This window comes from Lissotriton vulgaris, chromosome 3_1 (genome assembly GCF_964263255.1).
Source record: "Lissotriton vulgaris chromosome 3_1, aLisVul1.2, whole genome shotgun sequence".
In the NCBI taxonomy this organism is placed as follows: domain Eukaryota; kingdom Metazoa; phylum Chordata; class Amphibia; order Caudata; family Salamandridae; genus Lissotriton; species Lissotriton vulgaris.
Genome location: NC_141689.1, coordinates 749,169,545 through 749,457,902, shown reverse-complemented (window position 1 = coordinate 749,457,902; position 288,358 = coordinate 749,169,545).

Here is a 288,358-nt window from a genome sequence, read left to right as displayed (position 1 = left end):
CATATTGCTCGCTCCAACCCACAATCCTGCTCTGATAGCACGCCATTGCCGCATGCACGTTTGGAGTGCATTCAACAGTGATAGCTGTAAGGATGGAGAAGGTCCTGATCCAATTGCTCATTGTTTCCTCCACCCTAAACTTCGCACACTGTACTCTCCATTCGCTAGGGTGCATCCATTCTTTTAGCATTTTGGCATTTTCCATTTTCCATTTCCCTATTGTCTAACAGCAAAGAGAAAATATATATGTACTTTCCCGCCCAAATCATCTCTTTCACCGCTCGAGAAACATGTTGCCCTAAATCCTCGCTCCGAGACGGAATCGTCCCGTCTCCTAAGAGAGGCAGGGCTACCTCCTTACCGTTACCGGGCGCCGGGGCTGGTCCTGCAACGCTTCCATTCGGTCGAGCGGCATCCAAACCTGCAGAAGAAGGAGAAACAGAGGCCGCAACCGCACTTGTAACTGTTCCCGCCCTAATCTTCTCCACCATTTTTGCCACCTCTGTGGCATGATCTAACGTTGAGGGCATCATGCCCCCTTTCTGTAGCCAAGGAAGTATCTCCGCTATTTGTGCCGTTAACTCAGGAGGGATCTGAGTGTCACAATTGGGTATTGCTGCCGGCACCACCGGTGCAGACGGTGCCATGGGGGCCGGGAGTACTGGCTCCGGGGTAGAGGGCACCACCACCGGTGCACGAGCAGAAGCATTGCGCCATGGCCATTTCAGCGAGGAACCGGAATCCCCCTCCAGTAAATGCGCGTCAATCTGCCGCTTGGGCCTACCGTGCGGGCCTTCGATATCATCCATTCTTTTCATCATACGGGCCTCTAGGCCATCAACCGAATTCAATCTTTTATCCATGGCATTCATCTTACGCATCATGGCCTGAAACATCAACTCCATCTTTGACCCCTTAGCCTTAGCTCCTGGCATTCCTACTATTGATCAATTCACTCACAGCTCAGATTCGCAACCAGTGCGCCCTATACCTTCACGAGACGGAGGATGTGCAGGGGGCTATGAGCACCACGCAACAGCGACCGCAACACTGGCTATTCCAAATGTAATAGGTGGCCAGACTCTAACGTAGAAACACCCGGCGGCCACACGAAGCGATGAAATGCAAGCCCCCTGCTTCCTCTTACTGTCGCTGACTTGCGTGTCCTGCACTCTACAGATCCACAGTCCTCGATCTTTACGCTCCACTCTCCGTTTGTCTGTTTCCAATGTCGCGCTACCACACACTCCAGTCAGAAATCCTTGATCTAGAAAAAGAAAACAGAAATTAGGAGGCCCGAGCGCGGGGCACGACCAGTGTGGGGGAGCGTCAGGCGACAAGATGGGCCAACTGAGCGCTCCCACATCCTTTATTCCCAGGAACGTGGGGAGAGGGCGGGCCGCCCCCTCCCCTCACCCCTCGACGCCCGCCCCTCTGACCCGGAAGACTGAACCACGCCTCCGGATCAGGGATTGGGCGTTGGCCGACTGGTGGTGTGGCGCACACCTCCCGCGTACCATTGGGCGCCGGGAGATCACGACCCCACACCACCGGCAGGCATGGGAAGAGGGGATCGCCGCGCTGCCATGCGGGCGGGGGGGCCAAGGGCCCCCCCTTTTCATTTGAAATACTCTATGTCCTAAGGCCCAATTTGTACCATGAATACTTGACTTGACTACTGACATAGGCCTTATTTATGAGATTTTGCCATAGAAAAGTGCAGGAGGCCTTCCTACTATGCTTCCCTATTGCAAAAGAAAAAGGCAACAATGCGCCATATTTATAAGATACGGTACAAAAGGGGGTGGTGGGTGCCTGATATTTATAAGATACAGCGCATTCCTATCCTTTTCCCTTGCACCAGCGCACAATGGTCTGTCAGCACCAACGCAGGAACCTTTGCACAATAGTGCAAGGCTGCCTGCGTTGCAAGGATGATTATTTTTGTACAGGTAGGGAAAACTTTCTCTAGAAAAATAATCACAGGAGACTTTTCCTTTTTCTACATGTGTTGCAGAAATCAACACACATAGAAAAGAAAAAATATAGAGAAATAAAACTATTTTCCCCCGTCGCACCTTCCTTACGCCTCCCCTGGGAAGGCATAAGTTTTTGTCAGTGCCTCAGATTTACGATTTCTCATAAATGTAGGGCAGTGTCAAAAGGCCATGGGTGTTGGTGGGAGCACCCCCAGCAACACCCATTGCACACCCCTTTAATGAAGTATACTGCATTAAAGGGGTTGATATTTATCAGGCAACAGTACACCAAATAAAGTGCCTTAGTACTGCTTGAAAAATATCACGCTGACAGCTGTACCACAGAACATCACAAAAAGTGACATTCCAATAGCGCAAGAAGTGAGGCTGTGGATGATTACTATTCTGCAAGGAAAGTGTCTAGGTGAAAGAGTGTTTGCTGCAAGTGAAAGGAGAGAGTCTACGGAATTCTATATATAAAAAGCAAATTTGGAGGTGCATAGAACAGTGTGCGCATAGTCTATAGGAGTTTGAAGAACTCCTTGCCCTTTGGCCCACTTTGCGCTATCAATACTTGGCTAATGACAGTTTACCTCATTTATGAAATTTTGCCATAGGGAAGTACAGCAGGCGTTCCTGCTGCACTTCCCTACGTCAAATGAAAAAGAGTAGAATGCGCCGTATCTATAAGATACAGCACATTGCTTCTCCTTTTCCCCTGCACCATAACTCAATGGTGTACCTGTACCAATGCAGGCACCTTTGCACAATAGTACAAGGGTGCCTGTGTTGCAGGGATAATTATTTTTGTTCAGCAAGGGGAACCTTGCTATACAAAATTAATCATAAGAGACTTTTCATTTTTCTATATGTGCTGCAGAATGCAGCAAACATAGAAAAATGAGAAACGAACAGAAATAAAACTATTTTTTATTGTTGTGCCTTCCTCACACCTCCCCTAGGAGGCGGGAGCTTTTTTCACTGCCTCAAATTTACAATTCTCATAAGTCGGGCAGTGTCAAAAAGCTATAGGTGTTGCTGTGAATGCTCCCAGCAACACCCATTGCATGCGCTTTTAACGCAGAACACTATGTTAAAAGGACTGATATTTATCATGTAGCAGTATGCCAAAAAAATTGAGTTATTTGTTCCTGATAAATATTACGTAGAAAGCTGTGCAATGGAACATCACGAAAAGGGAGTGATTGCTGAAAGTCTAATGAAACAGACTGGGGAATTCATAGTATAAAGGACTAGTTTATAGGTACATAGAAGACTGCATGCATAGTCTATACAGGTTTAAAGCAGTCCATGGCCTAAGGCAGAGCTTTCCAAACTGTATGTCCCGACACAGTACTGTGTCGCCTACAAATAGTGGGTGTATCGCAACCACTTAGCTCATAATGGCTGCGAATTAAAAGGCATTCCTTAACACTCTGCTCTATGATCTTTGAAACACCTGTGAAATGCAGCAGTGCTAACAGCTCTCATCTCCAGGCTAGACGAAGGAAATAACCGCCTGTCTATCAACTACAAAAAAAGCACACTAAAGGCTTTCAGTGTTAATAGGGGCTCTGCAATTCCTTTTGTGGAAATTCTTTCGATGTCTTGTGAGAACTTACAGAACAAAGCCTTAACCTTGGCATTGGCGGCCTGTGCACAGCAAACCAAGGGAAGCTTCTTGCAGAGAAGCAGGATGTATAGTATGCATGCCAAGTTAAAAATGTGTGTGCATGTGCTCATAGTTTATCTTCCTTTTTGGTGCACGCCAGAGCTATTCTGCATAGAAACATTAGAGAGACGTTCCAGAAAATTCAAGGCATGTTCTCTCTGCTTGCTCTCTCATGTATTGATGGTAGAATATGCATGAAGTCTTGTAATCTAAAACTGTGCACAATTTAGCAAGAGTAAACCCTATTGAAGAAGTGCTCTGAGTATGGATCAAGCCTTGGCTTTTCTTGTGTTAGTGGTCTCTACACGGCAGAAATCTGCTCTTGCAAAGGGCTCTAGAACACCCCTTACAGGATACAAACCAGTATAGAACTCAACTTCAGTTGAGTGTAAGGGAGGGTTTCTTGCTGGAAGAAAATTGCAAAACGTGCTGGCTTCCCCCTCAGCGGCCTTGTAGCAGCAGAGAGAGAGGGAGAGAGAGAGAGGGAGTGACACAGAGAGAGAGTAAGAGAGAGTTAGAGAGCAAGCAAGAGGAAGGTAAACAGAGAGAGAGACGAAGGGAGGCAAAAAAGACAGAGAGAGAGGGAGGGAGAGAAAGAGAAAGACAGAGAGAGGGAGGGTGATAGAGATAAAGACAGAGACAGACAGATAGAGACAAATACAGGGAGAGGGGCAGAGAGATAGAGGCAGACACAGACAGAGACAGAGAGACAGAGAGGGAGACAAAGGGAGAAAGACAGGGACAGACAGAGACGAAGATAGGGGGTGACAGACAGAGGGATGGTAAATGATAGAGGAAGGGAGACAGAGAAAGAGGGAAACTGTGGGAGACAAACAGAAAGGCAGAGGGAGGGAGACAGAGGAATATAGACCTGGAAATAAAAGCTATAAAACACAACTTTGCTGGTGCATAGAAGAGTGCATACATAATCAATAGAAGTTTAAAGCAGAATATGTCCTAAGGTCCACTTTGCACTATGAGTACTTAGATACTACCTGAATGATTACAATTCTACAAGAAGAGTCTATTAAACCATTTTTAATTTTAAATCATAAATTTATTCCTGTAACATTTCATAATTTAATAGAGCTTCTAACATAATTTCGTCTGAAATTTCATTTTCTGGATGATCAATTTCAAAAGTCATATCATGAAACTTGATGTCGCCTAATCTTGAATAAAATCATCATCCAATGTTTCGTCTAAAAAGTCGCAGGTGATATCTCCAGCAGCAATACTTTCATCTTCATTCCTACTCCCCATGAAAAGTATATTTAGCTCCTCAATCAGAAGGTTACTAATTTCAAAACTTATTTCCATATTGTTCTGTTCTTCTTTCATAGTAATTTTTTTAATGTTGTTGTTCCTTGTAGAAAAAAATAAACACTTTATTTTATTATTTTTCCTAATACATAATACAAAACTAGGTTTATCAACTATTTTGCCATTTAAAAAATATTATGCAAAAACCATTCTCAACTACTTTATATGATTATATCAATAGAATTGCTTATATGAATTTTTAGTTTTAAATTTTCCTTACATTTTCAAACCAGTCACTTTTTATCACTATATAAAAAACTAGGGCTATTATAATAAAATGCAATACTAAAAAAAGTATAAAATATCTATGCACCTTACCAGTTTCAAAGTAGTTGATGTGTTGTAGTTAAATGCAAAGAATACAGGTACACCCAGTATATATATTTTTTTATTTCTTCAAAAATTTTGAAAAGATACAAACCGTCTTTACAAACTTATGTCCACCATGGACGTTCTCTTACTTCAGCTCTGTAGAAGTACATCCCATCAATCATGTTTAACAGTTAGTTATACTTACCTTCAAAATAATAAATAAAAAAAATATATATTATAAATTTAGCATCTGTAGAAGACAAAAAATGCAGTTACAATTAATCTTTTACAACACAAAATCATTTGTAAAGCATTTCAGATGCCTTTTTTGCTGTTCTCAGAATATATTGACATTCACTAGAAACAGTGAGTTCAATAGTACTCATCACATAACAGTGGGCAAAAAAAAAGATAATCAAGAAGATTATCTAAAAAAAAAAACAACAATCTCAATAACAATCTTAAATGTTTTTTTCTAAGACCAATTTCTTACGTAACTATGAGATATGGCAAACAATCCTGAAAAAACAAAACACCATCATTAATTTTCTTCCATTATAAATAATATTACTTACAAAAATATGCAGTCAAAATTTACAACAAAAAGTCATTAAAAGTTTCACGTACTTTTCCCCATGGCCAAATAGTATGTGTGAAATTCTTAGTTTAAAAGTTGTTCAAGCGAAACTCTGAGCGTCTAACCCCCAGCCTTCAGATCCAAAACCACTGACATAATTTGCACCGTCTTCCACTGCTCATTCTTCAGTCCAATGCTAGTCAACATCTCCAGGGCCACCCTTACACAAATGGTCCACCAACTCAACCACAACATTATCTCCTACATCGACGACACCCAGCTCATCCTCTTCCACACCAAGGAGCCACATACCAACAAAAACAACTTCCACGACACAACTAAGGACGTCACCAAGTGGATAAGGAGCAGCTCTTTAAACATGAATTCACACAACATGAAGATACTCTTTTTCAAACTCACCACCTCAGCTTCAGATAATTCCTGCTGGTCAACTACACTGTGAACAGTACCAACACCTACTGACCATGTACACAACCTATGATTCATATTGAACTCCTCCCTCTACAAGTGTAAACAAGTCTACAGCATTTCCTCATAGTGCTATATCACCCTCAACATTCTCCACAACATGTACAGGTACATCCCAAAGAAAGCAAGAAGAAACAGACTACACTGTGGCAACACACTCTACACAAGAATTACAGCCAAACACCTATAACGACTACAACCAATCCAAAGCACCTCCACCTGATTGATCTTCAATGTCCCCTGCTACAGCCACATCACCCAGGACATGATACACTTACTCTGCCTCAACATCAACAAGAGGATTACCTTCAAGATCCTCACCCTCAGTTACAACACCAGATGAATCTACCTTAACAGCAGTAATCCTGAAAGGCCAAATTTTGATCTTAAAATTTTGGCTTTAAAAATATTAGATAAGAATTTGGTAATGCTTTAGGCAAGCATTGCTTAAAAAGTAATTGAGTATCATTACAATGTATCTAACATTTCAGACATTCTAATTAAACAGTGTAATGTCCAGATGTTGTAGAAGGTCCATCATGAAAAATAATTGCAACAGCTACAAAAGTTTTTCCTGATATTGAAACTTGACCAGCTACAACATTTTTAATTAAAGTTTCCAATTTTCTTCCATCAGCTCTACAACGTTGCAGCATTAAAATAACATACTGTCCATACCCTTATAAAAATAATGTTGATAACATTTCTGATTTACATTGGCTACACTCCATGTTTTGACTAGCTCCTCTAACTAGATTGTGAAAAGACACTGATTCACAATCTGGTAAAGTCACATATATGAATCTTTCAGTGTCTATGTTAGTACTACATGTAAACAAACAATGTTGACAGTCATGTCGCCATTTGTAAGAAAGACAAAAAATATGTTCAATATCTATACCTCCATCTTCCAGTACACTAAGCATAAACATTAAAAATTCCTGACAATCTTGCTGAATATTCTGTGCATCTGCACTAACCTTTGTCTCATCAAAATCAATCAAGTACAATCCAGATAAAGTTCTGACTCGGGACAAAGCAACATATGCCACACCCTCTTTAAACACGGTACTTCCAATATTCACGAAAGCACTATCTACACTTAAACTTTGAGATTTATGAATGGTCACCGCATATGCCAAACAAATAGGAAACTGTTTTCTGCGTACATACAAATCTTTTACAAGCAAGAACCGAGATGAACAACGACTAAATTCTTGTATTTCTGGAATTTCATCAAATTTGATCTTCAAAAATTCAATCCCATCTCTATTTACATAATTAACAAAATCAACAATTTTACCCATTGCTCTATTTACTAATCCTTTTTCCACATTCAAATGACGGCGTAAAATTACCCTACAGTTTACACATGCATACAAATTCTTTTCTAAACCAGCAGTTTTACTTATCAACTTCTCCAAAGAATCCATTTTCCTCTTCAACTTTTCAGTCAAAATAATAGTGATTCCTTCATGCTCTATTTTATCAATAGCTTCCAATTTTATAATTTCTTCTTTTTCCAACTTTAACATTTCTTCCTTGAATACAGAACATTCACGCATTGTTGGCATTAAGCAGACTACAGGCTTGTTTTTTGCAATTTCCATACATATTTTCTGTGGAACAATATTTTCATTTGGAAACAAATTGGGAAGTAATCATCTCAGTAAAGCTTGTTTGCCATGTTCTATCACTTTTCCAATTCTTACATATTGAAGAATTTTTCCATAATCTGCATCATTTGCCTGACGTGTATTTGTCATAAGTTCCTTATACTCAAAATATGACCAAATATTAACATTTAGAATGCTCCCCAAAGACTTTCTGGTATCTTCATATGCCAGTGTTTTAAAAACTGGTTGTCCTTTTACAGGAGTAAGTTGTAGTAGATCTCCAAAAACTATGACGTGTTTTCCTCCAAATAATACGTCATATTCTGTTTTAAGAATTTGCTGCATTCTAAAATGCACAAAGGCGGACATTAAGTTTGATATCATGCTTACCTCATCAATAATGAGAACTTTCATTTTCTTCAAGACTCTTGCAACTTCAAAACAAGCTCCTCCAGATAGCTTGTAGTATTCTAATTTGTTTTCATGCTCTACTGGTAGCATTAATAAACAATATAAAGTAACTCCTTTAATATTGTGTGCCGCCAACTCAGTTGGAGCAGTGACAACACAAGGCAAATACGAGTCAGTTGTTTTGTGTAAATAAGTTGAAATTACTTTAATTAAAAAACTTTTCCTGTTCCAGCTTGTCCACTCACATACAATTGAATAGGTTGAAATAATGAGCAAGAGCACTCTCTCTTTTCATGAAGTAATCCATGGTTAATCTGTTCTCTCACTTGCTCATATATTTGTTTAAGTTCAGCATTTAGTTGTTCTTCCAAATTTCCTAAGTTTCTTACATCTTCTTGAGCTTGATACATTGCTGTTTCCACCTCTTCCATAGCAGTTGCTGCTTCATTTTCAATAATTGGTTCTTCTAATGGATCCTGACTTAACGGAGCAGAAGTTTGACTGTCTGGAGAACTGTCTCTAGCAATCTCAGTTGTGATTGTAGCTTCTTGTTCAATTTCATTGTTCAACATTTTCACAAAATTAGCTAAAACAGGACATTATATATTATCTTTAGTTGCATTGAAAGAATCTTCATAGCTGTCAAAATCTCCAAGTAATTCTAATTCTGAACGCCATGGCTTAAAAAGTTGCAAAAGAGCTAAATAGTAAAATTCCCTTTTGTCAGGTGTTTCGCAACTCAGTTTACAGTGATTAATCAAATGTCCTTTTCTTTGTTTCACCGGATATCCTTCAGAACCAATCACGGCATATATACCTTTATTGATGTTTTCTGTAATATTCCTTTTAAAAATATAGTTTTGCAGGACTTCATAGAGACAAATGTTCTCCAGATGTTTGGATAATATGTATCCAACATATTTGTTTTCACAATATCTGTACTTTCTGACTCCTTTTCAGCTAAACATTCAATTTACTCTACAGATATAAGTACTCAGTTTTGTGTTGCAGCAAGACCTAGACTCACCCAAATGATTCTTCTAGATTTGAAGAATAGACTTGCAGATGATAAGTGATCCGAGCATTCACACGCTCCAATTTCTCGATGAGATAACATGTTCAAACTGTAAGTATATCATTTCTTACAAAGACTCATCTCGTTGGAAATCTCTTCCCACATTTCCTTCAATTCCGTCTTTTCTGAATTTGTTATGTCCGATGTTACATATCGAGCAACAGCAATGGAATTGTTTGCAACATATTGAATATCCATGTTAGCATTCCACATAGACAAAATGGCTGGGTTGTAGTCATTTATGTATTTTGAGTCTTCATTTCTTCTTAAATTATAGGTATTTTTAGGAGACTCTCTTGTGATAGTATGTCGCAAATTTGACATAAAACTGTTCACTCTTCCTTTCGATATTACTGGATGTGGAAATCCAAAACAGCATTTGGTGTAGAATTTGTCTTTATATTTGTACTTTTGACAACAGTATTTCCCACAATGACAGCTTTGGAATCATAAGACTTGTTGACTTAAGTCCTTATCCTGTGTGCTTTTGGGTATATCACATGTAGCGTATTCTTCAATAAAAGACAACACAGTATCATCTGACTCTGTTCCAAATTTGGGAGCATCTTTGATACATAGTAGCATGTGTATGTGAGGAGCACCTTTTGCTTGATACTCCTTTCTCCAAAAGAAGTCCACAACCTCTCCAAGAGGTCTCTAGAATGGCAACTTTCCCCTATCTGGGGGTACTTTTCGACGAGAGGGGGTCGTGGGACCCACAGGTTAGGGCAAAAAGCCTAGCAGTGGCCATGTCATCGGCGGCCCTTATGGCCTTTTCAAAAAGACTGGGGACAAGGCCAATGGAGGCCCTACTGAAGGTGTACAATTCTAAATGTATCCCAATCACCATGTATGGCACCCCAATCTGGGGATACTCACAGCTCAAGCCCATACAGAGAGCGGAAAATAGGTTCATTTGCTCTCTATTGTCAGTCCCACCATCGACCGCAACATACTCTATCCACACGGAGGTGGGCTTGGATTACATTACAGATAGGCTTAACCTGGCTCCGTTGATCCACTGGTTAAGGACGTGGCTTAACAAGGAGCTAATCCTGAACCACTCCATAATGGAGGATGTCACCACATTAGAGCACTACAAAAAGATCCCCTGGTGGGATTATTTAAGGAAGTCTTTTGACCGACTAGGGAGACCGGAATTTTTTGATTTTCCTTTATGTATAAGAATCACAGATGTAGTTCTGGTTAAGAGGCAGTTTTTGACCCTGGCAAGATCCACCCGAGAGGAAAAAGAACTTCAGAAGCCCTCAGTGAGGTCTCATTATGTATCAACAAGCTCTACTGCTATGGAACCTTATCTTAGTATTGTTACTAGATCTTTCCACAGGTTCCTCTTGACTAAATTCAGATTCAACTTGATTCATAACCATCTGGGCCAGAGTCAGCCCCCCTGCTCCTGTGACAACTTTTCAATCCAGGACACTATGCAATCATGTTCTGTTCATTATTTTTAGTCCCCCGAAAGAAATATTTGCTTCCAATCCTGAGGGAGGCTGGCTTTACACAAGTTAGACCGGCACTTCTTTACCTGCAGTCTATGAGTACCATCCATATTATATTCTGCATGGGAAAGTTTTTGGTAGCAGCAGCAGGTATTAAATCTGACCATGTTAGTACTGATACCATCTAATGGCTGTTCCCCAACTGTTGCTCACACTGATATTTTGCAAGGAAGGCCCTTTGCTCTTTGCACAAACTCCTTCATCAAATGTTTTTATTGGATTGTATTTGGAATATCTTGAAATATATATTTAAAACAATGTTTTTAACTTTTTAATTATGTTTGCACTTGAAGCTATTTGTGTAAATGTACCTTGCAATTTTTGTATGGAATGTATGTCTTTTTATGATTTTGCCTAAAATCGAATAAAAGTACTTTGACCGACTGACTGACTCTCCAAGAGGAGTATTTGTTTATTGGTGATAAAAGACATCATAGCTTCAAATCTATGATTGAAATACCTGCTTACGTTTAACTGGATCCAAAGAGCACAATTCTCCAGGTGTCTTGTATTCAATATTTACTATATTTGGATTTGCCTCTCGATGAAATTGAAGTAAATCATCCAAAGCATATTCAGCACAGCTTAGAGTAAGGAACCATGTAGGAGTTCCTAAGTTCCATAGCATACATTTAAGTTCTCTATGGTGATGGTACCAGTAATCATTAGTACCAGGCTGACATGCCATGAGATTAATCAGCTGAGATTCCAGAACATTTTCTTTCTGCTGTACTTTATCCATAAATTCCTTTGACGAAACAGTTTGCAGATGTACACCTGTTTTCAATATATGGTTGACTGCATAAAAAAGTCCAGAGAAGTCTCTCTCAAACAAAAGATGAAACAAATACGGAATACATTGTCAAAATCTTGGATCTGCTGCATACAATCTTGCTGTTTGGTATTCTGATGCAGGAATCTACACAGGTCGGTCATCATATCGTCCTCCTTTTCCTGTTGGAAACAACTGAGGAAAACAACGAGCTTCCAAGCTTTCTTCTCATGGGACTTCCCTTTGCTTCTTTCATTTGGAATAACTCTATAGTATTCTCCATCACTTCTTTGGAATGCAGTGGATGAACACTGTAATGTTCGTAGATTTCTTCAGTTCTGGACACATCCACTTTTTCAATTTGTCCAGATGGCAAGTCACTATCTTTTTCTACAGTTATTTCTTTTTCACTCATAAACACATCTTTATAATATTGAATTTTTTTTATCAGATGCAACGTTGCCTTTTTCACTTTCCTAACATCCAGTAATTCCTGCCACATTTTCTTACTCTTAGTAGGAATGCCATTAACAAGAATAACTAAAGGTTCATCTTCTACATTTTCTACACCAGCTGTTTCAATATTTGTCTTTAAATCTAATGACAAATACACTACTCTTCCCTTTAATCCTCTTTGTAAATCTGAAGGAGGCAATTTCCCTATCTTAGGCTCCATACGAACAATAGCCTGAAAAGGATGCACACATTGAATAAGAATAGACTCATAAGTATTTAAATCCACCAGTTCAGAAGGAATATTTGCCAACTCAAAATTATTATGCACAGTTCTAGCAGGCATTTTATTCTCGTCTAATTTGTTATAACAATATTTACAAATACACTGATCACAACCAAAATCAAAAGTATTCTCTACCAACAAATAAGTTACAAATTCCATTCACTCCTTATTTTTCCTTTTCACATTTTAAATACAAATCAACAGTCCTAGTCTGATTTTTATAATGAGTACGTCGACAACAAATACAAGAATATTTTGGTGTTTCACCTGAAATCACCTTAAACTTTGTAATTACTTGCACAAATTTTTCTTTACTTCAATGTTGTACATTCTCTTCTACATTCCCTTCTATCAATTTCTGCACTATCTTCTTCTGCACCAAAGTAACTAACCTGAATTTCATCACAAACGATCTTTACATCTGACACAGATCCATGCAAAAGAGCACTGTTCAACTTCTTTCACATTAGAGCTGGACTTTTTGCATAATACAACATTTTGACTAATTTCCTCATTTCAGTATGATGTACTGCCAACATCCTGAAATGGTGAAAAACACTTCTACATACTTTTTTAGAAAGACAAGCCAAAGAATGTCTTGGCAAACCAGTATTTTCTCTCACTCTGCAAGGGTCTAATCCTTGCAACATCTTAATCTTTTGTTTAACACTTTTCTTAGTATAGTTACGTAAGAAATTGCATAATCAATCAATAGATTCCTGCCGTACACTACAAATACTACTGCAATTCCAAGTGTACACTGGAGCTTTAGGCCTTCTCCCTAATAGTTCATCAGCTAACACCTCTTCTACATTTCTAGGAACAATTTTCTTTTTCTCAATATGACAACCATTTTTAACCTCATAAGCACGACCTGTAGTGTCAACTGCATGCAACAACTCTTTAGTCTGAAAATAACTCTCCTCATTAAAAAAAGGCTCAGAACTTGAACTATGTTTCCATTTACCCAAAAAAACTTCAAAAAAATTACTTCTATAATTACTCTTCTCCACTTACTTTTGCGCGTCATTAAATGGATTGGCTTATCTAGTGATCGAATTCTATTGATTACTAAAACGAAAAAAAATGTTTTTATTCAAAAGCTTTCTCAACTACATTTTCAATACATTTCCTCTTCTTATAAAATGCAGTTTTCTTCTTACACTTCTTTATTAACTTAGTCAAATTCAACAAAATTCTATTATAAAACATCTTCTTTCTTATTTCCTGATATTGGTTTTTCCTCCTTTTACTATATACATTTTTTTCACAAGTTTTTCCATGGTTCTTGTCTTTTCTATTAGTTGCAGAAACAGTCACCAAATTTTTTACTTTGCGCACACTACTGTTACAGGTTGACAATCTTCGCAGAAAAGTCTTAGTTTTCTTACCAGGACTTTTTTTCTTTTTGTTAACACATTGTTCTTCAGGTAAATGTTGTAGATTAGTTCTCTTTCTTCTTTTCCATTTTAGAAGGCATGATGATTTATTTCAGTGATGATCAAAAGAATCTATTATAAAAAATATATATTACTTTAGAAAAATAAATATATCAAATACACTATTATATTACTTATAAGAAGAGAGGAGAGATTATGACAACAAACATAGAAGTATGAAAATAGAAAGACTTACAGCAAGAGAAAGAGGACTATGAGACAATAGTAAATATAAATATAAATAGAAAACAGGATATAAGCAGACACTGCAGTATAAGGGGATAAATAGAGTATGAAAAGACTGGAAAATATGAAGAGATAATGAACAGTATGAGGAGAAAGGTGGCAGTATGAGGAGAGAAGGGGGAGTATAAGAAGAAAGACACAGAGAATGAGAAGACAGGGGTAAAGTATAGAAAGAGGTTAGACAAGGGAGTTTAACCCTTTCGATGCTCATGACGAGCTCAGCTCGTCATGAGGCACAGTTGAGCTGTGCTTATGACGAGCTGAGCTCGTCATGAAACCATAGAATTCAAGGAATTTTAGCACAGGAGGGGAAAAGTCACAGCAGCCAAGGAAGTGGGACTATTAGGAGATAGATAGACGAGACAATGAGGACAGAGAGACAATAAGGGGCCCATTAGGATGGCGGGCAGATTGCCCCCGCCAGGCTGGCGGTACCCACCGCCAGCCTGGTGGGGGCAATCCACCCACCATCCCAACCAGACCGTCCACCGCTATTCCGCCCCGGTTGTAAGGCGACCGGGACGGAAAGGGTTTAACATGGTGCCGGTGTCTAATACACACGCCAGCCATATCATGATAAGCCTCTGTAGATGCCTTTCCGTAGCAGCGATGCCGCCACAGAAAGGCATGCAGTCTTTACTGTGGGGGCCAACTCTGGGCCCCCGGAGTGAAGGTGTGATTGAGGGTGCACACGGGGGTACCTGTGGTATCCCCCAGCATTTGCATACACAAAGCGGCAGGCACCGCACGGTGCCTGCCGCTTTGTGTATGCAAATGCATACATGCATTTTTAGCATTGTGGCAGGCGGTCCTGAGAGCACCGCCCGCCACAATGTTAAAACTGTAGGATGCGCCCGCCACTGTGGCGGACGCATCCTATTAACCCCCTACGGGACCCCCGCCCTTATGGCCGGCAGTCACAACTACTGTGAGGATGGTGGGCGGACTAAGTCCACCCACCGTCATAATGAACCCCTAACAGTACAAAAGGGACTATGACAACAAACAGCACTAAAAGGAAATGCAAGTGAAAATGAAGAAAGAGGGAAAACATCACAAGAGAGGAGACAGTATAAGCAGAGAGAGGTAGACTATGAGGAAAGACTGCAGAGAATATGGAAAATGGTACAAGTATAATTCTTTAATTTACACAGATGCTCACTGTGATTCTAGACAAATTATTTAAAACCATACATTTTACCAAAACACATTTACCACACTAAAACATTTATCCATGTATATGACCACTACATTTCAGAAGACAATCCTGAGTCATTTTGCAAATACATTTCCAATTTGCTGCATTATATTTTTGCCAACATTACATCCAAAAATTAGACACAATAGAACAAGAAAGAGGCCCAAGGGGCTTGTAAATCTGCCCAAGAGTGTATGCAACAGTCTATGTATACTGACTGGAGAATTATTATGAGAGACTTATGATGAGAGAGAGAGAAATAAGAGGTCAGAGGAGAGACTATAAATAGAAGGGGCCCTATTAGGAGACAGAAGGAGACAATAAAAACAGAGGGGGACTAAAAGGACAGGAGAGATTATGAGAAAAAGTGGCACTGTGAATAAAGACAAATTAAATTAAGGAAAGAAGGGAAATATCAGAAGAAAGGGGACACTATAAGCAGAGAGAGTTACACTGTGAGAGAGACAGCAGAGAATAAGGGAAAAGGTAGAAGTATAATTCTTTAATTTACACATACGCTCAGTGTGATTCTAGACAAAAAATGTTAAGCCATACATTTCACCTAAACACATTTACCACACTAAAACATGTAAGTGACTAAACACATTCCATGTATATGATCACTACATTTCAGTGGACAATCCTGACTCATTTTGCAAATACATTTCCAATTTGCACCATTATTTGTTTGCCAATATTACACACAAAAATGAAACACAACAGAAAGAAAGAGGCCCAAGGGGCTTGTAAATCTGCCCAAGAGTGTATGCAGCAGTCTATGTCAGCCGCGGTGCGTCTATTGCGGCGTAGCCCCACTAAGCCTGGACGCACCGTGACTAGAGCATAATTGCTGCCTGCAATTATAATTCACAATTAATAAAGTGCCGCAGCGCAGCGCTTCAATTCCGGGACACACCCGATGGAATGCTGAGTGCGCAGGGCGTGGGGCTGGCTGTCTGCAGCAGGCCAGCAGCAGTACAGTACTGTCAGCGCATGAGGATTTTTGGTCTGTATCTAGCCTGAGCATGCACGTTAGTGGCTGACCGTGTGAAGTTCCCATTAGAGAGGGACCGAAAGGGCCAGGGGTGCTGCTTTAGCCGGGCCCCGGGGTTTCAAAGGCACTAGAGCGAGCAGTCAGTGTGCCCCCTAGCCAATCCTGGCACTGCATGGAGCGCCACGATTGGCTGGTCCACCTCGCAGAAGGGCAGGCAATCCATTATTGGATGCCGCACGTGGGTGGTGGCACACTGCCTCACTCAGCCTCAGCTCTGCATATCATGGCCAATCACTGGGTGACTTCAGCAGGTGAAGCCATGCAGTGATTGGCCATTCGGGACGCGCGCCGTGACGTTTCCAGTAGTTTGTTTTCTACTGTACTTGTTCTTTCTAGTGTGCAGGGGCTCTAGTCGTCGACACATGTGCGCAGGCAGCAGCAGACGTCCGTTGGCGTCCGACACAGCACTTCACACGAGTCGTTTGTCTACGTGTCAGACACCAACTGGGGTAAGCCATTTTCTGGAAAACAAAAGCGTCGCTAAATGAATCACTCCCAACCTCGTATCACACAAGTGCTAACCGGACAGCATGCATAAGACTCCTGTCAAATTAAAATTTGATGCATTTGCAGGCGGGCGACAACTGTCCTGAGGATACCGTACGATTATTAACAGCTCCAAAGGCGCCGTTGCTGCCTCTGGCTGCTTCACTGAGATACCTGGAGCTTGTATGAGGTACTCAACCCCGGGAGAGGGGGTTACAGTGCAGTGTCAGTATGTTTATGTAGATATAGGCTTTCCCTGTTGAGCACTGCATCGTCAGCATTATTACAACACTGTGTGCATTGCACCTTTTACCTTTAAAGTCAAAAGCTATCCCTAGCCTAACCTTATATCTATGGGCAACACTCATTCAACATATGGGTCCTCTGCTAAATTGTAAAATACTCACTTCAACTATTAGGGCATTTTATATCCCTCCCATTTATGAGCTGAGTCTTGGGGTCAAATGCCAAGGGCTATTTTTAAGACAGGTTGAACCATCGTACTTTAAAAAAATTAAGATAAAAGTAGTTACTGATGCGTGGAAGGTTTGGAAATCTGTATCTAAACATCTAGATATTCCAACATTTACAAAATACACCCCCTTATGGTGTAGCTCGATTCTTCCGGCCTGCCTTAATGATAGTACCTCCCGGAGGTGGGAAAACTTAGGCATTAACACAGTTGCAGATTTCTTGACCAAGAAACTTCAACCTCCTTTGAGTGGTTACAGCAGAAGTATACTATCCCAGCTACTGATTTTCTTAAATACTTTCAGGTGCTTACAAGTTTTCGCAACTGTGTCCCTAAAATAGAACTAGATAATATTCATCTTTTTTCAATCATTGGAAAACGATCCACTAGTATAGGTAGCCTATAAACGGATACTGATTGTAAATGTTAAGGATGACCTAGAGCGGGTTGAGCAAGCTTGGGCTGTAAGGCTGGGTAATCCAAATATCGATATTGATTTCTCTCTCGCCCTTTCATCAAAATTGTTCATTGCCTCTAATCTTAAAGCCCAATATTATAGAGTCATATACAACCTCTACTATACACCGGCAAAATTGTTTTCTTGGGGTTTACGGGCCGATGACAACTGCCCAAGATGTAGGCAACCTCAAGCGAATTTAATTCACATGTTCGCTGAATGTCCCAAATTGGATTTATTAAAGGCAATGATCATGGGATTCTGGGCCCAGGTATTTGGACGGAATATACGAGATTCAGTAACTCTTTATTTGATGGATCATGATGATTCCCTCGGTTATAGTATTGAGGAACAAAGGTCCATTTTCTTAGCTACTGTAATTTTCCGTATTATTCTTGCTGCCCGATGGAAGGACTTGGAGCCACCTACATTTCAGATGTGGCTTAGTCGATTCTTGGCTACCTATAAACAGGAGATTCTAATCTATGGTACTAGAGGTAAAAAAACTAGACTTCTCGGAGCCCAGATTTGGGCTCCAATTTCTAGCTGGTATTCTAATGTGAGGCCTCCTTCTCTCCTTGTTTCGAGCTGACCTGATCGGATTACCGCTGCTTAATTTATGTAAAGACACGATATATTTAATTCTATTTTCTTTTTCCTTCTATATTATTATATTTCTCTTTGAGTGATATTGTTATTAATATGCTTGTTTTTTTTTCTTCTTGATGTCTTGTTATGATTGTAATACCTTGAATACATCTAATGAATATGTATTGTTGTATCTTTTTGACTGAACGTTGCTCAATAAAATAAAATAAAAAATAAAGTCAAAAGAGAGACTAACGAAGAAAAACGTTCCATGTAGGGCTTTGCTAAAATTATTTTAATCTTTCGACAACACGTTTTTGCTTTTCATTTAATATTCAGCGAATGAACGAGATATAATCAAACAAAGGTTTTTCATTGAATGAGTTCCAGGGGACTTCTGTTACTCCACAGCATGAATTAGAGGCAACACGAGGCACAGGGGCGTCTTACATTTGATAGAGTAGCACGAGACACACAGGCCTGCCTGCACACGAGACACACAGAGGCCTGCCTGCGCGCGAGACACACAGGCCTGCCTGAGCGAGACACACAGAGGCCACATGACATGAGGTGAGGCATTTAACGCACAGGGTGTCTGAAGAGCATTGTTGTATTCCTTTATTTTTTGCAAATACACGAGTCTTATTAGAGTCCTCATTGTGCGGCAAAGTGAAATGTGAAATCTGCCTTCTGTTCCCCGGTGCCGCCTTGAAATAGGAATTCATGATCTGGACTCTATGAAAAAGCATAGAAGAGATATTAAAAGCTTTGCAATTCCTCCCTCATTTGGGATCCCTGGCATTATTTTTTAAAAGAACATGCCATGCTAGGCTTATGGGTGAATACGTCTGTTCCATATTAATAAGTTCTGCAATATTTTCTTGGCAGAGTAGAGGAACCGCTCGGAGGTATAAACCTGGTAGCATCCCACTGGATCAGAAATCAAAATATTCAATAAATGCAAATAATTGGATGCAAGAATGCTTACTCACCAAGTAGAAGGAGGTCAATTTTGTGAGATAAAAGCAAAAACACTCCCTTTGTGGGTTATGTTCAAAACAATAAGAAGGGTGATGTCTCATTTTTTGATGTATTTAGGCATAGCAGCTCAACCACCTTCTTTACCCACTATATCACTTTGCAGACACTCTGAACAGGGTTTTTGCACTGTTTTCATAGCTCCAGATAATTAGGAAAAATAACCGTTCTTCATATTTCAAAAGCTTTCTTTTTATAATTGTATTCCGTAGAACTCACATCCCTTCTCCTTTTTCATTCTGGTAGTGTTGCTTTTTGTTACTAGCGACTTTTGTTTTACAAAATATTGTGCAAACGTATGTATGCATGACAATTTAAGAGCACAAACATATGTACACAAGCATATGTTACCAAATCCATGCTCATGCACACACAAACACAGGCACACATATATACAAACATACATGTGCATGCACACACACATGTGGACACACACTGATTTAGGTGAACTAACCACATTACATCTACTGTGCTTTAATCATTATGTCTGTTGTTTGCACTGTTTAGCACGTGGCCATCTACAACCAATCAGCCCAAACGTACCCAACGTGATCCTGTACTTTATACTCTCCATGCCTCCAAAACAGACAATGGAGTAGCCAGAAAAAAATAGCCCCCTCTTTTAACTACACTGCTGATTCCAACAAGAAAGTGAAGCATTTCAGCTAAATTCTCAATAGAACAGCTTCCTTGTCTCTTCCATCGATGTGTCTAACCATTCATTCTTTCACACTTCCACCCAACTGCGAATAGCCACTATTTTACTATTACATTCTGTCATCTATCATTCTTTTATCCATCATTCAATCTTTTAACCATTCCATCAATTCATCCACTCTGACATCCATTCATCCATTCTACCATCTGTCCATCCATCCATTCTCTCTGCCATCCATTCATCCAATGTGTGATCCATACATTCATCCCTACACTAAGCCACACATCCATCTCTTCTGCCATTCATCCATCTATCCATCCACCCCATCCATCCACTCTGCTATTCATCCATTAGTCCACCAACTCTGCTATCCTTTCATCCATTCACCAACTGTGCCATCCATCAGTCCACTCTGCCATCCATTCATCTACCCATCCACTCTGCAATCACCCATCCACCCACTCTGCATGAAAGTGTTATAGTCTGAATTCAGCAGTGTAATAGGACGGAATGTATGAAGCTCTGTGGTTATACTGAATGAGCAGCTACCTATGTTGGATCACTGAAACAATATTGACGGACCGAATATCGAGTACAAAAATTATCGACGTAATTATATCGAATACAAAAATATCGACTCCCAATACTTAAACATAAAAATACACAAATATCGACTAAACAATATCGCAAATAAAAAACATTGCAAACAACATTAGCAACCCAAAAAAATATCGCAAACAAAATATATTGATTTTCATCACACTTAAAGACAAAATCAAAAATATCGAAAACAGAAATATAGACCACTAAAATATCGTGAAATCAAATTATCGACTTCACTATACATAATAAATAAACGAATATATCTGAGAAAAAACACAGTAAATCATAACATAAATCAGCATACTTATATAAAATATAACATACTACAAACAGACAATAAATAAACAACAACATTTATAACATATAAAACATTTCTACAATACAATAGGTTCACATAACATAATCATAAAAAACATTATACAGCTCACATTACAAAAGAATATTAAATAAAAAGAATGAAAAATAAATACATCACAATATAAAACCATTACCGAGCATCTACAAAACGAATCACATAACTATCAAAAAAATTCAAAATATCTCTAACAACCAATAAAATACACCAAACAATTACATTGTCCAATCAAATGAACCAACACATAATTCAAACACTATATAAAGAAAGGAAACACACAATTAGATACCACTTGGTGCTACAAAACGTGAAGAAGGGGAAACTCTGCCAAATTTTCACCAGAACAGAATGCTGCTACCATCAAACAAAGGATAAAGAAAACAAAAGTAAGTACCTAACATTAACTTCTAGGCTTAGCACTACAAGCTATAAATAATAAATTAAACAATAAACTAATCATTTTCTTTCAATTTTACCATTTTTTTCAGATGTTCCACATTTAAAGAAAAAAAGGCCAACATTTACAAACCTATCAACTCTAAAAACAAAGTAAGTATACAAACTAAAATAACAGAGACAACTTATAAAACGAAACTTAGAAAGAAAAATGGAAACCAATTATTGTAAACAAAACATATACAATAAATGATTTTACTTTTACCAACAGAGCCATCAACAAAAGAAACAAAGAAGAAAACCATAAACAACAAAGCTCAGCCCTCCAAACAACTGAAAACTGGTAAATATACTGTGAAACTGTGATAAATGTAATGATAAACGTAAAACAAATCTAAATTTCTCTATGTAACATTTATTTACTGTAGAAAGAAACCAGAAAAATGACAGAAGAGGCTAAATTTGTAACTTCACAGAAAGGCAAATGCTTCTTTGTTATATGGGCTATACATATACCCAAGAAAAACAACATCAATTGAAAGTGTTTTGGAAATGCAGCAAATATTACAGTAATAAATGTTATGGTTGTGCTATAACTCATGAAACAACTGTAACTAACACAACTGAACATAACCACCCTCCCAACTTGACAGAAATAGAAATTAGACAAATGCTTGACTCACTAAAAGAAGCAAGCACTAACACAGACCGCCCATCTACAACTATTCTTAAAGACCATCTAAGAACTCTCCCCAACCTGCAGCTAGCCAACTCCCTTCTATAGATTCTCTAAAAAGGACAATAGCTAGGCAAAGAAGAACAACTACAGCTACACCACCTGCCCCACAAACATTTGAGGAAGTCCAAAGTCCCCCTGAATTAACAATAACCCATAATAACGAACCTTTCATCATATATGACAATGCATCTAAAGAAAAAAGAATTATAATGTTTGCTACAGCAGACAATATGGTGAAATTACACCAATGTGAAACATGGATGATGGACAGCACAAACCATTCTACCAATTATACACCATCCATGGACACTATCAAAACTGCAATATCCCCTTCATATATGCCCTACTATCCAACAAACAGCAAACAACCTATACTGAGGTACTAAATGAAATAAAAGACCTAACAAATAATTACTTCCCCCAAAAAATTATCATTGACTTTGAGAAAGCAATGATAAATACAATTCTGAAGACCTACCCTCACACAGCAATCCAAGGTTGCTACTACCACTTTAACAAATGTATATGGAAACATATACAAAAATCTGCCCTAAGCACCCAATACTGCACTGACAGTACTTTTGCCTACCAGGTAAAAAAAATAATTGCACTGGCCTACGTTCCAGTTACAGACGTAGAGGAACATTACAACCTACTAATAGACAGCCTCTATTATAAAACAAATGAAACAAAACTAAGCCCTCTCTTAGATTATTTTGAAGATACATGGGTAGGGACACTACACAGATCAGGACACAGAAGGCAACCTAAATTCCAAATCCCCTGGTGGAACGTCTGCCTAAGTACACTAAATAAACAAGCTAAAAGCAACAACGCTGTCGAAGGATGGCACAATGCTTTCCAAGCAGGTATGGGCAGAGGTTCCCCAACCCTATATAAACTCCTTCAAGCATTACAAAAGGAGCAAAGCTACTAAGAACTCCGAATGGAGCACTCTATAACACAAATAGGCCCTAAACTAACTAAAGAAATGAAAGAAATGTACAACACCTTACAAAGCCAAGTAACCCTATACCCAACTACTAGAGACCTACTATACCTATCTACCATAGCTAAAACAATTCTTTAAATATAACTCACATACATACACTATTCAAATAGTAAACCACCATAGAGTAGGAGGGAACCTCCGCATGGGCTGCGGAGTTCTCTCCTGTGCAATTAGGATGCGACCGCCACCCTGGCGGTCACATCCTCTATTTTTAACATTGCGGCGGGTGCGGCTTCAAGCTGCACCCGCAGCAATGTTAAAAATGCACTCATTGCATTTGTATGTAGAAAGTGGCAGGCACCGCGCGGTACCTGCCGCTTTCTGCATACCATAGGTACCCCCCATGTGCACCCCCCACCCCCCCTTCACCTAGGGGGCCCGCAACGGGCCCCCGCAGTGAAGTTACACATGCTTTTCCACGGCGGAAAAGCCGCCGTGGAAAAGCATGTTTCAGAGCCCATCCTAATCTGGCTGATGGTGTCTGAGAGACACCGTCACCATATTAGAGCTTTTCCGCCGCAGTTGTAAGCCAACCGCGGCGGAAAAGCTGCGGACAGAAACCAGGACCCACCAGCCATCCTAATGTGGCGGTGGGTCTTTGGTGGGTCCGCAGAGGATTTTCCGCATCCTCCGGGCCGGCGGTGCCTTCCGCCGGCCCGGAGGATGCTGAAAATCCTCCATCCTAATAAGGCCCTGAGTTACATTTCTAATCCTATTCCTACCTCATCAACAAACTAACCCAAAACTAGTAAACCGGAACCAAAACGATAACCGTAACTACCGCCTAAAACACACACATCCTACAACTACCAAACAATAAAAAGCCTACACACACTCCACAAACACTCAAACTGAACATATAACTTAAATAAAGTACTTAAAATTAAACTTACCCTTCCACACGCGAAGCAGCCGCCAACCGCGAGCTCTTCCAAGTCGAAATGACCCAAAATAACATGGACCGGTTACAAAATAGTTCCAAACAAACAAATAGTTCCATTTATATTAACATTAAATAACATTCTAAAATTATTTTACACATGTTACAATATACATTATGTAACTATTGTATTTTTTTTAATGAAACAAAAATGTTACATTGTTATAAAAATTATTCCAATATTCTATATGTTATTTTCAATGACTGTACATTAAATAAATAAACATTTACCTTATTAAAAATTACTTACCTGACTGTATGAACATGCAATACTGTTATTAAAAGTACTATTATTTACTGTTTGTATAAACCTATATTTTACCTAAAAACATTAGCAATGTATCTGTAAAAATTATTATTAATAATAAGTTATATATTAATAATAATAACTTATATATTAATAATAATAACTTATTTCAAAAATCAAAAATTTAAATATTATATTAATGTTAAAAAAACCTATCTTTTTGTGTTAATGTTTATAAATATGTGTACTACAAAAAATATTTAAAAATACTACCACAGTGTAAAAAAATTATCAAAATAATTGTTGTATATGACTTGTCTAATTAATCTTTCTTGTTACATTAAAAACTGTGAAATAAACAAAAAAAATTACACTTAATACATATTATTTTACTTAAAAATAATTGTACTAAATTATGTTTGCAATAATAATTTTTGGAAACAAATGTACAACTGTGATGAAAATGTCAATATTTTTTATATATTTCATGAAAATAAAATAGTACAGATAACATTTAAAAATGTCAATAAAATTATTTTCTGATTTCCTATTTTATTTCCTACTTTTTGAAAATAATAAAATATTTAAAACATGCTGATTAATTAATTTTTAATTACTAACAATTACAATAATTAATTTATATTATTATATTAATTTCACCATACAACATGAGTTAAACATACTCAATGTCATTACATATACTCTCACAAAATACTAAACATTCATATATTAAAATTTACTATTCCCACTCCATCAAAGATATATTCTACCAAAATACTGATCAGTCAACTCAAATAATTTATCATTCCCACTCCACAAAGTATAAAGTCAAAGAAGGTGCTAAACCCTTAACCCAAATAAATTATTATTCCCACTCCACCAAGTATAAACTCAAGGAAGGTGCTGGACACAAAACCCACATAATTTACTATTCCAACTCCACCAACTATAAACTCAGGGATGGTGCTAGACAGTCAAACAATATAATTTACTATTCCCACTCCACCAAGTACTAACTCAAGGAAGGTGCTGGACACAAAACCCATATAATTTACTATTCCAACTCCACCAACGATAAACTCAGGGAAGGTGCTGGACACAAAACCCATATAATTTAGTATTCCTACTCCACCAAGTACAAACTCATGGAAGGTGCTGGACACTAAACCCATATAATTCACTATTCCCACTCCACCAAGTACAAAGTCAGTGAAGGTGCTAGACACAGAACCCATATAATTTACTATTCCAACTCGACCAACTATAAACTCAGGGAAGGTGCTGGACACTCAAACAATATAATTTACTATTCCCACTCCACCAAGTACAAATTCAGGGAAGGTGCTGGACACAAAACCTATATAATTTAATATTCCAACTCCACCAACTATAAACTCTGGGAAAGTGTTGGACACTCAAACAATATAATTTACTATTCCCAATCCGCCAAGTACTAACTCAGGGAAGGTGCTGGACACAAAACCCATATAATTTACTATTCCCACTCCACCAAGTACAAATTCAAGGAAGGTGCTGGACACAAAACGCATATAATTTACTATTCCTACTCCACCAAGTACAAACTCAGGGAAGGTGCTGCACACAAAACCCATACAATTTATTATTCCCACTCCACCAAGTACAAATTCAGGGAAGGTGCTCAACACAACACCCATATAATTTACTATTCCCACTCCACCGAGTACTAACTCAGGGAAGGTGCTGGACACTAAACCCATATAATTTACTATTCCCACTCCACCAAGTACAAACTCAGGGAAGGTGCTGGACATAAAACCTATATAATTTACTATTCCAACTCCACCAAGTCCAAACTCAGGGAAGGTGCTGGACACTAAACTCATATAATTTACTATTCCAACTCCACCAAGTACAAATTCAGGGAAGGTGCTGGACACTAAACCCATATAATTTACTATTCCCACTCCACCAAGTACAAAGTCAGTGAAGATGCTGGACACAGAACCCATATAATTTACTATTCCAACTCCACCAACAATAAACTCAGGGAAGGTGCTAGACAGTCAAACAATATAAATTACTATTCCCACTCCACCAAGTACTAACTCAAGGAAGGTGCTGGACACAAAACCCATATAATTTACTATTCCAACTCCACCAACGATAAACTCAGGGAAGGTGCTGGACACAAAACCCATATAATTTAGTATTCCTACTCCACCAAGTACAAACTCATGGAAGGTGCTGGACACTAAACCCATATAATTCACTATTCCCACTCCACCAAGTACAAAGTCAGTGAAGGTGCTAGACACAGAACCCATATAATTTACTATTCCAACTCGACCAACTATAAACTCAGGGAAGGTGCTGGACACTCAAACAATATAATTTACTATTCCCACTCCACCAAGTACAAATTCAGGGAAGGTGCTGGACACAAAACCTATATAATTTAATATTCCAACTCCACCAACTATAAACTCTGGGAAAGTGTTGGACACTCAAACAATATAATTTACTATTCCCAATCCGCCAAGTACTAACTCAGGGAAGGTGCTGGACACAAAACCCATATAATTTACTATTCCCACTCCACCAAGTACAAATTCAAGGAAGGTGCTGGACACAAAACCCATATAATTTACTATTCCTACTCCACCAAGTACAAACTCAGGGAAGGTGCTGCACACAAAACCCATACAATTTATTATTCCCACTCCACCAAGTACAAATTCAGGGAAGGTGCTCAACACAACACCCATATAATTTACTATTCCCACTCCACCAAGTACTAACTCGGGGAAGGTGCTGGGCACTAAACCCATATAATTTACTATTCCCAGTCCACCAAGTACAAACTCAGGGAAGGTGCTGGACATAAAGCCTATATAATTTACTATTCCAACTCCACCAAGTCCAAACTCAGGGAAGGTGCTGGACACTAAACTCATATAATTTACTATTCCAACTCCACCAAGTACAAATTCAGGGAAGGTGCTGGACACTAAACCCATATAATTTACTATTCCCACTCCACCAAGTACAAAGTCAGTGAAGATGCTGGACACAGAACCCATATAATTTACTATTCAAACTCCACCAACAATAAACTCAGGGAAGGTGCTGGACATTCAATAAATATAAATTACTATTCCCACTCCACCAAGTACTAACTCAGGGAAGGTGCTGGACAAAAAACCCATATAATTTACTATTCCCACTCCACCAAGTAAAAAGTCAGGAAAGGTGCTGCACACTAAACCCATATCATTTACTATTCCCACTCCACCAACTATAAACTCAGGGAAAGTGTTGGACACTCAAACAATATATTTTACTATCCCCAATTCACCGAGTACTAACTCAAGGAAGGTGCTGGACACAAAACCCATATAATTTACTATTCCCACTCCAACAAGTACAAATTCAGGGAGGGTGCTGGACATAAAACTCATATAATTTACCATTCCTACTCCACCAAGTACAAACTCAGGGAAGGTGCTGGACACTAAACCCATATAATTTACTATACCAACTCCACCAAGTACAAACTCAGGGAAGGTGCTGGACACTAAACCCATATAATTTACTATTCCCACTCCACCAAGTACTAACTCAGGGTAGGTGCTGGACACAAAACTCATATAATTTACTATTCCCACTCCACTAAGCACTAACTCAGGAAAGGTGCTGGACAATTAAAGAATATAATTAACTAACACCACTTCACCAACTACAAAGTCAGGGAATGTACTATACCCAAAAACAATACAATTTATTATTTATTTAATATACACATATATTTTTTAATTTTTTTTAATTTTATCAATGAAAATTACAAATTCAATGTTTTAAAACACTCCCCACCCTTTTCCCCTAAAAAGCCACATTGCCATTCCTAAATGTAAGTATACATTTTTAAAATTGTAAATAATTTTTTTGAAAATTTAAATTTCGAAAAAAAAATTAAAATTTTAAATTTTAAAACAATCCCAACCCGTTTCCCCTAAAAGTCCACATCCCATTCCTAAATTAAAGTATTATCTTGTTTTTTAATAACAATTTTAAATAAATATTACAAATTTCAAATTTTATAACAATCCCCATCCTATTCCCCTTTAAAAACCCACAACCCACTCCTAAATTTTAAATCAAATTTTTCAAAAAATTTCAATTTAAAAAAAATAAATAAATAAATGAAATGTTTTTAATCACATTTGTAAAACACTCCCCAGACATTTCCCTAAAAACACACATACCGCTCCTGAATTTCTTTAAACATTTTTTAAAATATTTTTTTTATTAAAAAAAATGCACTTTTTAAAAACAATCCCCACCCTATTCCCCTAAATACCCACATCCCGCTCATAAATTTTCTTATACTTTGATTGAAATATTTTTAATTTTTTTTAATAAAAAAAACAACAATTTTCCCTTTTTTAAAACACTCCTCACCCTATTCCTCTAAAAACCCACATCCCGCTCCTAAATTTTATTATACTTTTATTTAAATATTTGACTTTATTTTTTTTTTACAATTTTTTTTTCAAATTTCACTTTTTTAAAACACTCCCCACCCTATTCCCCTAAAACCCATTCCCCTAAAAAAAGCTCCTAATTTTTACTATACTTTTATTAAAAAAATGTTTTTTTTTTTTTTTTAAAATCAAAAAAAATCCAAATTACCTTTTTTAAAACACTCTCCACCCTATTCACCTAAATACCCACATCCCGCTCCTAAATTTTATTATACTTTTTAAAAAAAATATATACATTTTTTAATTATTTATTAAAAATTATATAAAAATGTATATTTTTTATAACTTAAATACCATATTTTACAATCTAAAATACGAATATAAATATTCTTACACTCTATATTTATAATATCGATGGTCTAACTTTCTATATTTTTACATCCGATATTCTAATACTCTATATTTTTACATTCGATATTCTGACACTCTATATTTTTACATTCGATATTATGACGCTCTATATTTTTACTTTCAATATTTATTACTGACAAACATAATCAATATTTTGCACACTCGATATTAACAACTCGATATTACTACCTTCAATATTTTTTTTTTACTAGAAAAATCGATATTACATACCTTGGTATTACTTACCTCGATATTATTACAGACTCAATATTCCTGACTCGATATTATGTTCACTCGATAAAAAAACCTCGATATTTAGACTGCATACAACCTATGTTATGGCATCTATTATTGTAATAACTGCACTTCACAATTGCTTTATTAACCTTCCTGCTTTCTCAAATTTGCTTGAAAATGCACGATTTTTCTTTTTTTTTTTCAAAATTTTCTCGGGAAGTGGAGCTCACTCGCTGCGCTCGCTCGCTACGGTGCAGTATGCAAATCAGCTTACGGCCCTCCACTTTCAAATGTCACCAGCCGCCCCTGGTCTATGTATACTGACTACAAAATTGTAGATTTAGAACACAAGCGTAATTCTACAGAAGCAACTCTATTAACCACATGGCTGCTGGCCATTTCCCCCCCCCTGTGCTGGAAAATGCCATTTTAGTGGCACCATGACGAGCTCAGCTCGTCATCAGCACACGACACCCGTGGGTGATGACGAGCTGAGCTCGTCATCAGCATCGAAAGGGTTAAATATTCTACAACTAAAAAAGTGACTGCACACATTCTACATTTTTTAATACTGCACTTTATTGCACAAAGATGACTAATTAAACACATTAACTTACCAAATAATTTTATCACAATAATTATCCAAATGCAGAGAAACTCAGAATATGGTTCTACAAACTTTACAGGAATAAATCACATTACTCTTACTAAAAATAAAATGCAACACATACACTCCCTCACAAGTAATCAACTCATCTTTCAAACTGATTGGAAAATTAAGAAGAATGCCACTCACACAGCAGATAGCCTTACACAGAATCTCTCTGCTTCAGTGCATGCAGCAGAACCAAACAAATGGCACATTTTCCCTCTCAATTTACACATATATACACATTAATAACAATAATTCAAAACCAAAGACACATTTCCATTGGTTCAACATTTCAGACATTTCTTACTGACATAACTTTCCACCCTACCCCCAGCAGATCATGCAAAAGTTAACTGTCAACAAAGGTCAAAAGTTCAGCACTCTAAAAATAAACTGCTGCTCAACAAATTTAGAGTATGCATAAGTACTTACTTATAACTACCAATAAATAGAAAAGGTATAATTAGAACCAACAAACACATAAACACATAAAGTAGATAGATATTTTTAAAATATATATTTTTTATTGAATTTTTCTTGCTGTGGTGCGCTCACGGGACAACTTACAGACTTTGCACTGTACGTCGTACGTACGAGCATGGTACGCGCACGGTAAATCTATTGTAAAAAAAAAAATAGCCTCTATTACTCATTTTTTAAAATCCCCGGGGACCCTATCCCCGGGGCTAATATATAACATTGGGGACCGTTGGGGGGAGCCCCAATGCCCCCATGGTCCCAGCCGGCTTCCCACGTCCTTGGGGAGACGACATTGCTTTTCATCAGGGAGAGCAGCTAACATGCTGCTCTCTCTGACGAAAGACAGTTTGCTATGGTAGGGCAGGAGCCGCGAGGCTCCCACCCTACCATAGCAAACAGCAGTGTCCCGGGGATAGGCACCCCGGGACACTGCAGGAGCCAGCCCTGGGGAGGTGCTGGTCCCCAGAACCACCACAAGGCTCCAGGAGGGGGGTCGCACAAAACCAAGGGAAAAAAATGGACATTGGGGATCATTGTAAAACCCCCTAACTAACCCAAGGGAGTCAGGAAGTCCTATAACAAACAGCAAACATTTCCTGTCAATCTACACATTCAATCTACACACATATACAAATAAATAACAAATCACATGTATTCCCACATTAAATAAAAATGAAACATACTTTTCTATTGCTTGAACTTTTGAACCCTTTCCAACTGACAAAACTTTCAACCCTTCCTCCAACCACAATCTGCCAGTTACCATAGAAACACTTCAGGGAAGACCTAACTGACAACGCAGGTGAAAAGTTCATCATACATTGTTGCAAATCAAAACAGCAAGTGTGCTTGACTTGTCAATATACCAGCTTATCTTAAGTAATGTTCTTTTCAATCACTTTTTATTAACCAATAAGTGACAGGCTTTTAGAAAACAGAAAATTGCACCCTACTTTTGTAGCTAATAACATTTCAAACAACCAATCACTTATTTGCTTTTTTTCAAAACTCCACTTATCCACCATTTCAGAAAGAAAAAAAATCTTCAAAATGCCCTTTCATTTACAGAGACCATCTGAGTGCATCCAGACCTCTCTTCAAGATGCTTACAGTGTGGATTGTGGGACACAGCTATATTTTCTGTATTGAAAGGAACGCACAACAGTAAGAAATTCACAAAGACCTGGGTTTACCAAATGTAGACATTAAATGGATTGGACAGAGAGGGTGAAAGTGGCATCAATTGATGCCATTGGTGAAATCATTTATGCATCTCCAACACCCTGACCTCATAATTGTGCACTGTGGTGGCAATGACCTAGGGTAGGTCTGGAAATGTTTATGAAGGACACCTTTACAGAACTGATGTCACTTTTCCCCCAAACTACCTTTGTCTATTCTAATATATGTCAAAGTCAAAAATGGAACTGGTCCAATCAATTTTGTCCACAGATTGAGGAAGCTAGGAAACATGTGAATAAATCTGTTTCTGCGTTTCTCTGATGCTATAGAATGGGGTGCATTTACCATACCAATCTGCGCTTCAATGTGCATTACATCTATAGGAGAGATGGTGTACATTTTACAGATGAGGGGAACAGAGTCTTCCTCTTGAACTTTAGACTCTGCATCGGTACTTACCTGTAGGTACTAAAATCTCCCAATAAACACAAGGGCTCTTTTTAAAGCAACACAACAAATAAACACATACACTTCAAAAATATCTAAAAATATATATTTTTTTGCTTAGGTACGCTCATGGGACGCCTTACAGGCTTTACTTTACACTATACTTCGTACGTACGAGCATGGTACACGTACAGTAAATCTATTGTAAAAATAAAATATCATCTATTACTAATTTTTTATAATCTCTGGGGACCCCATCCTCCGGGGCTAAAATACAACGTTGGAGACCGTGGGGGGAGTCCCAATGCTCCCACGGTCCCAGCCGGCTCCCCACATCCTTTGACAACAGGCATTGCTTTTCATCAGAGAAAGCAACTAACATTCTGCTCTCTCTGACAGCAATAGGGCTCCAGCGCTACCATAGCAAACAGCAGTGTCCCGGGGGTAGGCACCCCGGTACAATGCTGGCGGCCCTGGGGAAGTGGTGGTCCCCAGGGCCACCACAAGGCTCCAGGAGGGGGCCGCATGGCCCCCCTCCCAACATTGAAAAGCCCTGGGGGGTGGTGGTCTCCCCTATATTCAATATTACCACCCCGGGGAGGTGGCGGTCCCCGGGGCGACTGGGGGGGCAAAGAGCACCCCCACACAGGATTTTTTTTCTTTAAAAACAAAGCCAGGGGGGGTGGTGGTCCCCGGGGCAGCGGGGGGCCGTAAGCCCACCCGCACCATTAATAACAAAATCCCAGGGGGTGGTGGTCCCCGAGGCCACAGGGGCCGTGTGACCCCGCAAGTATAATTACGTTGCCCCGGGGGGTCCCTATGGGACCCCCTGAGCAGGCCTTGGGGGTCAGGGTGTTTCTACCCTGCCACCTTTGCATGTTTTCCACCTTTGTTTCACTGCTTTATTGTGCCTCGTTTCTACCGAGGCACAAGATGGCTGACAACACTTCCTGGTTTGGAGTATTAACAGACAGTTGACAGCCAATGAGCATGCAACTCGCGCTCGGAATGGTACTCTTCACCGTAGGCTTACCGTACGGTAAGCTCCTATAGATATACTTATGATTTTACTTATGATTTTCTCAGGAACTACTGAACAGATTTACACCATTTAACAAAAAGCGTGATCTGCGAACCGAACTCGACATTTTTGCCAAATTTCGTGTAATTCCGTTAAGCCGTTCGGGCTGTAGCTCTGGCTAAAGGTCCTATGAAAAATTGGATGGGGAAAACACGTTTTGAGACCCCCCTTTTTTCTCTGCCCTCACTTGACGAATCATCCCCCAAACTTTCACGGAAGGAGCGGAGCGGAGCAGGCCATTTTCTTGGAGAAATTCGCGAAGATTCGTCTACTGGCGCCAAAGTTATTCCAAATAGAATGTTGCGGATTTCCTATGGAAACTAGGTCCTAACTAATATATATTCGCCAACTCTTCCCCCGACGAGAGAAAAAATGGGTCGCACACCCAAGACAGTTCCACTTCAAAATCAGCTTTATTCGTATTATTCACACACAGGGGCTGACAGCACGTTTGATCTACGGTTTCGGTGTCTCTCCACCTTGCTCACGATCAACGGACTGTGCCGCCCAACACAAATTTACATGTTTTTCTTTTTAGGTTTGTGACCATTTCCTGTCACGTGTTAACGCTACTAGGGATTATGGTATTTGTAGTTCGTTGTTTTCTTGTACATAAGCAGAATTATTGTACTCTGTTCAGTTTCAGTTTATGCTTTTGATGGGAGATTATTTCGTTTCCCAAATTGTTAGATATATTCGCTTGCTTAAGTGTCTGTAACTCGGTTAACATTGCTTGTTTCAAGCAACTTATTGTTCCATGGGTTTCCTTTTATCGTACATACGGAGTGTTATTTGGTTTCTTCACCATAATAACCCGTTTTTTCATTGTATTAAGTGTCCATTCTTTTTAAGACTTTGTATCTCTTATTCTTTTTTCTCGAGTTTAATATGGATAATTTATATTTTGCTGTTTGTCATTTTCCGCCATCCAATAGGCTTACTGACTCTTATTACTCCTTTAACTGTTTCTCTATCCTTTCTTATTAGCCAGTTAGGATTTGACCCATTTCTCACCTTGATTATCCCGAGCACAAGTTCCTTAACCTGAGAACGCTGCACCCTCATGGCCTTAATCAGTCAGAAGAATTATATGTGCATTTGTAAAGAAATTGCCACAGGCAATTGACAATTAACTTGAAATATATATATGTCTGAAGGAGTTTCCCAGTAGATTTGGTTGAGAAAACACAAAAGACTCGCACTCCAGGGTCCGTGTGTGAAAGATGTTTTATTGGTGGCGCTTTTCGACCAGGCGGTCTTCTTCGTTAGCCAGCCACATAAACAAACAATCACCATTTTAAAGTGCACATAGAAAAGTGAACATAGAGAAAGGACCACTGTCTGAGAGGAACTACAAATGAGCTAGAGAAAAGACTCCGTTGTTTAACTGCTCTGTAACTGCTCTGTAAATGCATGTTTGCTGATAAACAATCAAAATTCCATTTAGGCAAGCCCATAATTGTGTATTGGTATTCATGGGGTGAATATTCAAGTGTCAATATTAATAACATAAATTGGAATTAATAAAAATTGTAAATGTTAAATTCATAACACAGTTAACAATGCTTTAACATCAGTTCCGGCCAAGTGCCCTAGTTTCAACTCTTGGAGAGGATTACATAAATACAAGTTGTAAATTAGGATATAATTTCATAAGAAAACTGTCCCGGCCAAGTGGCCAATCACAAACTCTGTCAAAATTTCATCTAGGCAGAAGTGATTTAATTGTTATCAAGATCAGGTTCACAAATTCATAAATTGTTCTTTCAAGATTTGTAATCCAAGGCATGTGGTTCTTCGTTTTTTAGATAGTGGGGGTGGTGAAAGGAAGTAAAGCTGATCAACAGATATAGCTAAATAAAACCTGCAGCACTGAAATACTTGTTTCAGCGCAGTGATTTGTGCAAAAAAGTGAACCCTATACTATCTGTTAAAAGTCTCCTCAGACCTGCAGCAAAGAGTACAGTTGTGAGTGTGATTGTGTTGTGAAAAAAGTGGAGTGTTGGTTGTAAGCAAAAAAGGGACATAACCAAAAGTGAGATGGGGTGGGTTTATCACGGAGAGTGTACTCTCACATGTGCGGGATCAGATGGGTTGTCCCAGGGTAGTGGTATCTAAGCTATAATGTGAAATTCCTCAATCCAAGAACTGTCACAAGAGAGAGCCCTCTCCAGTGTTACAGCATGGTATAGGAGGTTGCAATCACAACAGCAGAGAGGAGGGGCGGATAGAGGGTGGGGTACAAGAACTGTGCAAAGGAGTACCAGGGCCGCACGTGGGGTACTTATCCGATGTGCACATGTAACTCCTCATCCTCATTCATGCCAAAGGGGTTTCTTGAATCCAGACGGATGATGTACTGTGATTCCAGGACTCGTAGCTGTTTACGTCTGTTACCCCCTCTGGGATTTGCAGGAACTCTGTCAATACCAAAAAACGAGAAATGAATAACATCATTGTCATGGAATTGCATCCAATGGCATGCTGTGGCATAGCTCATGTCGCCATTTTTAATATGCGTTTTTTGATTAGGAAGATGGTGCTCCCAATATAGAACTTTCCACAGGACATACAGTCACATAAACACAGAAATCCGTGTTGCAATTCATGAATTTACCAATCTGTTCACTTTTGCCAGTAGGAAGGGGATACAATTTGACATTCTTGCTAGTACCACAAGCCTTGCATTTTCCACACTTGTAAAAGCCTTTCTGTTCCTTAAGCCAAGTCCTTTTCTTTGTGGCCCCAAAGTAACTTCTCACTAACATGTCCTTGAGTGAGCGTGCTTTCCTGTATGTGATCTGAGGTTGCTTGTTAACTGTATTCCCTATGATAGGATCACTCTTGACAATATGCCAATGTTTTTTGAGTATCTCACGTACTTTGCCAGTTTCTACATTAAAAGTGGTTATCAGCCTGACATTGTTGGACTTAAGGTTCTCTGTGGCTTTCCCTGTCCTCTTTATCAAGAGTGTCTCTCTATTCCTGGCCTTAGCTTTCTTTTTTGCCGCCAGCAGTACCTGGCCGGAATAGCCCCTGGCCTTAAATCTCTTGGTCATTGAAGCCTGTTCTTTCTCAAATGCTGTCTGTGAGCTGCAATTGCGCTTGGCCCTAAGGAACTCCCCGTACGGGATGCTATCCTTGAGACTGGTAGGGTGGTGACTTCTTGCGTGTAAGACGCTGTTGCCTGAGGTGGTTCCTGTATAGGCTGGTTTGTATGACTCCCTCCTCAATCTTGACTGTTACATCTAAAAAGTCCATCTCTGTCTGATCTATCTTGTTTGGAAACTTCAAATTGACATCATTCCTATTCGGAAAGCCAAGGAATTTGTTCAGTTCTAATTTGGACCCATCCCAGATCAAGAAAATATCATCAATGTAACGGGTGTAGAAGGCAATGTGGCGTGAATAGTTGACATTTCCATCAGACCATAATACTTGTTCCTCCCACCATCCCATCAGCATGCAGGCATAACTTGGAGCAAAGCAACTTCCCATCGCTGTGCCCACCTCCTGTTTAAACCAACTGTCCTCAAACAGAAAAAAGTTGTTAAGCAGACAATACTCTAACATTTCAAGTAACATGTCAGTTTGCTGGAGAAAAATATATATATATATATATATATATATATATATATATATATATATCAAACCTCCAAGGTTCCCACCAGTTGGAGACGCATTCTGACATCCACTGCAGCAACCTTCATGAGGTAAAAGCCGGATCGGCGAGCGGATCCAGTTTACAGCATGCCTGTCGATTCACGCCGGACGCGTTTCATGCTCATTACACTCTTCAGCGGTGCAACAGTCATTTTGGCATAGAGGCCACACCTCCCACTTAAAAATATGAGCCCTCCAATGGGCAACTCGAATGAGTACGCGTTGGTTTGTGGGTCTTGTAGTGAGTGCCTCAGTTATGTGCCGCTGTCTGAATTGTTTCAAGCCCACCAATGGTTCAACCACAACCAGTCTGTGTGAAGCAGCCCGCATTGTTTTCCAGCAAGAGTGCAGTTCTCTCGGCCGGGACCGGCCGAATTAAATATCACAAAATGTGTCCCCCAGGCGAGAACGGACTTGACAAGCAGGTAAATCCTGTAGTTTAAGCAGCATCCTCTATTTCTTTATGAACGGACATTTCTCATGCTTGTTAAAGTAATCAGCCCTACGTGTTTCAGCGCCCCTGCACCTTGGTCATGGGCTCTTTGCAGTGTCAGTAGGCGGTGAAAAAGCAGGAAATGAGTAACTTGATTTAAGGAATCTCAGGTAAGATTACGCCCTCTGGTGAGACTATTCATTTTACCGCATTCTGGGACTCGCTTCATACTCATTTTTCCGCCTATTTAAACATTGCATGGTGCCCGTGAGCAAGGAGCAAGCAGCTCCGAAACGCGTAGGGCTTTTGGATTGGATTGAGTACAGTAATGTCCGGTTTTTAATAAATAAAGGAGTCTGCTGAGGAGGGCAGAGTCCGCCTGTTTTTTCAAGTGCAGCCTCGGGGGATAACTTTGTTTATACATATATATATATATATATATATATATATATATATATATATATATATATATATATATATATATATATATATTCACTGAAAAAACCATAGGTTATAGACCATATATAGTTAGGGATTAGCATTTAAAAAACCTTATTTTATTTGCACAAAACCATTGAAATTCCATATATAGTTAGTTGCACTAACTATATATCGCGGACCCGCAATCCACTGCTAATGATGTCACATATTACATCATTCATGACATGGTCAGTGACATCACTGATGACATCACTGATGACATCTCAAATGACATCACTGATGACATCACTGATGACATCACTGATGACAACACCCAGTGACTGTATGTTTCTGTAAAGTTAAAATATGTCTTACATATTGAAGAATGAGTGGATGTATAAGTGTCTGGATGAAGGATTTAGTAGGTGCATGACTGACTGTATGAGAGAATGATTAAATGTGTCTCACTGAGTGTATGGGTTAGTGATTAAAGTGTCTTAATTTGGCAATCATTATTTATGTTGTTCTGTAAACTGCTGCATGTTTAAATCAGTAGCTATATCAGTAACTATATGGGTTATTGAATGGTTGCCCAAGTATTTGTATGGGAGACTGAGTATGTGTGTGGGTGGCTGGGAGGTGTATAACTCTGTGCATAGATGTGTGAGCAGTTGATTCCCTAGGTGTATGGGTTCAAAAGTGCATGTAGAAACAGCTGTATGGACAGTTGACTGTGTGCATGAGTATATTGGTGAGTGAATGGATATCTCAGTGCTACATGTCAAAGTAAGTACATATGTAAAACACACTCCATGTGAGAGTTGACATATATAAATAACTGAACATAAGAGCCAGTGAATGTGTGAGTGGCTGTATGAATCATTGTGAACTTGTATCAAGGATTGTATAAGAGAGTAAATATGTGTTACTATATGTTTGAATAAGTAAGGTGTGTATAACTGTATAGTTGAGGAAATGGAGATGTGATTGATTCTTTGCATGACTAACTAGGTGTGTGAGTAACTCCATGGATGTGTGACAGTCTGTGAGTGCCTGTTTACACTGAGTGTATCTAAGGTTATATTAGAGTCTGAAGATGTATTATCACATAAATGATATCATCAGTGATGTAATCAGTAATGTCAAATGAGATGTCAGTGATGTCATCAGTGATGTCATTTGAGATGTCATCAGTGATGTCATCAGTGATGTCATTTGAGATGTCATCAGTGATGTCATCAGTGATGTCACTGACCATGTCATGAATGATGTAATATGTGACATCATTAGCAGTGGATTGCGGGTCCGCGATATATAGTTAGTGCAACTAACTATATATGGAATTTCAATGGTTTTGTGCAAATAAAATAAGGTTTTTTAAATGCTAATCCCTAACTATATATGGTCTATAACCTATGGTTTTTTCAGTGAATTTTCAAGGTTTTGTAAATGCAAATTCCTAACTATATATGGTCTATAACCTATGGTTTTTTCTGTGAATTTCATTGGTTTTTTAAAAGCTAATATCTATAGCTGTAAAATATATTCTTTATTAAGTGACGTATCACGTAGCCCGTGAGACGCCTCATGATGCATCGCATAACCGTGACGTATCGTCTCTGCAGCGCAAACCAAACCCAAAACGTAAGCGCGCCAGAACACGCTTAAAGATATATATATATTTTTTTAACCTTAATTAGACAAAATCCACACGTGCACATATCACAAACGTTCAAAAAACACAATATGTCGGACTCCCGTTACGCTGCCGGTTAGCTGCCCGGTTAACGTACAAGGAAGCACCTTTACCGCGAAAAATCGCAATTTTTTTTTCTTTTGCCCCGCAGGGAACTTTAATAGCCCCCTCATCAATCCTAGGGGTTCAGGAGGGGTCTGCCTTACCCCTTTCATTCATTTACACCTTTTTTTTTCCACCTCTTGTCTCTCGATCCTACCGAGAGACAAGATGGCGGCCGCTCTGGACTGTTTACAATGTTGACAGCCAATCAGCTACTCCTCAGGATTTTTTTTTTTTTGGGCCCCGCGTGGTTTTATAATATCCCCCTCATCAATCCTATGGGGTCAGAAGGGGTCTACCTTGCCCTCTTTCCTTCATTTCCCCCTTTGTTTTGGTCTCCTCTTGACTCTTGATCCTACCGAGAGACAAGATGGCGGCCGCTCCGGACTGTTTACAATGTTGACAGCCAATCAGCTACTCCTCAGACTCCCGTTACACTGCCGGTTAGCTTCCCGGTTAGCTGCCCAGTTAGCTGCCCGGTTCGCTTACCAAGACGCGTCTCTACGGCGAAAAAATCGGATTTTTTTTTTTTTTTTTTGGGCCCGGCGTGGCTCTATAATATCCCCCTCATCAATCCTAGGGGGTCAGGAGGGGTCTACCTTGCCCCCTTTCCTTCATTTCCCCCTTTGTTTTGGCCTCCTCTTGTCTCTCGATCCTACCGAGAGACAAGATGGCGGCCGCACCGGACTGTTTAGAATGTTGACAGACACCGGAGAGCCAATCAGCTTCGCTTTGCAAAGTTCCGATACGCGAAAGGTTCGCTAACCGGATAGCTGCCCGGAGCGCTGTTACAGATATATATCTTGATTTAAACGTTAATTTCTCAAAATCCACTGAAGCACATATATTGAGACCTAGCAAAGGCACATCGGGCTAACAGTCCCTACAATTTTGCCAAGTTTCGTGGAAATCCATTCAGCCGTTCGGGCTAAAAGTGAGTCCAACCGCCCTATGGAAATTAACATGGGAAAAACGCGTTTTGGGACCCCCCTTTTTTCTCGGCCCCCCCTTGACGAACCCCCCCCAAATTTTCAGGAGCTGCTCAGAAACAAAATGTGCCATTTTCCTGAAAATTTCAGCCGATTCCGTCCACAAACGCCAAAGTTATTAGACATAGAATTTTCAAAAGTCCCATAGGAAAAAAATCCTAACTATATATACCTACTGGCTATCGCCAGTAGGTAATATATATATATATATATATATATATATATATATATATATATATATATATATATACTCACTCACACACCCAAAATACACTGCTTATGACCTCACATGTTGCATCACTCAAGACATGGTCAGTGACATCACTAATGACATCTCAATTCACATCACTGATGACATCCTTCAGTGACTGTGAATGTTTATAAAATGTTTGAGTGTTAAATATATGTACCAAGGTGTATTGGTGAATCAGTGGGTATATGAGTGACTGTATGGATAAATGTAAATCCGTATGAGTAAAGTGCGAACTACTCACCCTCACGGGTCTTAAGGCGCTTGGAGCCGTTGTGGAAATTAAGTGAGCTATTGCCAAGAGTCACGTGGTGCTGAGCTGCCGCCAGAGCCGGGGATCGAACCGTGAGCCCTGTGCTCTGAAGTCAGCTGCCCTGTCTGCTGTACCACACCTCTCTACTGGATGAGTCAGTTGTTGTGCGACTGACTGTATAAGTGAATGATTAGTTGTCTCAGTGAATGTATGGGTGAGTGACTAAGTTGTATGAATATCTTAGTAGTCTGTCAGTTGGTGTGTCAGTTGTATGGGTTTGTGAGTGTTTCCTTGAGTGGCTGTATGGGTGATTGATTGGTTGTCTGAGTCCCTGTATGGGTGTATGAATGCCTGTGTGGGTGGCCAACAGGGTTAGTGATTGCCTGCATGGATGAGTGAGTGGGTGAGTCAATAGCTGTATGGGTTAGTGAGTGCATCTGTGAGGGCTGTATGGGTGACTGAGTATGTGTATGGCTGTGTCAGTGAGTGAATAGATGTATAAATTATATATGGGTGAGTACCTCAATATGTGAAAGGCAGTATAAGTGAGTGTTGGAGTATGTGAGTGACTGCGTGAGTGAGTGACTATGTGAGTGGCTGTATGGGTGAGTATGTGTTAGTATCTGTATGAATATGTACGTGGGTGGGTGTATAACTGTATAGGTGAGTAAGTGGGTGGGTGATTGACTCTAAGGGTGAGTGAGTTGGTGTGCAAGTAGCTCTAAGGGTGACTGACAGTGTGTGTATGGCTTGTTGGGTATTTGAGTGGATATGTCAGTGGTTGTATTAGTGAGCGATTGGGTGTCTGAGTGGCTATATGGGTGAGTAAGTGGATGTGCATGTAGATCTATGAATCAGTGAGTGGGTGTGTAAGTACTGGTAAGGGTCTGTGAGTGGGTTTGGGAAAGGTTGTGTGGGAATGAGAGTGGGTGTATGAAAGGTTCTATGGGGTGTGAATGCGATGTGTCAGTGATTCTCTGGATTAAGTCTTCCATGATGTCATCAGTGATGTCATTTAAGATGTCATCAGTGATGGCACTGACCAAGTCATAAGTGATGTAAATATGTGAGGTCATAAGCAGTGTATTGCGGGGGATGCAATTTATAGGTAGCTCAGCTAACTAATCTCACTTGTTTTGTACAAGTGAAACCTGAGCCTAACTGTAACATCTATGTAACCTTTGGTCTTTTTTATAAATTTCAAAAGTTTTTTTAATTCTCTTTCTGAACTATAACATCCCTGTAACCTTTGTTTTTTCAGTCAATTCTAAAGGTTTTTAAATGCTCATTTCTAAGAATAATGTCCCTGTAACCTTTAGTTTTTTCCAGTGAATTTCTATGGGTTTTTAACTGATAGTTGCATTTGCTGTGTGCTGGACAAAGGGGGCGGGCCTCTGAGCAGCTCTTAGCAATCCAGCTGTCAGGACTTACTGAAGATAGCAGAAGGGGTTACTGACCCACAAGCACTGTCATAATCCAGGGGGACTTCATTTCCCAACCAACAGTGCACCAGGAGGCGTGTTGGCAGAGTGGTGGGAAAAGGGGACATGGCCTCAAACAACCTCTCAGCAATCCTTCTGTGTGAGAGTTACTAGAGGTAACAGGAGGGGTCGTTGGCCCCTAAGGACCCTTAGCAACAAAGGAGACTTCATCCCCTAACCAGCAGTGCACCAGGAGGTGCATTTCCAGAGTAGTGGAGAAAGGGGGCATGGTGTCTGAAGTCTCTCAGCAATTCTGCAGTGTGAGACTTATTAGAGGTAACCGGAGATGTAGTAGGCCCCCAAGGACTCTCTGGAGCCAAAGGGACCTCATTCCCCAACAAGCAGTGCACCAGGAGGGGCGGTTGCAGAGTGTTGGAGAAAGAAGCATGGCCTCAGAAGTCCTCCCAGCAACCCCTCTGGTGGGGACTTACTGGAGATAACAGGAGTGCTTGTCGGCCTCCAGGAACTCTTAGCTTTCAAGGGGTCTTCACCACCCAACTAGTAGTGTGCCAAAAGGCTCGTTTGCAGAGTGGTGGAAAAAGAAGACGTGCCCCCCAACCACTTTTCAGCAATCCTACTGTGTGGGATATACCTGAGGTCTCAGGAGGGGTTGCTGGCCCTGTGGGATCCAAAGGAGGCAAGCAGGCTTCACCCCAACAAGAAATGCACCAGGAGGCATGTTTGCTGAGTGGTGGAGAAAGGGGGCTAGGCTTACAAAGATCTCTCAGCAATTCAACTTTTGCTGAACGTGCAGCTCCCTTTGTCCAAAAGCAGTTCTGCTCCTATTTCAGCTAGCAAGAGCATTTTTAAAGCTCATGCTTGCTGAAGGTGGAGCAGTGTCTGCAATGGCTTGGTGGGAGCGATAATGCTCCCGGGAGTCGATTCATAATGAAGCGCTGGAGACCATACTTAATATTTTTTTAATATTGGTGGGAGTTTCAGACGCTACACAACTCTCGCAGAACATTTAAAAAATGAATTTCTGACCCCCCAAGAGGCCCAGGGGGTCAGGGTGTTTCTACCTTGTCCTCTTTTTTTTCTACATGTTTTGTAAGACTCAGCTTCAAGCCTAGTCCAAAGATGGCAGGAAACACTTCCTAGTTGAAGTGTTGGCAGCCAATCAAATTTCAGTAGGATATCTATATTTTTTAAACTAAAAAAATCTCTGAAACTACTGAATGGATTTACACCAAATCACAAAAAGCACAACACACTTTCTGGACCATCATCCATCTTTCTGCCATTCAGCGGTTTCCGGCTGTAGTCGTACTCATAAAATGAAAAATCCCCATTGATAGAAAATTAGGAAAATGTGCTTTGGGACCCTCCTTTTTATCAGCCCCCGCTTGATGGATTGCCCTGAAGCTTTACAAACAGCAGCAGAACTTAAAAGGGACTTTTTAAAAATGCTGTGACGCCAAAGTTATTGGAAAACAAAAAACGCTTTTCCTATAGAAACTTAGGTCCTAACAATAACTCCCTACTGGCTATCTCCAGTAGGTGATTTCTATCTATCTATCTATCTATCTATCTATCTATCTATCTATCTATCTATCTATCTATCTATCTATCTATCTATCTATCTATCTATCTATCTATCTATCTATCTATCTATCTATCTATCTATCTATCTATCTATCTATCTATCTATCTATCTATCTATCTATCTATCTATCTATCTATCTATCTAGCTATCTAGCTATCTATATCTATTCACTTGTAAAAACCATAGGTTTCAGGGGCGTTATAGTTAGTTGGACATTTCACTCATACAAAACCATAGAAATTCCCCTATTATAGTTAGTTCAGGTAACTATAACTTGCGCACCCACAATGCACTGCTGATGACGTCCCATATTACATCACTCAAGAAACGTCAGTGACATCACTCATGACATCACTGATGACATCTCAAATGACAACACTGATGGCATTACTGATGACATCATCCTTGTGATAGAGTGTCAGACCTCCTCTCACCCTAATATAACCTTTGATACACACACTCAAAAATACAAACTAACATTTTCAAAACAATGGACATACCAATACCAGTTACACCACACCTATTCAGTAATTCCAAGATCTACACACACACACATCCACTCATTCACCAACAGTCCCTATACAGTCACTCATACATATACTCACTCATCATATGTCCTCATACACTTATACATCCTGTTACACACCTCTACTCATCCATAAAGTTACTCAAACACATAGTCACACATGCAAACAAAGTATCAAACATCCATTAACTTGCATATAGTTATACACACACTACCACACTTACTTCTACAGAAACGTACACATACTTACTCTCTTGGGGAATCACTTATAGAAACACCTACTTATTTGTACAGGAACTCTTCCAATCTCTCACTCTCACATATACTCACTTATATACACCAATACTCACATATACTAGTTTAACACATATGTAGTTACTCATAAAGACACTATTGAGACAGTCATTCACTCACTAACAAACCCATACACACACATATCCACCTATAGTCCTGCACACATGCTGTCTTCAACACATACAGTGAGCCACTCATTCATGCATCTATGCAGTAAGTAATACCCCCACCGAACCATACAGACACTCATACTGACACTCAAAAAACCAACCAATAACCCATATAGACACTCATGTAGCTACTCACCAACCCATGCAGCCACTTATACACAAAGTGAGAGACTGCTACAAATATTTATATATTTAAACATTACTCACTAACCCATGTAAAAAATCATCCATTTAGACACTTATATACCCATTTATTCTTCCATCGACCTTGAGATATACATATATAAAACATATATACTTTTCAGAAAAACACATTTACTGGATGATGTCATCAGTGATGTCATCAGTGATGAAATTTGAGATGTCATCAGTGATGTCATTAGTGAATTCACTGACCATGTCATGAGTGATGTAATATGTGACGTCATCAGCAGTCCATTGCGGGTGCGCGAGTTATAGTTAGCTGAAGTAACTATAACGGGGAAATTTCTATGGTTTTGTATGAGTGAAATGTCCAACTCACTATAACGCCCCTGAAACCTTTGTTTTTTTCAGTGAATTTCCAAGGTTTTTTAGATGCTAAATTCTAACTATAACGTGCCTGAAACCTATAGTTTTTTCAGTGAATTTCAAAGGTTTTTTAAATGCTAATTTCTAACTATAACGTGCCTGAAACCTATGTTTTTTTCAGTGAATATCTATATATATATTTATTATACTATGTATACATGTGAAAATGTCTTGGTCTGCCTGTTTGACTCTGTGGCACGAAAAAAATGGGTGGAACTGACGTCAGCACGCCAACGAGGTCCTCCTATGGCTCCAATGACGTCATACGGTATCGCGAGCGGAGCAATGCTATTATGATGTCCTCGTTGACGTGGTAGTGCTTGGAAAGAATTTCCGTGGAATGCCTGTGCAGGGGATATTCACCTAAGTGTTCAGGCTAGTCCTTTGAGAGAAACTGTTTATGTTGCCACTCCAGAAACCAAAACCAATGATCAGAGGGAAGAGGCCCTGCAGATGGCACACGAGGTGGGGTGCCCAGTCATGTGTACCAGCAGGGCAGCGAAGTGACAAGCACCACAACCCACAAAAAAGGTAATGAGGGCACTGAATAACATAGGATCTTCTCTTTGTATCTGGCAGGAATAACAAAGTTAAAATGCCCTAGTTCCAAAATGTAGAATTAGTGCTACAATTTTCTTCAAGAGGACCTGCGATGCCGCTTCTGCCTCCCGTACCCTAGAGTCAGCACATGCGTCATGCGGTACGGTCATACTGCTGTGAGAGACACATTCGTTGACCTCTCATGGCACTGCTCCACACTTCAGGGAGGACGCTTTCCATTAGCTATGTTTTCTGATGATGTGTCGTGCCGGCCTCGTCCAACAACAGAACTCTTTTAGATCCAAACAGACTCTTCCACTTTCTCACTGGAAGTGACACCAGGCCACGCGGAAACTTTCACAATACAACAGCCTGGAATGCCCGTTTCGGTACAAAAAACACATTTCTTCCTCCTAATTAATCAAATAAACATCTCACTGAAGAACAGGGGCCAGCTTTGATAGGTAAACAGCCGTTACAACGACTTTTTTACTTTGCGATACCATTACAACGCATGCATTACCACGCATGCGTTGTACATCGTGAAGTCATTACTGCGCATTTTTTTAGAACGCATGGCCATTTACCACACATGCCTTTACAACTAATTTTGTTGTACAGGTATGTATGGCAAATGACCATGCATTCTAAAAAACATGTAGACAATCCACGTCGTTGTAAGGAAACAGAGGCTGTTCCGTTTACTCACAACGATGTGCACCGCCCCTCAGAGATGATGTGAAGCTGGAACCACGAGGAGAGAGGAACCATGAGGAGTGAGAGGTAAGAGGGATTGGGCATGGGGTGGGGGTTTCTTTTTTAGGGTTTAGGGTAGTGCAGTGGTGTTTGGGTAGTGTAGGGGGTTGTGCTGGGGATAGTGTTTTAGGGTTTAGGGTATTGCAGTGGTGTTTGGGTAGTGTAGGGGGTTGTGTTGGGGTAGTGTTTAGGGTAGTACAGTAGTGTAGGGGGTAATGCTGGGGGTAGTGCTTTAGGGTTTAGGGTAGTGCAGTTGTGTTTATGTAGTGTAAGGGGTCGTGTTTTAGGATATAGGGTAGTGCATTGGTGTTTGGGTAGTGTAGGCAGTCATGCTGGGGTTAGTTTTTTAGGGTTTAGGGTAGTGCAGTGATGTTTGGGTAGTGTAGGGGGTCATGCTGGGGGTAGTGTTCTAGGGTTTGGGTAGTGCAGTGGTGTTTGTGTAATGTGGGAGGTCATGCTAGGGTAGATTTAAGGTTTAGTGTAGTGCAGTGGTGTTTGGGTAGTGTAGGGAGTCATGTTGGGGGTAGTGTTTTAGGGTTTAGGGGAGTCCAGTGGTGTTTGTGTAGTGCAGGGAGTTGTGCTTGGAGTAGTGTTTTAGGGTTTAGGGTAGTGCCGTGGTGTTTGGGTAGTGCAGGGGGTCACGCTGGGGGTAGTGGTTTGGGGTTTAGGATAGTGCAGTGGTGTTTGGGTATTGTAGGGGATCGTGCTGGGGGTAGTGTTTTAGGGTTTAGGGTAGTGCAGTGGTGTTTGTGTAATAGGGGGTAGTGCTGGGGTAGATTTAGGGTTTAGGTAGTGCAGTAGTGTTTGTGTAGTGTAGGGAGTCATGCTGAGGGTAGTGTTTTAGGGTTTAGGGTAGTGCAGTGGTGTTTGTGTAGTCTAGGGGTTTGTGCTGGGGTAGTGTTTTAAGATTTAGGGTAGTGCAGTGGTGTTTGGGTAGGGTAGATGTTAATGCTGGGGGTATTTGTTTAGGGTTTAGGGTATGGCAGTGGTGTTTGTATAGTGTAGGGGTTTAGGGTAGTGCAGTGGTGTTTGTGTAGTGTATGGGGTAGTGTTTTAGGGTTTAGGGTAGTGCAGTGGTGTTTGTGTAATGTAGGGGGTCATGCTGTGGGCAGTGCTTTAGGGTTTAGGGTAGTGCAGTTGTGTTTGTGTAGTGTAAGGGGTCATGTTTTAGGGTATAGGGTAGTGCATTGGTGTTTGGGTAGTGTAGGCAGTCATGCTGGGGTTAGTCTTTTAGGGTTTAGGGTAGTGCAGTGGTGTTTGGGTAGTGTAGGGGGTCGTGCTGGGGTAGTGTTCTAGGGTTTTGGGTAGTGCAGTGGTGTTTGTGTAATGTGGGAGGTCATGCAGGGGGTAGATTTAAGGTTTAATGTAGTGCAGTGGTGTTTGGGTAGTGCAGGGATTCGTGCTTGGAGTAGGTTTTTAGGGTTTAGGGTAGTGCAGTGGTGTTTGTGTATTGTAGGGGATCGTGCTGGGGTAGTGTTTTAGGGTTTAGGGTAGTGCAGTGGTGTGTGGGTAGTGTAGGGGATCGTGCTGGGGTAGTGTTTTAGGGTTTAGGGTAGTGCAGTGGTGTTTGTGTAGTGTAGGGGGTAGTGTTTTAGGGTTTAGGGTAGTGCAGTGGTGTGTGGGTAGTGTAGGGGATCGTGCTGGGGTAGTGTTTTAGGGTTTAGGGTAGTGCAGTGGTGTTTGTGTAGTGTAGGGGGTAGTGTTTTAGGGTTTAGGGTAGTGCAGTGGTGTTGGGGTACTGTAGGGGGTGTTCTGGGTTCTAGTGTTTTAGGGTAGTGCAGTGGTGTTTTTGTAGTGTAGGGGGTCGTGTTTTAGGGTTTATGGTCGTGCAGTGGTGTTTGGGTAGTGTAGGGGTTGTGCTGGGGTAGTGTTTTTTAGGTTTAGGGTAGTAGAGTTGTGTTAGGGTTGTGAAGGGGGTCGTGCTGAGGGTAGTGTTTTAGGGTTTAGGGTAGTGCAGTGGTGTTTGGGTAGTGTAGGGGGTCGTGCTGGGGTAGTGTTCTAGGGTTTTGGGTAGTGCAGTGGTGTTTGTGTAATGTGGGAGGTCATGCTGGGGGTAGATTTAAGGTTTAATGGAGTGCAGTGGTGTTTGGGTAGTGCAGGGATTCATGCTTGGAGTAAGTTTTTAGGGTTTAGGGTAGTGCAGTGGTGTTTGGGTATTGTAGGGGGTCGTGCTGGGGTAGTGTTCTAGGGTTTTGGGTAGTGCAGTGGTGTTTGTGTAATGTGGGAGGTCATGCTGGGGGTAGATTTAAGGTTTAATGTAGTGCAGTGGTGTTTGGGTAGTGCAGGGATTCGTGCTTGGAGTAGGTTTTTAGGGTTTAGGGTAGTGCAGTGGTGTTTGTGTATTGTAGGGGATCGTGCTGGGGTAGTGTTTTAGGGTTTAGGGTAGTGCAGTGGTGTGTGGGTAGTGTAGGGGATCGTGCTGGGGTAGTGTTTTAGGGTTTAGGGTAGTGCAGTGGTGTTTGTGTAGTGTAGGGGGTAGTGTTTTAGGGTTTAGGGTAGTGCAGTGGTGTTGGGGTACTGTAGGGGGTGTTCTGGGTTCTAGTGTTTTAGGGTAGTGCAGTGGTGTTTTTGTAGTGTAGGGGGTCGTGTTTTAGGGTTTATGGTCGTGCAGTGGTGTTTGGGTAGTGTAGGGGTTGTGCTGGGGTAGTGTTTTTAGGTTTAGGGTAGTAGAGTTGTGTTAGGGTTGTGAAGGGGGTCGTGCTGAGGGTAGTGTTTTAGGGTTTAGGGTAGTGCAATTGTGTTTAGGTAGTGAAGGGGTCATGCTGGGGGAAGTGTTTTAGGGTTTACGGTAGTGCAGTGGTTTTTAGGTAGTGAAGGGAGTCATGCTGGGGGTAGTGTTTCAGGTTTTAGAGTAGTACCGTGGTGTTTGGGTGGTGCAGGGAGTCCTGCTGGTGGTAGTGTTTTAGGGTTTAGGGTAGTGCAGTTATGTTTGGGTAGTGTAGGGTGTCATGCTAGGGTATTGTTTTAGGGTTTAGGGTAGTGCTCCCAACCAGCCACAATATCCATGGACAAAGGGGATCCTGACTCTTTTGAACGCTTCGCCAATCGAATAATTCGGGTCACGGTCCCTACCACATCTAGGACCTATCAATTCCTTTCTTGGGATCCCTCATTTACTTGGAGAAAAATGTACATAGTTTCTCATTAATTTCAGGCTTGTGTGCCACCTTCCCCTTCAATGAGGGCCTGTGGCCTTCTCCCCTCATCCTATTCCTGACCTTCCTTTCAAGGGGTTGATGGATTTTCCCGACCACATACTCTGCTACTTTGGCGTCAGGAGTCCTCTCCACCGACCTAGGATGGTAAATTTGGGTAGGCTCCAACATGTTCGAGTGGACCCCGTCCCCAACCGGAGACTGAGAGGAGTGGGACTCTGGACGCCAGGGACGCCCCAAGTCCTTATTCTCATCGGAGGAGAAATCGTCCTCTGATACACCCTCTCCCTTTAAGGGAAAACCGCCGTCGGGGTCTACAATAGTGGTGACAGCGTCGCAATTTTCTCCGGGCTCCTCCTCCTCCCAGCAGGGTGCATGTTTTAGCATTCACGCACTCTTGAGGAAGGTCTCCGTAAATTGATCAAATCCTTCCAAGTGCCCCGCGTTTTTCTTAATGGACCTTTTATTCTCCATCTGCGAGCTACTGGGACCCAAACAACAGCATATGTGGGGCCACTTTCTGCCCCTAACCACTGGCACAGCCAAAATTGCATTTGCAATGTATTTTTCTTCTCATATTCCTATTTTCCATTGTTCAAAACATTATCTCATTCTATTAATGATCCATATTTTCCTTTAGAAATAATTCTAGTCTTCATGCAAGGAAAAGCCATTTCCCAAGTTTCTAATGCTCCTGCCGGGCCATCCAAACCTCACTTCAAGAACACGACTAAAACCACATTCGTCCGTAGCAGTTTATTAAAATCCAATGCATTTCGGGCCTCAGGGCCCTTCGTCAGGAAAAACTGAAAATAACAATTACACATGCTTTAATTTTCCATCAGACAATATAAGCAAACAGATGCAACAACATTCCATGGTTGAAGTTGCCCTCTTTTCTTAGTCTCAGAAATTAATTCAGCTAAAATGCATCTTTTACATTCCCCCTAGTGTCTCTGTTATATTTGAACCCCGCTTTTAGATATTAACATTAGTGGCTGCCTGTCACTCAGTAGCTAATTACCATCCTTTAACCCCAACTTCTTACGACCCCCATCTGTCCCTTGCCACATTTCTCATTTAAATGTGACCCTCCTGAGTCTCTCTTCTCTCTTTCCCATGTCATGCTTACCCTTTCACTCAACCTTCAATATAAACATCCTTTCCATATCTAAAACAGCATCTCTCATGTTTCCCTCCATACTCATCTCCTACCTGCTAGGAAGCAATCATCCTCTTCACTCCATCCTGAATAAAGTTTCTCCTCTCCCTTTCAACCTCTTATCTTTAAACAACACTTTGGCCCCTCCTCGCAAGACGCCCTCCCCCTCATCTCCTTGTGATTAGAACCTGTGTCACTTGAAAACTCCTGGGCTTCCCTGATTGAAATGCAATTCCCATAATGCATTACAAACTGACAAATACTGAAATATTAAACATGTTAATGCAACTCCAAATGTTTTAAAAATTTGGCAATGTCTAAAACTTATGTTTTGTCCCATGTTTAATTGATGTAATGTTCACATTCTTCTGACTCCTCAAAAAAACTTGGTACGTGAACTTCGATGTTCCACCTTCCATGAAGAAAATAACCTTGTTCCAAAATGTTCCTTTTACACTTTTCTTTGTGGGTGCAAACTCGGAAGGGCATTGTTGCATAAACATCATATTTGAACGAGTTGCACTCCTTGCTTTCAACAAGTGTCTCCGAATTTTTAAACTTCTATTTTTAACCTTTGCGTGCTCAGTGGCCTCGTGCCCAGCCTAAACAGCACGTGTGAAACTAAACAACAACATATTTGGGGCCACTTTCTGCCCCTAACCACTGGCACAGCCAAAATTGCATTTGCAATGTATTTTTCTTCTCATATTCCTATTTTCCATTGTTCAAAACATTATCTCATTCCATTAATGATCCATATTTTCCTTTAGAAATAATTTTACTGGGACTGGCCACCACCAGATCTGAGTCACTGAACACCCCAGGGATGCTTTTTGCCAGCTTATCAACCTGATCCCTAAGAGGAGCCGGCACCCTAGAAATAGCCAGAGAGAGGGCTTGGTCTACTGCGGAGGGAGAAGTTGGGGGCCATTTCTCCTCCACTTCCTGGTAGGAGGAGTAACAATGGTCTTCTGGAGAAGACATGATAGCAGAGGGTGTGAGCAAATGCCTTTAAAATCCTTAAGGCAGCTCCCTCACCGGTGCTCCAACAGCTGGGCTTTCCCCAAAGCTGTTATAAGAATAGACTGAGGCGCAATACCAATTACGACGTTGCCATGTGGGAAAATCACCACCTAGCAGTGTCAAAATTAGTCTAGGATTGGTCGGGAATCAAGCGGACACTAAAGGAGTGACCTGATTCACCTCGTGCAGACCGCATAGCAAGAGAAACTGTTAGGGGGAGAACGCGCTCGAGCAAGAGCCTGCTGCGCAGGGAATATGAAACAATACCAAGGCAATTATGCTAATAACGGGCACAAGAAACCGCTATACAAACAGCAACAACTTCAGAATAAGCCAAGAATGTAAGGAATGCACTTAACTTACGAGCAGTAAAGAAAGAGGAAGCGGAAGGGACGTCATGATATTATATACGATGGACTGTGCTATGAATGGACTATAGTTGCCTTGGAGACTACCCCCCTAATGGTCCATGGGTTGTGTAGTCCTTTGTTTAATGATTGTTTTGTTACGTTTTCTTTGAACTGCTATGCAAATAAAGAGAGGAAAGAGATGCATAATCCTCGCCTCTGTCCTGCCATAGAATTCATCAAACTTTATTCTGATTTTGAAACATAGATCATAAAAGTGTACATAAAAACAGTAAATCCTCTTTCCTAATACAATACAGTGAGAATTAATTAAAAGCAGTAGGTAAAAACGGTTGTTACATAGCCCGGTTCAGAGCAACTTCAGGTTAACAGAATCGTAAAGTTCAGTGTTTCGCAAGATCAATCTCATGTACTACTTGCAAAATACGCAATAAGTGGTCCAAGTAAGATGTAACTCTCCAATACCTGACCAGTCTGGGCTATATAAAACTGAACAACTAAAAGTAAAAAGTCTTTTGCACACTTATGTCATTGGGCTATATGTGGGCTACAGCTGGGTGATATGTGTGCCAGATCTGGGCTCTTTTTTCTCTGGTGGCCATTTTGGGAGACCTATTTGTTATGAAGTTTCCTAATTTCCTCACTTGCTGCAGTCTCTTCAGTAGGAAATGCTTTCAGTTTTTTACTTTGATTCCATCAAGAAGGCATTCAGATGTGTCACACATTTGCCATAAATTCAGAGCTACTGCTCACCAGGGAGTTAACTGGAAGTCTACTGCTGGTATTGAAAGTGATTCTTTCAGTCTGCATGTTAGAACTTTCTAATGAAATAGAAGAGGATTTGAGATCTCACTTAAAACATGCCCTACATTTTCTTTCTACAGCACTAACCATATTTTCTATGGCAAAATGAACCCCCTCATTTTGTTCCTTTTTAAATTAAATGTTTTAAGTGTTACCAGTTTATTCTAATCAAGATGGCATGAGATGTGCCATAATTTTGTCATAAGCAAAACTGTTAGCGCTCTAGTTGTTCTTTAGAACACTCTGGGAAGCTGCAGTAGAATACAAAGGCATCAACTGACAGGCTGCTCCTGTTGAACTATGACAGGACGATATTTGAGATCACACTTGAAACATGTCCTCATTTTTCTTTCTACAGCACTAACCATAATTTCTATGACAAAATGAACCCCATCATTTTGTTCCTTTTTAAATGAAATGTTTTAAGTGTTACCAGTTTATTTCAATCAAGATGGCTTCAGGTGTGCCATACTTTTGTCATAAGTAAGGCTGCTAACGCTCTAGTTGTTCTGTAGAACACTCTGGGAAGCTGCTGCAGAACACAAAGGAATCAACTGAAAGTCTCTGCCCTTGTTGGATGTACATGTTTTACTGAGAATGTCAGACTTCATTCTCACATGACTGAGAAAGATAATGTGAATTTACAGAAAATATGCTCTCATTTTAGCTTCTAGAACACCTTCCAAAACTCTATGGAACAAGCATGAGAAAATAGTTTTCTCTCAAACATGATTCATGATATCCCAGCAGAAGGTTTTTCACAGAGTAAAATCACCTTAGAACACACCACAATTCCTGAAATTAGTATGGTACCATCAACAAATGAATTCTAATGTAACTAAACTCTGTTTTCACCCTTTATAGTTCTCCTTTTGGTAACCCTCAAAATCTTCGATTCACCACAATGTATTTCATTGGGGTAATATCAAGTACATTGGTCCCAAGATGGCTGCCAGCAATACCAGGATGAAGTGCTGACAGCCAATCAGATGTTATTTTTTGCAGCGCCGTGATATCCTTGTAGGATGAATGTTGCGCTATACAAATACAAATAACAATAACAATAACAACAATCTCACAATGACATGTGTCGTTAGGCTACGCCAAGATATCGATATTTTTTCTTTTTCAAATTTCTCAGTAACTACTGAATGGATTTACACCATTTAACAAAAAGAGTTCTTTCAGAACCAAGGGCTATCTTTTTACCAAATTTTATGTAATTCCGTTTAGCAGTTTGGGCTGTAGCGGTGTCTAAAGTTTCCTATGGAAAGTAACATGGAGAAAAAACGTTGTGGGACCCCCCTTTTTTCTAGGCCCCCGCTTGCCGAATCACCCCGAAACTTTCAAGATAGGAGTGGACCGGAGCGCCCCAAGAGTTTAAATTTTTTTGCGAAGATTCGTCAATTGGAGCCAAAGTTATTGGGAATAGAATGTTGCGATTTTCCTATGGTAACTAGGTCCTAACTATAACTACATATTTTCGACCACCAGTAGGTATTTTATATATATATATATGTATATATATTACCTACTGGCGGTCGCCAGTAGGTAGTTATAGTTAGGATTGGCTACCATAGGAAATTCCGAACATTCTATTGGGAATAACTTTGGCAACGATTGAGGGATCTGCCTGTAATTTTCCTTAAAATGGTCTCGCTCCGCTCCGCTCCTTCCCTGAAAGTTTTAGGGGGATTCGTGAAGTGGGGGCTGAGAAAAAAGGGGGATCCCAAAACGTGTTTTCTCCATGTTAATTTCCATAGGACGGTCTGACAAGTCTACAGCCCGAACCGCTGAACGGAATTACGCCAAACTTGGCAAAATTGTAGGGACTGGTACGCAGATGTGCCTTTGCTATGTTTGGTGAAAATTGCTCCAGTGTTTTTTATGAAAATTAAGTTAAAAAACACATATATATCTATAGGCGCGCTGCGGGCGCACACCGGTGCGCGTACCGGGGAGCGCACCCGGCGCGCTACGGGAGTGCTCGAGCGAAAGCTGATTGGCTGTCAGGTGTCCGTCAACATTCTAAACAGTCCGGAGAGTCCACCATCTTGTGTCTCGGTAGAATCGAGACACAAGAGGTAAAAAAAGAAAGGGGGATATAATTAAAAGGGGGCAGAGTAGACACCCCCTGACCCCATAGGTTTTCTGAGGGGGGCCTAGAAGGACCTTGAAGGGCTAAAAAACTTATTTAAAAAGAAAAAAAAGAAATTTCACGAGGTAAGCGCTGGCGGCGCTCCCCGGTACGGTCTCCGGGAAGCGCACCGTGAGTGTACCACAGGGAAAAACAGTGTAAAAAAATAGAGTAAAAAACAAATGTTGAGTGTTTAGAAGAAAGTGATGCATTGCTGGAGTGTGCACAAAAAGTGACGTACCGGTGGCGTAAAAGTGATGCATGGCCTCATAAATGAGGCCTTCAGTCTTCTACTCATGCGTCATATTAAATATATGATGCATTATGTCGCAAGTACTTACAGATACGTCAGTATTTCAGACGTATCTGTAAGCGCAAAAGTGATGCATTGCTGGAGTGTGTCACAAAAATGATGCAACTCCAGCAATGCATCCTTTCACATGGGGCCAGGCCCATGTGAAAGGGCCTGCATCAGTCTTACGCCTGCTGTGATACAGGCGCAAGATTTTGACGCAACGGTGTCCTAAAAGTGATGCAGTGATATCTCTTAGATTTCACTGCGTCACCTCTATGACCCTTTCTTGCTTCAATACACCCCTTTTGTAAACATTACACCTGACGTAGATATAATGTGGCACAGGGGTTTACAAAGTGACGCATCTACCTAGATGCGTCACTTTGTAAATATGACTCAATAAGGCGCATTTTTTACAGCACTGGTGCGTCACAAAAAGTGACGTACCTGTGGCGTAAAAGTGACGCATGGCCTATGAGGCCTTCAGTTTTCTACTCTTATTTTTTCTTTCACTTTCTCTGTTTCTTCACTGCCTTACTTACCTGGTCTCACACTTACTTGTCTTTATCCAGTCTGTATCTCCACTCTTTCCAAAACATCACTGCTATTTTCTTACCCTTCCACACCCCCGTTCCTTTACTACATTTTCTTCGCATATCCACATTCCCCATGTTCACTCTCCTTCTCCTCACTCTCCTTCCCCACACTCACCTTCTTTCACTCCCCCTTCTTCACTCCCTTCTCCTCTCGTCCCTTTCTGTGCTTTCTTACTCATTTTCCTCTCCTTTATCAATGCACTCCACTTCACTTACTCTTTTTCATTTTTTTAAGAACACAGCTCTTTGATGAGAATTGGAGTTAGTTCTGAAAAGAACTTTTTTTTTTCTTCTTTTTTCCTTTTTCAGAACAGGAACAAAAACAGGGAATGGGAAACTGCTCAATAGGAGCAAAAAGAAAAAAAAAACAAATTTAGGGCTGGGAACGGTAGCGATGGTTCTCCAATGCTCGAACTATGAGCAGAACACTTTGTTCCCCATAGCAAAGTAGCTGATCACAGTCTCTGCATTTAAGGACGCCTTTGTTAAATGCAGGCTGAATATTCGGAACCAGCTCTTGTGATCGCCCCCTCACCGATGTTGTTGGTCCTCCGGTTGATGTAGGGGCCCCATCCCTGGGAGCCTCTTGTGCTCGAGCCCTAACACTCTCCTGGGCATAGTTCTGGGGGTGCCTCCTTTCTATGTGGCGAATCATAGTTGAATTACCAAAACTGTACTTCTTTCGGGGGTCTCCACGGGAAAGTACAGTTTGGCAGATTTTGCATTCAACTTTTGGTGCATTTACTTTTTTATGCCCGTCAGGTATAGAAAAAAATTTCCAGATGAAATGTTCTTTCACCTTCGGCTGAGGAGGCTCTTCTTCGATGAATTCATTTAACTCCTCACTGCTGCTGGATGGTCTGGCAGCCATTCTCTCCACAAATTCTCAGCACAGAAAAAAAGAGGTCTTGCTCTTTGATGTCACTGACCATGTCATGAATGATGTAATATGTGACATCATCAGCAGTGGATTGCCGGCGCGCAAATTATAGTGAGTCCAACTAACTATAACGTGGAAATTTCAATGGTTTTGTATGAGTAAACTGTTCAGCTAACTATAACTAGTCTGAAACCTATGTTTTTTTCAGTGAATTTCAAAGGTTTTTTAAATGCTAATTCCTAGCTATAACAAGTGTGAAACCTATGTTTTTTTCAGTGATATATATATATATATATATACATATATATATATATATATATATAAATATATATATATATATACACATACACATATATATATATATATATATATATATATATATATATATATATATATATATATATATATATATATATATCTACTAGCAGCCCGTCCCGACATTGTCCGGTTATGAATTGCTGCCGGGCAGTAGTATATTGTTTTGTAGGATTTCGTTTTGATAGCATTTCTTACCTGTGGCAGGCCTGTGAAACGCTCCAATTCACAGTGCACTGCTGATACACTTAAGAGTGCGCGTTCAGTAGTGTGTGAACTCGAGTTTCCCTACTTTATTTTTCTTTGCAATGTCATATAGCACAAACTCGACAACATGGCATGAGCACAATTTACATTACAGAAGAACACATTCATTTGTGGTAGGCACAGGGAGACAAAGCGATTTGCCTGGAATCAGAGGATGTTGAGCTGATGCCGAGATTCGAACGTAGCTCCCCAGCTCTAAAGTTCGCAATTCTAGAACTTGTGGCGGGAGGTGTGTCTAAAAGTGTATGTTGGTGCTGGCCATCAATGAGAGATACCTGTGCATTTTTTAAATCGGTGGTGAAAAAATATGAGTATGTTGCTGGAGATGTGGGCCGGCGTGCCACCAATGTACTTACCGGGGGAGGTTAAACACCCATTATTCCCCAACTTTCTTTCCGCATACCATCACTTCCCATACTTTCATTACGAGAGTACCATGACTCCACAATGCCATTATAACGCATGGCATTACATTTTAAATGCTTTTACCCCTCATACATTTACAACGAAATTCATTGTAAATGCATGAATGGTAAAAGCATATTTTTTTTAATGTTTGGATAAGGTAAGTATGGGTATAGGGGTATATGTTTTGGGATACAGAGATACATGTTTTGGGGTGTTTCGGTATTTTAAGGGTTCAGATATAGTTTTGGGTTTTGGGGTACAGGGGTATTTTTAGGGTTCAGGGCTAGGTTTGTGTTTTGGGGTATAGGGGTATTTTTAGGGCTCAGTGGTAGGTTTGGGTTTTGGGGTACAGGGGTATTTTAAGGGTTCAGGGCAAGGTTTGGGTTTAGGGGTACAGGGGTACTTTTAGGGTTCAGGGCTAGGTTTGGGTTTTGGGGTACAGGGGTATTTTAGGGTTCAGGGGTAGGTTTGGGTTTTGGGGTACAGGTTTATTTTATGGTTCAGGGCTAGGTTTGGGTTTGGGGGTACAGGGGTATTTTTAGTGTTCAGGGGTAGGTGTGGGTTTTGGGTTACAGGGGTATTTTAAGGGTTCAGGGCTAGGTTTGGGTTTTGGGGTACAGGGGTATTTTAGGGTTTCGGTGTAGGTTTGGGTTTTGGGGTACAGGGATATTTTTAGGTTTCATGGCTAGGTTTGGGTTTTGGAGTACAGGGGTATTTTTAGGGTTCAGGGGTAGATTTGGGTTTTGAGGTACAGGGGTATTTATAGGGTTCAGGGTTAGGTTTGGGTTTTGGGGTTCAGGGGTATTTTTAGGATTTAGGGATAGGTTTGGGTTTTGGAGTACAGGGTATATTTATAGGGTAATATGGGTTAGTGTTTAAGGGTGTTGGGGTATTTTAACAAGTAAGGGTGGGTTATGATTATGGGGTGCAGGGGTATTTAAAGGGAGCAGGGAGGACACCCGGAGCTGGAATGTACAGAACCTGGGAAGAAAAAACAATGAAATATTGGGCACAACGCTCGCTTATTTTTCCGTAATCCCACACCCCGCACACGCCCACACCCCCAGCACACGCTAACAGCACACCATATGAGATATGGCATGAAGGGCGGAACGTACCACACGCCCCCATTGTTTGTCATGCCCCCAGCACAACGCAAACACGCCCACAAGGGACTACTTTGCTGGCACGGTTCTTTTACCTTTTAAATGTATATGGTGGGCGTCTGAATAGCCTATGTCCTTCTGCTGCAACTGCCCTTTCCAACGCTGTATTGGGTGTTGTGATTGGTGCTGTGGTTCCTGAGATTACCCGCCTCAAATGTTTGGGCTCTCTCTTTACTATATTAGTATAGATATATATATACACATACACATACACATAAATATATATATATTTTTCAACTATATAGATTACCTAGTACCATGTTTCCATAGGAAAATATTTTTTGATTTGCCAATATCTTCAGCACAGGTAGACAAATATTCACAAAATGCATCAAAGAAGTGACCTGGTTATTCTAGTTGTACATGGAAAGTTTCTAGATGATCGGTCAAGGATGTGCTCAGAAAAAGGAGGGGTGTCAAAAAGATGCACTTCCCATGTTACTTCCCATGAAGTCTTTAAGCATGCCTGCAGCCCCAATGGCTGAATAGAAATACACCTCATTTGGCAGAAAGGTAGATTTTGTTCTGGAGATCATTCTTTTTCTCATTTGGTTTAAATACGTTCAATAGTTTTGGAGATATTAAAGGAAATCCAAGTTTGTGTATCTGGACACAGATCTCATGGTGGGATCTGATTGGCTGCCAACCTATCAATGAGGTAGTGTTGGCAGCCATCTGAGGACCAATATACATGATAGCACCCCAATGGAATACATTGTAGAGAGTGGGAGGTATTGAGGGATACAAAAAGAAGATTGTATAAAGGGTGATAACAGATGATTTTAGTTACAATGTAAATCATTTGTTGATGGTACAATACACATTTTAGGTATTGTGGTGTCTTCTAAGGGGAATTTACCTTCTGGAAAAGCCTTCTGCTGGGTTTTCATGAATCAAAATCAACCTTTCCTGCTCAGGATTCACCCTTTGTTTGGGCTCTAAGAGGAACTTCCTATGGCAAAACCATGCCCGTTTTCTACCTTTTTTTTTGTAGGCTGACTTGATAGTCCCTTTCAGTAAGGCGGATCATAAGGTCAGGAGCCCAAACAACAGGTGGCTCCTGAGCAGGAACGGTTGATTTATGTCACAACAATTTTTGGATTTAATAGCTGTTTTATTCCTGTTATGTATGTACATAATCGAATTACGTTATTGCATTGTATAGTTATTGTATATATCGTCACTAGCACAAGTTCTATTTCTAAATATGTACCTTCAGCTTAGCTCTGTTTGATTGGTTAGTGATATCTTATAATGTCTTCTTTGTGTCAAGTACATTTCGGTCATGTATTCAGCCTTTATTTTGTTTTACTAACCATTAGGTAATATGCTGAATTATCAACCCTGTATTAGCGCATTCCGATATTTATATTATACCAATTAGTCTGTCTTTGAATACACTCTGCCGGTCTCTTCTACTCGTAAGCCCAGGACAGAGCATAGCTTTAGAGCGACGCACTGTGATCGGTTTGCTACAAGCACGCGAGGCATGAGCGCTTCAGGCATCCATTTATTACAGACGCTGTCCGCGTCGGCCTGTCTCCTGCCAGACTCTGAAGGGTGAGGAGCGCTCAAAGCCGCACTTAGAAGGTAATTTCCCTGAAGCCCACTTTTGTGCCCCCAGGCACTCATAGGACCCATCTTTTGATCCGTTTAAAAAACATTATTAATTTTACATTTATTCTCATAGGTTGCCCCCCACACTTTCCCTTGTTCTGAAGAAGACCCGCAAGTGGAGGTTTAAAGTTGCCCTCTACGCAATAAGTCGGGGTCGAAACGTTGACACATATCCCCAACCCTGGACCTGTACCACATTCTACCACCCCGTCCAACCAACAGATGACGGTTCTCCACACCTAAAAGATTTATAAAAATTATGCCAGAAGTATAGATTGTGGAGCATGTTCTATTAATAAACAGTGTGGATTATAAAACTGTTGAAATTACTTCCGTCTAATTATCTTCACTTTGAAGTCTCTTATTTGCCCATCTGCCACACACACGAGCACGTCTCCTTTGCACCCCTTTCTTTGAGCAACTTTTTGCTTGGTATATACTCAGTAATGTATTATCTTCTCTGGTTTATTTAAGGAATTCAAAATATAAAGCTTGCTACTGAAAAACAGTGGGTGCCTTCTCTTTTTCCTTTTCCCTGGTGCATATTTGAAAATGATATTTTGTCATGTATTAATTACCATGTGCTGATTGTTTCGAGCAACAAATTGTACTCGAATTATGAAAGTCTCTGACTCAGTGCTGTCCAAAAAGTCTGGGGCCAGTTCTTATTTATACCATACGATACCCAGGTCCATGAACAGTCAATGGGCTACTCCATTAGTCTATAGTGAATATGCAGACTGAAGCAGGCATTTTCACCACCAGCAGCAGACTCAGTTAACTCCATGGTGATAAGCAGTTTTACTACGGTGTTCTAATGAGCAACTAGAGGGCTACCATTCTGATTTTATGCCAAATGTGTCGCACATCTGAACATCATCTTACTGGAATCGAAGTAGGAAACTGAATGCATTTTCTACTGAGAATATAGCAGTAAATAAGGAAATTAGTGAGCTTCATACCAAATAAGTCACCCAACAAGGTCACCAGATATAGTGCAAATATCACCCAAATGTAGCCCAAGTGTAGCCCAATTACAGAAGTGTGCAAAACACCTAATTTGTTTGCATTTTTATGTAGCACACTTAATAGAGGGGTGCTTTACATGAGCATTAGTTACATTACGCAAGGACTAATTCATTTTGGTTGTAGGCATGGGGAGATTAAGTGATATGCCCTGAATCACGGGATGTCAGAATGTTGTGATAGGTTCCTAGATTTAGACTAGTCATGCAGTATTATTAATATTATTAATATTATTATTGATGTGACTACTGAAGCAAACTATTAATTTGCTTTTTTCTTCTATTCAGAAATCTCAAACAAGGACAGAAAAGCACCTTCTGAGCTCCTAGTATGGAACTCTAGCCTATGGATTGCTAATCCAGCAATGATCCACCTTTTCAACGGGGCATACAAGGAGATTTGTTTCTGCATAGGCCACCTCTTAGATGAGACATGGTGGATAAGAGAAAGAACAGATCAGAGTATCTACACACTCTCAAACATCTGAATGGCATAGCCCTGCTCCAACAGACTTTCACCTTGGGTGCACCGTGTTGTAATGGGAATCATGCCATAATATACAAAGCTGCATGTGATCCAACCCACCCAAACAGCAGGGTCATCTCTACGCAAAGCCATTCCAGAACACAACTCTCTCCAAACTGTGTATGATGTAGATAACCCCTTTCCAGGTGGCCGCACAGCTCTACCATATTGCAATTACAGCATGTGCACACATGTACTTTATAGCACACCACTGTTTCTGCAAACCTGTTGTCCCATTAAAATCCTTACCCACTTCTGAGGACCCCCGCTTAATCATTACTTGAAGCTGGAGACCCCACTGAATAATTATTAAAATCCAGGGACCCCCAATGAGTCATTACTAGAAGCCAAGGAACCCTGTCTAAGCATTTTTGACTATTCGAACCTTAAAACCATACATAAAATAATACGGAAACAAGCATTTGTCATATAATTACTTAAATGATGAAATATTTTATTGAATTCACAAACAAAGAATAACACCGAAATTTACATTTTATTTGGAAGGTTGAAGCTTTTCTATATTCATGTGAGGTCACTGATTCTGGCTGATACACTTGCAAAGTCATTCTGAGGATTCTAACTTAATTTTTAGCTTCCAATTTCAAATTCCTTCACATTTACAGAATATTTTAAAATGCTTAACTGTACATTTAGATTTTTCATGTATTTACACTTTCTTAATCTGTTAATATTATTTAATTGTCCAAGCAGTCGTGGACCCACTGAGTAGGTTTCATGGACACCCAAGGGTCCCCGAATCACAGGTTAAGAAACACTACTTTAAAATGTATGTGGTTACACGTAGTCATGCCATGTATAGGTATTTGTGAATAGTGCTATATTTTCACTGTTCAGCCCCAATGTCTGCACACAGTCCTACATTTGATGGTGATGGACAAGAGATACTCTGTGCCTCTCCTCAGGTCTCCCTGTTTGATCGGGTTCATCTATTCTTCCTGTTGCACATACATTATGTGATTTTCATTGCACCCAGACCTAAGTCCCGAAGCGATCCTGTGATTGTAAATAAACACACACAGCTTTTCAAAAAATACTTACAATTCCACTTGAAGAGCTCCTAGGTAATAAGATGGTGGATTATTACTGTCTTTAGATTTTTTAATTCATGTTCTTCGTTAGTGGGGGAAGGGATGTGTGAGAAAAATTCACTTCCAAACGAATCAGATGTCATTACAAAACGCATCCAAAAAACAAATGTGGCAGACAATCTGATGTTCCTCACCTTTCTCAGCTCACAGGCAGATGTGTGGAATAAATTGCAAAAACCAAACCTTTGAAAAACTCATTGAACACTGATTAAGGGGTTGATTACGATGGAACAACTGAGGGGCAGATTTACGTTTCCTGGCTCTGCAAGTTTGACTGGATAGAGTTAAAAAAATATGAAAATTGGAAAAAAATCTAATCCTCTGATTACTTTTCCTTTTCGTCAATGCTTCTTTCCTCTGCGAGGTATGTAAGAATAAATACATACATGAGAGGTTTGGGAATACATATTCCTTTTTAATTTCATTGTGCAATGTGCTTGAACAAATGTGGCATCACAACAACATCCGCACATGTGCTCATTCCCACTGTTAATTGCTGTTAACTGCAACTGCTGGCAGGTTGCAAAGAATTTAGGAGCCCACGTGAAATATGGACTGTAACTTTTGGGCACGAACTTTTCAGCATGTAAAGTTGATTTATTCTCTTGTATTTTATGACTTTTCTCTCCGAATATATTTTGCCCAGTTTGCTTTTTCATACTTATTTATGAGCTGCTCCTTGAGAGAGACTTTTTGGTTGTTCCCTATATGGAATTTACTCATGACATCAGAAGGGAGGACCAGAGGTGACATTACCTCCCATAGTAGCTTTTGCCTTGATTAATTAAAGAAGAGAAATGTTGAGCCTCTTAGACACACCCCTTGAGCAAAATATGTATTTAAGGACCTCTACCCCTCAATACTTCCTGTTTTCATTGTGCCTCGGGGGACACTTCCCTTTCGGGTAGTGGTGGTGTGGCTCCAGCGACTTCATATCTGAGAAAGATAGTCTATTTGTTATTCTTTATTATTCTTTAAAATTCCTTCATAAAAGACTGCTGTGCGAGGAGCAGTTGTCATCTGTGAATGGTCACAATGTAAGATGGCCCCTGCGGTGCGGGGTCTTTCAGGCTGCCTCCTAGCTCCTCTCGGATAGGTTAGTCAGCAGTGCTGCCAGATTTTAAGACCCATTTCAAGCCCAAAGCTGTTTAAGTTCAAGCCCAAATTCAGCCCAACAGAGAATAGTATCAGCTCAAACACCAGCCCAAAGTTGAAACCCGCAAAGTATGCGTAAAGAGCCTTCAGGAAACATTTTGACCATAATACTAATTTCTGCTCAATATGCGTTTAATGGGAGTAGTGTCAATGAGCACCTATGCATTTCTGCAATCATGCCCAAATTCTATTAATAATTACACATTTTGAAGATTGTTCCCCTCTATGACGGTCTAAGTGGCACGTCTGGCAACACAAATCTAAATATGAACCTGGCTCTGATGAATGAACTTTACAAGAACAGATTATAAGCCATTTTAATTAAGCACAAGTGTGGAAATGTTGAAACTCTTCAAGTTATGTGGCTTTTTAAACAGTATATTTAATGGATCTTGCAGGATAACAGTACACATTGATACACATATAAAGAAATCACCCTGGGGTTAAAGCTATTCCAGCATGACTGGCTTTGCAAGCTGGAAAGGTCATCACAGAACACCAAAAGGCCCACTCCTTCTAGTAAAATGTAAAAATACCAGAAAAAAAGATAGTCACTGGCTTAGATGAGTCCCCTCCACTCCAAAGTCCTTCACCATGACTACTTACTTGTTGCTTTTGTGGTGCAGCACAGACTAGACAAATGGTCCCAGTGTTGGAAAGAAGACGGCAGGTTTGTCTGTGGCCCATTTGAAAGCAAGGGTTTCGGACCAGAATGGAAACCTACCCCTTTCCCAACATCTTTAGTGATACTCTTCCCCTGTACCTCAACAATAACACTCCCTCAAGTCTGCTGACACAGTCATCACTACCCTTTCCTCATCCAATTTGATTCCATTCCCCTTCATCATTAGCACTGCACTACTCACTTTTTACAGCTGACAAGTGCAGTCTCATTAGGCTACACAGCTGCCTTACACCTATAACCCACCCTGAGCTTTAAGTGGGGCAGATCCTAAAACTAACTTTGAAATGGGTCCCTAAGGGGTCCTATGTTAATATCCTAATATTTTGAGGCAAAAGAATGCATTACATCTAGGTAACGCATGTAAATAACAATGCTCCGGTTACTTACAGGTAATCGTCATTATTCGTAGTCCCTAGTCCTTGTCACAGTTAATTACTCTTGAGGTGCACTCACCTTGTTGACAAGACCAAAACCAGGAAGTAGGAGTGGACTTGCACTAATCCCAATCAATTAGGGTGGTATTAGAAATGGCCAATCCCCTTCCACCTCCTGACATGCCAAGCCAGCAGAGACCAGTCATCAAAGGGAGGGAGAGAGTGCTGTATTGACTGTGACAAGGACTACGGACTAAGAATAATGAAGATTACTGGTAAGTAACCAGAGCATTATCCCTGCATCCTATGTCCTCGTCACATCCAATTACTCACGAGGAATATCAAAGCCAATACTGGACAAAGAATCACATCAAACAGATATGCTGCAAAAAAAGAAGCAAATTTAACAAAAACAAAAAAGCCAGCAGGAGCACATGAGATACAGCAAACTAAACAAGAATTCATGAAGAATGCAAAGTAGACTCCAAAACCTTGTGACCAAAGGAATCGGTACCCAGCCCCACCCCATCAATATTATAGTGGCATGGCCCAGGTGCCTGCTCTGCATATGTCCTACAAAGAAACCCCTTTATTTATTTATAGGTTTTATATAGCGCTAGCTAGACCCAATGGTATCAGAGCGCTTTACATAACTGTGAACAAGACAATAATCGAGTCGCCGAGCATATGATGCGAGACATATGAGACTCAAATCCTCCCAAAATATATACAAGGAAAATAGTTGTAGGAGAGTAGGGTCTGCTATCCTATGGTCACCCCAACCCCGAAATTTTGCTTCACTGGTTTATGACTTAATGTGGCTGTGGGCCTGCTAATCAGACCCACAGCCTGCTGTTCTCTCTCTAAATTAATGCCAATGCACTCTAGGCGCTTTACAAATTGGAACTGGTTCACCTTATAGGCCCCTGTAACAGTGTACCCCAGGTACCCAGGGCATAGGTGTATCCAAGGCCTACTAGGGGCTGCAGAATGTATTGTGCCACCCTGGCCTGGCCTCCATATTTGACACAACTGGCTGATCCATCAGCTGGGGTAAGTTGGTGTAATCTCTTACTTAGATATGGTATACCTATATCTAACCCTATCTGGACACATGTTAACCTATAAGCCACTCCTATGGAAGGCCTCCACAATCCTGGAGGCAGAGTGCTTGGTTTCATGTGAGATGGTGCTCTGGCACGAGCTGAGTCCGTCTGCAGCTGTCAGGAACAACTCCCTTAGCTGTTCCGGGACATTGCCATACCATATACTCTTAAGTGCATTATAATCCTTGCGGTTATTTGCTAACTTTGGTTTGGCTTTATCAAAACATGTCGAGTAAGGTGTCATACAAATTGGGATACTACCTCCTCGCCAATTCTGGCGACGGGGGTAGCATTCCACCCTTCTAGAGGGGCACGACATGTACATAACCTGAACGCCGGTTAAAGTTAAACTCGAGCCTCAGCATCACAAAATGGATGCTGTCACCACAGACACAAGTCTGACCTCCTGCTGCTGGGAGTCCTTCCAGCGAGGGAGGCTTGGACAAAGGGTTTCCTGCCTTGGGAGGTGCGAGCACCCACCCCAGACAGGATTTTGTGTATTGGGTAGGACAGGGCTGAATAGAATGAGACATGCCTGGGGCCAACAAGGTGTCCCCATGCATAAGCCAGTCCAAACCGGTGCTGGGGCTTTCCAGCCCCAGTCCTGGCACGGAGCTGGACAAAGGAAAGGGGGTGTAACCGCCCCCCTTCCTGGTCCCACCCAGAGGAGGGACCTAGCAGGTGATCCGGCCCCCAGATTGAGAATAGGAGTAGGAGCTGTGTCCCAAGACTTCAGATCATCCTGAACTCGACTTGAAACTAAGAAGAAAACTGGACTTCGACATTCTGCTGCACAGAAGACTGAAGAGCATCTCCCTTGTGGCCAAGGAGTGACCACCCTGTGAATACAGGCACCATCCAGCAACTCAACGTCTGCTTTGCTGCCGCCTCCTGCCGGAGCCCGAGCCCAGAGCCCAACGAGACCCAGACTCCCAGACATCTCAGAGCCCGATCCACAGTCCCTGAAAAGAAGAGACCCGTGGAGGCACCGAGAGACGTGGGACCGGCCATCTTGAAAGACCTACGAGAAGCTAACTGCGCCGCACCCAAGGTACCCTCGATGCTGTTCTTTGGGGTTTGAGAAGCCCCACCACCGAGCAGCATCTGCACCGAAGATCAGCCCCCCAGCATCTCCACGATCTGCGTGGGGCCCTTTTGCATTTTGCCACTTGACACGCCATCCTGGTTACTAGTCCGTTGGCTAGTGGCCATCTTGGTGACGAAATCCGACATTTACACCACTGGTCTGGTTGCTCTAGACTGGCCCTCGCTCCTGTAAAAAGGAGCACCCCCTCTGACCTTGCTGGTCCGAGTGAGAAGCTTGCATTGTCTCCTGCGTGGCTTGCATTAGCCAAGGCCTGTTTGCTCCAATCAAGAAGCCGACACCGCCATCAGCTAGAGCCTTTGTGGGACAGCTAGTTACCGACGCCTGGACGTCCTCGACCTCTTCGTGTCCACGTGGATGCAGAGACAATCTTCACCTCTTCGCCTGTTTGCACCCGACATCGCCTGGTTCCATCCTGGTTCCACGGTAGTCACTGGCTAGTGACTTTGAACATTGTCCCCTCTGCTTTCAGGTCTTCACCAGATCCACCCTTGGATCCACCGGAACTCTCCACAATGACCCGCCTGCAGCATCTTCATCTACAGGCTCCATAGACCAGCGTGACGAAACCCGACACACTTTGAGACATATGCACCCGCTTCCTGTGGGTGAGGTAAACCTGGCACTCCGGTGCCCCTGTGTAGCAATACACCTTTAGTGTCTATGTTCCAAGTTGCTAGGTTCTAGGTCATCCGGAAGGTTCCCTTTTCACTAACTTTGTAACTTTTACGCACCATTGACTTTGCATTGGTGCATGCGTGTGATTTAAGCGCTGCACCCGAGTCCCGCGGGCCTTTCCCGACTTCTTCACTGTTAGTCCCGAACAGCTCCAGCGATTCCCCAGGCCCTAGTCCTACTTCCTTTTCGATTCGTGGTACTTATACCACTATTTTAGTATATGGTTTAGGTAGCCCCTAGGGCTCATCCATATTGTGCAACTTTTGTATATTTAAACTGTGTTTTGTTTTAACGCATTTGCTTCTGTGCTCATAAAGAGTATAGGGGAAATTTGTAGTAAATAAATATATATATATTTTCAATATATATCTGTGTGGTGTCCTTTCATTTGGTATTCAAGGGGATTGTGTATGGTAAAACAGCTTGCTTTACATGCCTATACAGAGTTTAGCCTAAGACTGCTTTGTCCACGCTACTAGGATAGCTGGTCTATAAGGTTGACTTACAACCAATCATCATAAGGGTTGCTTGGCATGGTACAAGGTGATCACTAGAACTAGTGAGCATCATATACCAGGCCAACTTCTCACATTGGTGAGCAGCGGTTGGGATTTGAGCTTGCTGTTGTTTTACCATTACAATCTTTGAGAGTATCATTTGAAAGATCATACAGGTACCTGCTAGGTACATATAAAACAAGACTAGTATACTTAAGTTCTACTGAACTTAGTTGTTGTAGAGGATAGGGAGTAGCACACCCTGACTACAACTACTAGATAGGTTTAGTATTTAAACACCAGTGTAGGTAGATTGCAACATATCCACCCACACTAGAGCAATGTCTGGAGCAGAGGGGTCCACTGGACCTGCCCCTGTTGAGAGTGACCCTCCAAAGGCACCATCCAAATTTGCTATGTTAAACTTTAAAGAACTGAGGCAGCTCTGTACCTTAAGAGGTCTCAAGACGGGTCCAACCCCTACCACAGACCACCTCAGAGAGCTTTTAGACCAGTCTGAAGCTCTAAAGACCTCTAAAGCAGACCCCACAGGGAATGCTGAAGGAGGCTCTCCCACTGAAGATGATAATACTGACCCCCCCTGTCCCTGTTGTCCAGATAGATGAGGAAGACCAAGTCACTGGGGATACTCAGCCTGAGAAGGAGGAGGAAGAAGAGGAGACAGAAGGGGAGAGCAGTGATTCTGATGATGGCAGACATAGTCAGGTGCCAGCCAGAGGGCTTAGCATGGCTAACTTAAGCCTATTTGGGACTGAGTTAGGGGTAAACCCACTCAGACCCCCAAGTGGACTTAACCAGGAGCACAGGAGGAGGAGGAATCACTCAGGTGAATCCAACACCTCCCAAGCTTCTAGAGGTTCTCATGGTCACTCCAGAAGGGGGATGACTAGCCCTCAGAGAAGGGAACATGAGGCCAACATGAGATTGTGCCCCCCTACAAAGCTGGGGATGACAACCACAAATGGATGACTGCACTTGAGAGAGCCTGCAGAGAACAGCTGATCCATCAGAAGCAGTGGGCAGCAATCTTGTGGCTCTCCTTTGAAGGTAGAGGCAGAGACAGACTCCTCACAGTTAGTGATGGGGATTCTAGAAACTACCTGGTCCTGAAGAGTGCTCTGATTGATTGGTTAGGCTTAACCACTGAACAGTACAGGTTAATGTTCAGGGAGACCCAGAAGACACAGACTCAGGACTGGTCTGAATTTGTTGAATGTGCCACTAAGGCTCTGGAGGGATGGTTGATGGGAAGTAAGGTTACAGACTATAAAGGATTGTACAATTTGCTTATGAGATAACAAATGTTAAATAATTTTCAGAACTAGCAGTTGCATCAACACTTGGTTGACTCAGATCTGACCTCTCCCCAAGAATTGGGAAAGAGGGCAAAATGGGTTAGAACCAGGGTTAAGCAAAAGAACCAGAACCAGGGTGGTGACCAAAAGAAAACAGACCAGAAGGGTGGGGAGCAGAAAGCTAAAGACCAGAAGTCTTCAACAGGGCCCCAAACTAATACAGAGGGTGGGTCACAAACTTCCAAGAAGAAGAAGAAAGAAGGTCAAAGAAAACCCTGGTGTAGTACATGTAAAAACACCTCTCACTGGACCAGTGAGTGTAAAAAGGGTGGAGCCCCCAACGCTGCAGCCCCTAAGGCACCTGCACCCACTAGTACAGTTGGCAGTGTTGGTCCACAAACTAAGGGGGTAGTGGGTATCCCCTTGGGAACTGAGGGAGATTCTGGCCTAATCAGAACCCCTACACAGGCTGTTCTGATTTGTGATGAGGACATAGATTTGACCCCTACTATAAGTCCCAGTATTCTGGGCAAGTACAGACAGACACCTTTCATTAATGAAAAAGTGGCTCAAGCATACAGGGACACATGTGCCAGTGTCACTATGGTGACACCTAGCTTTGTGGACCCTGGACAATACATACCAGGTGACAATTACCTGATGACCAATGCCAGCAATGTCACTACTACACATAGTGTGGCAATTGTTAATTTCTCCTGGGAGGGGTAACTGGCCTAAAAAGAGTTGTGTTTAGTGCTGATCTCCCAGTTGAATGTTTGTTGGGCAATGACCTGGAGAGCTCTCTATGGTCAGAAGTTGAGTACAGGACTCATGCAGAGATGTTAGGGATATCATCACATGTCCTTGCTGTGACCAGGTCACAGGCCAAAAAGTGCCTCTCTGAACCTCAGGTCTTGGATCCTGGAACAATGGGCCAAGCACCTTCCAAGAAGAAGAACAGGAGGGTAAAGGCTGTGCCTTCTTACCTGCCTACAAGTGAGGATCAGCCTTCACAGGAAGACGACCCCTGAAGGAACTGTCCCTGAAGAACTTGAACCTGATCAGGTTGAGTTTCTGGGGACAGGGGGGCCTTCTAGGGCAGACTTGGGGCAGGCTCAGTTAACCTGTCCTTCCCTTGAACCCCTCAGACAGCAGGCTGCTGCTGTGGCTGCTGGGAATGCTCAAGGTACCCATAAAGTATATTGGGATGATGGGCTCCTTTATTCAGAGGGTAGAGACCCCAAGCCTGGTACAACCAGGAGGTTGGTTATACCTCTGCAATTTAGGGGCTTCCTTCTAACAGTGGCCCATGATATTCCTTTAGCAGGACACCTAGGCCAGATTAAGACTTGGGACAGGCTTGTCCCTCACTTTCACTGGCCTCACATGTCTGAAGACACCAAGGAGTTTTGTCGCTCCTGTGTAACCTACCAAGCCAGTGGTAAAGCAGGTGGCACAACAAAGGCCCCCCTGATACCATTACCTGTGGTGGGGGTTCCCTTTGAAAGAGTGGGGATTGATATTGTAGGTCCAATGGATCCCCCTACAGCCTCTGGGCACAGATTCATACTGGTGGTGATGGACCATGCCACCAGGTACCCAGAGGCAATTCCCCTTAGGACCACAACAGCTCCTGTTGTGGCCAGGGCCTTACTTGGAGTTTTCTCCTGAGTGGGGTTTCCTAAGGAGGTAGTATCTGATAGAGATGCCAACTTCATGTCAGGATACTTAACAGCTATGTGGAAGGAATGTGGTGTCAACTACAAGTTCTGCGAGACAAATATAAGGAATCCCTTTTCATATATTTTTGGTAAGGAGACTGCAGTCTCTTGGGGATCCGTATCAGAGAAGAGTGGTGACACACTGAGTTGTATCTAGGGTTGTATCAGGATCGACAAATTTAAAATTTCAACAGGATAAATCAATATCAAACATTTCGAAACATGATTTCAGTTCAACAAAAGAGAATGTTAGGACAAAAGGGATTTATCAAAAAATTCCTCCAAAGTTTATTGTGTATTTCTATACAGATCATTTAAAAATTCACATTTATTCTTAAAAAACATTTCATAATTAAAAAACAATATTACAATTCCACAAAGAAAAATATGTCGACGCGGCGTTTCGGTGATATAGATGGTCACCTTCTTCAGGACAATTTTTCGAATTTAAAACCACTAGAGTTAAAACAGAAAGTATAAAATACTTGTTATAAAAACTGGATTATTCTCATATTCATTTTTACACCAATCATTCATTTATACATGATACACATTATAATCCCTACATTCTCCTTGTCGTTCTTGAGTTACTATTATAGAATTTTCTAGGTTATTCTTTATTGTAAGCAAAACAATTCACTACTCTATATGGTAATATGTGTTGCCTTATTATCACCATTGTACAGGCCTAAATACTATTTGTTGATCCAACAACCTCCATGTGTCCACCATTTTCTCTAGATCCATACTAAATCTTAATATTTTGTTGGGATTACTTTCCCAAACCGTCCCTGTATGCTTCTAGGATGAGCTGTTGGACGATATTGCTCAGTTTTTATTTCTTAAGAGCTATCTAGGCGGTCTCTTGTGCCGCCCTGCTTAAATTATCTACATTTTTTTGTGGGTGGTTACATAAATCACACGACCACAATGAAATCTAAATTGTCAAGTGTGCCCGAACCATACCTGAATGAATTGCTATGAAGTCGCTTTAATCAATGGGCGATTTCGGAATTTGACATTTATTCCATCATTTCTAAGATTGGAAAAAACATATTCATCAGACAGGGAGTTATATATTGTTGTAAACTTCCTCAGCCTAATCTTTATTGAAATTACCTTGTTATAATGAAGGTTGTTCAAAATGTCAATTGCTTGTTTCTTTTCTTCTTTTTGTTTACAGACCCACTAAGTGAATCCTCAATCCTCACTGTTTGAGAGAGACATTGCTTCAATACATCGTCATTTGTTGTATACATTCTAGTTTTTATTCTGCCCTAGTTCTATATTTAGTGTATTCTGGCATTTACAACAGTTAAGAAAAAAGTTCTTCCTTTCCCCAATCTGTCTCTGTTAGGACCGCTAGGAAGATTATATGGGGAGCTTTAGCATATTGGTTATTACTTTTTTTCCAACTCGCCCCCCCACATACTTTAAAGGAAAGCTAGGCCTTTTATTGCCCTCTTAATTTCAAAGATAAACCGCCAATGTTATTTGAATTGATTACCTTAAAGGTTCCTGTTTTACTCCTAAGAAGGACGGCCGTTTAATGTTTCCTACACGGTGTCAGATTTTCTTGCTGCAGATAGAAACGAGTGGGTATTAACTGCAGCTTTTAATTCCAAAGGCAGATCTAGTTGAATTCTATTTGGTTACTCTCTTACCTGGCATCTCTGTGTGTACAGTCGAGATTTTTGCTTGCTTTGAGGTCAAACTGGCTGCACTGTTCCTTATAGCGGTATTCAGTTTCTATAAGGGTAAAGAGGTACATATGGCTATTTAATTTGACGCTTACTACGAGTTTGGATCTCTTAATTTAGGGGTAGACTCAGGGTCGCGTTTTCACTTACTTGTTTTCTTTGGAATTCTTTCCGCAATTGGACACCTTCCGGACCGTCCTTCAGGGCTGTAGTAACATTACTATTCCCCGGGTTCTGTTTTTATACCCCTCCTAATCGGTTAGTATTAGTTAGATCTCTTGCACCTGGGATCTCAACTCTCATTTCGGGCAGTGTTTGGGGGTCGGGTATCTTTTACTGCCTCAGCCTGGCTTCAGTCATATAGGTCCCTCGATCTTAGTTTGTTCGCCGGGGTACTCTTTTTGCTATTTGTAATTGCTACTCGCGTTATGCCTATTTGAAACCCGTGTGTGTGTTATGGCTAACACTTTTGGGCAGTTGCGCCCGATATACGATATTTCTTCAGGGCTCGAGTGAATTTTGCGGCGGCCATCTTTTAGTGTTATATATCAGTTCACAAAACACGTTTTAGGTGGCGGCCATTTTAAGTTGGCTTGTATGTAATACGCCTATTCAATCTGTCCTGGTTTTATTTCTTTTTTAAATCAAAACGCGTGTGTTGTTGTTGACACTATCTAGTAATTGTGTCTGAATTTTATTCGGTTTTTCTGGACTCGACAATTTTTCAGGGCTCGAGTGAATTTTACGGCGGCCATCTTTTAGTGTTGTATATCCATCCAAAAAACACGTTTAGATGGCAGCCGTTTTAAGTTGGCTGTTGAACGGCTTGTATGTAATGTGCCTATTCAATCTGTCCTGATTATATTTTTGTTTTAAATCAATACGAGTGTGTTATTGTTGACACTACCTGATAATTGTGTTTGAATTTCATTTGGTTTTTCTGGACTCGACTAGAATTTACAGTGGTCGTCTTTTTGTATTGTATACCCGTCCACAGCCCACGTTTAAGCGGCGTCCATTTTTAAAGGGGCTTTAAGGGCTTGTGTATTAATGGGCAACTCCTTTTTAACCCCAATATTTTTTTGAATTAATAGATCACTGTTTAGACATCTTACGTTGGCAATTGCGATGGTTTGCATCCTAATTGGAGCCTGTCTCAGAGGGGGCAATCTAGATGCAAAGCGCAAAAAGAGAGAGCAATATTACATGTCAAAGTTTGACACCTTCAGGAGTGGACTTACCAGTCGAGAAGAGTGGGCAGAATAGTCTAATCCTGAAAGGTAGTAAAAGTAACGTTGGATAACCTTATACAAATACGATACAGGCTCCAATTAGGATGCAAACCATCGCAATTGCCAACGTAATATGTCTGCCCCATTTTTAGAACCCGTGATGGAAACTGGAAACAAAAATGCTCATAAACGTATACTGAGAGATAAAACAGTGATCTATTAATACAAAAAAATATTGGGGTTAAAAAGGAGTTGCCCATTAATACACAAGCCCTCAAAGCCCCTTTAAAAATGGATGCCGCTTAAACGTGGGCTGTGGACAGATATACAATACAAAAAGACGACCACTGTAAATTCTAGTTGAGTCCAGAAAAACCAAATGAAATTCGGACACAATTATCAGGTAGTGTCAACAATAACACACTCGTATTGATTTAAAACAAAAATATAATCAGGACAGATTGAATAGGCACATTACATACAAGCCGTTCAACAGCCAACTTAAAACGGCTGCCATCTAAACGTGTTTTTTGGACGGATATACAACACTAAAAGATAGCCGCCGTAAAATTCACTCGAGCCCTGAAAAATAGTTGAGTCCAGAAAGACCGAATGAAATTCAGACACAATTACTAGATAGTGTCAACAACAACACACGCGTTTTGATTTAAAATAGAAATAAAACCAGGACAGATTGAATAGGCGTATTACATACAAGCCGTTCAATAGCCAGCTTAAAATGGCCGCCACCTAAACGTGTTTTGTGAACTGATATATAACACTAAAAGATGGCCGCCGCAAAATTCACTCGAGCCCTGAAGAAAAAATATCGTATATCGGGCGCAACTGCCCAAAAGTGTTAACCATAACACACACACGCCTTTCAAATAGGCATAACGCGAGTAGCAATTACAAATAGCAAAAAGAGTACCCCGGCGAACAAACTAAGATCGAGGGACCTATATGACTGAAGCCAGGCTGAGGCAGTAAAAGATGGCCGACCCCCAAACACTGCCCGAAATGAGAGTTGAGATCCCAGGTGCAAGAGATCTAACTAATACTAACCGATTAGGAGGGGTATAAAAACAGAACGCGGGGAATAGTAATGTTACTACAGCCCTGAAGGACGGTCCGGGAGGTCTCCAATTGCGGAAAGAATTCCAAAGAAAACAAGTAAGTGAAAACGCGACCCCGAGTATACCCCTAAATTAAGAGATCCAAACTCGTAGTAAGCGTCAAATTAAATAGCCATATGTACCTCTTTACCCTTATAGAAACTGAATACCGCTATAAGGAACAGTGCAGCCAGTTTGACCTTAAACAAGCGAAAATCTCGACTGCACACACAGAAATGCCAGGTAAGAGAGTAACCAAATAGAATTCAACTAGATCTGCCTTTGGAATTAAAAGCTGCAGTTAATACCCACTCGTTTCTTTCTGCAGCAAGAAAATCTGACACCGTGTAGGAAACATTAAACGGCCGTCCTTCTTAGGAGTAAAACAGGAACCTTTAAGGTAATCAATTCAAATAACATTGGCGGTTTATCTTTGAAATTAAGAGGGCAATAAAAGGCCTAGCTTTCCTTTAAAGTATGTGGGGTGGCGAGTTGGAAAAAAAATAATAACCAATATGCTAAAGCTCCCCATATAATCTTCCTAGCGGTCCTAACAGAGACAGTTTGGGGAAAGCAAGAACTTTTTTCTTAACTGTTGTAAATGCCAGAATAAATTAAATATAGAACTAGGGCAAAATAAAAACTAGAATGTATACAACAAATGACGATATATTAAAGCAATGTCTCTCTCAATCAGTGAGGATTGAGGATTCACTTAGTGGGTCTGTAAACAAAAAGAAGAAAAGAAACAAGCAATTGACATTTTGAACAACCTTCATTATAACAAGGTAATTTCAATAAAGATTAGGCTGAGGAAGTTTACAACAATATATAACTCCCTGTCTGATGAATATGTTTTTTCCAATCTTAGAAATGATGGAATAAATGTCAAATTCCGAAATCGCCCATTGATTAAAGCGACTTCATAGCAATTCATTCAGGTATGGTTTGGGCACACTTGACAATTTAGATTTCATTGTGGTCGTGTGATTTATGTAACCACCCACAAAAAAATGTAGATAATTTAAGCAGGGCGGCACAAGAGACCGCCTAGATAGCTCTTAAGAAATAAAAACTGAGCAATATCGTCCAACAGCTCATCCTAGAAGCATACAGGGACGGTTTGGGAAAGTAATCCCAACAAAATATTAAGATTTAGTATGGATCTAGAGAAAATGGTGGACACATGGAGGTTGTTGGATCAACAAATAGTATTTAGGCCTGTACAATGGTGATAATAAGGCAACACATATTACCATATAGAGTAGTGAATTGTTTTGCTTACAATAAAGAATAACCTAGAAAATTCTATAATAGTAACTCAAGAACGACAAGGAGAATGTAGGGATTATAATGTGTATCATGTATAAATGAATGATTGGTGTAAAAATGAATATGAGAATAATCCAGTTTTTATAACAAGTATTTTATACTTTCTGTTTTAACTCTAGTGGTTTTAAATTTGAAAAATTGTCCTGAAGAAGGTGACCATCTATATCACCGAAACGCCGCGTCAACATATTTTTCTTTGTGAAATTGTAATATTGTTTTTTAATTATGAAATGTTTTTTAAGAATAAATGTGAATTTTTAAATGATCTGTATAGAAATACACAATAAACTTTGGAGGAATTTTTTGATAAATCCCTTTTGTCCTAACATTCTCTTTTGTTGAACTGAAATCATGTTTCGAAATGTTTGATATTGATTTATCCTGTTGAAATTATAAATTTGTCGATCCTGATACAACCCTAGATACAACTCAGTGTGTCACCACTCTTCTCTGATACGGATCCCCAAGAGACTGCAGTCTCCTTACCAAAAATATATGAAAAGGGATTCCTTATATTTGTCTCGCAGTACTTAACCCCTCCCTTTTCATACAAGGGTTTCCCCTTTAAAACTTTTTCATTGTCAACTACAAGTTCACCACTCCTTATCATCCCCAATGTAATGGGCTTGTTGAAAGATTCAACAACACCCTAAAGGGTATGATCAAAGGATTACCTGAAAAGCTTAGGCGGAGATGGGACATCCTTCTACCCTGCCTTCTTTTTGCTTACAGAGAGGTCCCACAAAAGGGGGTTGGCTTCAGCCCCTTTGAATTGTTGTTTGGGCACCCTGTAAGAGGACCCCAATGTCTGGTGAAGGAAGGATGGGAGTTACCTCTCAAAAAGCCTAAACAAGACATAGTGGACTATGTACTTGTTCTCCGCTCCAGGATGGCTGAGTATATGGAGAAGGCATCCAAAAACCTTGAGGCTAGCCAAGAATTACAGAAAGCTTGGCATGACCAAAAGGCTGTCTTGACTGAGTATCAGCCTGGACAGAAAGTATGGGTGTTGGAGCCAGTGGCCCTAGCAGGACTCCAGGACAAATGGTCTGGACCCCATACAATTGTTGAGAAGAAGGTAGAGGTTACCTACTTGGTGGACCTAGGAACTTCCAGGAGCCCCCACAGGGTGCTCCATGTCAACAGACTGAAGGCATATGTTGACAGGGCAGACATTGGCTTGCTCATGGCTACAGATGAGGGGCAGGAGGAAGAGAGTGACCCTCTCTCAGACCTGTTAACTCAGAACCCTGAAGATGGCTCAGTTGATGGTGTGGCCTTAGATGGCAGCCTCACTGAACATCAGCAAAATGACTGCAGACAAGTTTTACAGTCATTCAGACATATGTTCGCCTTGACACCCAGTCAGCCTAACTGGTGTACCCATGTGGTGGACACTGGTGACAGTCTTCCTGTGAAAAGCAAGATTTACAGGCAACCTGACCATGTCAGGGACTGTATAAAGACTGAGTTGCAAAAGATGCTGGAATTAGGTGTTATTGAGCCTTCAGAAAGCCCCTGGGCTAGCCCAGTGGTTCTGGTCCCCAATCCTCACACCAAAGATGGCAAGAGAGAGATGAGGCAACTACGACGTCTTGAACAGGGGAAATATTCTGCGTCTGTTCAACCACATTCCATCCTTGAACCATATACGATCCGCTGACATCGCCTGGGTGAAATTTTTAAGTCTGCCAGGCGATTCCCACAACGAGTCAACTGTGGTAGGGCTAAATCAACAGACACACCTGACAGCAATGCTACGTGAAGCAAATCAACTTGCAGACTGGGGCATAGAGATCAGGCCCCAACCTCAACCTAGATACCCACATGTCCTAGCTGAAAATTCCCAAAACTCTTATTCCATTTTAAAGTGTGGAGAAGATCCGGGCCCCGGACACTATCAGGCCAATATTCCTCATCAGCAAGAACAACTGAGGATCACTTGCTCCAGCAACCAGAGAAGGGTCCTTTCCAGCTCTCAGGCCCTCAACTACCAACTAGGACACCAGGTCGAAAATGGTCGACAGTCAGCTCAACGGTATCTTTGACTTCCTCAAAGACAAAACAGACTACACTTGGAACAATCAATTCTACGGCCTCACAATCATATCCTGGAATGTGGCCGGGCTCCAGAAATTGATCAAGAACATCCCGGCTGTAGAGTACCTTCAAAGTGGCGATCTAATCTGCCTTCAGGAAACATGGGCAACTACCACCACCCCTCTTCCCGGATACTACGAACTCCATGTCCCAGCCACGAGACGGAACATTTTTGGGCGGCCAATGGGCGGGCTCTCGGTCTATAACAAACACTCTCACAGACTGGAAGCAACTATGGTAGGATCTGACCCGACCGGAACACAAGTAGTATGCATCAACGGATTAAAAAATCACAACAAATCGCTCTGTTTGCTTCTCTTCAACTGCTATGTCAATCCTGCCCTACATCCGAGAAACCAAGCTCTGGACCCCCTGGCCGCCACAATTGGAGACTTTCTCATTAAATACCCCAACCACAACCCTCTCATAGCCGGGGACTTTAACAACAGATTGCTCGATAAACCATCAAACGAAAACAATCCCGCCAAAGAGGTCGCGCATCTACAAGCTCTATTTAAAGCTAGCTCTATATCATCTGCTTCCAGCCTAAGAAAAGCAAATGACCACACATGGGCACCCCTTCCAACTTATAGAAACATTTCCACTATTGACTATCTGTTCGTTGGAAATACGCTTGCCCATCACCTAACGGACTTTAACATCGATCATCGAACCGAGAGCGACCACAGGCCTTTAAGAGCTTCCTTTAGTCTTTCCCTCACCGCGTCTTACAGATTTACACCAACAGGCGAACCCACAGGCGAGGAAAACGAGCAATTTTCACGCAGGATTAAATAGTCCATTAACCTAGATCCAAAATTGGCCGATTGGGTAAGGAAAAACGCCCAACTAAAAAGCGTTATCAGCCCAGAAGCCATTTTGTATCACTGGCCCACTCTTCTGAGCGACTTGCATCAGGCTCTGGGGGGTTCATCCGCCGTTCAAAAAAAACGGAATGCAATGACTCTTAATCAACCCTCTAACGAGGAAACGTTTGAAAATAAACAAAAGAGGCAAAACGGCCAAAATAGCAGGAAAAAAGCAGAAAGAGCTGCCCAGCTATCCACGAAAGGGCCATACAGGGCAGCTCGTAAGAAACGCGCATGGGCCCAACGGAACAAACGCATAGAGGAAGCCTAGTTAAAAATGTTCTTCCTCTTAAAGGATAGAAATCCGGCCCATTTTTGGAGGTATATCAACCAGCTTAGCAACAACGGCCACACCAGAGAAAACGGAGTCCCTGAAAACGTATGGGTGGAAGCACATTAATCAACTTTATAATGGCGGGGCACGGGAGCGCTCATCCACCCCTACGCCTCTAGCCCCACTCAACGTAAATACATCCGGCCTGGCCTTACCTGAAAACGCAGTAAGTAAGATCATTAGTCGCATGAAGAACGACGGAGCACCAGGCCCAAATGGAATACCTGCAGCAGTCTTTAAAAAATTCCCGCAGTTTTGGGCAGAACTCCTCTCACCCCTTTTTGCACATGCTTTTCTCACAGCTAAAATTCCACCTTCTTGGCAGGGCTCAATCCTATATCCAATCCACAAAAAGGGCAACTTTTCAAATCCGGCCAACTACTGACTGATAGCCTTGCTAGACATCGAAGCCAAAGCATACGCCCGGGTCTTACTGGCGGAACTAGAAAACTGGGCCAGCGAAAATAACATCCTTCCTCACTCCCAGTCAGGCTTTAGAGCAGGCTGCTCCACGATGGACAACATAATGGCACTGTCCTATTTGTCACGGAAAGCTTCCCTGGCTCGCCAACTACCTCTATCCTGCTGCTTCGTGGACTACAGCGCAGCCTTCGACCGGGTCAACCGAGGGACGTTGTGGAACAAACTGAACTCCTGGGGAATACCATCTCCTCTTCTCTCAGCCTTGATATCCTTGCACCATAACACCTGGGTTAGGATTAAAACCAGCCCACAAACATTATCCAAAAAAATTGCAACTGAAAACGGCCTAAAACAAGGTTGTGTACTTGCTCCGCTACTATTCAACCTTTACACCGCGGATCTACCAAAGGAACTGGCTGACGCAGCCCTGGCTGCCCCAAAATTGGGCGGGCTGCGCCTACAGACAATGCAATATGCCGATGACATCATCATCATGGACCACACGAAAACAGGATTGCAAAGATCGCTCACCGCTCTCAATAAATATAATACAAAGAACCATCTTGTGATGAATGAATCAAAAACCAAAATTTTGATCTTTGGGAGCTACAAAAAGAAAAATATTACTTGGAGAGCAGGGGGATCACAAATAACGACTTGCACCAGCTACAACTACCTAGGAGTTTGGTTCAACGCCAGGGCAAACCAAGCAGTACACCTTGGCCACTTAAGGTCCAAGGGTATGAGGATCATCCATAGACTTAGGCGCCTCAATCGTCATTTGCACAGTCCCTCAGCAGAACCAATCCTAAGGGTGCTGCAGGCTAAACTATTACCTGCAGTGACCTACGGCCACTTGGCCTTTCCCGGGAAAATGGACGCATTTCTGGGAAACCTACAAATAAAAGCTTATAAGAAAATCTTCTCCGTTCCCCAGCATGTGAGGAGGTCGAGGATGAGACTCGAGCTGGGCCTGACATGTGCAAACCTCTATTGCCTGGGCGACCTAATCAAATACTATATACACACATTACGAGCACCAGGACAATCTTTGAAAGAGCAACTACAAGCTGTGTTTAAAGACGAACACTCCCCTTGGCACAAACAGTTGCACCTTGCTATCTCTACACTAAAGATTGAACCAACCTCTCTCATTAACCCAACTATTCCTCTGCTAACATGGAAAAAAACAATAACAAAACAAATCATCTCAGTTTCATTTCAGACCGACGTTGCCGGGCTATCTAAAAACGAACTTTTTACTGCCTTGAACGAATCATATATCAAGGGCAAACCTCAAATAGACTTCAACTACTCCCTCAACCCCCAGACTCGTAACAAAATACTATACATGAGGCTGCTAGCCCTACCAATCTTTGACTTTAACCCCCAGTGGGCCTGGTGGAATGAGCAGCCCATTTGCAGGTTTTGTAACTATAAACATGAGTCCTGGCTCCACCTGTTTGCTGCTGCCCATTCTTTGCCACCGATCGACGCCGCCTACTGATCCCTGTCTTTCGGGAACAATCACTGAGACACTGTAGCGAAGCATCGACTTTGTGTTTTAGTAACAATTCAGCCCAGGCATTAGCAAGAGCTGGGAAGTTTGTCAATACCATTTTAACTGCACTGCATAAACCCCCAGCATTAAGAACCTGATCATGTTTTTACATATTTTAAAATTGTAATCTAACATGCATTGCTCTGTTTGTACATTACGGTTTTTATTAACTGTATAATAAAGATAAGATAAGAGAGATGAGGTTCTGTGTGGATTACAGAGGACTCAATGCTGTCACCAGGACAGATGCACACCCTATTCCAAGGGCAGATGATATCATTGACAAGTTGGCTTCTGCCAAATATTTGAGCACGTTTGATCTGACAGCTGGCTATTGGCAAATCAGGTTAGCTGAGGAATCCAAAGCCAAAACTGCATTTTCTACCCCAGGAGGGCATTACCAATTTGTGGTGATGCCCTTTGGTTTGAAAAATGCACCTGCCACCTTCCAAAGGTTGGTGAATCAAGTCCTTGCTGGGTTGGATGACTTTTGCGCAGCATATCTGGATGATATTGCTGTCTTCAACTCCACCTGGGAGGATCACCTGGTCCACCTGAAGGAAGTGCTAGAGGCTCTGCAAAAGGCAGGCCTCACAATCAAGGCCACCAAGTGCCAGATAGGGCAGAGTAAGGTTGTGTACTTGGGCCACCTTGTAGGTGGAGGCCAAGTTCAGCCACTGGAGAGTAAGATCCAGACCATAAAGGACTGGTCCCCTCCAACTACCCAGACTCAGGTCAGAGCTTTCTTGGGCCTGACTGGGTACTACAGGAAGTTTGTTAAGAACTATTGGTCCATTGTGACTCCTCTTAATGATCTGACATCCAAGAAGATGCCCAAAAAGGTTCAGTGGACAGTAAACTGTCAAAAGGCATTTGATCACCTGAAGAAGGCCATGTGCTCTGCACCTATCCTGAAGAGTCCTGACTACTCAAGAGAGTTCATTGTCCAAACAGATGCTTCTGAGTTGGGAGTGGGAGCTGTGCTTTCACAACTTAATGTAGATGGTCAAGACCAGTCCATTGCTTTTATTAGCAGAAGGCTGACCCCCAGAGAGAAACGTTGGTCAGCCATTGAGAGGGAGGCCTTTGCTGTGGTGTGGGCCCTGAAGAAGTTGAGACCATACTTGTTTGGCACTCACTTCAAGATTCAGACCGACCATAAGCCCCTCTTATGGCTTAATCAGATGAAGAGTGAAAACCCCAAACTACTCAGGTGGTCCATTTCCCTACAGGGGATGGACTTTACAGTGGAGCACCACCCAGGGACTGACCATGGTAATGCAGATGGTCTCTCCAGGTACTTCCACTTAGAACATGAAGACACAACTGGTCAAGGTTAGTCTAATGTCCCAGTGTTCGGGGGGGGTTGTGTAGGAGAGTAGGGTCTGCTATCCTATGGTCACCCCAAATATTTGCTTTTTGCTTCACTGGTTTATGACTTAATGTGGCTGTGGGCCTGCTAATCAGACCCACAGCCTGCTGTTCTCTCTCTAAATTAATGCTAATGCACTCTAGGTGCAATACGAATTGGAACTGGTTCATCTTATAGGCCCCTGTAACAGTGTACCCCAGGTACCCAGGGCATAGGTGTATCCAAGGCCTACCAGGGGCTGCAGCATGTATTGTGCCACCCCTGGCCTGGCCTCCATATTTGACACAATTGGCTGATCCATCAGCTGGGGTAAGTTGGTGTAATCACCTCTTACTTAGATATAGTATACCTATATCTAACCCTATCTGGACACATGTTAACCTATAAGCCACTCCTATGGAAGACCTCCACAATCCTGGAGGCAGAGTGCTTGGTTTCATGTGAGATGGTGCTCTGGCATGAGCTGAGCCCGTCTGCAGCTGTCGGGAACAACTCCCTTAGCTGTTCCAGGATATTGCCATACCATATACTCTTAAGTGCATTATAATCCTCGTGGTTATTTGCTAACTTTGGTTTGGCTTTATCGAAACATGCCGAGTAAGGTGTCATACGAATTGGGATACTACCCCCTCGCCAATTCTGGCGACGGGGGTAGCATTCCACCCTTCTAGAGGGGCACGACATGTACAAACCTGAACCCCGGTTAAAGTTAAACTCGAGCCTCAGCATCACAAAATGGATGCTGCCACCACAGACACAAGTCTGACCTCCTGCTGCTGGGGGTCCTTCCAGTGAGGGAGGCTTGGACAAAGGGTTTCCTGCCTTGGGAGGAGCGAGCACCACCCCAGACAGGATTTTGTGTATTGGGTAGGACAGGGCTGAATAGAATGAGACATGCCTGGGGCACACAAGGTGTCCCCGTGAATAAGCCAGTCCAAACCGGTGCTGGGGCTTTCCAGCCCCAGTCCTGGTGCAGAGCTGGACAAAGGAAAGAGGGTGTAACTGCCCCCCTTCCTGGTCCCACCCAGAGGAGGGACCTAGCAGGTGATCCGGCCCCCAGATTGAGAATAAGAGTAGGAGCTTTGTCCCAAGACTTCAGATCATCCTGAACTCGACTTGAAACTAAGAAGAAAACTGGACTTCGACATTCTGCTGCACAGAAGACTGAAGAGCATCTCCCTTGTGGCCAAGGAGTGACCACCCTGTGAATACAGGCACCATCCAGCAACTCGACGTCTGCTTTGCTGCCGCCTCCTGCCAGAGCCCGAGCCCAACGAGACCCAGACTCCCAGACATCTCAGAGCCCGATCCACAGTCCCTGAAAAGAAGAGATCCGTGGAGGCACCGAGAGACGTGGCACCGGCCATCTCGAAAGACCCACAAGAAGCTAACTGCGCAGCACCCGAGGCACCCTGGATGCTGTGCTTTGGGGTTTGAGAAGCCCCACCACCGAGCAGCATCTGCACCGAAGATCAGCCCCCCAGCATCTCCACTATCTGCGTGGAGCCCTTTTGCATTTTGCCACACGACGCGCCATCCTTGTTACTGGTCTGTTGGCTAGTGGCCATCTTGGTGACGAAATCCAACATTTACACCGCTGGTGTGGTTGCTCCAGACTGGCCCTCGCTCCTGTACAAAGGAGCACCCCCTCTGACCTTGCTGGTCCGAGTGAGAAGCTTGCATCATCTCCTGCGTGGCTTGCATTAGCCAAGGCCTGTTTGCTCCGATCAAGAAGCCGACACCGCCATCAGCTAGAACCTTTGTGGGACAGCTCCTTACTGATGCCTGGACATCCTCGACCTCTTCGTGTCCACGTGGCTGCAGAGACAATCTTCACCTCTTCGCCTGTTTGCACCCGACATCGCCTGGTTCCATCCTGGTTCCACAGTAGTCACTAGCTAATAACTTTGAACATTGTCCCCTCTGCTTTCAGGTCTTCACCTCTTCAGATCCACCCTTGGATCCACCGGAACTCTCCACGACGACCCGCCTGCAGCATCTTCATCTACAGGCTCCATAGACCAGCGCGACGAAACCCGACACACTTTGAGACATATGCACCCGCTTCCTGTGGGTGAGGTAAACCTGGCACTCTGGTGCCCCTGTGTAGAAATACACCTCTAGTGTCTATGTTCCAAGTTGCTAGGTTCTAGGTCATCCAGAAGGTTCCCTTTTCACAAACTTTGTAACTTTTACGCACCATTGATTTTGCATTGGTGCATGCGTGTGCTTTAAGCGCTGCACCCAAGTCCCGCGGGCCTTTCCCGACTTCTTCACTGTTAGTCCTGAACAGCTCCAGCCATTCCCCAGGCCCTAGGCCTACTTCCTTTTCGATTCGTGGTACTTATACCACTATTTTAGTATATCGTTTAGGTAGCCCCTAGGGCTCATCCATATTGTGCAACTTTTGTATATTTAAACTGTGTTTTGTTTTAACGCATTTGCTTCTGTGCTCATCAAGAGTATAGGGGATATTTGTAGTAAATAAATATATATATATATATATATTTTCAATATATATCTGTGTGGTGTCCTTTCATTTGGTATTCAAGGGGATTGTGTATGGTAAAACAGCTTGCTTCACATGCCTATACAGAGTTTAGCCTAAGACTGCTTTGTCCACTTACAACCAATCATCATAAGGGTTGCTTGGCATGGTACAAGGTGATAACTAGAGCGGATCACTGACATAATATAGAATGACAAAATATAGACTTACCAAAATATAGTCACCAAAATATAGAATGCCAAAATATCGAATTCCTATCTACAAACAGGTAAGTACAAAAATATTGAATCCAAATATAGTCTGTAAAATATATAGTCAGTCAAAATATCATTTTTTTTTTAAATGTCTTAAAAGTAATTTAAAATTAATGAAATACTAAATATAATTAACTAAAACATACTCAAATAACCTTAAAATTAAGATATAATTAATTCAAGTTATTAATACAAAATGTACAATATTTTACCGTAGGATAGCAGGAGGGTAACATTTAATATTACCACTCCAGTGAGTGCAACAGTAGGGAAAGCGTTGGATAGCGTAGGGGTAAAAAATACTATTCCCACTCCAGTGAGTGCAACAGTAGGGAAAGCGTTGGATAGCGTAGGGGTAAAAAATACTATTCCCACTCCAGAGAGTGCAACAGTAGGGAAAGCGTTGGATAGCGTAGGGGTAAAAATTACTATTCCCACTCAAGAGAGTGCAACAGTAGGGAAAGCGTTGGATAGCGTAGGGGTAAAAAATACAATCCCACTCCAGTGAGTGCAACAGTAGGGAAAGCGTTGGATAGCGTAAGGGTAAAAATTACTATTCCCACTCCAGAGAGTGCAACAGTAGGGAAAGCGTTGGATAGCGGGAGGGTAAAAAATACTATTCCCACTCCAGTGAGTGCAACAGTAGGGAAAGCGTTGGATAGCGTAGGGGTAAAAAATACTATTCCCACTCCAGAAAGTGCAACAGTAGGGAATGCGTTGGATAGCGTAGGGGTAAAAATTAATATTCCCACTCCAGTGAGTGCAACAGTAGGGAAAGCGTTGGATAGCATAAGGGTAAAAATTACTATTCCCACTCCAGAGAGTGCAACAGTAGGGAAAGCGTTGGATAGCGGAAGGGTAAAAATTACTATTCCAACTCCAGAGCGTGCAACAGTAGGGAAAGCGTTGGATAGCGTAGGGGTAAAAATTACTATTCCCACTCCAGAGAGTGCAACAGTAGGGAAAGTGTTGGATATGCGAAGGGTAAAAATTACTATTTCCACTCCAGAGAGTACAACAGTAGGGAAAGCATTTTATAGCGTAGGGGTAAAAATTACTATTCCCACTCCAGAGAGTGCAACAGTAGGGAAAGCGTTGGATAGCGTAGGGGTAAAAAATACTATTCCCACTCCAGAGAGTGCAGCAGTAGGGAAAGCGTTGGATAGCGGGAGTGTGACAATTACTATTCCCACTCCAGATAGTGCAACAGTAGGGAAAGCTTTGGATAGCGTAGGGGTAAAAATTACTATTCCCACTCCAGAGAGTGCAACAGTAGGGAAAGTGTTGGATAGCGTTGGGGTAAAAAATACTATTCCCACTCCAGAGAGTGCAACAGTAGGGAAAGCGTTCGATAGCGGGAGGGTGAAAATTACTATTCCCACTCCAGTGAGTTTAACAGTAGGGAAAGTAATGATTTAATATATTATTAAAAATAAATTAAATATCAATCCCAATAAAACATTAATTGAAATTAATAACCAATTTAATATTATGTAATAATTAATTAGAAATACAACTGCATATTAGTTATTAAAAATTAATAACCTATTCATAATTATTTAACAACTAATTAATTTTCAATAACAAAAACTAATTAATAATACAAATTAATACCAATTAAAAATTAACAGTAAATTAATTATCAATACACAAAAAGTATTTTTAACATGTAATTCATTACAATTGCATTACTTCCCACCCTATTCCCCTATAAACCCACATCCCACTACAGAAAATACATTAATACAATTATCATAATTATCAAATATTTAATTAATACAAAATAATTACCCATTAATAAAGATTAATTGCCAATTAATAGAAATTAATTACCAATTAAAAATTGATTAACAATACATTTAAAATCAATACCAATGAATGAAAAAAATTATTTACTTAATTACAATTAAATTACTTCCCACCCTATTCCCCTATAAACCCACAACCCGCTACAGAAAATACATTTAGAAAATTAACATAATGAACAATTAATCAATTAATACAGATTAATTGGCAATTAATAAAAATTAATTACCAATTAAAAAATAACAATAAATTCAAAATGAATACCAATAAATAAATAAAAATATTTAATTAATTACAATTAAATTACTTCCCACCCTATTCCCCTATAAACTCACAACCCGCTACAGAACTAAAAAGCAAAATGTAATTAAAAATTAGGAATAATTGCTAAAAATGAATATTTAATTTAATATATTTAAATACTTCCCACCCTATTCCCCTATAAACCCACAACCCGCTACAGAATTAAATTATGCAAAAATTAAATAACATAAAATTCATTACTTAAAATACATTAAACATACATTACAAAAATTAATATACACCTTTCACACATATACTAACATACGAAACACTTTAAAAAAATTGATATTATTAAAAAATCGATATATTTAATGCCTATATTGTATACTTCGATATTTTGACTTCTATATTTTGAAAATCGATATTACTTACCTTAAATTCGATATTTTTAACCACTATATTGTGTCCATTCGATATTTTGTCCATTCTATATTTTTACTACGATATTATGTCCATTCTATATTTTGGAATCAATATTATGACTGTTTACCCACTAGAACTAGTGAGCATCATATACCAGGCCAACTTTTCACAATAGTTAGGCAATGAGAGTGGTTACAATATGTGGTCAATTAGCACAGTATGAGTTAAGGGAGAGAAGCATAATAGACAGTAGAGAAAAACAAAGAACCGACTGTCACATACTATATCTAGTCTTAGAAAGATAGAAGACTTAAACATAGTTCAGTTTGCTCCTGTGTTAAAGTATTTGTGGAGGAGTTGGAGTTTCAGGTCTCTTTTGAAGCAGGAGAAGGACAGGTTGCATTGAAGATCTCTAGGGAGAGAGCTCCACATGCTGGGTGCATTTCCAGAAAAAAAGTGTGTCTGGGTTTATTTCCTTTTTAGCTTGGGAGGAGCGAGAAGAAATGTGTTGGAACTTCTCAGAGTTCTGGTTCTTCTTGTTTTTGTGAGTTTGTTGTCTAAATAGTCAAGGCTTTGTGGGTGATACAGGCAGTCTTGTAAGTATATCTTTCTTCGATGGGAAGCCAGTTGAGGATCTTGAGGGTAGGTGTGATGTATTCTAACTGTTTAGTACCTGCCATGTTTAGAACTGATCTAAGGGGGCGAGGAGAATTTTTGGGGTCCCTGTGAGGATGGCATTCCCATAGTCAACTTTGGAGAGGACCAGAGATTGTACTACCATCATCAGGGGGAATGAATGGTTACATTTCCTTTTAGGTGTTTTAGTGTAAAAAGCACTCCTTTGGCAAGCTTTTATGTCTTCAGTGACATATTTTTGCCCAGGGTGAAGCCCAAGGATTTTGTTGAGTTGGAAAGAGTGAGACAAAAAGTTTGTGTATTCAGGTCATTGAATCAGTCTTGGATTGGTTGGTGGTTACTTTTGGGGGAGAACAGTATTACTTCTGTTTTGTTTGGGTTTAACTTTAGATGGTTGGAGTTAAACCAAGATTGTATCTTGCTCAGTGTGGCGCTGAGATGTAGGATGTCACTGGGTGACTTGATTTTGTAACAGAGTTGAGTGTCGCCGGCATATAGTTGATATTTGATCCCTGCTTGCTTCAGGATAGCAGTAAGGGGTTCCATGAAGAGATTGAAAAGGGAAGGGGAGATAATTGAACCCTGGGGCACACCAAGTGAAACAGGTGTAGGTTTAGGGAGGCAAGAGTTGATTTTGATTTGTTGCGAACTGTGTTGTAGGTAAGATGTGAACCATTTTAGAACTGTGCCATTGATACTAGAGCAGATCTTCAGTGATTCCAGTAAGGATGGGGTATTTATGGTACCAAAAGCCTCTGATACGTTGAGTAGGATAAGTAAGCATGAGTCTCCTTCATCAAGGGATCTGTGGATGTTATCTGAGATATTGAGTATAGCCGTTTCTGGTGCTGCAGATTTTCCTGAACCCTGATTGGAAAGTGTGATGAGGATGAATTTCCCTACATAAAGGTTAAGTTGTTGTAAAGATGCATTTTTCCATAGTTTTGGCTAGGAACGGAACGTTGCAGATAGCTCTGAGGTTGTTGAGATCATTTGGGCCTGCCCTCGGATTTTTGAGTATGGGTGTGAATTGTCTAAGTTGGAGGGAATCTGGTACACTCCCAGAGGCGAGGAATGTATTGACGATTTTTTTCTATATAGGGGCAATGATGCGGTTGAGATTTTGTACTATTGTGAAGGGAGGGGATCTTTCAAGTGTGAAGTGGGCTTTAGTTTCGCAATTATATTGAAGACTTCAATTACTGTCATGGGTTTGAAGTCCGACCAATTGGCATTGTTTTTCAATTGAGTGTTCAGATGGTTGTAGTTAGATCCTTTTGGGGCCATTTGGTCATTGGTAGGTTCAGGTGGTGGAATTACTGTGAAGGGGTGAGTCAGTGAGGGCGGTTAGGAGGGAAGGTAGGTTAGTGACTTGAAAGAATTATTGCTCGATTTTTGCGATTCTGTCAATGGAGAATCTGGCAATTCTTCACATTGTTCATTAGTGGTGCTTATTTCATGTGGGGAAGAGGGCGTGGTTTGTTGTTTAACAATGTTAAAGAGTTCCCTGGGCTTGTTCTTTGCACGGCCAAGTTGGCTGCGGAAGAAGGAGGTTTTTATCTCTAGAAATGTGCTTCTTATATGACAGCCTTGCAGTTCTAAGTAGTGGTAGGTGGATTGTCGAGGTGCTTGTCTGAGTTGCCTCCTTTCATTATTCAGATCAAAGTTAAACAAAGATTTTGATCAGGTTGTGACATCGCTGTGTTGTAGTGGACAGTGAGACCATTAACAGTATGAGTGGAAGGGAGACTCTTTAATTGTTCACGAATCTTGGATTCCAGTTCCTTCATTGGGACTTGTTTGAGGTTTCTGGTCCACTGCACCTGTCCCTTGGAAATGAGCACACGAGGCTGCTACCCCTCTAGTGGAGCGTCCCTGAATAGATGCTGGGGAGGAAACATGTGCCGACTCATATGCAACAGAAATAGCGTCCCTGATCCATCGGCTAATGGAAGGACTAGATTCTTTGCTTTCTCAGTTAGACCCCCAAAGGTAACAAGCAAGTGATCTGACTTCCTGAAACCCAGGTTATGATCCAAATAAAGCAAAATAGCCTGCCTAAGATCCAGCAAATGAAGCAACCGTTCATCATCAGAAGAAGGATTTAGGAAAAAAGAAGTGATAAAAATCTCCTGCTCCCTATTAGAGAGGGAAAGAACTTTTGGCAGAAAACCAGGATCACGTCATAAAATGACCCCATCCTCCAGAATTTGTAAGGCCCCCAATTCCCCCATACACCTAGCAGAGGTTATGGCAATCAAAAAGACAACCTTGGAGTCAGCTAATCCAATTCCATGGAAGAAAGAGTTTCAAACTTGAAACCCTGAAGATAATAAAGAACCACTTGCAGATCTCAAGGAGGACAGAAAGGGTGAGAAGTAGTTCTGGATAGAGAGAAACTTTTGAGCAGTCTAAAAACCAAAACCCCATTATCAGGGAATTTGCCACTGGGACTACAAAAGCCTGAATAGGAGCCCATTGAGATCACAACGTAGCCACGGAAAAGCCCGTATTAAAACCATCCAATAGAAATTCCAACACTGCATGAATCTCACAAGCAGAAGGCGAACAATGATTATCCCCACACCACCGCCGAAAGTTATTCCACTGCCCTGAATTGCAAGAATCTCAACAAAACAATTGCCAGTACTGCCAATTAATTTGACCACTTTTTAGATGCACAAAGATATTAAACATTTTTCGCATAACCACAACACAAATTGTGACTGACTTAATCTTTTTATTTTTTTGATAGTTCATAAATATTTTTCATCACACTATATCTAAAAAAACTTGATGATTATACAAAAGTGAGCAGAAGAGAAGATAAATTTGTGTTAATACATACTGTGTAGTACATTGAAATGAACAAACAGACTAAATTTGAAGGTGGGACCATGCACAACAACTGGTTCTTTCACTCATTCTCCTATATACTGTGAAGCTATCATACACATTCATCTGACATTCAAGGCAATTTTGGATACGGGATACCTACAACAACATATAACCTACAAAAACAAAGTGCAAAAGGGTTTAGTGGAAAAGGGGAAATGTGAAGTAGACTCACTGAGGTTCAACAGAACCTATTCTTATCAATGGTGGGGTACTATTTTAATTTTATATCCTTCCTAAAGACGACATCACAGTCATCTAAAAGGCCATCAAAATCATTTTAGAATCTCAATATTTTTTATATCGCAGTATTATCTCAAGAATGGCCTTAAACACAAAGAGGGTCGACGCGTTTCGAAGCCCCTTAATGCTGGGGGTTCTCCTCAGGACCTCGAGGGTTCAGTCCTGTAAAAGATAAAACAGCAACACTTACTATCCTGTCTCTTGAAAACCCTCTACTGTAAAACGGACAAGTATAACCAGCGTTATTAGCTTGTCTTCTTAATACTCCTGCTTAAGATATCCAGCTTCCAATGTCACAAATTCTCATGGAGTAAGAAAACCATCATGTGCTGTTGAAAATAATAATGAGAGCCTGTAGTCTTCTACCAAACTAATCCGCATCTAACTAGACCAGAATTATAAAAAACGCGTGATTACCTTTTTACTTCTAGCTGATTCCAAAATAAGACACGCGCTGGGTCGCCGGTCATCATTCGAACCGATTCCTACATACAAAAAGAGGAAAGCATATCACTGGATGTCCCCGGTTGTGAAGGGAGCGCAATCACATCACTACATCGCCTGTATCAAGGTCTATCTCATCACGGAACTGCTGGCGCTCGCGTTTGTCAAGGGCTATTGCCACAATGCATACCTTAGTTGTGGACTCGGTCTCCTCTTCCTTGCGCAGCGTCTCTCGGTCCGCCGTCGCACTTCCGTGTTCTCATTTGCTCGCGCCTAAAAAGTAACGTCATTGGCCCTAGGTTATCTGGGAGTTGTAGTCTGTGTGTTCGCGTTACGAGGCAAACCATTGCGGCTGGCACGTATGCTTGTTTTTTTTTGATGAGGGCCGTTGATTAATCATGTAATTCATCCTAAGCTGGTAATAACTTTTTATATGGCCAGGATTGAGCCGAACAGTTGGTGCAGGGTTGCTGGGTTCCATGAGGTACTTTTAACGCATTTTTGGCAATATAGTAGGACAAATTCACCGAAGGGAAACCTTCACTTTTGCGCTGGGTACATACTTTTGGAGTCATTTTTTAATGTATCAAGTCGTATCGAGCTGTTTATGGGTGCTTGACTTGATCATTGTTGCAGACTAATACGGGTGGAAAGGGCTCTATAGATTACAGATGGTATAATTCGGACATTTCATTCAATCCTGTAACTGCAGAATTATATTTCAGAATCAGAGTTGCCTCTCTTAAAGATAATTTCTCCCCCAGGTTGCCTCCTCTAGGGTAGGGGTCAACCTTAGAGATCACAGTCCATTTGAGATCATTCTCTGTATGCGAATGATCATTCCAGTGTTGCACGAGTGGTGCAGTCAAAATGTTTTTCTTAATCCGCGATTTATGTTGGTTAATTCGCTGTCTTACCTCTTGGCTAGTTTTTCCTACGTAGAGCCTGTTACAGGGGCATACGATTCCATATATAACGAACTTGGTCTTACAGTTCGTGAATTTTAGATGTTTCCATGAGATGCCATTATGTTGGAATACATCTCCTTCCATGGTCAAGGGGCAGCATACGCATGTTCCACATTGGTGGTGGCCAGTGATAGGCGGTAAATTCGTATATTTTCTCAATGATGGAGGCTTATGCTTTGGCATTGCTGCTCTGACTATATGGTTCGCACACTTTTGTCTTTCTTGAATGCGAAAAGCGGCAACTCAATGAGTTGTCTATCCAGATCCCTAACCAAGTGCCAGTTTTTGCATATCTCTTTTTTCAACCAATTGGATGTGGGACAAAATGTTGATACACAGACAACCCTGTTTTGTTCATTTTTAAGTTTTTTGGTTAGGAGGGTGTCTCGGGGTGTCCACCAGGCTCTCTTGAGCGCACGTTTTAGTAGTTTTGCTGGGTATCCTCGAAGTAATAGCCTCTCTCTTAGGGCATTCTCATGGGACATATATTCGTCCTTGAAGGTACAATTCCTGCGGATGCGCAAGAATTGGCCTAGTGGTAAATTTTCCCTGAGACTTCTCGGATGGTAACTTGTAAAGTGTAAGGCCTTTTTGCGATCTGTATCTTTTTTGTATAAAGGAGTAACCAGAGTTCCATCTGTGCAATAAACTTCGACATCCAGAAATGTTAATCTATACTTTGAGTGTTGGATGCTAAATTTTATATCTTCTGTTCGATTGTTGAGCCACTGGTGGAATGACATTAATTGTTCCTCAGTCCCTGACCAGATGAAAAAAATATCATCGATGTATCGGAGCCATCCTCCGATCCATTCTGCATACGCATTATTCTCATAGACAAATTTCTACCTCATTAATATTAATAAGATAGATCGTAATTTGCGACCCCCTAGGAATCTCAAAAATCACAGGGATTGTGGCCTGCTGAGGTCACCATCCCTGTGATTTTTGAGATTCCTAGGGGGTCTGCAGACCACCATGTCCATGATTGCTTTTAAATAAACAAATCTTTTTTTTGTAAAGAGGCCTATTTTTCTTAAAGGAAAATGAGATGCTTTACAAAAAGTAAAATGAAAAGTTTTCTTTTCATTTTTTAAGAGTGGCCAGTGGTCCGTGGGACCACTGCCTGCTCTTAAAACATGCTGTAATAAATATTCACAAAGGGGAAGGGGTCCCTTGGGGACCCATGCCCATTTGCAAATGGGTTACCACCTCATTAAAGTAAGTGGTAATTAGCGACTGTTTTGCGACCATATTCGGTCAAAAACATTCCTAGATACCGATGCGATTCGGTATTAGGAAGACACGCCCCTTCCTAGTAGTGAATCGCAAACCCATTTTGCCAATCGGTAACAGTTTACCGAATCGCAAAATAGGGTTTGCAGCATCTGAAAAGCAATTTTTTGCCTTCATAAACGGGCCGTTTGTGAAGGCAAAATGCTTGATGTATATGCCCCCAGTTGTTTAGTGAGCTTACTTTTCCCTGGGGGGCAGATTAAGGTCAACCTCCCCAATAGGGGCATCCATGCTACGTGCCCCAGGAGGAGCAGAAAAACACTATTGCCTCTTTTGGAATGAGGTAATGGTCGATGCCAGGGTAAGTCTCACCCATCCTTCTGTTTGCTTTGGTGCCATGTTGAAATAAAGAGTGACTAGTGGGCTTTCTGCTCCCTGTGGACAAACTGAGGGCAAACCCCCTCTTTGCCCCACTAGTGAGATAGAAAAACTGGGTTATCCCTTTTGGGGTAGGGTTTTGGCCTAATACCAGGGTGGGATGACTGCACCCCTCAGTTTAGTCCAAATGTAAAATCACTGCTGTGTTATTTCAGTCCCTCGGGGGGCTCAAACCCCAAATATGCCATCTTAGCATGGCACGAACACTGTATTTCCCCCTTTTGGTGGCCATATACCAGGGTGGTGTGACCTCACCTCTTTATTTTTCAAAAAGTTCTGCTAGGCATCTGGTGGGCTTTATACTATCTGTCTTGCATGGGGTGGCAAAAAGATTGTGATGTCACCTTTTGGGAAGGGGCATGTTTCTATGCAAGCACACATTTTTTTCTTTAATTTCCCTGTTGTCTAGTGGGTATTCAACCCTTCAAGGAGGGCAGATAGGGGTAAAACAAAACTCACTGCCCCCAAGGGGGCCAAAAAACTGTAAGCCCTTTTTTGGGATGCGAACATGACCCTACGTATGGTGGGAAGACCCTACTTCATTACTTTCTTAAAAAGACTGATACTTTCAGGGGTTGTAGTAAGCACAAGTCCTTTTCCAAGAGGGTGCTCCTCTACAAAAAAAATTCTGGTGTCTAAGGAGTTTAGGGAAAACTCAAGACAATCACATCCCACTGTGCTTGTCTGGTGCTCTGCAGGGAAAGAGAGGTATTGCTGAAAAGCTTAGTTTCAAAGCTTTCCGACAATATCTCCCTTTTGGCTCAATTCCTTGAGAGGGCAGAAAATGGGGCTGTTTTATGCCCTCTCTGCGCTTCCATGGAAACCAGGAAATAGATTTCTGGAATCCATTACATCACTGATGGGATCTCGTCATTAGTAGGGCAGACACAACTAACCAAGGATAGGTGTGACAAGGGGGGTCTCCACAGCAGTTGCTGCTACAGTGCCTGATGCTTTAAGTTGAACTCCACAGTTATAGCACCCAGTTCGAAGTACTGTGGAATTAAAGGTCATGTCCAAAGGACTCAACAGATTAAGAGAAACAGAACTGGTGAAGAATAATTTGTCTGTGATATTCTGTCCAAACAGCAAATATGCAAAGACTTGCTTAGTCCGAATATGGCCAACTGTGAGTACAGCTACACATGTGCATAACATCAAGGCTGTCGTTTAAGTGTAAGCATATACCTGCTATCTGCCATGTTACCAGATTACTAGCTGTATCAAGAATAAACCCTTGGTGCATATATATAAATGAGTAAATTAATGCTTATTAAGCATATCATAATTTAAATGAAATGCACAGTGTTCATGTGCACACAGTGCACATTTCACCAGTGAGCCACCACTGCACCAGAGCTCGGCATCTGGAGCTGCTATATTCGAGGTACAGTTATACAATCTGGCTGCCCAGTACAATTAAAAGATACTGTGCGGTCTACAAACAGTCACACTGAAACTGGCAACAGTGAAGTAAAATGAATACGTGTTGAGACAAGTATCTGAAATATGTCAGTAGATTTGTAAGACAAACGACTCAGTCATTTACAAAAGTAAACACAGTGCACAGTCCTACTTATCTATGATGTGTGTCCTGGGGTGTGAATCCGCCCAAGTATATAATATTCAAGGAGCAATATATAAAATAGCAAAGGAACTTATCAAAAATGTTTACTCAAATGCTATGTGGGGACAAGAAGTTTAATTCTTTAAACAATATGTACCAAGGAAGTACTATACTTTCTCACTAATTAGACACAGCCTTCTCTGGTCACATGGGGGACATCATGGATGGTAGTTGAAGTAAAAGCCAATAAGAACTTTGACATATCTATTGACAAACAACAAGGAAGTGCTTAAAAAACCATCAACCATGCAACAGTATTAGGATGACATCCTCAAATTGTATCAAAATAATCTATGAATATATCAGTTTTCACTCCTTACAATGGTTTATGTGTTTCTATAAGGTGATATCGTTATACATCTCAAATGGAAAAAAGATCAAAAAGAATCACTTCGGAACTGACGCACTTCTTATTTTGTGTTCATCATTGAATAATACACTTCACTGTGTAGCAAAACTATCCTCATACATTCCCTGTTGGATAGTGGTAGTCAGACCTGCCATTCTTGGTGTGGTGTTCCCCCTAACTTTTTGCCTTTCGATCTCTTGTTTTGCTGATTTTGTTGTAGCTAAAAGAAGAAATGATGGACGGAATGCTGAACAAATCAAAATCCGGGCTGGAATGTTCGCGTGGGGAGCAGGGTCAAGACTGATTTGCATATGGCCTGGTCCAAACTAGAATGGCATGGTGAGCATAACAACAATGGATTTAGGCCCAGATCTCTATACTTGGGCTTATTGTTTGACATTGTCCAGCATTCCGTCCAACATTTTTTCTTTTTGACTTTGTTTTAGCTGGCCTAAGGACTCTGCACACTTTGGGCCCGATTCACAGAACTAACTTATGACAAAATCCTAAACTTACTACCATTTGATATTCACAGAAGGCACTTACTCATTTTGGTATTCACAGAAGGCACTTACTCATTTCGGTATTCACAGAAGTTAGGAGTCCTAACTTTAGGACTCCTAAATGCCTTCTGTGAATACCGAAAGTCTTAAATTTAGGATTTTTCACAATTTAGTGGTAGTAAAGTTAAGACTCCTAACTTTTGTACTCCTAAATGCCTTCTGTGAATACCGAAAGTCTTAAAATTAGTATTTTTCTCAACTTTACTACTACTAAACTGACCATACAGAGATGACTGAATTGTTATAATCTTCATATAGAAGAAGTTAGCTAACTTTTCGGTCCAATCAGCAGAGGGGGGAAAGCCTAGACGCAGTGCTCTGTAGTTAGTTTGGAGCCAGGTCCAGGAAGGCAGGGCACCTGTGAGCTTCAAAGGCATGCCTCTAGAAGCTTCTCCCCACATCAAAGGCACAACTAGATATAAATACTGAACCTTATACCCCAGCTTTTCAGTACACCTCTGGACCTGTGGGTACTCTGCCAGGAAGAAGGAAGACAGAATGCTGTGCTGCTGACAGGACTATCAATCTGCTGGAATACTGATCTGAAAGACTGCTACTCTGCTGTGCTGACCTGCTGCCCTCTTGCCTGGGTGAAAGGACTGGCCGTGCATCTCTTGAACCCCGAACCCAGAGCGACTCGAAGAGTTAGTTGGCTGGCCTCCTGATATGAACCCTCAGGGTACAACAGACTTTCAGCATTCTTGTGCCTGCGCCTGTACTCTGCGATCTGTGAGTGTACACTATCAAGTGGTGCCACCACAGTCCTGGAACCCTTGGAAGTGGCTTAATGGGCTCTGTCACCCCTTTGTGGATCCAGCGGACCCAAGACCTCTCCTCTGCTGTGCAATGCAACCCCAAGCAGAACTGACACATCTTTGCTTCTTCATTGATTGGACCTATTGCAAAGACCTGCAACATCTCTGAAGCTCGCAGCACCTTCAGAACGACCGCTGCGAGGCGCATCCTCAGCATAGGGCCTCGCATCTCTCATTGACGACACCAGGCCCGCATCCCAGCTTCACAGCTCTCTGGAACCGATGCATAGTCCTGACTGCACGCCCCAACCTTGTCTCTGGACTTTGCATTGCATCACAGCTGCAACGCACCTTGGAACTCACTCATAGCTTCAGCTGTGGGATACGTATTCGATGAGGATCCTCACAATAGTCCACAAACCAGGATTTAAGGTACTCTGTTCAGTGTTTTTAACTGGAACCCTGTAGCCAGCCCATGCTTTATCATGATTGGCCTGAACTTGTGACTTTATCCTGGTCTGGTGCAACCAAATATCTACAGTTAGCGCTTTGCACGTTTTGGCGCTATTTCCACTAAAACCTTTTAGAATTATTTATCTCTGGTTGCACTGATTGGATTTTGTGTTGTTTTGGTATTGTTTTATTTATTAAAATTAGTTCTGTTTCATTAACTTGAGGAGTCCTTTTAGTGTGATGTTTTCACGTTACTATTGTTTGAAGTGTTGAACCCATACTTTAAACATTGCCTCTAAGTTAGGCCTGACTGCTCTGTGCCAAGCTACCAGAGGGTTGAGCACAGGTTAATTTGGGGTTGGCTTGGGTCTCACTCTGACAAGGATTGGGGTTGCTGCTTGACCAGGGATCATATCGCAGTCAACCAACAACACAATTTCTTACAGTAGATGTTTCCGATTCACTCCTCTGGAATATTGTCTAATCAGTTAAAACGCCTGCCATTCCAAAACATCTTCTATATGTTTGAAAGTTCTGTAATGCTCTAGCAAGGGGGTTATATGGATACTGGATCTTATCCTGCTCCTATTTTGGCATTTTTTTGTTTCACCATTTGTGTTGTTTGTACTATATGTAAATGTGACATAGCCACTTGAAAGTATATGTTACATTTGAGGTATGGCAATTTGAAAGTTAAAGGTTTTAGTCAAGTCAAGTCAAATGATCTTTATTCGGAGTAAAAAACGTCCATAAAAGTACAGTATACATACAGATTCTCATGATTAAAACAACAGGTACATCATATTAGTGCAATAATAAACAAATAATGGTTTGTGCAGAAGTTATGTTAAATAGTTTAAAAATATCATTTCATAAAAGAGGGCTTAAACATGTACAATCATAACAGGCACCCTTCAGAAATGTGAAGGATTTGTGCAAAAAGTGCAATTTTAACTCTTTTCATCATGCTACCTCCATAGAAGTACGGGAGCGAACTGCGGCTTTAAGGAAGCTGCTTGCACAGAATATCTCCTCATCTGACTTCAACAATTGAAAAGTTTGTAATGCCAAATTAAAGTCTCTGATTTCATGTCTGCGACAATACGGCATTAAATAACGGGTGTTGTACAGCCGGTAAAAGTTACAGAAAAAGAAGAAGTGCACCAGGCTTTGTTTACCTCCTGTCAAACAGGGACAGTCCAGCTCATCAAGATGTTTATTATATCCCAAGGGGAAATTTAACAGATTTACAATACTGCCGTCCCGAAAACGGAACAAAAGACTCCTGTTCCATCTACCTAATGTACTAAGCAGATATCTCTGTGGTGTCACTAATATACCAGCATTAGAATCGAGAAGTGAGAGGTACTTAGTAACGGATGGCTTTAGGTTTTCAAGTCTTGTCCGTTCCATAATATACAGGCTATACAGAGCCCCTTTAATTTTGTTCTTGTGGGAATGATCTATGGTGTTGGGGGAAGTAAATAAAGAACCAAACCCCACACTAGAGAGACTTTTTTCGACCGCGTTCAGCCATGGAATATGATGGGATCTATCGCTATGTAAGCAATCCATTAATATTGTGCGTGTTAAAATGGCTGAAGAATTAAGCCAAATTTTTAGCCAAAATAGTGCTGGTCTTGAACGAATAAAGTCTTCTATATACGGGAGGTTAAGTTCTTTATGGCAGACATACGTTGCAGCAGAGACAACTCCCCCCAATACTTTTCTACAAAATATGTTTTCCTCAGATTGAATAGGAATACAGTTGGAATATCCCTACACCTCTGCTCCATACGTGCCAGTGGGTTGGCACTGGGTGCGGTAGATCTTTATAAGGGAGGAGACAACATCTGCATGTCTGGGTGGACGGAGGGAAAGAACTGAATTAATAGATTTCCCAATCTTGTTTCTCCCATACGCAACATGCGGTTGCCAAGATCCAGAGTTTGAAAAGAGTAGTCCCAGATATCGAAAAGTGCTCGTGCTTTTTAAGGTGTTTTCTCCAGATTTAATTGTTGTAATATTATATCTTTTAGGGCCGCAATTCATGATGTACGATTTATTAAAATTGGTGGATAAACCCAAGTCTGCCATAAAGGATACAAAGCCCGAAATTAAAATACGTAAGGCATTGGGTGTGCGGCCCATGAGCACGGCATCGTCCGCATATAATAGGGCGGGAATAGGGGTGCCGTTAATAATAGGAACATCATTAGTAAAAGTGCATAAGGTGTTACTCAACTCATTAATGTACATTAATGTACAGGATAAAAAGCAAGGGGGCGAGGTTTTAGTATTCCATTGTAAATCTACAGGCCTGATATCTTCCACACTGGTAGTGTCTTTTTATGAGTGTTAGGCCTCTTTGTGCTGTAATGGAGTCCATTTTTTGTTCTAAAGTACTAACATTATAAAATCCTTGATTTTATTCTGTTTCAAAGCAAACAATGGGGTGGAAGTGCTTAAGATAGAGACTTTTCCTAATTGTTTTCTTCACTTTATTGTTCACTAGCCAATATTTTGATGCATATTAGTGTAGTGTAGTTCCTATTTTCCCAATTGGCTCTGCGCATTGGAATAACATAAACAGCAGTGTAGACGTAGGACTGAGGTCATCTAGGTCTCTACTGACTATGTTAAACTTAATTTAGGTTTGCCAGCTAGCTCAGAGGTCACTAGACTCTTTATTGAATGAACAGGGAGGAGTGAACTTCCCTGATTAGACAAGAAGAGATTCAGTTTCTGACAACCGCATAAACATGACAACTTTGCTCCCTCAGAATAAAGAGTGTATCTCTAGAGTTGTGTGAAAACAATAGGCAGCTATTTCACTCAGTCAATCGTGCATGCTTAGTTTCACCAGAGTGCAGAGAAATAGAGAGACGGGCGTTTTCAATAAAAAGGTGTTATTTTATTGAGCAGTCTTCTTTCTCATGCAAGAGAAATGAATTGCCATAATTGCAATACTCATCATAAAGTAAAGTGAGTACAGTAAAAGTAGTATTATGAAATAATACTGTAAAAGCATTGATATGGTTTCTTAGCCATATGATACTTTAAAACGGATAAAATATATACATACATAAAAACATTGACTAAAAAACTCAACTGGTGCTTCTAAGATACGCCTACCCCAGTGTACCTGACCTACGCCTAATACGTGGGAAAGAGTAAGTAAGTTGCAGTTTTTAAGTTAAGTTGGGTTTTTTGCCAAGTATAGGAATCAAGAATTCTCTCTAAGGTTTTAATCAGTTCCGTACCTTGGTTCTAGAATGAAGGAGGTCTTGTATCTCGCGCTTCAGGACTCGATCTCCCAGCAACCCGCGAGGGCAACGTGGGAACCCCGGAGCTGGATTTTCTCGGCGTGAGAAAAGGCAGCTTCTCCAGCGCGTCAAAAGGTAAGGGGCGGTTCCCTTCGGCTCTCGCATCAGCTGGGCTCCGGATAAGTAGATAACCGCTCTGCTCCACACCACCGTGTGTTTGCTTAAGGCAACGTTGGTATATTTATACCTGAAAGGTACCGGGTTTGACGTAAGGTTGGACATAAGACGTCACTAAGAACTAACAGTTCTTTCTGGACTCCAGGAGTTCTTGTGTAAATCAAAACAGAAGCAGGAGGGGATTTCCCGGGCTGCTGAAGGCTTGGTTTGTTTAATGAACGTGTTGTGCTTTCTAGGAGTCTATGGGAGTAGCCTTGCCGTGCTTTGGACTGCATGGGTTATTTACTAAATATGGATCTGATTCTTATGCCTTTATAAGGATACTATTTATTATAACCACACAAGGGCATGAATCTGGGATATCGAATTAGGGTCCTAGATAGAAATACAACATTAGGATATCTTTCCCAGCTCTTGTTAACCAAATAGTTCAGCAGAACTGTATCAAAGCTTGATATGTTCCTCAATCTCTCATCCATTTTACTGAAACAAAATTGTCTTCAGCTCATAAAGCCTCCTCATATTTCTGAAATGTCATATGTGGGAAGATGGAATATAGTTACACTCTAATGGCTGAATTGCAACTTTTGTGGTAATCCTATATTGATACATTTAGACCCCAAAATTACCAATACATTGGATAGGACTGATTTTGTGGTACATAATTATCACATTTACCTTCCCATTATAGGTATGATCCTGACTTTCCCGTGAGAAATGGGGAATAATGTTCCTCCAGTAATTTACAATTTGTACTTTTTAGATGGTGAAATATCTTCGGGAGGGAAATTACCCGGAATGCAGTACTTCCATACTGCTTGTAACACTTTGTTTCATCTGACAGAATTGGTAATTTCACAAGACTTATTTTGGGGCTGTAAATGAGACCATTTGGTTGCCTGTTCTTTCACCTCCCAGTGAACAATAAATCAGGAGGGGTAACACTAATAAAAAAGATAAGGGGGGGCGTGACTTTGGCACCAACGCAAAATGGTGGCTGCTCCTTAAGATCTGTAATGGACTCGGAGCTTTATTGCTTATTCAGCCTCTTTAAAGCTCTTTTGGATGACTCGCTGCAACTGTGCCTTCTCAGGCATCAGCACTGTATTTCTACACTGTTTCTGAACCCTACAGGTGTGTTCTTGGACCCATGAGCTGTGATGGTGATTCTCCTTATATTGACACAAGCAGCTGTTATTTTGGGTCGCGGTGCTCGCATTACAGATTTTTGCCTCTGGTATGCAACTTTACAGTAATTTCTGCTGACTCCGGATGTGTCCTTGCTTTAACAACAATCGGCAGTGAGTCTACAGGCTGTATTACATCATGAAGGTGTGTTCTTGAACCAGAGAGCTGCAGTGGTGACTTCCCATATCCAGACATGAGCGCCCAGCATTTTAGATTGCATTGCTCACGCTTACGTTTTTTTTACCTTTTATATTCTGATATGCATGGTTTCTCTCTACGACTGCTATTGATGTTATTGGATTACTGTAATGGAATGTCCTTTTTAGACCTATTGGTGCAATGGTCTATGGTCTCCTCTGGCTGCTTGTTGTTTTCCACAATGAAAGTTCTTCTCCCTAACTTGGCTGCCTTTAAATGACGTTACCTATTTGCACCAAGCGTCTATGTCTCTGATACTCCTATTTTTGGCTAACAACAAATACGTCTATACTGTGGTTATTTGGCTCTGTGACCTCCTTTTCTTCTGACTATTGGTTGTTCACTGGTCATTTGAGCTGAATATTTACTCCTTGCTGTATGGGCCAAACTCGACCTTCTCTATTGCCTACACGCCAAGATGGTCAGTGACTCACACACATCATCTAAACCAACTTCTTTGGGCACAAACCCAAAAAAAGCGAAGAACGACCCACCTTTTCCCATTTTATCTTCTCAGAATCCTGTCTTAAACTTTATCTTGGTTGAGGTCCGTATTCTTCAACCAATTATGTGCGCAACTAATGAAAAACTACAAATTGAGGATCGCTGGATTGTTATGGAGGGGAAGATGTCGGAATTAGAACAACATGTGGGAGACCTTCAAGTTATATCTACCAAAATACCTATGTTAGAGCAAGAAATACAAAATCTTAAGCTCCACACCGAAGACCTTGATAATCGAAATAGACAAAATAATCTTCACCTTTACGGTCTTCCTTAGAATATTGAGGGCTCTGATATTTTATCCTTCTTGAAGCAATTTCTTCCTCACCTCCTATATCTTCAATCTTCACCAACTCTCAACATTTAACATGTACATCGTTTGGGCCCACATCAACCTAATTCACCTAAACCACGTGGTATTCTAATGCTTTTTTTGGAATCCACTGACCTGATGCGTGTTCTGAAGGCTATCAAAGTTAAACGTCGCCTTAACTGGTCTAGCCACAATCTTTTTATTTCGCAGGATGTCTCAAATGCAACTAATGCCTGTCGAAAAGAATTCTTAGCTCTTCGTCCTCAGATGAGACACTTGAACATTCAATATGACATTCTTCACACATGCCTCTGCAAGATCACCCATTAAGGCACCTCACATTCTTTCGATGATCTGGATAAACTCAAACTTTTTTTGTGTAGTATTTCATCTCGCAACATGGAAACTCATGCTTGAGTTATTTTTCAGATTTCTGTTGTTTATACTCTAATTACATACTTCTTTTTGTTTTTTAATAATCTTCTTTTTCTTTCGCTCTATTGTACTCCTTCCTTTCTTTATCTATGCTGGTAAATAATTATCTTTCATTTTCTATACACTTTGTTTTTCTTTTCTCATCAGTCTCTATATCTCCATTTATTATGAGGCTTTTGGTTGTTTAATTTTTTTAGTTTCATCCTTGTTGCCGTCCTTGATTTTGGCGTTAATATGCCCTTCGCCTACCTGTTAACCTTTTCTGTTCAGATCTGGCTCTTTATCCTTTGTCTGTGTCCCATTTTTCTCCTTCCTATTTCCTCCCCCTAATTTCCCTCTTTCTTGTATTCAAATTTTTTCTTTTTTGTCTCCCTTAATCTTTATTCTTGTCCTCACATGTTTTCCTTTATTCGTTCTTCCTACCATTTCATTGCTTTCTACTTATGTTATTGTTAAGTGGTTTCTTTTGGTCTTTTTTATTGATCTTGTAGCCCTTTGTACCTGCTTCCATATACCTTTCCTCACCCTGGAACATGTTTAATGTTGTCTTGTGGAATGTCCGTGATCTGGGTCACCCCATAAAGAGTCAAAAGGTACTTTCTCATTTATTTAAACTTAATTCCCATGTGTTTTTTTTTAACAGGAAACGCATTGTAATGATATTGAATCTCTATGGGTTAACCAGGTTGTTTTTTCTCCTGCTGTTAAACATTAAGGGGGTGTTGCCATTTTATTCTGCAAGTCACTTAATACTCAAATCACCTGAATGTGATACAGATGGACAATGGGTTTGGTTGATGCTATTATATTTAAAAAACAAGTCACTTTTTTAAATATTTATAGCCCAGTTAAATCTGACCCTGAAGTTTGGCATAGTATGAAATTGAAACTTTCTTCTATTCTCAATCCCAACATCATTATTGCTGGTGACTTCAATTATTTGTTGGATCCCTATACTGATAGAAAGTCTAAATGCAAGTTTAAACCTGATATTTCCTACAAAGCTTTTCAATCTGATATTTCCTCTTGCCCATTCTTTGATGTATGGAAAACTTGTAACCCTTATATATGTGAATTGACATGTTTTTCCAATGTACATCAAACTATGTCTTGTATCGATTATGTTCTTTTTTCCAAATCCATACTTGCTACTATTCAATCATCAGAAATTGGTTCCATTTTTATTTCCGATCATGCTCATGTGTTGTCTTCCTTTGATATATCCTTCATCACCTCTAAACAGGGCCGGTGGCACTTTAATAATACTTGAATATCAGACCAAACCTTTGTTTCAATAGCAATCTCTTTTATTAATTAATTTTTCCAAATCAACCAATCTAAATATACCTCAATACATATTAACTGTGATGCTTTTAAAGCTTCCTTCAGGGCCTTCACAATTGCCTACTCTGCCAGAAAGAAAAAATCATTAATGGCAAATACCTCTCAACACTACAACATATAAAAACTCTTGAACACCTATTTCACCTCCAAATCCTCTTCGAGTTTACAGGATATGATTAAAGCTAAATCTGCCTTGAATAAATTTGCTACGATTGACGCTTGTAATGTCCTTCTTAAAATTAAATCTAAATATCATGGTGGCCAAAATAAGGCTGCAAAATGTTAGCCAAAATGTAAAAATTAAATCAGGGAGGAAAACTGTTGGCCTCATTCGATGTAAGCATAGTAATAAGATGTTGTCCTCAGATTCTAACATTATTAATGGCTTTCAGTCTTATTATGAACAATTATATACTGAGGATACGGAACCCTCTGAACAGGATATTAAATCCTTCTTTCAGGGACTCCCTAATCCTCTCTCCATTCCTGATATTCTTACATCCCTCGAAAAGGATATTTTCCTTCTGGAAGTTTCTGATGCACTTAAATTCTTTAAAAAAGCCAAAGCCCCTGGTCCCGATGGCTTCTCTGTTGAGCTTTGTTTATTTTTTCCCTCCATTTATGCTGCTATATTACTTGAAATTTTCATGTTGTTTTGCCAAACTCTGAGGACAGTGATTCTTTTTTTGGAACCGCTTATGGTTATAGCTATCATTAATCAATTACAATTGTAAAATTTTTGCAAAACATTTAGCATCTCATTTCGAGCATATTATCCCTCTCCTTATTAAACCGGACCATGAAGGTTTCATTAAGGGCAGGCTTGCATCTGATAATTCCAGAATGTTTTCTAATATTCTTGCCCTTGGTAAAAAAAATTCTTCTTCCCTAGCGGCCTTGTCGCTTGATGCTGGAAACTCATTTGAACGTAGAAATTGGCAATTAATTTTTTCTACCGTTCGCTGGTTTGGTTTTGGTCTTAAGTTTATTTCTTTAATCAAACTGTTATATACTGAAGAACGTGCCAGTGTGTTTGTTAATGGCCACTTCTCTCCCTTTTTTAAACTACATAGAGACACTAGACAAGGCTGTCCTCTTTCTACAATACTTTTCCTCCTCTGTTTGGAGCCCTTTCTTGAACAGATCAGATTCAACCCTGGTATAACTGGATTTAAAATTAACTCTCAAGAAATCAAATGTTATGCTTATGCAGATGATATTCTAATGTATATGTCTAATCCCTCCACTTCCCCGGATCCTTTTCACAATAGATTACTTTATTTTCCAGTGTTTCTGGTTACAAGTTGAATATCTCTAAAACCGAGATCCTACCACTAAATTCCTCTTGTTATCATTATATGTTTCACTAGACCAACTTTACATGGTGTCCCCAAAAGATTAAATACCTAGGTATCTGGTTCTCCCCTACTATACCTGACATAGTTGTTCATAATTTTACAGCCCTAAAACTTAAACTCCAAAAGCTATTATCTTCCTGCCCCCCCCCGAATTTTATCCTTGTGGGCTAGATTAGATACTATTTAAATAATGATTGTCCCTCATGTTATTTTTGTACTTTCTATGTTACCCTTTAAAATTCCTAATTATTATTTTTCACAAATAAATTCCATCTGCACTAAGTGTCTTTGGAATAACAAACACGCTCGTATTGACCTATTAAAGCTAATCAGACCAAAAACTGAAGGTGATGCATGATTTCCTGACCTCAAGTTATATCATACCGCCTTTTTAATTTGTCAATATTATGCTATTTCTAAAGAAAACCCTGATTCTCCCATACCAATTTGGGTTATTTTTTAGTGTTCTTTATTACATGCATTTTCTTTTCGAAATGTCGTTTCTATGTACAACTCTACATTTATTTCTAAAAACCCTATCCTAAAATACTCCCACTATTTAATACACACACTTTTTAACCAAGGATCTGATTCGTGTCAATCCTCCTTTACATCATCTATTTGGTACAATACATTTATTAAATTTCGTCACAAATCCTTTTACTTCAAACATTTTAAGGAAAAGGGTATTTTTTATGTGTATCACTTGATCTCAAAAATATCTATTTTATCCTTTCCACAATAGCAGGAGATATATGAACTTCTTTATTCATGCCTCCAACAATGTAATCAATTATTTCCTGTACTTAATTTTTACTTATTAAGCAACAACTTTACACCTGATGTTACAACATTTATTCCTGTGACATTTATACAATGTTCCTAATAATTCCGCCCCATAGCTTTCTTTATGTATAAATCTCTTTCTTACCCCGTTATTATGAGAAATATATCCTCTTTTGAACTTTTATGGCAGAAAGATTGATCCCAATCATTATCTATCCATCAATGGGACCTATTGTGGAGTAAAATATTTAAAACCTCTAATGCTGCCAATATCATGCAATCTTTATTTTTCATATAAAGAGAGTTGTAATTAATCCTCTTTTTCTCCACAAAATTGACTCCTCTATTTCTCCCTCATTCTGGTCATGTCTTTCCTCAGATGATCTTTGACTCACTTACTTTATTACTGTCCTAAAGTTATTGAATTCTGGAAAACCATATGGGTAAAATGTTTATTGATTTTCTCACTTAATGTTCCACTTTCTATCCAAAATGTTTTTTAAAGTACTTTATCTGCCGATTTTGATAATCTATCTTCAAAACCTATTTAACTTGACCTGTTTATTGCTCTTGCTTTCAAAGTTATTCTATCATGTTGGAAAGATAACTCTAAATTATCTATCATGGTTTGGTGGAACCTTATTTGTGATGAACATAGAACATCAATCAATAAATCAATCAAACAATCCATTTGTAGAGTGCACTACTCACCAGTGAGGGTCTCAAGGCACTAAGGGGGGGGGGGGGAATGTGCTGCTACTGCTCGAACAGCCAGGTCTTGAGAAGTCTCCTGAAGGTCAGTAGGTCCTGGGTCTGTTGCAGGTGGATGGGAAGGGTGTTCCAAGTTGTGGCGGCGAGGTGGGAGAATGATCTGCCGCCCGTGGTCCTTCCGTGGATGCGTGGAACGGTGGTGAGGGCAAGGTCAGAGGAGTGCAGCTGGCGGTTCGGGGTATTGAAGGCGAGTCGTTTGTTGAAGTTGCTGGTCCTTTTAGTGCTTTGTGAGCATGGGTGAGGAACTTGAAGGTGATCCTCTTGTTGACGGGGAGCCAGTGTAGGTCTCTCAGATGGGCAGTGATGTGGCTGTGGCGGGGAATGTTGAGGATAAGGCGTGCTGCAGCGTTCTGTATGCTTTGAAGTCTTTTCTGGAGTTTGGCTGTGGTTCCCACTTAGAGGTTCCAATGGTGATCCATCTGTAGATCTTGGGAAGCATGCAGAGGGTGATGAAGCAGGAGGAGGAGACGGCATTGACTTGCTGGGTCATTAAGAGTGATGAGTCCAAGATGAACCCCTGGTTGCGTGCCTCGTTGGTGGGAGTTGGGGCCATTCCCAGCATGGCCGGCCACCAGGAGTTGTCCCAGGTGGATGGGGTGGAGCCGAGGATGAAGACCTCCATCTCGTCTGAGTTCAGTTTTAAGCGACTGTTCTTCTTCCATTCGGTGGCGGCCTTTATTCCTTCATGGAGGTTGGTATTGGCGGTGGCGGGTCCTTGGTGAGAGAGAGGATCAGCTGGGTGTCGTTGGTGTATGAGATGATGTTGAGGTCATGCAATCAGACGATGTTGGTGAGCAGTGCCATGTAGATGTTAAAAATGGGCGGACTGATGGATGATCCTTGGGGTATGCGCAGGTGATCTTGGTAGTTTCAGATCAGAATGGGGGAGGCGGACTCTCCGGTTTCTGTCAGTGAGGAAGGAGGTGATCCAGTCCAGGGTTTTGTTGCGGATCCCTACATCATGGAGACGTGTGCTTAGGGTGTGGTGGCAGACAGTGTTGTAGGCGGCTAGAGCTCCAGGAGTATGAGGGCCAGGGTTTTGCCATTGTCCAGCAGGTCCTGATGTCGTCAGTGGCGGCGATGAGGGTGCTTTCGGTGCTGTGGTTGCTGTGGAATCCGGATTGGGATGAGTCCAGGATGTAGTTCTCCTCGAGAAAGCGGATCAGTTGCCTGTTGACAGTCTTCTCGATGACTTTCGCTGGGAGCAGGGAGATGGGCCGGAATTTCTTGAAGTCTTGTGTCCGCCTTGTGTGGGGCGTTGATCTCGGCATGTTTCCTGCTCTCCGGGAAAGTGGTGATTTCGAAGGATCTGGTCATGATCTTTGGGAGTTGGGGTGCGATGATGAAGCTCGTTTTGTTGAAGATGTGGTGAGGGCATCGGTTGGATGGTAAGCTGGAGTGAATGGTGTTTATGATTTTGGTGGTGTTGTCGTTGTTGACATGGTTCCAGGAGAGCAGGATGCTGGTGTGGTTGGGTGGTGGTGAGTCTGAAGTGTCAGCGGTTGTCGGGGGGGGTCGTGGATGTCTGCGATCTTGCGGTGGAAGAAGGTGGCTAGGCAGTCGCAGAGGTCTTGCGATAGCAGGATGTCGTTAGAGCTGGAGCTGGGTTTGGTGAGTTCTTTCACATTGTTGAAGAGCTCTTTGCTGTTGTACGCGTTGTTCTTGATGCATTCCTTGAAGGAGGTCCTTTTGGCGGTTCAAATGAGTAGGTGGTGCTTGCGGCTGGCGTTCTTGAGGGTTGTGTGGTTTTCCGGTGTCTGTTTGTGGCGTCACTTCTTCTTGAGTCTTCGGCAAGTTTGCTTGGATGCCTGGAGGTCGGTGGTGAACCAAATGGCTCTCCTGTCGGTGCATCTGTTTGAGGGTTTCCTGATCGGGGCGAATGTGTTGGCGCAGTCGTCAATCCATTGCCTGAAGTTGCGGGCGGCTGTGTCAGTGTCAGTGGGGTCGGTTGGTGGGTCTCGGTGAGGGTGGTGATTAGTTGGTCTTCAGTGACCTTGTTCCAGCTGCGGTGGGTTGGTTGTGAGTGATGTGTTTCTTGTAGGATAAGGGGATGCAGTGGTGGTCGGTGCAGTGGAGTTCGAAGGTGTGGCTGAAGGTGACGTGGTTGCTGGAGGAGAAGATGGGGTCGAGCATGTGTCCGGCGGAACGGACGGGTGTTGTGACGAGCTGTTTGAGTCCGAGATTTATTTATTTATTTATTTATTTATTTCAATTTATATAGCGCATTATCACCAATAGGTCTCTAAGCGCTTGTACGTGGAAACACCGAACACTACAGAAACAGGCAGCCAGCTTATAACACGCCCCATGCATCTTGAAAAAGCACCGTTTTTAGCATCCGACGGAACGGCAGTAGGTTAGACTCCTTCCGAAGATGCAATGGCAGTTTGTTCCAGACTGCTGGGAGAATGGTCGAAAAGGCACGTCCGCCCAAGGTGGACAGGCGAAAGCGAGGGCTGACCAAAAGGGTATCCTCTGATGAACGCAATATCCTCCCGGGAGTGTAACGGGACATTCGGGCTTTGATGTAACTGGGAATGTTGCCATATACTGCCTTATGCGAAATGCATAGACCTTTGAACATTGCTCTCTGCCTAATAGGGAGCCAATGTAATTGGCGCAAGAGGGGCAAAGCGCGTACTCCTAGGTTTTTTAAAAATCAGTCTAGCGACATCGTTCATAACGATTTGCAGTCTTAAAAGTTGTTGCTGGGGAAGCCCGACATAAAGGGCATTGCCATAATCCAACCGTCCTAAGATCATCGCGGTTGTGAGGTTGTCGAGCAGGGTGGTGGTGTTCCAGTTGTTGGCGTTCTCGAGGTTGAAGTTCAGGTATCCGAGGAGGATGTAGTCTGTGGAAGCAAGGGTGTGCGTGCTGATAACATCAGTGATGGAGTCGCTGAACTGTGGTCGGGGTCTGGGGGGTCTGTAGACGAGGGTTCCTCAAAGGGTGGTGTTGGGGTCGATGTGGATCTGGAAGTGCAGGTGTTCGGCAGTGCTGACGGCATCTTCGTTGCTGGTTGAAATTCTGAAGGTATTGCTGCGGACGATGGCAATTCCTCCTTCTGGTTTGTTGGTGCGGTCCCTGCGGGTGATCTTTTAGCCATCTGGGATGGTTATGGCAATAACGGGCGCCAATGAGGGGTTCATCCAGGTCCCTGTCAGGAAGGCGACGTCCACGGAAGATGAGTCGAGTAGCTTCCAGAGTTTGATGGTGTGCTTGTATGGATGTGACCTGCCCTGGTGGGAGGGTCAGGACGTGCCGATGTTTCTTGGCTGTTGAAGCTGCAGCTACGGCAGGTGAAGGGTCCGTGGGTGAGCTTCGAGAAGGCCTGGAAGCAGGTGGATGAAATGAAATGAAATGAAATGAAAATTGCACTTGTATAGCGCATAGCTACCCGGAGGCCTCGCAGCGCTTAGCGGGCATTGAGGTTGTGGATGATCAGCGGGCATTGAGGTTGTGGAGGAGGTTGGCGTCATAGCGGCATTGGATGTTGTGGTACTCGTGGTGGCCAGGGGGTCTGGCACTGGGCGCGGTCCAAGCGCAGACGGGTGCAGACGGGCTTGCCTTAGGCATGGCCGCTCAGCGCCCACCAATAAGAAGGGGAGGTGGGAGGGAGGAGCAGTTGGGAGGCAGGTGCGGAGAGCAAATGGGTGAGCAAGGGGGGCGGGGCCACAGGGGACGCAGCGGCAGGAAGGGGCAGACAAGAGAGATAGGAGCAGTAAGCAGCAAATAAGCAGAAAAGCAAATAAAAGTGAAATAAAGTGAAGTGAGATGCATGGAAAAAAACCAGCAGACAAGTTCAAGTTAGGGAAGTCAAGAGAGATAGGGGCAGTAAGCAGCAAATAAGCAGAAAAGCAAACCAAAGTGAAATAAAGTGAAGTCAGATTCGGAAAAAATGGCAGACAGGCAGATGGGTGAAAAAACAGTGGCAGAGGACTGGTGCGACCTCGCAGCAGCAGCGAGGGCGGGAACACAGGCACAAACAGGTGGAGCTGTGCGGTGTGGGGAGTGACCTGCCTGAAACCAGGTTCATGGGTCGCTCCATCTTCCTCTCTATCTCAAAAAAGTTAATCTGACTTGCTTTGGCTTTCCTTTACCACTTTCTTATCTTCACACTCATCACCGCCCTAATAACTAATTTTGTTTTCTTCTCTCCCCTTTTTTCTTTAGTTTTTACCTTCTTCTTCTCTCCTTTTCCTCTTCTATCCCTTTTGTAATAAATGTATAATGCATAATAGCCTTTCCTGCTTATTCCGTTTACCACTACACTTATATTCCATATTTCTATGTTTTTAAGGACTTCCTTGTTCACCCAAGTTCATTAACGTTATACTCTGTTAAATAAGGTATATTTTGCTCATTTACTGTACTGTTTTCTATCTTAACAAATAAAAAAGGTAAGAGAAAATCATGAATACATTAAACTTCGCGCTCCCTGTTTCGTTTTCTTGCTCCCCAACAGCCTATTATTTCTCTACCTTTTCGGCTACGGTGGTACCATAAAAGCTTCCCAACAAACTAGTTCCCTGGACTATTTTATTTCTAAACAAATGCGTCACTGAAAAACATATTATGTATCAAAGAATGGATATTAAACCAGCCAGACGTGTTTTGAACAGCAATTTACTTTTGATTTTCATTTTCATGACTATCTGGCTTTGTTCTAATTCTATCTACCCTTTAGCACTGCACGCATCCAAAAACGAAACGAAAAACATATTATCTAGGACACATAATTGCCAAAGAAAATGGGATTTCTTCAGCAGTCCGTTAACGCTATATTATTTTCACATTAAACATCGTTTCCTGCGAGTCTCCGGGAAGAAAACGATGATACTTGTTTTGCTAATTTGGTCTGCAAAAACATCTTGCTTTATTTATCATTTGGCGAACCTGGAGTCAAAGCAAGCACAGGAAATTAAATAAAACACGCTTTGTGAGAAATTATATGTGACATCGTTATGTTGTACTGTGATGTGCAGTGCATACAATCTAATGAGTTCAGCATAAGGGACATTTTGGGACCTCCGTTACTCCTTTCTTCCCCGGGCAGAGGTGTCTGCCTACTGTGAAAAGTAATTTTACCCCCACAAATCCTCCTGTATGAGGCTCCCCCATGTGGTGGAGACATGTAAGTATGCAACTAAAAAAACTATACATTGGGTGATCTTGAAGGTCAAAGAAGTGTAAATATACTATAAGGTGCACTGGTAGATTTACATGTGTGTAATTTTATAGCTCGCAATTTACCTTTGTGGAAAGGGCCTTATATCTCTCCATGTATAATGTATATATAAAGGGGGTAAACTGTTATATCATTCAGCGCCTTGAGACCCTCTGGGTAAGTCCAGCGCCTTGAGACCCTCTGGGTAAGTAGTGCGCTATATAAATGCAATGATTGATTGATTGATTATTCAAATAAGCTACTATGTATAGCTATTGCAGAAGGGATAATAGTGACTCAGGGCCTAATTCACAAAGGCAATCTTTCACTTGTGTGTATGTTTACAATTTTATTTTTGTATTCACAAACTACGAGGTCAATTTTACTGATAGTACATTTACGACTGTGGACACTCCGCAATCGAGGCGGAGAACTCCGCACATAAAAAGATAGAACAGGTCTATCTGTTTATGTACAGAGTTTCTGCAATCAGTAGCTGGAGTTTTTTTAATTGAATATTTTCTGCTTTGGGTGTTTCTTGGTAATCAGCTTATTGCCTTTCTCTTTCCTCCTTTTCGGTTTTGCTTGTGTATGGATAGCTCTGTTAAGTGATATTTCATGAGAGACTTTCACTCCCTTCCTACTTTGTTGAATATTGACAAAAAGGTTAACGGCATAGGGGAGTCCTGTTTGGTGAATACTGTTGAAATACAGATGCAAAATGTTTATTTTCCATAAGCGCACGGGCAGGTCAGATTTATACCAAGAAAGTAGTACTTGATTCCGCCTGAAATCATTTCAGGGGTAGGTGGTTATTGAGACTGTTATAGAATACAGTGACAGTTTGGTTTGTGAACATTTGGACAATTGGTCATTTGAATTTAACTAATTGAAAGTACCAACGACACTGACTGTAGCACTGACAGGATTTATGCAGCACGAGTGGTCTATCAGCCCAGCTGTTAAAGCCTAATTGACCCCGCCCAAATTGCTCTTTCAGGCATGTAAGGATGTGAGGTAACTATAATCAAATTTTAAACGTTTTTTTTAATATTTAGGGCCATATTTACCAATTGTTTCTCCCAATGCAACGAGTCAACTTATTGTGCTGCGTGAAAGGGAGAGTGCAGAAACGCGCCACAATCACGAATATATGGCACATTTCTGCTCTCTCCCTGCGCTGGGGCACACAGTGCCTAGTGCCAATGCATACACCATTGCGCCATGATGCAATAGTGCAGTAGTGGTCGGTTGTGGGAGTAGCTGCTGGGCGGTGACATGGGGAGGGGAGGGGCAGGGTGAGGGGTAGTAATCTATGGATTACGGAGGAATTTAGGTAAGTAAACATATAAATGAAAAAAAACAATTTTGTTGCGTGCACTGCATCGCATTTGCGGATGCAGTGCACGCAACAAAATTAATTTTATTTATTTATATGTTTACTTACCTGTAATCCTCCGTAATCCATAGATTACTTCCCCCCACCCTGTCCCTCCCCCTCCCCACGTCACCGCCCGGCAGCTACTCCCACCACCGACCGCTACTACAGTTGTGCTTGTGTTACAGTTAGGATTGTTTTGTTCAGGAAGGAACACCTTTCTGCACAAAAATCAATCTTCTCAGTCTCTTCCTCTTTGTAAGTGTGCATCAGAATGCAGCACACTTAGAAAGAGGTAACAATAAGAGGAAATAAAGATTCTTGTTTCACCTCTCCGGGGAAGGCATAGCATTTTGACACATTCCCAGGTTTACCAGTCTTGGTAGATAAGAAAATTTACCAAAATCCATAGGTGGGATGCAGGGGAACAGCCAAGCTCCACTCAATTCAAGTCAAATAAACTTTATTCGCCCAATATTTACCATAAAAGCACATTTACACACATCAAGAGTGAAAAGATAAAAATATATAATATAAAAGCACACGTTCAATAAATTATATACAGTTACCATGTATGGTTATCTGAACCCTTATATATATTAGCCTTAATAAAATGTAAAATCCAAATTCAAAAGTACGGCTCTTACAGAGACCTGGTTAAAGTGCATTCTATACAGTACTGACAAATAATTAAAAACAATGGCCACTAAGATATGACATTTCTAAGACCGGTTCAGTGCATGATCAAACTTTTTCCTTTGCCATAAGGCTCCTGTTAAAAAAACGTGCAATCCCGAAGCATATCAAAGGTAAAGAAAACATTTGTAGATATATCAGAGCTGGCCTCACTTGTGCAAAGTTACAATGTTTTAAAAGTGGTAAGATGTATTTTATCAGGAGATCATTATAAAATCCACAGAAAAACATAAAGTGTAAAAGATCTGGTCCTAAAAATCATCACAAGAGCAGGACATTAGGGCCGCTGGCTTAGAAAAACCCTTGGGACCTATGAGACACCAGTGAATGCAATTAAACCTTAATCTAGTTAAAAGAAAGTAATGGTTTAGATTTTTAATGTAAGACGAGAAATGTTGTTCTATGGTCCCAGGACTCGAAATTAAGTATTGTCATATTGTGGGTTTATTAAGTTCATTATTTTTCCTTTGCACCATCCTCTTGGCCAGAAATAGCCTTTTAATAACATTCAATTCACCAGGGTACATCTGTCTGGGATGTGTAAAGAGCTCAGGGTGCCCTATAAATTCACTAGCTGCTGTGAGATGTAACCTAGCCAAGGAACGTCAGCGGCCCTTTCAAGCCTCATGCAATCTTCTAGAACAAATGGGTTCAGGGTAGGAGTGGGGCTAGACCATATTTTTAACCACCATATTAAAGAGGCCACTGCTATGCGATCAGAAATGCAACCCTGCCCTAGTTCTTTGTGCACCATAAATGATGGGGTCCTGTAGGGTACAGTAAAATGTTTCTGCAGGTATTTATTTTCAACCACCTGCAAATCGTTGGCCTCCTTATAGCCCCATACCTCACTGCTACATGCGGCCATTGGTATACATTTCTCATTATAAACCTTCAGTAGTGGTCGTAATGGCTTACTTCCCAGTCTCCTTGCGAAATCCATAGTTGCTCCTGCTGATCTATACAAGGTGTCTTTTTTTAGTATTCGCTGAGCTACCCATGACCCTTTTTCGTAAAACAAAATGCCCAAATAAGGAAATGCAGCAACATTTGTCTGTTCTCCACCTTTCCATAAGAGCGTACACTTGTCATGCTTTGTGTTGCATGTCAACATTATATGGGACTTTGATAAATTAATGGAGAGGTCAAGTGAAACCCTAAATTCAAGAAAAGTGTTTACAAGTCTTTCCTGCCCCATTGGTGTCCTCACAAGTAGAACTGCATCATCTGCGTATAAGAGAGCAGGGATGAGTGTAGAGCCTGCTCTGGGGATGTCTTTGCTAGCAAACAACAGGGTAGCCCCAGGTTGTTAATATATAAGGTAAACAAGAGGGGCCAAGATACATCCCTGTCTCACCCCTTGCTTAACATCCCAGGATTCTTTAAGGGAATCATTTTCATTGTAACTGGCAGAGGCAGATAGATTTAAATGGGACCAGTGCAAAAAAGCCACGAGGTCGGCATCTATTCGATTTCTAATAGTAAGGGCCATAATTTTGAACTATTCACTCAGTCTAAAGTGGACGTTAAGTATATGAAAGTCATGTACTTACACCCCTTTTTAGTAAGTGTATATTTGCTGATTTTCATAAGTAGATTTATGCATTGTTCCACTGTCCCCATACCATTTCTGAAACTATTTTGCAGGTCTGAAATGACATTGCTTGCATCTAAATATATTGTTTAGTGTTCTAATCTAAGATCACCTTACCCATGATTTTAGTGGCCGAGTCTTGTAATGAGATTGGGGCCATATCTGGCGCAGTTTTTAAAAATGGGAACAATAACCGCTGTGGACAATGAGGGCGGTGAGCCGCCTGTTGTTGCTGATTTAAAGGCCCTAGCTAGGGTCTTTGCCCATGTCCCTGGGTCAGCCTTATGAAAATCCTCAGAGACCCCGTCTGGCCCAAGGGCTTTTCATCCTGGTGTATCCATGATGGCTTTTTGGACCTCAACTACTTCAAAGCTTAGTGGACTGATCTCTATACTGGGTTCCCAGGTGGTGACATTATTCTCCATGTCCACTCCTCTATAAATCTGCTGAAAATAACTAACCCATGTATCAGCAGGAATGACAAAATCAGTTCTCGCAAAGTGCTGATCTAGATAAAAATCACTGTTTACTATTTTCCCAAATTTGGAGCTGTTAGACAGAACACTAACCTGTTTCAGATCGTGCCATGCCTGTTCCCGTATCTTATCTTTCCTTAGATTTAAGGCCAATTTATAGGCATTCCAACATACCTTTATCTTTCCTTCATCCGTGGGTTTATGTTTAGAGCACTGATTAGAGCATTATGGGATTTAGAGCAGACTGCATCAAACCACTTTTCCCCCTTAGAGTCCCCTGTCCTTCCTCTCCCCGTTAGGTTTTCTGCAATCAGCTTTACAAGGTTAGCAAAAGCCCTTATTACCACACTGGCCTCAGCATGGCTATCAGGACACAGTTTAATATCTTCTTCACCCTCCATGTATAGCTTATCTAAAAAGGCCTCCCGCATTATCTTCCCCCCCCCCCCTGATTTTATGGGCCTGATCTGTTCGTTTAAAATCCCTATTTGATAGGTGTTGCAAAGTCATCCTGTGCCCTGCTGACTGGTACTGGTGGTACTTGACTCCAACTGACCGTGGGCTCTGCCTACCCAGGCCCAGGGCCAGTGCTATACTGAAAAAACTTAGAATACAGTGAAAACATCTACATACACTAGGGTACACTAAGGGTTGGGGTACCCCTGTGATTGGTATGACCTACCCCAGAAGGCCCTAGTACATTAGAGGGCAGGGGGATTGAAACTACCTATCAGTCCCTAGAATTAATAGAGCATTGGTGTTTAGAGGCCAGCAGTCCTTTCTGCACTTGCATGTGTGCCCTGATGAAGCCTGAGGTCTTTTTAAAAGTGGCTCTGTGCTGCAGGACTGCTTTTAAAAAGTAAATTGTGCCCAAACTTGACTTTTGTGTTTAGGGCACTTAAAATGGTTAACCAACAATGTTTGGGCATATTAGGTACCCCAAGGATCTCCCATAGGTGTCCCAGGGGTGGAGATAAGGTATCTATAAGGTGGACCGTTATAAAATTAGTTTTATATGCCCTGGGTAAAGTGAAATTGTATATTTTACTCCCCACGTTGTGATAAAGTGCTGCCCAAAATTGACTCTGGTGATAGGAGCACTATGGAGGGAGGATCTGCAATATATTTGCATATTCATAACCCCTAAAGTCTCTCCTAGGTGTTCCTGGGGTGGGGGTCCTATGGATATATGTAGCATACTTATAAAATACGTTTTTTAAGCCCTGGCACTGGAAAAATTGCCCAAGTCACAAATCCTAGGTCATAGGTTCACATTGGAAAAGGTTATTACTTAATAACTGGAGAAGGAAAAGCCATAAAACTAGGATTAAAGGACTCCATAGAATGGTAATGATAAATCCAACAATCAGATATTGTTGAATTTATAGTAAGATGTACAGTCAAGAAGTTATAAGACTTCTTTTAACTGCAAGCCAAAATTCAACCCTGTGCTGCTCTGCCGTGATTGATTGGGCAGAGATAAGTGGGTGAGCCTGGCTGCTTTGAAGAAGTGATAAATGACCCTTGGGTTAAGCAGCCTCTCAGGGAGGAGAGGTTGCTGGGCATAGGAATGCTGGAGCAGGGAGAGAAGTTGTAAACCATGGACTTTAAGAGAAAGGGGAGGACCACAGGGTCATTAACAACTCTCCTCTTTGACCCAAGGCAGATGCTAGGTGTAAGAAAGGAATGAGCAGATGCAAGGGGGAGAGAGTATGGAGATTACATATCCTAAGGGTGTGTTTAGCCAGCTCTTCTCTCCCTGCTGAAATGACTGACATATTGAATTGTGGGAGAATAGTGGTTTCTGGTTTAGCATTTTGCCACACTCTGCAGGAAGTGGTCAGACCTTTGGGTGGTACGCTGCAGCCCATTGAACAGGAGTGACCTGCTGATTGACCCAGAGAAGTTGGAATAAGTATCTGAGAAGGGCAGAGCCCTTCAGATCTACTGCTTGAAACTTAAGAGAGTGCTTGGACACGCACAGCTCGGCGGACGTCCTTGTGTGTGGCTGGGTGTGGCTGAGGTATTTAAAGCCACACCCAAGTTCTAGCAAGCTCTTAGCCTTCTAGATTTCTTAATGGCAACATCGCGCTTGGGATTTTTACCTCTCGCTGGAGATCTACACTTACCTTACGATATCCAGGCTCTAAGAGTCTTCAGCTTCGTTCCTTCCAGCGAGTTGCAACCTACAAGAAAGTAAAGAAAACAGAGCTAAGTGAACTTTTTAATTCTTACGGCGCCCATCGCACGAAAGAATTCTGTTACGAACAATTTTTGGAAACATCCATTTATAGTAAAGAAAAGGAGTTGAGAACCTTGGACTTGTGTACATATAAAGTGCTAATTGTTTGAAGAGACATTTCATTAATTGTTTGAAGAGACATTTCACTATGTTGAAAAACTTTCCGAGTTAGTGAAAGTTTTGCGTTTAGTTTGCCAATTGTATGCTTTCTAGATTTAGAAGGTCGTGAGGAGAATAAGGACAAAGGTTTTTTGAAGTAAGTTTAAAACAAATGTGAGCAATGTTATTTCTAAATCAGGATTAAGAGGGAATAAAGACTAATTCTAACTTGCTGTTTGATTCCCAGGATAAGTACTACTGTACTACCCAGCCTGCAGTGTTCATAAAAAGACGACACAAAGAACAACACCCCATCAGGACGACACTAAGGACAACACTCATCTGACAACATCCTAAAAAAGAGGCCTGACTTCACTCACGACGACAACAGGAAGCGAATCCCGAATCTGTAGATCGCAGGTAGGAACAATATAAAAGATCCTTTAAAAAGAGAAAGTAGTAGTAGACAAACCGTGTAAGGATTTCTTTTTTTTGCTAAGGGCATTTCTTGTTGCTTCGCAGGTCGACTACACGAACTTCATTAGTGTTCAAATCCGGCCCTACTCCCTAATTACTATCATCAACCCACAGTGTATATTTAAAATCACAGGTTGCAGGATAGGGTTCCTGGGAGTTTGGCCCAGAGAGTCTCTGCGAAACACTACAAAGCACCTTACAGGTAAGAAACAAGTATAAGCAGGTAAGAGTGCCTTGGTAACCCTAACAGAAGGCTAAGCCCATGTACATTGTTTCGGCCAGACGCTATGGATCAACCTCATCAGGTGTCATTGCAGGATATTATTACAATGTTAGAAGAAATTATATCTAAGAACGCTGAACTACATAGAGACATTTCTGTGCTACAAACTAATATGCAAACAACCAGTCCATCTTCATGGAGTTTTCCTTCAGTAAAAAAATCAGTACTAAAGCCACCCACCTTCCAACCAGCTATGCAAACATTGTATAATGTAAATGTAAATGTAAATCTACCCATCCTGGCCTGTTCCTGTGGAGCGCCCATTCCTGGGTACCCCAAGGTGAAGCCAGGCATCCTAGCACTGTTGGGGCCATTGTGGAGATTAAGGAAGCTATTACCCAGAGTAGCAGAGTGGGATTCATGATTAGAGTAGGCACCGTGGCGAGAATTATCGGGTCTGCGGAAATTGAGCCCAAGACCCTGCCGCGACGGGAATTGAACCCTGGTCCCGGGTCAGATCTCTGCTTCAGGGTCTGCCGCTCTAACCAGTGAGCCACACTTCTCAGAGACTTCAGCACCAACTCAAATTTAAGTAGTCACACCCATTACAGTACCCCTGGCACCCCCAGAAAGGTTTTATGGGGATTGTAATACATTTACAATTATTCCTAAATCAATGTCATTTACAATTGGTAGCAAAACCTACAGCATTCCCGGATGATTCCTCCAAAGTCGCTTATATTTTGTCATATTTAAGAGGTGAAGCGGCCTTGTGGTCTGTTCCCCATGTGGAAAGAAATGACCCAATATTGATTGACCTTCGACGATTTAAAAGCACTTTGAAAAAACTGTTTGCAAAACACGTGTTTGTGCAATCTGCGGAACACACATTGCTTAATTTAAAGCAGGGATCTTCAGATTTGTTACATTATATTTCAACATTCAAAAGGGTAGAAATTGAAGCAGAATGGATAGAAGAAAAGTGAGTTGCATTATTTTATCGTGGATTAACCACATCCATGCTGGTGACGGAACCACTCCATCACCAGCCACGGACGCGCTGGGCTGGTGACGGAGTGGTTCCGTCACGGCCCGGCCACCGTGCCTGCGCTGCAGTGATTTTGTGCCTGCGCGGCACGTTCTATTGAGCGGGCGGAGCTGTGAAGGAACCACTCCGTGACAAGCACAGTCACCCGTGTCTCGTGACGAAGTGGTTCCGTCACGAGCATGGTGGCGCTGCGTGGCCCCCCCTTCTATCCCAGCGGAATTACCGCCACGGCCAAGGGGTTAAGGGATGAACTTAAGGACATGGGCACACAAATTTTGGATCCTCCAACTGATTGTGAGGAATTTATTGACCTAGTTGTAAAACTTAATCATCGTATTTCTGAAAGGAAAGGTGAGAAGGGGAAGTCTGATCATAGGATGTTTTTGCCTGAAGAAAGACCCAGCGGTAAGAATGAGACCCCTGCTAAATTAGATACAGTAGAACCGATGCAAATAGGAACCATCAGAGGGTCCTTAACTAAGTATGAGAAAGAAAAACGTTGAAAGTTAAACCAATGTTTATATTGTGGAAAAACAGGACATTTTGTAAAAGAATGTCCAACTCGACCTAATAAAACCAAAACAAAAAACACAGAGTTAGCCGCCACACAGCAGTCGGAAAACTAAGAAACTCAGTAGATAAAGAGGTCAAGTTATCGAGGGAACAAACCAGTCTGGCCTCCACAACTCCAGCTGCCTCCCATTGTCATCTTAGTATTAGAATCTTACTTCAATCTCAGAAAGATAAAACTAGATCCTGGTCTATAGACGCTTTAATTGACTCAGGAGAGACAGGTCATTTCATTGATACTCAATTGTTCCTAGAACTAGGATTAAGAAAAATAGTAATAGACACTCCTGAGATCATGCGAGCAGTTGATGGTAAGAAATTAACATCTGGTCCCATACAATACTATATTGAGTTATTAAACATGACGTGCATTGAAACACATTGAAGAGATAACTTTTGATAACATTGATGCTCCTCAGTTTCGTTTGATATTAGGAATCCCATGGTTGGTACTCAACAACCCTTATATAGATTGGATGCACCGAACCATAATATTCAAATCAGACCATTGTCATTCAAAATGTTTGCAGCATCTCCCAGTCTCAGAACTCCTTATGCAAGGTTATGATTTTCCAAAGGAGTCAAAAAGCGTTTTAATAATTGAGGGAGTCCCAGATGACTATAGTGACCTAGTGGATGTCTTTGACAAAAAAAAGGCGAACGCTCTACCACCACATACAGACTACAATTGTCAAATTGACTTAATACCTGGAGGGACTTTACCATGCAGTCGCATATATGCCTTGACTGAAAAAGAGAATGAACAATTCCGAAACTATCGTGAAGAATAACCAGAAAACGGTTTTATAAGACACTGAGGGCCCGATGTAGGTGGCCATTTACCGTCCGGTAACGGCCAAATTCGGCCGTTACCGACCGGTAAATGGGTTTTCAGATGTAGGGGGCCTATGTTTTACCGATTCTGTAAATTTACTGAATCGGTAAATTTACAGAATCTGTAAAATACCGAATCGGTATATTTACCGATTCGGTGAGTCCACATGTAGGTGGCTCTCCTAAGAGTGCCACAGGCCCTTCGGAATCGGTATTTTACCACCCAATCCTATTGGGTGGTAAAATACCGAATTCAGGTGTACATGCACACCAGTGCAATGTGACACACAGACATGCCCTTAGGGCATGTATGTGTGCCACATGGCACACAAGTCCGGAATTGGGGTGCTAGAGGGTGTCAAAGTGACACCCCCTGCACCCTTGCTGAAATCGGTAAATACCGATTCGGTAATGCCCATTGATTCCTATGGGCTTCAATGGAATCAATGGGCATTACCGATTCGGTATTTACAGAATCGGTAAATACCGAATCTTAACGATTCTGTATTTACCGAGTCTGAATTACCTACATCCCCCCCTCTATTTTACCACTTCTTAAATACCGAATCGGTATCATTCGTTATTTAAGAAGTGGTAAAAAAATATTACCTACATCGGGCCCCAAAAGTCTCCAGTCTCCTCTCCCCTTTTTTTATCCCGAAGAAAGGGGGGGATTTCCGTGCATGCATCGACTATCGCGCTATCAACAATGTGACAGTAAAAAATAGATATCTGTTACCATTGATTCTGACTTTGATTGATCAAATTAAAGAGGCTACCATTTATACAAAACTGGATTTATGTGGAGCATATCACCTAGTAAGAGTCCGAGAGGGTGAAGAATGGAAGACTGCATCCTGTACAAAATGTGGCTTATACGAATATCAGGTCATGCCCTTCGGACTTTGCAATGCTCCAGCAGCATTCCAGTTTTTTATAAATGAGGTTTTTAGAGAATTCCTCGACATATGCTGTGTTGACATACTCATCTATTCAAAAAATAAATCGGATCATGTAAAGCAAGTGAGAGCTTTTGCAAAATTCATTATATGTAAAATTATAAAAAAGTATGTTTCACGTCACTAAAGTAGAATTTTTAGGCTATGTCCTCAGTCCTTCAGGAATAGAAATGGAGCCAAAAAAGATTCAAGCAATCATAGAATGGCCTAGTCCAACTACTGTAAAACAGGTCCAAAGTTTTTTGGGATTCGTCAATTTTTATTGGCGTTTCATTGACAATTATTCCAAAATAATCACTCCCATTACCAAATTACTAAGAAAAAATATAAAATTTGAATGGAATTCAGAGGCAGAACTAGCCTTTCAAGCTTTAAAGAATCAATTCACATCAGCCCCTGTTTTGAGACATCCAGACCCTACTCAGCCTTTTATCATTGAAGCTGATACCTCTCAATTTGCTATAGGAGGAATACTATCCCAAAGAGATAAAAACACAGGCCAAATGTATCCCATTGCATACTATTCTAGAAAATTGTCTCCCACAGAACAAAACTATGATAGGGAATTATTGGCTATAAAAGCTGTATTCGAAGCCAACGGCCGGCAAAGCCCCTCCCACCTCTTAGAACGCCAGCACCGCGGTAGAAAAACCGCTGTGGTTAAGGAGTTAAAATCACAGGTTGCAGGATAGGGTTACTGGTAGTTTGACCCATAGCGTCTCTGCGAAACACTACCAAGCACCTTACAGGTAAGAAACCAGGATAATCTGGTAAGAGTGCCTTGGTAACCCTATCAGATGTGCATTTTCAAAGGCCTGCACTCTGAAGTTTGTGCCATTTTGCACCATTTGAAACTACAGCCCTGTGAATCACACCTGCTTCAAAAGGAGTAAAGAGGGCGAGCATGACTTGGATGCACCTTAACGTAGCTCCCCACATCCACGCCATAATCTAAATTTATCCAACAATATCCTGTCCAGCTGAGTGCATTGACTGCGCCGATGTGCACCCTGACAACCAGGAGGTGGACCACGAGGTAGTTCCCGGACGCGAGGACGGGCAGACGCGATGACGGCCACGCTGTGGCCTGGCGACGCTTCCTGCTTGGTGTGGGCTGAGGCCATCTGCAGCTGGAAACTGTATAGAACCTCTGCCTAGCACCTTTTGCGTGGACCGACGGGGAACATAACAAAGAATGAAGCCTGGCAGATTGATAAAGGTCGCCGGCTGCCAAAGATCTGCCTGGGCTGATTTGGGTGACGGCGGCGGCCTGGAGGACGTGCGGGCCTGTGATCATGAAGTGCCTTCCTGTTGTGGGCACCTCTGGGGGAATCCTCGGCTGTGGGGCCCCCCCGCCTGGCCTGTGCGTCCTTGAGGGCTGCAGTTCCCTCCTGCGCACTGGGTGGCCAGATAAGTGGTGTCACCTTGGGGCCCGATCCTGCTCCGGTGAGGTCCGGGGCAGCCTGGGTGTCCCCCGGCTTGTGGACGCAGATCGGGAGGTGTGAGTGCTGGGTACCGGAGGAGGCCTACCTGTGCCTGGGGCCCCATGGGGAAAATTCTTCAACAGAGCCGCCTCCCTGACTGGCCTGTGTCATCCCGTTGCTACTAATGGCCGCATGGGCTGGGTGCCCTATTGTGAGTGACGTCCTGCATGACTGATGATTGCTCCGGTGGAGACTAGGCATGACCTCGGTGATTTGGGTAATTTCGGGGCCTCGGTGCTTATCCCCCCCTTGTGGAGTGCGGCCTTGGAATTCGCCGGAGCCGAGAAGGCAGTGGACCATCGTGTTGCGGAAGGCGGAACCACTAGATACATGGGCCTAGACCATAAGCCTTAGAATTGGAGGACTTCCAGTGTTGGATGCTAATATCCTCCCTGAGGGCCCACTACAAAACTCCTGACTGGTGCAGTCGTCATCGACTTGGGGTGAGCTATTCCTGCAGTTGTGCCTGCTGAATGGTGGTACCTGGGTGCTGAAGCAGAGTGGGGGCGGCGAGTCTGGTCCATGCAGGGTGGCCTACTTGGCCAGCGGTCAAGGGCTGCGGAGGTTGGGCCTGGTGCGGCTTGCGGTCTGAGTCGCGTTGGATTCGGTGAGGCCTGGCCTGCTCCCCTACCTCTAGGAGGTGCCGGGGCAGTGCTGGCGGCAGCGCCCTATTGCCTGTTGTTGGGGTTCGGAGATGGAAGACACCTCCCTCTCCTTGCTTTGAGATCCAAGGTTCCTCTGGCTTTGCTGTCCCTCCGTCCAGCACCATGGGCAAAGATAAAGCAGGTACCGCCGGTACCAAGCAGAGTACCCTTGATCAATATCCCACGTCCCAGGGTGGCGCTGCAGGAGGAGAAGCAGGTGGCGGAATGCCGGACAGCGCAGTGCTCCTAGCGGCTATCACCGAAGCAAGGAATATCCTAGATGGAGAAGTGTGGCTCAATGGTTAGAGCGGCAGACCCTGATGCAGAGGTCTAGCCCGGGACCAGAGTTCAATTCCCCGCCTCGGCGGGTCTTGGGCTCAAAAATTCCATGGACCTGATAATTCTCACTTCGGTGCCTATTCCAATCATGGAGTCCCACTCTGCAACTCTGGGCAATAGCTTGCTTAATCTCCACAACGGCATCCACAATGCTAAGGATGCCTGGCCTCCTCCTTGGGGGTGCCCAGGAGTGGACGCCTCACAGGGAAAGCCAGGATGGGTTCCACAGCGGTATTCGTACAAGCGCCTTGAGACCCTTGCGGGTGAGTAGTGCGCTATACAAGTATCAATTTACATTTTAGATGCCAAAATTGGCGCAGTGAGCTTGGAGGTCTCGGTCTTACGTCAGGATCTCCAAAAGGCATTGAATCGTATCACCAAGTCAGAGATATATGTGACCACGGTCGAAGATACAGTGACTACCCTAAAGAAAAAAGTTAATAAACTCATGGTGATGACACTGGAACTGGCCTCTAGAGTTGATGACAGAGAGGGACGAGCACAACGTAATAATCTGCACTTCATTGGCTTTCCATAGGGCTGTGAAGGCTCCTCTATGACCCATTTTATCAACCAAATGGCTAACAGACCTTCTGCCAGCAGATAAACTGTCTGCTTGTTTTGTGGTAGAGAGGGCCCATGAAGTCTTAACAAAGAAACCACCCCCAGGGGAAATACCAAGACCAGAAATCGCAAGGTTCTTGAACTATGCTGACAGAGATCCAATTTTACAGTTTGCCAGGACTCAAAAAGACAAACTCAAGCACGATTCCAAGTCAATATTGGTATTTGCAGACTACACCCATCTGGTGCAGCAGCAGTGGCAATCTTTCATGGCAGCGAGTCCAATTTATTTCAGGGCCCGCACAGGTACATGCCAAAGCAAAACAAATCCAAAAGACGTTATCGGTCTGGTTTTGTCCGACCCTCCTTCGACCCGGTAGAAGCACCCTAACTTCGACGGTGGGCATTATCCTTCTCTGACCCTGAGTTACGCTCACTGATGGTCGGTACATCTTATCCTGCTCCACATGGAACTTAAAGCTGGTGTGGATGTCCAGCCACACACTTCATCCCACCCCAGACGTTTCTATTTTTAAGTAAAGTTATATGGGGGGTTTGGGTTCTATTGGAGGGGGTGCCTTAGATCTCCCTGTTCGGGGCCTGGGAGTATCCTCCACTGCGACAGATGCTCCATGTTCTAGGCTGTATTGGGTGTGGGGGTGTTGGGGTTTATCAAGGTTGTTAGACCTGGCACCATTGGCATGGGTCTCCCTTCGATTTTTGCTGTTGCCTCATGTGTTTTTGCTGGTGTTGTATGCTTTGGGCACTAATCAGTGGTTCCATGTTTGGCTATTTGGTTTACTTATCAGACTCTAGTCTAGTGCACTGAGTGTGCCAGGGCGTGCAATCCAAATGCTGCTGGTGGGCCTGCAGCACTGGCTGTGCCACCCACTGAAGCAGCCTTGTGAAATGTGTCTAAGGTCTGCCATTGCAGAGCCTGCGTGCAGTCTGGTACTGTCATGCTGACTGGGCAAGTGCCCCCACTTCCCAGTCCCTAAACCTTCCCTTTTCTTCATATAAGTCACCCCTATGGTAGGCCCAAGGGCAGGGTGCATTGTAAGTATAAGTTAGGACAAGCCCTGGTGTGTGTGGCATGTCCTAATAGTGAATTACAGCCATTTTTGTTTTTCACTATTGCAAGGCTACCTACTCTCCATAGGCCAGAATGGGCTGTTAGAGTTATAACATTTTATAATCCTAACTGTCTCAGAGAACATGGAAGAAATTCGAGTTTAGAATGCCTGAATTCAGAATAATAAAATAGATATTTTAGTAAAGTTTATTTTAATATTCTGTGTTTGCAAATACCACTTTTAGAAGGTAGGTATTTGCTTGACTAACCATTTGAGCCCGCCTCTGCTCGGTTGTGTATTCCTTGTCTGGGTTTGTGAGCGTCAGGGCTGGGGAATTCCAGGAGACAGGCTAAGTCACCCACTAGTGAATAGAGAAAGCTGTGTCTGGATGGGAGGGAGGTGTTGCACCTAAACCTTGAATAGGGCTGTGCCTGCCTTCCACAATGCTGGCTCCACCCCCTGGGGAGCGTCTGATGTCTCTGCTTCGCACACTGAAAGAAGAGAAGGAGTCCTGTAAACAAAGGGCTCCAGGATTGTACTTACCTTCCACAATGCTGGCTCCACCTCCTGTGGGGCGTCTGATGTTTCTGCCCTGCACTGTGAAAGGAAAGGAGAAGTCTGGTAAACAGAGTGCTTCAGAACTGGTTTGGACTGGGCAAAGGCCCCTCTCCCCTCGGAGAACAAAGTATTTGGGGGTATATATATTGGGACCCTGATCCCATGAAATTAGATCTCTTTTGACTACCAGACACCTTTACTGAGGAGAGGAACCTGAAGGAACTGAGGAGAGACTATTCCCACACTGAAGAGCTGCTTGGGGGATTGGCCTGCAGTGGTTGCCTTACTGCCAAAGGAAGGAGAAAAGAACTTTGTGTACTTTGCTTTCAACTTTTGAAGGATTTCCAAGGGCTTGGAAAAGAGCTTGCCTCCTGCTGAAGTCTCAGGGACAACAGACTTCACCCCCCAGCTCCCCAGACTTCTTTTGGAAGTGCCTGCTGCTGTTTTGAGCCTTTTAAGAAACTGTGTGTCGCAAGGAGCTAGAAGCGGGACTCAATGAGAAGAAGCGTGTTGCCGTCGCTGTACCTGCTGTCGTAACTCTGAAGGAGGGTGTCGCCGCTGGAACTGTCGCACTGCACCGCATCGGAGAGAGGCTGCTGCAACGAAGAGGAAGTGTGCCGCCGTCGCTGCTGCTGCCGTCGCAACTCCCAAGAAGGAGGGTGTCGCCTCTGTAGTTGTCGGACTGCACCGCATCAGGAGAAGAATCTCGCAACGAGGTCAGAGCATGTCGCCGTCACTTTGCCTGCCGTCGCAACTCCGAAGGAGGGTGTCGCAGCTGGAACTGTCGCATTGCACTGCATCGACCAAGAGCACCTCGCATCCTTGAGAAGCGCCCCGCCGTCGGAGCTGCTGCTGTCGAATTTTGGAAGTCGCCGCTGTAGTTGTCGCATTGAGCGGAAGCTTCACGCATCGTGGGAGAAGAGCGTCGCCGCTGGAGCTGTTACCGTCGCATCGTAAGGGTGTTGCTGCTGCAGCCCACGCATTGAACTGAGAACATCTTGCATCCCCGAGAAGCGTGCCGCATCTGGAAGATCTTCACGTCTTTATTTATTTTCACCTGACTTTGCCGCATTTGCCATCACTGCGACATTGCTTGTCGTGGAAGCGCAACGCAATTTAAGGTACATTGATGCAGAGTGTTGCATCTAAGAACTGATCTGAACTAAGCTTAAATCTACCTTCTTAAAGTAATCATAGTGTTTATTTTTGTCATTTATGGTCTTGTGGTAGCTCTATATAAAGTCTACTTATTTTTTATATAAAACTTGTGTGGTGTCCATTTGTAGTGTTGTCACTGGTTTACTGTATGTGGTCACAACTGCTTAACTTACAACGCCACTGAAGTAAGCCTTGACTGCTCGCGCCACGCAGCATAGAGGGTGAGCAGGGGTTATTTTAGGAGTGTAATCACCTTGTCCTGACTAGGAGAACGTCCCTACTGGTCACAAGTACTTACCTGTGCCAACTAGAGACCCCCAAATCTAACATTGGAAGCAGTGGAAGGATCCTGGATTTGCATTTGTGACTCATGTACAGTGACTGGTGAACACTACTTAGTGAGTGCAGACCATAACAATACCACATAATTTTGGTAGATTCCTTTTTGGATTTTTGTTCTATTTTTGAAAGATGCCTAATTCAGTAGAGAGAGCAGAATCTGTAGCCTCCCTTAATTGTGAATGGGAAGAAGAGAGGCTGGAATGCTACACAAGAAATTCAATGTTTCCACTTCTGGATTTAAAGTGAAGGAAGAATTCTACAAGGCGCGGAGGGCCTGGGCAGCAGCCAGGAAAATTGCTTTGATTGAGGAGGATGATGATGCAGAAGTACAACAGGAAGAGCCATTGGGCTCAAGAGGAAGGAAGGTACCTTCCCCCGCAGGTAGCATTGGCTCAAACAAAAGTCTGTCTCCAGAGGAGTTGGAGGACAGAGAGAGGTAAAGAAGGTATGACATTAAATTGACCAGGTTCAAGGTGGTTAGGCAGCTGGAATTAGAAAATAGAAAGTTAAGTCTGAGGAAAAGAAAATGCAGTTTGAGCATGAAAAAGTTTTGAGGGAGTTATAGTTTAAAACCAAAAGTTTAGAAGTTACTCCCTCTGGAAGCAGCATACCGTCAGTACATACAGAAAGTAGAGTGTATATTCCCCAAGAATGTGGTGAAAGAGTTTTACAAAAGTGATGATATTGGTCAGTGGTTCAAAACCTATGAGGTAGCCATGTCTTCCTACCTGGTCCCTGAGAGAGATATGGGAGCGGGGTTGTGGGGAAGGTTCCTTAGTGAGGGACGGGATACATTGTTAGACCTGCCTTCTGTAGTCCACAATTCATATAGCCACATGAAAGATGCATTTATTTATAGATATTGTTTGACACCTGAGCTAGGCAGAGGTTCAGGAAATGCAAAAAGTTAGAAAACAGTACTTGGGTTGAATATGTCACTTTCTTTTGCAGAGAATTGGATGGTTGGGTAAAGGGCAGCAAGGTTAATGATTTTCAAGGTCTCTTTGATTTGATTGCACGGGAGCACTTGTCTGATAATTATTTTCCAGAGCTGCACCAGCATCTCATAGATAGCAAGCTAACTAACCTTAGGAAGCTTGCTGAGGAGGCGGTCCGCTGGGTCAGTACCAGGGTCCACAAGGTTCACATGGGAGACTCAGCCAAAGGTGGGCAGGGTCCCCAGCAGAAGAGTGAGGGGGACAAGGGTAAACAGAAGGAGTTCCGAAAAGGGCCCCAAAGTAGTCCCCAAGGGAACACCCTGATAGAAAGCCAAGGTCCCGACAGGTAGTCCTGTTCCCCAGTGGCCCCTGAAATGTTTCAAGTGTGGTGACCTGGGTCATAAGGTGAATGATCCCAGGTGCTGCCTGTTTGGTAAACAAGCACCCACTGGTGCTCCGCCCCGGCAGATGGCTAGTGTAGCCATGTGGGAGGAGATTGATGTCCAAGGTGGGAGGGGGGTCCCGCACAGATGACCCTTGTCTCCTTAGGAGACTGTGAGACGGTCTTAGAAGCTCAGCTACCCAGGAACACTAAGAAATATGGGCAGCGAGTGACCGCAAATGGCCAAAAGGTGGAGGCTCTTAGAGGTACAGGAGCAAGTGTGACACCTCTCAGGTGTCACCTGGTGTCTGAAGAGCAGATGTTCCCTCATGCATTTTACCGAGTTGTTAACGCCGACAACAGTGAGAGTCATTGACCAATGACTCAGGTTCCCTTTGAATGGAGGGGTCTCTTGTACTCTTCAGGTAGCTGTGAGGCCCGCCATGCCTGTTGACTGTTTGTTGGGAAATGATTTGGAGAGCTCCCTTTGGGAAAAGGTGGAGAAGACAACTCACTTGAAGATGGTTGGACTGCCTGATTGGGCGTGCTTGACAACCTGGTCAATGTCTGCCAGTAGGTGTTCTCAAGAGGACCTGGAGCCTGAGAGGGAGGCCCAGGACCCTGCCGAAGAGAGAGGGTGCAGGAACCCGGCCCCTGAAGTTCCCACGGCCCAGGAGAAGGTAGACCCTGAGGGGGATACCCTGATGCCTACCGGGGAGCAAGTAGCTGAACAGGGGGACCTGCCTGAGCTGACCCATTGGCAGCAAGGAGGAGGCCTCTCCAGGGAAGAATTTTGCCAGGAACAGAGAGAGTGCCCTTCTCTTGTGGGCTTGTGGCAACAGTCTGCAAGCCAGGCAGCAGGTGATCAGTCAGGGTCATACTTGATTTACTGGGAGAATGGTCTCCTGTATAGTGAGCCTAAGGTTGCTGAACCTGGGTCAGCCCGTGTGCTGGTGGTACCCCAGAAGTTCAGAGCCTTCCTACTGGGGCTGGCTCATGATGTGCCATTAGCAGGACATTTGGGGCAGGACAAGACCTTTGAAAGGCTTGTCACCCACTTCCATTCGCCCCAAATGCTCAAGAGTTCTGATACTCATTGCAGGACCTGTCAGACTTGCCAGGCATGTGGAAAGAGTGGAAGGAAGCACAAGGCTCCTCTCCAGCCATTCCCTGTGGTCAGTACCCCCTTTGAGCGGGTTGGGATTGACATTGTGGGGCCACTGGACCCCAAGACAGACATGGGCAACAGGTTCATCATGGTCTTGGTGGACGATGCCACCCGGTACCCGGAAGCCATACCTCTGAGGACAGTGACCGCCCCCGTGGTGGGACGAGCAGTGATGGGAATTTTCACCCGAGTGGGATTCCCTTACAAGGTATTGTCTGACTGGGGAACCAACTTAATTTCCAAGCCTTACATTCCTCGTGTGAAACGCTGTTTCTCTGACATAAGCTCCAAGGTATCGGATAAGATCACCTGGAACTTTACGGAGCCCCGACAATTTATATTTGAGTGGCTATACACTTCGCCTCTCTCTACTTCAATGGACTCCCAAGCGCACGTAATCGTCCTGACCCTACGGATGATTAAGCTACAGATACCAATTACTTGACGCAACTACATATGGTGCATCTTTGGATTTAATGTTGTGAAGAATTGTGAATATACATCTTTTTAGCTTGCTTGTAATCATCCTGACCTTACGGATGATTAACTTACAGACACCAATTACTTGACGCAACTACATATGGTGCATCTTTGGATTTATTGTTGTGAAGATTTGTGAATATACATCTTTTTAGCTTCCTTGGAGTTAGACGATTTCTGCCTCTCCTTTGCCAGCTTGTCTTCACAGCAGATATTATCTTTCTTCAGCCTTGAGAAAGTTATGGTACTTATCTAGTACTTACGAAACACTTGTCGGCTGTTTTCATTATGATGATTTAAAGAATAAAATGAAATGAAGATTCTCCGATTCTGAAAAATTTTGACAGATTTTTTCTCTCCTGTACTATTTATTGTCATAAAATATATTGTTTGATGGTGATTACTAGATTCCCTAATCGTATTACTGTTATTTAGGATGGTGCACGCTTGACCCAGTTCTTCTTTTTTAATTTCCAAGTATATGAAGTCCCTGTGGCAGGAGTGTGGGGTAACCTACAAGTTCACTACTCCTTACCACCCCCAAGGAAATGGGCTGGTTGAAAGGTTCAACCGGACCGTGAAGGGCATGATAATGGGTCTTCAGGAACCTATGAGGCATAAGTGGGACGTCTTCTTACCGTGCCTACTCTTTGCATACCGTGAGGTGCCACAGAAAACTCTAGGGTTCAGTCCCTTTGAGCTTCTCTATGGACACCCAGTCAGAGGACCTCGGAGTTTGCATAACCCCTTCCCTGCTGGTCACATTCCCCCACTGTGCTGGGGGGCGGGGGCGCTCATAGCGCCCCAGTTCTCATGACGAGCTCAGCTCGTCATGACCACACCCGTTTCTTTAGAACGTTCGCACAGCAGGGGAATTTGCCCAGCGTGCGAGCATTCTAAAGGTCACGACGAGCTGAGCTCGTCATGAGCACACGAGAACCGTGGCTCATGACGAGCTGAGCTCGTCATGAGCATGGGAGGGGTTAAGGAAGGCTGGGAGCAATCTCCCAGGAAACCTCCCCAGGATGTATATAGCTACATGCTGGCCTTCAGAAACCAAACTAGGCATTTCAGGCAACTCACTGAGGCGAATCTGGAAGCCAGCCAGGAGGAGAAGAAGCGCTGGTATGACCAGAATGCCACTCTGGTAGAGCTTCAACCTGGCCAGAAGGTGTGGGTCATGGCCCCAGCGGAGCCCCGCTTGCTCCAAGATAAGTGGACCGGACCATTTGAGGTTGTGGAGCGCAAGAGTCCAGTTACATACTTGGTGGACTTGCGGTCTCCTAGGAACCCCTTGAGGGTCCTACATGTCAACCGCCTTAAGCCCCACTTAGAGAGGTCTGAAGTGGGCATGCTCTTGGCAACAGATGGTGGGATGAAGGAGAAGACTGAGCCTCTTCCTGACCTCCTGTCAGCCTCAGACCAAGATGAGTCAGTGGATGGTGTTAACCTCTCTTCCACCCTGACCCCTGAGCAATGGAATGACTGCCGCCAGTTGCTGGGACAGTTTTCTGATCTATTCTCCCTGGTTTCTAGTGTCACAGATTGGTGCGTCCAAAAGGGTGGACACAGGAGACAGCTTACCTGTGAAACACATGTCTTAGAGGGTAACTGACAGGGTAAGAGCTTACATTAAAGAGGAAGTCTCAAAGATACTTGCACTTGGGGTGATTGAGTCATCTAGCAGTCCTTGGGCCAGCCCAGTGGTCTTGGTCCCGAAGGCTGCAGCGCCGGGTACCACATCCGAACTCCGGTTCTGTGTGGACTACAGAGGGCTCAATTCAGTCACGAAGACTGACGCGCACCCCATCCCCAGAGCTGATGAGCTCATAGATTGGCTAGGGGCTGCACGGTACCTCAGCACATTTGACTTAACGTCTGGGTACTGGCAGATCGCCTTGACTGATGGGGCAAAGGAGAGGTCAGCTTTCCCCACACCAGATGGGCATTTCCAGTTTCGTGTTATGCCTTTTGGGATGAAGAATGCCCCTGCCACCTTTCAGAGGTTGGTCAACCAGATATTGGTTGGACTGGATGAGTTCAGTGCCGCCTACCTGGATGACAATACAGTGTTTAGTGCCAGTTGGGAGGAACATCTACGCCACCTCTGGGCAGTGTTGATGGCGCTGCGGAAAGCAGGCCTCACAATCAAGGCTAGTAAGTACCAGATCGGGCAGGGTTCCGTGGTGTACTTGTGACACCAAGTTGGGATCGGCCAGGTGGCGGCCCTACAACCCAAGATTGAAACGATCCTGGCTTGGCAGCCACCCAAAACCCAGACAGAGTTGAGAGCCTTCTTAGGTCTCACAGGGTATTACATGAGGTTTGTCAAGGGGTATGGAAGCATGGTTTCCCCCTTGACAGAGCTGACTTCCAAGAAGCAGCCCAAGAAGGTGATCTGGACTGACACCTGTCTGAAAGCTTTTGAGGCCCTGAAAGCTGCCATGTGCAAGGCGCCCATGCTCCTGGCACCCAACTTCTCAAGAGAATTTATCGTCCAAACAGACACTTCAGAGCATGGTGTGGGGGCTGTTCTGTCACAGATGAATGAGGAGGGCTTAGATCAACCTGTAGCCTTTATCAGTAGAAGGTTACTTCCACAGGAACAGAGGTGGAGTGCTATTGAGCGCGAGGCATTTGTTGTGGTCTGGGCACTGAAGAAGCTGAGACCATACCTGTTTGGGACTCACTTCCGGGTTCAGACAGACCACAGGCCCCTTAGATGGTGATGCAGATGAGGGGTGAGAATCCAAAGCTGTTGAGGTGGTCCTTCTCCCTACAGGGTATGGACTTTGCGGTGGAACACCACCCTGGTACAGAACATGCCAACGCTGATGGTCTGTCCAGAATTTTCCACCTTAGTGAAGAGAACTCCCAGGAGTTAGGGTAGTTCTCCCCACTTTTCAGCTGGAGGGGACACGTGTTAGACCTGGCACCATAGGCGTGGGTCTCCCTTCCATTTTTGCAGTTACCTCATGTATTTTTGCTGGTGTTCTATGCTTCGGGCAGTGCCAGAGTGCAAGTGCTCCCTACTGTAAATTGATGTGCTAACCAGTGGGTCCATGTTTGGCTATTTGGTTTACTTGTCAGATCCTAGTCTAGTGCACTGAGTGTGCCAGGGCGTGTAATCCGAATGCTGTTGGTCAGCCTGCAGCACTGGCTGTGCCATGAGGGATAAAAAATAGATTTCCCATGCATAAGGAGTATCTGACCTATATTATGTTAGCATGATGCATCAAACGTACCCTCTTTTGCTTGCAAATATATATATCTATATGGGCTTGCTCCTTGCGTATCTATTGCTAACAGAGTAGGCCGAGAACCATACAGACGCCATTTTCCGAACCTATGCTCGAACATGGGCTGTGATCACGTGTTACCCTCCGGCAGTTGCCAAGCCCCAGGTCATCTGAATTACTGGGAGCAGCTGAACGTAGGCTGTCTACTCGACTGTCCTGAAACTCAAGGTCGCATCTGGCTTTGGGTGCGATAAGCGCATTCCTGGAGGTGCCGTGCCTATACTCCCGGGCAGCAAGATGAAAGGGAGTCACCCCTCCTGACATTCCCAGTAATAAATAGTTAAGCTTTGAACTAATCATGGGTTGGAGAGGCTCCTCTATAGAGTATTTTGCTTAATAAATGATTGAACTATTCACTGCCAACCGACTGATTATTGGATAATGGGATTGGGGCTATTGGTAGGTAAAGCCTTTTATGTTATTTTTATAGTCCTTCCGTCACCCACAGAAGCAGCCTTGTAAAATGTGTCTAAGGTCTGCCATTACAGTTCCTTCAGGTTCCTCTCCTCAGTAAAGGTTTCTTCTTGTAGTCCAAAGTGATCTAATTTCATGGGATCAGGGTCTCAATATTTATACCCCAAAATCCTTTGTTCTCTGAGGTGAGAGGGGCCTTTGCCCAGTCCAAACCAGTTCTGAATCACTCTGTTTACCAGACTTCTCCTTTCCTTTTACAGTTCAGGGCAGAAACATCAAACGCCCCACAGGAGGTGGAGCTAGCATTGTGGAAGGCAAGTACAGTCCTGGAGCACTTTGTTTACAGGACTCCTTCTCTTCTTTCAGTGTGCAGGGCAGGGACATCAGACACACCACAGGGGGTGGAGCCAGCATTGTAGAGGGAAGGTCCAGCCCTATTCAGGTCCCAGGTGCAACTCTTCCCATCCATCTAGATGCAGATCTCTCTATTCACCACTGGGTGACTCAGCCTGTCTATTGGAATTCCCCAGCCCTGTCACTCACAAAACCAGACATAGGAATACACAAACTAGCAGAGGCAGGTTTGAATGGTTAGACACGCAAATACCTACTTTCTAAAAGTGGTATTTGCAAACACAGAATATAAAAAAAACGAAAATATGTATTTTATTATTCTGAGTTCAGGCATACTAAACTCGAATTTCTACCATGTTCTCTGAGACAGTTAAGATTATAAAATGTAATAACTCTAACAGCCCATTCTATCCTATGAAGAACAGGTAGCCTTGCAATAGTGAACCATGACTGTAATTCACTATTAGGACATGCCACCCACATCAGGGCTTGTCCTACCTTATACTTACAATGCACCCTGCCCGTGGGCCTACCATATGGGTGACTAATATGAAATCAAGGGACGGTTTAGGGACTGGCAAGTGGGTGTACTTGCCCAGTCAACATGACAGTACTAGACTGCACGCAGGTACTGCAATGGCAGACCTTAGACACATTTTACAAGGCTGCTTCTGTGGGTGGCACAACCAGTTCTGCAAGCCCACTAGCAGCATTTGGATCGCACACCCTGGGCACACTCAGTGCACTGTACTAGGATCTGACAGTAAACCAAACATCCAATCAGGGAACCACTAATCAATACATCAATTTACAGTAGGGAGAGCATATGCAATTTAGCACTGATCAGCAGTGGTAAAGTGCTCAGAATCATAAAATAGCCAACAGGTCAGAAAAAATATAGGAGGAAGGCAAAAAGTTCAGGGATGACACTGCAAAAAGGGCCAAGTCCAACAAAGGTCTTGTGGTAACTCTATATAAACTCTACTTATTTTGTATATAAAACCTGTGTGGTGTCCATTTGTAGTGTTGTCACTGGTTTACTGTATGTGGTCACAACTGCTTAACTTACAAGTACCACTTACAAGTACGTACCTGTGCCAACTAGGGACCCCAAAATCTAACAAAGGTGTTCTGTTAGTATTGTTTCAGTTTTTGCAAGTGTGCAGGGATCCTGTTTTAATTTCACTGTTTTAGCCTTAACGTGCACGTACACAGGGAGTAGATGACTAAACAGTCACACGTTCCCCTGCTGGGGGATTTGAGCATAGTATCGTGAAATGTCAGAGGCCTGCTCATCAAACTTAAGAGCGGAGCAATTCTTCACAAGGCCAAACGCTTCGGGCTGGCATACATTTTTTTTACATGAGACCCATTTATTAGGTACCAAGGTCTCCTGTCTCAAAAGACTCGGATACCACACCATATACCATGCAGGGTTTACAGGGGGATTACGAGGGACCGCCATCCTTATTCACCGTCGAATCCCCTTTGTACACACAAAACATTGGCTAGATCCGGGGGGAAGCGGACCTTCTCTCAGGTACACTTTACGGGGAGTGTCTCAACCTCGGTAGCATTTATGCCCCTCCCCCACTAGGCACTACCTTTGTTGAAAAAATATCCTGACTGTAGGGAGAACTCTTAGCTGACTTGACACTCCTGTGCAGGGGTTAGAACGACACCATGACGGTACTATACCGGATGCCCGCATCAGGGCAGGAGCCTCTAACACAGATCCAAGCTGCACCTCCTGGCTACTACTTTAGATTGGTCAGACACTTTGTGTGAATTTCACCCCTCTCAACAAAGTTAAACATACATGTCTGCCGTTCATGGATCCCTGTCCCGGCTGGATTACATGTTTATCCCACACAGCTTCATCCACCAGGTCTCTAACGTCTTGTATCTTCCCAGGGGTCTCTCAGATGACTCTCCAGTCCAGTGTTTGATCGGTGTCATTCTCACAGACCTCCATTCAGGTGGAGGATGTCCCCTTGACCAGTGCGGGACCCAGACTACATTGAGGCCTTGTCCCTCGTGGTGTTGGAGTATATGGAATTTAATGGGGCCTCAACCCCTTCCAAGAGTGTTCTAGTTTTCTATGGGAAGCTTTGAACCCTACTGTTCGTTGAGTCAATATTAGTTTCCGTACCAATGCAAACCTAAGCGATTGGTGCACATGTTAGATTTGGAGAGCCGTCAGCGGACCCTGGAGGCGCAGTGCCTCACAGACCTAACCCAGCTCTTAAGCGCAATCTACTTCAGATGCAACAGTCCATACAGCGTCATCTTATGGGAAAGGCCAAAGAAATTTGGCTATCATTGCAGAATCAAATTTATCAGTGGGGAGACAAATCCAGTAAAATGCTCCATAGGTTGTGCCTGGCGAAGAAATCCCCTGCCAGAATTCCAGTGCTCCGGGATGGAGGTGGCGCCTTGTGCTGGTCTCCTGAGACAGTGGCCGAGGAGTTTGCGTGCTTTTTCTCACTCCTGTTTGCGTGCCAAGAGCAGTTATCAGGGACATCTATTGACACATTTTTACGTGATATTTCTCCCCTCAGGCTTACAGGCTCTGCATGGAACCAACTAGATGTTCCCATAACCATAGATGAACTTAGCGCAGTACTGAAGGCTATACACCCCTTGGCTGTGCTCCTGGAACCAACGCTTTTCATATAGAATTCCTTCGACCACATATGAACCAACTAGTCCTGCATCTGCTGGATGCAATCCATAAAGCTATTGACCAAGCCCTACTCCCCAAGACTTGCGACATCCAGAGATTGTTTTCTTCTTGAAGCCTGTTCGCCCGCTGGTAGATCCCGCGTCGTACAGGCCCATCTCTCTCATCAACTTCGAGCCCAAACTCCTGGGCAAGGTTCTAGTTGACCGTCTCAGATCCTGCATCAAGGACATAATTCCCCCAGACCAGTTCGGGTTTATGCCCCACTGCTCTACACGACACAACATCAGACAAGTGCATAATGCCATGGCGAGAGCCCCGGATCTCAGACGCCATGCAGCTCTTCTGCTGGCAGATATAGACAAAGCATTCAATTCCCTCAGCTGGTCGTATCTCTTCCAATTACTGAACTCCCTTAACTATGGCCCACAATTTTGGCATATTTTGTACTCTATACAGGGCTGACCTCCTCGGTCAGGATTGTGGGATATCGCTCGGCCCATTCCCCATTTGCTGTGGTATGTGATAGGGCTGCCCCCTGTCACCATTGCTGTTTGCCATGGCTGTGGAGCCTTTGGTGGCATGGGTGCCCAGCGACCCAGTGCTCTGGGGCTTTGGATGGTCCCCTTCTCAATCTGATTGCATTGCGCTGTACTCCGCCGCCTTCCTCTTTTTATGACTGATCCATGATTCTCGTGGCCCCGAATCCTGCAGATACTTTGGGTGTTTGGCCATACCACAGGGCTAAAAACTAACCCGTCTAAGTCTGTGTTATTCCCAGTGTGCAGGAATCGGCCGGGAGACATGGGCTTCGCAGCTATCCCACACTACCACTGGATTTTAATATCTAGGCATTTCTATGTCACCCTGTCCAAAGACTTAAGAGACTTAAAGAGGAGACTGCAGGTTGGTCCCCTCTCCCGCTCTCATTATACAGGTGCTTGGCAATCTTTAAAATGGTCTCACTGCCCTGAATACTTTATAGGTTGCAGAATTTCCCGTATGCTGTACAACGGGTTTGGTTTGCACAAGTTAACGCCATCCATAACAAATTCCTTTAGTAAGACAGGGCAGTGCGGGTTGCTTTAAATGCATGTATGCAGTCAACTTATTGGGGCGGCATCGCAGCTGCAGACGTATATATGCCTATTATGCAGCCTCCCGCATACTAATTATTAATGAGTGGTGGTACAATTCACCATCGGATCCTGCGTTCGTGCTAGACCATCTGACAATGGAGAATGTTTCCCTCCTTCAACTCCTGTATAGTACGCAGAATCTAGATTTCTTACGCCCCACCAGCAGCACACTGATTCGAATTTGGAGGGCCGCAGTTAAGCAGATGGGCTGGCAGGGCCACCTGACTCAGACAACTCCGCTGTGGCATAGTACACCATTGCGTCCGGTGGTAGCATTGGCGGGATTCCGCGAGTGGGACCATGTGGGAATATCCACTTTAGGAGATGTAGTGCAGGGTATCACCCTAAAGTCATTTCGGAAGCTCCAGAAAGGGTTTCAACTACACAAGACTCAAGTCTATAAATGTCTCCAACTCCGGCATGCTCTTACTCCTCTACTGTGACCACTTGATAATTTGCCTGAATTCCACCCTCTGGAAGGGTGATTATTGATGGGCGACTTGGGCGCCCATAAAACGCGCTACATTTAGTTAACACGGATGGCGCACAACCATACCACACTATATAAGAAAGGCATTGCTAGAGGACATCCCAGACATAACTGACGACGACTGGACTGAAGCCCTCGCTAGCCCCCGAGGAGTAGCAGTCTCATCAAGCTACTGTCTCACTCAATTTAAATTCATACACTGCATGTACTATACTCCATACCGACTTTGGAGGATGGGCCCATTCAGTTCCCCTTATGTTTGAGACGTGGGGTGGAAGATGGGACCTTCATACATACTGTCTTGGGCTGTACTGCACTTCAACCCTTCTGGCAGGAGATAGTGACATGTCTAAGCGAAGTGCTGTTGTGGAATCTCCCACTAGAGCCAAAACTACTGTTACTACATAGCACCGATGCTATGGGGAAAACGGTACAAACAGCAGCTGTCGTTTTTGGCCATCGCCATTGCTAAGCGGGATATTGCCCAGCAATGGAAGAGTGTGTCCCCGCCTTTGATCGGCACGTGGAAAAAAAGGACCATAGATGACTGTAAGAATGCTGAGATCACAGTATTTCAAGCTCGTGGCTGCCCACAAAAGCATAGGAAAATAGCTGAGCGAATTACTGTGGCATCGAGTTACGTCTCCTTCTCACTCCAGATCCTTGATTGGTGTTGTTCTCCGGAAGATATTGGTCACTGCACACCCAGGACCAGCATTTAAAACCTCCAGACTGTGTATCAAATTGGTCAATTATACTGTGAGACTTTAGACACCTGTGCAATGTTTTTGTTGTTGTATATACTAGGGGCCATTTGTATGAACACTTTTTCCCATAGACACAGAATGGGTAAAACCCTTTGATACATATGGCCCTAGTTTTTAAAAAGATATGACTCGATGTATACATAGTCACATATTGTCTTTCAAACGTGTCCTCCGGGCCATGGCCTGGTATTTCACCATGTAAACTCAATAAAAATATATTGTTAAAAAAAGGACTAAAGAGTGAACTCCCTGCAAGCTACAGGTTTACTGAGCTCACCTAGACCATCACCACAAAGAATCCCCAGCCTGGAGTTACTACCAGTGGATTTGTAAGAGTTTTGTCCAAGTGGATTGCGGGAGTTGAAGTCTCACACTTTCAAGGACCCTCTTGGAGATTCCAGAACCTTCGATTGTGTGTTGGATACTTTGGGACCCACATGAACTTCAGGAGGGAGTTCTAGCTGGACCCAGCCTGCTTGAGGGGCCTACACAAGAGTGGTGAGAGATCCTCCAGAAGAATTGCTAAAGGTGAATGTGTCCCTGTCAGAGGCAACAAAATAACTAAAAGGGGCACTGTTGGTTTCTAAGCACTAGAAAGTGGCTAATCTTTAACAATTCATATCTCTGGTTCCCTACAGTAGATTGTTCTTGTTTTGATGTAATTTAAAAGATATAAATATTTCCTATTTTTATAAATTGGTATTGGATGTTTATTTTGTGTGATGTCTTAAATATTTACTGAATTGGTGTAAATGCTTTACATACTGTATGAGTGGCCTTATTGCCAGTGGCAGACCTACATTTGCCTCTACTAATAATAATCCACTTTCCAACAATAGGCTCTTTCTCTCAACCCCATGGAAAACCAGCTCCCCCATCATTTTTAAAATCAACGGATTATGATCGCTATAGCAGCTCCAAATGATACCATAATACAATCTATAGCCGAGGCACAGCCCCAGCCAATAAAAGATGGAATTGACTCTGTCTCAAGGCAATGTATATTATTTATAGCAAGTATGCTCACTAACTGACAACCTAGGGCAGAATGTTCAAAATGAACAGAAGGAACCGAGGTGTCCCAAGGTCCCCTACCTAAAGTGCAATTAGAAAGACAAAGATGTACATTAACTCGTTCCATGCTAGTGACGGACTACTCGGTCACGAGCCACGGGCGCGCTGTGCTCATGACGGAGGGGTTCTGTCACGCCGTGGCTGCTCCGCCAACGGGGCACTGATTCCACACCTGTGCGGGCGAATTAGTGAGTGGGCGGAGCCATGACAGACCCACTCCATCATAAGCACAGCGCGCCCGTGGCTCGTGACCGAGTGGTTCCGTCACAAGCATGGCGGCGCTGCACGACCCCCCTCCCCCCCAGCACCACGGAGGAATTACCACCGCGAATTACCACCGCGGCCAAGGGGTTAAAATCCCCCTTACAATAACCTCTAAGTAGGAGCTACTCACCTCTCCACAATGCCCCAAAACCCCTCAGGTGTGTGCTTGCTATTCTACAAAAATAATTATAAAAGTTAATTACTAACAGGGTAGGTCATTTGGAAAAAGTTAGTTCCACTGCTAGCAAATAGGGGGAGGAACAAAGGAACATCTTCATTGTGTAAGCTAATTTAAGTGATATCAGGGTAAGCAGACCTCCCTTTGCACGTCCTACGGTAGAGGGAGAAGTAGCATTATGAAAAGGGGTAAAACCGTACAAGACAAGAGAGTCAGACGTATCCCATGTTCCTTGAAATGTGACAAAATAACAGGACCTGGTTGTTACGAACCACAGCTCCTCATCTTTTTTAGCCCTTACTCTGCAGTATTCCAGGACATTAATTTAAGTTTCAATGAACCAGGTTTGTGGGGACAGACTTTAAGGGAGTGTTAATGACCTCCATAGATAATGGAGGGCACCCTATAGTTTTCCCACCCTCAGTTGGGGTCAATTGTTAATTAATACTGTCTAAATTCCTCAATTGGGCAAATCTATTTTCAAGGGGGATAGCTATGTTCATATTTGGGCATTGTAATGATCTTGATGGTAGGAGACCAAGGTATCTTCTCTGGATCCTTTGATGTGGTACCCCTGTAGGATATAAAAAGTGAAGTTGGACGATCTTAATTCTGGTTTTAAAGTCTTGTCAACAATAACTGTGAATCATGGCTTTTGTGTGTATCAGATGCGTTAAATTAACCCTAATGCAATCACCCCTGTGTCTTTCTTTATGGTGGATCTAACCCATCCCACTTTTCTGGTCATGATGACATGGGGTGATAAATGGCAACCCTCTACTAATGAGTTGTCCAACCAGTGGATCACTTTATGTAGCAGATGTAACGTAGACTCCCTAGTACCCTGCTTAATTCAAGAGACACCAGTCAGAACGGCCTCTAAGGGGGTTGACTCTGGGGGCAGATGTAGAATGTCACTTCTCCCTTCTATCTTTGGAGGGAAATGAGAGGAGTTGGCCCCTACAAATTGGGCTGAGATTTATTATGGGGGTCAATCTTGTGGACATCTAACGGTCTCCGCAGTGCTATGTCAGCACCGCCCCCCTCCTCCTGCTTATTTCGTGATATTCCCAGGCTCTTACGTGATTGTGTACCCTCCTCTGGTGGATTTTCATTTTCTTGCCCTATCTGCGAGCTACCTCTGGCAGCCAAGTGCTGACAGCCATTAGTTGAGGGGGTTGAGGGTGCTGGTCCGGACCACTGTGTTGGTCCTGCACCCCCAGTCACCCCCCAGTTGCTGTTTCCAGATTGTTCAATAATTGACGAGAATGCAACTCAGTGGACTGATGGAGCAAGGCTACTATCTTTGTCAGCCGTAAATTGATGGGTGCCAAGAGTGACTTTTACATATCTTCAATTCTAGGTAATAAATTAGACACAATCTGACTCGTGTCCACCTGGTCTATAACGCTTGAACCTACAGCCTTCTTGGGCATCTGCACAGTTTTTTTCCATCCTTCTCCCTTTCTTTTAAATGGGGGTTCAGACAAAAATGTGGCTTCATCTTGGTTACAATCCCCTCCATCTAGCTAATCAACAGCAGTGATCGTAGTGGGTACCATCTCGCCTGAGTCTTCCATTTTCAAAGAGTCAATAAGAGGCAATGAGATCTGAGGATGATCAGTTATTTCCAACGAGAGTCACAGCAATTTCGCTTGGCAAAAAGTTTACCGCCCTTCTGGCAAGCCCATAATTTGCTTCCTCTTTCCCATTTCTTTTGAGCAACCATGCTTTAGGGAACTTCATGTAAGACAGTGGTCCCTATTATTGGAAACAATGATCTGAAAAACAATGATCATACACCTGATAAGTGAAATGTCTTTTGTCCAGCCGGACAAGAAATTTATTTTCAATTGATCAGAAGAATATTTATAAAAATGGGAGACCCATTCAGTGTCAAGCGGGCACAGCTCTGACCCTTGGGATACAAGACAAGACAACAAAGATCTGGGCCTAAATCCATCGTTTTTTTGCACTCCACACCACCCTAGGATGGATGCTTGATTCCGGTCTAGGAAAAACATGGCTTGGTAGTTCGGGCTGGACTGTTCCCATGAGGCACAGGGTCAAGGCTGATTTGCATGTAGCCATTGTCTGACCTAGGGTGGTGTGGAGTGCAAAAAAACGATGGATTTAGGCCCAGACCTTTGTACTGGGTTGAATGTAAGACATTGTTTTGCATTCTGTCCATCAACTGTGTTTTTTGCAATTTTCACCCCGAATGGGCTGGGTATGCTCAGACGTGAGCCCCAGGCTCTCCACATCACTGGAGTCAAGCTATCCAGGCTGAAGAAGGCTGATAGCCAGAAACCGGTCCTTGGATGCTTGATTCCGGTCTAGGAAAGACATGGCTTGGTAGTTCGGGCTGGACTGTTCCCATGAGGCACAGGGTCAAGGCTGAATTGCATATAGCCATTGTCTGACCTAGGGTGGTGTGGAGTGCAAAAAAACGATAGATTTAGGCCCAGATCTTTGTACTGGGGTGAATGTAAGACATTGTTCTGCATTCTGTCCATCAACTGTGTTTTTTGCCCTGAGTGTCTAAGGCAGACAACTGTACTATTGAGCCTTTTAAAATATTTAGGAAAGTAATCCAAGATACATTAGCATACATGAGCGACATGTAGCTGTTTAAAATATTAAAACATTTCTCTACACACAGTGCAGAAAACAAGGGTTGCCATCTGATTGAGAAATTGTGCTTTCAGGAGAAGAAAGTGGGATAAATTCCTAAAGCAAGAAAAAATTGGTTATCCTCAGTTTTTTCAGACCAAGAAACCAAAGTCCTTAAAGTAGAGGAGAGCATCAAAAACCTTCATACCACTCAATGTTGTTGAGGCTTCATTACACTCTAGAAGTAGGTCTATCATTAATTTACCACAATAGTTGGTAAGATTAGGGACTCCTTTTTGGAGAGTTTAGGTGAATGCCTAAATCCTGCTTATAAAGATGCTATCTTTTTCCACATTTAATCGTGTTCTTTATTGACCAGCTTTTAAAATCTCAGAAAAGCTGGTCCCCATTCAAATGACACAACATATAGGATCTAGGAGATTGGGTGCCTAACAAGCTCATTTTAATCCTGGTCTCAGTCCATAGGAACCTTTAGACAGCTCCCTAGAGATGGCAGATGAAGGAACAACAGCACTTAGGGCTTGTGTGTGTGCAACAGCCCTTAGGGCTTGTGTGTGTGCAACATATGTGCACAGATCAATTTCAGGGGTGCAACAGGGTGTCATTTTGACGCCCTGGCACCCTTGAAATTGCATTCTCAATTTGCGATTCTCTAATTGAGATTGCAAATTGAAAATGTCTTCCCATTGATTCCTATGGGCCTCAGGGCCCATAGGAATGAATGGGGAGGTATTCCTTAATTGCGATTCACAAATTGCAAGTCACAATTAAGGAATGTTTAGAAATCGCTATTTTCTAAGCGATTTCTATATGCATAGGGTTTTGCGATTCCTTATTTGCGATTCCATATTTTTCGCAAATAAGAAATTGCAAAAACAAATGTTGATGCATGAGCCCCTAAGTGTTCTTGTCAACATCCTTGTGATAATTTCAAGGGTGCCAGGGCGTCAAAATGACACCCTGTTGCACCCCTGAAATTGATCTGTGCACATATGTTGTCTGATTCATAAGTGTCAAAATGGACAAGGGCCCGCCTACCTTGAAACAAAATTTGTTCCCTATATTCCAACTCGATCACTCAGGTCCAGCAGCAATCTTCTTTTAGTGGTCCCCCGTGCAAAAAAAGCCAGACATGGGAGCAAAGCACTGTCAATCACAGGACCCACTCTATGGAACAAACTCCCTCTGTCTCTGAGACAATGTAAAGAACATCTCACATTCAGGAAACACCTGTAAACTGTACTGTTCAGAAATGAGATCTAGCTTCCACTCATTCACACCTCTGTTTCAACCGGCTCCAAAAGCGCAGAGATACTCCAATAGGAGTTGATTCAAGTGCAAACCAGCAAATAAATAAATAAATAATCAACAGCTGTTGCGATTAGAGTACACTGTTGGCACTGTGGAAAGTGTGTAAATTGCTCTACATTGATAGCTATATCAAACTACTCCTCTGTGAACTTCAGAGGATTGAAGTTAACAGAAGGTTGCATGTTAGGGTACATATCTCACATACAGATTTTGACATTTTGGATCTGCTTTGATTATGGGAAAGCTTAGTTTCTATGTCCTGCATACTGTTTGAGATCTGCTGCCTAAAGCCCTCATCCTGTTCTAATCTTCAGAAACACTCACAGTAGTGGGCAAACCTTTTCTGTCTATGCCAAGCAATTGTGTCACATACTTGCAACGAAGCAGTCCAAGATCAGACATGACAACGGCGTTCATTCCCACTGTATAGGTCTTTTTTCTGTGCTTGCACAGGAATCTTAGAAATGCTCTTTCAGTCATAAAAGAGCATTATATGACAGTGCTTATAAACTTTGCATTGCAAAGGGAAACGTGGGCCCCACTGGTATTGAGCTCGACTCCAACATAAATACAGTGAAAGAAAGTTCAGGGCTGGGCAGGCCTATTATTACACTGGGCATTTCCCCAGTGGACTGGAGCCCTTGAAGACCCGTTCTGAAAGTCTGAGGCAGCTCATGGTGCCTCGGCCACTATACCCAGCTCCCAGAGGTTCATTTAAGCAGGTAGGGTAGGCTTCAAGAGAAACAGAAAGAAAGGGGGGGGTAGGATAGGGGGGACATAGAAAGCGATCAGAGATGGAGAAGAGAGGGAGAGAGGCGAGAAGGAGAGAGAGATAGAATGGGTGAATGGAAATGAAGAGATAGGGCGAGGAGACAAACAAAGCGTGGCTAGTTTGAACATTTTTATCCAGACTATTTTTGTTACCCCAGTCCGGCCGTGAGAGTTACCTACAGATTTAGGGCCCGATGTAGGTAAAAGGGATTTTCCGATTTCAAAAGACCGAGGCGGGCCGAATCGGTATTCTGAAATCGGAAAACGAGATGTAGCAAACAAACCGCGAAATAATAGCGAATCGGTCGGCATCGGTAATGTGAATCGGAAAGTACCGAATCGGCTACCACCGAATCGGAAATAGCCGAATCGGCTACCACCGAATCGGAAATAGCCGAATCGGCTACCACCGATTCGGAAATAGCCGAATCGGCTCCCACCGATTCGGAAATAGCCGAGTCGGTAAAATCCGATTCGGCAATTACCGAATCGGAGGTATGAAAACACACCCATGTCCAAAAAGCCCATAGGAATGCATTGAAGAAACCGAATCGGTAAAATCCGAATCGGATTATACCGAATCGGATTTTACCGAATCGGTAATATCCGATTCGGTTAAAGCTAAGTTCAGCAGCATCGAGCTGCAGGTGTTGGTTGAGGAGGTGGTGAGGGTGCACCGGCAGCTATTCGGAAAGCTGTCCCTCAATGTGCCAGACAGCACCAAGAGGAGGCTCTGGAGCGAAATCGCCCAAAAGGTCAATGCTGTGGGTGTCACCCCCAGGTCCCTGGATGAGCTGAAGAAGCGCTTCTATGACATCCGCAGCCTGACCAAACGGAAGATGGCAGAGATCCAGAGGCAGGCTGGAGGCACTGGTGGAGGCAGGAACCCGGCGCCACCCCTCACCGAGCTGGAGGAACTGGTCTCCAGCACCATTGAGAGGGAGAGTGTGACCGGAATTGGGACCCTGGACAGCTCAGCCAGAGCTACAGCTACAGGTAAGAAGTATGCGCATCATGACACACCCTACCAGACACCTCCCCATTAGACACAATGCATAGCCAAACCCCAGCACAGTACTGCAACAAACATACATGAGACAAGCATCATGGTACATGTAGTCAGCAGAAGTTAGCAAAATATGGCAGTGCAGAATCACAAGACAGGAAACAGTGGAACACATTCTAAGGAGATGCAAGGACATGTGGAATGCTTTAATTGTACTGACTGTAACACATCGGCACTCAATTTACAAATGCTTCTTTGTACCTAGGGGCACCATCAGGCGGACAACCACTGACAACAGAGGCAGCAGCACCATCTACCACTGCACTCGCAGGGCCGAGCACGAGTCAGGCTGCCGAGGAGGAGGAGGAGGAAAACACCATAGGGCTGGGTATTGAGGGAGACCTGGCAATTGACTTTGATGCACTTCACTCCCCACAAATGCCGAGCACACCCCCTTGCAGTTCTCCCCAGAGAACTCCCCGACAAGGGACCTCCTTCCACCTACACCAGCTCCTGCCACTGTGGCTCCAGTACACCCTGTCCTGGGAGCAGGGGCTCAGGCCCCGGCCAGCACCACACCCCCACCAGTGGCACCCCAGCCCACTCAGCAGGCCGGCAGCAGCAGTACCCGGCGCCGTGCCATTCCCACCACTGCAGCACCAGCACCGGAGGGCAGTGTCTTCCTGGGCCTCGAAGGTAATATGGTCAAGATCCAAAGGCAGCAGGCGAAATCCATCATGGCCTGCCAACGCCAGCTCCTGCAGCACAACCTGCAGATGGGGGAAATGGTGAAAGGATTTCAGGCCTTTGTGGATTCCAACAAGGAGGTAGCAGCAGGTTTAGGCAGGCTAACCACTGCCATCACCCAGTTATGTGGCAGACTGGAGGAGCATGAGGTGGTGCGCAGGCGGGATGCCCGGGTGCAGAACCGCTCCATAAGCCGCCTTGCTGCTGCAACGGCACAACTCTGTCAGCGCGGTGCCAATATGGAGTCTAGTCTCACCCAAAATACCTCAGAGATAACAAGGGGAATGGCCCGCATCACGACAGCAATGGAGGCCATGATTATCTCTAACACTGCCGCAAATCCTGCCCTGGACCTGGGGGATGCTGGGGACAGCAGCAGCCGCAGCAGCCTGGCCAGCGCTGCGTCAGAGCCACGCAGGAGCACCAGGCGCTCGGCAGATGCCGCTGGTCATTCTGAAGGGGGTGAGGGACACCCGAGTGGGGCTGCCAAGCGCTCAAAGAAATAGCCTTGCAAGGGCGGGTGAGGCAACCTGGACCTTAGACTTTTGTTTTCTTTGCTATTACACCTTTTTTTTGTTGCACATCAGTGCAGTAACTGTGTTGCAACAGTATTAAAAATTTGCTTTTTCACCACAACCATTTACCTGTCTGTGCATCTGTACTCACTCAGAAATAGTATTCTGTAATCTCCTCACGTCTGTATCTGCCATCACTTGGCGTACACACCCCAGCTGGCTGTGTCAGTGGCACAGCTTCGTCGTCGTCATGGTCCTCGTAGTCAGACAACTCCACCTCAGTGCCCTTCTTCACCGCAAGGTTGTGTAACATTGCACATACAGCTAGGATCTTGCAGCAGGTGATGGGGGTATACTGCCTTGCACCTCCACTCTTGTGCAGGCATCTGAATCTACTTTTCCAGATGCCAAAGGTCCGTTCGACGACATTCCTTGTGCGTATGTGGGCCCGGTTATACCTCCTTTGGCTGGGTGTGGAGGGGTTGAGGTAGGGGGTGAGTATGAATGAGCGGAGGGCATATGCACTGTCGCCTGGAAGAGAAAGGGGTAACATTACACACATGCATACATGTATTCCACCTAGCTACTTTGTGTTATGGGGGTCTGATGATGTGTCTCACCTAGGAGGTATCCTTCACCAAATTCGCCAGCCATCAGCCGTGCATAGATGCCACTCTGTTGGAAAATATAGGAGTCGTGGGTACTCCCTGGAAATTTTGCTACCAGGTCTGTGATGGTGCACTTCGCATTGCAGATCACCTGCACGTTGATGGTGTGTGTAGACTTCCGATTGCGGTATATGTATTCTGTGTCCGCTTGTGGGCAAATCGGAATGTGCGTGCCATCTATGCAGCCAATGATTTGGGGAAATTGTGCCATCTGGTAGAAGTCAGCTTTAGTTTGTAGCAGTTCTGCGTGGGTTGCAGGGAAAGAGATGTATTGGTCCATCCTGTGTATCATGGCGTCAAGGAATGTGTGGAAGAACCTTGACAGGCTGCTCTGGGTCACCCCTCCTGCCGCTGCAACTCCACTTTGATAGCTGCCAGACGCAAGCAGGTGTAGGCTGCATAGCACCTGGACGTGTGCTGGGATGGCGTGTGCCCTTGGGGTGTGGTGGTCCAACAATGGTTTGAGGTCCCTGATGACCTCAAGTATGGTGTCAGAGTCCAGCCTGTATCTCTGTAGGATCTCTGCCTCTGTGAGCATGAACAGGGTTATCCTCTGTCTGTAGACCTGTTCATTTCTTTGCCATTCCCTCTGTCCTTCCTGCTGTAGCCGTAGCCGCCTCGCAATGACATAAAAAGCTGCCATCCTGCAAGTTGCAATGCATTTTGGGGCTGTTTTTATGGGTTGGAGTTGGTTACCACCTGATTGTAATCCATGGTAAATACCGAGTGAATTCTACCGAATTGGAGCCGATTTCGGTGTTTCTGTGCCTCCCTACATCTCCCCATCTGTCGGAATCGGGGAATTTCCCGATCGGTGATTCATACGAATCGGTAGGTTCTCCGATTCGGCTCATGTCCGATTCGGTGTATCTACCGATTCGGTACATAGACCGAATCGGCTTTATTCCGATTCGGTGTGTCTACCGATTCGGTACATGGACCGAATCGGATAATTTCCGATTCGGTGTCAGTACCGAATCGGTACATGGACCGAATCGGATAATTTCCGATTCGGTGTCAGTACCGATTCGGTACATGGACCGAATCGGATAATTTCCGAATCGGTGTCACTACCGATTCGGTACATGGACCGAATCGGTTATTTTCCGATTCGGTGTGTCTACCGATTCGGTACATTGACCGAATCGGTGTTTGCATCCGATTCGGTGTGTTACCGATTCGTTACATATCCGATTTTCGGTATGTACGTATCGGATTCTTTTCCATTCGGTACTCATTCCGATTCGGTTTTCACTCCGATTTTGACTTTTTTTTGTTCCCTACATCTCGATGGCTGTATACCGATCGGTAATGGCCCAAAATCGGTATTTTCGGCCGTTACCGATCGGTAACGGCCTACCTACATCTGGCCCATAGTGCCTGAAAAAACATAACCTAATTGAATGGTGTCATTAAAAGCAGCAACATTAATAACTGTAATACTCCACTTGGATGAGCAATCTTGCAATTGTACAGGGTGGTCTGGCATTAATCTAGATCCCTTTTGCACGATCTGCATCACAGCAACCAAAAGAACCACTGAAGGTCTGAAATGGCTCTTCCAGGACCCTAACCTCAATGTGAAGGTGAACTTGTTCTCTGCCGCCCTCTAGATATATCTTGTGCCACCTGCTGACAAGCAGGTACGGCCATACTCAACTGATTGTGACTAATCACAAGACCCACATCCTATTACGTGGCTATTTAGTTTGAAAAGAAAAACCACCATGCACCTCTGGTGACATGAGAATTGTTGACATTCTGCATTGTCATTACAAAATAATGGGGTGACCCCATACTAGTCCAAGGACCTGGGTAAAGCTTGGTATAGAAAACAATGGTCCTAGACTAATTGCCTTAGGAAGGTATTCATTAAGTCAAACTCTATGAACATGATACACATAGAACTCAAGTTATATCATAAGTGTGCCCCAGTCGTTTCTCAATTCAATTAAGAATATCCGACATTCTGGACTGTGCTAATTTACTATTCAATTCTCTGATTCCATATGATTTGCTATACCACCCCTTCGTCTTTGAGTTCAAGCCAGTGTCTCAGGGGAAGCTATGGAGACAGTGAGGATAAAACTACCCAAGTGTCATTTCCTTACCTATTCTGATAGGGATGTGGCATATTGATAAAATTTGGCGTCCCCGCAAATTCTGCTCACTCCCAAGCAATGTTCCGGGAGATTGAGTGAGCCCTGTCGATTCAGCTTTTATCATAGGTTCACTCTGTTTCCATGACTTAATGCTGCTCAGAACATTCGCTGCATCCTGGCATTGTGAATTCAGAACACTATCTGAGTAGTAGCATCATCCACTGATTTGAACAACTAGAACAGTTCCAGAATTGCTTTTTTGTATTTTTTATTATTGAGTAATCAAAGTAAGCATCAACTGAGATGTTATTTTAAAAGCTTTGTAGGAACGCATACAGCAATTTGAGTCACTGCTCTGAAGAGGCATAAAGGGAAAGACGTGAAACCACAGCACTGTTTCATAACATAATAAATGGGAATTTCAAATAATAGAAATATTCTGCTTTAGTGGAGCGCCTAATGTGCCCACTGGGCCGCAGACTTTCTGCCTTTTCTGCGTCACTGTTGTTTGGTACAGAATAACATTGCACTCCAAGCTCCTGAACAAATAGCACCATTTGTTCCATGTTAATTAAAAAAATATATGTCTTTAAAGCTGAACAGCTGTGCAGCGTACAAATGATCACAATTTAGCGATGCACTCGTGGGATAGATGTGCATTCTTTAGTTGAAAACATAGAGTATTACCGAGGAATAATGTCCCTCTTCACCTTAGCAGGGATTGTGGTTGTAGCCTGCCAAAAAGAAGGCCTAACTAATAAATATTTTTTGACAGCGTGAACTTCCGCCATACTTCCAGGCACCATCGCAAATCTCTGCACAGCACGTCACAGCTGATTAAACAAGTTTGGCAAGACCTAGGTTTTTTTTATAGAAGGCGTCTTAAACCTCTAAAATAACATTCCCATAGACTGCAATTTTAGGAGGGCTTTTTGGATCAACAATTCGTGAAGCTCTTCCCCTGCATTTCACCTCCCACCCTTGACTTGTGTAATCTACATGTTTTAAAAGTATGTTTTTGCTTTCTTCTCTGCCTATAAAGGCTGCAAAAGAACAACTGTTTCTGTCAATAAAAGAAGAAAATTGATTTTGTCAAAATGTACTGATACACGCATTTTATGTTAACTCTACAACATCAGATCAGTGGAAATGGTGCAAACAAATCGCCCCATTCTTGTTACTGGCAAATAGTTTGTCATTGTGCATTTAAAAAAACCTTTACTAGGGCATTAAAAAGCACCTGGTGTGCACTGAAGTCCCTATCCCTAGAGTAATTGATACTTTCCTATTGATTTCTGAGCATGTTCAAGCTAGTAGTAATGCTGTCAACTTAGGTATCATGATCTGCCGAAGTATCAAACCTATAAAGTTAGTTTTGCGCACTGACCCACCCTTCAGAAAAGTGAATGATATCTTTCAAAATGTATGGCAGAAGAGCATTATAGTCCTGATGTTTGAAAAAATAGTGACATCACAAACCAGTTGCAAACTGGTTCACAACCACAGTAATGAAGCATTAATATGTACAAAGGTATGTAGTATTGGGTTTTGCTAAAATAGCACAGTGAACAGATTATTTTCCATACCAGAATTTTGTAACCATACCTAAATGTACATTTCTAATAATGATTCGAAATAGCTATTAGTCACTGTTAGACCTGGCATCCTTTGATTTTTCTTCCCCTAGACTGTTTGCCTTTTACTTCCTGTTTTTGATGATTCTTTGTAATAGCCTGAGGACTCTGAGCACTTTACCTCTGCTAACCAGTGCTAAAATGCATGTGCATCTCCCCTTAACATGGTGACATTGGTGTTTACTTGATTGGCATATTTAATGTACTAGTAAGTCCCTTGTAAAATAGTATACCATATACCTAGGGCCTATAAATTAAATGCTACGGTGGGCCAGCACCACTGATTGTGCCACCCAAATATGTACAAATGAAGAAAGTGGTCCCAGTAGAACAACTTCTAAGACACATATTTATGCACCAACATACATTAAATTACTTGCACTATAAACGTCTGCTCAATACTATTTATTCATCTTGAACATCTTTCAATTTTCAAAAGCCTGCAAAGATCTGGTAATTATGTACAACAGAAGTGCCCCAAATCGGAAAAAAAAACGGGGATTGTGTGCGTAAAGTGAGGGTTGAATGGGAGAGGAGAGGTAGTGACAAAACATACATCAACAGTACTATTTACAAAGGAAAGGCTTGTCCAGCCTGATAGTTGAGTACCAACAAATTATCTGTCATTGTGTGCACTAAGTAGGCACAGTAAAAAACACTGTTGACCACACTGGCATTAAAGCATTAGAAAGTCGATGGTTCAACGCCAACAATAAGTAGGTAACCTTGATCCTTACAAAGGGGTATTCCTCAGGACTGTGTATGGGGCACCTGAGAATTAATAAAGGAAAAACCTTAGAATCTATTGTGATTTCCATTTTGACACTAAGTGTAACAGACAGACAACTGAATTACCGCGAGCCACCATCAGCTAGGTGGTCAAAATGATAAGGGTGGGCCTGTGGGCTCCTAAGGCAGAGAACGGGCAAATGGCAACTTGAAAAACAGGGTGGACGCCTTCAGTCAAAATACTTAAAATATGTTGCTAGCTATTAATCATGTCTGCATAACATAGCACAATCAGTTAGACTTACTTCTCAAAAAATATTTTGTCTCCAGTCAACTTCTTTTGATATTTCTTTAAAACGAGAGGGCCAAGATAAATCCTAAGGTTCCAAATTACTGTAAATATAAATCAGAAATCGGGACCAATGGTGTATCACTACTTAAAACATATGGTATAGGAGTTTTCACTGTTAAAAGAGCAGGAGAGATAGAATTGAGACTATTTACCTTATGCGAAATTAGCGCAGTAATAGTAGTTCAATTAGCCTCAAAAGTGCTGGGTTTCTGAAAAAAGGAAGACAATACCAGATTGATAATATGTCCATTGTTCCGCGGTCTTGTGAAAAGCCAGGAGACAGAATACCTCTCAAATACCTTTGCGTAGAGTGCATCCGTTCACATCATCATAAACGGAGCACTGGAAGGGTGAGCCTTTAATTACTCAATCATCATAATGTGCACATCCAGGGCGCGTCATGACAGTTGCTGGATGCTGGCAGGTTTAACTGCAGGAATGACGAAGCATGCGAGTAACTCGGTGGAGAGAAGACTATTCAGAATAGTGAAAGTTAGGAGAAGGAGAAAGCTTGATACATTGTTAATTCAATCCCTGTAAACGTTTTTTAAGAGAAATTGTGTGGTTTTTTAACTACTAGTTGTGTTTGCAGATTGGCAGAGAAAAATGGCGGAGCCTTCCACAAGTTGTCAGCAATCTCACTGTGTGGAACTTACGAGCGGTAACAGGAGGGCTTTCTGGCCCCCTCTTGTACCGCTTTTGCCGCCATAAGTGTGGCAGGGTATGCTTAGACGTGAGTCCCTTGCTCACTTTGCCACTAGATTCAAGCAAGGCGGGCTGAAGACGGCTGGAATGCCAGAAACCGGTCCTCGGAAGCTTGTTTCCAGTCCAGGGAAGACATGGCTTGGCAGTTCGGGCTGGACTGTTCCTATGAGGCACAGGGTCAGACTGATTTGCATATAGCCATGTCTGAACTGGGGTGGCAGAGTGGGCTAAAGAACGGTGATGGATTAAACCCAGATCTTTTGACTGGGTGTGAGTGTTTGATTGATTCAGATGCTCCGTCCATCACCACCCCCTTTTGTACCGCTTTTGGCCGCCATAAGTGTGGCAGGGTATGCTCAGACGTGAGTCCCTTGCTCACTTTGCCACTAGATTCAACCAAGCTGGGCTGAAGACGGCTGGAATGCCAGAAACCGGTCCTCGGAAGCTTGTTTCCGGTCCAGGGAAGACATGGTTTGGCAGTTTGGGCTGGACTGTTCCCATGAGGCACGGGGTCAGACTGATTTGCATATAGCCATGTCTGAACTGGGGTGGCAGAGTGGGCTAAAGAACGTTGATGGATTAAACCCAGATCTTTTGACTGGGTGTGAGTGTTTGATTGATTCAGATGCTCCGTCCATCACCACCCCCTTTTGTACCGCTTTTGGCCGCCATAAGTGTGGCAGGGTATGCTCAGACGTGAGTCCCTTGCTCACTTTGCCACTAGATTCAACCAAGCTGGGCTGAAGACGGCTGGAATGCCAGAAACCGGTCCTCGGAAGCTTGTTTCCGGTCCAGGGAAGACATGGTTTGGCAGTTTGGGCTGGACTGTTCCCATGAGGCACGGGGTCAGACTGATTTGCATATAGCCATGTCTGAACTGGGGTGGCAGAGTGGGCTAAAGAACGGTGATGGATTAAACCCAGATCTTTTGACTGGGTGTGAGTGTTTGATTGATTCAGATGCTCCGTCCATCACCACCCCCTTTTGTACCGCTTTTGGCCGCCATAAGTGTGGCAGGGTATGCTCAGACGTGAGTCCTTTGCTCACTTTGCCACTAGATTCAAGCACGCCGGGCTAAAGACGGCTGGAATGCCAGAAACCGATCCTCGGAAGCTTGTTTCCGGTCCAGGGAAGACATGGTTTGGCAGTTCGGGCTGGACTGTTCCCATGAGGCACAGGGTCAGACTGATTTGCATAAAGCCATGTTTGAACTGGGGTGGCAGAGTGGGCTAAAGAACGTTGATGGATTAAACCCAGATCTTTTGACTGGGTGTGAGTGTTTGATTGATTCAGATGCTCCGTCCATCACCACCCCCTTTTGTACCGCTTTTGGCCGCCATAAGTGTGGCAGGGTATGCTCAGACGTGAGTCCCTTGCTCACTTTGCCACTAGATTCAACCAAGCTGGGCTGAAGACGGCTGGAATGCCAGAAACCGGTCCTCGGAAGCTTGTTTCCGGTCCAGGGAAGACATGGTTTGGCAGTTTGGGCTGGACTGTTCCCATGAGGCACGGGGTCAGACTGATTTGCATATAGCCATGTCTGAACTGGGGTGGCAGAGTGGGCTAAAGAACGGTGATGAATTAAACCCAGATCTTTTGACTGGGTGTGAGTGATTGATTGATTCAGATGCTCCGTCCATCACCACCCCCTTTTGTACAGCTGTTGGCCGCCATAAGTGTGGCAGGGTAGGCTCAGACGTGAGTCCCTTGCTCACTTTGCCACTAGATTCAAGCAAGCCCGGCTGAAGGCGGCTGGAATGCCAGAAACCGGTCCTCGGAAGCTTGTTTCCGGTCCAGGGAAGACATGGCTTGGCAGTTCAGGCTGGACTGTTCCCATGAGGCACAGGGTCAGATTGATTTCCATATAGCCATGTCTGAACTGGGGTGGCAGAGTGGGCTAAAGAACGGTGATGGATTAAACCCAGATCTTTTGACTGGGTGTGAGTGTTTGATTGATTCAGATGCTCCGTCCATCACCACCCCCTTTTGTACTGCTTTTGGCCGCAATGAGTGTGGCAGGGTATGCTCAGACGTGAGTCCCTTGCTCACTTTGCCACTAGATTCAAGCAAGCCGGGCTGAAGACGGCTGGAATGCCAGACATCGGTCCTCGGAAGCTTGTTTCTAGTCCAGGGAAGACATGGCTTGGCAGTTCGGGCTGGACTATTCCCATGAGGCACAGGGTCAGACTGATTTGCAGATAGCCATGTCTGAACTGGGGTGGCAGAGTGGGCTAAAGAACGGTGATGGATTAAACCCAGATCTTTTGACTGGGTGTGAGTGTTTGATTGATTCAGATGCTCCGTTCATCACCACCCTCTTTTGTACCGCTTTTGGCCGCCATAAGTGTAGCAGGGTATGCTCAGACGTGAGTCCCTTGCTCACTTTGCCACTAGATTCAAGCAAGCCGGGATGAAGACAGCTGGAATGCCAGAAACCGGTCCTCGGAAGCTTGTTTCCGGTCCAGGGAAGACATGGCTTGGCAGTTCGGGCTGGACTGTTCCCATGAGGCACAGGGTCAGACTGATTTGCATATAGCCATGTCTGAACTGGGGTGGGAGAGTGGGCTAAAGAACGGTGATGGATTAAACCCAGATCTTTCGACTGGGTGTGAGTGTTTGGTTGATTCAGATGCTCCGTCCATCACCACCCCCTTTTGTACCGCCAAAGGAGCCTCAGCAGCAAAGGGGACTTCATACCTCAACCAGTAGTGCGCCAGGAGGCGCGTTTGCAGAGTGGTGAAGAAAGGGGTGGGGCCTCTAATGACCTGTCAGCAAACCCATTTTGTGGTACTTAAAGGAGGTAACAGGAGGGGATCTTGGCCCCCAAGGACAGTCAGCATACAATGGGACTTCATCCCCCAACCAGCAGTGCACGTTTTCAGAGGGGTGGAGAAAAGGGGGGCTCCGATGACATCTCAGCAATCCCGCTATGTGGGACTTTCTGGAGGTAACAGGAGGTTTTGTTGGCCTCAAGGACCCTCACCAGACAAGGAGACTTCATCCCCCAACAACTTGGGTGCCAGGAGGCCCCTTTGCAGAGCAGTGGAGAAAAGGGGCTGGACCTCAAGCAACTTCCCCAGGTGCCTGCCTTTTTGAAAAAAGCCCCAGGGCCCATTTTGGCCCTGGGCCCCATCTCCAGCAGTCTGGATTTTTTTAAATGGGGGAAGGGCGCCATGTGGCCTATTTTGGCCCAGAAACCCCAACGATGAGGCCCAGCCTTTCAAAAAAAATTGTAGTGGGGAGTGAGCCATGCATCCCCCCTTCCTGGGCTGATTTCAGCCCCGGAGACCCCATCCCCCAGGGCCCAGCCTGTTAGTTTACTTATCTGTAAGTCTGGAGGGGGGCTCCATGGACCCCCTCCCCTGGCTGATTTTTGCCCTGGGGACCCCATCACCCAGGCCTACCTATTGTTTCCTGGGAACTCCTAGGGCACCTAGTCTGCACTAGAACTGCGGGTGGAGCCTTAAGGCTCCCTCGGTCCCTGCTGGCTAACTGCCTCCTGCGGGAGCCGGCATAGCTTCCACAGACAGGGAGCTGCTAAATATGCTGCTCCCTGTGTCTGAAAGTAATTTCTGTTTTCCAACTCACTTGACAGCGGGCAGGAAAACAGATGAATGCTCTGCTTCCAGCAAGCAAGAGCATTTCTCTAATCTCACTTGCAGGAAGCAGGGAAATGGCTGTGGCTTGGGAGGAGTGGTTAAAACTCCCACCAAGGCACAGCAAACAGCAGAGGTGGGCACCTTGGCACAAAGCAGGAGCCGGCCATGAGGGTGGTCCTCAGGGCCATATTTGGCCTCAGGAGGGGGGCTGCGCAGCCCCCCACCTTTGTTGTAGTAGGGCTTCCCCGAGGAGGTGGCGAGGCCACACTCCCATTTAAAAAATAGAATTAGGTACCAGGGAGGTGGTGGTCCCCGGGTCTCAGGGGTGGTTCATGAGCCCCTTAATACAAAATTAAATAACCCTGGAGGAATGGTGCTCCCTGTGGCATGGGGGGTTTGTGAGGCCCCCCAAATGTATATTGCCAAGGCCCCAGATTGGTGAGGGTCCCTGGGGCTGTGGGGCAGCTGCACGGGCCCCTTGCAATAATTTAAGTTGGTTTGCCCTGGGGAGGTGGTGGTCCGCTGGGCATGGATGGATCCATCAGGCCCACCCACATTTAATAGTGCCTCAGGAATGTGGGCCGTCCCTGGGACTGTGAGGGGGCCGCATGGGCTCACTGCCTTTATTTAAATGTTTGCCCCAGGGAGGTGGTGGTTCCTAGGGCATTAAGAGTGCCACGCTGGCACTACACACATATTTATTTGAGGTAATGCCCCAGGCCCTCCCGTGGGCTAAAGAGTTCAGAAGGGCAGGAGCCTGCGTCACTTTTTTTTTTTTTCGTCAGGAGCCAGGGATCCAGTGCAGCTCCTATAAAAAAGCTTCTTTTGCCCCGTGGAGTCTCTCTGTGAATCCCCCCCGCAAGAGGCCTAGGGGGTCAGGGTATTCTTACCCTGCCCCATCTCTTTTTTTTAATCTCAAGATAACTGCCAACACTTCCTGGTTTGAAGTGTTGACAGCCAATCAGATCTCAGCACAAGATCGTACGTCCTTCTGCTGTCAATATTCATAATTACATTTCCCTAACTTTTCCTGCACTATTATTTCCGCTTCCTAATTCTTTTTTTTACCAAATCTTCTTCGATATATCTGTTTCTAAATTCTTGTTATCCCTGCATTACCTACCTACTTAGTTATATTTTTTCTAGTGTCTGTTTTTTTTTACATCAATCTAACTGCCTCTCACTCCGTAGTACTATATTTCTGTCTGTAGCTTTCCCAGTTGGGCACTCTTCATTTTTAAAATGTTTTAAAACTCAGATTCACCAATAGCTCTAGCCACTGTATGTCCAGTCCTTTGGGTTGTTCTCTTCTTAATATTTAAAGTCTTTTCGACAATTGCCACCAACAAACTGCCCTCCCAGATATTTTATTATTTTTGATAGGATAGGACATACTACTGTCTACTCTACTCCAGTACCCGATGTGTACTAGTGTGGGTGGAAGGTGAAAGAAAGGATGCCTGCCTGGGAGGGTGAAACTGTATGGGTGATAGGAAGAATCCTCTGGGGAGTTCCAAAGGTCAAACTCAAAGGCAAGCAAGGAAGGACGCATGGGTGGTGGATAAAAACAAAATTACAAATATATGTTGTTGGTGAAAGGTTTGTTGAGAGATTATTTATGAATGATAGACCTTTGTAAAGTGCTCTGATATCCTTCGGGATCTTGTTCGTGCTATATAAAACTTTATAAATAAATAAAATAAAATGATAGCCATTTTTACTTTTTATGGATGGATGCCTGTATCGTACAATCATCATAGCTAGGGGGAGACTGTCACTGGATGAAGACAATGTAAAATAAACAGTGCCAGAGTAGAAAAGCCAAGGAGTATAGAACAAGATTAGAATTAAAAAAAATAATTCTAGAAGAGCAATGCAATGATAAATGGAAAAATCACTGGGAAGAGAAACAGGACTGTTTTTTTTCCAAGGATATTGATTCAAGGTTGTGTTTCAGAATACTCCATTGACTCACAGTCGTTTGCAAGCATAGCATATATATTGTGTATGTATGTACCAATACCCACCAATTATCAAGCACCTCCCTCCAACTCCGTGGTGTGTGTATGTATTGTATTTTCAATCATGCTAGTGAAAAAAATAAATAGGGGGAGGCGTATATGGCATCTACAAATGTTTATTGTTTTTTCTAGGGATACTGAGCACCAGTGTCAGGGGCAGGGCAGGCAATGCCAGCGAGGAAGGAGCAGATGTGCCAGCTGCTGCTGCTGGGGGGAGAGTGAGCCAGCAGCAGTGGCGGGCGGTGGTAAGTTGTACTTATATTCCTTACTAGTTGACAATAGTTACACAGTCGCTGCAATGGTGTACACTGTACTATTGTGGAAGACTAAGTTGTTGTGAACAACAGTTGAAGAAGACACCCTTCACTTAGCATTAGCAAAAGCATTAGCGGCGGGAGTTGAGTAACTAATGGCCTCTGCTATATGACTGCAACTTAGCTGGGACAGTTTTATGAAGAAGACTAAGAGTCAGATTACCTTGATGGATGGGTTGAATGAAAAGGGAAAGAAGGATAGAAGGAGGAAGGACGGGCAATATGTCATATATGGCTGGCAGAGAAGGATGTGTGGGATGCATAGGTGGCTGATCGGAATCAGATGCATGGGTGGTTGAAAGATGGGTGGAAGGTGAAAGAAAGGATGACTGCCTGGGAGGGTGAAACTGTATGGGTGATAGGAAGAATCCTCTGGGGAGTTCCAAAGGTCAAACTCAAAGGCAAGCAAGGAAGGACGCATGGGTGGTGGTTAAAAACAAAATTACAAATGTATGTTGTTGGTGAAAGGTTTGTTGAGAGATTATTTATGAATGATAGACCTTTGTAAAGTGCTCTGATATCCTTCGGGATCTTGTTCGCGCTATATAAAACTTTATAAATAAATAAATAAAATAAAATGATAGCCATATTTACTTTATATGGATGGATGCCTGTATCGTACAATCATCATAGCCTAGGGGGAGACTGTCACTGGATGAAGACAATGTAGAATAAACAGTGCCAGAGTAGAAAAGCCAAGGAGTATAGAACAAGATTAGAATTTAAAAAAATAATGCTAGAAGAGCAATGCAATGATAAATGGAAAAATCACTGGGAAGAGAAACAAGGACTGTTTTTTTTCAAGGTTTTTGATTCAAGGTTGTGTTTCAGAATACTCCATTGACTCAATGTCGTTTGCAAGCATAGCATATATATTGTATATGCATGTACCAATACCCACCCATTATCAAGCACCTCCCTCCAACTCCGAGGTCCACGCCCTACCTATGTCATTTTCGACTGTGTCAACCTGCCATGGGTGTCCTATTGGCTGCATGGTTACACAATTCAGGTCGTCCCATATATAATCAATGATCATTTGGATCAGCTATCATCTGCCTTGTTGTAGTAGACAAGGGTGAAAGTGAAATAGACCAATTGCCTTTGATTTAACAGAATATGGCCATAATGGAAAAATAAGATTATTGCATAGTTGTAGACTACAGCTGCCCGACCTGCAGACGGTTGTAAATAAAAATAACGTGAGTCTGCAACACAAGTATGTCTCTCGAGGGTGCAAGCTGACTGAGCTGGCATGCCTACAAGGTTAATCTAGCTAAACAAGAGGGAGAGAAGAGAAAGACTTGTCTACTCTATAGTGCCTAGTAGTAGTAATGCCTGAAACTCCCACAAATGTTAGAGGCTGAGGAAGTGGGAGGATACCACAAATGTTATGTTCTGTGCTTGCTAGTGCTACTGTGCCACTATGTGTATAATTAATTTTGTGTTACTGTTTTGCTAAGAGTATTGGTTACAATTGTCTTTTATCTTTCATGATATAGCTACTCCTTCCTGAACCAAACAGGAAGGAGTTAGCAGCCATGGGACGGTGCCGGAAGCTGGAGGCCATCTGAACAGAATATTGGTGGTTGGTGGCTCTGGCAGAGGAGGAGGAGGCAGCAGCTGCAGCCTCCTCTAATGCCTGAGACCCAGCCAGGCCCCCCAGTGTTCGGCACCGTGGTCTGGCAGATGCCTGGTGCACTTAAACACTGCTTCATTCCCTGTGGATGCAACTGTAGAGCATTCAAGTACTGCATGCTCCTCCGGATGGCGCACCTAGAGTAGTGGATAAAGGAGATCCTGGAGATCAACCTGCGACTGTGAGCCCGCCACCAGAACTCCGTTGCCTTGCCCCTTTTTACATTCTTTTGGGGTGGGTGGTAATTGGGCGTTGGGGAAAAGTTGGCGTTTGTATTTATGGACAATGGACTTTTTGGAATGGGGATTGAATTGGACTCTGATCTTTGGACATTGGTTGGGGTTAGGGAGAGGGATGGGTCAGGTGTTGTGGATTTTTCCATTAGTTTATTTTGTTTGGGGAATAAATTATTTATACGTACTTTACATACAATGTAAATGTTTTGCAGGGTTATTCTGTTTGCTGCTGCAGGGCCACAGCCTGTTTTTGATTGAAATAATAATCTGCTGATAGTGTAGCACACCAACAGATAGGTGTGGTACCCTCACTTGTGACTTGTCCTACTGCACCTAGTCTATGCAGTCTGTAACTGGACTCGGAAGGCTGTGGGTGTGTGATTTAATAAATTAATTTTCATATTATTAATTATGCCTCCCCCAGACTTCTTCTCTTACCTGTGATTGAGGTTTATTTATACTTAGGCAAAGCGATGGCTGCATGGTGATGATGGTTTGGATTACCAAGATTCCATGGTGGTGGTGGTAGGAGTGGTAGACCCTGACAGTAGCATTTGCAAAAAAAGAAAATGAGACAGTAAGTCGCCTGAGGGAGACTGGGGAGCAAGTAGTAGAAGTACAGTGCACAAGAAGACTGGCTAACAAGAAACTGTGATGATGATAAGCGACGCTAAAGTAAAATGAAACATAATGGTGGCATGGACAGCCTAGTACAAGTTACAAACTGAAGATTGCTCGACCTATGATGTGGACAAGGGTAATCTTTAGTGCTAGAAGGTTGATGAATTGATGCCAGCATTTAATTATGATGGATTATGTTCCTCTGGGGAAAAAAATTACTTGCTAATAACGAGCATGGGTAGGCAAGCAGAAGAAGATCCTCGACCTACATTTGAGTTTGTGTTCCTTTCACCACATCCGCCCCAGCAAGTGTATGATCAATAATTGGTGTAAATTTAATTTAGTCACACATCAATATAAATCACACAGCCCGGGGGGAAAGGGTTAGGGTTTGATGACTGGTTGGGAAAGAGCGTTTGAGGGAAAGGTTTGACAATTACAAACACTACACATGGACAACATATTCATCTTGACAGATGACTATCATAAATCTGTTAATGGAGAAAAAGGAAATGCATGCAAGATGATGACCTGATGAGTAGTACTAGACTAGTAGTAAAGGGCAGAAATGTATTATTAATTAATATTAAGCCATTGCCTTGCCTTTTGCCTACCTACCCCCAGAGAGACCCTTGTTACATACATTTTATGCTCTGCTGTTGCATCGGGCTTCCTTTTAAAGCTAGCAAATACAATTAAAACATAGCTGTAGGATTCAAATATAAGCAAATGTAATAAACAACAACACACACAGTCGTAATGATTGAAGAGAAAAAATGATACTATAGCTATGTTAATGTGAAATTGGGAGTTGCAGCTCGGCATTCCTCTTGGTTCTTCCTTCCATGTATGCTCTGTCCGTCACTCTTGGGTGCATGTCTGGTGGGTGCGGATTGATAAGGTAAGTGTGAGTTGTTTTTCCCAGTATAGCAGAGAGTAATGGCCGACCTGTAAGTGTAGAAGGAAAAACAAAAGGGATATTGAAAAATCAAGGAGAAAAGTAAAGTTAAACTGCAAACATTAAGTAGGAGTGCAACAAGAAAACTTCCAGAGGCGGCATGGCTAAATCATGTCTACAAGAACACATACACAGCAACATAGCATTTTCCAAATTAAGTAACTAAATCAATGCACCACTGTCAGTCATACCACTACACTCCCCTCCATCACTACACAGATATGTAGGTCTGGTGTTGTTATTTACCTTTTAGGCCACTGCATGAAATGCCCTGAGTTATTCATTCCATCAATCATCTACAATCCTACTGACTGATTGTGAGTATGGTATGGTCCTCATGGTGTCCAACTCTGTAGTGTACCAAGAAGGGAAACATTGACTTGAGTCACTGTTTTGTCTGTAGATTAAATACTAGAGACATCATGCACAACAACAACACAAACACCAATCACTCAGAGTCAGCGCCCAATGCATGTCATCATTTACCTGTTCTTATGGGGAAGTCCCTCCAGGCTCAGAAAGGAGTATAGCTAGTGACACACACACACACACATAATAAAAGTATATAATATTCCTTTGCTGTATCTTTTGGAGGGCTTTTTGGGGGGCATCAAAGCAAGAAAGAGAGTAACAAGTCAAAAGCCTAGTTGTTGTCATGGAAGTTGAGCTTGTCCTTCAACTCTGGTGGTTCACCCAGAAGTAGGTCATCTAACACACTACTTCCATGAGCTAAGTCGCTTTCATCATCATTTTCCTGCTGTGCTACTTCAGGTATGGTGTGATCCGATGGTATAAAGTACTGAATCATTTTGATCATGGTTAACATCTCCACGTTTTGGACCAAGAGACTGGTACTTCTCACTGTCAGAACTTCACCAGCAGCACTGAAGACACGCTCGGAAGAGACTCTTGTGACAGGGCAAACCATATAGTTTCTCGCCAGCCTGCTGAGCACTGGCCATTGGCGCCTTTTCCAATACCAATACAGCAATGGATTATGATCAATGTAGACCTCTGTTGGGTCATCCAGATAGGCCTGGACCATCTGCTCAATGCTCAGGGGGACTCTGATTTGCTAGTCCTCTTTTGCCGTAGCTTCAGCACTGGACCGAACAAGCTCTTGCAGTAGAAACCATTCCTGTGCCGATTTTGGTGGGGCTAATGCTCCTGTTCTTGTTGTTGCTGATATTGTTCTTGGTGTTGTCGGTGGTTTTGGCTGCTGTGAGCCAACCGCACTGCCCTCAGGCTTTGAAGTTGAACTTGAGGCCGGCTGCCCTGCAGTACTTGTTGTGGCCTGGAGTAGCAGGCCTCTAATTCCCAGCTGTTCTTTTTCTAAGTGACTGGCTTCCACAGCTATCCAAGTTTTGTAGTTGGCAACATCCCCTTCTGAAAAAGGAATCAATGTGTTCAGTACTGCTTTGTACTGTAGATCCACAATTGTGGCACAAACGTAACGGTTGGATGACACAATGCCGCTTTGCACCCTTGTATTTTCAGATAAGCAAAGGGTTAGGCCCTCAACCAATTTATATGGTTTTTTTTTCCTCCACACCTGGGTACATTGCAGACACCCCCTTCAGCTGTTCCTGTAGCATGTGCAACAATGGGATAGCTTGGCGCATAGTACAGTCCTCCTTACTGACTTCATGTGTGAAGACCTCGAAAGGAAGTACAATCTCTATCAGGCATTTAACTAGGCCCCATTGGTCCATCTCAATGATCATGCTTTTTCACAGTAGCATCCCCTCTTTTTATGACATATTCATTGATTGGTCTGTACTGCTCAAACAGACATTTAAGCATGCAATAAGTTGAGTTCCAATGTGTTGGCACCTCCTGGATGAGTGCTTTAACTGGCATTCTATGATCATGTTGAATGATCTTCAGCTGCTTCCAGGCTTTAAAAGAATAGCTGACTCAGTCTTCTTTTTTCAGAAAGTCTTGAACAATGATGCTAATGCAGTGCGCCAAACACTGGACCCTGAAATAGCCACCATCGGCCATTGCGTTAACTATATTACTGCCATTGTCTGTGGCAACAAAACCAATGTTAAGTCCTCTTGGTTGCAGCCATTTAAAGACCTTGCTGTCAAAGTCTTCCAAAATGTTTGCAGCAGTATGATATTTCTTCTTGGTGAACATGGCTACAGTTGCATGTTTCCGAGTGGCATTAAACGCTCAGCAGTGTCAATAACCCCCACAAAAGAAATCCAGTTTGCAGTGATGCACATGGGATCAGTGGCTTGGCAACTGGTTCACATGTCTGTTGTCAGGTGGATAGTGTGAACAGCACTCTGCTGTAAAACCTGTCCAAGCAATTCCAGCAGGTCGAGATGCAGTGCTGGAACAGCAACTCTGGTAAAATGGGACTGGCTGGGAACCTTCCATTTTGGGCAGATGGCTGTCACAAATTCAAGAACACCCACCCCTTCCACAAAAGAAAAAGAGAGGGGGTCCACTGTTAACATTTTAGCCAGTTTCACGTTGTACAAATGTGCCGTTGAGTGGTTGCTTTCGTACTGCCGCTCTGACCTAAACATGCTGAGAATGGTAGCCTGGATTTTTATCTTTTCTAGTGCCACTGATGCAGGTAACTTCTTGATGCCAGATGTTTTAGGCTGAACACATGTTTTTTCATTGCGGAACACTCTTGCCTGGGACCCCTTGGTGTGTCAGCCTGACGCTTGTTCCACTGTGATGTGGCTGCTGAAGATGTGGCTGGCACCACTGCACTGCTGGGAATAGGGCTACTTTGTGTACCAGAGAAAATGTCTCCATCTTGTTCACCATCCACCGTGATTGGATCTTCTACTTCTTCAACCCCACCAGCAACAATGGGTGCAGTTTTTTGGCAGCTATGGTGTGCCTACCACCGGATCAAGTGGTGTTTTTACAGAAGGGTTGTTTGGCCTCCTGTACCATAGTTTGTACCAAGCTTAGCCCAACTCACACCTCGTCCACAAATGGAGCATATAGCATATAGCAATGTTCACCTCCTTCCTGCTAACCGAAAAGAAGTCCCAAACTGGGGAGGTCAACTATTTGGTACTGCTGGTGCCACTATCAATGCTGGATAAATTCGAAGGTGGGCATGATGTTTGACTCTCTGCAGTACCTACTTCTACTGAGGTGGTTGTGGTGGATGTAGGTCGCTGCCGGCGAAATATGGAAGCTGGAGGTGGTGTTGGTAATATCATCTGTGTTGGTGGTATCCGTACCACATCTCTCACAGAAATTTGGGATGGGAGAATGTCGGTCTCCACTGGGGCGGGACTATTGTCCATGATGACTGGCTCATCATCATCCTTCTCTTCTACATCTACCTCTATAACTCTAAAGTTTTCTAGAACTTTTCTTTTCCCTAGCCATGTCTCATGGCATGTCTCACTCTCACACCGAGCTGGTGGCTTCCAAGTGGCATCTAGATCATCAGAAGGGGGCTTGCAGAAGAAATCGATGAACTAATCCTCCTTTTTCCTTAATGGGGATCTGGAAGACAAAGGATCTTCTGAAAGAGTGGCTTGCTCTTCTTCTTCTGCAGGAAGCTCGATTTCCTGAACTGCCCAACTTCGGGAGGAACAACTACTATTGGGGGTGGTGGTTGCGATGTTGCTGCGGCTATTGTTGCCCACTTATATGAGTCTCCTGCGTTGATTGGGTACTACTTTGCAATAAGTCAATTTCAACATCACTGCTTGTCGGCGTTGGACTTGTGATTAGACTGGTTGCCTCTGCGACAGACATAGGCTTGGGCCTAGGTTGGTGGGTGGGTCTGTTGATGTGGGGGTGCTGCTCCCAGCTTGCTCCCCAGACACCGCTGCTGCAGGCGCAATTTTTGTTTTCCCAAAAAAGGTCTTGGGCGACAAACCAGTCTTCTTGGTAATAAGTGGCAGTGCCTTCTTCTCACTGTCACTGCCAACTTTCTTGCTACTGGACCTGGTATCTTTCTTTGGGACCATCTTCAAGATCTCAGCAGCACACAGTGGCACAAGTTAAAGAGAGGCCTGTGGTCACACCACAGTGTAGCCATTTTTGCGAGTTCGACAACAACTGCTTTCATGGTATACTGTGTACACTCAGGAACGATAGGAAAGAAGAAGAACAACAACAAAAATACAAATGTAATGGAACCGGTTTGGCATTGTGCAGTTCGTGAAATGCAGCATTCAGGGAGCTGCAGCTGACAATGGATGGAAACAATAAGCCAAGAGGAACAAATGCATGCAGGCCTATGGCAAAAGCAGTAAAGCACACTAACTTCCACCACAAAATGCCCACCAGCCACATGGTCACTCACAACAAGCAGGAGGCCTGGAAAACAATGAACTCAAGCAGGCCTATATTGACACAGACTTTACAAATGGCTCATGGCCACACTGGGAGGCTCAGCCATGAGAAAATGCTGGCCCACTATTACAAACACACTCACACACTGGCCAGACAAAGGAGGCATGCTAAACACAGCGTTAATGCAAAAATGCCAAAAACAAAAATCCAAAGGGCTAATAAAGGTTTGCAAGTTACACAACAACCAGACATATCCAACAAAGGCATATATTTAACCCACACAAACAAATTGAAATACCAAAACAAATCACATTTTGCAAGTCATTCCAATGCCATCCATGCCCTTAATGATGTTTACATTCAACAGACACCACAGAAACAGATGCTTCATGCAGCCATGAGTAGCTCTGGGCCTCCTAGTTGGAAAGCCCATTGGCAGACTAGGCCACATAGTGAATCACTTCAAATCAATAGTATTGCAAATGTATTAAAAATATAGTGAACTGTGCTGCATTATTTGCTGGGTAAAAGAAGAAAATAATGCATGCAAAACAACAACAAGGCATGGCCATAACAGAAAAGGCTTGAAGGCCGAATGCAGAAGCACACTGTCTGCCTTCACAAAATGGGTGCTAGCCACATGGTCACTCACAACAAGCAGGAGGCTTGGAAAACAATTAACTCAAGCAGGCCTACATGGACACAGACTTTACAAAATGCCCCCTGGCCACATGGTGAGGCTCAGCAAAGGCACATGCTGGCCCACTATTACAAACACACTCACATACTGGCCGGACTCAGGAGGCATGCTAAACAACACAGTTTTAATGCAACAATGCCAAAAACAAAAATCCTCAGGTCTAAAAAAGGTTTGCAAGTTACAGAACAACCACACACATCCAACCAAGGCATTTGTTTAACACACAAAAAAAGTGAAAGACCTAAAAAAAGCATTTTGCTATTCACTCCAATGCCATCCATGCCCTAAATGATGTGTAAATTCAACAGACACCACAGAAACAGTTGTTTCATGCACCCATCAGTAGCTCTGGGGCTACTGGCTGAAAGGCCTATTGGTAGACTACTGGGCAAGTGAATTTAATAAATATTGCAAATTAATTTCAAAAGTTGGAGAAAATGTAGTGAACTGTGCAACATGTTTCCTTTAGAAAAGATGAAAAATTACTTAGAAAGAAACTACTAGGCCCCTACTGAAACTACAGGCCACCCACCACAATAAATGTCTAAACAATGATGAAAAGTACAAAACAATGTAGGTGCAATGCCCCAAACAAACAACACCAAATTTCCAACTTAGTTGTAAAATCTCAAATTCAAACGCCCTCAAATACAATGATATATGATGCAGCAGCCACAAAGAGTGATCCTTCCAGCTCCAAATCCAAATGAAAAGTGAACAGGAGATGGACAAAGCACTGGGAGGAGCCTGCTGGACCGGAACAGGAAGTTGGAGACTCTGGGGCACTTCCTTCCTCTTCAAAAGAAATTTTAAAAAGAAAAAGGACTCCTTGCGCAATAAAGTACAGCCAAATGTCAATCTGAGGAGTTTTTTTTTAATCCAAATCATCATTTCGAGAAGGTTTAGATGCTGCTTGAGAGAGATTCTTCTCCAGATTGCAAATTCTGCATTTTCGCAATTGTGATCTTTATAAAACTTCCGCCCGAAATTTAATGGTGCTTCTGAATGACGTGTTCGCGATCGCACAGTCTCGCGGGACTGTGAGGCTGGCTACCAAATCTCATGGCGCTGGTGAACGGATGGGAAATCTCGTCAGTGATCGTAGGTCGCTCCCGGGCATGTAAAAATGTATTTTGGGTGCGCGAACAAACAAAAAACTCTGCTCCAATGTGGAGCGCAGAGTTTTCAGCAACTCCACATTCTACGCGGAACGCGGAGTTGCCAATAATTCGCAAATTTCACTAGCCGAGCGGAGTTTTACGCCCAGGGTTACTTCCTATATTAGTAAATTAAAAAAATATTTAGACCATTATAATATAAATTTAAAATAATATTTTAAAAATAGTTTTACGATATATGAGTATATAAACAAAAACACATACATATGTGTGTGTGTTTGTTACATTTGTTTATTTATATATATTTGTAAATATTACTTAAAACATATTTAGTTTACAATATATTAATGTCATATGTTAAAATATTTAAGATGTACTACCAACACTTCTCGCAAAATGCAAAATGAAGGCTTACACCTATAAGCACAGATCGGCTCGAGACACGGTCTTCAAGAAAGGAGACCTAGTTCTTAACAAGCAAAAATAGACATGCAGAAATGACGCTCTGCTTGATACTGAACTGCTTATAGTTGTGATGAGCAAAGGACATATGGTAACTGCCCAATGACTTGAAAAATCCACATGTATCAAATAAGGATGAGTGAAAGAGGAGGGAGCACAGGGGCCTGTCTGTCTCCCCATAATCTACAGAATAAACAATGTGAACGAGCTAACGGTGGTCTGAAAAGACCAATATAACTTAGGCCATAGAAGTGGTCTCCCTTACTAAAAAAAACATTAGGTTTTTAAAAAGAACCCTCACCCACCTACCTAGTTAGTGGCATGCTTCATCGTTGGTTTCCCACCTAGGGGGCTGAGTGCCTCCTAGGTGTGCTTCGACACCTGATTCCAGTGGAGCGGGATTTTTGTGGAACATTTGGCTGAGAGATGTAGACCACTCCACACTTTTTTGGGATGTCTGAGATAATTTCTCCTCTTTTGCGTCCAACTTTGATTTTAACCCTGCCCCAAGAACCTCTTAATAAATTTAGTCCACCCAGCTTGATTTAGTATCCTGAAGGCATTTTAAGGTTTGCACTCACTACGGTGAACAACCTTTACAACAAAACTTTTACAACGCACTACCATTACAACGCGGTCATTACAACGCAAACCATTACAACGCATTGCGCTGGGGGCGCTCTAGGATAGGGAATACGTTTAATTTACTATCCAACACCTTCCCTAGTGTCCACGGGGACTGGTGTTGGAATAGTAAATTAAACCTTTCACTATCCAGCACCCCAAAGCACTATGCGTTGTAATGGATTGCGATGTAAAAACCGTGTTGTAATAGCCTGCATTGTAACGTCATACATCCACTCACTACAGTCACCTTTTCACAAAATTCACTCTCCATTGTAATCAGGTGTTGAAGAACACCTAGGAGGCACTCGGCCAACTAGGTGTGAACCCAATGATGAAGCATGCCACCAACTAGCTTAAAGGGTAAAGGTTCTTTTTAAAAACCTAATGGCTTTTCAGTAAGGGAGACCACTTTTATGGCATAAGTTATATTGGTCTCTTGAAAAATCCATAACCATTGACTCATGACACTTTAAGCATTTGCTTCGATGTTCATCAGCTCCAGACTTCATTATTGAGTTAAGTCCCCCTCAGTGCCCCAGTTGAACATCTGACTCTTCTCCAGAGATGCAAGTTGAAGGTGTCCCTCCTCTACCTCATACAACTAGATCTGGATGACTGGTGCGAGCACCTCAATGTCGCATTGAGGAGTTATAATGTGTACATATTTGTAACTTTTTATTTAGCTAAAGGGGGGATGTTGTATCCTGTGTATGTTTGTATGAGGCCTCTAGTGGTCCTCAGCAGAATTCTTACAAGAATGATGTAATCTGTTGGCTGTGGTTAATAATATTTGTGGTGCAGTGCATTCAGTTAACGGATGCCTGCCGAAGAATAAAGGTGTGCAAACCAGAGCAGCGTGTGTGGTGTGGTCTGTTACATGCTCACTGGCTGGGGAGGACGCTATATTCTGGACCACTGCTTTGTCTCCCTAAGGCAGCCAACACAATTCAGAGATGTGAATCTAGCTGTGTGGCATATCTTCTTCTTTGTGAGCCAGTTGCCACCTCAAATCTGATCTGATCAATGGTTAATAACATAATATAATATAATTGCAGTCAGTGTAAAAGTGTTTTTGAACAGTGTAAAAGGTTATTTTGCTATTGAAAACTTTGTGACATTTAGGAATCAAAAGGTTTGCGGCCACAAAAGGGCTTTGTTCTTTGTGCCCTGAGTTCACAGTGTGTACAATTGAAATTCAAGTAAGAAAAGAAATCCAATAAATCAATATGAGTTATTTGGTGCATGGTAACATCATGAACATAATACGAGTTTCGTTTCTGTCTTTGTCTATTCTATTAGCTCAAGAGGTGCTCATGCAACAAATACTTTTTCAAAGCACTCCATGAGAAAAAAATCAGTAGGCATAGGCTGTGGTTTTTACTGAGTTAATATTGCTTGACAGGCTAGAAGACTTTTGTCTTTTCTGCATAATGTGAATTATCTCACTCAGCAAACGTATCAGTTGTGTACTGTCAGGTAGGGAAGGAGAAATACAATCAGCACATTTGCGATTTTCTTTGATCTAGTTACACCAGTTTTAAAGGTGCTAAAGTAAAAATACCTAAAAAGTAGCGCCTTGTAGCTTAAGCCAAGCACTGTTCTCTGTGACAGCAGGATACATGTTTTGCAGAGGGAGCAATTTGCCATCCAAGCGGTAGATTGGATGGTTCTCTCTGTCTGTTACTCGGCTCATTACAGCTTATAAACCACATTAGGAGGCATCTGTCTGTGCTATAAAAACCGTCAAAATCTGGACAATGTATTACTGGAGCTGAACATAACAGTTCTTTAATTGCTCGCAAAGCCGGCACCCAGCGAGTTGCCCATCTCTGCCTCTATTTTCTGGTGTGAAAAATAAATCAGCAATGCACCGGTGCTTGATAAATGGGGCCCGGGGTGTGCCTGTGCGACATGGCCCTGATATACAGTACATTGCTGTCGGGTGCGCTTGATTGACTGGTGACATGAAGACCTAAGGGGCTTATACGAGGTATATCCGGTAAATCAAAAGCCACTTTCAAGCTACTCAAAGAAAATACAAAAGCAGCACCTGCATTAAGGTTTCTCATTTACAACAATATCTCCGATAGAGAGCTGAACACAAGAACCTTGGTCTCAGCGCCATTCAATTATTTTATCAAAATCCTTTGCAGCGGGCATCTGTCGGAAACAGCCCACATAAATGGAAGGACCTTGTTCAGTCGCATTCGGTGTCTGCCGTGCAGCATGTTTAATCCGAGGGCATTCCGCCAGCGAAAACAGAGCAGGAGATGAAGAGCGCGAGGACGACTTTTACATGGCACAAAGTGCCTTTTACTAGCTCTTTAATTAATAATTCAGGAGCCGCTCTCAAAACTTCAAACACGCATATCGTAGGCAGGGAAATGTCAAGGCTCATTAATTCACCACCGTGTGCTGACGTCAAAAAACCTGTGGATAGCTAAATAAAAGTTTTGAATGTACAGAATTGTATAAAATTAACAATTTACTAAAAGACTGGGAAATGGATATAAAGATTCACAAAGAAGGATTCGTAAATGTCAGGCGCCGGTAAGTAAAAAGATCCCCTTAGTCTTTCTTCCCTCCATCACCAGACTACAGCCTGAATTTCTTGGCAAGAAAAAGAGGCATGTGCGCTATCTACAAACCCAGGGAGGAGAAGGGAGCGGGAAATGTCTTCTCTCTGCCACACAACCCACATTGACATTTGCTACTGCCTTCCGCTCCAGCATTTTAGAAGGGGGCTTGAATGACCAGGGAATTGGGGTGCCTCAAGGTGCATGATCACACGTGGCCTGATAAATCAATATTTTACCTAACCATTATTTCTCCATCTTGAATACTATCCCTTTATTTGTAGAAGCTCTGTCACTTGGGTAGTTCATTTTCAGACTATGCTATACACTGAATTTCCAAGTTTTCAAACTGATTGCAACTGTTCTTTGGTTCTTTTGTGGGCCATATTGTTTCATCTCCCTCTTCGCATCTTATGCCAAGCACCCACTTCACTACTTAAATGTGGAGGATGTGGTCTTCAAATCGTCAGAGTTGGATGTCCAACTCTCAACAGTTCTGCAGGCACAGGATGTATCCCTGCAACCAGGACCACTTACATGGCAAACTCTGACTATATACTTTCCTGCAAAGGCAACGACTACTCCCTGCCAAACACGATCGGGAAAAAAATGGGTTTCAACAACATCATTATCCAGTTTTTCATCTGAGCAACAACTATCTATTGCACGAATCTCCCTGAACATTGGTATTCACCAAGGCCCTTGTGCTGCCACTGGTCATCTTCAACCGATACATGGATCTCTTAGAAGAACTTCTGGCTGAAACTCAGCTCTGTGAATGTGGTCTCATTTGATCATAATGTTGAATATCTGAAGGAACATATCTTCACATTTCAAAGATGGATGTTGAGGCTTACTTGATGCTCAACCCCCTGACCGCTAATGGCTGCATACACAATCAGTTACTAAATTGTATTAAAACAATTAACTTCTAAGATTTACACACAACTTTCAGACAACGCCAAGTCCTTCCATATCAATTGCAGTCTTATATTCAAGATACACCTCATAACCAGACAGTGTAGCATGAGCTCATCCAGCTTTACTGAGAAATGACATATCTCCCAGAACCTACCTTCAGAAAAGCTACATAAGAACTAGTTCTGTTATATGACCTCCCTCCAATGCACAAGAGCCATGTATTTCTCTGTCCAATTCACCAAGAGCATAAACGGGAAAACTGCATTGATCACTAAGTTTTAATATTTTGCAATCTTCCCCCAACAGAATTGGGATCCAGAATTCAATGTACCCCAAATTCAGCATGAATATCTACCACCACTTGAGAAGGTTTAGAAACTGCATGCAACTAGAACTGCTGCTATTATTCAATGAGACTGGATGTACAGTCATAATGGGAGGCGAGACATAGTAGTATTCATGAGCTTCACAACAAGGAAGTGCCAAGTGTAATGGTAAGCAAACGTTTGGAAGGCAACTGCATTTGTTCTCTTGGATGCAACTCCGGAGGGAACATACAGTGAGAATTTATGTACAGCCTACATTTTTCTTTAGCTTCTGTGAGAAGGTGATCCTGATATTGTTAAGCAGTTTTCGCTGATATTGTTGCGCAGTTTTGATTGTATGTCATATCAAGCTCTATCAGTGTGACTTGATGTCAAACGAAAGGGCAAAACCCTATAGAAATGTGGGTCACGTTGTTGTATAAAATTTTTGCCAACCACAATGAAGAGGAGCTTTCTTCAGAATCTAGTTATTATTTACATCATAAACACTTATAGTATTTAGTGGTTTTTCTTCATCAGCCTATTGATTTGAGGATATGGCTAGCAGAGAGCTGGCATCAATATTCTGGAGGTTGCACTTGGCTTGTCAAAGTGGTCAACTATACATTGAAGTTCTGCTGGCAATCAATACCATGAAGACGTATTTCATTCCATAGGGAGGCTGTGGCTAATTTCTGGGTAGTTAGTAAACTCGTCAGAGGTATAATTTGGACAGTTTCAGTTTCACCATTTTTGAAACCTTCCTTTGCAGGGATACATTCTAAAATCACGTTGAACTAGCTGGTATGCAATTGGCTAGAATGCGTTGTTATGGGCATAAGAAGGCCTATTGGTGCCTGATGAGGACTTTTGCATTGTGTGCATACAGTACAAGTGAAAATATAAGTCTAAGCTTAGGGTGACATCAACAGCAACTAGGGCTACCTTTGTAAAAGGTGTAATGTTTTCTTCTCCCTGAGATGCCTACTTAGAAGTGATCAACAAAAGTATTGCAATGCTCCCTGCTTCGTGGATCATGTATCCCTTGCCTTATGCTCTCGTGCCTTTGCATGGATGGGAATCTCATTTTTAGGTTTTGCCTGCACACAGCTTGCAAAATCTCTTGTAAATTAAAAAAATACTTAAAAGAGTCTTAGTACACCCCATTACTTGTCTCTCCTTAGCGCTAGTTGACTCAATGTCACTCTCATTTACATACTTTCTATTGGTCGGTGGCTCCTCCTGATCTCTGGACTTCTTCCTGTGTTTTGGATTCTTCTTCCATGCAGTGGAGCATAGAGCAAGTACTGCTTCCTGTGGCCAATGTCCTTCCAGTGCCTGCAATCTCTTGGAAGTACTCTTTTTATATTTACCAGCATGCACTCTTAGCGAGTGCATGAATCTGCAGCCATCAACTCATCCCTCCTTCACCCACACTTGTGTTGATTGTCCGTCCTTCCCTAACCCCCCCCACGCTGCCCACCAGCCCCCTTGGCACTCCCATCACAAAAAAATAACATTAAGTCAAATAGCTATTGCAAAACTTTCTCGGCACATAAACAGACCTGCCAAGTTTCCTATGTCAAAGTGTGACTAGCTGCTCCAGACATGTGTGTTCTTTAAACTCTGGAACTTGTAGCCTTGTTTATTCCATTACAAACCATGACTACAAGTTACAGAATTCAAAAGAAAAAAAACTGGACTGGGAAAGCACATCATGCATGGACCTGGGAAAATATGCAGTTGTGCGAATCATTTTTATAGGCATATATTTAGTGATTTTTTAAATCACATAGTCATTTACAATGCATGCATTTACTTCACCTGTGTTGTAAATGAAAATGCAATATAATACAAGCGTTCACTGTCACAGTGATAAAGCCAATGGAACTCGCATTGGTGAAATCTATTGACTTTGCCAATGCTTGCTTGCTCTTACGACCTCGTAGAAACATGATGACAAAAACATAGTCACTAAAGAACAGTGACCAAGGCAGCTGACTATTGGATAACTCTGTTGTCAATTTGAGGTACTGAAAGGGTCTGTGGTTGGGGAGTATCATAACTGTGTGTCTCAGTCCTAGCAGTTAAGATCAGCATTCTTCACTTGCCATGTTGATAGCCAATAACACCTGATCAGTTACAGCATATTTCCCTTTTGCTGAAAAGGGCTTTCAGAATAAGGTGGCTACTGGATACAGTTGTCCCGAAGTTAGATTTTGCAGCAGTAAGACTCTTGCAATCGCTACTATGAAGCACCTGCTTTAACAATGAAAGTTTTCTCAGTGTCCTGGGGCTGTCCTAACCGTCTTGAAAATTTTAAAGGCAGGTTCTGGCTTTCGAGGCCACTGAAGTTGGACTCCATTGTGGAGCAGGCTGTTAACATCATTGAGGTGAAGACATTCATAAAGCACCAGTAAAAGTAGAAAAACCCATAAAGCTTTGGCTATCTTTCAGAGAATATGAACCTTCCCACTGTTGAAAAGCCTTGATTTTCTTAGAATCCATTCTTCTCCCCCGTGAAGTTACTAAAAATGCAAGGAATATCACCGATTGGGTCTGAAAAGTACACCTCTCCAAGTTAGCGAAAAGAAAGTGTTCCCTGCTAAAGTATGGCTCAAACATGTTTGATATGGCCATCCAGAGTGTGAAAAAAAATCAAGATGGCATCAAAGTAAACTATGAGCACACATCTATGTAGTTCATTAAAACTGGAAGGCTAAGAGAGCGCTGCGAAGCCCAAAGGGCAAGTCTAGGTATTCATGAAGTCTACATTTGAACCTAGAGGCTATTTGCCATTTATCACCTTCTCTGAACTAAAAGGCATATTGCATGCAATTCTAACTTGGTGTACACTGCAGCACTGTTTGCTTCACGTAAAAACCTCAGAATAAGATGAAGTGGGCACTTGCTCTTAATGATCTTATCAAGAGCTCAGTAGTCAACACATGTCATCAATCACGCCATTTTGTTGGTATGAAAAAGAGACGAAAGTAGACTTTCAAACTAGAGGTTTGGTGAAACCAGATGTTCCTCGATGTAGGTATTGAGATGCTTATTTTCTTTGTCATGTAGAATATCCTCCTGCACAGTATTGTGGCTCTGGGGTGTAGATCGATCGTGCAATCAAAGTGTTCTTGAGGTAGCTTGCATTAACTATGTCGAAGATTTCCAAACATATGATTATTGAACTGGAAAAATGTCTAGTCGACCAATCCAGGAAACAGGTTTTAAAGCAAATAAGGTTGATTGTTGCTCTTTTGAGCAAAACCAATTTTCGCATCAGAACTTGGACTTGGGCATCATATTGTATTTACTCCAGTCGATGCCTGGATTATGCAGGTGCAACATGGGTATCCACAGCCTTATCAAAAGCCATGATGAGACCATCATATGAGACAAGGGTCTTGATATGTTCAGCCTGAAAGGTTATAGTTCATGCAAGAGTTTGGGATTTAATGGGGCTTGATATCAACACTTGACTGTCAACTGCTTGCACTTCTCTTGAAATAGTTTCGTGTGATTGGGTACCCCAATCGAATCAATATACTGAACATCCATTAAAGGCAATTTAGCTCCAGAATCAATTGGAATTTGTTTTCTGTTTTGCCTTATACAAATGTAATGTCACCTAGTGTCAAAAGATGGGAAAGGCAGCCATTTGCTGTCTGTCCCAGCTCTTTTAAGTCCATATTAGGAAGACTCAGAGGTGTGGACTCTTTCTGTTTCGAGTAACATCTTTCTGTAACTCTGCTTGAGAAGACACTGACATCTTGGATACTGTTCCTGACTTGTCAGTCAAGTCAAGAGTATTGTGCAGTTAATAAAAACCATTACAATAAGCAATGCAATATAATACCATTTAAAATATTAAAGTAGATGACCGGATTATCAAAATTCTTTCAATGCCTGTTTATTTGTAAAAGTAACTACTCTCACATATATCTCTCTGCTGTCCTTGGCACTGCCAGTACTGGCTATAAGTATCCAACTTGCTTGTATTTCATTAGTGGCACATTTTAGCTGTACTTCTTTTGGAATACATGAGTGTAGTGTGCGCTATCAATGTCAATGGCAGAAGGAAGCAATAAGTGCCATATGTTAGTGTAAATCGTTGAGATTGCATTTCAAAGCCCTGGAGCTTGAATGCATCATTTGAGCTCACCGGAATTAAGATTTATCTGCCATGTGAATAAAGTACAATTAAACTCATTATTAAATTACCGGTTGCAGAGTGAACCCTTTGCACTCTCATGAGCACACATAGAGCCAATTGTGGTTAAAGAGAACCTTACAAATTAAGTGTCGTGTGCTCACGTAAAGTGGTAAATTATCATTTGTACGGAGTAATACACACAGTTAAACTCATTGTTAAAATGCCAGTTGTGGAGTAAACCATTTGCGCTCGCACAAACACACTGGGTCTTATTTATGAAGGCCTTGCGCCACCCGGGCGTCACTTTTTCCCATTTTAAAAGTGACGCACCGGCGGCGCAAGGCCTTCATAAATAAGGCCCACTGTGATTATCGAGAAAGTTAAAAATAAGGTGCCAAGTGCTTATCAAAACCAGTGAATTATCCTTTGTGTGGATATTGCTACATTATACTGACCGCAGACCGGGTGGCAATCACTTTCAGTAAACTTTATCCAAAGTCAAAGTATCGTTAGTATAGTAGGCATTAAAGGGTGTGTACACCAAATCCACTTTCTGTAGTTCTGTTATTGCTAAGTCCAGATCAGCACATTAATTGCAGATCTGCACCCTCCCTACTCACTGCTGTTGCATCCTTAATCCATTTCACACCGAGCCGATTAAAACATAGTAGTAAAAACATTCTTCTTAAAAGCAATAGATGTGGACAAACACAAATAACATGAGCAAGTGTTTCCAGATGATATCCTCGCTCTCTGCAACATTTACATGACATAGGTCCCCCAGGCTTCTAGTGTTTCAAGTGGCGTATGTTTATGGCTCTGATAGCTTGTTTCCAATTCAAAGAAAGATTTGGTCAGGGGAGGGGGGCGAGGGTGAGAAATGGGTTGATATTAGGATAAGTATTCTGGGCAACTTGCCGAGGGCCTCAATATTTTTCTCATATGCATACTTGTCATCAGCTTGCTTGTGCTAAATGAGACTAATAAATCTTGTTGTCCTAAAAGTCCTTGATCTGGAGTTCTCTCCGGATTCTGTCAAGGTTGGCGAGATGCTATTATAATCATGTATTTTAGGGTGCTTTCCGAGCTCTTTCCAGATCAAGTTTTTTTCAGAACTGACCGTGTGCCTTCCTCAATCTGACATGGTATTTTGTGGTAAATTAAATATTACCCGGATATAGTTTCTATACATTAATAAGGAATAAGGATAGCTCATAAAATGAGAGGCAGAGTCCGTGGTGTCTGAGTCAAAAGGGCTTTATTACAATGACTCGAGTCAGTGGAGAATCGGGTTCCATCACCACTAAGGTTCAGGAAGGGTCGATATCCGATATTCAACGTTTTATTCACATAACACATTATATATAGTAAAGCCATACAATTGCAATGAATAGAGAAGGCGGTACACTCTAGGCGGAGCAAGTGAAAGAGAGAGATAAGAACACATGGGCGTGAAAGAAGGCGTGTAAGGAGGCGTACACGTGGATGTTCACTTGATGAGTCATAGGTGTGTCATAGGTGGGTGGATACATAGAGGAGGTCTGCAGGATCAGCAGAAACCTTTACCCTACATGTGCGCGCAACTGGTCATGATGTGAAATTGACGTGTAAGTGGGGAGAGCTGGGGGGAGCTGACTTTAGCACTAGTAGAGGAGTCTGGAGTCTGGAATGTCAGAACAACCTGCACCTTTGGCACATCTGATATCTTGTGTTTGGAGGATGTATTGTCTGAAGTAAAGGTCTCTCGAGTAAAGGCTGTTCATCACTAAATGCTAGTGTGTGCATATATTTCTTCGTGCCTTGCGTGGGGCCATGGGACTTCTATGGCAACTGGTTCAGTAAATCACTTACATGGAGACAGGAAGGCTAGGCCCTATGCTCTGCAGGCGGAATATGTTTACCTCTTTCACTAGACTGGAATGTGTTTTTGCGGAGCTGAGCAGATAACTGTAGGCAAAATACCGTCTTGGCAGGCAGGCCAGGCCGGGCACCTCTCGGCTGAGCAGGGAGTAAGGGAGAGGTCAGGGATGCATACCTAAACTGCAGCTTTCAGAGTCAGAAGAGGCTCGGAGCCTGAATTCAGGGCCTGGCTCGGCTGGGCCACAAAAACGTGTGCTTCTCGACTTTTAAACGTGTACCATGTAAATGCATTGGCAACGTAGGCCTCAGTGCAGAATTAACGTTTCATTCATGGAAGACTTAATAACTGACATGTTAACCTTAGACGGAAATGCAGGGGCATTATTATTACAGGCACGGGAAGGGAATTACATGGACATACATAGGGCATAAATACATGGATAGGGTGCGAGTGGGGGAACACACTGACCACACAAAATTTCTATTTCCTCAATTTAATAAATTGTAGGTCTGCTAGAGTTGTGAAATTGACACGCTAAACTCGCCTGAGCTGACTCACTGGTGTTCTCCTCGGTAATCCGAACTCAAATCTAATTGCTAGTACACAGGTGCCCCTGGGGATATTTAACTTTCTGTCAATTTATTTGCAGATGGTTTTGCAAGTGACACCCATGGGCGCGGGTCATACTGAAATTTAAGATTGGATTATACTCCTAAATAGAGCTATATGTCAGTGGTAGATATATTTTGCCCTCAAATCCTCCATTCACACTTGGTCTTGGTGTGTCCAAATTTCAGTTATTTAGTTTTTGACATATTTGATGTAATTCATTATCCTTATTGCTCTTAGGAGGCCTTTCGAGGCCCTTTACTGGCCAACTGTGGTCCAACAATGCTGTGTCATCAGCGTACTGTATAAGGGGCAGATGTCTCCCCCCTAATTTAGGAGGTGGGAGGATTTGTTTCCCAAGGGTTGGTGGTAAATTGTGGCTGTATAAATATTTAAGAGAAACAGCGCAAGTGCACAGGCTTGTTTCAAGCCCCGGTTAGTTACCTTTTTCATATAGACTGATTAACCGTTTCCCAGCTTCATCCTGACCCACGTGTCAATGTGCAGGAGTTAGATTGTGTTGAACAACTGTTCCAGGCTGTTTCAATCTTTAGCATTCTCCACAGAATTCTACTGTTGACCTTAAAGCGACAGTGTAGTCAAGAATGCACACATCGAGAGATCATTTATGAACTATTGCTTTGCTGGCTAACAGTTTAATGGCTATCATGTTATCCAAGGGTTCACGGCCTTTTCGTGAAGCAGGTCTGAAAGGTTTGCAAAACGTTAAATGTATTCACCCAGTGTTCAAGTTCGGTCAACAATATTCTGGCAAATATATTTGCTTCTTTATTTAGGAGGGCTATAGTTCTGTAGTTCTGAATTAAATAATTAATTAATTAATTTATTTATTTATTTAGAAGTTTTGTTTAGCGCTAGCTTGACCCGAGGGTATCAGAGCACTTCACAACAAGTACAATTATGATCATTATTGTCAAAGACAGAATCCGCATCTTACAAACTTAAGAGCATTATAGACATAATTACAATACAGACTTGTGGTCGAACAAGAGGTGCGAGGCTGATGGGTTTCATGAAGAGGAGTTTCTTGAATGGGGTGCAACTAAGTGTGGGCGTAAAATCATTTTTGCGGGCAAATTTGCGGATTTTTGGCAATTTCGCGATCTGCGAATCGCGCGAATTTGCCCAAAAATCCGCAAATTCACAAGCTGTGAATTATTTTGCTTGGTCACTCTTGAAAAATGCAATATCGCGCACGCGGCGTTGACTTACCGTGATTCGGAGTAAGCCGAGTTGTTTTTCTCCCGGTTTGCGTGTGCTGCGCCATTTTTGATCTTGCTGCGTGATCGCGTGAGAGTTTTTCAAACGCAATTACGTTATCGCGGCACGCCATCTTGCACAGCGAGAGTTTGACAACGCGAGTACGTCATAAAGGCCCGCAATCGCGCATTGCAGGAGTAAACAATGCCGAACACGTAGATGCGGCGCACAGCTGACTTCCGGCGGGAGATTTGAACAGCGCGCATTCCCGAAATTGCAGAAATTGCAATTCTGCACAAGAAATCCACCGCAGGAAGCATAAACCTTGTGAAAATTATGATTTTGATCAGACTAACTCCTCAGATTGACATTTGGCTGCACTTTTTGGTGCAAGGAGTCCATTTTTTGGGGGGGGGGTGGGAGGGAGGAAGTGCCCCAGAGTCTCCAACTTCCTGTTCCTGTCCAGCAGGCTCTTCCCAATGCTTTGTCCATGTCCTGGTCACTTTTGATTTGGATCTGGAGCTGGAAGGATTACTTTTTGTGGCTGCTGCTGGATATTTGTATTTGAGGACTTTTTGGACTTTGGAGTTTGGATCACTTTTGGACTTGCGATTTTACAAGTAATTTGGTGTTGTTTGTTTGGGACATTGCAGTTGAGGCAACTACAGTTTTAAAACTTTTTTCACAAATTAAAAAAAATATATATTGTGGGTAGCCACAGTATCCAGTAGGCCCAGGGTTAGTCATGGGTGCATGATACAACTGTTTCTGTGATTTTTTTTAAACTTAATTCTCATTTATGTCATTGAATTTTAGCTCACTGGTATATGTTGATTTCTTTTTAATTTTGGGGTGCCTGTAAAGCCTCACTAGCCAGAAGGCCCAGGTGTAGTGAGTGGTGCATGGACCTAGTCTTTCTGTGGGATGTCTTGAATTTAAACATCATTGAGGGCATGGATGGCATTGGATTGTGGTGATTTTTGTGCGTCTTTCGACTTTTTGGGGTGGTGTTGGGGCCTGGCCATGTGGGTGGGGGCCATTTTGAGGCCTGGTCCTGGCAGGGCCCAGCCATGCTGCTGGGGGTCAAGGGTCCATTTTGAGGCCAGGCAATGTGCTCAGGCCTGCACCCAGTTTGCCTTGCTTTCAACCATTATGCCCAGGTGTAGTGAGTGGTACGTGGACCTAGTCTTTCTGTGGGGTGTCTTGAATTTAAACATCATTGAGGGCATGGATGGCATTGGATTGTGGTGATTTGTGTGTATTTTTCGACTTTTTGGGGTGGTGTTGGGGCCTGGCCATGTGAGTGGGGGCTATTTTGAGGCCTGGTACAGGCAGGGCCTGGCCATGTGGTGGGGATCAAGTGGCCATTTTGAAGCCAGGCAGTGTGCTCAGGCCTGCACCCAGTTTCCTTCGTTTCAACCATTATGCCCAGGGGTACTCAGTGGTGCATGGACCTAGTCTTTCTGGGGGGTGTTTTGAATTTAAACATCATTGATGGCATGGATGGCATTGGATTGTGGTGATTTTTGTGTGTTTTTTGACTTTTTGGGGTGGTGTTGGGGCCTGGCCATGTGTGTGGGGGCCATTTTGAGGCCGGGTACAGGCAGGGCCTGGCCATTTGGTGGGGGTCAAGGGGCCATTTTGAAGCCAGGCAGTGTGCTCAGGCCTGTACCCAGTTTGCCTTGCTTTCAACCATTATGCCCAGGGGTACTCTGTGGTGCATGGACCTAGTCTTTCTGTGGGGTGTCTTGAATTTAAACATCATTGAGGGCATGGATGGCATTGGATTGTGGTGATTTCTGTGTGTTTTTCGACTTTTTGGGGTGGTGTTGGGGCCTGGCCATGTGGGTGGGGGCCATTCTGAGGCCTGGTACAGGCAGGGCCTGGCCATGTGGAGGGGGTCAAGGGGCCATTTTGAAGCCAGGCAGTGTGCTCAGGCCTGCACCCAGTTTGCCTTGCTTTTAGCCATTATGCCCAGGGGTACTCAGTGGTGCATGGACCTAGTCTTTCTGTGGGGTGTCTTGAATTTAAACATCATTGAAGGCATGGATTGCATTGGATTGCGGTGATGTTTGTGTGTTTTATGACTTTTTGGGGTGTTGTTGGGGCCTGGCCATGTGGGTGGGGGCCATTTTGAGGCCTGGTACAGGCAGGGCCTGGCCATGTGGTGGGGGTCAAGGGGCCATTTTGAAGCCAGGCTGTGTGCTCAGGCCTGCACCCAGTTTGCCTTGCTTTCAACAGTTATGCCCAGGGGTACTCAGTGGTGCATGGACCTAGTCTTTCTGTGGTTTGTCTTGAATTTAAACATCATCGAGGGCATGGATGGCATTGGGTTGTGTTGATTTTTGTGTGTTTTTCGACTTTCTGGGGTGTTTAACTGATGTTCCTCTGGCTTCCATTGCTTTTAGGTGCACAAGAGAACCACCAGTGCCAGGAAGAAGTACTGCAGCGGTGTGTGCAGCACAACGTCACATGACTTCACGTGTGGCCACAGACAAGACAACTCTGCAACCTGTGCAACTAGGCCTGCTGTTCTGATATCTGAAGAAGATGGCCCCAAAGAAAGGTGGCCGTAGCTCCTCAGCGAAAAAATTTGCCAGTGCCACTGCCAGTAAGAAGGAGCAGAAGAAGCAAGTGGCACCACCTACCAAGGAGACTGGTGTGCCCACCGACACTTTTTTTGGGAGAAAAAAACTATGCCTGCAGCAGCAGCAGTGTCCGCCGGGGACCAAGCTAGAAGCAGCACCTCCGCTTCATTGGGCTCAGTGCCACCACGCCAAGTTAGGTCCAAGACCATGAGTGCTGCTGCGGCAGCCACTTTGGTTGTTCAATCACCATCGACCAGTGATGTTGGCCCACCACAAGAAAGTACCATCCAATCAACGCCGGGTGTAACTCAGCTGAAGAGTGTTCAACAACCACAGCCGCAACGACAACCACAGGTACAACTAGTACAAGCGCAAGTACATGGGCAAGGAGAGGGGCAAGGAGAGGCGCAAGGAGAGGCGCAAGGAGAGGCGCAAGGAGAGGCGCAAGGAGAGGCGCAAGGAGAGGCGCATGGAGAGGTGCATGGACAGGCGCAAGAAGAGGCGCATGGAGAGGTGCATGGAGAAGCGCAAGGAGAGGCGCATGGAGAGAAGCATGGAGAGGTGCAACTAGAGGTTCATGGAGCGGCACAACTGCCTACAATGCTTGTTCCTCCAGAAGTAGGGGCACATCAGGAAATTGATATTCAAGCGTTATCATCCGAGGATGCCACTCCTCCTGAGGACGATCCATTGTCTTCCAGATCCCCAGCAAGAAAAAGGTTAAGGAGGGCTACTACTACTACAAGTTCTTCTTCAAGCCCCCTTCAATCTCATGACCTTGATCCTGATTGGAACCCACAAATGCAGTCTGAGAGTGAGGCACGCCATGAGCCAACAAAGGTAGCTAAGCCTAAAAGGAAGGTTCCCGCAAGGCTTCGACTTATGTGTGATGACGACGAACAAGAAGTGGTGTCTTCTGCTGCTGATGAACAGTCTGACGACGACCCAGTCATCACAGTCGTCACTCCAGCCCCAGCGGGCATGCAGCAGACAGACATTTTGACCCTATCCCGAATGGCTGCTGAGCGGTATGTGGGCGGCGTGGCACTGGTACCACCACCAACACAGTTAACTACAACACCAACACGACCTACAGCTTCCATCTTTTTTAGTCAGAAGGGCTGGCAGGGACCTCCATCCAGCTCAACCTCAAGTAGTGGTGCTGTAAGTGAACAACAGAAACAAATTCAGCCACGCCCCATCCTCCACTTCATCTGGCATTGAAAGTCAAAGTAGCACCTCCACCACCAGCAGACATCACCAGTCCCCAGTTTGGTACTTCTTTACTGTTAGCGAAAAGGCGTAAAACATGGTCATTTGTTCAATTTGTAAAGTATCCGTTAGTCGGGGTAAGCTTGGTACCAACTATGGTACCGGAGGCCAGAGAGGTCATCTCCAAAAACACCACACTATCATTTGGGATGCGCACCTAAGGAACATCCAGGAAGCCAAAAGAAAAACAAATCCAAATGAATCCGTTCCAATTGCATCTGATGATGACGAGGGGCTGATCATGCAGGGGGGAAGTGAAGAAGCGACAGACATTTTTTCTGGTACACCCAGTACCCCTGGCAGCAGCACTGCAGTGGTAGCGCCCACACCCTCTACCCCTGCAACATGTATGAGGCACACTAAGAGTCTGGGACAGACACCAATTCAAACAAGCACTGGCGTTGCCAATAGGTCTCGCAGTAGGAAAGTTGGAGCTATTGGTTTTGTAAATAACATTTTATATTTATATATTGTTATTGTCAATGCCAATAACGATATATAAATATAAAATGTCATTTAGAAAAGCTGGTTTTGTAAATAACATTTTATATTTATATATTGTTATTGACAATGCCAATAACGATATATAAATATAAAATGTCATTTAGAAAAGCAATAGCTCCAACTTTCCTACTGCGAGACCTATTGGCAACGCCAGTGCTTATTTTTTGTTCTGTCCGATTGATTCCCAGCTGATGTTCTCAGTGTGTGAACTTTGACATGTAATTTTATTTTCACTTATGTTACATTAACTTTGATATGGCTCTTCTCGCAAGCCAAAAACGTGACTAACATTAAAGTAGGAACATTTGCTTCGTCATCAAACATCGCATTTCCGCAAGAACGGCGCTCGAAATGGACGCTGATCGCTTTAATGGTAATGGTTCGAAATAGCTTCTTGAGCTTACAGCCCCGGTATTGCTTGCAGTATAGATACCCTTTGAGCATACGTGAACGCGACACTGAAAAGCAGTCACTAGAGGGTGCTAGACACTCACAATAAGGAGCGGACACACACACACACAGCTGAGCACGGAATTCATTAATGTAGAAATAATGGCGAAAACTGTCCGTGAATGGGAGCTTCTCCTGCGGGGTACGAACAGATATCACCTTGCACACATGCAACTCTCACAACAACTCCGAATATCGTCTCCAAGTGGAATGTGGGACCCACTGGCTGGCCTCATATAGACACACGATGAATGACCTGCGAACACGACAGACATTAAAACGCCATCATGCAGTTTTCCACAAGTGCACTATTACCGACGGTGCGCGCGCTTTGATTCAATCATCGTGCGATAACTGCTCGGAACAGCATTGGGTAACCTAGTGGCCTCTTCCAGCGCAGCCTTGTATAGAAGCCGTTTACTGTAGGTAACGTGATTTATACTTAGTCTAATGCAACCAAGAATATTTGGTTTAATAATTGTGCATTTCTTATTGTAGTGCACGAAAACGAGCATTTCCCGCGTAATCTCGCAGTCTTTAGTTGTTGCCATTACTCAAGAACCCGTGTCGTTTCTGTTGAAGTGGTGGTCGATCAAGGGGTCAGAGTTTGACGAGTGAGAGCGCACTGGATAATTACAGGCATTTCTCTGCCGATACCAAGAAACGGAAATGAGTCAAGTACATACCGACACCGGAGGCCAAGACCTCACAGACAACCTCGATTTGAAGCAAGATGGAGCGAGTAAAAAGCATGGGGTAGAGGTGTGGGGAAGGGTATGCATTGCTCTACCAGCTCAGAATTCGTTAGACAATCATAGAAAGCCCAATAACAAGAGAGTAGCAAAAAAATAAAAATACTCCCCCGTTAGAACAAAATATCTGAGGGCACCAAGCAAGTGTGCCCAACCCTCCCTAAGCAAGGCAGTGCTGTTAGATTAACTTTGATATGGCTCTTCTCGCAAGCCAAAAACGTGACTAACATTAAAGTAGGAACATTTGCTTCGTCATCAAACATCGCATTTCCGCAAGAACGGCGCTCGAAATGGACGCTGATCGCTTTAATGGTAATGGTTCGAAATAGCTTCTTGAGCTTACAGCCCCGGTATTGCTTGCAGTATAGATACCCTTTGAGCATACGTGAACGCGACACTGAAAAGCAGTCACGAGAGGGTGCTAGACACTCACAATAAGGAGCGGACACACACACAGCTGAGCACGGAATTCATTAATGTAGAAATAATGGCGAAAACTGTCCGTGAATGGGAGCTTCTCCTGCTGGGTACGAACAGATATCACCTTGCAGCCTTTGAAGTACACAGGCATGCTGTGACGGAGGTGTGAGAGGTCTCTGGCAGGGAACAGATGGCAGGGGCCTGGGGGAAGCTGGCTGGGGAGGGGGAGGAGAAGTGAACAGATGTCCGTGAGGTGTGGGAGGAGTGCCTGATGCCGGATGGGGGCGGGAGAGATGGGGGCGTGAGAGCCTGGGAATGCGAGAGGCTGGGCTTGCATGCGATGCCTGGGGGAAGCTGGCTGGGGAGGGGGAGGAGAAATGAACAGATGTCCGTGAGGTGTGGGAGGAGTGCCTGATGCCGGATGGGGGCGGGAGAGATGGGGGCGGAAGAGCCTGGAAATGCGAGAGGCTGGGCTTGCATGCGATGCGCGTGCATGTACACGGGAACTGCAAGAAAACCGCGGGGCTGAAAGCCCTTTGGTTTGACTTGTGTTTTGCCGACATGAATTCTCGCTCCGCTCGATGCGCTTGCGCGCATCGATAGGTCGCGAGACCTAAAAAGTACATCAATGAGCCTAACTAGTTTGAAGTCTGCATCATCATCATCATCACGTAAAATGGTCCAGCCCACCATTAGAAGCATGCTTTAGTCGGAGGCGCCATTTGAACGCAACCACCCAACGGTACGTCTGTATAACGCAATGCTGGCTAAAATGCTAGCACTGGACCTTCTCCCTTTTTCTTTCGTGGAAGGGGTGGGGTTTCTAGAATTAGTGGCATCAGTCTGCCCTAAAGGGAAGGTTCCTAGCTGGTCGTATTTTGCCAGAGTTGTGGTTCCAGCACTAAATCAAGATGTGCTGGAGGTGATTGGGGCAGCTTTGCAGAAGAGTGCTGTTCACACTATCCACTTGACAACAGACATGTGGACCAGTTTCCAAGCCCTTGATTACATGTGCATCACTGCACACTGGGTCTCTTTTGCAGGGGTTAGAGACAAGTCAAGTGCAGGTGTTGACCCGGACACACTTTTTCAAGCTACTCGTAAACATGCAACATTAGCCATGTTTGCCATGGAGAAATCTCATACTGCAATAAACATTTTGGAGGAGTTTAACAGTAAGGTCTCTGAATGGCTGCATCCAAGAAATCGCATAGTTGGTTAGGTTTCCACGGATAATGGCAGCAATATAGTTAAGGCCATGCTGCAGGTGACTATTTTAGAGTGCCGTGTTTTGCGCACAGTATTAACATCGTGGTGCAAGATTTCTTCAAAAATGAAAACACAGTCAGGAAGTTACTGACCGCCTGCCGAAGAATCTGCACACATTTCAGCCATTCTTTTAAGGCCCGGAAGCAGCTGAGGGGCCTTCAACATGAACGTAGACTGCCAGTCAAAGGACTCATCCAGAAGGTGGCAACACGTTGGAACTCAACCTTTTACATACTTGAGCGTCTGTCTGAGCAGTGCATGGTAATCAATGAGTATGTCTTTCGACGGGGTTCTACTATGAAAGACATGAGGCTAGAGTTGGAGGAATGGAAGCTAGTTAAAAGCCTGCTTTGCCCTTTTGAGGTCTACATGCGTGAAATCAGCAGGGAGGACTGTTCTTTGGGCAAAGATATCCCATTGTTGGTCATTCTAGAGCACCAACTGAAGGCGGTGTCTTTAACGTTCAGAGATGCTTCTGAAAACCAAGGTGCATATCAGTAGGCAGAGAGGATATTAAGCCGCCTAGTTGACAATGAAAGGCTTAAAAACATACATACAGAACAACATTACATTTGTGCCACTATTCTGGATCCACGGTACAAAAAGGAAGTGGCCAGCAAAGCATTCATTCCTTTTGATGAAGCAGATGTTTCAAAGTACAAACATTGGCTAGCTTTGTCAGCCACTCGGTTCGAAAAAGATCGGCAGAAAATTCAAGGAGCCGGCAGAAGTCCAACTGAATCAACAGTAACCCTGGGCGAAGCACTACGCTACGCTCACGGAGTTTGCGAAGTTTGCGCAACTTCGCACTACGCGAGCTGCACGTAGCACAGTGCGAACACGCGTAGTGCAGCGTAGCATAGTGCAGCGCTCATTTTCTGCTTGTTCGCGGTCCTGAATGTCATGTTCGCGACCGCGAGCAAGCAAAATGACATCCCGGCGAGATTCTCAACGCGGGGAGGTAAGGTTTCTCATTGTGAGTGGTTGCGCATGCTCGCGACCGCTCACAATGAGAAACTACCAGTTCGCGTTGAGAAAGCTGCAGCTCGAGTAAAAATCTACTCGAGCTGCAGAAAACTACAGCTCGCACTGTGCAAGATGCCGTTTTCAATGAATGCACAGTGCCGGATGCTTGTCCGCACTGTGCAATCATTGAAAACGCATCTTGCACAGTGCGAACATGCTACTACGCAGCTTGCGTAGTGCTATGTGAAGTTTGCGTAGTGCGAAGTGCACTTCGCGTAGCTTTGCGTAGCACTACTTCGCGAACTACGCCCACCCCTAATCAGCAGGCCATCCGGCGTCAAGTTCCACATCTGAATCTGTGGGCGAAGGGAGTCACTTTCCCTCACAGCCGTTAACGACACCAGCAGCAACTGTATCATCATCCTCACCTGCTGCAGAGGCCACAGATGGTACGCAAAGTGGAGCAACCATGGAGAACCTTGAGTCGATGGTGCAGGCCTATCTGGATGACCCAACAGAGGTCTTTGTTAATCAGAACCCATTGCTGTATTGGTACAGGAAAATGCCTATATGGCCACTGATCACCAACCTGGCTCTAAATTATTTGCGTGCCCACTCGCAAGCGTGTCTTCTGAACGTGTTTTCAGTGCTGCTTGTGCCATTGTAACTTCAAAAAGGACCTGCCTCTCGGCCAAAAATGTGGAGAGGTTAACACTGATCAAGATGAATCAGCACTTCATACCACCAGATTACAATGTACGTGAATGCACGCAGGAAGAAGAGGAAACTGACTTAGGTGACGGAAGTTCTTCTCTGTTGGCTGACCTACTCCCGTCTCAATTCATGGAGTTTGAGGACAAGCTCTACTTCCCTGACATCGAGGCCTGAAAATGACTTCCTTTTTTTGGTCCTTATTCACTTTTATTCCTGTGTGTCTTTCTTTGTTTTGCAACTTTTACCACAACAAAACTCTAATCACCTAATCACAACAAGTCCATCAGCAGCACTGTCTTCATCTTATATTCCTTATTGATTTGAAGGTGCCGCAGTCTGCATTCCTGAGGTTCACAAGTTCCCAACTCAATCATGCTCCTCTATACTCCTCCTCCAGACTCCCCCTATCCATTTCCCTCAAGGCAGATGGATGGATTACGACGAGTCCCCTTAAGTGGGACTGAAATTACTGAGTGACTACATGCTTGCTGATTGCTGACAGAGTTACTTCTGATATTGACAGGAGAGGCTGCCCTGTGGGCCCTCCCTTTCCGAAGAAGATGCGGACAAAAAGTAGATCAGGTAATGAATAATTGAGAAGATGGCATGCAGTGGACAGCAATGGCTGTCTGGCTCTGATGAAGCCAATTGCTGTTTGTTTTTTGTGTATGAAATGATGAATCATATGTCTTGTCTTAATTATTATTTAATCTTTTACACAGTAATTGTAACTCATGTCAACTGCTCTGGTTTTTTTTTACCTTGTTTAATTCAAATTGTACTTCAAATTCAGGGGCCACTATGTTGCATTTCACAATGTGCAAAATGTCCTTGGAGCGGACTCACTTGCCAATATACCATGATGATTGATTAAATAATATATCTTTTTTCTTTACAGTCACTCACTGGGATGGATGGATCATCAGCGTCGGTTTACGGAAGAACTATGGCCAATTTGTGAGTGGCAAACAGGTAAACCAGTCTACAACAACTACTACAGCAGAACTACATGTCTGTCTATTCGTGGTATGTAGTGGTCGAGGGCGAGGCAGTGTACTGTTGTTGTTATGCCAGGCAGAGTCCACTCCAGACAGCAGTTAATGTAAAATTGGGGCTATGTGGCTTGCTGCATACAATTAGATATGCTTTGTCTGGCTCACAAAGAGCCTAGGTATGCTACATCAGGTTGCTTCCCTCAGTGGTGGCTGCCTTGACCGTCTGCATGGCACTGCCTCAAGCTTGGGCCAAACATCCGTTATGTTTGCAAAATGTGCTGTTTTGGGGTATTTCGCAAATCTCGCGAAATTACCGAAAAATCGCAAATTCTTGAGCGGAACGGATTTTGGCCCATGCTTGCGGCAGGGCCATGCAGACATTCAAGGCATGCTCCACTGAGTGAAGCATCCTCCTGATGTAGCATACCTAGGCTCTTTGACACAGACAGACAAAGCATATATAGGGTTTAGGGTTCAGTGCGATTTACTAGGGTTTTTGGGTTTAAGTTGGTATGGTTGACACTGAGTCTAGGGCTCGGGCACGATGCAGGCTCGTTCATAATGATGTTGGCAAGGTTTTAGGGGGGTTTGGTGTTCTTTGGTCCAGAATTGGCAAAATTTTGGCCTTTTTGGGTGTTTTGCGGGCGCGTGTGTTTGGGTGAAAACTAAGTGAAAACTAGTCGTAGACCTTCTTCTTCTTCTTCTTCTTCAAAGAGTGCAGTGGTTCGATTTTGTTCTCCCTTGCTGAGATTCTTGGGAATCGCTGGAACAAGTGACTGTCCAGGTAAGTTTCAAGAGGATCGAAGTAGTGGAAGTGCTGAAAACAGCAATGTTTTGTGAACAGCGCAATTTGCCATGTTTTTTAATATACCAGTATTGCATGTTTTTGGGGGGCTGTTTGGGGGTGTTCTAGATTTGTGGGGGTTGGTCGGGGGGGCTGGGTGCACTGCTGGGATAGTCTAATTTTGATTGCGAGTGGTTTGAAGAAAATCCATGGTGGAAAAGGGGGGTTGGGCCTAGTTGCAGACAGCGTTTTGGCACAATTTAAACTGAGGCCTAGCAGTATTGCGTGTTTTTGGGGGGCTGTTTTGGGGTGTTCTAGATTTGTGGGGGAGGTTCTGGGGCTCCGGGAGCACTGCTGGGATAGCATAATTGTGATTGCAAGTGATTTGAAGAAAATCCATGGTGGGAAAGGGGAGTTAGGGCCTAGCTGTAGAGCGCGTTTGGACCGATGTTGACTGGTTGGCTGAAAATTTTCTAAGTATGAGTTTTAGCATTTTTGCTTTTTGCCTGTTTGGGGGTGTTCTGCTTTTTTGCGGGTGGCTGCAAGGGACTGGGGCATAGCTGGGAAGGTCTAATATCGGGATCAAGTGGTTTGGCCAAAATCCGTGGTGAAACAGTTTTTACGTTTTTGCTCACTTGCCTGTTTTTGGGGGTCTGTTTGGGGGGCTTCTAGGTTATTGATTGCATTTGTTTTTCTGAAAATCCGTGGTGGAAAAGAGGAGTGAGAGCCTAGCTGCAGAGCGCATTTGGACTGAATTGAAGGTAGGCCGATTTTTGCTTTTGGCCTGTTTGGGGGTTTTCTGCTTTTTTGCGGGTGGCTGCATGGGTCTGGGGGCATAGATGGGAAGGTCTAATATCGGAATCAAGTGGTTTGGACAAAATCCATGTTTTTTTTTTTCAGTTTTCAGCCTTTTCTCTCACTTTCGTGTTTTCGGGGGGCTGTTTCGGGGGGGTTCCTGGTGTTTGGGGGGGGGGGGGTTGGGGGTCTTGGAGCAATGCTGGCCATGTCTAATTTTGGTTGCAAGTGGTTTGGAGAAAATCCATGGTGGAAAAGGGGAGTTAGGGCCTAGCTGCAGAGCGCGCACAGAGTGATCTGGGAACTAGGCCTAAATTTTTCTAAGTCCCCGTTTTTGCATTTTTGCTTTTTGCCTGTTTGGGGTGTTCTGCTTTTTTGTGGGTGGCTGCAGGGGTCTGGGGGCACAGCTGGGAAAGTCTAATATCGGAATCAAGTGGTTTGGACAAAATCCATGGTGAAAAAGTTTTTTCAGTTTTCAGACTTTTCACTCACTTTTGTGTTTTCGGGGGGCTGTTTGGGGGGTTCCTGGTGTTTGGGGGGATTGGGGGGTCTTGGAGCAATCCTGGGCATGCCTTATTTTAGTTGCAAGTGGTTTGGAGAAAAGCCATGGTGGAAAAGGGGAGTTAGGGCCTAGCTGCAGAGCGCGCACAGAGTGATCTGGGAACTGGGTGGAGAAGTGTGGCTCAGGGGTTAGAGGCGGCAGACCCGGAAGCTGAGATCGGCCCTGGACCAGGGTTCAATTCCCCGCCTCGGCGGGTCTTGGGCTCAAAAAATTTCACAGACTCGATAATTCTCGCTCCGGTGCCTTCTCAACTCACGGGTTCACACTCTGCGACTCTGGGCAATAGCTTGCTTAATCTCCACAACGGCCCCTCGCGGCGGGATGCCTGGCTTTCACCTTGTGGATACCCTGCCGGGGTTATCTCACAGGGGAATACCAGGACGGGTTCCCTAAGCAAGCGCCGGGAAACCCTTTGTGGGTAGCTGTGCGCTATATAAGCTCAAATACATTTACATTTACAACTAGGCCTAAATTTTTCTAAGTCCCCGTTTTTGCATTTTTGCTTTTTGCCTGTTTGGGGGTGTTCTGCTTTTTTGCCGGTGGCTGCAGGGCTCTGGGGGCATAGCTGGGAAGGTCTAATATCGAAAACAAGTGGTTTGGACAAAATCCATTGTGAAAAAGTTTTTCAGTTTTTGCTCACTTCCTTGTTTACGGGGGGCTCTTTGGGGGGTTCTAGATTTTTGGGGGTGGTTTTTGGGGTCTGGGAGCACTGCTGGCACAGTCTAATTTTGATTGCATTTGTTTTGAAGGAAATCCATGGCAGAAAAAGGGGAGTTATGGCCTAGCGGCAGAGCGCGTTTGGACTGAATCGAATGAAGGCCGGAAATGTGTGAGATTTTGCATTTTTGCTTTTTGCCTGTTTCGCGGGGATCTACTTTTTTGCGGGTGGGTTGGCGGGTCTGTGGGCATTGCTGGGAAGGTCTAATATCGGGCGCAAGTGGTTTGGTCAAAATCCATGGTGAAAAAGGGGGATTAGGGCCTAGGGTTAGAGTTAGGGTTAGGGTTAGGTTTAGGGTTCTAAAATTGCTGTTTACACTTTAAACATAGCTTGAGGGGAAAGATCCGCAAATTTCGCCCACACCTATTTATCCTTGAAAAGGAGACTCAGAGTACGCACTTTCGAAATGATGCTTGTATGTTTTGTAATTCTGTCGACTCTGAAACTACTAGTGTTATTTTTGCAGTACACAGCGTACCGTATATTTTTTTCTCCGTGGTGTTTTAATACCACTTCCTGTTTTTCCATCAACAATTACAGTCCGGCTTTTACCCTTTGCAATGGCAAAAAGGATGACCTCAGGCTTAGCGACCCGCAATTCAGTATCCGCCAGGCAGGCAGTGGACAAGGTGTCTTCTGGTCCCCAACATTGATTGGCGTAGCATCAGATGGAATGGAGGAGTACCGCGAAAAAGAGGAATGGCTGGATGCATGCAACTTCCCAACTTCAACAGGACAACTACAACAACATACAGTTACAGTATCCATCTTCATTTCTACTTATCTTTTAAGTAATGTTATTGCTGTGAACTTCTATGAGTGTGACTCTGTGCATTTGTTTGCTCTCTGCTTCAATTCATCCCTCCAGCCATTGTATTTTCTTTGTTATTTTTAAAACTAATTTAATGTACTAAGTGGTTCTTCTTTCTGAGGGCAGATAGGCAAGTGAAAATGCGTAATGACTGCAGCCCTGTACTGTCACATTGTTTCTTCATAGTTAGTACATAGTATGATTGTAGAAAGTACTACTTACTTTTCAGAAACCTATCCATTTAGCAAACAACTTCATGCATGCACTAGTGCATACACTTCCTTTATGTCCCCTAAAAGATTTATGGATAGCTTCGTATCCAAAGATTTTTTTATCTTCATTTGTTGTTTGTCTATGCTGTGTTGTTTTTTTTCCTCTCTCCACAAAACTTTCCCCACAAACCCCCTTCCCATCCAAGTTTGAAACCCTAACCCTCTTCCCCCGGGCTGTGTGGTTTTCATTGAGGTGTGAGTAAATTACAACAATAATTCCTCACACTTGCTGGGGAGGATGAGGTGCAAGCAACCTCCTCCACTCAATGTTAAGGCAGCTAGATGAATCCTAGTATATAGTAATTCTGGTTAAAAAAACAACAATAAGTATTTTAAAATAAATTCTGAATTTCATGCCCACCATCGATTGGATCCATCGTCAACATCATGCTCCTACATGTCAAGAAGACTTGTTGTGTTACGCTGCTGTGTCACTGTTCTTGTTGTAGCCATAATCATCCATGCAATTCTTTTTTCCCCATACTTATCTTCAACATTGCTTAGGCTACTGTTCCTTATAATACTCCTCTCAGGTCACTCAATGGCTCATTTTTTTACTTTGTTTTTTATATGCTGCTACTGCTAGTGTGTAACCACTACTACTAACACCACAACAATGGAATTTCGGTCCCGGATGGTGTAATCGCCATTTGCCATGCAGCCAGCGCTGTGCCTAGCTCTATTCTCAAACACGAATCACAGGTAAGATAAGCATTTTGGGGAGGTAGAAGATGGGCTAGGATGTGAACGAGAGACTGATAGTAGTACAAGTAAAGTACTAGTAGGCCAATTGAATTCACTAACTCTGTTAGTGGCACTTTTGAACATTTTTGGACGTTTTAGATATTTCATGCTGGTAAGTTTGAGGAAAACCAAACGTGCAGTAACTCCCGTCCACTATCCAACAAAATAGGATCAAAGCGTACACTATGTTGAAGTATGTAAAATAAATAATGATGTATTTCCCCTAACAAAAATAAACTAGTCCCACCCCTCCCTAACACAAACAATTGTCCATTTGAAGTAGTCCAAAAATAAATAATCCCCAACTCCCGATTCCCACCCCCCAACAGTCTTTAAAAAAGGGGCAAGGGACACAGTCACTTCTGGCAGTGTTTGGGCACGCGGTCCTTGCGGAGGTCCCAGGGCTTTTTTTCTAGGTCGTCCAACTTGCGCTCCAGGAAGTCCACTCTTCACGTTAGGCGGCGCACGCGTGCCTTTCAGGCTCTGAGGGACCAGCTGCTGATGTTTTTTTTGCAGCTGAGCGGCGGCGGGGGGCTGTCCCAGCACGGCGCTGGGATTGAGGCTGCTGGCTGGTGGACACGGGGGCAGTGCTGGAGGAGGTTGTTGATGTTTCCTCCTCGTTTTCCCGAGCCCATAGCCGGCAATATTCAACACGAATGGCCTCCATCTTCTGGGCCCTGGCCCGGACAGCCATCTTCCCTCTGGTGAGCTTTTTGGGAGCATCTATATGAAGAAAGAAAGAAAAATAATGCAACCAATACTCTTTAACAATAACATAAAATAATTCAACAGAAAGTTGTCTCACAGTAACACTAGCAATTTGCAAGCACAGTATAAGATTTTGGCATGTATCTTTCCGCAGTCTTTGTAGACCTGTAACAGTGGGAGTTTCAGGAATTCTACTACCAGGCAGCACTATGGACTCAATACATAGTCAGAGAGTCAGAGAGTACGCCAGTATTCGTCTTTTTTTTCTACTTTTGTGAAAGAAATTACTTGTACGTGAACTTGTGGTAGCCGGCATAATGCCAGCTCAGTCAGCTTGCACCCAAGAAAAAGAGACACAAGCCATGATGACGCAGACTTGCATGCATTACTTTAAGCAGTGTATGCAGGTGGGGATAGGGAAGCTCTTACTTTTGTATAGGGGTGGCACTGGCCATACTCAGTTACATCAAGGGCTACTGTTCAATGTAATTTATATTTCGTACTGTCCCCCCCTGGGCCTTCAGTACTACAAAAGGAAAATGAAGATTATTCATTTCTGATCATGTCTCCAGCCGATCACATGATCTCTTTGCTTATGTGATGCATGACTTTAAGTGCTTTATTCTGATAGATTGAGTGAACAACAGCAATAGTCCACTCATGATTAACACAGCAGAAAGAAAATTATGAACATAGGGAGTGAGTGTGGTAACCATAATTGCCGGAGGAAGGGACTTGACTTGATATAATTGTCAACTATACAATACATACACAATATATGCTGTGCTTGCAAAGTAAACTACTGTACTGTTACTTTAGGCAAGGGAGAGTTTCAGAACAATCACAACTTGTAGTATTTGGATTTCCTCTGCTTTGCTACTCTGGCACGGACATGCTGTTCGAACAAAGTAACACTCTTCATGCACTGAGCGTCTGCTCTACATGCACCTCTGCTATGTATGAGGAAGAAGATACCATCCAGGCTTCCAAAGTAAACATCTATCATTCTTTTATATGTCTCAACTGTAACAACTTTACTTTTTCTCAACAACCAAATAACACCCTTTTCATTTTATTTGGTAAACCACCGTCTTGACTTGCATTTGAGTTTCACCCAAATGATATATTGCAATGCACACCACACATGAATCTTCTGATTGACCCACACAGGCAGTCATTTTTTCTTTCTCCTCCAACCATCCTTGCTTCAAGCAGCCATGCTTCTGATACCTTCCTATCAGCCACCTCTGCCTGCATTCAAAAACACGTATCATTCTTTAGTCATAAATGGTACGACTCGCTCGTCCTTCCATTGACCCTAAGTTCTTTCCCTTTTCGTTCATCACATCCCTCAAGTTCATCTGATATGACTTGGCTTCACGATAAAAGTTTACCTGCTGATTTGAAGTCAAATAGAGGGGGCCATTGCTTACTCGAGAACTACCGTCGCTAATGCTATTGCTATGTCAAGGGTGACTGACTTTTCCGTGATTGGCAAAAAAAAAATGTCGTTCGACATCAGTAACTGTTCGTAACAGTAAAGTGTACTTGTAGTGTACTTTCTACTGTACAGTACATCATACACTCCTTTGCGAGCCTACTCTAAAATGTCAATAAGTAAGGAGTATAATAATAACTTACCACTGTCCGCCGCTGCTGAGCCATCCCCCTCAGCTCCTCCTGGTGGCGCTGCTGCTTGAGTGGACCCCTCCGCGCTCCTGGCTCCGGCACTGGTGGTGGCAAGTGCTGCATCAGATGTTGTGACGCCTAGAAAAAACATGTCATATTTTTAGATGCCATACACCACCCCTCACTTCGTCTCATAATGTAAGAGAAAATGTTAAACAATTTTTAATTATTGGGACTGAAAGGAAGTCACGGTTTTGGGGAGGGTGTTAACTTATATGCTTAGCCATAACATGCAACTCTTTTTGGCACAACTGATGAATGCTTGCTCTTTAACGTGCAACATTTTTATAATTACAGACAGAACCAACTACTCCCCATCACCACCAGGAGGACTTGAAGTTCCAACAAGTTACTTCTGACTGAGGTATGTGGAAAGTCAAACTGCACCTATCATCAACAATGTCCTATTTCTCTTGTTCATACTTCAGTATGTGCAGAATAGTCCCTGAAACACTAGCGGTATGGTATGTGCTACTATCAAATCAAAAAGACAACTACTAGCTTATTCTCAGTGGACATTGACATTTTGTTGTTGGAAATTCTCAAAGCACTAACATTAAGAAGACTGGAATAGACAGCAAGGGCAACCCAGAGGACTGCACTGAGTGCCTCTAGAGCTATTGCTGGATCAGAGTTTTGTTAAACACCGTTTGCCGACTAGGCAAGCTTAGCTACCTACACAGACCGACTCATAAATAATAGTAAATAGTAGTAGCACAGAGAGTGATGGTAGAGAGGCAGGATAAGAATATAGAAACAGTCTAAGAGAAGATCAAAGACTATTTTGTAAAAAAATAGAGTTAGGGAAGTATAATTATCTTAAAAACAGAACTACTTACTGGGGCCAGCAGAAGAGCCTGCAGTAGACCGTTCCTCCTGCCCACTCTGTTCCGCCGGAGTCTGGGGTAGTGCTGTACTCTTGCCCCTGGGAGGTGCTGATGATCATGAAATAATCAAAAACATGGATGATTGTTTTTTGGAAATATTTGATTTCTTTGACCACAATCCTAAATTATCTCGGGGAAACAAATTAGCAACAATTGCACTGCAAATACCGCGTGGGTAAGATTGCGCGATATTTCCCTTGCGAGCATGCGAAAACGCCCGCGAACACGTAATCGCGCGCCACATACGACGCGAGCATGCAACTAGCGCCCAGAAAACAAAACACGTCACGCAAACAAGATGGCCGCGCCCATACACGACCGCAAGGGTAACTTCGCTGTGCAAGCGACCCGCGAACACTCAAAAAGCCCCGCAAACACGCAAAAAACTAAAAATCCGCAAATTCGCACAAATTCGCAGGTTTTGCGAATTGCGAATTCCTTTCACGCGAATTCGCGGAAGGCGAATTCGCAAATTTCACCCATACTTAGGTGCAACATAGAGCCCCACTAATTTTCCGGGTAACCTTTGGTGGTTAAAATTGCTTTATATAAAACTAGCAGTGCAGAACAGCAGGTTTCTGGATCATCTTTAAAAACTGCCACTGGAATACCATTCGGGCCAGGTGCACCACTGCTCCTTGTCAATGAGATAATGTTTAGTGTGCCTAAACTCAAAATTGCGGGTGCTAGGTGGATATTGGAAGGCTGTTTCTCTGGAAGCAAAAGCAGCACGATTTTAATGATTTCTGCAGTTGGCTTGTTGGTCTTTCAAGGTCCTTCATGAGCACATTGTAGGAAGAATTACCGAAGTATAGCTGTGACAAATAATTTTTCCAGGTATTTTTATCTATGTTTTTTATTGTGGTTTGAGAGTCATCTAAGTTATGTATTTACCATCTGCAGCTAATAGCTTTTCACGGCGAGAAAGTTTCAATTGACCGTATTGTTCGTGTGAATGGACATTCCACCTTAATTGATGTAGAGATTCATTTTCTTCTTCTGAAGGGATTGCCTTGAGCTGGTCATTGTAACATAGATCTAAATTAATTTTTATCAGCTGGTGCTAGTGGTCACCTCTAGCATTTGAAAAGTGAGTACCCAATCCAGAAGTCTTAGAGTCACAAATGTTTAATGTAACACATTGGCAAAGTTTCTAACTTTATGTATATCCATTGCTGGGGAGTTTGGCTGAAAATTGCCATCTAAGTGTACCAGCATGCAATTAAATTGTGCTACCCAGAACTTTTTATTGCTGCTGCTGATTCTGGATGTATTTACCACAATGTCCAGATCTTGCAGAGGTGATTTAATTCTCTTAGGGCAGGCTCTTGAAAAAATACAGGAGTCAGTACCGCTTTTGAGGTACCATGTTATGAGGTATTCACAATCTGGATTGGCCAACTGTTGGCCCTTGAGATGCAATATATTTCCTGAGTTCATCTTTTTCTTACAGGATGAGGAGGGATATATGCATTATAGAGCACAATTCCCATTTCTGCTATGAAATCTAATGTCAGTACCAAGGCCAGACTGGGAACCGAAACTGGCCCTGCCAAAGAGCTCGGCCGGCTGGGCATGGGGGGTGGCAGGGGATTGCTAGCAGAAAGCTTTGTGCCGCTTTTATTGCTGGGGCCGATATTGCAGCTATGCTGTAAAACCGCCCCCTGTTGAGTACCTAGGATGTAGTTTGAAGCTCTCGCCTCTGTCAACTATGTATAATCCACCAGAGATATATGTTGCAAGGTCACCCAAGAGTCTTCTATGATCTAAGATATTCACTGCTGTTAGATTGCACTTTTGCTTTCAAGGACCATTCCTTCATGAAGGACCTCCTTTAAACACTACAGGCGCAGACTCTGTGATCTTCTACTCTTGTTTGACAAGATGAAAATAAATCCTTCCAAACTGTAAGGATTAAGAAACACCCATTCATCTGGGGTTTTTATTCTTTTCTCATGTCTTGTGATGATTTCTATGTTGTTCTTCCTTTTGATCAAACACTTGCCCAACTTCACCACTTGATCAAGGAGTTTGGTGTAAGATTCCATGGGAACCACTAGCTGTGCCAAGTGGTCCTAAGAATTCTCCTTCAATCTCTCTAAAGAGGAGTGATTACCTATTTTCTTCTGGCTAACTTGCATCTGAATACAAATATATTTTTTTAAATGTCAACTAAGAGCCCAGGTTAATTTAGGAGCTCATTGTCCAGCAATTGAAGAAATGTGTGTTTCTTCAACTCTTTCCTGAGTGTCCACTAATCATATAATAAAGGCAGCGCCGGGTGCAGGGGCAAGCAGCAGCAGGACCGGACTTAAGGCCCCAGGAGCCATTGGGGGCATACTGTGATGCCAAAGCCCTCCCTTTTCGCCCGTGCCGGCTCAAAGAGACCTTGCGCCTCCCGCTTCGCGGGAGACGCAGCACAGGTGATGGGGCAAGCAGCAACAAGACCGGACTTCAGGCCCCAGGAGCCATTGGGGGCATACTGTGACGCCGCAGCCCTCCCTTTCCACCCGTAGCTAGGATAAAGTAAATCATCACTTCCGCCCCGCGGAACGAGCGTACGTGCGCTGGGCTAAGCCCGGGCAAAGGACGAGCTGTCTGTAACTGTCCGGTGCTGGGCTGGGCCTACCCCCTAATAACTCGAGCACAACTTCCAATTGGACTGTAAGCGGTGAGTGGCGTGCTTCACTATTTATCAATTTCCTGAAATTTGGCTGTGATATTATGGGCAAACGCAGCGCCACCACCCCAGCGTGCAAAAAACACATCTATAGACACTATGCTGGAAAAGGCAATGAACATGGTTAGCAGTAAAATCGAGCTAACTGAGAGAAGACTGTCCTTGGTCCCCTTAAAACCTCAATGTGCTGATCATATTGATATTATAGAAATAAGTGATGCACAGACAGCGAGGCATAAAGCGACTGAATATTCACCCAAAAATTCAATAGAAGAGAATATGTTGGACAAGGAAGGTCATGTCTCAATAGGATCAGCTGACGATCTTGAAACTGGTCATAGCCCAATTGAATTACCAATTAAAGCCAACCCGGTCTCATCCCCTCACCCAGAAGTATGTGGGACGAGAAATAAGAGGAAGGTGTCGAAACCAGCCTGCCCCAAACCCAAACGCAGACAGCCCCCTCGCTTGAACTCACAATGTACAACTCTAAATACGTGGATTATGGGTGCCACGAACCCTGTAGACCCAATCACAAGTAGTGATCCCATTGATTTAGCTGATGTGGTCACCCAAAGTAATTCTTCCCAGACGAAGTCAACACAAACTGTTTTATCAAACTTCACACTTGGGGACACTGCTATAGATATCATTGTGAATACACTGTACGATCTTCTTAAAGGGCTTGTGGACAAACGTTTTGATAAGTTATGGAAGCGATTAGATCGCCTGGAATCCTTAACTACCAAGGCCACACCACCTTGTAGGGAACATAATGAAGCAAACCAACAGGTTAGCATCTCGTTAAATCAACCCTCTTAACGTGCAACCAGCTCGCCAAGTGCGCCAAACTGTAAAGTCACTGCCAACTTCAATTGATCCTAATAAAACAACACGTCCCGGCACCACCCAAAATGTAAAACCTGATGATGTACAAGGTGGTCCAACAATCAGCACGAGAACTGTTGATACTTGTTTTAAGGGGCAAGCTGCACCAAATAAGGATGTCTTAAACCTACCACCTGCATCCTGCCCATACGTGTTAACTCTCGCAGGGGAACCCCCATTAGAGAAAAATACATCAGAGTCATGGGAACAACTGCGGAATAAATGTTTGGACCGGATGGCTAAACATAAAGGGTATAGGAGGTCTGATAAGCACGAAATCCTAATGGTACGTAGGGTGGGTTGGGTGCGACCCGTGGTGAAAACTATTAGGGGGAACTGCATTGTTATTAATTTTGCGCGGCCTAGGACTGTTGGATCCATACTTGCAGTCAAAGAAGCCAACAGCCTTTTTTCAACAATTATCTGTGCTTTACCCCTAGGGTTCTTTTACAAACCACCACTTACACAGCACACACTCTTGAGCCCTTCCTATCAGTGGGTAAATCAATTCTCGGCTATCTCTAACTTAGACACCCTCAATTGACAGTCACTTAAAATCCAATCTACTAGATTGGTTCAAACGGTAGCTGAGAAGATTCCTATCATTAGCTGAAACAGACCCATTTAATTGATTGTTCTGACTCAACATTGAAGGTGCTGAGTTGGAACGTGGCAGGCTTGGCCTCAAAACTAAATATAGAAGACTGGGCAAAGAGGATAAATGAATATGACATCCTTATGTTTCAAGAAACATGGGTGTTGGACTTGGCCCTTCTGGCAGGTTCACCCCTGAACTTTTTGCCTAGTGATTTCTGGTCTTTGCGCACTTTGACACTGTGGCGCAGTGTAAAGTGCGTGCTCTCCCTGAGTGCGTGTGTGAGATTGGCCTGCTCTCCCATAGGAATGCATGGGGAATGTCTGTGTCCCTGGTAGTTCCTGATGCGTGAGGCGAGCATGGTCAAGTTTGGTATGTGCGAACTCGTGAGAGTGAATGCTTCGCAACGATGTATGTGGCATGGTTGTGTCTTGTGCGGAAGTGCTACTTCTAGACATGACTGTGTATGTGCTGTGAAGGTGCTGGCGTGTGATTGGCTGGAGCTGGCTGGGATGCCAGGCTCCAGGAAGTCTGTGTGGGTCTGCCCTGGTGGTGAATGGAGAGATTAGCATGCTGATGTGAGGGAGGGGCTGCGCCTGTGTCCTGAATGAGGCTGGGTTTCCCCCACACAATGCTGGCTCCGCCCCCTGTGGTGCGACTGTTGACCCTAGCCTGCCTGTTGAATGAAAGGGGTGGTTGAGCCATCAAGGGTACTCCAAAACCAGCTGCGACTGGTTCTCCCCCCACCCTGCACCTACAGACAAAGGAAAAGGTGTATAAAAGAGGGGCTGTGACCCCATGAAAAGGTTCTTGTTCTCAACTTGAATCTGACCAGGGGCATGCTGCTGCTGGGGCCCGGGGAAGGCTTGCCTCCCTGGGCCCTGCCCAGCCCCTGGACTCCTGAAGGACTTTTGCTGGACTGTTGGCTCCTCTTGTGCATGGGGGCCCTGGATTTCTTCCCTAAAGCGACTGGGAGCGCTTGTTCTTTGCCCTAGCGCTGTGTCTTGCCCTTATAGCGCCTGGAAGCGCTGGATTTTTTTTAACCTATAGCGCTTGGGAGCGCTTGATCAGCTGTTGGAGCGCTGTATTTGTGAAAGCCGGTGCCCACCCGGCATTTGCCCCGATCGCTACTTCATTCGCGAGTGCCCACCTCGCTTATTTGGAATTTATTTGTCCCCTGGCAGGTGCCCACCCTGCCCAAGACATTGCCGCTGTTCTCTGCCCAGGATCGAGTGCCCACCTCGACTTCGTACCTGGGAGAATCACCGCCGCAGCCGCGGGCAAAACAGGAAGTCAGGCGGCTTCGCGCCTGACTGTAGGCGGGACTTCCGGTTTGCTGAAGGAAGTCCCGCCCGCCGCGTCCTCTGATTGGCCAGGGCGCCCGGCCGGAGAAGAGGAGCCCGGAGCCTTGAGGGCTCCACCTGCCAAGTCCCGGTCCCGAGATGGGGGACCGGGTGAAGATGCCCCTCCCCCCTCTTGGCGCCGGATGTTGCGCGGTGGGGCTCCCAGGAGTGAGGGGAGCCCCGGAGGCGGAGTCCTGCGCTGTCCCCGGAGAGGGGACACAGAGAGAAGGGACGCCCGGAGCCCGGTAAGGAGGGGGGCCTCGGGACTGTCCCTGGTTGTTCTTTGAGCGGCCCCACATGATAGCGGGCCGCTCCAACGATGGGGCCATACCTGTTTCCAGTGGCCCGTCACCCCGGCACCATAGTAGTGTCACCTTCCTGAGCGGCCCCGAATGGCAGCAGGCCGCTCCCACGTTCCCAGAGCCCAGATGGCTCCAAACGCCCGGCACCATTTATTTAGAGCCCACGAGGCTCCTTGGGCATGTGTACTTCGAGCCTGAGAGGCTCCACCAGTGCGGGGGCATTATTATATTTTAGGAGCCAGAGTGCTCCAATGGGACCAGTTGTTTCTCGAGCCCTGAGAGGCTCCACCATCTGCATTTCTCTTTCGAGCCTGCGAGGCTCAGCCCCAGCACCTTTGTTCTCGAGCCAGAGAGGCCCCGCAGCCCAGGGAGGCTGTATTGATACCTTTTAGAGCCCTGAGAGGCTCACCTCTTTGCACCACATTGTTCTGGCCAGAGCCTGCGAGGCTCCAGTGGTGGCCCTACAGTGTTTCCAGTTGCCCAGCACTTTGTGGGCAACTGCCACGTTTAGGCCCTGACATTGGGACACAGGGACTGCCACAGGTGGTGGCTAATGTGGATTTTGCGCTATTGTGTTTGCTGTTCTTGCACCTCTGAATGTGTTGGTAATGCGTCATGTGCTTTGTCCTTACACCTCTGAATGAATGTTATGCATTGCATCATGTGTTATGTTCTTACACCCCTACAGGTATTGTAATACTTAGGTGGTTTCCCTCTTGCTAGTACAGGTGGTGCTAGCAGAGCCCAGGTTCCCTAGTGTAATCTCCTAAGGTAGTGAGGGTTGCATAGGTGGTGCTCACCTGGTACCAGTAGTGACTGGTTGTATGTTATTTTTGTGCTACAGTGATTTTACATTCTAAAAGTGCTATTTTTAAAAGTGTTACTTCTGAAAGTGCTGATTCCTGACAGTGGTCCAGGTGGCCCTGTCTTGTAAATATCCCCTGTAAATTCTGCCCGTGCCCCTGGCACATTGTAAAGTGTGTGTTTTTATCTAATGTGTTTATTGTAATACAAAGGCTATTTTTTATATAACCTTGTGTGGAGTTTCCTTTGTGGTGGGCCTTGGGTGTTGTTGCTGGGGTGCGTGCGCAAATACTTAACTCATATCGCCTCCAAGTTTAGCCTTGCTGCTCGCGCCACGTTACCTAGAGGGCGAGTAGGGGTTATCTTGGCGTGTAACTTCCTTGCCCTGACTTAGGAGTGGTGGTCTCTGACTGACTTTGGCGAAAGCCCTGGCCAGCCAGGGATCCCATTTCTAACATTGGTGGCAGAGGTGGGATGAGACTTTGTGTTTGCGTTGTACCACAGTGGCGACAGGCCACACTACAAAACTCTGCATTTTAGATAAATCACATTTTGGGGATTATTGTATGGAGTTTGCTAAAAATGTCATTTCTGTGGAAATGTGTTTCTTGTGCACTTTGAGTTAGGTGTCCCTAGCTCGGGAGGGTAGATCATCCCCCTAAGTGCAGTGTGTTTTCTGGATTCACCAGGAGGGTGGGATCCAGTGGTGGCAGCATTAATGTGTTCAGTGTATGTGTCCCCCGTCCCTGCCCTGGAGTAATGGTACCTGTGTCACGTGTGGTCAGGTTGAGAAATCAGGGGTGGTAGAAACTGCCTTACCAGTCTGGGGAGGGGTGTGTGTGGATGAATGGTGTGTGGCACTGGACATGTGTGTGAGTTCTCTGGATGGGGAGCTTGCTTTTTATAATAATGATTTTTTAACTACAAGTCAGCATTGCTGCAGGTGGTAGAGTTAAATCAATTCCCTCTGGTAATACTAACTTCCAAGTTTTGATTTATACACGGGGCGCCTCAATTTGTTTCATTCATTTTTATAATAATGATTTTTTAACTACACCAAATGTTAATTTTGTTCACCTTTTTAACTTTATTCAGGACTCGGATAATTCACTGGGAAAGTACAAACTGGCAGGGATATGTCTGGGGGGCGACTTCAACGCAAAGATAGGAAAAGGAATTACTGGTAGTTCCCCCCAGTTTATTCCTTACAACCCATGTAAGAGAGCTTACGAGCTACTAGATCACCTATCAAGTTGCAGCCTTTTAAATGTGATGGATATTGCAGCCATAAATACCATTGATAACCCACTTCCTACCTATAGCGTTTTAGGACGAGCCTCAACCATAGACTATGTCTTCATATCCCCCTCATTACAAGATCACTTACTTGGGGCGGAGGTTAGGTCATCTCCCTTCGGAGACCATAACCCCATTGTGGTCTCATTAAGGGTAGCCCCGCGTCCTAACATTAGAAGAGAACTAGGAGCGGGAAACTTAGAACCCTCAACTGACAGTTTGAGAGTCAAATGGAAGGGCGTGGATTATAGAGACATCTTCCTGAAGATGGTAAAAACGTATCCCTTTCTCTGTGAGACTTGTCTTACCCTGGCAGACCCCAATCCTGAGGCAGTCTCCGCCTTTATTCTACTATGTCCAGGCATTAAAGAATTGATATCAAGACCGTCAGCTGCACATAAATCTGATCCTAGGTGGTTTGACATTATCTGCTCCAGAGCTAACAGGGACCTGAGAGCGGCTTTATCAGTTTCCCCTAGAGATCCTACTCTTATTCAAACTCTAAGATGCAAGTATAAAAGTGTAATAAAAATTAGGCGTGACACGGTCTTAAAGGAATACTGGAATAATCTGGCCTGCGCTGCCAAACTTAATAACACAACAATTTTTGGTCTGCCACTAAGTCCCTGAGAGCTTTTGGGAACCCATCCACACCCCTAAGCTGCAATTTTACTAGTGATGTATGGGTCGCTCATTTCTCAAAAATATATGCTCCCCCGCCCCAATGTGAAGACATTTTGAAAAATGTTATGCCCACCCAAATCCAATTGTCTTTGAGTGAGGTCGAGGAGGCAATACTCCAGAGTGCGGGAATTAAGGCACCAGGCCCGGATGGGCTGCCCATCGACCTTATAAAATCTAAGCCAGAGTTCTGGGCTCCCTTGTTATTAAATGTTTTTAACAACCTAATCACAACAAAAATTCCAAGTACATGGTCAACTTCTGTAATTATCCCCATTTTTAAAAAAGGAAATAGATCTGATCCAAGCTGCTATAGGCCTATCTCCCTAATTGACAACACTCTTAAAATATTGGGGAGAGTTTTATTTAATAAGATCAGGACTTGGGCAGACAATGAAAATATATTAAATAAATGTCAGCTGGGATTTCGTTGCCATCTAGGTACCGTGGAACAGTGTTTGAACCTGAACTTAATAATAGGGAAGTATACCATCGCCCGACACAGTCCGCTCTACCTGGCATTTATGGACCTTTCGTCTGCCTTTGATTTTGTCAACAGATCGAGGCTCTGACAATGTCTTATGGATTATGGTCTAGACAAAGATTTGGTGTACTTTTTAGCATATCTGCATAGAGATTTAAAGGCCCGGGTAAGGATAAGTATGGAGGGAGCAGTGTCAAGAGACATATCGATCGGCAGAGGAGTCAGACAAGGGTGCGTCCTCACCCCACTTTTATTTATTTTATACATTAATGAACTGCACAATGTTTTGTCTAACCAAGCCCCGACGTCCCCATAATTAATGGTAATAAACTGCCTGCCTTATTGTATGCAGATGATGCTGTTTTAATGGGCCGTACACCAAATGCTATGGGAATTTTAGTCAGGGGATTTGCAGATTTTATGATTAGTTTGTATCTTTGCACTAATTTTAAAGAATCTTTTTTAATGTGCTGTGGCCCCAAGAAACGTCTGATCAATAGCATCACTTTGGGCCAAGATTATTTGTTTTGCACTCGCACTTTTCCCTACCTGGGCATACAATTTTCGGACAATGGCTCCTGGACACCACATTTGGCCTATGGACGGACTAAATTCCTAAGAGCCATAAACTCAGTATATAGGGCCTCATTAGGATCACGGACGGACTTGCGTCCGTCCGCGACCCCAGAGGATGAGGGAACGTCCGCATGGGCTGCGGCGTTCCCTCATGAGCGATTAGGATGTGACCGCCACCCTGGCGGTCATATCCTGGATATTTAACATTGCGGCGGGTGCTGCTTCAAGCAGCACCCGCCGCAATGTTAAAAGTGCATGTTTAACATTTACATGCACAAAGCGGCAGGCACCGCGCGGTGCTGCCGCTTTGTGCAAGTAAATGCTGGGGGGTACCATAGGTACCCCCCATGTGCACCCCCCACCCGCCAACACCCTGGGGGCCTGCAACGGGCCCCCAAAATCAAAAGTACACATGCTTTTCCACGGCGGAAAAACTGCCGCGGAAAAGCATGTTTACAAATGCTTCCTAATTTGGCTGGCGGTGTCTGATAGACACTGCCAGCCAAATGAGAGCTTTTCCGCCGCGGTTGTAATCTGACCGCGGCGGAAAAGCAGCGGACAGTAACCAAGACCCACCAGCCATCGTAATGCGGTGGTGGGTCTTTGGTGAGTCCGCAGAGGACTTTCCGCCTCCTCCGGGCCGGAGGTGGCTTCCCCCGGCCCGGAGGAGGCGGAAAATCCTCCATCATAATGAGGCCCTTAATCTCCCCAAACCAAAAAGAATTGAGGTGGTACTGTCCCTACTCAAAATCTATAGGACACAATGTGTACCCATCATGACCTATGGGGCTGAAATCTGGGGCCATATAAACTTGAAAAGCGTTCAGGTCGAGGAAAATAGATTTTGTAGGAGCCTCTTGGGCCTATGAATTTCCTCGTCCAATTTTGTTTGCCATAATGAGCTAAGAATGTCTTACCTGGAGGATTATATTAGGTCGCGCCCTGGCCTGTTCTGGCTAAAGGTGTGGGAAAACCCAGCAGCCACTCTGACTAGGGACATTTTGGCTGATTGCCTAAAATGTGATAAGGGCAGCGATATCCCCTGGTTAGCCCAAGTACGGGCGAATTTGATTTGGGTTAATCTTGAGCATATCTTTAATAACCCTGATCATTTAGACAGAATTGACGGAAAGATCATTCGCAAAATCTTATATAAACACTACGGGGATGCAAGATATGCACAGGAATCAGCCAAAGTATTCGTGGAACAGTACATTTTAATGACAGGTGATGGCGGACCTCCTCCGTGTTTACCCATTAGTTACCTTTTAAAAGACATTACACGCTGGGAGCGTAGCCTTCTTTTCCGTCTTAGATGAGGATCAATAAAGTATTTGCTGTGTTTCCCTATAGGCTACCAACCCAATATTGAGAATGTGGCCTGCCCATGTGGAAATCTAGGGAAACAGTCCATATTACATTTTCTGTTCTTTTGCTCTTTTTATCAAAATTACAGCATGCAGTTACTGATACCGTTTTTTAGAGCCAGAGGCATAAAGGACTACACAGTAGCATACCAAATTATTTACCAGCTTAAAGATGATGATATAATATATAGAGTGTGTATCTTTCTGAAAATGGCCATTCGCTCATGAATTAATGATTGTCGGATTAGGCTGTACCATATGTATCTAGCGGTTTTGTATTGTTTGCACTAGTGCACATTTGTACTTCATCTGATGCTGCTAACTGTAATCTATTTGAGATTTAGTGACCTGCTCACTCCTAGCTGCTCCTAAGGGAAACATTGCACTTTGCACATTGCCACTTTAACACTTTAATTAGCATCAAAGACATGGATAACTTAGTAATATTTTATTTGAATATTTTAAACGTTGTTTTTATTATTAACCCCTTCAGCGCTGATGACAAAGCCAGCTCGTCATGGGTATTACCTGCGCTGTGCTTATGACGAGCTGGCTTTGTCATGAACAATGGGCATCAAGGATCTTCAGCACCCATGAGAATATGGCATTATTGTTGAGATTGACGCTGTCAGTGTCTCAATATATGGCACCTTTGTTTCAATATCAGTTTTAGTCATAATTTTTTAATCCTCATAACCAAACATCTTTCCCTAGTGTAAGAATGTGGGCTTTAGGTTGGACCTTTTTGTTTGATGTAGTGATGTTATCTATTCTGAAAATAGTATATTGCATCTTCTCACTTGCTGCACAGAAAATAACTTTACATAGGCAATTACTCAATGGAAGATGTTTCTTATAGAAGCATTCAGTGAACCTTCCAGGCAAGACAGCAGTGTTAGTAAGGGTATTCTACCGGTATATTGAATTTGTAATATTTTCCTGCCAAAACCATTGTAGTCAAAATATTGACTATCATAATATCATTCAGGTAAAATATGTAGATAAATATAGATTTAAACTTCTTATGTCCATCTGTATGTACTTTGACAATTTACATATATTCAAGGTACATAGGGATTTAGTTAAACACTAGTATATTTATACTTAGTTATCGATACACTAAAACCAGGCTGTCCCATAACGGGAGCGGAGCCCCGGAATGCGGCACGTGTGGAGCCCCTGCAGCCTGACCCCGTAAAGGCCACCAACTGAAGATGCTCGACAGGAAGCAAACATCACTAAGGCCACAAGAAGCCCCCGGGTAGCCTGCTCCTGAGGGGGTCATCTGTGACCCCAACAAAACCCAGGTTGTCCTGAAGCGGAAGCAGAGACCCGGGACGCCGCACTTTTGGAGCCCCTGCTGCCTGACCCCATAATGGCCGCCAACTGCAGATGCTCAACTGGAAGAAGACAACACTAAGGTCACAAGAAGACCCCGGTTCCCTGGAGCCTCTCAAGGTGGGTTATCTGTGACCCCCCACGAAAACCAGGCTGTCCTGAAACGGAAGCGGAGCTCCCAGGACGCAGCACTTTAGGAGCCCATGCTGCCTGACCCCGTAGAGGCCGCCAATTACAGATACATTACAGGAATTTAGCCAGCTTTAAAGACACTGAAGACCCCCGGTAGCTTGGAATCTCCTATCACCGGAAGAAGGGTCAAATGCGACCCTCGGCGTTACCTAGGCTACCCGGAGGAGGGAGAGGAGCCCTGGGACTTGACACCCAATAAGCCTGTGCTGCCTGACTCGGTAATGGCTGCCATGATTGCCACCCTCGGTTGAACTCATCGAATTCTCATGATTACCTCTGGGGAGTTGTTAGAAATGGGGGTCTCTAGTTGGCAGAGGTAGGTACCACTGTCCAAATAGGGACCCTTGCTTCTAGTCAGGGTGAGGTGGAAACCATCTGAGATAACCCCTGCTCACCCTCTAGGTAGCTTGGCACGAGCAGTCAAGGCTAATCAGAAGGCAATGTGTAAAGTATTTGTACCAACACTCACAGTAACACAGTGAAAACACCACAAACTGACTCCACAACAGTTTAGAAAAATAAAGGTATTTAATCTTAACTACACAAGACCAAAACAACAAAAATCCAACATACAGAGTTCAAGAATATGGTTTCAAAAGAGTTCTTAAGGTTGCAATAAAAACAAAGTTCTTTAGGTTGCGATAAAATAATACACGGTTGCTCGAAAACTTCACAGTTGCATCACGTTTCAGACACAGTACCTTTAGTTGCGACAAAGTTCCAAAAGCAGAAGCTGGTGCGGTGGACAACAAACTATGCATTGCTCTGAGTCCTGAGACCCTGGGGAGGTGTTTGTGACAGCCCCACTGCAGCAGCAGGCATGTTGCGATGAATCCGGTCTGTATGGGGAGGAAGGCCACTTGTATGGATTCCGGTGCGTAGGTTCAGTAGGCAGTTTGTTCTTGCAAAGGCACGATGCGTCGATCTCGTAGGGGCTGCGACGATCTCCGGGGCGACAATGCGCGATCAAGCCGCGATCTCTCTCTCGCAGCTCCTCGATGGGATGGCTTCGGCGATGACTCTCGCAGCGACGTGATGCGGTCCGCAAGCAGGCGGTGCAGGGATCTCACCCAGCGACGACAGGGTCTGCGACGACACTCGCAGCGATGTTAGGCTTCCTGCAACGATCGGCTGCGTCCCGCAAACAAAGGATGCGACGGCTCTGACAGCGGCAACAGGCGCTACGACGATCTCGACCTTTGTAGAGGCGGGTATTTCCTTTCACTGTCGGGTTGTGCTCTGCAGCGAGCGATGCGATAACTTTTCTGTAGCAAAGTCTCTCAAATCTTAGTTTCCATCTTCCCAGTGCAGGGACAACTTCCAGAGGCACCACAAATGGGCCACGTACTCCAGGAAGGACAGAACTCTCTCAGTAGAGCTCAGGGGAAGATGGGGGTAAAGTCCTTTTGTTCCTGGGACTTTAGAACAGGAAGCCAGCTCTTCTTCCGGCCCTTGGAGATTCCTTCAAGCAAGGGGACACAGCACAAAGCAAAGTCCTTCCCCTCTCCTCGGCAACAAAGCTACTGCAGGTCAGCCCTGGCAACACATCAGGGCAGTCTTCCTTCTTCAGTCTTCCAGCTTGATCCTCGGCATAGGTTCCTTCTTGATTCCAGGATGATCTAATTTTCTGTTGTCAGGGGTCCTGTACTTATACCCCTAAAAGTCTTTGTTCTCTTTGTGCAAGTGGGCCCTGAGCCCAGTCTGAACCAGTTCTGGGTGTTTCTTGAGCACTTTGTTTTCCTGGCCTCTCCTTTCCTTTCAGAGTGAGGGGCAGGGTCGTCAGCCGCCCAGCAGTAGGTGGAGCCAGCATTGTGGAAGGTAGGCACAGCCCTATTCAGGCCCGGGTGCTATCTCCTCCCACCACTCAAGTTGAAAATGCAGTCATTCAGCCTATGGCTGACTCAGCCAGCCTCCTGAGGAATCCCCAGCCCCTGTCACTCTCAAACCAGACAGTCAATATACAAACTGGCCAAGGCACACAGAAGGGTGAGACAAGAGAACAGCAACTTTCTAAAAGTGCTGTTCTTGAACACAGGAATTAAAAACAACCTTTCCTAAAAGATGTGTTATTAAATTCTGAGTTCAGGGATACTAGACTCTTATGTCCTATCTTGTTCCTATGGGAATATATGCTGGTAGCCACTGTAGCCAGCATCCCCCATGTTGGCCTAAGGAGCAAAATAGCCTTGCAGCAGTGAAAAACTAAAATGGCTGTAATTCACTACCAGAGCATGTCACCTGCACCAGTACATGCTCTACCTTTCACATACACTGCACCCTGCCCGGGGGGTACCTTGGGCCTTCCATAGGGGTGACCAATGTACACAAAAAGGGAAGAGTTAGGCCTGGTCAGTGAGGACACTGATCAGGAGGACCTGGCAGTTCACAGACTGCACACAGGCACTGCAGCGGCAGGCCTGAGACACCATTTTAGGGCTACTCATGTGGGTGGCACAATCAGTGCTGCAGGCCCACTAGTAGCATTTGACATCACCAGGCTTGGCACACCCAGTGCACTTTACTAGGGACTTCTTTGTGATACAAATATGCCAATCATGTATAATCAATCACAATAACAATGTACACTGAGAGCATATGCACTTTAGCACTGATCAGCAGTGGTAAAGTGCTCGGAGTCCAATTGCTAACAGCCACGGGTCAGGAAAAATAAGGGAGGAAGAAGCAAAAAGTTTTGGGATGACCCTGCAAGAAGGGCCAGTTCCAACAGGAGTCTTAAAGGTCTCGCCAAAGACCGACCGCAAGAGGGCGTCAAGCCAATGTCCATCCAACATGCCAGACACAGCAACAAAGACTCACAGGTCAGTGTAGGTAGCCCCTAGGTGCCTGTCCCCGAAATGGCTACCAGGGACTATACTTAGACTAGCTTCTCAAGAGTCCTGATCCATTGCCCCCCTAACACTCCAGGACCCACAGATTATTGTAGGCAGCCTCCAGACGCCCTTCCCCGAAACGCCTACCCGAGACCTAATCTCCGAACCACCATCACATCACGGCAGAGGTGTCCCCACCACCTTTAGAGAAGACCTTTAACAACACAGGCCCCCTCCCCAAGATACCAGAGTAACACCTTCTCTCAAACCTGGTCCTTGAAGAAGCCCTACTCCACCCACCCCCCTTCTGGTCTTTTCGTACCGGGAGGTAACTCCTCGAACTCCCCAACCCCCCACGTGGTCTCTTCCCACCGGGAGGTAACTCCTCAAGCTCCCCAACCCCCCATCTGACTAGATGGCACTCTTCCCTTTACACAACATTCTCTCCTTTACACCCCTGAGGGAACCCTCCTCCCTCATAACCCGGACAGAATGCCACCGGCACGCAAATGGCTGCCACCCCTCGAACACAGAAGTATCTGACACCCCACAGGCAGAACTCATTTGCGATCTCCTTCCCCTCCAATCTCAAAGGCAAAGAGAAGAGACACTTCAAACATAGACTGATTAGACAGCACCCCGAAACACTATTCATAGATACCTTCCACTGCTCCTCTAAAGGGCAGATCAAAATGGACCTCATCTTCCACACTGAAAGGCCTGACAACTGGATCATCATCCTCAACACACATCTCCACATCTCCAAAACCACCATCACATCCCATAGCCGCAAATTGACGTCCTCTCTCCCGGATCACCAGATGCGGAGTGGTAATATCTCCATAACCATCTACTCGAATGGCACAGTCCTGATACAGGCTAATTATGATTACCTTGAGGTTTTTGACTCCCTCTTCCTCTTGCCAAAAAAAGCACCCTTGCATATTATGTAACCTGGCCTGATACCCCCTCCCCCCAGCGAGCCATCCACGGCAGGTGAGATGCCAGACCCTTCTCACATCCCCTTCGAGATCCTCATCCCGCCCTCCAGAGGCACCTCCCACAATGATGCACCACCGATCAAAGATACCTTATCCAATGGCAGATGACCCTACCACTCATGCCCACCTTTCATTCCAACCTGCCATCCAGGAGGAGCCTCACCCCCAAGCTCAGTCTCTCTTCAGTCTCACCACGCCCCAGGTCACACGAGACCTAACCCTCGTCATGAGTCAGTACTCCCCTTGCTCATGATTCCTGCCAGAGACATGCCAGGTAGCTACTCCCCCAATAGCCACCAAGATTGGAACCACCCCCATCCCCCTCTAGCAATGTTGCCCCAGACTGCCTACGTTCCACCGTGCATATCATGACACAACGCCTAAACCTTCTGGAAACTCAGCTTGAAACCCTGATCGGAGGCTTGAACAAAACTTTATCCAACCTGGTCACGATCCAAAAGCCCACCCAGCCACCCACAGCCCGCCTACTTTTACCTATCCCGAGCATGCCAAGGCATCACCCCCCACCCCCCCCCCCCCAGTGGGTCCCATTTCCCCCCAGGTCCTGGCCTTCAACCAACAGAATGGGTACTGAAAATGGCTCTGAAAGACCCAGAAGAGCAAAAGCCACACTTTCCTCTCAGGATGCTGCATACCTAGCCTCAACCTATGACTCTCCCTCTAGTTCCTCCCCCAAATCTATTACGGGAGTCGGAAGAGAACACCTTTCACCGAGAGACTCCAGACCCCAACCCACCTAACATTTCTTCCCAGAGCCCCATCTACTAAGAATCAGAGCAAAAAAGGGTCCCCATTAACTGCATGCTCCTCATCTGCAGATCGGCCTCTAAACATGCAACCGAACTAGCGGAAGTCATCCTCTCCCATGACATAGACATAGCATTCATCTCGGAGACCTGGCTCAACAATCTCTCTTACCCCAGCATGGACATGCTAGTGCCTCCAGGATTCACAATGATCAACAAAGACCGTCAAGAACATAGGGGATGGGGAGGAGCTACGCTAGCAACCAAGATGGCCGCGTAAACTCCCGGCTCCGCCGACCTCCGCCAGCAGCTCGTATATCCTGTGATTTATCCTGACTGCACACCGAGCTCCCGTGTGTGTGAGGAGCAACTGGTCCTGAAGGCGCAATCCCGACCTTTCTATTATACCGGGTGACAGAGATACGCTGTGTTTTATTCTCGGCCTACTCCGGAGCGGAAGTCGGGGCCTCGATTTCCAACCCATCCTGGTTGGAATTGAACAACATCGGCTGCGAACCCTGGGCTTTGTCCGGTCTCTCGAACTGAGATGTAATCTTCCAGTTTTTGACGGAGATTTCATATCCTGCCTGCAACACGCACGCTACGGCATGCCACATCGTTTGCTGCGGCCCCGTATCCTATGTCCGGAGACACAATAAGCTTGTCGTGGGAGTGAGGACGGGAGCCCTGATCAGCGACAAAGGAGTAACGTCATGAGGTGAGAGCGCCCGCTGCCGGTGTCCGCTCCAGATTTGCTTGCTACCCCGGAGAAGCCGGCCTCCGGGGTTTGCACCCTGATCTGTGGCTTGCGAGGGGAGATGGAGGGGGCAGAAGACTCGCCACCGCTGCACGCCGTAATGGCGGCCATTAGAGCGCTCCACTCACAGCTTACCGTCAACTACCAGACACTGTCGGCAACAGTAGACGATCTTTGCCGGAGACCGGACAGCGGCTTTTTGCCCTCATTGCAGCCAGCGTTGGCGCCAGCGGAACATTACCTATCTGACTTCGAGGTCCCCGTGCAGACGCCGGATTCCTTTGGCGCTACGGATTCCTATACAACGGGTCGCGCGCCCATGAACATTGTCTGCGTTCCTTGCTTGAACCCTATCTCGTTGCATTTCGCTATGGATAACCTTGACTGCCTGAACAAGATCACCTGTGACAATTGGAGAGTTTTATCAGTCTGCCACGTTTTTTCTCGCTTGCTTTGGATGGATCGTGCACTTTTACCCTTTACGTGGCTTGTTCGTATTGACTTGAATTTTCATGCAAGCATTATCGCTCTCATTGTTGCTATGGCCTGGTTTATAAGTGCTCCAGTGAACGTTCGTACTGGCCAGGGTTAACTTGTGGGGCTTTTCAGGATACGGGACATCAATTTACTCTGCTGTTGGGATTGTGACCAGTTAACTGCGGGAGTCGGGTGGTATGTTTGGTGCTTCCCCGGATCGATAGTGTATTTCGCTGCATTTATTTTGAACTTGTTTCTGGGGGGTCGCATCTGGCTGGGGATAGGGGAGTCCGTGAGTGTGTTTTTCTATTTCTCCTCCTCCGCCATTTTCTTTTTTAGGGATGCTTTGAGGCGACAGGCACGCTGCTAGTGGGTTAGGCCGTAGCCATTGTAGGGGTGCAGGGTGGTGGGGGGGCTTATAAATTTTCCTTGTTTCGTTCTATGGCCCTTTTTCTTGTCTCTCTTCTACCTTTTGGGTTTTTCTCGGGGCGACAGGCGTGCTGCTAGTGGGGTAGACCGTAGCCATTGCGGGGCAGCAGGGTGGGGGGTGTGGGGGGGGTTTGTTATTTTGTCTTTGTTGTGTTCTATGGCCCCTTTTCTTCTTCTTTTCTTGCAGGGTCCGGTAGCGATAACTTTCGGTTTCAACCTGAATTAACAAGTGGGCGGGGTCTGGGGTGGGTGGCTTCGTTGATAGATAGGTAGCTCTGTTCTTTACTTTTAGTGAACTGATTGACGCTTGCATCTATATTGTTGACCTATTTTGATTCACGACTGCTCTTAACACCTACCTGCATTTTTTGTACCTCTGAATGTTTAGCTCCGGATATCCTGTGTTTTCTTCCTTATTTTATTCTTGAGGGGGGGGTTAAATATAAAATGAAATCTTATTCATATCCTTGATTCGCATTGTTTCCGATACACCGTCTATCCTTTACCGCTGCCGGACCCATGGGTTCTCGGCTGAATAGCTGTGTTATTGGTATTACTGATCTGTGTTGCATACCTGTGGTACCGGTCCCTGCTGTTGCAGGGCTAATTTTGTGTCCTGTGTTGAACGATATAATAAAGTTTTTCAAAAAAAAAAAAAAAGAACATAGGGGATGGGGCATAGCTATCATTTACAAGAACATCATCTTCATCACGGAAATTGCATCCTGCCTTTAGAGTACCTTTGAGTGTTTCTCAGTCAACATCAAGGTATGCGATAACAGGCCATCAATTTGCCATCTCTTTTACCACCCCCCAGGCAACTCCTCCGAATCCGGGGAACACCTTTCTGACTTGATTGCACATTGTGCACTTGGTAGCTCAAACAATATAATTCTAGGCAACTTCAATCTAAGATGGAATGAAACAAAAAACCCGCTCTTTGAATCCCTAAACAACCTCCTACTAGAAAACAATCTGACCCAACACTGCTAAGAAGAAACTCAGCAAGACTTGACACAATTATGGCCAAAAGCAATGCAATCATCTTGCGCCTCTAAAAAATCCAGGAGCATTCCATCCAGATCATGGTTCACCACTGACATCAATGAAGAAAGAAGACATCTAAGAGCCTCAGAAAGAATCTGGAGGAACAATCCCACCACCCTCCATCACGATCAACTCCAAGCAGCCTGCAGAATATACAAAAAGCCCATTAAGAATAAACAGACATCTTTCTTTTGCTCTGCACTAGACACCGCAAAAAAACGACCCAAAGAGCTCTTCAATATCATCAGGAATCAAACCTCTAAGCCAGTGACATTGTCAACTCAGGCATCCAATGAACGCTGTGAAAACTTTGCTATATTTATCAATGATAAAATCGCTAAGATCGACCTCTCATTTGGCTCAAATCTCATCCCCTCTGCCGAGATCCAGGCGTCCGAATCAAACGATTGCACCTCCTTAAACCCCCCAAAGCAATGGTCTTCCTTCATTCCCATTCAGGAAGCAGAGATAAGCAAACCAATCTCCAACGCTAAACCCTCATCCCACGCCCTGGATCAGCTACCCCCTCAATTGACCAAGGACCTGAAGCTCGTCCTAGCTCCGCTATATTGCAAGATCATTAACAGCTCACTGAGCTCAGGAGCCGTTCCAGACTGCCTCAAAGTTGGCAAAGTCACTCCACTGCTGAAAAAGCCAGGTCTAGACACTGAGGATCTGAACAACTTTAGACCTGTATCCAACTTACCGCTTCTGTCCAAAATCCTGGAAAGATGTGTACTTCCTCAGCTGACTCAGCACTTGGACATCATACATCTCCTAGACCCCCACCAATCAGGCTTCAGAAAGGGCTGCAGCACTGAAACCGCAATCCTTAATGCCATAGACGATCTACACAAGTCACTTGACACGGACCAATGCTGCCTTCTCATCCTCCTAGACCTATCGGCTACATTTGATACAGTCGATCACAAACTGCTCATCAAGGCCCTACAAGAAAGGGTTGGTCTTGAAGAGACGGTCCTTCATTAGTTCTCTTCCTTTCTCCACAATCGCTCACAAAGAATAAAAATTAAAAAGTTTGAGTCCGACTTCCACCCCGTCAACAGGGGTGTTCCACAAGGATCAGTGCTCTCCCCCAAGTTTTTCAACATTTACATTGAACCCCTTACCACTCTACTCAGGAAATCCAACATCCCTTTCCACCTATATGTGGATGACACAAGCCTTATCTGGAAACCACCTCCAGTGACGACATCCAGAGACTCAACGCCACACTCAGAGAGGTACAATACTGGCTCTTAAACAATCACTTGAAGCAGAGAAAAAGGAAATACTCCTCATCTCCAACAAAGACGGAAACCCACAAATCACAGAATGGCTCAAAGCTATTGATGCCCTCAATGGCAACCTCATTCTGGCAGATTCAGTAAATCTCTAGGTATCACCTTAGACCCGAAACTGGACATGAAAAAACATATCACAAGATCCGCAAAAAATGCCTTCCTCAATTTGAAATTACTGTACAATATAAAACTCTTCCTCCCACCTAAGAACCTTCAACAAGCCACCCAAGCACTGGTGCTCTCCAGAATTGACTATGGGATTTATGCCCTGAATGGGACAGCAAAATGCCACCTCCCTGCCCTGATAACAACCTTTAATGCAGCAGCCAGAATGGCCACTGAAACTAAAAAATTTGATCACATCTACCCTGAACTCAGAGAACTCAAATGGCTCCAAATTGAGTTGAGAGCCAGCTTTAGAACAGCCTGCCTCACCCACAAAGCCCTGCACACAGGCAGATCGGAATACCTGGCTGCCAAACCTGAATGGCCAGCCAGTCCAGGAACCTCAGGAGCTCCAACACTCTGCTACTCATTACGCTGAAAACTCGCAAGCAAAAAACTGCAGCAAAATCCTTTGCCGGAAACTCCCCAAAATTTGGAACTCCATCCCCCCCCCCCCACAGAACAGTCCCCTAATTTCCAAAATTCGAAAATTTGCTCAAAATCCTCTTCCTCGACCGCTCCTGAATGAACCAATAGGAGCAAAGGATGCACCCTAGTCAGCACTCTATCTAACTGTATTTTTTGACCAGTGAAACTGACTCGGATCAAGAAAACTTTTTGGACACGCGTTCTGTATGAACAGAGAAACTTTTTGGAGGCCCGTCTTGTTTGACCTGCACCCTCCATGCCCCTCTGCGCGGCTGCGCCATTGTTCGCCCTATACCCAGCTCGAACCCCATGTTTTACTATACTCTGTACTGCCTATTTGCACATAATTTACTTGATGTAAAATGCTCTGATACCCTCTGATACTTACTTCAACGACATTGTGGTGGTTGATGTAAGAAAATTGAGTAATATTTGGGGACAGAACCTGTCCACCTCAAAGGAGAATCACAACTCTTGTCAGGGTAAACTCTTAAAGTCACTCAATTAAATGGAGTTCAGGAGCTCAACCCCCTGCTAGCTATGGCATCGAGCTGAGAGGCTTAATTAAGGGCAATGCCGAACGTTTTTATGCAGTAAAAAAATAGAGAATCGTTTATTGAACAAAATGACACCAAAATGAAAGCGTGGTGCATCCATTGCCTCTGAAGGTGCTAGACAGAGGCCACCAGCAATGTTCTGCCCAAGTTCTAGTTGCCACTGGGCCAGATGAGAATTGTAATGTTAAGGCCGCTTTTAGAAATCTGTGTACCTGCATTTGTACAGAAGCTAAGCTAAATGACCCTTAGAGTTCCTCACAGGTCGCAGACAGCAGGCCACTGGCACTAGCCTGTGGGGGTGAACCCTAGGCACTCCTAACAAATAGCGTTGACATTCCAAGGGCAATTTTACCCACTTTTTCAGTAGTTCCTGTTTTCTTTCCTGCAAACAGGCCCAGCATTCCATGTCTCTGGGTATTTCCAAAATGCCCAAAGCATTCAGCCACATCAAACATGTGTTCTTAGGGTTGTAGACTATGTAATCACTAATGTCCACCCATATTGAACACTAGAATCCAGTTTGAAGCAGGCCCTGTACCCACAACAAACTAGGAGACAGAAGTCTGGTAGGACTAAGGCAGAGTTCTAGGCCACCCGGGCTGTGGTAAATAAAGATTTACCGTATACTTAATTTCTATGCGGTATAAGTTCAATAAAATAGCTCAATCAAAATGAGAGGCAGAGTCCGTGGAGTCTGAGTTTATAAGGGTTTTATTCCATGTAATGGAATGGTTCGAACCATGGTATCATGTTCCATCACCACGAGGGTTCAGGAAGGGATAGACAATGCTTTATTAACAGTGCACATTATATATAGTAAATGCATACAATGGTGATGGATACAGAAGGCGTAACAGCTGAAAGAAAACGAGATAAGAACACATGTGCGTAACAGAAGGCGTGCACGGGGGCGTACACGGAGGTGTGTGCTAGAAACGTCACATGAAAGTGTCACAAGTGGGTGGATTCATAGAGGAATCCTGCAGTGTCAGCAAAAATATATGGCTGGATGCGCGCGCAGGCAACATGACGTGTGATTGACGTGGAACTGGAGGGTGAAGGGGACTTGACATTTAGCACTATAAGGGGAGACAGAAGTCTGGCGTGTCAGAACAACCTAAACCCAATCATATCTGATATCTTGTGTTTGAGGAACTGTATTATCTAGAAGGAAAGGTCTTTCGAGTAAAGGCTATTCTATGCTGACTGCTAATGCGTGCATGTGTGTCTACGTGTCTGCGTGTAATGCGAGGGGCCATGGGCCTACCATGGTAACTGGAGCAATGAATTACTTGCACGGAGACAGAAAGACCGGGCCCTTTGCTCTGCAGCTGGGGGGATGTTTACCTAAATCACTAGACAGGAATGTATTTTCGAGGAGCGGAGCAGATAACTTGAAGGCTAAATTGTCTTTGGCAGGCAAGCAGGCCGAGCCGGGCACCGCTCGCCGCGCAGGGAGTAAGGTAAGGGTCACGGATGCAGATCCAGGCTGTAACTTTCTGAGGCAGAAGGCAGAAAGGGCTCGATGGCAGAAATCAGGGCCTAACTCAACAGAGCCAGGAAAACGTGAAAGTGCACCATGTAAAGACGGTGGCACGGCATACTTAGGAACGGAATTATCGACTCATCCATGGTGAATCTGATAGAGGACATGTTAACGTTGGAGGCAAATGTATTTGCGTCTTCATATCTGGTCATGGAGGGAAATTACATGTACTTGAAGCACGTACATGGAGCCGTTGGGGTCTACGTTAGGGGACACAATTGACCATAAAATTCAAATTACCTCATTCCCTCCTTGTCCCCTACGGACCCTTCATGATATATCAATCTTCATTAGTCCATCTATTTGTTCATATAACATCATTTGCTCTTCCTTTTTCAGGCGAGATTTAGAACGTGGACTTGGATGGGGAATACATGATGTGGCGCACAAGCCGCAAATCGCTGGCCCACACTGTAAACATAGGCAACAACTGAATACTATGAGAAGGGCTATTCCGAGGAAGGATAGGACTTTCCATCCCCAGGCTGATAACACGCTCCAGAGCCAACCGGACCAAGTCCAGGTGCCTGGGTTCTGGTGTATTTGATTAGCTATCTTATGGAGACGAGTAATAGCTTTATATACTGACGGTGCGTTTTCTGGAATGAAAACACAGCAACTCGATCCGATGACTCTACAAGCTCCGCCCCTATCGGCCAGGATGACGTCAAGAACGAGACGATTTTGAAGAACAACAAGTCTCATAGCAGACTGTTCCTCTGTTAGGTTGCCTAGGGCCGAAGTAGTTTCATTCACTACTGCTTCAAGGGTTCTGGTTAATCTGCGTATCAGTTTACTATTTGAGACAGTGCCAAAATAGGGAAAGAAACCTTTATTAAAGTCTGTGTATTGCTCCCATGCTGTTTCAGTATAGTCGACAATCGGGAGATCTCTCTTGGGTCTATTGTGTACTAGATGGGAGTCCCTATGATAATCAGGTGGGGCTAGGAAAACAGGTGGCAGAAGGAATGCAATGTAACAAGTACCATCCCAATCTAGAGGTAAGCGAACATAAGCTGTATGACCACAAATGAAATAGGAATGACGGGAAGCTTTGAATGTAGACTTGCCTTTATCACTGAATTAAATCACAGTAGTACATTTACTATGACCTAGGTGTACTGAACCATTTTTCCTGACACATAATTCACCTTTGACTGGTAATACTGACATAGCGGGTAAGTCTGGTTTTGTATCGGACTGGATATTCAGAATCATGAGGTTAAGTGTAAAATTACCTAATCCATACACTTTGTTTTCTAGATCGGTCCCTGTCCTTTGTGGAAGACCCTCCTTGTCAGGGAAACATGCTTTGTGCATAACTATGTTCAGATTTCCCCATACCCAATTGCCCTGATAAACTATGGAATCAGAATTTAAAGAGTTCATTAAACTAAACCATGCACCACAGGAACCGTTGTGTGTAAACGGGTACGGAAAGAGGGGCAGAACTCCCTTGTATTTCTGATAGGGAGGGAGTCGGCCACATATCCAACAATTTGTAGCGTTGCTGGTCTGATGAGAATGATGTAACATACTGATGAAAGTATTGTTGCGCAGCGCGAGTCGGTATGATAACTCGTGAGGAGGCAATTTACTGAAAGTATGCTCGACAGTGTCATTTGAGGAAAAATGTGCACGTATGAAGATAGGAAAGTACATGTGTAATAATAAACTTGCAGCAATAATCGTAAGACTCAGAAAAAACATAATCAATAATGTAACAATACAATGGCTGCGGAGAGATTTACAATATTTCTCTTTCTTGATCTGTTTCTGTCTATCTCTCTCTCTATTGGGGTCTAACTGGTACATGTCAGGAACCTGTCTAACCGCTTCACCTAGGGGAGGACTTAAACAATTAAACTGTCTGACTTGCTAGACCTCAATTTCATTCGGAACTCCTGCTGAGGAGTTTTTTCTACCAGGGGAAGTTTAGTATCAGTCTCTGGAATGGGGCAGGGCTGGGAGTCTGTTTTTGGCGGTAGTCCATGGTATTTCTTGATGTGACTCGAGTGGAGCCAGCCTTTGCGGCCCTCCACCTTAACGGCAGTCCTTGTTGTTAACAGAACAAGCTTCGGCTCCTGCCAGCGGGGCTCCAGCGGACTCCTCCTATCGAAATTCCGGATAAACACTAGGTCTCCAGGGACGATCTCGTGTGGCTTCACCTCGGTGTTGTCGGGAAAGGCTGCAGCTACCTGTGAACGACAAGATTGTAGTGCAGACATCAAGGAGGCAAGGTAATCTGTCAGCATATTACAGTCAACATCTGTGATCTTACGAGGCAGAGGCGTCCCCCACATATTTGGTGGCCTGCCAAAGACCACCTCGTACGGGGATAGCCCTGTCCTGGAATGAGCTACCATTCTCATGTAAAAGAGTGCAACTGGCAATGCAACTATCCAGTCTACACCTTTCTCGGCACAAATCTTAGCAAGGCGCGTTTTCAGGGTCTGATTATGTCTCTCTACGAGACCTGCTGCCTCGGGATGTCGGACACAATGGAACTTCCACTGATATCCTAGCAGGAGTGATACCTGCTTCATAAGCTCGGACGAGAATGGCTGACCATTATCAGAGTACACGATACGGGGCAAACCATACCGTGGGAAGAATTCACGTACCAGCTGCTTGGCAGTGGTCGGAGCAGTGTAATCTGGGACTGGATATGCTTCTGTCCATCGGGAAAGTGCACATACAACTACGAGGACATACTTGAATCCACGACAACGTTCCATCTGCATATAATCCATCTGGAGGACTTCAAAAGGATAATCGGGAGGATGAAATCCACCTTGCTCTACGAGAATGCCTTTACCTGGGTTGAACTGACAACAGATCATGCAGGTACGCACTTTCTGTTTTGCTGCTGCTCGTAAATGCTTATTGAACCAAAGGTTTTGAATACTGTCTAACATGGCTTTTTCTCCTAAATGTGCAGGACTATGTGCTGTGTTAATGATAACTTGAACCATAGAGTCGGGGAGAAACCATGTGGCTTTTCCCTTCGTCATCCATCCCTGTTCTGTCTGTATCCCTCCTAGTTCAGGTATGAAAAGAACTAGATTAGCAAACAGTAAAATACATACTGCCCTAATATAATCTAAATATCATTTGCACTTGAAGTGATTAACTTTCAAAATAAGCCACATAATGGATAGCAAGGAATATTGATATAGTGTTTATTTTTAATTTATAGAGTAGAAAAGTTGTTATTTAATTCATAGGTTTTTTCTTCTTTTTCTTTTCTTATTTCATAAAAGATTTTTTCATAAAAAACTTTATCAACATACATAATTAATACAACGACAGAGAAAGAAAAAAAATTTTATACATAGAAAGACATATACAAAACGCAATTTAGGTCGATGTTTTCACAGATGCAGGCAATATGGTGTTGAAACAAATCCGAAATTTCTTTAAGGAGTTGTTCTAGAACTTCCTTAGCTGTCTCTACGATCAGCATCATGTGATCCCTCCTAGTTCAGTCCATTTCTTGATTTCGTCTGGTGTAGCATGTGTCTGTATGTCAATTACATCTAGGGCGGGATCCCTAACTGTCATGTAATGTGTCGGTGTCGGGACTACTGTCTTTGTCATCTCAGTTGTGTGAGTATAAGTCTGAGCTGTATGTTTGGCTGTTCGATCTGCCAGGTCGTTACCCTGGGAAATGGTATCTGTGACTTTCGTATGTGCTTTACACTTCATAATGGCTATGGCTGTAGGCAAATGTATTGCTTCTAACAGAGCTTGAATGAGGGGTCCGTGCTGGATCTTGGCACCGTGAGAAGTTAAGAAACCTCTCTCTTGCCAGAGGACTCCGAAGTCGTGTACAACTCCGAAGGCATAACGGGAATCTGTGTATATGTTAACTTTCTTATTCTTGGCTCGAATGCAGGCTTGGGTCAGAGCGATGAGCTCTGCTGCTTGAGCTGACAGGGTGTCAATACGATGTGTTTCTATGACTTCAGCTTCCGTCGTGACTGCATATGCGGCTACTAACTCTCCTGTACTTGTTCTCATACATGAACCATCCACATATAGTGTCAGGTCTGGGTCTGGTAATGCGATATCTGTCAAGTCTTGTCTGGGTTTCGTCGTAATGGTAATGACTTCAACACAATCATGTGCCAAAGGGTCTGTCTCACTTAATGGCAGAAGTGTAGCAGGATTCAATGTATTGCAGCGCCTGATTTCTATGTGTGGCTGAAACAATGTCAATTCATAACCTGTCAGTCGTGCTATAGTCAAATGCTGAGTCTGTGTTCTGTTCAAAAGGACTTCCACGGCATGTGGAACTTGTACTGTCAATTGGTGTCCTAATACTATGGAATCACTTTGTCTAATCGCTAGAGCTGTTGCTGCTACAGATTTCAAGCACGCAGGCAGAGCCTGGGCTACTGGATCTAATGTACTAGAAAAATAAGCACACGGTTTGTGTGAACCTGCTTGATCCTGGGTGAGTACTGACAATGCAGTACCTTCGCGTTCTGTGACAAAAAGTGTAAAAGGCTTGTTGTAACATGGTGTTGCTAAAACTGGTGCTTGACATAAGGCTTTCTTTAATTCGTCAAAGGCTTGTGTATGTTCCTGAGTCCAAGGGAGGACAGTCGAAGACGCTGCCTCCTGTGTTGTCAACTGTATGAGTGGCTTAGCTAGGAATGCATATTGTGGAATCCATTGTCTGCAATAGGAAGTGAGTCCAATAAAGGCTCGTACTTCTTTCTGTGTCTTGGGTTGCGGAAGATGTGCAATTAACTGTATTCGTTCAGGTGTAAGCTGCCTACCCCACTTGGTCAGCAAGTGCCCAAGGTACACCACTTGCTGAGCACAGAATTGTAGCTTCGAAGGAGACACCTTGTGTCCCTTGTCCGCCAAGAAAAACTAGACCGTCAGTGATGCCTGTTCACATTCAGGTTCGCTACGGGCGGTGATCTGTAGATCATCGACGTACTGAAGTAGGGCAGTGTTGGGTGGCATGTGAATACTGTCTAGTTGTCGTTTTAATGCTTGACTGTAGATGCTGGGGATTTCTGTGAATCCTTGAGGTGCGCGTGCAAATTTGAAGCTTCGGCCATTTAAACAGAATCCGAAAAGATATTGGCTTTCCGGATCGATGGGGACACTAAAGAAGGCGTTCTTGAGGTCGATCACAGTAAAGAACGTCGCCTCTGAATCAATAGCAGTCAATAGAGATGAAATGTCGGGGACCACGGGATATTGTGGTACAATGCATTTATTCAGTTCCCGTAAATCGATAACTAATCGATAAACTGGAGGTGCATTTGGGTCTGTACGTTTAAGAATTGGAATGATAGGGGAATTACAAACATTGGAGTCGGTTTCTACAACCACTCCTTGTACAATGAGCTCGTCAATGATTTTCAGTAAAGCCACTACAGCATCTGGTGGTAACTTGTATTGTCGAATGCGTGGTAGTACTACTCCTGGCTTGAGTGTAACACGATATGGAGTAATGTGCATACAACCTACATCAGTGGGGCCTTGTGCCCATAAATGTGCAGGAACATTCTGTAATCTGGAATCAATATCTCTCAACACATAGTGACCCTTAAAGTCACGCAGAAACAGTCTTACTCCTTCCGGAGAACAACAAATTACAGCTCCTAGAGCTTTCAGAGTCTTAATTCCAAGTAAGTTTTCTGGACATGATTTCGTGAGCAATAAATCTGTAGTACGTGACAATGAACCAACTACAAGGGGAACTGGTTTCGACACTTCATTAACAATAGGCGTTCCTGAAAATCCAAGGGAAACATTCTGTGAGCCTGAGAGGGGTGCCCCTGGAACCTCGCCGTGACTGATTGTTGTCCTGCTTGCCCCTGTATCAATTAAAAACTTTCTATCTTTCCCTAATACCTGACTATGTACATAAGGACCCTCTTGATCTACAGGAACCTCAATAAGAGGCAAGCCAACCTCCCTCTCTAGGCTGTTTCATGTGTATCGCTGATAATCGGGATAGTCAGATTGTGCATATTGGTACATCTGCTGTGTTGCATGTTGTGTTGCGGCAATGGGCTGTGGCTGTGGTACCGCTACGGTCTGTTGTGGAGTCTGCATAGGCTGAACATTCTGTGGAACGTGTTGTTGGACCTGATCCTGTCTAGGAGTACGCGGTCTCTCTTTAGTTTTACCTGTGGCTATGTTGTGTTTCAGAACTGCACAATCATTAACATAGTGACCTGGCTGCTTACAATAGTTGCATGTCCCTTTAACAGGAGCTGCTGAAGTATTGGACTGTGATTGTGTTGTACCCCGTTTATGACCGTCACCTGGGACTGACTGAGCAACTAGCATTTTCTTTTTCGTGTCTTTCATACATCTCTGTTCGTGGTCATGTTCTTCCCTGATTCTGTTCTGGTGATACTGCAACATTTGTAACATTTGTGAAGGCGAATTAGCTTGCCATGTGCTCTCGACTTTCAGTACGCGGTTCTTAACCTGAGGCAATGAATTCTCGACTAATTTGGATACAAAAAGGTGTGGGTATGACTCACTACTTGCTTTCAGGCCACTAATAATAATAAAACATTTCTCAAACCGGGAATAAAAATCACTAGTGTCTTCATCGGGTTTCTGTTTGCAGGCTGAGATTGCATCCCAGTCCTCCTTTTTAGTTGCTAATAATCTTGGCAAAACCTGTACTAACAATCCTGGTAATGCTTTAGTTTTATCCCCAAGACCTAAACCTGGGGTTCGACCAGTTTCTTCGGTTTCTAATGCAGCCCAATCAATCTTTTGGTCTCCCATCTCCCATTCTTTTTCTTTAAGTTTCTCGTAAATACCGGCAGGCAATAATACTTTCAATATTTTCATAATGTCGGTATAGGTGTAATCTCCCATGAGTAACATGTCTTTAATTTCACGGTGAAAACCTGCAGGGTCTTTATCATGACTGGGTACTATTTTCTTCATTTCCAATAATTCCATTTTAGTTATGGGCGTATATACATACACACGTGTAAGGGTGTCATCAGTATTCCTAACTGGATGTACTTCTCGTAAGGGATTCTGTTTGTCAAAGTCAAAGTGAAATGGTTTCCTGACTGGGGGTGGAACGGAAACAAGGTGTGGAGTCAAGAATGTTCTATATTGGTGACGCTGTTCCAAAATTGTTTCAATTAGATCGGTACCCAGACCTCTCCATCGTCGCAGGAGTAAGTCTTGCAATAAGTTATATAGCGGACCTGGATCAGATGCTTGGTTTTCATACTGTATAATGAGATGCTGGGTCATGTATATACCAGCTAATCGCTGTTCTTCTGGAGTAAGACTTAAAAACGTTTGCACTACTGAATCGTCTTTATATATGCTGTCCTCTCCGGCCCACTGTACTGCGGACCGGGCTAGTTCCTGATCACGTAGGGTATTGAGTTCTTGATAACCTATCCTTTCTTTTAGTACTTTGTCAGTCATTTGGAAAACATGCTCGAGGGTACATCGCTCTGGTATTGGACAAAGGTAACGTTTCTTATTTTCGAACGTCTCTTGTTTAGGAATGGTCTATCGAAGGGCCTATTAAAAGAATGTGGTCTAGGAAGTTTCTCTCTACCTACATATGCTATCATCTTTTTATCTGACCGTTGCGAGGTTTCTGCTAAATCCTCTGTATCATCCTCCTCCTGCGAGGAGGTTTGCTCGTCTGTTTCGAGTGGCTCATCAGGTTCTCGACGGGCATGTATATCTATTATTTCTTTTCGGATCTTTCTAACCATAGCATGCACACATGTCTCTTTATCATGTTTACCATCCGCAATATTCTGGCTCCATCTGGTCAATCTATCCATCTCACTTTGTGGAAAACCTGCCTGATCTTGTTCTCTTATCAAACAATTACCCAAAAATCGCATAATTAAACCTTTGTTCTCAACTTTCTGGCATGACATGGCTTCACCAACACTCCTCCTGTTCTAATAAAATGATACATTTTGTCTAGATGTTCTGGCATTTCTGGTAGTAATAGCAAATACTCTGTAACACGTCTTAAACGTAGTGACGCTAACAACATGGGTCCTGTTTTACCAGGCACTGTGTCATATCTGCAATCTGTAAGTTCCTTTCTAAGCTGTTCGGCCGGGGCACCTTTAGGTGTCCGAGCCATCGCAAATTCTCTCATTGTCATTCGATGTAACGGAGGCGGGGTCTGATAACCTCCTGTAGCACCTCCCGAGGCGGAGGCTTGAGCATAACCTGGCTGTAGGGTCGGTATCTGCTGTAACTGGGTTGGAACCTGGACCGTGCCAGTCCCAAAAGGATTAAGTGGATGCAGTTGTTGAATACCAGGGGGAACAACGGGTGCGGGTGCAGGAAGCGGTGCGGGAGGGGTCTGCTGTTGAGGACCGGGGGGCTGATGATTATCAGGTGGTAGGTTATTGTTAGCAGGTGGCACATGGCCAGGTACATTGGTGTAAGCAGGAGCTACATTGTCTAAATAGGAAGAAAGGAAAATGTCTGCTGCGGTCTTATGACGTGATTTGGTTGGAACCAATGGAGGGGGCGGATGTTTCGGGGGGGTTTCCGGAGTCGCCTTGGGCAGGCCCTCGGCCAGGACTGGATACAATCCTGTCAAAATGGCATTACTCTGTCTGTCGTGTTGTTCCATTCTAACTCGTTCTCCTTCTTCTAGTAGTTCTTTCTCTTTGGCTTTTTCAGAATCCTCTCTACTTTTCTCTGCTTTTCTGAGTGCTTTCTCTGTCCGTCTATGTGCTTCTTTACGCCATAATTCAATGGCATCTTTCTGTGACTGTCTGGCTTTCTTCTTCCACAACGCTTCTTCTACTCTCATGATGCTCTCGGCATCCCATGTCCCTGTAACGGGTCATCTCTGATTCTCTGCTAGATCTTTCGTGTATTCCACCCATAAGTCGAGAAATAATATGGCATCTAAGCCGTGCTTGTGGTACATAAAATGACCAGGAGTGTCCCTGGGTGGGATGGGAACAGCCTCGTCAAGTATCCCTTTTCTAGTTCCTATCTGACGCAGTTTGGTAAACAGTGGCATTCTGTAACTCGATACTTGATACTTAATACTTGGAACTTGGACACAACTAATACAATGAACACAGTAATGAAGATCAAACAATCACTCATACCACGACATTAAAATACATTGAAACATTTCAAAACAAAAAAAACACCGTCATTCTAAACTTGATGCACTGCTAAACAGTACAGATACACTGCTAAACAGTGCAGACCGGGTCTGTGTACCCAAACCCGTCTTGACCGGACTCAAATTAATGTACCCGTCTAGATGCGTCCCCAGCAACGGTACTCACCAGGAAGCACGGAACGGAAGGCCTCGGAAACTTGACTGGACCGGACTGGACTGACGTCACCGCTTCTGCCGCGTACTACGCATGCGCCTCGACTCTACTGGTGGGCCTCTCGATACCTCGGACACTGCTCTCTCGGCTGGGCTCTGGTCGGGATCCTCCGCACTCCTCACCGCCTCGTCTGGATGTCGGCCGCAGTCTCCGTCACCTCCGTAGGCCTGAGGGAGACACAGGAAATCCTGCAGATGCGCATGGGGTCCGTCACAGCTGTAGTCGGGGGCAGAACCTGCGACGCATCTCCGGCGCGTGGGGTGGGGGAGGGGTCCCTATTCGGGCGCCAAATTATGTGGTAAATAAAGATTTACCGTATACTTAATTTCTATGCGGTATGAGTTCAATAAAATAGCTCAATCAAAATGAGAGGCAGAGTCCGTGGAGTCTGAGTTTATAAGGGTTTTATTCCATGTAATGGAATGGTTCGAACCATGGTATCATGTTCCATCACCACGAGGGTTCAGGAAGGAATAGACAATGCTTTATTAACAGTGCACATTATATATAGTAAATGCATACAATGGTGATGGATACAGAAGGCGTAACAGCTGAAAGAAAACGAGATAAGAACACATGTGCATAACAGAAGGCGTGCACGGGTGCGTACACGGAGGTGTGTGCTAGAAACGTCACATGAAAGTGTCACAAGTGGGGGGGAGGAGCCTAGCTCGCGACCGCGATGGCCGCCTGATTCCTCGGCTCCGCTGACCCTGTAGCTATCCTCCCGGTTTCCGCACCATCCTGCCTCCAAATAGAACACTACGCTACAGCAGCGGAACCGGGAGGCAAACCTGGTCACGCCGGTGTGTCTCTTTCTTTGATCCCAGCAGCAGAAGCCCCGGGACGCCTTCCCCCTCCGGACGCCGATCAGTGCAGCCCGGGTCTTTGTCTTGCGGAGGCGGCCGGCCCTGGACGCGAAGACGGCGGACATTGTGGGACGGACGGAGCTGGTTGCAGTATCTCGTCGGTGGCGCTTGATTCTTCCACCTGGCCCCGCTGCTTCTGATCCTGGGCACCGCCGCTACCGGAGCAACAAAGTATCTGTTCTCCAGCCCCGGGACGGCTCCTCCGCAACATTGTTTCTCCTGACGCCGCAGTGAGCGCCATCTTTTTGCCTGCTCTCGGCTCCTACAGCTGCAAGCCCAGGCTGCCGGTGAGACGCGGGCATCGGCCAGCACCATTTCACGACTGTGCCAGAATGGAGAAGGCAGCCCCTGCACCCCCAGACTGTTTCCATCGTACCTCGACCCGGCAGGGGGCTCGAAGGCTCGCTGAGGGTGAGGATGTACGACCAGTGGGACTGCCTCTCGTCTGCCATAGTCGAGTTCTGGAGGGGGTTGCGTCCCTGCCCTTTGAGGCGCCTTTGCAACTTGGAGACATACTGAGCGCCCTAGACGACCTCAGGTCCGCCATGCGTACTGTTGCCTGTGAATTGGGGGCTCGGATGGATGCCACTCTGCTTGCTGCCCCCCAGTCTGTCCGCATGCGGGACACCGCGCCACATCCTAGAGCTGCAATCCATGGCTCCCTCGCCAACGTCGCCACTGAACCACTGCGGTCGCGACAGGGTTGAGGCAGCCCCCTCCTGCATCAGGACCGTCTCCTTTTTTGAACTGCTGGGTTGCTGACGGACTGCCGGGGATATTGAGTATTGGTATTGTACTGGTCTTGGGGTCGGGGTAAGGGCGGCCAGGGATCTGTTTTACTTGCGTTGGATATATTTCATTGGCCCTCCTCCGGTCTTATGTGAATTGTATTCTTTCTTCTTTCTTCCTTTTTCCTCCTTTCTTTTTCTCCTTCTCAATTTTCTCTTCTCATACTATATTTCGGGTTCTGGGGAGACAAACACTCTGCTAGGGGGGGGGGGTAGGCCGTAGCCTCTGCATGTGTGTAGGGTGGGGGGGTAAGTTTTAGTTCATGTTTTTTTCTATGGTGCCTTCTTGTTATCATTTAACTTCTTCTTTCTAGGCCCGTGTTAGGCATACTGGGGGATGGGTGGTAGCGTGGTGTTAGCTGGGATGTTGCGTCTTCTTTAGGAATGAGCATAATTTGTGGCCATCCTCTGGCTGGAACTTGCATGTTGCGAACTGTACTGACTGGTAAGGATGTCTATTGTCGAGTCCCACCTACATGGACCTAATTTCTCTTTCTTACTTGTATAAGTACGGAGCAGTAGACCTGACCTTATTTGTTGCGCTGAAAACTTTTAAAAACTAACCTTCGCTGATTCTGGGACTTGGTAATATGGTAACTACAGTGTAACCTTATTAATGCTTGCTTACAATGAGAGATATTACTGTGCCGCCGTAAAGTTGCATAGGTGCTTAACTGTTTTCGTGGCCGGCCGGCAGGTTGTAGGCCCGTATTTGTTCTGATTTGATGCACAATAAAGGTTTTAAAAAAAAAAAAAAAAAAAAAAGAAAGTGTCACAAGTGGGTGGATTTATAGAGGAATCCTGCAGTGTCAGCAAAAATATATGGCTGGATGCGCGCGCAGGCAACATGACGTGTGATTGACGTGGAACTGGAGGGTGAAGGGGACTTGACATTTAGCACTATAAGGGGAGACAGAAGTCTGGCGTGTCAGAACAACCTAAACCCAATCATATCTGATATCTTGTGTTTGAGGAACTGTATTTACTAGAAGGAAAGGTCTTTCGAGTAAAGGCTATTCTATGCTGACTGCTAATGCGTGCATGTGTGTCTACGTGTCTGCGTGTAATGCGAGGGGCCTTGGGCCTACCATGGTAACTGGAGCAATGAATTACTTGCACGGAGACAGAAAGACCGGGCCCTTTGCTCTGCAGCTGGGGGGATGTTTACCTAAATCACTAGACAGGAATGTATTTTCGAGGAGCGGAGCAGATAACTTGAAGGCTAAATTTTTTTTGGCAGGCAAGCAGGCCGAGCCGGGCACCGCTCGCCGCGCAGGGAGTAAGGTAAGGGTCACGGATGCAGATCCAGGCTGTAACTTTCTGAGGCAGAAGGCAGAAAGGGCTCGATGGCAGAAATCAGGGCCTAACTCAACAGAGCCAGGAAAACGTGAAAGTGCACCATGTAAAGACGGTGGCACAGCATACTTAGGAACGGAATTATCGACTCATCCATGGTGAATCTGATAGAGGACATGTTAACGTTGGAGGCAAATGTATTTGCGTCTTCATATCTGGTCATGGAGGGAAATTACATGTACTTGAAGCACGTACATGGAGCCGTTGGGGTCTACGTTAGGGGACACAATTGACCATAAAATTCAAATTACCTCAGGGCAGGTGATACACATATGTTGTCCTGGCATCTTGGTCTCTCCCATTCAATTGCATCAATGTATGACATGTTGCTCAAAAAGATCTGTCAGGCAGGATTTTACAATGTGGTGCTTAAAAGAATGTCTGCAGCCACCATTCTGAAGAATCTGCAGAGCTCAGAGAACTGTCATCCCAACCCCTTCAGTTCTACCCACTGTGTAGCTCCTGGGAGAAATGTCCATGCTTTTTCACACCTCATTGAACGGTGAACACTGGCTTGGAGGTTACTGCTAAGTAGCCTTCCAAAAGCTCAGGGAGGTAAAGGGTAATTTTCTAAGACATATTATTACTTAATATGTATTAAACATTTTATGTTACCATTGACTTGGACTTTTAATAACTTGTAAAGATAGTTGTTGAATTATTTTCTAGATGGTCTCTTTGCCAAGTTAGCAGGATTAGTATTATAATCTGCAACCTGGTTTTCTACAAAGGGCAGCAAAGCTTGCCACACAGAGAATAGTTATTTGGGCATTGTTACTGTAGGGACATGGTAATTCTACCTCTCTTGCTGTCAAGACTTTTAAATCCATGCATTTTGCCTTTGGGCATACAAGGTTTACAGAGGGGTTACTTACTAATAATTAAAAGGGAGTTCTTTACTTGCCATAAAGGGTTATTTTGACACGTTGCATTGCGGGTTTTACACTACTGCAGTTAGACTACACAGGGAGGCCTGAAACATTGCATTGCAGGTTTTACACTACTGCAGTTAGACTACACAGGGAGATCTGAAACTATTTTTGAAATGCCACTGTATTGGATGGCACAATAGATTCTGCAATCAACCAATGATATTTACCTTCCAGTCTCTGAGTGCAGTTTCGACACGCAATACTAGGGACTGACAGGGAAGTTAAACATGCATAGCCATGTTTAAAAGGAGAGCACAGACACTTTACTCCTGGGTTAGCAGTCCTTATAATCTGCAGTGGCGGCTGGATTGATGGGCCGGCATCATTCAGAGATGAACAGTGTGGTAAATGAAGCCTTTGTTCATATATATATATATATATATATATATATATATATATATATATATATATATATATATGCAACAGCAACTCCCACCACTTCCACTTGTGGCGGCGAGGAACGAGAGATGGACCACAATTTCCAGGCAAGTTGTTTTATTAGAACCGTCACATCCAACATCTACGGCAGATGACGCGTTACGGGCTGGCAACAGCCCTTGATCACATAAAGAATGTATGTGAATTAGCCATTTTAAATGCTGCTGCATCTCTGTTTCAAGTCACATGGTAAAATCACATGTTCACAGAAATAAAAGACAGACTGATATTTCAAATGTTCAAGTTGCGACACAGGAAACAATATAATCTCCATTTTATACAAGAAAGTCGCCTATTTGTTATAATGCAACAAAACTATTTTTGCCATATAAAACTGCAAAAGAACATATGTAATATATTAAAGTGCAAAATTGGTGTTATTACCGCATAAATGCGTTTTTTAATACACCAACAACAATTGTTTTATAGGGGTTTCGTATTCCTGGGTCAATCCATGGAAATAGTTTTGCTGTAGACTATGAATATATTTCTGTGAAATCACAACCATTATAACTAATGCGCAAAAAGCAATGTGTAGCAGCGATTTATAATATGTGCAAAACTGTGATAAATAGGATCTCTGAAATTTAGAGAAATAAATAAGATGTTTTAGTACGAAACAAATATGACTGAATAAATACAGGTAATTAAAATACAATGCAATTTATAGATTTCATATTTGACAAATTCTATAGTATTAAAAACCAATTCACAGTGCAAATGGTGTTGTGTGTATAAAAAATCATAAAAAGAAAATTTGTAAAATTCATCAGATAGCAAGCTGACGAGGAATTACATTTTAAAACTCCCAACGAATGCGAACAACATTGAATCTACAGTGGAGGGTTAGTGTCATATTAATTGCATCTATAAAAATCCTATTGTACAGTCTATTAACAAGTACAATGATTTGTAACGATAAGTTCATTCAATTCAGCTAACTAAAATATTGTCAACATGTGCTCTACTATGTATAGTTGCTTTTAGTTAATTACAATATCCTCAAACAGATCCACAGACATAAATACTTAGAGAAAGGTATACATATCCTCCAAGTTGTTTAAGCCGTTCGGACATTTACTATCGAATTCGAGTATAAACTTAGTCTCCAGTTGTCTTAATAATAGTTCCCTGTTGCCGCCTCTGCACTGTTTAGGTACAGAGGCTATTACAAATTACTGCAAACAGTTTACATTGTTGTTATGGGCCTGTTTAAAGTGACGAGCCACTGGATAAGTGGGGTCACTGTGGAGGATTGCTCGAAGATGCTGTAAAATCCTCACGTGCACCTGCAGCTTGGTACTTCCAATGTAATTCAAGCCGCAGGTGCACGTGAGAACATACACCGCAAATTCGGTTTTGCAGTTGAAACTTCCAGCTATTTTACTTGCAGTGGTGCTAAAAGGGGTATGGTATTCACTTTTATTGGTTCCAAATTTGCACGCTCTGCAAGAAGTGCACTTGCGAAAGCCTGGAGTTGGTTTTAACCAAATGGGACTGGCTCTAGTCTCTGGACTAGGTAGGTCCAGAATAGAACCCATATTCCTGGCTCTACTGAATATGGGTTCAGTGGTGTAGTAATTGTGTCCTTTTATATCTTTTAAAAACCTTTTGTGCTCTGTGATCCGGTCCCCCTGTGCCCCGTTCCACCGCGGCTTCCAGGTGCCGATTGTTGTGGAGGGCTAGGTCGGGCGCCATCTTGAGTGAGGCCCGGACCCTTCGGGGCCCGAGTTAGCGGTCCAGCTGAGGGAGGGGCTTGGTCTATAAGTAGATTTGGTGTTCGGTAGCCCGGGCGTTTGTTTGGGGTGGTGGCAGCACCTCGATATCCCGCTTTGAAGGTGAGCAGATTGCGAGGGCTCTCCTCTGCTCTAACTTGCACCCCACTGTAATACCGAGTCCTTTTTAAAATTACATGCAATTGATTTTAAAAATTGTGGTGTAGTAATTGTGTCCTTTTATATCTTTTAAAAACCTTTTGTGCTCTGTGATCCGGTCCCCCTGTGCCCCATTCCACCGCGGCTTCCAGGTGCCGATTGTTGTGGAGGGCTAGGTCGGGCGCCATCTTGAGTGAGGCCCTGACCCTGCAGGACCCGAGTTAGCGGTCCAGCTGAGGGAGGGGCTTGGTCTATAAGTAGATTTGGTGTTCGGGGGACTGGGCGTTTGTTTGGGGTGGTGGCAGCACCTCGATATCCCGCTTTGAAGGCGAGCAGATTGCGAGGGCTCTCCTCTGCTCTAACTTGCACCCCACTGTAATACTGAGTCCTTTTTAAAATTACATGCAATTGATTTTAAAAATTGTGGTGTAGTAATTGTGTCCTTTTATATCTTTTAAAAACCTTTTGTGCTCTGTGATCCGGTCCCCCTGTGCCCCGTTCCACCGCGGCTTCCAGGTGCCGATTGTTGCGGAGGGCTAGGTCGGGCGCCATCTTGAGTGAGGCCCGGACCCTGCGGGACCCGAGTTAGCGGTCCAGCTGATGGAGGGGCTTGGTCTATAAGTAGTTATGCACTTTAAGATGCGCAGCGGGCACGGGCAGCGGGCGCGCCGACTGCGCGCCGAAGGAGCGCCAAATGAGGGCCCGTCTGTGCCCGTCTGTGTCCCGGACGTGCCCAGTGCCAGCCCTCCTGCCGGTGTACCTCGGATGCCTTTTAACTCCAATGTTCGGTACTCCCGTGACCACCTCATTGCACTGAATGTCAGGAACTGTATGTACAATAACTCTTGGGAGGTGACAGACAGTGCATCTCGGGTATGTCATGTGTGTAACTTCCACTTCCAACCCACTCTAAATCACCATGCTCGAGGTCATGTAGACTCCTCACTCATTAGAGCAGGTTTGATTATTGCTAGGTCACTGGTCAAGCATGCTGCAGATATTTTTGAACTGTTGCTTGAGAATCAGGTGGACCTACTTTTCATTACTGAAACCTGGCTTAATGATACATGTGCCCCAACAGTCGAGCATGCCATCTCACGGGGTTTTAAAATAACAAGGATGGATCGCCCGCTTGGCAGAGGAGGCGGTTTTGCTGTGGTCTATAGGGAGCAATGGGTTCTTTCCCACGATCCCCAGGATCAGCTGGCTGACGCCGAGGTGCTCCACTTCTCCCTAGCATTTAATTCTCATCTTACCGTAGGTGGTACACTGGTGTACCGGCCTCCGGGATACGTTGGGAATTTTGTGGGGGTACTGGAAGAGGTTATAATCCCACGGGCACTAAGATACTCAAAGTATCTCCTTCTGGGGGATTTTAACATCCATGTTGATAGCCTGGATTCTCCGGAGGCCATTCGCCTAAACGAAGCTCTTTCCATGGCCCAGCTCAAACAGTGGGTTGCGGCACCCACTCACACGGGAGGTCACATCCTAGATTTGGTCTGTTCCAACTTCGATATTGTCATGGCCTGTCCTGAGATAGTGACTTGGTCGGACCATAAGCTGATTAGGTTTTCCTGGTCTCTGGCTATTGCCGTGGAGAGCTGTCCCCAAATTGCTCATGCACAGAAGATGAATTTAGATATCCTGTCAGATTGCCTAGCTGTTACCCGTCCACTACTACCCTTAGAACTTGAGGCGGCAGTTAGCTCTTTTAATACATGGGTTGAACATGGGACCGCTGCCTCCGTAAACAAAGGCGGGGTCCGTAGACTTCGTACTACCCCCTCCAAACCCTGGTTTTCACAAACTCTTCGTGAACTAAATCGGGTTGCAAGAAACTCGAACGGGTATGGAGACAAGCATATCTGCCTGAGGCAAAGAAGGATCTATGGGTGGCGCAAAAAAAGTACTATGCGGCTATCAGATCTGCCAAGAGCTGTTAATATGCAGGACAAATTAATAAAGCTAATAACAACAGCAAGAACATTTTTTCAATCGTAAAAAGCTTTGTTTCACCATGTGCCGCACAACCTTTGCTGCCTTCATCTGAGCAATGGTGCGAAGAGCTTTCGGTGTTTTTTGTTGATAACATTGCCAAAATTCAGGATGACCTGCTCGCTGTCTGCAACAGCTTTCCCTCCCCCCCTGTATTTCCCCCCTCTACGATGCTGGAACCTGTAGAACAGTTTGCTAACTTTGCTCTGTCCTCTAAGTCTGACATCATCGCTGTCCTCGCTGCCTTGAAATCGGGATCCCCCTCTGACCCCTGCCCTGCTAGAGTCCTCGGGGGACTAGCGGAAACAGTTGGAAATGAGGTCACTCAGATCATTAACCTTTCCTTTCTCACTGCAACCGTCCCGGCTTGTTGGAAGCAAGCAAAATTGCTTCCACTTTTGAAAAAAACCAGGCTGGATTGTGCCATTCCCTCCAACTATCGGCCTATATCATTACTGCCAGCTCTAGCCAAAATTTGTGAGAAGATCGCTTTTAAACAGCTAGACAATTTTGTCCAATCCTCTCAGGCACTACACCCAGCACAGTCAGGATTCAGGGCTGCCTACAGTACTGAAACAGCCCTAGTTGAAATTTCTGAGGCTATCCGGGAGTGTTTGGACGGAGGTGGCAGAGCGGCTCTGATTCTATTAGACCTCTCTGCCGCCTTCTACACGGTACCCCACTCCCTCCTACTTACCAGATTAGCCACTATTGGCATTACCGGCCATGCACTTGGCTGGCTGACATCTTTTTTAGATAATAGGACTCAACAAGTCTGGATGCCTCCCTTCGCTTCTTCCCCAAAGAAACTTGCTACTGGAGTCCCACAGGGCTCCACCTTAAGCCCCTTGCTTTTTAACGTTTATCTTACCCCATTAATTTACCTAGCAGAACAGCTAGGGGCAAAAATTATGGCCTACGCCGACGATACCCAACTTCTGTTTACCTGGCCTAAGAACAATTTGGATACGTCGGCGACCCAACTTTGCCTATCATCGGTTTTCCAATGGCTAGCACTTTCCCAGTTAAAATGCAACAAAGGCAAGTCTGAGATTCTGTTGTACGGCTCCTTCCCTAATAATTTTAGCGACCTTCTTTGGCCCACTGATTTGCCCTGTCCAAAATCTATTGGCAGCCCAGCTAAAAACCTGGGAGTCTGGTTTGGCAATGACCTCAAATTCAGGATCACATAAAAAAACTTACGGGGGTCTGTTTCTCTACTCTGAAAACCCTACGTAGGTTTTTTCCCCTCCTCCCTAGAGAGGCTAAAGAGACTGTTACACGCGCCCTAATACTCTCCCGGTTAGATTACGCGAATGGCCAGTTTTACGGGCTACCGGCCTATCTGATCCACCGTCTTCAGGTCATACAAAATGCTGCCGTAAGACTCCTGTTCAACATTCCCAAGAGTTCCAGTGTTCACCTTCTACTTCGCAGCCTCCACTGGCTCCCAGTTGCTCATAGGATCATGTTTAAAACTCTTGTCCTCTCCTATCGCGCTGTTCATCAAATTGGCCCTGTCTACTTGAGGAAAAGGTTCACCCTCTATGTTCCTAACCGATTCCTCCGGTCTGCCAATCAGTACCAACTGTCTGTGCCTAAATTTAAGTACTGTAGATTAGGCGGCCAATCCATCGCGGTCAGAGCCGCAAAGGCCAGGAATGCTCTCCCCCTCCACATCAAGACTGCTCCTACCATCATGGCTTTTAAGAAAGGACTGAAAACCCATCTGTTTAGCATCACTCTGTAAACCACCTCTCTTCTGTCCTTCCACGAACCCTACGCTCTGCTCTCACCTTCCCGCGCCAGGATACTATTCTTAGTAATAGAGCGCACTACAAAACCCTTTATATCATATCATATGTCATACTGAATGTAATCGTGGGACTTGGTGGTAAGCTTGTGTGCAGAACCGGGTCAGTAAGTACAATAGCCCAGTTCGTGTTAACAATAGATCTGATCTTCTGTTCGTTTTCGCTATAGGCTGTAAGTAGTCTTGGACATTTATTGTCTTGAATGTCTATGTTAGGAGTTTTACAGGTAAAGAAGCATTTAAATAAATAAAACAAATTTCGCTGCAAGCACTGCATTGCATTTGGTGATGCAGTGGACGCAACAAAATTCGTTTTATTTATTTATATCTTTACTTACATGTTAAATTCCGTAATCCATACATTACTACCCCCCACCCTGCCCCTCCCCCTCCCCACATCACCGCCCTGCAGGTCATCCCACTACCGACCGTGGCTGTTAAGCTTTCATTCTTTATGGTTTCATGAGTTAAAGTTGTTTGTTGAATTCATGTATAATCAGAACAATTGCACAGATTTCTTGTCTGAGTTTCAATGGACAATTTGTTTCATAGTAGTGCAGAGATTTCAATAACAATCTCTTTGTACTTTGGTAGCATCTTTTAATAACATGTGCTATAGTTCTTTAATGAGATTGCTCCCTATTGTGGTTTTCTCTTTTTTAGCAGGCTCACCTACATTTCATGTCCCTCACAAAGGACTGACGAATGTTAGTCCTGGGAGATGTGACCTCCAGATGGGGGCCTGCCCTACTATCTCTCATACCTTCCCAATGGAAAGTTATAAATATCTGTCCTTTCCCTTCCTTATAAATGCCAGGCAATCATGCTTCAAAATCGTGGCTACAGCATCCCTACAAAGTAGTCTCATTTGGACAAATGCCATCATTCCAGTCAGTTTTCATGTCATCTTGCTCTCTTAATACTTACTGGCAGTGGTGTCCATCTATCTCATGTTCGGGGACTTCTGTACTGGTTGGTGCCACCTCCAAGAAGGTTTGGGACTATAAGGGGCATTAAAGCACTCCTTTCTGCTCTTTCTGTCCAACCCACTTCAATGCCAATCCAAGGAGCAGTGGCGTAACAAAACTTGAGGGGGCCCTCTTGAAAAGTACATGAAGGGGACCCTACTCCCAAGCCCACCACCAATTACTTTTGCTGAGCGGCCCCCTGGATCTCAGGGGCCCCCACACTGTGAGGCTGCGGGGCTTATATTATGCCACTGCCAAGAAGCAATATGATGTGTCACCCAGGTGACTAGTCTCCATCATTACCTGGACTAACCAGCTGGGGTCACTCACATCATACTCCCCTAGCTTTGAGATGTCTGACACCTTCTGGGGCCCTGCCACAGTAGTCCATCAGCTGGATGTTTTTTATTACCTGCCACTGTCACTTTAGGTAATTAGGGACTCACATTGAAAGGCTTTATTTCTTTGTATCCACCAGTCTATCTTGTATACAAACAGACCTTGAAATGACAAAGGGTCCTTGACTTTGGATAAACGTATATCTGCAAGATTACGTTCAATCGTGTTTTGACCCACTTTTTGGGAATTTTGGATGAGGTCAGCAACTTTGCTCTGATGATCAGTGAATGGTGGCAACTTCCATTCATTGAAACAATTAATTCTTAATTAGTGATAGTACCATACTTGCGAATAGATCAGAAAGCCACACATAATACAATTTGTTTTAACTTAACTGAAAACTTTGCTCTGAATGCGTCTTTTTAAACAGTTATTTCATAAAATGCATGCAATAAAAAAATCGCACAGGGAAATGTAAGGCTTGCAAAAATAAACTCTTGAAACGCCTGGTATCTGAATCCTTAGTAATGCCTCCCTGTGGATACATTCTGCAATGTCCAAAATCAATGCACCATAAATGGAAATTACCAGTTGATGTTTCATCAATACCGACCTTGGAAATGGTGCAGTGTCATCAAGTACAATAAGTTCATTATTAATAATATTCAGACTACAATGTTTAGGAAACAGTCCTACATAGCATCATATCTTATTTATAGTAATGTATTTGTTTTATATAATTTGTTGGCATCATTTCGAAGGATGTTTTGGCAAGTCAGGAATGAGCAATTTCTTGGAGTTCAGTTGATGTCTCTTTTGAGTTAAAATGCAATGACATTCTATGATTGATGTGGAAATAGAATTCATAAATGTGTCCGGCTGCAGGAATGATATCACTAGAGGGGGTTCTGGTGCTCTCTGTGCTGGGGATATTTATTGTGAAAGGGCCAGTGGGAGAGCACTGCGGAATCTCAATTGAAACCGTAGTACCTCTTTTCCAATGTGTTATGCTTCTGTGGTTGTGTGCATATAAAGATGCGAGTGTCTGCTGCTGCTGCTGTGCACAAACACCCTTTATAGGGAATCTTGCAGTGATATCACCGCCGGTGTGATCACTGGCACGGCTTTTCCGTAGAATAAATGCAGGACAAAGTCGCACTCTCCCATAAAATCAGAGAATTTAAAATCATTCCAGCCCTAGGGGAAATGCTGTCTCCTATCCTGCAATTACTATCAGATTTTAGTGTTTCACTTTCTTATGATTTTGTCAGTGAATATGTTTGTGTATGGGAATTAGAACTATGGAACTACTGTTGCATGCATGCTTACTTGAACTTGTGAATCAGCCCTGGATCGTCCAACTCTTTATTAGCAGCAGTGTAAAGAAGGCACACTACTTCCAGTATGTACTAATTGCATATGGAAAGGGGCGACCACTCGGTCCCCCCGAACGTATGGTAGGGGGCCCGGATCCCCCCGGGAAACCATTTTGGGCGGGGGGCGTGTCACGGCTGGTATGCCCGAAGCGGCGTAGCCGGGGCGCGCCTTTTTCCCACCCAAGAGGGGTTGTCCTAGACACCTACACCGTTGGCCACGCCCAGGAGGCGTACCAGAGGAGGGTACACGCCCTCCCGAGGAGGAATAAAGAGAGCAGGATTCCGAAGAAGCATCCTCTTGTTCCTGTGCTTGGAAGCTGCACCCACTCGTTGCACGTGAGCCCTCGACGGAACAAGGAGCAATTTTGAGAACTTGTAATTCTTGTGTTTCTCTTTCAGGGACTTCGAGGCTACGATCCAGGACCGTGTTGAGCAACAAGGATCAAACATCCGATAAACAATGCCTGGCAAGAAGGCCGGAAAGAAGTCAGGGACTGACCAGATGCTTCGCATGCTGATAAAAGATATGGCGAGCATGAAGAAACAGATGGCAGCGATGAACAATACGGGTAAACCGAAGAAGGTTATAGGCCCGGCATTGCCGGGAGTAGTCCCCGCAGGGAGGGGTAAAAGGGTCAGGAATAGGGCGGCAGGGGGGGAGGTCCCGGTCCCCGAGTTACCCCCGGCAAGCCCGGTCGTTCCAGTCGAGGCCCCGGTACCGATCCCGGACGCGGGCCAACCGATTCCGGTTGTTGTTATGCCCGCCAGCGAGGAGGATATGCCTCCGGAGTTAGCCGCCCAGTTGGCCGCATGGCTCGGCAAAAAATCAAGGGGTGCTACGGCACCGGAAGACACGGCCGCGGAGGCCAAGTTACTAATGCAGCAGTTGCGGCAGTCGCGAGATGCCGCGAAGGCGAATCTCTCTCTTGTCCCCCCACAGGTGACCTCGGAAGGAACAGCAACCGGCGTCGAAAAAGCAGCGGGATCAGCAATGGAGCCGGGTAAGCAGGCATTGCCAATGGCAAGGGAGGGGTCTTTGCCCTCGAGAAGGGAAAAGGTGGTCCAACATATACCGCTGGCCACGAAAGAATTGATTTGGGCTGATAAGTATGTGAATATGCTTTCTCTGCTGACTGACCATCGCGAGATGGAGTATGTTAAGACTCAGAAGGATTTGTGGCACCCGAGTGTGTGGCGAGCCAAAATGGCGGGATTCAGGGTTGATGAGACAATCTCAAATTGGGCCAAGGCCTTTGCGATGTTTACTGCAATTATTGGGGAGCGTAAGCCCGAGGTTTTGACCGAATTGGCCTGCTATCAGGCACGAATAATGGATTTTTATGAGACATATGAGGGCGATGAGTGGATGGGTTACGATATGAAGTTTCGTAAGGCCAAGGAGTACGATTCATCTCTGACGTGGGATTGTCTCGACTCGATCTCTTGGCAGAAGCAGCTCCTGCCGGGCGCGACAAAGTCATCCTCGCTAGGTGGGAGTGGGTCGGGGCCTTCCCGCCAACAGCCCGCAAAGCCCTTTCGAGCAGGCCCCGCTGGCGACCACCAACCAAGGAATGGTGGGAATGGGGGTAAGAAAGGGGTCTGTTGGAACTTTAACAGGGGCAACTGCACAAGGCCACAAGGGACATGTAAGTTCAGACATATGTGTGCAGGTTGCGGAAATTCTTCACACCCCGAGAGTTCGTGTAGATCCAGGAGTAGTGATACGGGGGGTAGAGGAGGGGCCAAACAGGTCTGAGGGGGTCCATTGTGTACCGATACCCACCCCCGTCGATATCATGGCAATGATCCCCTGGCTAAACGAATACCCTGATCACGTCTCCGCTGGGGTGTTGAGGAACGGCTTCTTATATGGTTTCCACATCCCGGCAGGGGATTTTCGGGGGGAACCACTTTGTAGTATCCAACTCTCGGCTCTGCACAATCCAGCGGTGGTTGAGAGGAAGATTGCAAAAGAGGTTGCCCTTGGCCGGGTTGCTGGCCCATATAGGCACCCACCAGTACCTAATTTCATCTGTTCCCCGTTGGGGGTGGTTCCCAAGAAGGACCCTGGGGAATTTAGGCTGATCCATAACTTGTCAGCTCCGAGGGGTCTTTCGGTGAACGATGCGATTGACCCAGGAGTTTGTTCGGTGCGGTACGCATCCTTCGATGATGCCGTCGCCATGTTGAATCGCCTGGGGCCCGGAGCACTGATGGCGAAGTCCGATATCGAGTCAGCGTTCCGGTTGCTCCCGGTACACCCAAGGGATCAGCGTCTGTTAGGCTTTGTGTTCCAGAGTCATTACTACATGGATAAATGTATGCCAATGGGTTGCTCCATCTCTTGTGCCTATTTTGAAAAATTCAGCTGTTTCCTGGAATGGGCATTCACCAAGGCCACTGGCCATAGCCATGTTATGCATTACCTTGATGATTTTTTATTTTTGGGGGCAGCCAGCGACACAACATGTGCGCAGGCCTTACATGAATTTTGCTCTCTCATGAACGAATTCGGGGTGCCATTGGCATCAGGTAAAACGGTCGGACCATCCACTTTACTCGAGTTTCTGGGAATTGAGCTTGATTCTGTGGAGGGATGTTTCCGTCTGCCAGTGGGGAAAGTAGCGAAATTCAGGGCTTCCCTGGAACTGTGCATTAGCAAAGAGAAAGTGACTCTCCACCAGTTACAACAAGCAGTAGGGCAGCTTAACTTTGCTCTAAGAGTGATACCAATGGCCCGCCCCTTTTCCCGCTCCATTGCACAAGCCATGGTTGGTCTAAAGGAAAGGCACCACCGCACGAGACTGTCGGCAGAGGTTCGCCAGGACATGCGCATATGGTTGGCGTTCCTGGCGGACTTCAACGGTCGAGTGGTGTGGAACAAGCCGCCAGCGTCTTCGGACGAGCTGGGTTTGTGGACCGACTCGGCGGGGAACGTGGGATTTGGCGCCATCTTCGGTAATCGATGGTCGGCGCAGACATGGCCGATGTGGTGGCACACCAGCGGCCTCACAGGTAACATTGGGTTCCTCGAGTTGTTCCCCATTTTTGTGGCTCTGAAGGCATGGCTGGATGAGTTCAGAGATCGCTCTGTGGTGTTTTGGTCCGACAATATGACTGTGGTTGAATGTATAAATAGTCAGGCAGCACGCTGTAAGTGGATATTGAGATTACTGAAGGAAATTGTACTGCTTTGCATGAGACTGAACGTGCAATTCAGAGCGAAGCATGTGCCAGGTGTACTGAACCAGGCGGCTGATGCACTCTCTCGTTCACACATGCAGGCTTTCAGGGATTATCTACCTTCCGCAGACCTAGCGGCGGCACCATTTCCCGAAGCACTCTGGTTACTCGGTGCCCCGGATTACAGGACCTCGTGGCAGCAAGCTTAGCCCCCAGGACAAGGAAGGCATACGAAGGAGCGTTTCATTCCTATTGTACATTTTTGGGTCCGACAGGGGGGGACAATTGGGGTCAGGAGGATAATGTGCTGAAGTTTCTAGTAGCACTGCACAGGGAAGGCCGATCAGCGGCAACGGCCAATAGGCACCGGGCCGCCATTTCTTTCATGGCGCAGGCGCATGGTATCAAGGACCCGACATCGTCCTTTTTGGTAAAGAAAGCCCTTCGTGGTTGGCAACGCCTTGAGGGTCGCAGAGTGGACGAGAGGCGCCCGATCGGGTTAGACAGGTTGTCCCTGCTGATGTCGATGCTCCCCACGACATGTTCCTCCCAGTTCGAGGCAGTGCTGTTCCGGGCCGCTTTCGCATTAGCATTCCATGGGGCTATGCGGGTGAGCGAGCTGGTGGCAAGAAACAAGAAAGATGTGGAGGGAGGTCTGTGTCGGGATTGCATTCTGATTAAGGGTGATTCTATGGTGGTCACAATAGCCAAGTCCAAGACTGATCAGAGTGCTAGGGGAGACAGTATTGTGGTCCAGCGCATGCGCGGGTCCCCCATGTGCCCGGTGAAGTGCATTGAGGAATATTTGGCGCAAAGGGCGGGTACATGGGGGGGTAGCCTGCTGAGACACATCGACGCCACCCCACTGACGAGGTTTCAGTTTCAGAGGGTGCTAACAATGACGATCGCAGCAGCGGGCCTGGACCCCGGCGATTTCGGGACCCATTCCTTTCGGATAGGGGCTGCTACAGAGGCTACAGCCAGGGGTCAGATTGTTGAGAAAGTGAAACAACTGGGACGATGGTCCTCGAACTGTTATAAAAGGTATGTGCGTTTGCACATGTTGTGAAGCCAATGTCATGCACTCACGCTTCTTGTCTTCTGTTTGGTTTTCAGTTTCGCGAGCATACTATGTGGGGCGGACTGTGCAGTCGACCTGGCACCTGGGGACCAGCGGTCAGAGATCACCGGCTGAGGACAGAGTGGTGTGGGTCGTGGGCCACTCATACGTGAGACGGGCCGGGGACGTATTCAAAGCAGGTGACGTGATTCACGCAGCTGGGGAATACGGGTACAGAGGGACCTTCCACGGAAGGGGCGGGCTCTGTATTGACCAGTTTCAATGTTTTTTCGAGGAACTGTTAGGGCGGCAGAGGTCACCGCCATCTGTAATCATAGTACACCTGGGGGGCAATGACTTGGTGACACTCGGTCGGCGAGTACTACTCGAGCGAGTTCTATCTACTGTTAGCTGGCTGGCGAGAAGGATCCCGGGGTGCACGATAGCATGGTCCCACATGATTCCCAGAAAGGTGTGGCGGGGGGGCTTCTCGGTGCCAGCACTGAACCATTCGGTAAAGAAGGTCAATAACAAACTTAGTAGGTTGCTTCGCTCTGCGCAGTTGCACTGTATTCCGCATGGATGTATTCGGGGGGATCACATGTATCTCGATGATGGGGTCTATTTGTCCCGGGAGGGGAATGTCTTAATCATAGGAGACTTCTTAGCATGGTTAAGGGGTTTGTGATAACATGACCTTTGGTAGGAGTTTGTGGGGGGGCCGGATAGCCGGTCAACTATCCGGCCTGTGGCGGTAAGGTCATGATCGGTGAGCAGTAAATTCAAGGTCCCTAGAGGGGGGGCGCCACCCACTATGGATGGGAGCGCCCGGGGGGGAGGTGGCCATTGGCCCCTCCCATGGGGAGGCGGCACCCACTAAGTATGGGTCGCCTAAGGGAAGACGGCCATAGGCCCCTTCCAGGGGAGGAGGTGGTTACATGCCCCTCCTACGAATTTCCCGGGGCCCGGATATCCGCGACGGCGGATGTGATAGACAGTGTGGGGTGGGAGGGGGGTCCACGCTGCCTTCTTACAGACACCCCACACGGGTCCTCGGACGACCTTTAAGATGGCGTCGAGTTAAATGGGGGCCCCCGCAAGACAAGGGAAATTGGAGTTGGCACAGAGGGCACAGTCCTTTGCGCGGCCGCCCTCACACCGTGAGGGGGAGAGTTCTGGTAGTAGGGATCTGACACCGGTTGTGACCTTGCCGTTGGCCCGTAATGCTAGGATGTACAATTTTAATTTAGAAAGTATGCATTTGCAGGATGTTAGACTCGGCTAGGAAAACCTTTGTACTAGAGATTTGTTAAGGTTAGCCAAAGAACATGTCTTCATCAAAATGTAATAAATGAAAATTGTACATGATATGAAACTATTATTTTAATGTTTTAATTTTGTTTCATATTTTAATAAATACGGCCGGGGGGGTCACTCCCTCCCGCCTTCCAAAAGTTCAGAACTGTGTCCGTCTTCCCATCCTTGGGGATTGTGTTGGGAGGGGGTAACAGGCATCCCGGCCATATGAATAATATACCTGAGTTAATATCCCCGTATTCCCATTTTATTGGACCGATTAACAAAGGCATTATGGAGTATGTAAAGTAATACCCCTATAGTACTCTTTTAGATATGCGAACATACGGAATTGATCCCACAACATCTAAAATGAGAATATCCAAGGAATATTCATAAACAAGTGTTTGAAATTAAAATTACTGTGCCCCTATTTGCATTTTTACTAATAGGTTGTTGGAGTCTTTCGGCTGATTCACAAAGTATTTAAGAGTATGTAAAAGAGTACTTAAGCTCTCTTTTACGTACTCTTACATATCTTTGTTATTCGGCCTCTATGTGTGCCTTTAAGTGCAATGCAGCCAGAGTGGCCACATATAAAGTGCTGTTTTCACCTTCAGAATTTTGAATGTATAGTATTAATGAAGGTGTACATTCATGACACTGCCTATACACAATATGCCTATTGTCGGAAGGGAAATAATGTGCAGATCTGTGTCACTGAAATCTGTGTAGCTCATCTGTAGAAACATTTCAGTTATTTCCATTAGACTAGAGCTCTGAATATGAGTTTAGCTGTTATGTATTGCACATAATAAATAGCTATAACACCGGGTTATTGAGTGTGATAAATACTACCTATAACAAGTTGTTGCAGCATAACATGTACATTTTGGTGTTCCAAAAACCAGAATCCACATGATACACTAAATACCATGTGGTTTCCCGTTACATTTCAGGAAGCTTGATCTGCTGAAATGTAATGATAGTTAAGATCTTTTACGCATCCATTAAATTTAGGACATGTGAAATACCTAATAACTTGTATTTCCAACCTATGTGTAAATAAGGGTTTACTCACGGGTCAGAATTAATCACCCGACTCAGGGCCTATATCTATATTCCTAAATCCGATGACTACTTTTTTTTTACAGTGGTTGTATGCAATTGTCCAAAATGTACTATAGGGTATACCTTAATTATAATTGCTGTTAGATTGTATGTAAAAGTCACAAATGTAAATCCTATTGCCTACTCTGGGTTCACCTCCCTGGGGATCTGCGCCACCCATTAGGTATTTGTACTACTACCGCAGTAGGGGCAGAGGAGGAACAATCTCTCTTTGCTCAGAGCTGAGAATGTCCTATTACTTACCGGTAATCTTCATTACTCCGGGTCCCGTAGTCCTCGACACCTTCACAATAACAAGTGGAGATGATCATCTCCTGACAGAAAAAAACAAGAGGAATGCTGGGATACTAATACTCCCCTTCCCCCCGGGAGTACATAAGCAGTACTTACCCAGCAGCCCTCCTGTACTAACAAGTCCAGACAGGAAGGCCGGCCGCCCGGGAGGGAGGGAGGGGCGTATGAAGGTGTCGAGGACTACGGGACCCGCAGTAATGAAGATTACCGGTAAGTAATAGGACATTACCCCCAGGTCCCTCCGTCCTCAACACCTTCACAATAACAAGTGGAGAATACCAAAGCAGAAAACCCGGCCTTCTGCACGCACAAGCACACCCAGGAAACCACAACAAAAGCAGCCACCCAAGGGAGCACCGAGAAGGAGGAAAGGAAGACCGCAGGAAACAGCCGGCCCGCAACCCAGAACAGGACAGCAGGGACAAGGACCGGAGACAAAGAAAAAAGGGCCAAGGCTCCAATGAAAGGAGGCCGCCAACCCGAGAAACCGGCAACCGGGACCTGGACCAGGACACCAAGACCAGCCAAAACAACCCACCGTAGAAGACCACCAAGGACAGAACCAGCAGGAAGGCACACAGGGCCAGGCAGACCAACCAGGAAGGCGAGACAACACGGAAGAAAGCCAAAGAAAGAAACGGCCAGCAGAGCGCAGGCACAAGCACCCAGCCCAAAAAGTAAGGAGAAGCACAGGCCAGAAACTCTGCCAAACTCCCAAAAAGAAAGGACTCAAGCCCAAGAGACCCGAGGAGGAAACCCGGCCGAGGAGGCCCAGGGAGCAACAAGCACCCAGGAGCCGAACAGGACCGAGAACCCGACCCAAAAGACAGGTAAGGGGAAGAACCCCAGAACCCAGCCGAAAGCCCACCAAACAAGGAGAGGCCAACAAGACTGGAAACCAGCAACAAAGAAAACTCAACCAGGCCGGGAACAGAGAAATCGACCACCCGCCCAGAAAACCCCAACCCCAAAGGGATGGAACACAAGGAAGGAGGGGAGCACAGAGCAACCGGGAAACCCCCACAGCCGCCCAACCAGGCACAGAGGGAAGCACAAAGAAGGCGCCCATATGACACAGGACCGCACAGGAACCCCACACCCAGGCAAGGCAAGCAGCAAGGGCAGGAGCAGTGGGAAAAAGAAAGCCCAGGGAGCACAGCACCCAGACCAGAACCACAAGGCCCTAACCCAGCAACGCCGGAGAGGAGCCAAGCAAACCGCAAAAAAGAGGCCAACAAATGCCAACATAACCGGGAAGCCAGGACCAGAGCCAGCAACCCGACCACGCAGGAGGAACAGCAGGCCCAAGCAAACCCCCGAAGGAGAGCAGAGGACCAAGCAGCAGGAAACCACAGACAACACGCAGCCAGGAGGGAGGAACCCACAGAGGCACAAGCACCACAGAACAGCACCCCAACCCGAGAGGGAGGGGCACCCAAACAGACCCACACCGGGAACAAAGCCAGGGAATGCAAGGGAGGAAGGGGTGAGCCAGGACCACAGAACCAGGAAAGAACCTAGAAACGGCCGGCTATAAACCCTCAGAGCAGGTCAAAAAGGGACAGCACAGCCCGAAAACCAAGGAGGTACAGCCCGAGGCCACACACAACCAGCAAGAAGCCGGCAGAACCGGAGCCACAGAACCCCACACAGGCCCACAACACCGGGACAACAAGCCCGGGAAGAGAACCAACAGCAGGAGAAGGCCCAGAAGGAACCACCAGGAGGCGGCTCCAACGCAGAACACCCTGCCAGGACCCAAAGGGAGACCAGCAAGGAAGCGGAGCCCAAAAAGGAGCCCAACATGCAGGAGCGGAACGCCGTAGCCAAAACCTCAGCCAGGCACCCACCAAGGAAACCAGACGAGACCAGGGAGCAAACACCCCTGTGAGCAGAAGGACCAAGAAGCCAGCAGCACCCAGCAGCCCCAGGAGGCTAGGCAGGCACCAACCCGGCCCGACCAGGCACACCCACCGAGCAGACAGCGGAGCATGGGGACAGCACACCACACCAGAGAACAGGCATCACGACAGGACACGGCAGCAGCCAGGAACAAACTAGGCAGGCACCAATGTCAGAAACAGGAGGGGGGTCCAGGAAACACCAGAAGCAAACCAAAGGTAAGCATGGGTAGGCCAGAGCAGAAGCATACAGGCCAGGCACACAGAAGGCCCCGGGACAAACACCAGAAGCCCCAGGCCTGTCAGGCCCAGGGGCGCTTGCGGTCTAGGGCCCGCCCCACTTGGCCTTCGGCCATGTCCCAAACGTTTATGTGGAAAGACTCATGGGTCTTCCCCTGCTGGGCATTGGTGGTTGCTTTGTTATAGGGCTAGGGCAGGCTAAACTTTGGAAATGTATTTTTGCCCAAAAAATTCCATTGATTCCCTATGGTCCGCGAGATGAGTGAGGTTTGGCAGGGTACGCGAGATGAGTGAGGTTTGGCAGGGTACGCGAGATGCGTGCACTTTGGCAACCGCGTACCGCGAGATGCGTGCAATTTGGCATGCTGTCGCATTTCAATGCCGCAAGCAGGGGAAATTACGCGGGTGTGGGTACGTTGATGTACGTGACCACACCCAAGGATCTGTGCTCACTATTCTGGAGATTTCTGAGAAGGAGGTTGATTCCAGGCAGGCTCTGTGTTTTGGTATGCTGTTTAACCCTTTGATGCGGATTCGTGTGTGCCGCGCTGGAGCAGACCTTTCCGGAGGAGCTTCTTGAGTTGATAACTTCTCCGGCAGTCTTTGAGAAGGTGGTTCTGGACCGGATTTCTTCGAGGAATTTCTTCCTTTGGGGTCCAGAGTTTGCAGATGAACCTATAATTAAGAGTAGGTCGTACTCTTTAGGTATGAAGGCGATTTAATGCACAAAAAGGTTTTTATTTTTTGTATTTACAGAATCTAAAGAGCAAGAAAGATGTAAACGCTGTTTCAGTTTTTTATATCATTTTATTTAAGGAATTAGAAATCTTCAATGTTTTTGGTATGAAGTAAACCCAACATAATATTTCGAATAGAAAGTTATTGTTTTAGCACAGAAACAAGATAAATCTCTTGCTTATGTTTTCTACATGTAACTTGATTATGAAGCTATAACAAGACAAAATTAGAGTGTTTTGCAATACACAGTTTTATGCTATGTGAACAAGTTTAAAGGTTTTGATACTATCTAACAGTGAACAATTTACAGAAGATAATGTAAATCGTGCTATTTTTTCTGAGAGAGTTTTATCAGAAAAGTACAGATGTTTTATGTGCAAAGAAATATCAAGCATTTGGAGAATAATTAGTATAAAAGGTCAGCCAGAGCAAAGGGAAGCCTACAGCACCAGGAAGACCCAGACGGGCGCTCAAGCAGCCACCAACCAGGCCAGACCCAGCAAAACTGCAGGGAATAGAGGAGAACAGGCGCAGGCAGGGTGGAACAGAAAAGAACAGCCGAACCCAAGGCAGCACAAGCCCCCAAGCGCAGATAGAGGGGACAAAGCACCCCAGAGAGCCCCCGCACGACACCGGCAAGCATCCAAGGACAGGAACCAGTCGCAGCCCAAACAGACGAGCAGCAGAGGGCAAGGCACAAGCAAGCAGGCAGGGAGAACCCAACAACATAGAGGAAACCCCAGGAGCAAGCAAAAAAGGCAGAGCCAGCGAAAAGGAACCAGCGCCCACAGAGGCGACAGGAACACATGCCAACCCCGGAGGGAAAAAAACCCCAAGCCCGAGCGGCCAAGAGCAGGAGCACAACCCGAAGAAGGGAATCAAGCAAGAAACCCCGCAACACGCCGGCCCACAGCGAACAGAGAAGAACCGGGGCGGGCAGGCGGCAAGGCAGCAGGCCAGGAACAGAAAGGTGACCCCTCAGACCAAAAAGAGGAGCACAGGAACCCAGCGCCTGACCAACCAGCACCCATGCACCACGCGGGGGGGAGCAACAGAGCACACAGAAGCACCCGCCACCGAGCACCCACAGGAAGCAAGCAGCAGGGGTACCGGAGGCAGCAGCATGACCATCCAGAAAAGAAGAGGGGACGAAGCATAGCGCCGAAGGCCTGCACCCCAAGTAGGAGGTCCACGCACAAACCACGGCACCCCCAGGTGACCAAGACGCCCGAACACATCCCAGCCAGGAGGACAGCCAGCCCCCACAACCAGGACCAGCCCAGGAGACACCCAGAAGAAGAAATGGGGGCGAAACAGCCAGAGCGAGGGCCAACAGCACAACAAGGCCTGCACCGGCACAGGGAAAAAAACACCACAGACCCAGAGAAGGGCGCAGGTGTTGCACGAGCAGCCAAAGAGAACCCAGAACACCTACAGACAGGTGAGGGACAGGGAAAGGAACACGGCACTCCAGCGCCCGAGACCACCAGCCACAAAACCTCCCAGTAGCCCGCCAAAAATAAAGGCATCCCAGGGACGCCAACACCATGAAACCCAACCGGCCGAACGCTGAAAGGCCAGGGCGAAAAAGAGACAGCGAGGGCTCATGCCAGGTGCGTGCATGAGAGAGCATCCAGCAGAACCAACCCTGAGGCATCCACCAACAGCACAACCAAGCCCAGGAAAGAGCAGGGGGCCAGCCCGGAGGGCGGAGAGTGTCCACAGGAAACGAAGAGCACTGGGCACAACAACACAAAAAAACTGCCCAGGATGCAAATAAAAAGACCACCACAAAGGGTTAAAAACAAAGCGTGTCACATCAGAGAGGACATGGACGCACAGGGCTGCAGGTTGAATTCACCCCAAACAGACATGGCTGCAGTTTGCATTCTTCCCAATCGAACATGGCTGCAGTTTGCACACTTCCCATTCGTACAAGGCTGCAGTCTGCAACACCGCATATGGCCGCAGCCTGCATTCACCTCATCTGTACATGGCGGCAGTAAGCATTCTCCTCAATGACACATGATTGCAGTTCGCATTCTTCCCCAAAGCGGAACTGGATAACATATGTAAATCGATACTCAACACAACGGCAAGCACACCAACGAACCAACATACAAGACGTTATTACATGGACTGGACAAACGGAGCATCTCACAGAATAATTGGCACACGGAGGGTCGGACATGCAGAACATGAAAAGAAGCAAAGACTCCCTCGCAAGGGCTGCCTACACGCAGAGATCAATCTCATACAGCAAGCGTAACGGGCCATGAAAAACCCACCAGCAGATCCAGGTGAGGCACGAACTCACATTCACGGCACAGCTCGGGGCAAGTACTGCAGCAGAAGCACCGCGCACCAACCGAAAGCGCCACCGGAGCCCACTGCCAACAGAAAACATAGGACCCCAGAAAACAACCACAGAACCGGAGCCCGAAGCCCAGGCCCCGAATCAGCAGCCTGCAAGTGCGAGCCAGTAACAGAAGGGCAAACCAGAGCCCCAGGACGGAACAGAGGTCACCCAGCCAAGGCAGGGGAGCCGCCGGAACCCGCAGCAGCAGCCGCAGAAGGACAGTGCCGGCCCGGGACCGAGGCAGCCCGGGAATAAATTTGCACGGAGGGGCTGCAGAGGCACAGAGCCAGCCGGGGAACACAGGACACAGAAACGCAGTAAGCACATGTCCAGCAGCTTAAGCACAGCACAGAGCAATGGAAGCGGTGCGAAAGAAAAATCCCGCAAGCGGGACTGACCCAGAGCGGGGGCCAACCCCAGGAACAAGGCCCCCACTCGACCGCCATCACAGCCAGGAAAAGAAGGAGCACATCCATCTAGGCACGACCCTCCGGCCAAGCTCGAGAAGACGAGCCCATGACCCGGAAGCAACACCACGTGAACTCCAGCCCCAGCCGTAAAGGACCGGCAGGCACACGAAGTGCACAGCAGAACACCGGCTCCAAGACAGACTGACAAGCCCGGCAGGCCAGGAGGAAGTACAGGGACCCCGCGTCCGCACACCCAGGCAGCCGAGCGGGGGCAAGAGAGAAGCACCGCCACTCCAGCCCAGCAGGAGCAGCACAAGCACACCAACCAATCTGTCGACAGACAGAAAAAAAGAACAGGAGAGCTGCTGGGTAAGTACTGCTTTTGTACTCCCGGGGGGAGGGGCAGTATTAGTATCCCAGCATTCCTCTTGTTTTTTTTCTGTCGGGAGATGATCATCTCCACTTGTTATTGTGAAGGTGTTGAGGACGGAGGGACCTGGGGGTAATGGGCTACGTAGCTTCACACTGTCAACTAGCTCATCACTGTAGTTGGCCTAGCAGATGCCTTGTAAGATGCTGTAAAGTAGCTACACAGCAGTGTGTGGTAATCTACCATGTTGTTTCTGTTTTTTCCTCGAAAAACATGAGCTTACTGGAGAGGAAGCCAAAAAACTGGGATTGCACAGTTTTTAAATAATAATTCACAGAACAAAATATAGAAAATAAGTCTAAAAACAAATCATAATAAAAAGAATGAAATACTTTAATAAAAATATATGCTTTTAAACAAAATACCCTCGAAATACACAATACAAATCCAGATGGGAGAAAAAATAGTTATCTAATTCCAATTTAAAAACATAAAAAAATAAAATAAACACAAAATTCAACTACACTAGGGAAATAATGAAGAACGTGCGTGCATGGGGGGCAGAGTTTATATTGTAACTACAATCTATCAAACGTTGGGACAAATGCATGTACTGCAGAAGAAGGGGGGGTCAAATGTACAATTGTAATTCAGGTTTAAAACACTATGTGGAAAGTAGATACATTGGAGGAGATAAGATTTGCTGTTTTAATTTCAATCTAAGACATGTTGGGAAACGTGCATGCGGGGTGACATCAGACGTACTATTGTAACTTCAGTCCAACAGAATTTGGTGACAGAACCAATACCGGGAAGTCCAATTTATTATTCTAACTCAGGTCTACCAAACAGTGGGGAAATGCATACATTTGTGTGTGTGGAGTGGGGAGGAAGGTGGGGTTAGATTAACTATTATAACTCTGGCCCAACAAACATTAGGGAAAGTGCATGCATGGGTAGATGAGTCAAATTTACTATTCTAACTAAGGTCTAACAAAATTTTGTAAAAGCACTATCATGGTTGGGGGTGTGGCACATTTACTATTTAACTCCAGTGCAACAAAGATTGGGCAAAGTGCATTTATTTTGGTTGGGGAAATATTTACTATTCTTAACACAGTCTCGTAAATGAGAAAGTTCATAAATTAGGAACGTCTAATTTTACATCAGGTAACATGCAGATATTTAGGGGTAATCCTGAATCCCAAATTATAGAATTACACATTAAAATGTATTGATATTCAATCAAAATGTTTAAAAAAACTTAAAATCATGCAAATATATTCACAATGGAAAAACGCTTAAATATTTTTGAAAAAAATAAAATGTAACAGAATTTGTCCCTAATTATGATGGCAGTTGGATGAGAGTCTGACTACCATTGTCTCCGAAACGTAACCACCCAACATGAAGTCGACAGTTCCACCCACCTAATTATTATGTGACCGCAGGGTAGGTGGATGGAAAAATGCCTTTTTCCATTGAGGCTTTTGCTGCAGCCCGGGAAAGGACTGCAACACAAGCCACAATGGGAAAAGGCATTTTGCAAACATCCATACACCGTGTGGATGCCCACGTGGGACAGGGGCTTGCTAGGAGTCCCCAAAGTCCCTGCCTTAAGGCAAAGGGAAAGTGACATTGTAATCCCTGCCAGGAAGTTCCTGCTGCTTGCACTGCAAGGAGGCAGTGTGCCTGCTCTCTTGAAGCAGCGGGGCAGGATCAGTGAGGTGCAACACCAATGTTATGAATTCAGAAGATGCCAGAGGTGGACTGCGTGTTCATTTTAAGGATACTGTGTGAGGCTATATGTTTTTATTTAGTTGCAGGATGAAGTAGTTCAACCTCAACTCACATTTACTAAGCTAGAGAAGAAAGACATTGATGCCTTACCTCTTTCCCCAAACACTCAGATCAGCCAACAATAATGATAGTCATGGTGTTATGACAGAAAAATACGCAGACATTTTAAATAACACTTATTAGTAATTTGTGTGACAGTCTGTGGCAAAGTATGTAGTTGCAAAACATCTAATACGCTTTCTTTAAACTACTAGCAAAATCATATTAGACTGAGAGCTTGGAAGTTGCTAGGATCACCATGGATTGCAACTGCAACCCCTGGCTTGCCCCTCGCAACCTCTGACATTAATTTTGTGCACCCTGGCCTCAGAGGTCTCAAAATCAGATCCAAGATCACTGGGGCAACTCATCCTTGTGGATGGTGGCTGAGGTTCCACTTTCCATGTTTTCTGTCAATTTGTTTATTACACTAATAGTGAATATTACTTTAATATTCACTATTATTGTAATAAAAAATGGTATACAATTAGATGGAATAAGATCCTCCCTGCCAGCTGAGGTAAGTATAACATGTTTCTAAATGTATGTTGTGTGTGTGCTGGTAGGTAAGAGTGTGTTTATGCAAGAGACAGAGTGTGTATGTGTGATGTATGGGTATGTGTAAGTTTGAGAGTGAAAATAAAGGTCAAATGGTGTGTGATGTTGTTTTCACTATCCCAGGCGTTTTGGGGAATTGATGTACATGATTGAGAGGCCTTTGACCATTACTAACCCATTTGCATTAAAAAACGTAGAGTGTGTTATTATGTAACAACTGGAAAGGCACATGGAGATCATGCCCTCTTAGGCATTTTTAGTGCCAGTTCCATGAATGAGAAAAATCCTTTACAAATATTGAGCGATACAGCTTAGAATTTCAAGTGAATAAACACTGATGAATTTGTTGCATGGTGCTGGCGTGGAAAGCCAGTTTCAACAACTGCTTACAAACTATAAAGAGGGAGTTCCTTAATATCTCAGTAGTTGGCTGTTGTTCCACCAGGATGGACGAGTAAACTCCTACGTCGCCCTGGTGGAGGTCCCGACTGCCGGTAAACAGTCTACATATTGACTTTTTCATTTCGACAGACAATAACATTGAGTTCAAAATTTCGGAGGACAGAATATCGAAATCAAGAATATCTACGACCAGAATATCTAATTGAAGGTAAGAAATATTGGGGCTTATTACCAACAACTAGCGATAATTTTTGTCTCTAACTTGTTTAGAGACAAAAATTATCGCCGCACATCGGCGATTTTTATCGCAGATAAACCTTGCTATTAACAAGGTTTATCGCAAATGCGATAAAAAACGGCCGAAATGCATGAATATCGCTGAAAAGTCAGCGATATTCATGCATTATCGAGCAAATGCTCTTAGCCATGTTATCCACCTCCCATTGGATAACATGGCTAAGAACTGCTCAGGGCAGGTGTTAGCTTTTGGAGATATTCCCGCTTAGCGCGAATATCTCCAAAAGTTGGTAATAGGAGATAGCGATGTTAGCGACTGTTTTCAGTCTCTAACATCTTGGCACGCCCACTTTGCATCTCATTAGTGATAAATATCACTGACATGCAAAGTGGGGCCCAAGATGGTCGCTATCTCCTACTGGCTGTCGCTAACTGGTGTTAGCGACAGCTTGGTAATAGGGAGATAATTTTATCTCCGCTTTCTTGGCTTTTAAAGCCAAAAAAGCGGAGATAAACCCCCTTGATAATATGCCCCATTGTTTTTATTAATATCGAAGTCGGTAATATCGATAGCAAAAATATTGAAGTTACTAATATCAATTTTAATATTAGAGTTATGTATTTTATTATGTATTTTATATGTTTGTTTTTATAATTTTTGGTAATTATTGTACTAGTTTTAAATTATATGTATTACATTTTTAGAAGTTAGTAATAATTTATTTAAGTTAATTATGCATTTTAGTGCCGTAGTGGGTTGTGGGTTTATCGGGGAATAGGATGGAAAGTAATTTATTATAGTAAATTAATTAAATATTTTTTAGGAATTATTAAATATTTTTAAATACATTTTGAGTTTTAGTTCTGTAGTGGGTTGTGGGTTTATAGGGGTAGGGTGGAAAGTAATTTAATTGTAATGAAGAAAATATAAAATTGTTATTTATTGGTAGTGATAAATATTTTTATGTTCATTATTTAATAATTGGTAATGCATTTTTATTAATTGAATAATTGGTAATTATATTAGGTGTATTCATATATTATTGAAGTGCGGTTTGAGGTTATAGGGTAATAAGGTGGGAAGCAATTTAATTGTAAATAAGTAAGTTGAGTATTGATAATTAAATTATTGTTAATCAATTATGAATTGGCAAAACATTATTATTATCTTTTTGATTGACTGGTATTTATCAATAATGTATTGTTAATTAATTATTCATTGCTAAATGTTTTTAATAATTTTTGTTTTTTGGTATTTATTTTAATTGTGAATAATGTATTCATTGGTAATTATTTTTAAATAATTATTTATTGGTATTGTTAATTAGTTTGTTGTAATTTAATAATTACATTGTTATTTTTTACAACAAAATTATTATTTTAATTATTAGTAAGTTATTTTGACCCCTATGCTATCCAACACTTTCCCTACTGTTGCTCCTTCTGGAGTTGGAATAGTAATTTCAGTAATTTTAACCCCTACGCTATCCAACATTTTCCCTACTGTTGCACCCTCTGGAGTTGGAATAGTAATTGTAACCCCTATGCTATCCAACACTTTCCCTACTGTTGCACCCTCTGAAGTTGGAATATTTTTTTTTACCCCTACGCTATCCAACACTTTCCCTACTGTTGCAGCCTCTGGAGTTGGAATAATAATTTTAAACCCTGCGCTATCTAACTCTTTCCCTACTGTTGCACCCTCTGGAGTTGGAATAGTAATTTTTACCCCTAGGCTATCCAACACTTTCCCTACTGTTGCACCCTCTGGAGTTGGAATAGTAATTTTTACCCCTAGGCTATCCAACACTTTCCCTACTGTTGCACCCTCTGGAGTTGGAATAGTAATTTTTACCCTTAAGCTATCCAATATTTACTGTTTTAGTTAATTTTATTTAATATTAATTTTTTAAATATGTTAAATATAGTTTTTAAATTTTTATTTAAAATATTGTTGTATGTGTATGTATGTATTTATGATTTATAAAAAGTTTTTTAACAATTTATAAGTTATTAGAGTAATTTGTTGTAAATATTATTAAGTAAGTATATATATTATATTTTATATGTATATATATTTTTTTTACATTATTTGTATTTGTTATAATTTTAAATATATTTCTAACTATATTTATTTTAATTATATGTATTGTTTATTTAATTTTATATTATTTGTAAACATTCAAAAAATTATATTTTTTACAACTAAATTTTTTCCGATATTTTTGTTCCGATATTTTTGTACTCACCTTAAGGTAGACTTAAGGAGGACTTTGATATTCTTGATGTCGATATTCTGCCTCAGATATTTTTTATGTTATTTTCGACGTCGATATTCTGTCAGTGATTCCTACATTTCCACCCATCCTGATTGGGCGGGTGGACATGTAGTCATTTCTCTGACAGCCCTAACTCCATAGGGGCATTGGACAGGTTTGGCTATGGCGGTGATGGTCACCACTGTAGCCAAACTGAAATGCCACCTGTATTTAAATTGGATGGACGGACCTTTATATTGGCAGTATGTATACTCCGTCGCCTTTTCGACAGAGTATACATACTGTCAATATACGAGTAAGGCCCTTGGTCTATTTACTTCAGCTTACCAAAGCCATGCTGAACAAGAGCGCATGCTAAATAAAACCGATCCCAACAGCAGAGGATTTATTTTTAAAAAAGTAGACCATTTATTTTTTACTTTACAATTACAAATAGCTGCAAATCGCTTTGATGATCTTTTAGGGCAAGTGGATGAAGGTTCTTTATCTGGTAATGTTGCTGGCTATGTCAACCACCTTCATCATAGTAGAAAATATCATCCTATTAGATTAGCTGGGTATGGCTATTGGAGTTTAGTTGGTTTAGTCTGATAGAAAAAGGTGGGACTATGTAAATTTGCATCTTAGGAATTTACAATTGCATTTTGTCTAGCTCATGGATATTCACTATCTTCCCCAACTGTTTGTTATCTTTGCTAAACCACTCATGGTCTTACTCAGATCTTTTCATAGCAGCTACACTTCTTACTTCTTTTGACAATGACACACAGGCACTGATCCACAGGCAGTCATGTTTAGTCTTTCCACTCTACATGGGAGATTCTCTGTTGAGCGGTCAGGAAAATACTATAGTTGATGTCTATTCATTCTTTCCTTGAAAATTGGATGCAGCTACAGAAAGGGAATAATAGATTTCTATTGAAACTCATAAAGCACTATAATAAATTCTACTATTCTCTCAGATGCAAGTATGAAAATACTTTACATGTAGGTCTGCTGGTATATTAAATAATCCAATTGAAAAGGATGCTAATGCTGCAGGTTGACAAAATACTAATTGTTGAGAAATAATACTTAATAGAACTATCATCACTATCTATAAATAGACTACTCTTTGTTGCTAGAATCAGTTTGAAAATCTGCTGCTATCTAGACATTTTAGCATAGACGGTAAAAACCTGGGGTGTCCCTATCAGAATGCAAAGGACTGCAGATCATTTTCAATTAATAGTCCCACTGGACCATTTTAATGATAGTGAGACAGGAATTTTCCCTCTATCCGTCCACGTTATGACACAGATTGGAAAACATGTGACAGAACACCAATCATTTCTGCACTTGAGAAAAGGATTCCAAACTTGCCTGTTTTAATAAATGATGTTTTAACATATTGTTGCACTTTAAAATAAGACAGCGCTTTAGTTGTAGGAAATAACTTTTTCCTCTGTGGGGCACTACCAACAAATAACTGGCTTATATATTGAACTTTTTTCAAGCAAAGTGAATATAAACAATGAACTAAATATAAACATTGATTTGAATTTTGATAGGACAATTGTACATCTGTCCCCATGCTCAGCAGAAAAATCATTTAAGGAAAGTGCCTGTGACAGTTATTATTATTAGTATATTATTATTATAGTAGTGCAGTCTTCCTGATTTTAGGGAGAAGAAATGATGGCACCTTAGAGCACAGTTAGATTGCAGTCCTCTTTATTCCCTTCCTTTCGATTCACTAGTGCTGGATGAACCAAATATGAACAAAATTGAATTACCTGGGGCTGTATTACACCCCCTTTTCTGAATCATATTACATATTGCCATTGTTTGCGCTAGATGTACCTTTGAAATACCAATACCACTGTGCCCCGTTATGGCGAATGCGCTGCCCTGGGGGCAGCCACAAACTTACGCTGCCTGCCCTGTGGGCAGCGCATTCATGTGAAAACACAGAGAAACTGCTCTGTGGTTTTTAACAGACCAGACGGACCCGCCTGCACTTTGAAATGGGATTAGATATACCCTTGCAGGCGGGTGCAGTCAGTGACTGTACCCGCCTGCAACGGGATGGCTGGGTGGTTCATGGGACCCCCATTGCCCTCTGCAGAGCTGTCAGGAGGAGCACCAATAGTGTGTCACCTTTTAAATGGCGCACTCTCAGTGCGCCTTCTGAAGGGTTCTTTGACTCTGCTCCCGCATCTCTAATATGGCCCGGATGCAGAGTCAAAGGAATTTCCTCATTTGCATATGGCATGCCCCTATGCAAATGAGGGAACACCCTCTGTTGATAGCACTGCTTATTTAAGTGCGCCAGCACTATCAGTATTCTAGAAGGGGACACACATGTGTCTGCGCCCCATTTTATAATATCAAAGTGCCCTGGGGTCACGCTAGGCTTCACAAATGCTTGTTGCGCTCCTGGGGCCCCAGGAGTTTTACTGATTCAATGTTAAGCAATCTCTGTAACACTTGGTGGTTTGATTGTGGCTTATCCCTTAATTAGCCATCCTAAAGTTGCATGCAAACAAACTAATTTTTGTGGCACATGCTGCGCTCTGAACCAGCTCACCAGAAATAGCAAAAAAAGAGGAATCCCTAGCATTAGAGCACATCATTAAAAAAATGAAGGAAGAGTCAAAACACAGGCGGCAAAACTACGCCGATTTTCCTGTGTTTTTCAAAGAAGACATCTAAGGGCCTTATATAAAGCTTGGAGGAGAGGTTACTCCATCAGAACCATGAGGATATCCTGTCTGCCTTATTACATGTGCAACGCGTCCTCATCCACTTCCTCATCCCCATAATGCAGTAAGTAGTGAGAAGAATTCTCACAAAGGGTACCCCTCCTAAGCACTTCCTGAATAAATACAATACCTCAACCCCCTTTAAGTTTTAAATATTTATTTTGTGAACTGCTTTGAGCATAATTCCTCACAGTGCTTTGGCATGTTTTTTTTACAGTTGGCGATGGGACATTTATTCCTACGTCAACTTTTTATTTTATTAATGTGACAGGGTTAAATCCCTTGGTTGATGTACATGGAACTGTAAATTAATTCATTCTTACAGAAAGCAACCTGTTGAAATCTATCTGTCTTTATTGGCGGCCTCTCCTTGGTGGTCCTTGTGGTGTATGGTCCTGCGTTATGGACACTAAGCAGATTGAAAGTCAGTGGGTCTTTTCGGAAAGAATTGTCAGATATGCTGCCTTTTTATGGTTTGGCTTGACAATACAGCTGTGTCTAAACAATTATGTGAATATTACTAGAGAGGTGCTTTCGTTCATATCACATATTGTGAGCCAGAGGTACATGTTTTGGTTGGGCAAAAGTTGTGGGCTTCCACAAAAACGTGCTTGCTGTTCACACAGCTTTGAACATTTTGTTCATTTATACAGATGCATGAGTAGGACATTCAGGGGAGCACACATGCCATTATACTTTCTCTGACAGCATGACAGATGGAAGGAGGACAGTCATTTACCTACATGGATTTTTCAGTCTGGCTTGACAGCTTGACACAAATGCATGTTCATTGTCCAGCTATTCACTTATAATGCTTCTCATTTTTTAAAGCAGACCTACTGGCATGGCTAATGATTGTCTATCTCTTCACCAGTATGGGGCCTGTTTCTTCATTTGCTGGCTGATAGAGAGAAGCTTGCTAAAGGCAGCTTTTCTCTCTATGTCTTTAAGGCAGCTTTTCTCTCTATGTCTTTTGGTGTCACCTTGCAGTATGATAACTACTTTCCTTTTACACAGACACTCATGTTGGGGAATAGTATTTCTCTCTAAAAGGGAAAATTGTTGGAAACATATTTCTTCTAGTTTTTTTCAATGTGTATTGTGCAGTGTGAGGGCCTACATTAAAAAAGGATGAAGTACAAGAAGCAGAAAGAGTGAAACATCCCTTTTCCTTTCCGATCACAATGAATTTTTTTCTACCCATACTGGAACCTGATGAGTAGGGTACGTCTTTATGAAAAAGAAAATATCTAATGTTATTTATAAATGTACATTAAAGGTTTAAAACGTTTCTTATCTGTTGTAATGGTTCATGCTATTTTGTTCTTGAAGCCAGTCATAGTTAAATGTATTATACTACAGAGCTCAAACATATCTTATCCCTTGTAATGCTTCATGTTATTTTGTTCTTCAAACCAGTCAAAGTTGTTCTTCTTTTATTTGTATAATAAGGTGGTCATGAAAAAGATGAGAGGCGAGAAAAGAGGAGAAGAATTCTCAGGTGTGGTGGAGAAATTTGATTTGCCCTCTTTATTCCCTGTTCTTTTCTTTCTTTCTTTCTTTTTTTATTTTAGAAGGAAGCATTGTATTATTTACGTGTTTCATATAAATAATATTTGATATTTTTAAATTAACTCCATTGATTTCCTTGAGTCCTTATGGAATGTATAAATAGTTATCTTTGTTTCCTAGTTAGTGTTCAAGCTCAGAATGGAGACGTACAGTAAAAAGAGAAGACACCTCTCTTCTGTTCGTTCCAGGAGAAGGTGCCCTCCAGTTCAGGCAAAGTGCCATTCTAAGAATGGATACTTTAGCTGTTCATACTTTCTCAGAGAAGCAGGTTGAAGTGATGATAAAATCCATCCTGGAAGATTTCAACAGTCAATAGGAAGATCAAGGTGGCTGTCTGTTTCACATCATGAGTGAGTTTTCCAAGAGGTCTTACACTTCTCAGTCTTCACTTTCCTCTTCTTGGACCTCTCCCATCAAGGACACTGATGAGTTACAGTCTAGATTTTCAAAAGGTAAATTCATTTAAAGGAATGAATTAAAATCTGTGGTGACCTTTTCAAGCAGTTCAACAAACCCCTTCGTCCAAGATTCCCAGTTATTTAGTTGTTCGAGGGCTTTAAAAAAGGAAATGGAAAGAGCCAAAGAAAGCCTCTTTTCCCAGGTGGTTGGGAGGACTCTACCCACTGTCTAAGTGGGCAACTGAATTTTCTCAAAAGCTACTCATAGACTTGATACTCTGACATTCAGTGATCTAGGTTGGTGTCAGATGAAGTCATGGTTCCAGATGAAGAGGATAAGGCAGAAAAAGTATATGTAAAAGGGCTTACTCTGCATTGAATCTGGGGCTGAGGGCTTATATCTTTGCTATTCTACCATTAGTGAAGGAAAGCCTTTCAAGAGGGGGAGCATGTATTGCATTTACTGGGATTTACTAGAAGACATGGAATCTCAGGAGAAAGTTTTGTCTGACAAAGTATTTGATCATTTAAAAGCATCTGATATATCTGCTAGTGCAGCAGGTGGGATGGTTCCGACTAGGAGCCAGTTGTAAGGAGATGGAAAACTGATTCTTCACATATGATGTGTTTGCTGAAGATGCCTTTTTTAGGAGATAAACTATTCTGTTAGGGGTTGGAGGATGTTATCCTAAATTTATTTAGAACCAGAAAGGATACTCTTACCTTTAAATTTGAGTGATAAACATTTTCAAAGAGAAAGAACCCTTATGGTTGCTCTAGAGGGACGATGTTTGGCCCTTCCTTTAACAGGAGTCGTTTTCATCGTACTCTAAACTCTAAAAATTCCCAGGGCTCAAAGAACAACCAGCACTCCTCAATATGATGGGATGGAAATATCAGAGGGCCCCATTTGGTGGGGGAATAGCTCACTTTTTCATCATATAGCAGAGTCTAGTCAAAGACACTTGAGTTCTTCAGATGGTGTGCCAAAGGTACTCTTTGGAATTCCACAAGCTCCCTCCCCACATGTTTTCATTTGACCCCCTCTTCCCTGAATTCCACAGAAGAGAAAGGGATTGCAGGTGACCCTTCTTTTATTGGATCAACAGAGATCTGAAATTCCTCTACCAGCTTGAACCAGAGGTCCAGTGTTCTCTGTAGAGAAGTCTTTGGGAGAGTAATGCTTAACTATAATTGTGAAAATGTTGGACATCCTCTTTAAGACAATAGATTTCTACAGCATGTAATTCTAATGATTCTTCATGAATGTTTCCTGGATCTTTTGGACACCAATTTACATGTTCCCATTTCAGTGGATCATGAGAATTTTGTCAGATTTGCAGTGGATGGTTCACATTGGCAATTCCAAATCCTTCTGTTTTGGCTTACAGCTTCTCCAAGAGAACCGAACATTCAGAGTTATCTTTATGTTATGTTGATGATTTCCAATTCTCTACAGACATTGCTGATAGATATGGATCAGGTAATGCATACCATGTGTGATTGTGGATTTCTTCTTAACCTCAAAAAACCTTATCTGGAAGTGGGTCTCACTTGCCTACCTATGGGGAAAAGGATTACATTGATTGGAGATCCTTCTAAGCATGAATCAAGCATCAGCAAGGGAGTTTCCTTCGGTTACTAGGAAACATGGTAAGTATCCTTTAAACATTTTTTGTGGTTTACAAGTAAGCCTTTTTAGGAACTGTTTTTCTTTTTTAACGAAGGCTATTTTCTGTGTATGCTCTTTTATAGACAGCCTCTCTATTTGTGCTTCCTTTTGTTCATTGGGGCAACTTGCACTTCAGAATCGTCAATTGCTATCTCATATCCATCCAAGTAGTAATAACAGCAGTTACCATCAGGAGATGTTGTGGAGCAATGCTGGGTTTCAGTAATGGACAGGGTTTTTGGCAGATCCATGAGAGATGGCATTCTTCAAACTGAAAGGAACTCAGCTATTTGGAAAGCACTTCAAATGTTTCTATCCAAAATCTTCAAACAGAATGTAGTGGTAAGGAAAGACAATGCAGTAACAATGTCTTACTTGAACAGGCAGCTCAGGTCAGGCTTTCCCTCCATGAATAATGTTGTCTTGAACAATATGCACTGGGCAGAGAAGAAACTCTTACCTCTAAGAACAATTCATATTTGGAGCAAGAACAACTTAATAGGGAACTCTCTGAGCATCCTTTTCCTTCTTAACAGAATCAGGGAATCACAAAGAAGGTGTTTGATGTAATTCTAGTTTGCCCTTTTTGGTCTCAGAGACATGATTTCCTCTGATAAAGCAAATGTTGATCTTCCATGTTTAGTGTCTCCCTCTCTGAATACAATTCTTCTGCCTTGTCTTTTACGCCTACAGAGTATTCAGATGTTTAGGGTTGTGTCTTGGAAATCAAGTGGGAAAGACTTAGAAAGTTAGGTCTGTCTGTTTCTATTACCCCATCTATCCAGTTCTCTGAATCATTAGCCATGAGCAAGGTCCTCTTTCTTAAAAAGGTGTAAGGATAAGACTGTTTCTCCCATCTTTTGTTCTCCTATTACAGTATTTTCAAGATGGATCTGCTAAGGGTTGATCCCCTGCTATCCTATGAGTACAATAAATAGTGTTTAAAGCCTTTAGGTTTACCCCCAGGGGTTCCTTATCTGAGGTTGAGGATGGGTTGCTAGTTTTTTTTATGGGTTTTGAGCTGCTACGGCCTAAAGTAAGGAATACTTTCCCAACTTAGGATCTCCTTTTCATTCTAATAACATTACAGAATGCCCCCTTTGAACCTCGTGCTTAGTCTCCTTTAAAATTCTTGGCTTTAAAAGGACTTTTTTTGGTCCGAAGACAACGTTAACTCTCTGCCCTAATGTGTCATCCTCCCTACTTTAACATTTTTGAGGACTATATTCTTTTGTCCCAAGGTCCATAATTTAATCCTAAAGTAGATTATTTGTTTCACAAGTCCCAAGAGATCATTCTTTCTACTCTTCCTTTTCCTTTTAAGGTGAAGACTCCTTTGGATGGGGTAAGGGCAGCGAGAATCTATTTGTCCAGATTAGAGGATTACAGGAAATGTTGTTCTCCTTTTGTAAATTTTGTCATTATATGTTCAATTTGGCTCAGAGTTCTGAATTGAATTTTGTTCAGTTATTCTGGCCTCTAAAGAGTTTTGAAGTTTCAGTGGTCTGACAAATTCCTATTTCTGCTTTCTGAAAATGTTTTGAATGAGTTCTGTCAAGCGTTATCTTTTCTCGTTGCATGCTTGGGTATCACTGCATCTTGTAATTAAGGGGTCAGATAATTGGATGAGGAGATAATGTATAGATCACTTACTGGTAATCTTCATTACTATGATTCCATATACCTCATCCCACTACTTATGTTCCTCCCTCCCTCCCTTCCTCCTTCCCTCCCTCCCTCCCTTCATGATGAGGAGTGTTGATGGAGACTTGTAAAAATAGAACAATTATATTCTCTGTTCTCCTTTAATACTTAAAAAGTGCAATTTATTTTTTTATTCAGGATGAGCTTTGAAGGGGTGATTTTTGTGAAGATGTTCCTCGATACTCCATTATGTAAGTAATAGGACAAGGATTACAGTATCAGTGTAATGACGATTATGTGTAAGTCATCCTGATATTATATTCAATAGTTTTTGTAAAAAGGCACATGGAATATCAGTCCCATTTGTGATGGAGTACCAGTTCGCCAAACTCAAAATCAGGCCTTTCGTTTTTAAAGCACATATTTATCAGCACCTTTGATGAGGCAAATTATCTACACAGATAAGCAGTTAGTAAACAAGTAAGTAGGAAATCCGTTTGGAGAAACATTTAAATAGTTGAAAATATTATCAGTTGTTAAAGTCAGAACTTTAATAAATAGAGGAAATGTGGTTCTTCTTCTCATAGCTCAACGTAATACTACTTACATCAAATAAGCTGCCCAGCTGAAGTGGTTCGAAAGTGTAAGTTTATTCCAGAAGAAAAGCGTTTTATCCATTAGCTAGTCCCAGATGGAATTCTAACTGTATCTCATAAAGTGCCCAACTATGCTTAACTGAACACATTCTAAGAGAGAAATGATGGACCAAGACTAGGGGCTCCACGACACAGCTAGACCCATAAACCTAGACACCACAAAGGAGTTACATGTTATATAACCAATCAATCTATTATGGGGTTAAGGTGACTTTCAAATTCATATTTTGTCATCAGATCCCCTCTATTACATAATTGGACCATTATTAAAAGTTGCCTATTAAGTATTCTCTTCACATACCACTAACATGTTGGAGCTCCTCTATTGCATCTGAGTCACTTCATTAGTAGCCAAAGAGGATTTCAACAATTTCCAATTTAGATAAGCTCACCTTTTGAAGATTTAGGGTGAATGGATGGATCTGAATAGGGCACAATGGATATGCAGGAGAAGAGATTGAAAATTGAAACATTGCAAAAATATAGATGATACATGGGTAGAAACATATTGCCAATACTAAGAAGAAAAGGTGCTGTATTGGGAAAGAACGTCATGTTTGCTCGAATTAATTATGTTTAAAGTGCAACTATTTGACATTCAATCATTTTTAATGGAAATTCCAATGTCTAGAGAAGAGAGATTTTGACGTACAATGAATTAATTAACGTCAAGTGAAGTTAACGTCAGAACTGTTTATTACCTTTAACATTATAATATATGTATAGTTAATTTCTTTTTTATTCGTACATTGGTGATAAATTATTTTTTTTTTCAAACTGAATTCAAGATCTTATTCAACTGAAGCAAAACTGTACTTGCTAAGCTACACTTTTTGGGTCCAATGTGCCTTGAAACTAAATTGAAAACTATCAAAATGGGATTCCCCTGTTCTTAATTTTGCTGAGGTGAATGAGGGAAAAAGGTGTTCTCTGTCTCATTTCTCTGATTGGATTAAGGAGGTAAATTTGATTTCTTACTCTAAAGCTGGTCCTGACCAGCTTCAGTTCAGAATTGTCCTACTAGAGGAATGGCTGCCTCATGGGCAGGTTGGGGTGGTATCTCTGTTAATGAATGTTGTGTGTCAGTGACATGGGCTTCTCAGTCTACCTTTTTCATAATAGGTTAAACTTTGCTCAGGGTTCTGAATTGAATTTTTGTCAGCTATTCTAACCTCTAAAGAGTTGTGAAGCTGCACTTGTCTGACACATTCATGGTATTAATTTAATAAAGTGTTGTGCATGAACCTGTCAAGTGGTATCTTTTTACGTTGCATGCTTGAGTATCACTGCATTTTTTAATTAAGGGGAAAAGGAATTGGATGAGGAGATAATGTTCGGATTACTTAATGATAATTTTTAGTACTGCGTTTCCATACCCCTTGTCCCACTACTTATGTCCCCTTCCTCCTTCCTTCCCTGTGGCTGGACAGTTGTTGATGGAGGTTTGTTAAATTAGGGCAGCTGTATTCTCTGTTCCATAATAATAGTTAAAGTGGGCAGAGTTATTTTCTTTTATTCAGGATGAGCTTGGGAGAAATTACTTTTGTGAAAATGTTCCTACTGAAATGACAGCAAAAGGCAAATGATTAAAGGATGCATTTGGCATTTTAGGATTGGCAGTGTGGAAATTAGTAAGGCCATTATCTTGAAGTGTGCGATGATATAAATGCTAGCAAAGTTTCCCTGTCAATGGTTACAGTAGATTGGGAGAATGTGCTAAGGCCCACATGTATAAAGTGATTTTACGGTCACTAATGCTCCAATTCGTAAAATCAGAGCCTTTATAACCTCAAAATGGCATTTTTGTATTCACAATATCCAAATTTCAATTAAGAAACATATTACTGAATTGCATTTTGAGTTGGCAAATACCTACCAAATTGATATTTAGAAGGTGTGTGTTAAGGACATTCTTTCCAGATGCGAATTCCTTACGGTATGTAATAATGTTTTAAAACTGAAATCCAGTTGCAAAATATTAAAATGTTACAAATTCACAAAAGGAGAAGGTAAGCCACTTGGAACCGGGAGGGGGTACCCATTGGACAGCTTCACCTTTGTGAATGTGAACAAAACCAGTTTTTAGGAGCAGGCAGTGGTCCATTGGACCACTGCCTGTCCTCCTAACAAATACATGTTTGTTACATTTAAAAAACATTTTTAACGCATACCATTTTCCTTTTAGGTAACAGGGTTGCATTTAAAAATAAAATGCTTCATTTAAGACCAGTCACAGACATGATGGTCCGCTGACCCCGTCATGCCACCATGCCTTTGACTCTAACATTGTGGGTTGCAATTTCTTACCTAATTTATGCATATTAATGAGGCAGGTCGAATTGCGACCCACTATAACTCGGTATCATGTGACTTGACCTAACAATACAGAGATTGGTTCACAAAATACTAATACATTTGGTAGAAGTTCTGCGCAAATTGTGACCACTTCTACTGAATCAATGTTAGTACAGTCCAAATAGAAAATCGTAAATTGAGAATGCGCACTGGTCGCAATTTAGGATTTTCTATTTTTATTATTAGTATATGAATCACTAAGTTTGAAAATGTATTAATCACGTTAAACAAAGTGAAATTGTAGTGGGAGATTGCGACGATTAGAAACATTTCCAAGGAATACCTGAGCCAGTGCAGGTGATCTGTGAGCCATTTGAATCAGTGGGGCAGATTAAAACTATCACTTATGTGGAAGGACATGCTTGTCTTTCCACGTAAGCCTGTCTCCCTAGAGAGGAGTGCAGTTCAGTGCATAAGAGCCTGATATGAGAAGCGAAACAGCCATGAGTGCCATGGAAACAGAACATCAACAGATCTGATGAATATTTGCCAAACTCAAGGTACTGGTGCTAGGCCTGCACCAGTACCTTGAGTAAAATCCACTTAAAAATCCATAGTATAACAAACATATATCCTTTAAAACACATTATAATTACTACACAATGACATATGTTGTGAATTTTTTTAACAATTAACCAAACTAAACTAGAGTGACAATTAAAATCTTCCCTGAAAAAAGTATTCGCAAAGCCGATCGGTCTGCATTTAATGTTTTCAGATATGTATAAAGCATTTGTTCATGCAAGTATTTGCATGCATTAGCACATTGATTACAGACATATTGGCAAATGCAGACAACCACTCATGTATTAAAAGCATCAGCAATGGATGGCTAATTCTTGTCTTGGCTTGTAAGAAAAGGTAAATTTGTGTCAGCCAGACCGGTAGACTTAAGTATGCCTATCTCCCCACCTTTCTCTTTGACTCACCTCCGTTTCAGTGCATCCCTTCTTGTTCTCCCCCAGTGCAGTCAGTGGGTGACGACCTCTTCAGCCTGCATTGCGATTCAACTACTTTTTGCTAACAAAAGTGCAAACAGAGACTGCAATTCATGACCAAGTTTATAATGTGCATGATATGCAAAGTGCTAGCCATGAATAGCAGTCTGTGTCTACTATTTTGTATATTACAACAGAGCTGGGCCCAGAACATCACATAGGTGGGTTTTCCAGTAATAGAGGTGGCAAGTGTACTTGAAAGTGATTGCTGGCACTGGCCAGCTGCAACCTCTGGGAGCATGCAAAAGGTGATGGGAGGCATGCTTGCAATACGTCTAATCATTTGCAATTGCTTGAGATAGCTTCCCAACCTATTGTTATTTTGCTCATCGTACCACCTCAGTTTAGACACAGCCATGTGGACATCAGTCTTGACCCTGCTCCAACAAGAACAGTCTAGCACCAGCAGCCAGGCCAGGCCTTCCCCTAACCGGAACACAACCAACTTGACTGGTTCCGTCTTAATTGGGGTAGCTAGTGGCACAGTGAGCATGGATCGCAGGTCTAGGCATACCCCTGCCATTAAGAGCCATACGTCAAACACACAAAAAGTGTTAGAAGGAATTCTAGCAATGGGCCTAACCAGCGCCAATCACTCAGAGTAGCATTTTAACCATCATACTTTTACCCAACATGCCATCTCCATTTGGTTCCAGCCATATTATAATCAGTTTAAACTTTACTCCAGTATGAACAGATGCTGGTTTTGCAATAAACACCCTATATGGGATTGGTATGCCCAGATGTGAGTCCGGGCTCACTGTGCCATAGGACTTGAGGCATACCACACTGAGGAGCTCAAATAAGGTCAAAATCGGTCTGAAATTGCTTGTGTTTCCAACTGGAGGGTTCCTGGCCCAGCAGTTCAGGCTGGACTGTTCCTATTGGAGCAGATTCAAGACAGATAAGTATAAGGTGGGTCTCTGTATTGAATGGCAGAGTGGTACCACGTATAATATTTACCATTGGAATTCCGGGTTTTAGCATTTGGTTGCTGTATACTTTTCACGATTTATTTGGTTTACACGTAAGGTATCTTCACTCCACCAGTACCATCCGTTTTCTTCTATTTCTTTTCATTCTCTTTAAATCTTTGGTGTCTGCAGTGTCATTCCCGAGCTCCTAATTGTACCTATATAGTGCAGGCAAACGCCGCGAGTTATAGAAACAAAAAGTGTAAATATATGTTTTGCTGTTTTCTTTGTGTTATAGACTCGAACTGGAACCACAGAATCATCTTCAAGAAATTTTGTATTATAATTATGTTATGAAAATTAATCCCCTGATGAAGGGTTCATTCTAGGACCCGAAATGCATTGGGTATCACCTGAAGTTTTGTAAATCAAATGTTTTGCAACTGATTCAAATGAATTGAGTGATGAAGTAACTCATGAATTGCATTTATAATTTTGTAGTGACGGATTGAAGTAATTGATACACAGTGATATCGTAACTACATGATTAACTATGGTTTGATGTCTTAATAAACCATGAGATGAAATCAATAAAGCATATGTTTGACTTTTGATCCGCATAGAGGCCCTCTGCCCACAGGTGTGCGACAGGCAGCGTAGGGTTTTACTTACGCTCTCTGCGAGAGTGGGTAACTAAACAATGGTCTGGAATGTGGTCCAGAGCAATCACAGTGCTTTAAATTAATTCAAACATTCCTTCCATTAGCTTGTTGTTTTTGAAGTGGATGCCGTAAGAGGGACAGGTATACTCAGATGTGGGTTTTGTGCTTAGAGGACCCAAGTTGAAACCTATCTGGAGTTGCTTGTGTTGCCATTTGGAGAGGACCTGGCTTGGCAGTTCAGTCTGACCCCTTCATATAGGAGAGGTCCACGACTGCTTTCCATAAGCGGGTTTCTGTCCAGAAGGGCAAAGTGGGCAAACAATGGTTTGGAACATGGCCCAGAGTGATTTCCAATGTCTGAGATTAATTCAAGCATTCTTTCCATCACATAAGTAACACATAAGAGGACTGGTGCTGCATAATTTACTTCTTCAGTTTGCACCAATGGGACAAGATTAATACCCTTGGGTTACGTAAACAGGGGAAATAGTCTGTAACCAATGATGCAAGTACTACCTGACATGTGTCCTTAACCAGAGAGCACCTCAGGTAGAAGTTCAGTGGTGAGCACCATAAATTCTGCTGCAAGTTTTCACACATGAGCAGGGGCTGTACTGCTGTCTCCCCACAATGTGCACCAAACAGAAGAGTTTCTTGAGAGAAGTTGTGTGCTGCCCTTTGCAGGTTAGAGCAAACATTCTCTCTTTTGTGTGTCAATGCTTCCCTTACCAAGAAAGGCTTAGATGTAAAGAGGCAAAACACTATCACTCAAGATGAATAACACCGCAGTCACAAAAATGTGAATGACAGTGAAAGCAAAGCAATGGATGAAAGTGTATTGCCATAAAATGTATAAACACACCCTTGTTTGGTCTCATCATAAGTCTCTTTTAAACTCTGGTAAACCCCTAGTATCTATGGTATAAAAAGATGGCAATTCCCTGAGAAATGTGTGTTAAGTTTAAGCAGTACCAATAACTTTAAAGTGAATAAGCAATACAACAAATTCCTAATTTAGAAAAAGAGAAAACTGTAATGGGCAAAAACAAACCGAACTTATTAAAAGCAGTTAGTGGGACCTGGATATATGATTTTTTACATGTTTAAGGCAAAAAGCACCTAGAAAAAGTGCCATTTAAAAATATCACCTTGTGGCTGACCGTGATCTAGACAACATCCAGGCCATGGTTGAGTACACTCTGTGGGCTATCCTAATTATTTCCTTGTGATTTAGGGCCTGATTTAGATTTTGGTGGCTGGGATACTCATTCACCCTATTTCAGGTGCCCTGGTAAAATGGCAGATGGGATCTCTGTAACATTTGTGACAGAGTATCCCATCCACCAAACTCTAAATGAGGCCCTTAGTGTACTTTTTGGGAGTTAGAATCCTCCTGTCAAGCAAGGCTGAAGCTGGTGAGGGTCCAATAAAGTTGGATACATCATTGTTTCACTCCTGCTGAAGCCATTAGTTTTGTAGTCAAAAGCTCTAAGCAGAACATAGCTAGATTTCAGAGCTGCTAAGGATGCTTGATCACTGGAATAGCTTTGCTGGATCACCCCAGGCTAAGGGTTTAGCTTCAGATTTAGTGAACTTTTTGGTTAAAAAAAACCTCCAGCGGGGAAAGTCAAGAAGTTATAACTGGGCAGGACTCAATAAGGATTGAGACATTCTCCTTTAAGTCCCTTAGAACCCATTTTCAGCACAGTAAAAAGATCTGAGCAGGACAAACCTTTTTGACCGCCTTGGATGCACCCTCCATGGCCAAGATTCATGACCTTGTGCCATTCCTCCAGAGGTGGAGAAAATAGCTAAGGAAAGTTTTCTCCATCAACTGTGAAAATTCCTCCTAGTAACTCAGGGCTGGCTTCTAGGGCTCCTGCAGGATCTTGTCCTTAGTAGTCAGGAGCCTTTCCACTTTTTGTGTCCATGGGTAGTTTAACAGGAAGTCAGCTATCTGTCACTTGGAGAGAAACTCCAGTCCATGGGTGCCATCAGGATTCAAAAGTTCTTCAGTTTTCTTTTTTCCAGCAGGGCCTTCTAGCAGGTGTTATCTTCCCAGATGCCAGAATGCTCACTTAGTCAGTGATTTATAGAGCATGGCTACTCACCTGTGCGGGTCTCAAGGTGCTGAGAGGAGGGTGGCTGCTGATCCGTATGGATGTGGAGGTTTAGTCGAAGAGCCAAGTCTTGAAGTCCTTCCTGAACTTTGTCAATGACGTAGATTGCCTCAGGGGAAGGGGCAGAGAGTTCCAGGTCTTGGCGGCGAGGTAGGAGAAGGATCTTCCTCTGGTTTTTGTCTTGTGGATCCGTGGGACAGAGGCCAGGGCGAGTTCGGAGGAACAGAGTTGTCTGGCGGGTGTGCGGGAGGCGAGGTGGTGGTTCAGATATTCTGGTCCTGCATTGTGGAGAGATTTATAGGCATGTGTGAGGAGCTTGAAGGTGATTCTCTTGTTGATAGGGTGCCAGTGGAGTTGTTGGAGGTGTTGCGTCATGTGGTTGCGACAGGGGATGTCAAGGACCAGTATGGCTGTGACGTTTTGGACATTCTATAGTTTCTTGAGCTGTTTCTCGGCTACGCCGGAATAGAGTGAGTTGTCATAGTCCTGTCTACTGGTGATAAGGGTGTGGATGACTGTTTATTTGGATACTGTGGGGAGCCATCTGAAAGTCTTTCGAAATAGGTGGACAGTATGGAAACAGGATAAGGATACTGCATCGATTTGGCGGTTCATTGAGAGCAAGGAGTCAAGCAGGATCTCAAGGTTGCGTGCCTGGTCTGTATGGGTTGGAGGGGTTCCTAGTTTGGCAGGCCAACAGGAGTCGCCCCAGGCTGAGTTGAGTATTCCGGATTTGTACGAGTTGAGCTTGAAGCAGCTGTCTTGCATGCAGGTAGCGACTGCCTTCTTTCCATTGTGAAAGTTGGTTCTGGCAGTTGTGGGTTTGCTGGTGAAGGAATGTTCTGAGGACATGGTGATGGTGAGGTGCCAGTGATCCTGTATGCTGGCCAGTGATTGAAGAATTTTTACCACCCAATGCTGCCAACTTTCTTACCCTGTAACCACCTCCATTTGCAGCCCTTCCTTTCCTCTTTACTGCAAAGATTCTCTGGAGCCTTGCTTAGTGGCCAGCAGTTGACAACACCCTGTCTTCCTGGGCCCGCAGGCTGGACTTTGTCCTTGTGAGAGCAGGAAGTATATTGGCCTCTGGTGGTGAGATGAGGGGCAAAACTATTAATTTTGGAGGGGCAAACCTGCTACCTAAGAAATAGTATAACTTTCGTGGTATAGTTCCATTGAGAAAACCAAAACTTCATTTCTGGCAGCCAAGGTCTAAAACTGCAGATTTTCCCCAGAGACAAGCATGTTAACTAAATTCAAATTCAAATTTAGCTTTATTCGATTTGTTTGGTAAAATCATAAAAGCATACAAGTACATTTTATACAACAAGTTTAAAAAATTATCCCCAACGAAGCATTTATGAGACTCTAAAAAACAGTTTTCCAAAAAAGTCATAAAAGTCAATGATGAAATTACGGCAAAAACGTATGAAAAAATTAAAACATGTAAGGGTTACATCATGGAATTTCTATATTTCATCACTGACATTAAAAAACGAGAAACGACAAAGATAGCGTACACCTCATCTAACAAAAGTAATTTATCGTAAGCGTCTTTACATGTTCTTATGCCCCAGTGTTTTAGGAGAGGTAATAGGTACAATTTCCTTGGGGCAGAATACAGATTGCAAAAGAACATAATATGAATGTTACTTTGTGATGAGTGATCATCGCATGGGCAAATTAGGTTCGAGGCAGTCCAGTCATTTTGTTTTGGGAGAGTGACCATACGGAAAAAGGTGCCTAGGCGCAGCCTGGTGAGAAGCATACGAGGATAAGGTGCAGTTTCGGTCCTGAGGTACAATTGCAAACCTTCAGTGGGAGTAATTCTTTGGTAGCTCAAGGTGGTATTTTTGAGTTTCTCTGCATCCCATCTAACGCCGTCCAGGTGGGTAATTAAAAGTTTTTTGAGAGACGACCTAGACAGGTTTTCTAGGGACTCTGGGTCATCATAGTATTCAGGACAACCAATCTTGGCGAACATCAACCGGACATGTCGCAGCCATTTTATTTTGGATGCTGCATCCAAATTCATGCAATCCGTGATGAGTTCTCTGTTAAGTTGGCATTCCCTGGTAGTCCAAATTTTGTGCCAGAGCAAACACGGTGACAGCTTTATAGAGTCGCTAAGGTATTTGAGGCCAATCTCAATGTGAGTGATAAAAGTTGAAGTAGATTTGCTCACCCCCAATAAGTAACGAATAAAAAGATTCTCACAAATTTGGAGTGAGGACACATCTTCAAAGCCCCATAGGCCTGCTCCATAAGTGACTGTCGCTACACACTTTGCTTGGTAAATCTGTATCATCTCAGCAGTCGGTTTGCCCCCAATTTTCGCTGCAAAAGTTCTCAGGGCACCAATAGCACGGGTAAAGGCAAGCCTCCTAGCCGATACTGCATGTTTCCAGGCTCCTTTTCTCTCAAAGACAACACCCAGATAACAAAAAGTGTCTGTGGTCTCAATTCTTTGCTCGTCAAGGTATATCGAACATTGTGGCCTTTTGCTCTTTTGGGTGCACGGCATGGAGAAAGTTTTTGAGGTGTTCACTTTCAAATTTCTTTTCCCCATGTAGGACGAAAATTCTCTGACCGCTCTCTGCAACCCTACCCTAGTCCTAGACATAATGGCCGCATCATCGGCGTATAATAGGATGGGTACAGGCCTACCATTGACAGCTGGATAGTCATTCTGGAAATTTGTTAGATGGTCTACAACAGAATTAATATAAAAAGTGAAT